The 273943-nt window shown below is 48.5% G+C and overlaps 6 protein-coding genes across 8 annotated transcripts; 3 read left to right on the forward strand and 3 right to left on the reverse strand.

Moving 5' to 3' along the window:
* Positions 1 to 312: 312 nt before the first annotated feature.
* Positions 313 to 139185, reverse strand: LOC133343728 (immunoglobulin superfamily DCC subclass member 4-like). 2 transcript variants are annotated; one of them, XM_061553495.1, is made up of 20 exons: positions 138408 to 139185; positions 72191 to 72529; positions 45864 to 46005; positions 40651 to 40784; positions 33052 to 33186; positions 30541 to 30696; positions 28103 to 28513; positions 23347 to 23511; positions 20430 to 20567; positions 18310 to 18477; positions 16986 to 17234; positions 15621 to 15740; positions 12156 to 12354; positions 11906 to 12033; positions 9418 to 9588; positions 8659 to 8796; positions 8279 to 8393; positions 7835 to 8129; positions 6546 to 6698; positions 313 to 6428 (listed from the first exon to the last, which is right to left on the reverse strand). In XM_061553495.1, the coding sequence occupies exons 1-20, from the start codon at positions 138508 to 138510 to the stop codon at positions 6138 to 6140; spliced, it is 3750 nt and encodes a 1249-aa protein (XP_061409479.1). In that variant the 5' UTR covers positions 138511 to 139185; the 3' UTR covers positions 313 to 6137. The 2 variants fall into 2 exon arrangements, with proteins under 2 accessions (XP_061409479.1, XP_061409478.1); XM_061553494.1 differs by having other exon boundaries at positions 8279 to 8396; positions 138408 to 139184.
* A 12539-nt stretch (positions 139186 to 151724) lies between these two features.
* GLMP (glycosylated lysosomal membrane protein) lies at positions 151725 to 157896 on the forward strand. Its single transcript, XM_061553499.1, has 6 exons — positions 151725 to 151881; positions 153490 to 153765; positions 155149 to 155346; positions 155952 to 156170; positions 156288 to 156553; positions 156795 to 157896. The coding sequence occupies exons 1-6, from the start codon at positions 151780 to 151782 to the stop codon at positions 156961 to 156963; spliced, it is 1230 nt and encodes a 409-aa protein (XP_061409483.1). The 5' UTR covers positions 151725 to 151779; the 3' UTR covers positions 156964 to 157896.
* Positions 157897 to 158938: 1042 nt separating this feature from the next.
* On the reverse strand, positions 158939 to 166106 carry FUT11 (fucosyltransferase 11). The gene is made up of 7 exons (XM_061553497.1): positions 165654 to 166106; positions 164706 to 164951; positions 164273 to 164448; positions 163443 to 163809; positions 162575 to 162928; positions 160673 to 160944; positions 158939 to 159431 (listed from the first exon to the last, which is right to left on the reverse strand). Exons 2-7 carry the CDS (start codon positions 164949 to 164951, stop codon positions 159290 to 159292), a joined length of 1557 nt encoding a protein of 518 aa, XP_061409481.1. The 5' UTR covers positions 165654 to 166106; the 3' UTR covers positions 158939 to 159289.
* A 6086-nt stretch (positions 166107 to 172192) lies between these two features.
* Positions 172193 to 227994, forward strand: LOC133343729 (furin-like). The gene is made up of 15 exons (XM_061553496.1): positions 172193 to 172800; positions 194293 to 194391; positions 200641 to 200736; positions 210144 to 210272; positions 210928 to 211004; positions 211188 to 211276; positions 214269 to 214441; positions 215091 to 215303; positions 217009 to 217109; positions 218339 to 218442; positions 219536 to 219653; positions 221551 to 221730; positions 223197 to 223318; positions 224024 to 224254; positions 225951 to 227994. The coding sequence occupies exons 1-15, from the start codon at positions 172621 to 172623 to the stop codon at positions 226652 to 226654; spliced, it is 2616 nt and encodes an 871-aa protein (XP_061409480.1). The 5' UTR covers positions 172193 to 172620; the 3' UTR covers positions 226655 to 227994.
* A 9507-nt stretch (positions 227995 to 237501) lies between these two features.
* On the forward strand, positions 237502 to 250783 carry ACER2 (alkaline ceramidase 2). 2 transcript variants are annotated; one of them, XM_061553502.1, is made up of 7 exons: positions 237502 to 237592; positions 239455 to 239565; positions 240667 to 240781; positions 241548 to 241689; positions 243252 to 243389; positions 244985 to 245122; positions 246405 to 250783. In XM_061553502.1, exons 2-7 carry the CDS (start codon positions 239461 to 239463, stop codon positions 246589 to 246591), a joined length of 825 nt encoding a protein of 274 aa, XP_061409486.1. In that variant the 5' UTR covers positions 237502 to 237592; positions 239455 to 239460; the 3' UTR covers positions 246592 to 250783. The 2 variants fall into 2 exon arrangements, with proteins under 2 accessions (XP_061409486.1, XP_061409487.1); XM_061553503.1 differs by lacking the exon at positions 237502 to 237592 and adding an exon at positions 237852 to 237875.
* A 457-nt stretch (positions 250784 to 251240) lies between these two features.
* ACAT1 (acetyl-CoA acetyltransferase 1) lies at positions 251241 to 267488 on the reverse strand. The gene is made up of 12 exons (XM_061553498.1): positions 267333 to 267488; positions 262882 to 262926; positions 262282 to 262399; positions 260348 to 260443; positions 258073 to 258173; positions 257232 to 257375; positions 255990 to 256140; positions 255223 to 255318; positions 254411 to 254524; positions 253834 to 253898; positions 253326 to 253483; positions 251241 to 252887 (listed from the first exon to the last, which is right to left on the reverse strand). The coding sequence occupies exons 1-12, from the start codon at positions 267387 to 267389 to the stop codon at positions 252767 to 252769; spliced, it is 1266 nt and encodes a 421-aa protein (XP_061409482.1). The 5' UTR covers positions 267390 to 267488; the 3' UTR covers positions 251241 to 252766.
* Between the last annotated feature and the right edge of the window lie 6455 nt (positions 267489 to 273943).

Genomic DNA, 273943 nt, shown 5'->3' on the forward strand with positions numbered 1-273943 from the left:
CCCACGTGACCGGCCTTCGTGCGGTGGCACGAGAAGAGACGCCACGTCCTCGAGATAAAAGAAAGCCGGGAGCCACGTGTCCCCACGCAGTGAAGCCTCCTCCTGCTCTTCCATCCACCCTCCACCCTCCCTCCAGCCTCCCTCTCTCATCCGCTTTGTTCTTAATTCATCCTCGTAGCAGAACTTAGCAAGTAACAGAATAGCAACAATTAAATATGAAATAAAATGAAGGTAAAGATGGCTTCGGTCTAAATAAAATAAAAAATCATTAATTGCCATGATGATAATAACAATACAACTGTTAGATATGAGGATAATGCAAAAAGGGAAATTTAATCAAACGATAGTAATAAAAGAGACGGTGGGAATTCTGCTTGAGATGAGCCAGGGGGACTTTGACGGGGTCCACGCCGGAGGCACGCACACTCCCCGTCGCCGTACACGCGCACGGGGCGGCGGGGGGACGGACACTCGGGATATTATGCTGCTGATGTTACGAAGAAAAAGGTTATAAACTTGTTACAATTCATTTACAAACCGCTGATGACATCACAGGGGTTTAAATGCCCGCGCGAGCAGCCGGATATTTCCCTCTTAAAACCCGCGACAGGTTCCTGGTGCGGCGCGAGAGGCGTTGTGCGACCGCGACACGAAGACAGCACAGGTCATCGCCGCCGCCGCCGCCGCTGCTGCAGAAACAGCAAATGGAAATTCAGCCAGGAGAGCCATCCGCCGCAAAACGATCGCCCTGGCACCGTTTTCTCGCCAACTACGCCCGAACGCACGCACGTGTGTCGAGTCGGACCAAGGATCATTATCATTATTATCATCATGATCGTTATCAGCTTCGTCTACCGTCAGATATGATCATTGGCAAGGATGCTCCGTTATAATTACCATTGTATCTGCATAATCGCTGCGGTTAATATCAGAGCTTGTCCCAGCTGCATTCGACGCAAACTCTGGCGAGTGCAAGCCGTGGACCACTGGGGGGTCGTGAGGCCCCACGTGATTTTTTTGGGCTGTATCTGCATGGCAGGATGACAACTCGTGACCTCGTGGTCCAATCGATTAATGTTGCCAACTCCTTAAAGTGGAAAGTTGCCGAAACGAACTTCTAAGAATCGCTAGATGTGCACCAGATAGACCTTCTAAAGTCGTCAAACATGTCGCCAGATAGTTGACCAAGTATTAAAACCGATTATCCTTAATACACACCTGGAATCACGTCAACAGGCAATTTACCAAGTATTCAACATAGTAAACTAATACCAGATCATATTCTTAGGTTTTTTCGGTAAAGTCACGTAGGTAAAAAAAAAAATTAAATTAAAAGACGGAATCTTGTGTTGCCTCTGAAATGTCGTGATTTTTATTTGATTTTTATTTTACTTTAATTTTTATTTTATTTTTTTTACCTACGTGACTTTACCGAAAAAACCTAAGAATATAAATCCTTGCAGTCACGAAAGCTTCAAATCTAGAATTAATACCAGATCCTTAATACAAGCATGGAATCGCTGTTGAAATCTGCGTTTTCGTCCCAGAAAGTCAACAGATTTGCCGCTTTGACGGAATTTTGTCGCTCCGGAAACTCCAAAGTTCGCTGGATCTGGCGACAAGATCGCCGAGTTTGGCAACACCGCGACTGACCGACCTGGCAGCTGCCGCGTTGGAAATAAAAAAACTGCGCACGCGTAACACAATTTCTCACTGCCGGCAGAAATATCCGAACACGCACAATGTTCAACCAGCCCTACAGCGTCCACTTGAAGACTTCTACATGAGCTTCAACATCTTCATACTACCATGCATTTAACATTCTCACAGTATCTTAATTACTTGTCGTTACGCGCTACTGTAAATATAAATATATTACAGATTGGACATCACTGAGTCACGTAACAGTGGTAACAGAGATGCATAACATGAAACACAAAAAACCGAACTGTTCATTTGTAAAAGGCTCTTTAAAAAAAACAGTATTTAAAAAATGTATATGACAACACAATTTGTTGAAAATCCCTGCTACCTTTTTATACAACGAGTAACACAAAGAAAAAAACTTCATTTGTTTTTTGCCCTGAATGAGTAGATCGTGTGTACAACTGGCAAACTTTTTTGTGTATAAATATCAGCTTTTTAGTGTCAAAAAAAGCCCTTGCATACCTTAACACATTTCATCATGGCAAAAATGAATTATACAATTACCTGAGGTAACAGCTGTTTGTCTGAGGCCGACGCATAACCCACCAGTGATTTCTCTGGACTCTCCTTAAAAATTTCAAGGGAAAAGTCGAATATCTGCAATTAGCCCACGAGACCCACCCTACACATCTGCAATAAGCCACAGCACAAGGCCGATCTGTCGAGGGAAAAACTGGAATTCAAGTCGCGGGGTTTTATAATTCCGTTAACTGATGTTTGAAAGCTAACGCGCCACGCTCCTTGTCGCGAATTCTATATCGGCCACGTCGGATTTGGGTATTGGCGTGTTTTTGTAACGCCGGTAAAAGTAAAATCACCATGGTGCACAATTGAAAAAAGAGTCACGAATTAACCAAGTGTAAGGCATCTAAAAAATTTTGTCAGCAATTTATGTGTTCATCAAAAAAAATATTCAAGTACATATGGCATCAATAATTCTTCAAGGGTAGCGATTAATAACTCAATTGGTGCCGCGGGGTCGATCCGCTGACAGTAGCTCTCAATTTAAGCGGCAAATCTGCAAGGGAAGGGCTCGCTCAGCCCCCACCTTCGGCTCTCTGAAGACCGACATCGTCGTCAGCCTGACATAGCGGATCACGAAGCTGCAGGACACAACCCCAGCAGCGCTCTTTGCAGCGGAGAGTCAAGAGGAACCACTGGGAGAAGGTCGAGGGCCCACTCGGGTCTCCTTTCCAAGTCCCAAATTGTCCTGGAAGTCCGTGCGAGTTTTTGCTCAAGCCCCCTTTAAGAGTTTAACGGGAGCATTATTCCGAATAAGCCATTCCCCAGCTAATGCAGTTAAAGCATTAAGTGCTCTACAGTTTATTTGGCCTATGTATAAAAAAAAGAACTAGGCTGCATTGGTATTTTTTTATTTTATATATTTTTTAGGCGCGTTGGCAAATTGCCGTTTGGTTGGAGGTCAGTCCGCTGTACAATCATCGGGCTGTGGTGACTACTGCAGTCGGCTGCCACCTGGGCACCGGGCGTGGTGGCGCCCCGTTCGACCAGGAGCTGTCGCCAACGATGTCCCCGCAGCTGCCTGAGCTTGGGCTCCTGCCCCCGGAGCGGGGAGAGCGGCGGTGAATGGGCACTCCAAAGGCATGACGTGACGGACGGGCATAAAAACGTGGCATGGACTTCCAAGAAACGCGAAGCGGCGCTTTGCGGGCGCGCGCTGGCTGGCACGGAAGCCGGAGCCATCGTCGCCGCAGCCACCGTGTAGTCTGTGACGGGAGTCCGTACGAGGTTCGGATGTAGAAATACAAAAAAAAACCATCACGAGATATATATATATAAAAAAACACATTCTGTCCAGAAATGTTCATCGTACAAAAAAAGGCTCCAAACTCTCCAGCAAACGCTGCACATGTGTTTGTTTTTTTTCGTTCGTAACCAGAGGAATATTATTTATCCCTCATCCCCTCCTGCACCCATCCCGCAGCTCTCATTTAAATACTATACAGTGCAGCTCCAATGAAAAATGACCGATAAAAACACTTCGTCAAGCAATCTAAAATAGTAAAAACTGCATTGTTGTACAAAACATGGCAGGAAAATGTCACAGTTACAAATGTTGCGTGTTGTAATTACCCAAACCTGCCGGCCGGGCGCTGCGTGTATGTTTTCGTTTCTAAACTTGGCGTTCGCTTTTACGCTGCACATTTTCTTCTTTTCAGACTGTTGCCTCAACTTCCCGCTCCACAAAAATAAGTGCTATGAAGTTTCCCCTCCCAACACCCCTCCCCTGTCTCCCCCAGGGGGTCCCAATATATTCCCTGGGAAACCCACCCACCCACCCCTGCCCCCCCCCCCGTAAACCCCACGTCGCCCCTCATTCTGTGTGGACCCTGAGACTCGGTCCAGTGGGTGAAGAAGCCCCCTCGTGCCTCTGGCACTCGAGAGGTCGCCAGCCCAGCAGCCTCGGGCCGGCCAAGGCGACCACCGAGTCCGTAGGTACGACCCTCGCTCGGTTTGCAAGTCCTGCCCACGGGTATGGTTGCCACCCGTCCAGGTTTTCCCAGGGACTCCTCTTTTCGAGGCAGCTGTCCCGGGAAACTTGCAAGTCTTTCAAGAAGCATGATCGACCACCAAAATCATGAAACATTTTTTACCGGTAGTCCATCCCCTCTTCCGGCATTATGAGACATGTTTCTTCCTGCCACGGTTACATCTTGGTGTCTGTATACCCCCGTGGGTGGCAACCGTATGCCGATGATGGAAATCTCGTGATTACGCCACAGCACCTTGTGGGAATTTACAGGACATGAGGGTTATTTAATTACAGCTGTCTGCAAAAAAAATGCAAATGAAAAAAAGTATCTGCACAACAATGTATCTGTTTTTTTTTTCATAGAAATGTACTGCTTTTTAAAATTCCTAAGCGGACACCGCTGTAGATTTTTCCGAATCTGTGCCACATGCATTATTAGCACCTCATGTGTGGCAGGGGGGAATATAAAAAAAAAATCTGGTTTAACAAGTTTTCGTTTCTCGTTCAGGCGAGTCAAGACGTTCCAATAAAGGGACTTAGTTCATTCTGCTTAAGAGGCCCATTGAGGGAAGGATTTAGTGATGGAGATCCGCTTCTATATCTCACCTTAAGAGTGTTTTTTGTACCGTTACACCAAAGCATTGGGCAGCCCCTTCTGAAACGATCATCAAGAACCATATAAATTGGCGGTTTGTAAAATAATTATCGACTGCTGCGTCAAAGCGAAGATCAGGTGTCGCTGAGCAGCCGACATTATTTGGAAAATTTACAGCTCATTAAAAACACGGGGCAAGACTGCGGATACTTGAACACAGGCACGTGTGCTGTGACATTTTACGGGGGAAAGCATGCGTGGAATAAACCAGGAATGAAAAGACCTGCAGAAGATGGTGTCACGAGGACCCGTCAAGGAGGCAAAACACCAATTTAGCACGTTTGGACCCAACTTTCAAAGCTGTCGTTCTTTTTTTTCCAGCAGCAACTAAACTCTGTCGAAACATTTCCATTTTGTTCTGCATCATTCCGTTCGTTTAAATTTTCGAAGGCACTTTGAGGCAAACGTTGAAATTAAGAGCGACAAAATACGAAAAAATGCAGTCACCAAAAAAGTGATTAGCCCGCCACCGAGCCGTGGCACCGGCAGTCAGGAAGCCGATCGTGGTTACCCAGAATGACGGGCGGTTTCCACCAACCGTTTTACAAACACGGAGCTGATTGGCGCATTTGGTTGACTCGAGGACACGAGAGGGACACGAGAGGGCTCGTTCGGTGAAACATCAGAATGTTGTTATTTTTAAGTCAACGAAAAGACAGAACTGTGTGTGGTAATGAGGTAGTCGTGTTGTCTTCTCAGTAATCTAGAAACGAAACATTAACAAAAAGCACCTATATTCTGCCGTTTCGTGACCTAAGATTGGAGCACCATTCCAGTCTTTCTTTTTTTATGCAGCGGAATACAAAATAATGAATAAAAAAACGTTAGAAATTACACCGTTTCATCCTCAGTTGATTTGTTTGTCATTAAACCGACAGCAACAAAACAAAAATGGAAACCGGGAGACCTTGCACTAGAATGCAGTGTGAGAGGCTTCAAACTGACGACACTTGAGTCCGTGTAGGTTTCAGTCGAGAAACCGCAGCATAGATTGCGTTTTCCTTTTCACAGTTCGGTACTCTTCATACAAAAGTTCCCAGACTGCTCGCACTCGCAGAGTGTACGTGTTACTCAAGAATCACAAACCTGAGATCCTTTTCATTCGTGTTTAAAAAATGCGGATGTTTGTTTAACTTTCTTTAACTTTTCTGCTTTTTCATTTTCTCTCGCTCTCCTTTTGGCGGAAACGTCCAAACATCCCTTTGCAAGATCCTGTTTCCAGGACGCTCTCGTTTGTGTTTTTTTTTGCAACAACGTCAGCGTTCACGGCCGCGGCGTGGGTCACGGCTGCCCGGCCGGCGAGGTAGAAGAGGCGCGATGGGGCGACTGACAAGGGGCAGCGGGGTCTTCCACGTCTTTGTTTACGTCGTCCGGCTCCTCGGCCCCGTCGCACGGCGCACCCCTGAGATGGGACTGCTGCTGCTGCTGTTGCGACGGCGCCGGCTCCTCGGGCGAGTCGGCGAGGCCCTTGTTCGACGACGCGGGCGACTTGGCGGCCGGCTCGGCGTCCGTCGCCGGGCCGCCCTCGTCCGCCGCCGCGAAGGAGCCCGAGTCCGACTGATTGGTCTGACCCTGCGGCGACAACGTACGCGCGTCAACAAAATCCACCGTCTTGCCCGAATGCAAAAACCGGCGGTCGAATGCAAAGCCTCGTTAGCCGGGCAGGGGACGGTTGCTCAGAGCACCCACCCCGTTGGAGAGGACCTCCCCGTCCGTAGAGGAGTCCAGGCTAAGGTCGGTGAGCGCCGTGCTGTTGGGACTCAAGAAGACGTCGCACGTCGCCGTTTCGTCTGCGAAGCTCGTGACGCAGGTGGCCGCATGGTTGGTGCTGCCGTTCCCCACCTGCGCGCCGCCAGGCCAGGGACACGGGGGAAGCCGTTCAGCATCGCGCCGCGGCGCACCGCTGGGTTGTCGCTCTGGGAGAGAACACCGGTCGCGACGAGGTGGTGGCTGCCTGACAACGCTGCTCTGCGCGCGTTACTGCCGGCCTTCGGGCAAATGGCGGGGCTGAAGGCAGCACAGTCTTCCGGGAAGCGGAAGGAATTACTTTTTGAACATATGTCGAACTTCTTTCGCACAGTACGTAGCCGATCGCTCTAATCGTAGGTAGTTTTTGAACACTTATGTTAAAACGACAAAAAAATGCTCTCATAACAAATAAAAATAAAACTGCACATTGGCCAATAGCGTCCATTCAAATAGGGATCGTGGAGCAGTTTTGTCCGTCCGAGTCTCATGATAAGAACCAAATAGTTGAAACACTAGAGCAAAATAATTACATCAGCTTGGCTACTAGGATATAAAATATTACACTCTTTATGCGAAGTGATGAAAAGAAGTCTGGAATTTTTTTTTTTCATTGCCAGTGATTTTTCCAAGATGAATAAAACACAAACTGGCACAGCATTGTGCAATGTGTGAAATGTTACACAACAGCGTAAACATTTCCTTTCAACCCATGACAGGGTTAGGGAAGGAGGGGTTGGAGGAACGAAACTCGAGTCAGCAATCATTCCTGTGTTGCACGAAGGAATGATTAAATGAACAGGGTCCTGTCTTCGACGTACGCGCTCGTTATTAGTCTCACAAAAACACGAGCTGATGCTGCATTATCTTGTTATTTGATTCATTACGTCGCGGTCCAGATTGATGGGCCAAAGCGATGACGGAACTCCCATCCTTCTTGATTTCACCAGGCAAGGCAAATTAAAAGCTGCCGTGCACTAACAGCTCATCTAATTACCCCTAGCGGAGCTCGGCAGACACAAGCCGGCGGTGGTGGCCAGCTGGCGAGACCACGGGTCAGCAGTTTCTCGGAGCGAGCACTTCCAATTTCCACGCCTCTCGTGTGATCCATCCATCAAACGCAACTTCTCACTTCGTCGCGTCGTGCCGGCCATCGTCGCGTCGCCGCTAAGCGAAGCTCGCCAGGGGAGAGCGAGCGAGCACGCGAGGCGGGCCGTCGCGCCCGTCCGTACCTTGTTGCGCGCGGACACGGCCGTGCCGTTGGGCACCAGCTGCTGGCGCTCGGGATCCCGGGCCGAGGGCGACGGCGAGTACGACGACACCGTCGTGGCGGCGGCGTCGGTGACGTCGCGGCCCGGGCGCGCCGTGCCGTCCGGCCCCGCCGCCTCCTGGCAGCACATGAGCGTCTCCAGCTCGTGCGAGTCCAGGGGGCGGCCGTTCCTCATCTGGGGCCCGTTTCCCGACGCCGAGGCCGTCGGGTCGCCCGGCGCGCCGGGGAGGCAGCAGTCGCCGGGACGGGAGGCGCGCCTGCTCGGCGGTTGCGGTGGGGGACAGGGAGGGAGCGGACAGGCGAGGGCGTCACGGGGGGGCGACGGACGGCGGCGGGCGGGGCGCGCCGAGCGTCGGAAGCGCGCCGGGTGGCGGGCGGTTGAGTGCGAACGAGGTGCGGCGAGTACCCGTGTTTGGATCGGCACAGGAGGACGGCGACGCACAGGGAGACGCAGGCGAAGGCGATGCACACGCCGACCAGCATGCCCGTCAGGGAGTGCACGTTAAGGAGCAACGGCAGGCCTGCTGGGGGTGGGGAGGGGTGGGCGCAAGGCGGGGATCAGAGGAAGGGGGGGGGGGGGGCACAGTAAGAACGTGAGTGCAGATATAGGGGTGGGGGTTCAGGAGAGTTGGATGAGTTCCAGAGTACGCTGCTGTTGCTGCTGCCGGGTTTGTCTGTGTCCGGCGACTCCGTCACGAATAACGAAGCTTATTGCAGTGTCCGCCGCGAAGGCGATTAACGGATTATCGCAACTATAACGGTAATAATAAGACACGATGCGCGTACTTGTCTGTGGCTCGACGAGGGTGTGAACGGACAGCGCGGTGGAGAAGGGGCCCGGGCCCACCGGCGTCTTGGCTCCCACGCTGAAGAAGTAGAGGGTCCCGCTCTCCAGACCCACGATGTCGGCGCTCAGCGCGTCGCCTGGCGCGAGGAGTTAGCGCGATCGATGCGGGGGAGTCAGAGAGACGACGAAACGTTCCGCTCACGAAGCAAAGCGTGCCGTGAAACAACTTTAGCCTTTGTTGTAATTGTCTATCGGAGGAGTGCAACGACGCATTGATTTATCGAGAGTCTTACTGTCAGGGTGCATGCATGGAATTGTGTGTGTGTGCGTGCATATGAATTGAGTATTAACAGTTTACGAGACAAAAAACCGCAACATATATGAGACGGCAATAACAATCTGAGAAATAATCTATCCTTGAATCGGACATCAACTCTGAACCGTGACACCTCGTTGCAATTATTGGGGGGTAAAAAAGAGATTGAATCTGTGTGTGCTTTGAGCGTTGTTACCCCCTAAAATACACGGTGGGTTTTCTCTGGGTTCTCTGCTTTCCTCGCACATCAAGCCAAACATTCGTGTACATAATTGGCCAAATATCCCATTGCAGCACGACAAAAAAAAGTAAAAGATTTGAGAGCAATTGTTTATTATAATTCCAATTCTGAGAGCTTTTACACAACTGAAACGACAGTGTCCAGCTCAGCCCGTGGTCGACCATTGTCATCGTGAGCGGTGGCAGTGGCGGCAGTTCTCACCGGCACGGCGGATGGCGGTCCACATCTCGCGCGGGAGCGATGCGTTGGAGCTGTAGATGAGGACGTACTCGGACACGGGCCCGTTGGGCTCCAGCGGGGGCTCCCAGGCCACGCGCACCGACCGCATGTCCACGGCGCTCAGTGTCACGTCCATGGGCGGCGTGCCGGGCCCTGCGTGGCACGGAACGGCAAAACGCGTGGCATCGCTCTCACGTTCCCTCCTCCTTCCGCTCACGCTCTCTCCAAGACGGACAACCAACACGTGCTTGCTTACTCTGAGTCGTTGCTGCGCTATGAACCCGGCAACCTGGGTTCGATTCCGGCCCACGGCCTGCACTGGTGACGATTATCTGAACCGGTTCTGAGCCTCCTCGAAGTTGACTCGGCCTCAAATGAGTACTTGGTGCGGTGTGTAAAACATCACCACTGGGGAGACAAAGGCGGCCTAGCGTGGTGTTGTCCACCCATCCCTTCGTGTGCGGTGTTGGCCTTCACAGGTGCTGCTCGATAATAGCACTTGCCCCAACAGTCTGTTTTGACTATGCGGGGGGATCTTTGTATGAATGTTATTGTTGTTCGGAGGAGGGTGTGTGACACACATTGGTGTTTTACTCAGGCTATTTGACCCAAAGATCTATCTTATCTTAAAAAACTAAAATAATAAAAGGTACAGAAGCAAACAAGTGCGAGCTACTGCGTGGGAGTTTGCGGTTGTGCCGTACAGCTCCCCGATCTATATTCGAGTTACGATGTCTGATGTTTCACTCCACGTGCAGGCAGCTTCTTCACGAATAAATGAAGCATGGTGCCTCTTGCTACCGATTGCCAGTGTGGGCGAGACGTCGCCAGGGGTTCTGCTGGTGACCGTGCCGATTGTAGATTCGCTGTAGGGTTTGTTTTTTTCGTAGATATTTTATATGACGGCATCGTCAGCCTCCTCTTGATTTTCTGCTGCTGGCTGCTATGTGCTGATGGGTGTGAGGTCACGTGACTATTCACATGATGACAGCGCAGCTGCTGGCAGTAGCGAATGAGGAATTGCCATTTGAACCAAATCTGCACCTTTTAATAAGAGACAACGGCACGATCCAACACCACAGCGTGAAATTCGGACAGGCAGTGTGAGAAAGAGAAAGCTCAGCACGCTTCTCCCCTTTAATTATGTCGTCCAATTACCTTTTGGACAGCTACAAAGATAACTGTTAATTAACGCTGAAATTTCCAAAATGCTTATAGAAATAATTCACAGCCCTTTTGTTATGCCACCGCTGCTGAAAGGCCTCCCCACACACAATGTCAGTCATTGGGTTGTTTGACCATACTTCACCACACTTGACAGTACAGTTTGGTAGAGGCTGAGAGGGGCACAGGGGTGCAGAACCAGTTCGGAATTGAGGTGCCATTCATGTGATCCGCTAGCCATATATGGCGCAGCTCGCTAACAACTATGCCAACGCTCTGTCCGTTGGTATAGTATGAGGTGGGAGTACCCACATATTACCCCTGCCTGACGGGGGTGACTTGCGGTGCACCCATTTATACTGCTGGGCGGACCGAGGCAGGAGGATTCAAGAAACCTGCACCGTAGTCTCAACTGCCGTGCCGGTAGATTAGACCGGCGTCCTCTGGGTGGCATGTCCAGTGGTGCGAACCATGACACCTTTTGCAAGAATGAATAATGAACCGTTACAAACAACTTTCATTTCAACTCGGAGGCAGCAAGTCCGTTTTCTTGGCAGGGCGTCTGCGGTGTTCGCCCACGTGGGATTGCAACGCCGACGGATCCTCTGGCCGTCGGTGAGCCCGCACCGTTGAGACGCGTGATAAGATCAGGGGGGACACTGAAACATTAGCGCAGCTACGCACACACGCCCATAAACTCGTGGCATTTCATGAAAGCCATTTCCCAGAGCTTGACACAAATTATTGCCTTCTCGCCGACGCGAAGGGGGTCCATGGACAGGGGTGTAATTGGCGAAAGGCTCAGCATAAAAAGGCGGCATTACCGCATCCCGTATGATAAAAAAAAACGCACTTAAAAAATGTGAATAATTTAAAGCTTTAACCTTTTACGAGGAAATGTCTTATGTTGCGTGGGCCCTGATTTTAATCAAGTCGAGTAACAACAAAACATAATGAATGTTTCAGATAAAAGAGGCTGAGGTGTGAATATTTCTGGATTCTATTGCTTGTCTTCTAAACATTTTCCTATTATGCGGTCGATATATTCCTCCTTTAATACTTTTGTCATGCACGCGTACAAGAGAGGGGGCTGGGGAGGGTGAGGAGAGAGCGAGGCTGAGAGGGAGTAGGGACTTTGGCATGAAGGAGAGAGGGAAGGCGTCACGCAGAGAGGGAGCAACAGAGAGGGGACAGCAACTGAGTAGGGAAGAAAAATGGGTGGATGGGAAAGAAAAAAGGGAACGAGGGAGACAAGGAATGGCGCAGGCGGGAGAGAGGGCCGAAAGGAGGGAGGGAGATGGCGTACGGTCGGGCGGCGTCGCCTCCTCCACGGTGTCCCCGAAGCGCCCGTTGGAGTTGCGGCCGTGCGACTGCACCGAGAACTGGTACCGCGTGAAGGGCTTGAGGCCTTGCACGAGCAGCCCTTCCTCCGCACTGCTCGCGGCGCACGCGGGAGAGAAAACGCGGCGCGTGAACGCACGCCAAGCAGCAACGACACGTGCACGCAATCCAGCGCGCGTGCAAATCCGCGCTGGCGCACGCGTGCGCCGACTCACCAGGGGATGTAGCTGAAGGCCGAGGCGTTGGTGGGGGCGGGCGAGGGGGCGTAGCGCACCGTGTAGCCCACGATCTCCACGTTGCTGAACGCCGGCTTGCGCCACCAGAGCCGCACGGCGCTCGAGCCGTTGCCCTGGGCGAGCAGGTGCGTGGGCGGCATCGGCGACGAGGGCAGCTCGGGCAGCTCGGGCAGCACGCCTTCCGGAGGGTGACGCACGAGGAAGAGGCGGCGGGGAGGAGGCAGGCGGTAAGGAGGCGGCGCAGGAGGTAAGGGAGGGTGACGTGCGGGAGGAGAGGGACGAGACTTGCATCGGGGCCACGATGCTCGGACGGGGAGCTTGCCCGAAGCAAAAATAGTCGAGCGGACAAGCTTTGCTTTTGGTTGACAATGTTTAAACCCCGAGGAATGTATGAATGTTGAACTTCTTTCTCGCCGTACGCGGCCAACCTCCGATTCGGAGGTGCGGGAAACTCCCGATTCGGAGGTGCGGGAAACTCCCGATTCGGAGGTGCGGGAAACTCCCGATTCGGAGGTGCGGGAAACTCCCGATTCGGAGGTGCGGGAAACTCCCGATTCGGAGGTGCGGGAAACTCCCGAATCGGAGGTGCAGGAAACTCCCGATTCGGAGGTGCGGGAAACTCCCGAATCGGAGGTGCGGGAAACTCCCGATTCGGAGGTGCAGGAAACTCCCGATTCGGAGGTGCGGGAAACTCCCGAATCGGAGGTGCGGGAAACTCCCGAATCGGAGATGCGGGAAACTCCCGATTCGGAGGTGCAGGAAACTCCCGATTCGGAGGTGCGGGAAACTCCCGAATCGGAGGTGCGGGAAACTCCCGATTCGGAGGTGCGGGAAACTCCCGAATCGGAGGTGCGGGAAACTCCCGATTCGGAGGTGCAGGAAACTCCCGATTCGGAGGTGCGGGAAACTCCCGAATCGGAGGTGCGGGAAACTCCCGATTCGGAGGTGCAGGAAACTCCCGAATCGGAGGTGCAGGAAACTCCCGAATCGGAGGTGCGGGAAACTCCCGAATCGGAGGTGCGGGAAACTCCCGAATCGGAGGTGCGGGAAACTCCCGATTCGGAGGTGCAGGAAACTCCCGATTCGGAGGTGCAGGAAACTCCCGAATCGGAGGTGCAGGAAACTCCCGATTCGGAGGTGCGGGAAACTCCCGAATCGGAGGTGCGGGAAACTCCCGAATCGGAGGTGCGGGAAACTCCCGATTCGGAGGTGCAGGAAACTCCCGATTCGGAGGTGCGGGAAACTCCCGAATCGGAGGTGCGGGAAACTCCCGATTCGGAGGTGCAGGAAACTCCCGAATCGGAGGTGCAGGAAACTCCCGAATCGGAGGTGCGGGAAACTCCCGATTCGGAGGTGCGGGAAACTCCCGAATCGGAGGTGCGGGAAACTCCCGATTCGGAGGTGCAGGAAACTCCCGAATCGGAGGTGCGGGAAACTCCCGAATCGGAGGTGCGGGAAACTCCCGATTCGGAGGTGCAGGAAACTCCCGAATCGGAGGTGCGGGAAACTCCCGAATCGGAGGTGCGGGAAACTCCCGATTCGGAGGTGCGGGAAACTCCCGATTCGGAGGTGCGGGAAACTCCCGATTCGGAGGTGCAGGAAACTCCCGATTCGGAGGTGCGGGAAACTCCCGATTCGGAGGTGCGGGAAACTCCCGAATCGGAGGTGCGGGAAACTCCCGAATCGGAGGTGCGGGAAACTCCCGATTCGGAGGTGCAGGAAACTCCCGAATCGGAGGTGCAGGAAACTCCCGAATCGGAGGTGCGGGAAACTCCCGATTCGGAGGTGCGGGAAACTCCCGATTCGGAGGTGCGGGAAACTCCCGATTCGGAGGTGCAGGAAACTCCCGATTCGGAGGTGCGGGAAACTCCCGATTCGGAGGTGCGGGAAACTCCCGAATCGGAGGTGCGGGAAACTCCCGAATCGGAGGTGCGGGAAACTCCCGATTCGGAGGTGCGGGAAACTCCCGAATCGGAGGTGCCAGAGCCCCAGCAGCATCCGTAGCAATGGCGGATACTAATTTACGCAATCATAACACCGCACTGCTCACAGAATAAAAGCCACATTAAATTACTAAATAACTCAAACAAGAACGCTTGTGCATGCTGTATTACGAGTGTCTGCGAAAAACCGACGTGCCCCATGACTGAAACACTTCACAAACACCTGACAAATGTGTCCGCAGATGTTTGCTCATCATGGGAACGGAGCGTTTGTGGCTTGCTGCATTGTAAATATCAACAGGTGGCTTATACCGTGCGTGTGCAGCGCATGAAGGACATTTGTTGTCCAGCAGTCATTGTATGGATTTTATGAATGACAATGGGCCCATTTCATTGAGACCTCAAACCACGATCATGATCGTAATCGATTTGGGAAATCATCATCATCATCGCCTCTCATTCCGTATGTCCGTGGGATTAGTTGAATGTGCCTTTTGTCACACCTGTAGCGCACATCAGTGGTCTGCACTTACGCAGTACCTTGGGTTCTCAAAAAAACGATTCAGGCACAAGGTTATTTGTGTGTGTAAAGGACGATCGTTTCTGCTTCCGAGGAGTGTGGTGCTCGCTCAGTAGCTGTTTAGTCAAGTCAAGGTCGCCTGCCACCAGCCACCGATGCTGCTCCTCCGATTGTACTCTTCCACTCACAATGGTAAGTAAAAAAAAAAGCAAATTAAGGCCACACTCAGATGTGATAGCTAAATGCATTCAAGCACCAATTGTTATTTGCTGATTCCCTAACCGAATGCGCAGGAGCAACGCGCACTTTTGCTGCGCCTGCAGGCATTAAGCTCGCGCCGCAGGAAATAAAGCAGTTAACACGTGTGTTGTTGAATAAAGGAAAGCCGGGAATTGGCATTGTTCTGTTGTGGACGGCGAGTGCGAACGCCACAGACACAGGAGATGACGAGGGTTCGGTGAGTAAAATCTCAAACACAAGATTCGCGCGATGTCACGCCACGCGTGAAGAGTGATTTGCCACTCGTCGGTCATCCAATATGTTTGCATTTCGCGGTGAATAACATCGTGACGACTGCTCGTACCGCTTATGCAAATGGAACTTGGGGACGTGCCGTTGCTGAGGCTTTAAGCCCAGAACCCTTTGGATATGTTTTACTCCCAGATATTGAGATCTATGTGGTCCATCAACGTCATATATATCTATCAGCTTTTAGGACTGAGATAGGCTTACGGAAGTGAAAATCAAAATATATTATGAACACCACAACTGGTGACCGGGCTAGGAGCATGAAACCCAGGATCTCAGTGCTGGTGGCTCAGTGTCTCAGACACTGCCATTATGAGCCCTCGGAAAGGGAGAGACACTCAGCACCTGGGAGCATAACCCCAGGATCACTCCGGAGCTGACTCAGCTTTCCCGGCACGCCCGTGTAATGAATCCCCGCGAGCCGCCCGTATCGCGCGATCACCGTCTCTCTACCGGGGTCGCTGGCAGGGGGGCGGCTGGGCGGGTCGGGCGTGCGGCCCCTCCATGTCACCACGTGGGCATTGTCGTGTTTGGCGTGTACCACGAGTCGCACCTCGTACAGCACGCCGGGCTCTGCGATGCACACGCACGCAGCACATGCGCAGCACACACAGCACACACACGCAGCACACGCACGCAGCACATGCGCAGCACACACACGCAGCACACACACAGAGCACACACGCAGTACACGCACGCAGCACACACGCAGCACACACACGGAGCACACGCACGCAGCACATGCGCAGCACACACACGCAGCACACACACGCAGCACACACACGCAGCACACGCACGCAGCACATGCGCAGCAAACACACGGAGCACACACACAGAGCACACACGCAGCACACGGACAGCATGTAGAGCACATAGGCAACAAATACAAAGATCCCCCGTGTAGCCTTAACAGACTGTAGGGGCAAGTGCTGTTAGCGAGCACCTATGAAGGCCGGCATGGCACACGAGGGGGTGAGTGCCTAACACCACGCCCGACCGCTTTTGTCTCCCCAGTGGCGATGCTTCCACATCGCACACCAAGTTCTCATTTGTGGCTGAGTCGACCTAGGGGAGGCCCAGGACCGGTTCAGATAATCGTCACTGGTGTTTGCCATGAGCGGGAATCGAACCCGGGTCGCCAGGTTTGTAGCGCAGAGCGCTAACCGCTACACCGCTACACCACCGCTGCCCACTACACACACACGCATGCACACACGCGCACACACACGCATGCACACACGCGCACACACACGCATGCACACACGCGCACACACACGCATGCCAGGCCACAACACACCTGCCAGGAAGGGAAGCGTGTCTGCCTTTAAGAACCCACGCGGGCAGCGATCGTGACGCAGACAAATCCATGTCGCTCGATAAAGAGCAAAGGCCGTGGCAATAATAATAGTAATGGGCTGTGATAATAATAGGCCGTGAAGCACTGTGGTAATTTTAAGGAAATCACTGCCTTTAGCCATCAGGGATAATGGTTGCCGCACCGTTTCCTTTTGTAAAACATTTATTTGCCCAAATATGGTCAAATCGTATCACTGTTCCACGCGAGTGGGCAACTGGGATGGCAACTTCCAAATACATTCCAGCGAGGGGTAACATGTCTACTCAAGACCTGCGCACCCCATTCACCAAACCTTTTGTTAATTTCGTTGTCGAGACGGAACTCCGTCATCCTGTGCCATCACCGCTCAACCAAGTTGCCAAAGTTGCTCAAACGCTATTTGAAAGAGATTTTGATGGTGGTCCTCCAGTCTCGACCGACCGAACCGACCAACGACCGTCCGTCCGCGATGATCCACTCACTCAGGCCCGAGATCGTGTAGTGAGTCGCTCTCCTGCGCAGCGAGATGGGGCCAATGAGCCAGTCCGTGCCATCAATCGGCGGCTCATCGCCTGGGTCCTCCAGCTCATCCGCCAGCTCCTGGGCTGCTGGCGCTTGTCGGCAGTACAGCTGGTACCCGCGGATTTGGAAGTGGTTGGCGGGCGAATGCCAGAAGATCTGCAGAGCCGTCCTGTTGGACTCCACGGTGAGCTGCAGGACGGGTGGTTGTGCTGCGAAATGGTAAACACATTGGACGAACACGTTCTCAAAACGCTCGTGTGCGCGCTGAGTGTATGTAATCTCACAAATGTGATTGTGCTGGGATCTCTCTCCCTTTCCCCCCCCCTCCACCCCGTGTTCGAATTAAAAAGCAAAGGTAAAGGTGCAGACCTGTAATTGCTCACAAAACTGTTGGCAGAAGGGCCTCCAATAGAGAGAGCTCTAGAGAGGGGGTTTTGACCTACTCTGTCATGCACATGCTGGAAGAGGTGGGAGGACCCACACTTTAACACACCACACGCAAACTACCCATCGACTAACTGTTAGGAACTAAAGGCATTAAAAACAATAGAGATAGCAAGCAAAGCCGTGACCATTGCTGGTCTCTCATAATTAAAGGTGAAGAAGTCATTACAGTCAACGCCGCTGAAGCCACCTCACCTTAGCTTGTTTACCAATGCCCGCCGAGGTCCGCTTAAATGATTCCATCATCTGGCTTCAGGTCGTGTACAAAATACTTTTGTTTTCGATGTAAAGAGACGGGTAAGCGAAAGATATGTATTGTCTGCGTATCATGTTACTTACTAATATTCTCCACAAACGTGCCAACCATTGTTTTGTGTACCGTGTGAAATATTTCGGCGTCGAACCACGACCCACATCTTAAAGAGAGGTGCCTTGCCTCTAGCATCAGGTAATTCACCAGCATCAATTCAAGCAAGCCCGTCAAAACCGGTCCAGCGTTTGATTGTATTTGCATCAATGCCGCTGCAGTTAAGCACTCCCAGAAGGCCGTGGGCCGATGGGTTGTGTAAAAGCAACGTGGAGGGACAGATTTACGAAGAAGAAATTGTCTGCCCAAGTAAGGATGGCCAATGTTGGTCCAACGGTTCCAAACACACGCCGACCCAACGCGGCACGCTTACTGCGCGCTGAACCTACGTGCTTCTCGTAGGTCTTATCGAGAAGTCCAAATCGTGCCTGCAAACGCTTGTCTCGCGGCAGCAGCGCGTTGACGGTGGGATTGCGCGCGCGTGTGCACGGCCGCGTCGTCGCCATGATGACCCGCGCCGGCGTCTCGCTCACCGGTGCGGTTGCTGTGCGGCGTGGTGCGGTGCAGCGTCCACGGCGATGGCTCGCCGGACCCCGAGCCGGTGGCGGCCGAGATGCGCACGCGGTAGGCGCGGCTCGGCTGCAGGCCGCTCAGCGTCACCTGGGTCTCCCCGCCCGGCACCTCCACCGCGTGCACCGTGTCTGTCGGCAAACACCCCACAGGGCACGTCACTTCGGATAGCACCGCCCAACCCCCCGTCCCCGAACCACCCCTGCCTCCTTGCACCCGTGCCGCCCTCGTTCAGTTCGAGGAAATGTAACGATTCGTAGATATGGAAAGTAAGTCCTCGATTAAGTGTCCCGTTGAGTGAAAAACGAGTTAAGCAAAAAACAATTTTCGCCATAAATGATTTAACGATAAATTTGGCTAGATACGATGTACTACGCAGACAGAGTGAGATGGCCGGACAAATAGCCGAGGTTACGCCGCAGCGTTACTGTGTTGTTCCTCGTACTGAATCGTACCGCTCAGCCGCGCGGCTCCGGAAAGCTGTTCACCGTTGGACGCTCAGAAACTGTAACAGTGTTATAACGGTGCGCGTTCCGCATTGTGCGGAAAGTGTTCCCCCATGGAAGAACCACGTAATAGCGAAAACGCGTTGTGTGATCACGCGTTAAGCGAGGACTTGCCGTACGAAGAAATGTTACAATCAAAAAGAGTCAACGATTAAAATCAATTAATGATTACGTCTCCTACTGTGTACCAAGAGTGGGTTAGGAAGCGTAATGATTCCTCGACCGATTAAACTATATTATTATGTTACTCGTGATACATGCATGTGCTGTGTGCATCGGATCGTGTGTGTAAGCAGGATGCATCGACAATTTCCGCAGATTGTATGCAAATGAAATGCGAGCGTTCGGGGTGATGGAGCGAACGGGTAACGACAAAAGATACGCATCGCAAACGAGGCGTAAAATCGAGATGAAAATTATTTACTGTTGAATCGTATTTCAACTCGGGCACTGACCATTCTGGTTTCCATTGTGACAGGGAAGATGCATATCATACGGCTCTTGTGTTGGGATAGATAGCAATTAAACGATAAATTAATGAAGTGTTAAACGTATGGCGACCCGGCTTGCGCTGTTTACCCGGTTTTTGCACCAACCCACTAAACATGCCAACATTGGGCCAACGATGTGGTTGGAAACCGTTAGACCAGCGTTGGCCCAGTGTTCCATGTTTACTGGGAAGAGCTAAGCTGGCACGCGGTTCAGCGTGAGAATCTACGCGTGCCATCATGCGCGCTGGCGAGTTGTGTACAGGCTGCGCACGCGTGCGTGGGTGCGTGCGTGGGTGGGTGGGTGAGTGCATGAGTATGCACGGATGCTGCACATACGTAGCAGCCGATCCGCGTGTAATAAAAAAAACAGTAGCGCAGGCTGCGCGTTCTCCGCGGCGGATTAGCTTCTACGACAGCCAAATCGAGTTACCAAACCGCAGAGTTGGCAGAAATCCAGGCACGCTCGTTAAGGCGGTGGTGAGGAGTTGGAGCGAGCGAGCGAGCGGCAGCCACCCCCACGCGGGGGCTACGAAACCGTGAGCCATCGGACGTTGAGCTGCGCACACATTGCTCTTCGAGCTGGGACGTCCGATCATTTAAGTGACTGATCCTCTTCCCCGTTATCGGTTTAATTACGCGACCTATCAGGAGAACTCGAAAGTCTTTGGGAGTCTCACCTTCGTTCCCACGTGCGCCAAGGTTGGTGACGTTACCGGCACGACGGGGCATGGCCTGTCTGGGGTGCCCTGCCTTTAAGAGGATGGATGTGGTGGCAGTCGCCACCAAAGTTGAAGGGGCCCGAACAATTGACCAACGAAATATTGTCGATCGCAACGTTCACACGGTAAACCGTCGTAACGGGCTAAACGTTTGGGCCCTACGTCGCACGCGCATGCGTGCGTGCTTGCGGGTGTGCATGCGTCAGTCGACCCGTGGCACCTGGGTCTGCCCCATGACCTCCTGCCAGCGCGTTCGACACTTCACGTGGCCTCAAGGTGCACATGGCCTGGCACAAGCGTCGTGGTGACATCACCGCCACTTAGTGGCGAATGGCGGTTGTTGTTGTACGAGCGTGCAGCGCCTCACCCTCACGCTGCGCCGAGTACTCGACCCGGTAGCCCAGCACGCGGCCGCGGCTCTCTGCCCTCTCCAGGGGGAGCCAGCTGACGCGGATGTCTGTGCCGCCGGCGCTCGACAGGGAGAGCTGCGGCGCCGCCGACGGAACTGTCACCCAGTCACAAAGCGAGAGAACAGAAACGACGATTAAGAAGAACCACGTGACACCACTGCATAGGGTTTGGTGGTTGTGCCAGTAGAGCTCCCTCCGATGTGTTTTTTAGAGTTGTGCCAAATTGTTGTTTGGAATGACGTCCGCCGTTCCGCTCCCAAGCACCGAACAACACGTGGCACACTGCGCCAAATGACATGCGGTGCGACCCAAAAACACTCAGGAGAAACTGCACCTACGTCTCACCTATGAAGCGATGAGCTCTCCGGCGAAAGTGTACACGTGCGGAGAGAAAGTACCCCGCCACTGCGTATCGGATACAAATGTAAAGGCCCTTCATATTGCTTTGGGGGAAAATGCATTTAGGATGCAGCGAATGAGTTTGAAGTCAGCAACCCCTTCCCTCCACCAACCCGCTCCCGATTCCCCGGGGGCTGCAGCCAATCAGGGGGTATTGAGACGATGTTCATTAACGAGGGTGGCGCCGAGGTGCTCTTGACCTGCGGTACGACAACAACGCCTACAACAAGTGAACTTTTTAAGATCGTGGTACAAAATGGAAACCCCGACGTTTCTTTTTCCATCGCCTTAAGGGGCAGGGAAATGTCGGACTTGCAGAGTAATCGATCGATGTGTTTAATCAATCACCTGTTTCAGCACCGCCCGGTCAAACGCTTTAGCGCCGCTGAGCGGCCGTGATTGATAACCGGGCTTGGTATTTAAGAGCGCTGATTAATTAATTGCCGCAGCTTTCAAAAGAATTGCTGAGCCCATGGTATTCACCGTTAAAAGCTAACGTAATGATATACAACGATAAATAATGACCCTGGTTTTTAATACGGGGGTTTTTTTTTGCCCCCCCCCCCACCACCACCACCGAGCAAAAAATATAAAATAAAAATATCGGTGGACATTTCCCGTGAAAAATTGCATTCTCCGAGAAAAGTATTTTATTGATTTGACAAATGGTCAACGATTAGCAAGGAAAGGGCAGCGAGTGCTGACGTGTGTGCGTGCAAGTGTGGCAGTCGGCGGACGGAGGAATATTTACAAGCGGCTTGTTTAGCAGTGCGTAGGGGTTAAGCTGAGAGAAATAAAGAGACGTCTGTCATTTAGTCGCCTTTGGTCGGCGCGGCCTTGTCTCGGGGAGTCAGGCGGAAAGCTAAAGAACGCTGTGATCGCTATCGCGGCAGGCGAGTGGCACATCGATCGCGACGCAGCGAGCAGCGCTCACTCGACGTTCAAGCGGTGGGGGGGGGGGGGGATTGAGAGAGGGGAAGCGATGCGTGGCCTCTCTCTACTGTGTAGGTTTTCACGGTCGCGACGCACAGCGCTCCGTTGTTGTTGTCACGATGTGCAAACGTAACGATGGTTTATGTGCAGTCAGTCGTGACCAGGTTTGGGCCGCATGCTCGAGAACGTGGTTCAATCAGTTTTAATATGAATTCGTTTATTTATGCGGAAATGCTTTTTGTTTATTGGAGGGTTTTTGGTCTGTTGCTCAATAGCGATTAGGTAGATATTCATATGCCTATTTAAAAACTGGTCATTAGAAAAAAATGTTTGAAATGTAATTCTCACCAGCCCGCATGGTGTTAAGTGCCATCTCCAACCCTTATGAACTCTCTGCCCTCTCTATTCCTGTGCTACGAAGAAGGGTCTTTGCCAGAACGTCAACTATTAGCAATGATTTCTTTATATTAATGCAGTGTTATTGATGATTTTTTTTTGCCTGCTCCATCACGGGTGGCTGAAACCCGGAATCGAACCCAAGCCCTCACCGGTGCCGGCTCAGCGCCACTGTCGCGGTGTTCCTCGCCTGACCTGGCTGGCTACCTCCCCCACTGGCGAGCGCTCACAAAGGGCACGACGAGAGAGCACGCGCGAGGTCGTGCGCGAGCCCAGAGAGCCGAGTCAGCGCGACGCAGACACAAAAACCTAAATAAATTTGCGGCAAAGCAAAGTGGTGCCCTGGGTTCTGGAAGAGAAGCTACAAAAACACAAGGACGTCATCTTCTTCTCGGCAGCCCCAAATAGCGCGGAGCGTGCGCGCATCGCCTCGTCGCGCGATAAGGGATTCGCTCCGGAGCGAGCGATGTCGCTGAATGCGTTCGCGGGAGAGGCGCGTCTGAGATAGCGTCGCTCACGCTGCCTCTAAAGTTACGGCAACACAGCCCTGTGTGCGTGCAATCGTGTGATCGCGTGTGGGTGCGTGTGTGCGTGGGGAGCGGTAGTGTAGTGGTTAGCACGCTTCGCTCACGGCCAACACCAGTGACAGTTATTTAAACCGGTCCTGGGCCTCCCCTAGGTCGACTCAGCCTCAAATGAGTACCTAATGTGGTGTGTAAACATCGTCACTGGGGATAGAAAGAGCGGCCGGGCCATGTCGGCCTTCATGGGTGTTGGCTAACAGCACTTACCCCAAGTCTGTTCAAGCTGTACGGGGATGTGTGTATGTGAATATGTGAACGTCTCATCGTGTGAATGCGAGCGTGTGAATGCGAGCGTGTGTATGTGTGTGTGAAATGTGTCTGCATCCATACTACATAGAGATACGTTGTACACATCCACACTACATCGAGGTACAATGTCGACGTCCATACCAAAAAAGAGAGAGATGCAATGTATACGCACGGAATACATTGTATACATACACACCACGTACCCTAGAGAGCAACACGGTACGTACATCTACACCACACGGGAGCTACGCCGGAGGGGTTCCACACCGCACCTCTCCGCACCGTCGCGTCTCGCGATCGGCCCCCGACTCACCGTCCTCGGGCGTGCTCACGGTGAGTAGCTGCGAGGTCTGGCTGGCGCCTCGCTGGCTGTAGGCCACCATGTAGATGGTGTAGTTGGTGTCGGGCTCCAAGTCCTTCAGCAGGAATTCGGCCGTGTCGTTGTTCACCGCGAACTGGTACTCCTCGTTGTTTATGCCTACGACGAGCGGGCGGGGGGGGGGGGGGGCGGCAATTGACCGCGTCCAAGCCATTGTCAGCATCATCGTTGTCATCCACGCCATCGTCATTCAATGTTGGCTGCCGTTATTACAGTTGCCAACCTCTGAAGGTGTCCCGCTAATACATGATGATCTGAATAAGCATACTCTACCTCGTGCGTGCTTTGCATCTCCCCAATGAGCAAGCATCAGGAGAGGCGATAAACGAAGGACATACAGAATCTTCGACCCGAATGAAAAGCACGGCGTAGGTTTTATTTCTTTCTTCGCGGTGCTGCTCCACAGCTCTGGAATTTGTGTGTTCAGGATCGACCGTGTGTTGTTCACTTTATTTATTGAGGAAGCTCGCAACAAGTGGGTTTAAATGTCAGACATGATGCCGAACAACACGCGGTATAACCGAAAACGACATCGGAGAGCTGACCAGAATGAATGTCATCATCCTGATGTTCTTCACTGTCATCATCATCGCTGCTGCTGTGGTGGCAGTGGTGACAATGTATTTTCATTACCCGCATGGTATGGATATTGTGCGATGGCTTTCAGTGAAAGAAGACAGCAACTTTTAATTACTGACCCTGACGTTTAATGATGTGATCTGTGAACTTGCACTGACTTATCCCATGGAACTCCAAATACAAACCCTCTCGGACGCTACAATCAGTGGACTCCCATCTCCTTGTGTCCCACCAACCCATCCCGACTGACAGACGCTTTGTCAAACGAGCTCCAACATTACCACACCATCTTCCCTTTCAACTTCAGTCGCGTCCTTCGTGGGTTTTTGAGTCACACCCCAAAACCACGGTTCTTCTGCAAGGAACTATTAAAATTGGCGCAATTATGAGAAGCGAGTGAGTGGTAAAGCAATCTTGATTTGAAGCTTTCGTGACTGCAGGAATCCATACTCCTTGGTTCTTTTGGTAACTTTACCAAAATAACCAAAGAGAGTGGTAAACCTCGATTTAAAGCTTTCGTGACTGCAGGAATTCATCTTCTTGGTTTTTTCGGTAAAGTCAAGTAGAAGGGAAATAATAAAATAATAAAATAACAAAAATAAAACATAATTTGTATTTTTATAATTTTATTATTTCCCTTCTACGTGACTTTACCGAAAGAACCAAGAAGAAGAGTGGTAAACCGTTGAATGCTGCCCGATTCACATTTGAGTGTGGCATGGGGGCATGCGATGTGTTGTCTGATTGTATGGCTTATGAGAAGTGGATGTGTGGTAAACGATGTGCTAAACGGAATGCGTGGTAGGCAATTGAATGCTGGCTGATGAACGTTTGAGTGCGGTATGATTATGATGATGTGACATATAGATTTATTGTCAGGCCCCTTGGAGTGTCGTTCATTGATGACAAATCCATTGTTTTTGAGTTGTACGCCTTGTGGCGTCATCTGGTCCAACACCAATGGAGACTAGGCTCTAAGAAAAGCTGTCTCGGGTGTGGACCAATCAACTTCAAGGACAGTGCATATCATTATCATTATCAGAGTTGTTTCTTTTTGTTTGCATTTTGACTGCTTGTGTTGTGGTTATTGCAAACATGATGCCTTGTATAAAGGTGTCAGTTTTGTACCAGTTTAAAGGGTAAAAACCTACTACTAAATCCATTGTTATTACTACTATTCAAATACCTTGGCTGCATTGGGTTTCTATTTAAACTCCCAAATGCTATTCGATAGACTCACTCACTGACGCGCCACGCAAAGAGCATACGCTTCCATCGGGCCGACACTTTTCCAATTAAAGGAGAGAAAGAAAACGTGTGATTACGCATTTCCTTTTTTTTCTCACCCTAAAACAAAGTGTGCATGTGTTTGTGGTTTTTTTTCTTCTTCTGTGGGAACAGAAGCAGCCACATTTCCTGGTCGGTGACAGGGAATGAACGCGGGGGGAGTGGGGAGCTGCACTGGTGCATTCAACACCCAATCGAATTCACATGCTAATCCACCATAAAGCACCATCTGTCCCTTCTTAGCAATCGTCGACGCAACACACACACCAATTTCAGTGTACATATTTCTCTTTCTTTCTCCGTAATGATGTCAGGGCTTTGCTCGCGCAGCGTGATGTTTGCTTTAAACCCTCGGCGTTAAAAACAAAATAAAAGCCTCTGGAATTTGGGTTTTTTTTTCCCTGCAGGGAGTGACGCTGCGAGCGCTAACGCAGATGCTGCTGCCGCTGCGTATGAATTACCGGGACTTTTTTTTCACGCCTTACGCTGCCAGGTCGGGTTTCTCCCGACGTTACTCTTCGTGGATTCGCTTGAGGTGTTGATCTCGCGCTCTCTCCCCTCACCATCGTCCCGATGGCTGCATTGTGACTACAAGAAATCGTGTTTCTGTAAAATCCTCCACACAGTGCTCCCACTCGGTTCGGAAAATGTACCAACGTGCTTCTTGGTCCTGTCCAGATGTTCATCGTGGATATATATATAACCGTTATTCAATCATTCTAGATTTGAAGCTTTCGTGACTGCAAGGAGTCATGCTCTTAGGTTTTTTCGGTAAAGTCACGTAGGTAAAAAATAATAAAATAAAATAATAATACATGAAAATAAATCTATTAAATCACGACGTTTCGGAGGCAACACAAGTCTCTCCGTCTTCAGTATCAAGTGAGGAGAAATCCTCACTTGATACAGTAAATCTAGCTGTGACGGTCCCACCTGAAGACGGAGACTTGTGTTGCCTCCGAAACGTCGTGATTTAAATTTTTTTTTTTTACCTACATGACTTTACCGAATAAACCTAAGAGGACGTTATTCAATACTTTAATTCGCATGTGTTCTGCATCAATTATTCCTACCGCTAAAGATTGTCTCTCCAGTGCATAGCATCTTCGCGGTTGTGCTATGCAGCTCCGATGTGTCTTCGGGTTGTACCGCGTGTTGTTTGGCATGATGTCCGACGTTTCACTCCACGTGGAGGCAGCTCTGTCAGGAACCGTCCAGGAACATCGGACAGCCAGGACATTTGTCTTCGATGCCTTCTACCTCCAGTACCGCTTACTGGAAACGCAGTGACCGCTCTTTCAGATGTCAGACTTACCACACTCCGATGAAGGAAGCCAGTAGACAAAACAACGTTTCGTGTTTGGCTTCCAAAATTGCATGAAATGGCAGCTCTAGAACACCTGGGTGCTGCTACCCGTGGGGAAATGAGCAAATACAGCAGCACCTGGGACCCTTTCTAGAAGCCAATCACTATTCACCAAATTAATAGAATAGACGTTTTTCTTAACCCCTCCCTCCCTCTGGCGTTGGCACCATTCCCTGGGCAGGAGTATTGGGGATGCCGCTGCCTGAACACATCGTTTTCAAGCAGAAAAGGCACCAGTTATCATATATCACAGTCCAGCGGAGGAAATAATTCCGTGTTATTTCCTCTCCCGTTGATGTCCATTGTTGCGTTTTGCGTCGCGCGTTCGTGTACTTGTCCGTTGTCGCACCAGGGGTGGAGATAATAACCTCCGAGATGCCCTTAATTTGTGCTTTCTCCGCAGGCCGCATTTGATCGATAAAACGAATGCGAGAGAACATCCTCCACGCAGTCTTCAGACTCGCGTAGACTCGTGCGGGCTTGTGCAACAATAAATTGCGTGTTTAAACGATTGTGGTTTTTAAAAACTCCCAGTTCTAATGCCCGCCCCCCGTGCTCTCCCCCCCCACCCCAGCGCACCCCCTGCCATGGTTTTAGATTTTTGGCGATTAACAATTTCTTACATTCATATGCAAATCAAGGCGATATACACTGAATACTTGGTGATGCTGCATTGACAGTGGTGCACAAGCACGGTTAACAAAAAAACAACACATTCGTCAATAGCACGAGCTTCAAAGAAAAATCATACAATTAATCTCTCTGGCATCTCTATGTGCAATGAAGAAGGGCCATTGCCCGAAACATCACCGATATTTTTCTCCCTTTTAAACGCAGCATTGTTGATGAATGCGTTGCATTGTTTTCAACATGCGCTTGCGTGGACCTGACAGTTGTAACCGCGGAAAGCTGCACTGCGGGGGGTGGCCGGGAAACGCTGATGCAACCCGCGATGGGTGTATCCCACGGGTTGAGCAGCCCGGACCTCGTTCAGCCGAGGGTTCCACGGAGCTCATGATTAATGTATTCCTGGGATGTGCAGCCCACGGAAGTTGTTGCAGAGGACTCGTGCGTATTCCAAGGGCCACACAGCCGCAAGCTCATGTAGCCCAGTGCATTAAAATGCAAACATAGCAGGACTGCAGACTACGTCGCTCCGTGCAGAGACACTATAGCCGAGGAGTTGGCTGTCATCTGAGCCGGGGAGTCGAACCATTGTGTGTGTGTGTTAGACGCTGCCCCATGTTCTATCCCCTCAGCTAGAGTGCCTCCACTCCCACACTACTAAACTCTGGACCGGATTCAACATAAAGGTGTCTCATCAGCAGAGTCAGGCTTGCTCGAATCAATGCTGGTGAACCTGCCAGATTACACAATACACAACTCGTACAGCAGATTACACAACGCGCGATCATTTTTTTTTGGCGAACACAAGCGGGGTCGATCGCCGTCACTCACCGACGGCCTTCTGGTAGTGGATGGAGAATCCGATGATCTCTCCGCTGTGCTGCTCGGGCCTCTCCCAGCCGATGACGAGCGCCACGCTGGACTGCACCGTCGCACGCAGGTTGCGCGGCGGGCCCGGCAGGCCCTCGCGGATCGTAACGGTGAGGCGAGCCGAGGCGCACGCCGAACCCACCCCGTTCTCGGCCACGCACTGGTAGGGCCCGGCGTCCTCGACGGCCAGCTGGTTGATGACGAGGTTGTGGTTGTTCTGGATGCGCACGCGCCCGTTGGAGAGGATGCGCCGCCCGTTCTTGAGCCAGCGGATGACGGGCGGCGGCTCGCCCTCCACCTTGCAGATGAAGCGTGCGGTGCCGGCGCGAGCCTTGCTCAGCGTCTCGGGGGGCTGCGTGATCGCGGGGGGCACTGGGGAGAGAGGGGTCGCCGTGGCGCGCGGACCGCAGAGACGTCAATCGGTCAATGTGGACGTTTGTGATACGCGCACAGTCATTTGGTTTAAGATGCATTTTTCTCCGTAAATATAAGATCAAGCACTCGCCAAACTGCTAATGCGGTGAGTACAATCCATCACACACTACCTCATTTATTTTTTTAAGATAAAGATAAACTGTATATAAACATTAATTCCAGAGTCATGTCAACCACCAGAGGGAGCTCACACAAACAGCACCACCGCCGTGAAGACAGGAGTTTGAGAACACAACACAAGACAGAGAAGAGACGACAAATCGGAACACAGTCAACCGTCTGTGAACTGCACTGCCAAATGTCCCCCCTTTCTCCACGTCTCCTCTGGACAAGCGCCATTTGAGTTTGGTGTGCCGAGGTAGCGCCTGGCAGTTCGTGTTGTGGCGGTTTTCGGTTATCGTACAAGGTTGTTGCTGCCCTGTCTACATCTGCGCAACAACAAAAAAAACAGCCTGGGAGGGGAACGTAATTCCAGCCACTGCGATTTTTATGGCAAAAGCAGCCTCTCTATTATCTCGTCTTACTCTCGAAACAAACAAATGGCAAGTACAGTTTGAAATGCCCTCCGTTAAATAGTGTGCCGGTGGGATAAAATAACGGAGACATTTACGTTGCATTGATTTAAAAGCATTTAATTGTTTATGAGTATTTAATAATAATATAAGAACATCAATAACGCTCTTTTTTTCTGACCTTACTGAGTCTCAGGACTTTTTTGCCAAGAGGGTCCTGCATTGGGATGTTTGGTCAGTTGAACTCAGAGTGCTGCGTACATAGCGCACTGCTCTGACCACTCCAACCACAGCTTCCCATATCATGTACTCCACTCACTCCCCAAAGACTCACACACACACATTTATAAAGACAAAGATGCCCTGTATAGTCTTCACGGACTGTTGGAGCAAGTGCTGTTAGCGAGCCCCGATTCAGGACGGCACATTGCAAAATGGGGTTGTGTGGCCAGCATCACACACTGCACCGGGTACTCCGGGTACTCATTTCATGCCGAGTTGACCCAGGGGATGCCCAGGACCAATTCAGTTAGTAAGTAAAACTCAGTTTTATGTAGCACCATTCACATAAGGCCTCACAGCACTCAACGACACAATCCTGTAAAACCACTCAACATTAAAACTAAAGAGTAAAACAAACCTAAACAGACGGATATGCAAGAGAAAATACATTAGTTTTCAGATGAGCCTTAAACACCTTCGACTGACAGAGCGTCCCTGATGGACTGGAGATAGACATTCAACAAACGAGGCGCCTGACTACTGAAAGCTCTATCACCCATTGAATGCAGATTTATCCTTGGTATACTTCAGGTGTTATAACCCCTGTTGTTAGCAGTATGCCAACCACTATACGGCGACTCACCAAACTCACACGCACTCACTTACGCACACACGCACATTCATATAAGACACATGCAACTGGACACGCTCTCTTTCCATATTGCTTTTGGCTGGCGGATGCGGCAGTGCAGTGGCACTGTGCACAATGGTGAAATGCGGTGGTGCGATGTTGTGGTGAGGGGTTTAGCCGTGGTGCGTGGTGTGTAGTGGCAGTGCGAAACAGCGGTGTGGTGTGAGTTGGAGTAAACCGTGCTCAGCAGCGGTTTGGTGCGGCACAGTGCGTAGCAACAGTGCAGCGTTGGTGTGGTGTGGTGCGCATCATCAGTGGCGTGGTCTACGTATGTGTGTCAGTCAACCCATGGCACCTGGGTCTGTCCCGTGACCTCTTGCCAGCGGGCGTTCGATACTTCACGTGGCCTTAAAGTGCACGTAGCCTCGCACAAAGACCGTGGTGACATCACCACCGCGAAGTGGCGTGTGTTCGTTGAACTTCTTTCGCACCGCACGTAGCCAACCGTGCTAATCGGAGGGCGCTCGCAAGGCTGTGGGCGGCTTGCCAGTGTGCTGCGCTGCGATCCGGGTGCTCGGCGGCAAAGCGCCCGACCCTACCCAGCACGGCGAGCTGCGCCGTGGCGGTGGTGAACTGCCGCGAGCCGAGCTTGTTGACGCGGCAGACGTACGCGCCGGCGTGGACCGCGCGCACGCGGACAAACAGCAGGTTGAAGCGGCCGAGCACCGCCGCGTCTGGGCTGATGGGCATCCCGTCTGTCAGGTGGTGGGGTGGGCGGGGGGGGAGGAGACGCGGGAGAGAGACGGGAACGCGTTCACTAGACGGGACTTTTCTGAGCGCCGAAGGCAGCTGCTGGTGTCAGAATTGGCACGTCTTGCGAAGCTACTCGGGAGTCACAAAAAGGACAAGATCAGGAACGATGATACTGTAGGAAAAAACAGTGTTGGTACAAATTAGTTTTTTTTCTGGAAGAAAGCATTGTAGGAGTTTTCTTAAAGAAAAAATCCTCGAGGAATATGAACATGACAGACTTTGAGCATGAGCGTTGGCCACGATGGTGAAGGGAAAGTGAGGACAGGGAAAGCCGAGGAAAAAGGTGGATAAAAGAAGGACATGTAAGGCCAAAATAATTGGTGAGCCATTGCTCACGTGGCATGGACCCAGCTGCCTCCAAAGGCTGGGAAGGGATGATGATGATGATGAAGTAGCGAAAGCCTGAAATCGCAACGCAAGAAAAAAAATATAATTCCACCCCGAACCAAACATCAACAACAGGCAATGGAGGTCAGATCACAAAAATGCCTGCGCAACGCGTGCGTGCGTGCGCGGGGGAATGATGATTGCTTATCGAAGGTTGGTAAACATGGAGAGCTGGTACGACGATGTCATTATCGCCCTTAAGGGATAAAAAAAACGACAACAAATGACTGCCTGTGCAGCAAACTGGATTTCTGCGGCTTGGCGGGGTGCATGCACGTCCTCTGGTACCGCATCCCATTGAGTGGACGCAGCTGGAAGCTGTTGCTGCAGAGATGGCAGCTTTTCGAGTGGCGGTGGCGTATTTATCTTTGTACAAAGCAACATTGCGCTGGGGCCACAGGCCGCCGAATGTGATTTTTTTCTTCCCCACGTTAAAATAGCTTCAAACGACCCGGACAACATGTCGAACAACACGTGGAACCAGCAGGACACACAACCGCGAAATCCCACGCTGTAGCAACCTCTTTGCTGTTATATTCATTTTTACTCGGGCCTTCCTTGTACAAGAGAGACTTCTGGTCTCAATGAGCTACTACCTGACATTAAATAAATTGCATTGTACTGTTTACATTTTTACTTATCATGCAGACGCAGGCCAGCAAATCCCAGCTCATTACACATTTTTTGGAAATGCAAAGAAGTTTACAGGGAATTGACGGGATATTTGGATAGATAAATACTTAACGGACTGGGAGAAAAAAAATACGCTAGTTATGGGTAAATTGATTCAATAATCCTTCAATACGCCCAGCAATTTGCCTAATAAATTGTCTCAGGATATTAAAAAAATGTGAAATATATGAAAATACAATTACGGGTTAACAGCAGGCAAAGTGGGACCAGGGAGAGTGTATACTTTTGTCAATCATCTCGAGAGTGTTTTCCCTCCTCTTAATTGCCGTCATTTTCGTAGAGTTTAGCCGCTATTTTCAACTGCACCGATTCACCAGCCGGGCGATGGCGGTTTTGTAATGCCCAACGATTAACTTGTTGGATTTACGAACATGAGCTTTTGTTAATTTGAGACGCCAATTTAAACCGGTATTTAAAAAAACTCTTTTTGTATGGTTTTCAATGTTATTCCAATTGTGCTATCGGCATCGAGTAATAAGACGAAGTGTCCAGATTTATTGAATAGCAGTGCATGAGCCTTATGTTAAGAGTATGGCCTGCAGAAAGAGATATCACTGAACCGCTTGACATCAATTCAAGCGAACCTCTTATCCACTAGACTGCACCTTCACACATTCCCTTCCACCACAGATATCACATGACAGTAAAAGTGAGCTTTGTCATTTGCAGAATCTCAGAACATTTTTGCCAAATGAAGGGAGAGATCACGTTAATGTGATCGTTTATTTCTGAAGTCATTGGTGAAAAAATCAGCTCACTACACCCATTATAATCACGAGACACTCCTAATTTGAACCCAGCTAATCCAGTTGCTTGTTCAGTGCCCTTTCTCTTTCAAATCACAGTTACTGATCACAGGCCCAAAAGCCCAAAAATCCAACAGCTTGTTGCTAACCGCTTGGTGTTTCATCCCTTTTTGGCTAAACAAAAACATGCCTTAGATAATCAGATTACAGTAACCCATTGCTTGTAACGGCCCACTCCTCAAAACTGGAGGGATGTTTTCCGAATATCCCCACCCCACTTGCTCTGAAAAATGGACCATTGCAGACAGTGACTCTTGCTTTGCTGTAGTTCATCATTAAGCCTCTTTACAGGTTAAAGGCACCCACGTGTGTGAGACTAGATGGCAGAGCAATGGTTAGGCTACGGGGTCTCAAAATGGACTAAAGTAATCGGCTAATCGTTCCGGCCGCACGCTGATTGACGGCACTGACCGAGGCGGCTCCAGGAGACGATGGGGTCGGGGGTGCCCGTCGCGAGGCACTCCAGCACGGCCGAGCGCCCGGCCACCACCGTCACGTTCTGCGGCCGGACCACAATCGCCGGGTCCTGGGACTCGTTCTTCTCTCCTGCGCACGCACGCACGCACGCACGCCGACGGCGGCGGTCAGCCGGGCGAAAGGTTTACCGGCAGCGACGGCTCGTCGATCGAAGTAAATATCGTGGGCTTCGTGGTACAAACGGCGAAGTGTAACCGTGAGCAAACGGAGCTGCGTGAACCGAGAAGGCGTACGGACCAGAGCAAGGGAGCGCACTGTTTCATACCGAATGTAAACCGTGTGACACTTCAAAGGGTTCATTGCGTCATCTATACGAGCACACTCATCGTCCGCAGCAGCAGCCATGATCTATCCACTGCGCGATGAAGGTAGTGACCTCTTTGCTGTTGTAGTCGTTGCCATCTCTCACATTCTCGCAATGCAAACATCCGTCTAGCTCCTGCACGTGAGCGGATTTCACCGCTCCATCTCCGCAGTGCAGGTGACCTCAGGAAAGCTCACTCTTGACTCTCACTCTGTTGTTAGTCTCAATCACTGGAGCATCATCCCTTCGAGCCATGTGTCCCTGCTCAAGCACTACTTACTTTTATTAGGCCTCAATACGATGCCTTTAGATTTTACAGCAATTACTGCGTTGGGTTTCGCAGTTTTGCTGTACAGGTCTCCGATATGCTTTTGCGTCGTACCGCGTGTTGTACGGAACGATGTCCGACGTCTCGCTTCCAGAAGGAGAAGCTTCCATCAGCGAAACGTCGGACATCATGGAAAACAAACAACGCGCGGTGCATGCCGAAAAACACATCGGAGAGCTGCGCACAATTTCGTAAAAAAAGAAACCAGCCACATACTCGCAAAATAATTAAGTAAATTTGGGGTGATACAAGAAATAAACCATTTAACTGTCCCATTGCTGATGCACGCGAGCAGCTCTGACTGATGGGAAGCCACACACGAGGCCTGACGAGCGCTGAAAGACAGCTGTTTGCACGGCCGATCTGTAGCAGCAGCAGTAGCAGCAGCTTTTCCCTGAAACCCCACTCTTAACAGCGGGTTGCTATTACGCAACGAGCATAGCCGAGTGCGTGACAGCCTACATTTACGGCGTGTGGATAAAGCTCGACGTATCTGCACGGGAGGCCTGCACCGAGGGTAGGGGGGGGGGTGGAGAGCGCTTTCGTGGCACCACCACACAAACGCCATGGCATTTGCGCGATGGCAGGCTTCGGTGGCCGTTAATAGGCCGTCTGCCTCGAATCAAACAGTTCAGGTAAAGTGGAGAAAACAAAAAAAAATGGCTCAGAGCCTGTTAAAAAGAGGCGGTCGGCAAAAACGTGAGCATCAAGCAAAGCAAGTCGTAAAAAACATAAACCACCACATCCAATTTGACATTCTCGCGCTGCGTACGGCCGTGCGTGGCGTACGCACCTCGCTGCGGCACGCATCCCTGAAATATTTCTCGTCTGCATCACGGCGCCTGGTCAACAAAAGAGTGGCTTAATTGCTGCGTCTGCCTGTCAGGAGAAATCCTGCATGGCACGGTGAAGTGCCAGTCACATCTGGTCAGCAGCCTGCTGATGGACAGGATATATACTGTGGCTTTTTAAATAAAACGTGGAGGGGGGGTGATTCAAATGGTTAATTCTGAAAAGGACCAAAAGCTCTATCTTGCCCACGAGCCCCTCCCGTCTGTCCCACAGCTGCCCACTTAAAGGCTGAACATAAGCATTTCTCAGAATGCACGGTTAATTTCGGGCACGTCAAGAGCCTTTAGGTACGCCTCAAATTAACTCCATTCAACAACGGAGGAGAGCGGCAGCAGTCGGCGCCCCGAGCAATCAACGACAAGAATCGTTATCAATTCACTCCCCCCCCCAGAAAGCAAGAGCTTAGCTCGATAACATTCATAATCCATTTTTTCGCCAAGTAAATAACATACAAAAAATAACACTGAGAGAGAGGCACGTCCACGACAGCACTCAATTTCTCCTTTAACTCGTTTTCCGCCGCACGTTCGTGCCGCCCATTGAAGCGAGCGAGCGAGCGGGCAGCCGGGCCTCGCTCGGCGGATTTGGCGTGACGCGGAGACGCCAAAAAACTTTGGGCAAAATTCAAGTGCGTCAAACAGTTTCGCGTCGAGATCTTTCCCAGCGACGATGGCCTCCTCCCGTGTTACGGTCTCCCCCCCCGCCACAGCGCACGTGAAACCCGTGGCAGGGCCGCGGGGCGTTCACGGGAATGGGTTAATTAACGAGGCCCCAACGCCCTATTTGGGAGGGATGTTATCCACGCGGCTCGCGAAGGTCTTTGTTCGACGCTCGCTCGTTTGCCCAATCTTCCTCCCGTTCCTCGGCGGGGGCCTCACGTTGGTGGCACAGGACGCGCATACAAAACGTGCCCACAGATTGTGTCTGCTGACACGGAGGCAGCGCGGTACCCGGTGACGACCGGGGCGGAGGCCGAAGCGGGGACCTTGACAGCCACTAAAACACAAAGCGTGGAGGACAAACGGTATCGTGTCTCAATTTCTTTGTCACCCCCTCCCAACCCCCCCCTCCTCCCCCCACGACCATCCCATATCCCCCTCTTTCTCCCATACCCCTTCCCTGTCCGAGATGGGATTTTTTTCTTCTCTCCCTCTAACAGTCAATGAGTAATGGCAGCCATCTCGAGAAGGTCACTCTGACTGGCGACCATTTTCGTGGGCAAAGCATCATGGGAGAGTGACGGCAGGAGGAGCAGCATCTTCACGAGGCCCTTGCAAGGCGGAGGTTTTACGCATCGCTCGGCGATGTGCTTTTGAGTTGCGCGCGGCACAAGCCGAACGCTCATCGGAGAGAGCCGCGTGTCTGTCAGGTGTCTGACGTCTGGTGCTGGTGGTGATTCGTGGCCGTCACTCTGAAATATACTGCCCAGGTCCCGATTTGTATTTGCAGGGTGAAATGTGTAAGTGGTGTGGCCCTCCTCTAGGTTGATTCAACACAAATTGAGCACCAAGTGTCGTAATCATGCCTCAACTGGAGTGAGGGACGGGGTGCCAGCTATTAATAATATTAGTGAAAAAATAAAGTAATTTACTTAATATGGATTCTAGTCCAATTTTCACAAGTGTTTTGCATGTCAGAGAAAATTGGAGTACCCAGAGAAAACTCACACATATGAAGGGAAAATATGAAAAGGTCCATAAAGATGCATTCAGCAAAGCATTTGCTGTACTGCCACCACATAGCCAGCTCTTATCCTGAAATGTGTATAAGTTACAAAAACAAATACCCTGTCCACAGTGAGTCTTTCCTAGGTTAACAACCGTATCCATCATTATTTTTGTTATGAGGCCCAAAATGTGGTTCGGCGAATCCTAAGTGAAATCTCAAACGGGGCACCTCCATAATGAGAACTACGGCTGATTAGGTCGGTCGGCGAGCGGGGCGGGGCAGGGCGACATTTAAAGTGGAGCATGCTGCAGCAATTATTTGAAAATTGTAATTGCCCATAATTACCACCGCCTTACAAAAAAAAACCCACACACACACACAAACGACGATGTGCAAAGCAGGTTGAGTAACGTGGAAGCGACGAGTTGCGGCGACGGCCAGCGGATTTTTTGCGGCGACTCGTGCGTGGACAGCGCAATAGGAAGACGTGGAAGTCGAGAACGTGCGCAAGATCGTCGGGTGGGCTTGGGCAAGGCGCGTCGGTCGAAACGACGATGGCCGTTGGTTGAGACCAGCGATGGCGAAAGGAGTGGAACGCGCCGGAGAGGACTTTAGTCATTAAACACTTTCATTTTATTTTATTTTACCAATTAAGGCTCACTGACGTACAGTGCTCTTTTTTTCAGGATGTGACCTGGCCACAAATGATAGGCCCAATGAAGTGGCTAATCATTTGGAAATGTATAGTAGCCAAATAGCTATAAACACACGTTTATAAATATGGGTGGGAAAAAACGGGAGGACCCGGAGAAAAATCAACTTGAGATACACGCAAACTCCAAATATACAGGCGTCAGGGTTGGGATCGAACCCATGACATCCTGTATACCAGGCGAGGTAGCTAACATCTCGCAACCGCGGCGCCCCTGTGGAGATTGAACGTTGAAATCGGCTGAGGTATAAGCACTAGATGGACTGTGGCGCTACAGGACCGTGAAATATGGAAGTGATTTGGGGAGACCTTCATCCAGCAGTGGAAAGTTCATGGCTGATGATGGACAGATTGCTAGAGGAAGTGCAAGCGGTCACCCCCACACATGCAAAGACAAAGACTCTCTGGAAAGCCCCCTAGACTGTAAGGGCCAATTGCTGTTGGTGAGCACATACAAAAGCCACAAGGAGATTGTGGCAAGCGGTATGCATGGGAGCCTTTTTCTCCCAGGTACTGATGTTTACACACCACACCAAGTGCATCTTAAAGGCTTGACTTAGAGGAGGCCCAGAACATGTTAGCCATGGTTGGGAACTGAACTCCAGATTCATAAGATAGTGCGCCAACTATTACATAACCACCCTATACACAAAATCGCATACATATGTACAACAACAACAGCCACCATTCACCACTAAGTAGCAGTGACATCACCACGGCGCTGTGCCAGATCAGGTGCACTTTGAGGCCACGTGAAATGCCGAAGGATCTCTGACAGGAGGTCGCAGGACAGAGCTCGGTGCCATGGGTTGACTGACTGGCAAATGCATCAGATGTGCCCCCTCCTGTGCCAACGTGCTGCATTTTTAGCGGCGCTCCGCTCATTGTTGTGAGCACTGCTCCTCTGTTGTTGTTGTTGGAGGGCGACTGCCTCCAACTGCCCAGTAGCGTCATTCACGAGCCTCCTCCATACATATATATACACACACACACACCACCTATATACACCCTCACACACACTCCTCTCTCACACACACTCCCACAACACAACCCTCTGTGTCAACCGCTAACAAGGCATGGAAACCCAGCCTGTAATGTCTTGCAAAAGCACATGCCGCATTCAATTTGTATCCTCTCCTAGTGCTGACGACTGCCCTTTTTAGCTCTGCTTAAGATTCTGACATAAAAACGTCAGTAATGTTAATGTCCACCCTGAAGGCTAGTTGTCAGAGCCATCTTGGCTTAATTGCCTTCTTGATCATATTTATTTTGGGCAAAAATTAGTCGGCTCAGTTATTATGTTTTTTTGCTTCGCGTTTATTCTTCCACCGCACCACCGATCAGCACGGTTCGATACGCATGGTGCTAAAGAAGTTAAACATATGTTGAAGAGTTCCCAGGACGCACTCGGAGACGCCAAAGGTTTATTAAGGGCTGTCACAATCTAACACAAGGGTACACAACTCCCAGGGGTTAGGGGTCCTACACTGAGTCCTGGTTCCTGCCTGGCTAGCTCCGGTCTCTCTCTCTCGTGTCGGATCGGGGACTCTGCCAACTCCACCGACCGGAGAGAGAAGCACCTCTATCGGCTACCACCGGCTTCCTTCCAGACTCACTACTCGACCCCTCTCTACCCCTGGTTTCCTCTTCACCCTTCTTACTCTACCCGTTCCCACAGTGACCCCGCTTTCGTCACGGAGTCTCCCTTAAGTACTCCATGAGACATGACGTCATCGAGCCGCCCAGCGTGCATGACGTCACGGCGCACTGGACGGCACACATGATGTCACGTCCCCATTCTACTCCTCTACACATACGTACATACTGACTTCAGGCGGGGGTTGCCAGCCTTCGGCTGAGGGCACCGGCTCCAGTGGGCTTTGCTCACAGGGGCGGAAGAGGTCACCTGTCATGTGTCACGCTGTCCTCGTCGTGTGGCCGGCTGACTTGACAGTCTTTATTTAAACAGGCGAGATGCCATACGGAGATGCAGATCTCCCTTCTCAAGGGGAGAGCTGGACAGGTAAAGTGATACAGAGTAGGATGTGTGCTTTTTGGAAGGTCGTATACATTTCGGAAAGCCACGGACGCCGACGTATTTGAGAAAGCGAAACACATTTTGGATCTGCTCTCGAGCTTTTCCAAACAACTTAGTGAAATCAATTTAACTTGAAAAAAGTGAATTTAAAACCCCGTGTATCGTCAACAAACAATCTACACTAAATAATCTGATTTTGTTTCGGCATCACTTCCACAGCAGCGTTGAGATAGACGATGGTCCTCATGCCCTGAGGCCTGCAGATGAATTTAGACTCCTACCTAGAGGCAGCAACCATCTCCCACGGCAGGGAATGATACCAACAAAACTACCACCCAGCAAGACCCCTCGCGGCTCAGGACAGGACCCTGGCAGCGGCGCTAGAAATCCCTTCTCCGCACGTCCCAGTGGATGTCTGTCGTCCGGAGCGCTCTGCTTCCCACCGTAGACCCCTCGCGCACCCAAGCCAAGCGACAACGCGTCACGGTCGATGACGTAAAACTTGAAAGGATATCCCGTTGGCTGCCATCGCTGGCACAAAGCGTTTGAAGTGGGCTCTTTGTCGGCGCGTTCAAAACATTTAAAAAATGGATTTTCTTTTGTTATTTGTAAATGACAAAAGCTAAATATTTATGTAGCACTGCAGAGTCCTTGGCCCTTTTTTAAACAGCCGTATGCACAATTGAAATGAGTTTAATTTGCATGAATTATAAAAAAAAAATACCAAGCTACAATTGAAACACGTGTTTAAATTCAAGGCTATTAATTGAAAAGCAGATTGAGTGCTTATGCAGCTCTTCGCTGAGTGACTGACTGTCCCGGATGTCACACACGGCGTTCACCTTGAGCAAAATTAAACACCTGGACATTAAAGACCGCCGCACTCTCTCTAAGTGGTAACGATTAAACTCCCCTGCGGAGAATCGATGAACTCTCCTGATTTGGTATCACGATTGCATTCGAGAATTGATTCTTATCTCGTCGCATATGTTCAGTCTCCTTTGCACTATAAGTAAGGCAATAGACAATGCATTCGTTTATCAAATACAAATCTGCAAACGGCCACTGTGCACCAAGTAACATCTGTAACAGGTGGTTATAGCCTGCTGCAGAGCTACATTTTGAACATCAGCGGACAATGCAGAAAAATCCCTCATTGTACTGTACTTCTACGCTCCCATAGTATATGTTCTCCACCTTCAACCAACTTGCACCGAGCAAGGTGGTGAAATAAGTGAAAATAATAAAATGAATGGGGCACTGAGGTGGCTAGATGTTCACTCCCTTGCCTGGTATACAGGAGATCGTGGTTTTCGATCTTGACCCTAGCGCCTGTATGTTTGGAGGTTACATGTTCTCCCCGTGGTCGCGCAAATTTAGAAACATGCATTTAGAATATACATTTCCCCATGATAAGCACACTTCGTTGAGCTATCAGTGGGCCTTACCTGGTAAAATAAAAATAGTTAATAGGTAAATTATCAAGTAACCGCCACGACGCGCGGCATAGCATTGGATCGACAAACGGGGGGCCGCAACAGCCGCGTGCGATCAAGCTGAGCGGACGTGCCGTGAGAGAGCACGAATACGTGAGAGCGGGTGAGCGCGTGTGATCGGAGGGGGCCGTGTACCTGAGTTGACTTCCAGGGCGGCGTCCTGGCTGTAGCGCTTCTTCGCCGAGTTGGAGGCTACGCAGCGGTAGGACCCCTCGTCCGCGAGCTCCACTTTCGCGATCTGCAGCACGCCGTTGGGCAGCGCCGTGAACCTGCGGGGGGCACAGGTGGACGCACGAGCGCTTGATATGTGAGCACCACCAGCAGCAGCAAACAGCGGTGGTAAACAGCAGGGTCCCTCGGTGATCAAGACAAGCGTGATTACGTAGGTGGTGGTTAGTCGCGTCTATCCCCTCAAGCGCACTGCGAGACATTTGCTCATCCAGCCTGCGCAGCTGCATTCGAGGAAATCAAAGGCATGACTCAGTACGATCCTGAGCAGGCAACTACAAGAAAAACAACATCATCATCATAATGAGCATCATTGCTAGCATCATCATCGCTGGAACAATTTAATCGCATCATATTCTCTTCTCTAGTGGCTTTAAATCTAAAAATACACGAATTGATGAAAAAAATCTCATTCTCAGCACGCGCAATTCCATGCGCGCGTATCGCGAGATCCATCAATCGATGAATCGATGCGATGTTAAACCTCTGGCGCGGAGCGACGGGATGCCGAGACCCGAGTGGGTCCTCCAGCTATCAATGTCAGCTGCACGTGGCGGAAAAGCCGCTACAGTTGGGCACAGGCCAAGGAGAACGGAGCCAAGTGAAGCCCGGCCGAGGGCAGCCCGACTTGGCACGACCGGCGCGCCTGGCGTCTGCTCAAGCCGCCCACCGCCGCTTTATCCTTTCTCTTCCCCCGCTATTAAAGGGCGCTGCTTATTTATTTATTTACTCTCACGCACGCGCGTGCAGGAGCGCGCGGGTTCGCCGAGGCCACGTTACATTTGCAATCTGGATTTTTCGACGCAGCCTCTGCGGCAGCTCCGGCCGCAGCACACAACAGTAGGACGGGGTCCCACCACCTGGTGTTGGAAAAGGCGAGGTGATTGTATTATTTTTTTTAAGCGAGCCGAAATTGTAACAACTTCACAGATGGTGGACAACGAGTTGCAGACAAGGGGGTAAAAGGAATGTGTTGAGTGAGAATTTACGTGGACACGGACAGAGTCGGTAGCAAGGCTGTCCAGGGGATGGATTTCCAGAACCCACGAGTGGCAGCAGAAAAGGAAAGACTTCCCATTGAGCACAGTTGGTTGACGATGTTGAGCGTTTTGCCACGCAATGGCAGATGAAGAAGTTGACGACGATGATGATGATCAGGGCTTAATTTCAGCCAGAGGTGTCTGGAAAATATTTGCCCGTGGGGTCCATGAGGATGACGCTCCATGAGCATTTAAGCCTCGATGATGATTGGGGATCTTGCCTGGTTGAACTGAAGGAAGCGAATGAGTAAATGAATGAGCGCTTGATAGGCGTCTCGCCGGCGCTGCGTGGGGAGGTGTGGGACGTTGTGGGTTTGAGAGTCGAAAACATCGGCAGATGGCTCCTGTTGTCCCACCTGGCTCTCAACAGGATGGACGCATCGTGTCTTAATTACCGCCCTACTAATGAGGAAATCAGGTGCTCTGCAATAATATGACCATGTGTGTATTGTATACTTTGTGAATAGAGCTGAATAAATGTGTTAAGTTAATGAGTTTATTGTTTGGAATATGTACAAATTATTGCAATGGCATTAATCACTGTGATCCCACAACTGTTGTTTTTACTCCCATGCTGTTGAGTTTGTCACCCTATGGAATGCAATAATAATGAAAGCCTCAGTTAGCCTCAACGCTATTTTTTCGCAGGGGTCATGGAATGGGAAGTTTGATCAATTTCATTCATGAGAGTTTGGCATGGAAATAGAAACACACGAGGGGATAGCGGTCAAAGCTTTTGAATCCTTCAGTATGCTATTGGACCACCTCGGAGCGCAATGGGTATTTCACATGGTATTTAATGCACAATACATGTGCCTTTCCCCCCAATAATATTCATATCGTGCTGTCCGCCATCGCGTTATGAGCCTGAAACATTTCCATTTTTGGAACTGCAGCTAAGTAGTGCATCACCCCGTGTCAGAGAACAGCAGTGGGAAGTTAACATGACAGGCCTCCTTATCCGCAGTAGAAGCGCACGCCATTCATTGCCTGCAAAGAGTGTTTGTTGCATGTGGAAACTGAAGATGAAATTTTTTTACAGCTAGAAAAAGCAAAATTCCGTGAAAAAACAAATATAATTTTCGGCCGGTCAACAATGATTGGGTGAGACCATCAACTCCCCATACTTGTTTTAACCACGGATGGCTGAAACTTCAATTTAAACCCAAGGTTTTCAGTAATGTTGGCTCAGTGTTCTAGCCCTTGAAAATGAAACAGTTACATACACTTGTGCACCCAATCACACTAAAAGGGAAGATCCCCCATATAGCCACTAAAGACTGTAGGGACGAGTGTTGTTAATGAGCTATTAGCTGTCATGGGACATGATATGGTGGTGCAGCTAGTACCACCATTGGCTGTCCAGTCTCCCCAGTACTGAAGATATTTTGCTCAACTGCAGGTACTTATTTATGGCTGAGTTAACCGACGGAAAATACCACCGATGTTATTCATGTTTTCGGAAATCGACACACAGGTTATCAGGATCATAGCACATTGCGATATCCGCTGCACTCCCGCTCCCCAACACACACAGACGCGGGCGAGCGCAGCAATACCTCAACATGCACAATCCTGGGGGCCCTCTTATGAGTGCAGATTAAATGTTACAGCACCACAGTGACCGGCGGCCAGCGCTCGCATTAAAATGTCAGGGGCAAACGTTTAAAAAAAAAGAGAGACAAGAGAGAGAAAAATCCCATCGGAAGCATGGTTCTGTTTGAAATATCTCGGCTGCGCAACTGCGCTTGATGGACGTGGCAACGCGCTAAAGAGATTGGGATTAAGTGGTCACAGCTGCACGTTACTTACGAGAGACACCCAGAGCGAATAATTACCCGCAGTGGCATAATTACACTGGTTATGCACACAAACTAATCACCGCTACCGTTGTTGCTTTGGCCAGAAGCGGGGGGAAGGCAGATGCGGGAGAGGCGATAATATTATTGGGGAGCTCACAGCGCTTAGTGTCCTCGTTTTCGCGTGGCCAGGAATAAGAGCAAGAAATGGATCTGCAACGTGGATTCGAGGGTCTCCCGCACGGTGGACACATTTCAACCAAGCGGCGTCACAAAATTAACCCTTTCCCGTTCCGATGACGTACGATGATGTACAAGTACTTCATCTGAAAGGAATCGGAAGAAAAACTAAAATAAAATAACTTTATCGGTAACGAGGCTCCCACAAGGCCATGCGGCAGGGCGTGTGGCACAGTGTGACGCCAGCTATCGTAGAATGTGGTCGTGTCGCTACGGTTCTCTGCGGTGAGTAACAATGTCTTTTTTTAAAAAACGGCGCGACGCCTTCCTAAATAAAATTAACAGAATGGGGAAAGGGTTAACGGCATCTCGGAGCTCGGGATGCCGTTAACGCGCGCGTCCGTAATGCCACAATGCTCGCTCGCTCTTGCGTGCCCCTCACGCGCGTGGGTCCAGCCAACGGCCAGGCACGGGCGCTGGGGCCGTTCGCGCCACATAACGTGCAACGTGGGGGGGCGGTGCCTGGTGTCGTAAATATTTCACGGAGCCGAACAGAAAAGTTAAGAAGTATTTTGAGGGCGTCGGCAGAAAAGCAATTGCGGCAGGAATTTGGCAAGATGACAGTTTAATGAACCTAAGGCTAGAAAGTAATGAGAATCGAAATTGTAGCTTTATCATTCCAAATCTGATCAGCCGGCTGCTGAAAATACTTTTCGATTTTTTAGCACAGAGATTTAGAAATCCTATACATTCCTAAAAGGGTTTACGTTGTGTTTATACTACAACTTTTAAAGAGACATAAAATCATTTAGGTTTTATGGGAAACCCGTGATTTAGGTATATGATACATTAATAAAAAAGAATTAAACCCACTGTAAATAACAGCAGTGAGAACAGTCATTGTAAAGCTCTAAAGCTCTTTGCAGGCTGTTGGCTGCTTTGATGATTTTTTTTGACAACTCGCAAGCCCACCAACGTGACTTCGCTGCATTATGGCAAGGCCGTCGCCCAACCCTTGATTTTCAAGGCAGCCTGGCAAGAGCTGGCAATTACCGTCCTCTCCACGCACCTCCGATTAGGGCTCTTTACTGGCTCGTAAAACGTAATGATAATTATCAAGGCACCCACTCGGAGGAGCATTCCGCGCGTGTAAACGCACTCCACAAAAACTACACCTGCGATGCTACCTGCGGTACCGCCTCTCTCCACGCCTCGCGATGGACAGGGGTGCTGGGTGGGGCTCCTGCTCTGGGGGGGCGGGGGGAGGTTCAGGAGCTAAAACCCACACGCGCGCCCGATGAAGGTTTGTGCCAGCGGGCACGGCAATAAAATGGCACGCCGCACGTTTAAAGAGCACATTTGCTTGCTTCATTAACTATCGCTTCAATCATAAATATTGGTGCGGAGTGATGTTGTGCGTGGGAGGCTCGGGTGTTTGTGTGTGGGATACCCACTATTTGAAGTTTCCCCCTGCAGGGAGGTCTTGAGTGGATTTGAGATTTAGCCGGGGCGATAATACGCTGCCGAGATTGAGAGAGCGGAACCCACGGCCCTCGCCGTTTAAAAAGAATCATCCGGCATTACACCGCGACTGTGCAGCATTTTCACCGTCACAATTGGGAATCACGATTCAACAAACACCCCCCCCCACCGCCCCAGGGGATTACTGCGCCACAACACTGAACGAGGGGCCAAGCGTGAGCATAAGCGGCAAGAGCGTACGGCACCTGGGAGCATACGGGGATTCAAATCCAACACTCTCGCTCACGGCCAACACCGGTGACGATTATCTGAACCCGTCCTGGGCCTCCCCTAGGTCGACTCAGCCTCAAAACGAGTACCTGCTGCGGTGTGTAAACATCGCCACTAGGTAGACAAAGGCGGCCGGACGTGGTGCTGGCCATCCACCCCCTCGTGTGCCGTGCAGGCCTTCATAGGTGCTATAGGTGCTACTCGCGCTTGCCACAACAGTCTGTTAAGACTATCGGGGTGGGGCGCTGGGGGTGGGGGGCATCTTTCTCTTTGTGGTTTGTTGGAGCACAGAGGGACGGAGCGGGGGACGGTGGTCGTGGTGGGGGGGGGGGGGGTGAAGAGTTCTCACCGCGAGTCGGGCGGCAGGGCCGTGTGGTCCCTCTCCCACGCGATGACGGGCGGCGGAGAGCCCTCGATGCGGCACTGCAGGCGCGCCACGCTCCCCTCGGGCACCTTCTGTGGCACCGGGTGCTGGGTGAACTTGCTCAGCACTGGAGTCGGCGACCCGGCGGCCCGCACGCAGCACGCACAAAGGGCATCAGAAAAAGCCACACGTACACCAAGCAACGGTCCTCTCTGAAAATATGTAACAGGGTGGACATTCCTCTCGTCCGATTGCAGCTCCGATTAACACGGTTGGCTACGTACAGTGTGAAAGAAGTTTGACAAACGTACATAAGGAACCGAATCCCGTTCATCGACGCAAATGACGCCCTTCATCCGCACGCCACAGCGCAGGTAAGAACACAGATCAAAGGCGGCATTGTCTGTAGGGATGCCGCCATGGTGTCGTGTTTGGCGGACTGGGCTCACGGTCCAGAGGCCGCCTGTTTACATCTCCCGTCGCACGGCAAGTAGACGACAAAGTATCTTCAAGCCTGCCGCCTCCGTCCCCCCAACAGTATGAATGGCACACAGCTGCTAGTCCGTTGGTAGGTCGCGTGTTGTGGGATAACGTGTGGGTATTTACGCCTCTTCCAGAATGTCTGGCCAGCCTGAAAACAGAGGCCAAGTACCATACGGAGGGAGGGCTTCTTTAGAGCTCATCATAGTGGATGTCCTTCCACAAGCAGTGGCGAAACAATACAATTGTAGGACCGCACAATTAGCTTTAACGTGTCCTTCATTTATAACAAGGTGAGAGTGAAAGAGACAAAGGTTTACTTTTAAAAGTAGATCTGGGTTTAAACACAATTTACCGATTGGAGTCTGAGGGCACAACTGCTGAACAAGCCTACAGGACAAATCAGCGGCCCAATCTGACCATGGATCAAACCTCGGCACGGGAAGAGGGATGGTCGGGGGTTCAATTGGGTCTCTAGGGGCTCAGCCCCTTCAACCCCCCCCCCCCCCCCCCACTATAAAATGAGATGTATGACAAACTAAAACAAACCCCTCAATTACATTCATGCCATTTAATGCCACCTACATTCATACTGTCTAACAACATTCATACCGTTTAACTATGAAACTATCAGCGTATTGAAAACCGAGGGAGATGAAATGCTCCCTCAAGATGTAACGCGGAATGCAATATGATTCCGCGTGTGAGGAGCGACGCTCGTGAAGAATGAAAGCGAGTAAACTTCGTGCTGACTTTTGGGAGGTGACATAATAATTTAGAGGCACATCTTGAGTCACGAGCGCTTGTCAGTGGAGTTAGTAACCGAGTTAACTGTGGTGGTAAAGTGTTAATGTACACCTTTTAAATTGCACGGCGATACCGCGCTGCACCATCGTGTGTGCGCCGTCCACTTCGGGCCGACGACCGAGATCCAAAGACACGCAGGACAAATAATTTATTCTAAAAAATGTATTTAGTAAAAAAAAAAATTTCTCCAAATGTATCCCAATTGTGCTATCAGCGTCAGGTGATGAGATGATTAAATCCAATCGGATCTCTGGCAGAGAGCAGTGCAAACCCTTCGCGTTCGAGAACGGCCCACAGAAGTGGTTATCACAGAGCCACCTCTGAGATTCCGTCTCGTGACCTCTCTTCCACACAGTAGAGGGCAGCACTATCTCACCCGCTCTCTATATGACAGCAATCGTTTGTCGCACGACAGACTGATGTTTTAATTCTCATAGCTGGAACTGAGCTATATTGATTGCAGGGCCAATTTTTTACGTGATGCTTTTTGTGCGTGTGCAGCTTTAGTAACCGGGTTGAAACTATCAACTCACTGCACTTGGGAGCCCGGCTTAATCACACGTGCTTGTCTGGATCTTACCAGCGGTCAGCTCTGAGCCACAGGGCAACCTCACGCGACAGATTGCGGCACGAGATGGCAGACACTTGACGTGGGTCAGCGCTGCTATGCTGATCGGTAATACGGTGCTGGCTGGTAATGCTTATGGGTTTTTGACCGAGATTCAGGGCAGTGTTCTCCCACTGCAGATGAAGCAAATGAACAGGAATGGGTATCACGCGGATCAGCCGCTGGGCCCCATTAAGGAAAATAATAAGAAAAATGTCCGTGAAAATAAAAAAGAAAATCCCCTTAAGGTGGGGAAAAAAATGCTCTCTTCTTGCACCCAATTACCCATGAGCGAGAGACGGGAGTGGGGCATGAAAGAGGCACTGCGTGGTCACTTTTGCTTGACAACGTTTACGCCGTTAAAAATGAAACGTGAAATAAAACTTTCGGGGGGGGGGGGGGGGGAAGTACAAAGGAGCGAGGAAAAGAAACTGGGGAGACCCGGCTGATGGTCCATCCTTAAATCACCGCTCAACGGGTTACGCTCTCCGCTCGCTCGATCAAAGCAGGCCCACGGTGCTGGCTCAATGCGAGCTCGCGAGGACGATCCCCACGTCACAGACGACACTCTTGCTCGGCCGAGCAGCCAGCGGTTGATCACCCCAGATGGACTCGTTTTGTTGTTGTTGTTGTTGAGGAACTGGCGGTTTTGGCCGAATCCAGACGCAGCCAAAAACGATTTTCAATAAGTAGATACGCCGCACACTTGGTGGCCATCAGCTCGTTTCGAATTCCATGCTTATCAAGGAAAACGATGCCTCGGTCATGCCAACGTTGCAGAAACATAACTCCGCTCAATCCAAATAAGCCCATTAATCCCTACACCTTGGAAAAACAAAGGCGTAGGAGAAAAAATACATTTCCTAAAACTTCTTTTTTTAAATCAGAGGTACGAAAATACCCATGGGGGGCTGAAGGCTTTTTAGAATACTTTGGCTCAACAGCGGGCAGTGAGGGAGGCTGAGGGAGGCTGAGCCAGTCGGAGGAGGTGAAGGAAGGGCAAGAGTTGGGTGGTGGTGGTGGTGGGGGGGAATGGTTTTAAAAATAAAGTCAATAAAATGTGATGACGGACGGGCCGCCCAAGTCTTTCCAACAAAAATAAAGTCCCTCTAAGCATTCCAGCCATTTCGAACACCGAGCGAGCCGTCAAACAATGAGGGCCTCTGAACATTCAGGCGCCGACCGCCCACGATTGCAGCCAGCAGCGTGTTTCCACTCCGCGTGGTGGGAACATGAAACGTGGCACACACACGGCTCAAGGCAGCTGCAGACAAGAGCCAATTAAGACTGAGAACTCATTATGCAAACCCGATCGTATCTCTCTCTCTTCGCTCCAGTGACACTGCGCAACAGCCCACGGTGAAAACCTCGACAGCAGCGCAACTTTCAACCTTCCTCGCTACACCCAGTACCAGGCCCCCCTCCTGCCGTCTGGAATAAGGCCATCGCCGTCATCGTTCCACTGCTGCTGCGTTCGCGGCAGCGGTGGCGGCGTTTGAATCCGCAACGACTTTCAAGAGACACCGAGAGGAGGTCCCGTCTCTGTCGCCCGGTTTTCCAGCGACGATGAGCTTGGCTCCGCGTCTCCGAGTCACGGTCGCCTATGTCAGTAAAATAATTGGCCGCGTTAACACATTCCTGCGGAGGGAGCTGGTAGGAACGTTGGGTTGCTCGGTCAATGGCCAGGGTCAACGGCGGCGTGGTGTATTCCGCAAATATGCCCGAATGTGAGGGCGGGCACAAGCCGGCGTGAGTAGGTTAAACGTTGAATTTTATAAGGGCACCACGGGGTGACCAGCCCCTCCCCCCACCCACCCCCACCCCACCCTCCCCACCTTACCCCTCCCTCCCCACCCAGCCCCTCCCTGCACGACGGACGGACACAATAATCCCCTGTGGGCTGGTGGAACCAGGAGGTTCCTACCAGTATAAATTGCATTAATATGATGATGAATTATAACGAACGCGTCGAGTGATGTTTTGATTTTGATCACGTGGTCATCGGAAGCGAATCTCACGTCTCACCCTTGCCAAGTATCAATCAAAGGAACCCTTTTCTTACTCATGTGACCAAGGCGAGAGGACATACAATGAGGAGAAGGAGCGACGAGATTAGCGCGTGTGTAGTAGGAGGGAGCCACACGGATTGTTGCATCGTAACGGCCACGAGAGATGACGACGGCCATGCTCTACGCACTGCGAGATCATGGCTGGTGATGATGACAGTGAATCAGGGGCAGTACTCCATCGATCCTTGGTCATCATCAGTATTCGATACAAACAAAAATGATTTACATCTCTTTGGCAATCCACTGCTTGAAGGAGGCCTCCCCCATACTGTCAGTCATGGCAGTTGTTTGACCATACTTCACCACTCTGGGTGGTGCTTTTGGTGAAAGGGGATTGGACGGCGGGGGGGGGGGGCATGAACAACGAATCAGATCCCACTGCCCGTGGCGGGATGAATCAAAACTCCGGCTGTCGGGTGCTGAGTGCGGTGCGCGAACAACTGCACCACGGCGACTTTTTAAAATTAATATTATCACACGCTTTTTTATTTAACTCACTCTGTCTCTTGTTGTTGTTGTCGTATCCTCAAATCTTGTAACTCAATTTTAACCCACTTCCCAATGTAGTATCGACTGTAAATTTGGTATACTTATGTCATACTGATGACAATACGATATTCTAACGTAAAAAATATTTTAAAACATGATTTTATATGTTATGTTTCGGCTTGGGTCTAATTGTCCACGGTAAACTGACGTTGGCTGTAAATCACCACGGCCCCTTATGTTATGGCAAGCTCCGGTGGCCACTTCCTGGAGTCGTGGAGTTATTCAATTACTCGTAACGGTACATTTCATTAAAGCGTGTTTAAAAAAAAGTATTTTTAAATATGACTTAATTTCTCCGCTGCCAAATGAAATAAAATGAGTCATGCACGACACCGCGCGCCCTGCCCCGACAGCGCACAAATCAACGCGACCACGACAGTGGTTTGCTAAACAGCAATACTGGAATTAAGGTCAACATTTGTGTATCGGGGCCATGGTCAATTAGGCTACTAAGCTGTGCGGGGCAGGAAACCTTCAGCCGATTGCACCCCCCACCTCCCCTACCATGGCCACTGCCTCTCCACCACGGCCAAACTCCGCTCTCCCCGTGCACTTTTCCTGGAAATGTAAAATCGACAGAGGTGGAGGATGGGGGGCGGGTGTAGGAGAGTGCTGCGACAGCGAGGGAGGGAGGGAGAGAGTGTTGTAGGGGAGTCCGAGCCATGGCTGCTAAACAATTGTCCTTGGAAACAGAAGCAGGCAGAGAAGCAATGCGCTTCGCCTGCATTAGCAAAGCGCACCTGGCGATTCTTAACTCGGCTTAACGCACTCTCGGTGTTTGTTGTGGCGTGTGCGCGGCTGTGGGTGTTTTTTCTCTCTAAATAATTTTATCGCCGCAAGTTAATGTTTTCGCAAATCGCCACTGGCCTTGGTCATCTCTTTGCTACTGTACGGCATGGTCCGTGGAGCAACGGTGGCAGCGAATGGCATGCAAGCGCACACACACACACGGGCAAACACAGAGCCAGATATCTCCGCGTTAACGCCATACAAAGACTGCTGGTGGGCAAGTGCTGTTAGGGGCCGTCCATAAATGACGTCACACGATTTTGGACGATTTTTGACCCCCCCCCCCCCCATCGTCACACGGCGTCACAAAAAGTCAGACCCCCCCTCAAATATGACGTCACAAAGCTCTGCCACCCCCCTCCCCCCCAAAAAAATAAAACATTCTTCAAATCGCTTTAAACTATTGTCATTGTAGTGCGTATTTAATGTGGCGCTGCACTCTGATGTTGTAGGATAAAACATTTATTAAAAAGTCTATTAAATTAAGTAGAACGTGTTGTCTATATTTATTTAAAGTTGTGCATTTTGATGTTCCGTCACATTTCTCAAACCCCCCCCCTCCTCGTCACACATCGTCACAAATGTCTGACCCCCCAACCCCTATTTGCGTGACGTCATTTATGGACGGCCCCTATCGCTTGGACTCAATGTACTCGCCACTTCAATGCCATTCTTTTTATGCGAGAACGTGAACGGTGACTGCAGTGCCATTAAGTGGGAGAAAAATGAACTCGCCCTAATCTGCAGGCTCATGTCCACCGTTGGATAAAGACATTCCTCCACCATATCGATGATGGGGCGTTGTTTGAACATACTTCACCACGCCGGTCAACGCACGCTGATGAAGACTGCGACCCAGAACCCGGTCACACATCACTCTCCACTCGTGTTAGCCAAATAAACTTGAAACCAGTTTCAAGTTTATTGTGTTTATTACTCAAGAGACGCGAACTCAAGAGACCAGGATGGAGTCGGATTTCGCAAGAGTGACCCAGCGTCACCAAAATGCCAAAAACAAAAGCAAAATAAGCACCAGCAATGAAGCAAGTCGAAAAACAAACATGCACAAAACAGACCCCCCTAGACAGAGGCTCTCTCTCGTCGGGACTCACCCATCATCCGTTCGTTATCGTTCAAATAAGCACAATACGGTACTACATTGTGGGGGAGTAAAACGTGATTTGTCCTTATTTTATTTTGGTGATTTCGAAAATGTTTTTTGGTTTGGCCATGTTTGTTTGTTGTAGTACGGCGTAAGACTGATGGCCTTAATCTAAGTTGTCTTGTGGTTGTTGTTGTTGTTTGACTTGCATCCCACTGGGATTTTTGCACACAACGTTGGTGTATGGTGCCTTTTCTGCAATATTTTGCTGTCTTTTCTTGGATTTTCTGTTTGCACATATTCACTTTAAGATGTTTTCTTGTTCATGTTTTTGTTTTTTGTTTGTTGCGGTTGCACCCGATTCAAGAGCCGAATGGCTCAAAGGGCTATACCTAATAAATGAACTTGAAATAAATAAATGAACTTGAACCGACGCACAATTTCAGCCCTCGACGCACCAAAGTCTCTGACCAGCAGCTGCCTGTCGGGCGCCCATCTCCACTCACTTGCTCACGGGAGATAAGGCGTTTTTATTACAATAACTAATCTGTGCCACAAGCGGCTGATGGCTATCGCTCCCCGGCTGTGGTGGTGGCTGCGGGCTTTGCCGCACCGAGGCCCCCACGTATCGAGCATGGAGGCTGCAGCTGCAGCAGCAGAAGCAGCAGCGCCTTTCAAACCCAACGCTGCAGCTGCCAGGCGTCAGAACGCAACGTGTTTTATTATTTCCCTTCTACGTGACTTTACTGAAAGAACCAAAAATAATAATGATGATACTCATTTCAATTCAATCCACTGCCAGACGAGGGCCTTCACATGCCGTGTTTGTTTACGGGGGGTGTTCTTTGACCATACTTCACCGCACTCGTCAGTGTGGGTTGGTGGGATGAGAGAGGAGGGGGGGGGAAGGTGGAGGGAGCAACTCGCTGGGTTTCGTGCTCATGGCGCAGTGCACCGAACGCTCTTCGAGAGGAGATGGGCGCAAACGTAGCGGCACGACGGAATTTTCTCTTTCGTCGCGTCTGCTTCGGGCACCTCCGCGTTTTTCTCCTCCGCATTTAGAAACATGCGTTTAAGAGTATTTGGTTGCTTTAAATGTCCACGTGACTAGCCACTTCGTTGAGCTATCATTTGTGGTCAGGTCGCTTCTGAAAAACATCTCCATAGCTCTGTGGGCCTCTTACCTGGTAAGATACAAAAATAAATGTAGTTTTATGCTTTCGCAACGCCCGTGACTCATTCTCCACGAATGTGTCTTATCATTGTCACGTTTCAGAAGCTAATCAGGCTTCAGCTTGATTAATAATATCGATGGGAGAATGTCGGGGCAAACACCGGGTGTTATAAGCTTAGGCTACGAGGTGACCTGGAGGTCGCAGTCTTCACAATGGATTCTCGAATCAAACTGTGTGGAGATTTGATTGTTACCAAGTCATACGAGTTGTGGGTTTTCTCCATGGTCTCTAGTTTCCTCCCACATTAAGCAAACTTCATGGAATTGGCCAAACTTTCCAATGCACGAGTTTTTTTTTTTTTGGGGGGGGGACTTCATTGTGAAGCTTTATTGTATAAAGGAAGGACATGATTGTTGTAATATTTGAGTACTTTAAAATAAACCACAAAAATTATGAAATATTATAATTGAATGTTATTGGCTATATGTAGCTCTCTGATGTGTTTCTGGGGGGTTGTACCACGTGCTGTTCTGCATGACGTCTGACGTTTCGCTCCATCAGGAGCTTATCAGAGTAGGTCACGTCCACCCAAGATGAAATAAAGTTGCCGGCTGCCGCTGGCACTTGACGTAGGCCGGCCGAAGCAGAGAAAAACCATCGCCGAGAAAAACCACACGGTGCAACCGTAAAACACATCGCAGAGATGTACAGGACAAATTGCGTAAACTTACACCGGGAGCTGTAAGCCACCGACTGCATTTCCACGTGATTTCACCTGGCACAGATGGAGGTCTCATGCGATGTATTAGCAGCTTCGCGCTAAATGGCGCGCAGGGTGAATTTTGTGCCATTATTCTCTGCCGGCAGAAGTCTGTGTGGAAATTGAGATGAGCGACGGTCGTAGTTGAAAGCGACGGGCTGCTAGCGTGCCTTAGGGAGGCCACTCTCGTGGTCACAAAACAAATGCAAAATAAATAGATATCCACAGTCCGTGCAGGGGACCCACACAGCACAGACGCTGCACACACTCTCACACAAAGGAAAAGATCTCTCCCCCCCACCCCTGTATAGCCTGAACAGACTGTTGAGGCAAATGCTGTTAGCGAGCACCTATGAGGGCCGGCATGGCACACGAGGGGGTGGGTGTCCAGCAACCACGCACGACCGCCTTTGTCTCCCTAGTGGTGATGTTTACACACCGCACCAGGTACTCGTTTGAGGCTGAGTCGACTTAGATGAGGCCCTGGACTTGTTCAGACAACCGTCACTGGTGTTGGTTGCCGTGAGCAGTAATCGAGCGCCGCATCGCGGATTTCGTAGCGCGCTCACCCGCTACGCTACCACTCCCAACTCTCTCTCTCACACACACACAAATATACTCGTACACACAAACATACTCGTACACACAAACATACTTGTACACACAAACATACTCGTACACACAAACATACTCGTACACACAAACATACTCGTACACACAAAGATCACCTGCAGAGCCGCATAGGCTGCTGTGCTGCTAGCGAGCACCAATTAAACTTTGCCACAGTGTATAAGCGGGTGGCGTGTCCAACAACGTTGTCGTCTAAATGCCTACGACCACATCTTGGAAGCTAAGCCGAGTTGAGTCTGGAAGATGCTCGCCTGGGCTACCCCCATGCATTCAAAATACAGCTGTTATAGGTCGCAGTGGGGCCAAGTGTGTGCGGCAAAGGGTAGTGCTGCAAGATCCATCGTATTATTCCATGCTCTAACATCCACTTGCTCCGTGACCTTACTAAACTCGCACGGGTCAGCACGGCAAAGTACGGTCATATCACCTCCGCAGACAAACCTGCATGGTGCGTGGAGGCGGCCCTCGTCAGGCCAGTTAGTGGGTTGGCAGAACAGGGCCACGCGTGTCTGAATTATTCCAAACGATCTCTGCACGCAAATGCCCTCTCGCATTGTACCACGGCGCCGAAACGCGTCCGAAGCGATGAACGTCGTGGTCGCGTCGTGGTTGCGTGTGGGAGGGCGAGTGAGAGGGTGTGAGGGCTTTCATTGCGTATTTTTTCTTTTAATCGGTTGGCGAACTTGGCAGTCGGCCCAGCAAGGAAATCCCGGAACCGGCTGACCGAGGCCCCCTCAACACGCCACACTCGCACGTGCGAGCGTGCAAACACTCACACGCGCAACGCATACTTATCGGACTTGTTTGCAAGTATCAAAATGATGGCACAAAGGGTAAAAGCCTAGTCTTCTTTTCTCAACACACACGTACGTGCACACCCACACGTGTACGCACATGCGTGGTACGTGCGTGCGCACACACTCACACATACATGCGTCTACGTATACACGTGCACACACACAGATGCTTCCACAAGGATACACTCACGTACGCTAAAGACACATATTCCTCGCATAGCCATGCAGACCGTTGCGGCAAGTGCTATTAGTGAGCATCTACGAAGGACGCAACAGCAGTGCGAGAGCGGGTGGTGTTATCAGTACCACGCATGGGCGAAATTGCCTCGCCAGTACTGATAACTTCGACAACCAGGTTAAGCAAGGGGAGGCCCAAGATAATTTCCACTTTCCTCTGATGTTAGCTTTGGCTAGGTATCAACTTCAGGCTCGCCGGGTTCGTAGCGCAGTGCGTGAATCACCGCGCCACTGAATTCACCATCACGTCGGCCACAGAGACACAACGCCAATTATTTACCCAGGACAGCCTCGCCGAGCCTCGATAATCTATTTTTTTAGATGGGTCCCATTTTGACCTTTTTGGCGCAGCACGCTTACTAACCACCACGCTTGCCGCTCCGTCCCACACTCCGACAAACAAAGACACACACACATATGCGCACACAGGCGCGAGCACGCGTGTTCACATGTGCGCGTGCCAACCCAACTTGAATCAACACAGTGTCAGGAAAAAAAAACATCCACCTCGCACGTCTGCGAAGCGCAGGACCAATTCACACATGCCTGCCCTTGGTAGGAAGCCAGTGTGTCTTGGAGCATTGCCAGCGTTTCCAGGACTCGGAACACTTGGGCGCATGTGCACACCCAGCAGCGTGTTTCACACATACACACACACACGGGCGCGCGTGTGCAGAAAGAGTTGCCATTGGACTCTGTGGATGTGGTATACAGAAGCTCATTAAGGCTGGGAGCTCATTATTCAAATCCAATAAATAAAGGGCGCCCCCCAACACCCCCCCCCCCGTTCAGGAATGTACGGAATGTTATCTTGCAAAAGTGAGCAGCAGATCAAAAAGTCGGTTAAATTGCAACGCATCCACGCGTGGATTCCAACGCTCGACTTTATAGCAACATTTGCTTTTATTGGCGAGCTTCATATTCCAGCGATTTTCTTGACCGAGTGCTGTTTATTCGATAAATAAAAAAGGGCTTGGAAAAATATCAGGATGAAGAGTGATTTACACGTATTTCCAAAGAATGAATCTGACTCGTGAACAGGATGCAACTGCATGTGCCTCCTACATTGTGTCAAATAAATGCATTTAGGACACAGTGAACAGGTTTAATCTTTCCAACTCGCGGCAGTTATAAGACACTCCATACTGCACGACCAACCCCTGCAATAGTGGCTGTTAGAGAAAAGCAAATCTGTTTTGAAAAAAAGATAATTTGCTAAAATTGTACAAATAACTTTGGACTCGATAAATGTATCCGTCTATTTTTTTTTACAGACACCAAAACTGTCGCTTTGATATTCTTGGTTCTTTCGGTCACGTAGATAGAAAATAAAATAAAATTTAAAATAAATTCAAATAAAAGCAACAAAAATCCACGACATTTCGATCACAACACAAGCGGTCTTTTCTCTCTGCCTGAAGACCGCTTGTGTTGCGATCGAAACGTCGTGGGTTTTTTTTTTTGCTTTTATTTTAATTACATTTTTTTCCTTCTATTTACGTGACTTTACCGAAAGAACCAAGAATATGAATTCCTGCAGTCACGAAAGTTTTAAGTCAAAATGTAGCTTTGATGACAAATTTTAGCTGGTTGCTGGACTCAAATGCAGCCTCAAATTTTCGAACCTCGTCTTGAAACCTCTGTGCTCCTCACCCTGTGGGTGAGTAGTAGGGCCAGTAGGTGAATGTAAATGTTGGTGAGCGGATGAGCGAGCGGGGTGAACGACGATCGAGCGGGCAATTGGTTGAGCGAGCTGGTGCTTGAGCGAGCAAATCATCGAGTGGGCTGGCAGGTGAATGGGAACTCGAGTGGGCTGGACTGCTTTACGAGGGGGTTGGAGAGAGGTCCTGTCAGAGCCCCAACCCTCCACATGCACGGGCGAACGAGTGAGCGAGCGAGCGGGCGGGCATGCGAGTGAACGAACGAGCTGGCGAGAGAGCGAGCGAGCGAGAGAGCGAGCGAGCGAGTGGGCAATCTGGCGAGTGATCGGCCACCATCACTGTCACCGAGAACAAGGCCCTGGCGTCCGGCAGAGCGGTGTTTATGCCCGGCGCGCCAGCTGAACCAAGGCCAGGCCCCGAGAGGGGCCCCAAGGGCCGGTGCTTTCCGCCGCCCCCCTTGAACAGTGGCCCCCACGCCCGGACGGCACGTTCTCATCGTTTTGACTTTCGCCAAGAGAGCGAGAGAGCGAGAACGCACTAACACAGCCCGCAACTGCCTCCCCTGGCGTATTCATTACATTTTCAGGCGGCGGTACTTGAGAATGCTTGTCGTGAAACACTGCCCAGTAGTGCTTCCTTTTTTGTGTGTGCGTGTGTGTTGGTCTGTGTGTGTTGGTGTGTGTGCGTGCGTGTGAGTTGGAAGGGGGGAAAAAACGAGACGGAGGAATTTGGCAACGGCAGGCAGGAGTAGCGCGAGTGCCGCCAACGCCGAGAGAGAGAGAGGCGAACGGAGACGCGCACCGCGTGTGCCGTCCCAATGCGCAGTTTAACAGCTGGCCAAAAGACAGCGCAGTGAAGTTGGCTCATTAAAATAAAATAAACACCTGCGGAAAAAGCCTCCAAAAGACTTTTCAGTGGGGTAAAAAAACACAAAGATCAGAATGGTGTGGAATTCACGAACGCAATGTGTGCCTGTAACAAACTGTTGGGGCAAGTGCTGCTAGCGAGCACCTATGAAGATCGGCACGGCACACGATGGGCTGGGTGGCCGACACCACGCCCGGCCGCCTTTGTCTCCCCAGTGGCGATGTTTACACACCGCCACAGATACTCATTTGAGGCTGAGTCGACCTAGGGGAGGCTCAGTACCAGTTCAGTGTTGACCGTGAGAGAGAATCGAACTCGGGTGGCCGGGTTTGTAGCGCAGTGCGTTAACCACGTACACACACACTAGGGCCTGACGCTGCTCCCCATTCATTAAGTCGGTTGCGTTGAAACCACTCCACCAAAGATGTACGCGGTCATTATTTAACCTTGTGACCAGCGCTTCTACGTTAAGAGGCGCACAGCCAGAGCCTCTTTGGCTCAGCATCACTCACACGTCACGGGCTAACGGGGAGACACGAGTGTGGCTGTCCCGTCTCCATCACCCTCTCGCGAGCAGGCGGGCATGGGGCACCTTAGCGCGCGCATCTTGCGCGGAACGAAACACGTAAAAGAGGGCCGTTTCTAATGGCACGATGCTCGAAAATTGTCACTTTCTCTAAGCCGTTTAGCCGCTTATGGATGTATGTACTGTGTACTGGAGTGGTGTGCGCGCGAGTCGAGCAGAGCTCGGCAGCAAGGGTGTTCACGTGGACGTTCACAATGTATCAAGCGCAATAACTGCAAAGTACTAAAATTATGTTTATTTGTTTATATAAAAAAAAACATACGGCTATCAGGTGTTGTAAAGCTAAACCAGCAGTGCCTTTCAGAGTAAAACACACTCGGTTGGGTAAGGATTGTGGTTTCGCTTGCTCCGTGTAAAAAAAAAACGCACTTTGTTTTTCAGTTGTTTTTAGCCTCTCCTTCCCTCCTTTTCTTCCCCAAAAAAGGTTCCATCCTCCCCTCTTGTGCTTCTCTTTGAAAAATAAGACGACCTCTTGACCTTTCTCCCACAAAGCATACGCCGGCCCTCCATTCCACAGGCACACACAACGCGCGCACACACATCGCCCGACTCGGGATACCCACACTCCGCTGCCCTCCCTGACCTAGCGCCTCCTGTTACCGAACCCTTGCCTCGCAATGCCTCATGCCAATTTAATACGATTGGGTGACAGGGTGGAGGTGGGCAGGCGGTGAATGGGGGACAGGGGGCGGAGGGGTACGGGGGGGGGGACAGGGGCAGTTTTTGGGGGAGACAGGGAAACAATGGACGTCCTATTGGGTGCTTGTTTCTAAACTTTGCTGAAACGTTGCCCCACAAACCCAATTGAACTCTTGGTGAATGAAATCTGTCAATGCTGCGTAGGCCCTGGCGGCTTGCGCTGTGCAGCGCTCCGATGGCGTTTTCAGTTTGGGACCGCGTGGCGTTGGTCACGACGCTTCTTCTCGCGTGCTGGGAGCTTCTTCAGGAACAAAAATAAATCAGCGCATGGTTCAGGAAGAGCTTCGCATTAACCGGCGGGACATCGTGCTGAACAACACACAGTGCAACCCGGAGAGAAACACACTGCAAAGTTTCGCGCAACTGCAAACCGACACGGAATTACCTAACGGCGGATTAGACGAGTTGGCGCAAGCAACGTGGTTGCTCGCGTCGATACGCTTAACGCGTAAAGGCAAGAACACGACAATGGAAGCCTGAGCCGGTAAACGAGACTCAGAAACCGATGCGCATTGCTCTCATTCTCGAAGCCTGTTCTGCAACATTGTAGAGAAGATCATGTCTTATATATATACATAATATACCTGAATCCATCGCTCCGCACATACAAAATCAGTCCATCTGCCTACTGCCTTCGCCACCATCGAATAATTGACCTTCAGGCAGTGTTTGATCAGCAGTGAGGTCTGCCATAAGTTTTGATCTGCTGGGCCTCATCAGCAGCCTCGGACCTGGAAAACACATGCTATTACTGCTGTATTGCCATGTGTCATTGGCGAGGGTCATCCTATTTAGCTATGGGGCCCTTCAGCACAAAACGGCAACAACTGTATTAAAAACATTCTAAGCGCTGTCACGGACAATAAACAGACAGAAAAGGTTCAATCCATCAGCTCCTTGGCCCATAATATGGAGTATATTGAGTGCTCCTGCCAATAACATCTGGCAACACAACAACATTTGTTTAACAGGCCCAAACCTGCTAATGAGCCCAGAAACTTTTAAAACTTATTTTGTTTGTGTGCTGCTTAAACAAACACTCCCGTAAAACATTTGTATGGAATGCCAGTAGACCGATGGGCTGAATTATTTTTATGTGTTTTATGAAAAAATAGGCTTTTGCCTGTTCATTTGCCTATTAAATGAATTTGCCAAACATCCAAATGCAGGACCCTCCTGAAAAAGTTTAGAGACTCAAGGGGGATGTCGTGTGCCGAAAAAAGCTGGTGCTGCAAAGACTCTGGTAAATGAATGCCAACCACCTCTAGGTTCTTTGTAGAAAAAAAAATAGTTCAACAACGAACTTAGTGACGACGTTCAATAACTGCGCACATTTTAATGCTTCACCCTTTCCCATTCCGATGACGGATGTGTACATCATAAAAACGATTTAGCGGTACCGAGGCTCACACAAGGCTATGCGGGAGGGCGTGTGGCACAGTTTGACGCCAGCTTTCATTGAGTGCGGTCATGTCGCTGCAGTTCTCTGCGTTGAGTAGAATGTCTTTAAAAACAATGGCGCTACACCTCTCTAAGTTAAATTCACTTTGAGCCGCTTGCGCATTCCGAAATTCGGAGGTGAACGGGACCCACCCTGTGACTTGCAGACATCTCGGAATGGGGAAGGGTTAAGCGGGGATTGGTCTGGCATGGTTAAGCAGCTGGGCGTTTCAAATCGCTTTAAAGGGCCACCTACATCCACCCACGGCTGTGGCATTTATGGGTTCAAGTAGCTCTGGAAGGAATTTCTTTGAATTTGGGCGAATATTGGGTCACTTTTGTGTATTTTTCTTTCTCTAAGAAGAGAGGCCTAAGAAAAATACTATCCAGATGGAAGAGATCTGCACCTGAGCTATGAATAACCAACCGTTAGAGGGAGAGAGAGACAGAGAGGTGGGGGGGGGGAAGTGGAAAAACACAACCTCGACTTTTGTCTGGAGAAGAGAGTCTGGAAAACATGCACGAGCGCATGGCGCAATGAAAAATACGACATTTTAAGAAAAGATTAAATGAATGTACTTGACCAATCTTTGTCTGGCATGTCCAGAGAACTGTCCAGAGAGAAAAAGTAACGCTTTCGCGTGGAACAAAAGTTAAATCGCTCAGCGGTCTCGAAGCAACCAACTTCTGCGCATTCTGTGCACGTGATCCTCTGCCCACTCCATGAGACTCAGCCAAGCGATCCCAACTACGATCCTCCAACCCTGCTGCCCGCAACTCCTGCGACGTGACCCCCCCCCCCACCCCACGTGTGTTCACTGCGGGATTCTGAGGCGAGCGCGTTGGCCCCTGGGCAGTCCCCTGGGAGGAGGGGTGAGCCCCTGGGGCGAGCGGGTGAGCTCCTGGGCAGGCTGACGGTAAGCGGCGCTACGCCGGAGAGAAGGACCGACCGACCGCGTGGCTCAACGCCGAGGGTCTCAGCCTTACCTCCTGGCCAACCCCCAGCGAGGCCGGGGCACAAAGCTGAGACGCGGGGGCGGGGGCGGAGGTCGGGCGGTCGGGTGGGAGGACGGGAACTACGCTGGGGACGGGAGATGGATGGAGAAGGGGAAGGAGACAGAGGATGGCACGGGGTGGGGGCGATGGTGAAGTTTGGGGGCCGAATGTGGGGCGTGGGTTCATAATGGGTCCCAGCTGTGAGAGAAGGGCAGCGCCGGGGCGGGGAGCCGGGAAACTCCTCTTTTCCAGGCGAACTGAGACGACCTGCCGGACCCTCGTCCCGTAAATCGCATTCAGATGTCTGCAGCCACTGGCCACCATCTACCCGCCATCGTTAACTGCCGCCATTAACCGCCGCCCGGCATCGACCACGGAATTCAAGACCGCGGGAGCAGCGGCAATGGCAGCAACAACAAGAGCCGCCGCACCAGCGACTTCCACGTCCAAGACAATCGGATCGCGAAAACCAGGACGGAGCGGTCGCAGCTCCGAGTGAGACTCCAGAGATGGAGGTGAATACTCCGATGTGCGCACACGTTCTCCCACTCCACAGCAAGGCGCTAAACTTACAGAGGTGGCGGCCGGGCCCTGTCCTGGCTCATGTGGACTCCGCGTCACTCTGAAATGCAGGAGGCTCCCGGCGATCTGCTCTCCATCTGCGAGCGGGCAGCTCCAATACGCATTATTTTGTCTTTCTTTCTCCTCTTTTTTCTTTTCATCATGAGCTCACATATGCAATCATTTGTGTATTCTTTCTCTAAAGAAGAATGTGCAATTTGTCCACTTCAAATATAGATTTCTCCCCCACCCCGTACCACTTAACAAAGGGCTAGCCCACTTAGTGGCACAATGTGAAGCTAACGCGCAAGCAAAAACGCCGTGTTGGTTGCAGGACATACGTAGCTTGGCGTGTAAAACGTTCACTGACCCCTTAAATGTTTTTCGTCCAAAATCGCACCGAGTGAAATCACTTTACGGGCTTCGAGGGCCTTCCTAAGTTCGCTCCGTGGTTTTTGTGTGTTTTTTTTTGAAAAACAAAAGCAAAGTAAAAAAAAGGTCTGGAGCCCCCCCCCTTCCACCCCCCCCCCTGACCCGCCAGCCCCTCTCCCGATGGGTACCCTCCTCTTCGCACGCCCACGCTCCCGAAACCCTTCCATCTCCTCACGGGTGTTCCCTGCCCCCCACTCCACCCCCCACCAAAAAAAGTTTTTTGTCCCAAGTTCCTCTCAATCACCCGGCTCCCTTTCTCCCGTGGCACCGCTTTTTTTGCGTCTTCATCAGGGAGCTTTCAGAATCGCTTTCAAATGCTAATTCCATGCCGTGGAGAAGCAGAGATTGACCACTCTTCTCACAAAGAACTCAAAAAGGGAAGGTGGGCGGAGGCGGAGGGAGGGGGGCTGCGGCGGGTGGAGAGCGACCCTGCCCTTTGCCAACCATCGCCACCGCCTCCACCGTCAACGCATTTCGCGCTGCAGAGTAAAAGCAGACAGCTCTGAAAAGCTGGATTACAAACCAAAGACAATTCCCGCACTCTCTCCAAACACGGCGCTTATTTATATTTTGCACGCAAATGTTTTTATCATTATTCTTTTTTTTTATATACAGATGGTCTGGAACCACACAGTTGTTTCAACGATCGGCAACAAAACACAGAACCCCCCTTCCCTTGGCTCGATTTCATGGGAGCGGTTTTTAATTTTAGCGCACGCGGAGCCAAATATACGATCCAAGCAGCGGCGTGCGCATTACGCGCTGCTGCGGCCTCGCCTTGGCTCGCGGAGCGTGGGGAGGAGGCAGTAGCCGCTTGATTTCTTACCGTGGCCACGCGGCTCGGGGGTTTTGGCTTCAGAGGCAAACGGTTGAGCGGAAACTTCAACGACACTGCTCGTAGCAGGACTGCAAGACCGTGCGACATGGCTACTCCCAGCTCGGAGAGCTTTTAAACTTAACTATTCTTTTTTAAAGTATAGAGTAAACTATTTTCTATTTCAGCAGGTAAGGCCCACTGAGCTTCATCGCTCTTTTTTCAGAAGCGACATGGCTATACAATGGTGCATCGATTATTACGCTCGCAATATAGCACTGTATCGCCTGTATAGGGATCAATTTATTTACGATTTGTATACGTCGTATGTACTGGGTTCTTGTGGTCCCTGCAGCAACTGGAGATTACATCCACTAAAATGGGGGAAATGTATACAATCCTAAATATAATTTTACACTAAATCCTGACAATTCAACTAATCATGGGGGAGGTGCAATAGAGTTGGGAGGGGGGGGAGCATAAATATGAGAAGCCTATTACCTACACAGCACCCTTAATATCAACATTTACCACCATTATTTCATCGTCGCTGGGTCAACAAACTGGAACTCCCTAGCGAGTTGCATTGTGGGTGCACTCTGGCCGCACGGACTGCAAAAGCAGCTCAAGAAGGCCCAGCACCACCACCGTCTCAGTGCAACAGCACAGTAAGCATGCGATGTTGGGCAAACGTTGGCACGTGGTCAGAACCATTGGCACAAAGTTGGCCCAACGATCCAAGCTGACTGGGTAGGGACGGAGAATAAATGCTGGTCCACCATCGATGCCCCACGTCCTAAAGAATAAACAACACCAATATATAGTCGTTCATACAAATTATATGAACTGTAGAGTTTTACTTACAGGTCTAAGAGCCTACCTCTCAAACCGATAACCGGCATGTTACAGCAACTCCGGTCTTGATGATCGGGGTGTAAAAGGAACTGGACACCAAGGTGACTCAGAGTGATGAAGAGACCCAGCGTAGGCAGGTGTCTCTACACAACCGCTACAGAACCACGCTTCCCCCCCCGCAACCGCACGCCAGATTGAAAACGCATTTCTTTAGAACTGCTTTTTGTGTTTAGTTTGTTTTCCTTCCCCCCGCACCTCCGATTAGCACGGTTGGCTACGTACGGTGCGAAAAAAGTTCAACATACACACATACATACCATCCAAATGGATAAAAAAAATATCTTATACCGAGCATCGTCTCCTTCCTTTCAGAACGCATTAATACTCCCAGCTCACCCACCTGACCAAACAAATGCTGCGACAACTCGGGCTGTTGAAGCAGTGACGTTGAATCGGAGGGGAGGCGGCGGTGGGTTTCCAGCCATATCTAACCAAGCACGCATCCAGTGTCCTGGTTGGAATCTGCTCAGTCTTAACGGTTTCGGGTACCGTGTGGGGCGAGGAGGGCCTGGAATCCACAGGGAAAGAAGGGGGGTGGGGGGGAGGGGGGTGTGCTCCCTTCACCTCGCTCAAAGGCGAAGAGGGCAAAAGGGCGGCCTTTCTGTTATTAAGATTTATTTTCCACCGTCAAAAGTCAACTTTAAAGAAAAGGCCACACCTTCTTCATTTCTTTCTTTCAAAAAGAATCCCTTTCACCCCGCAATGGGTTGGGGAGGTGGGAAAATTGCCATAATGAATATACTTTGCTCGCGTTATTCCGTGGGTTTGGCCATATTACATGATGTGTTATTCCGCTTGATGAATTGCCACTGCCGTGGACGCGACGGATTCAAATTGCCTTTTTACAACACGGCAGGACTTTCGTGGTGTCATCCCAGAATGCACAACAGGGGGCCTGAGTACGAGACACTTATATACACACAAGGTGACACAAAAGCCAGGACACAAAGGATTGTTTTTCATTTCTTTCTAACACTGGCATTAAAACATTTTAATTGTTTATTCTTCGAGGTAATATTTGATCTTCCATCATTATTCATGTCTATTTTTCTTCTTCCTGTGGGGTCACCTCTAATCCGCTGTTTACAAAACTCGTCCAAGCACCCCGAATGAATGAAGACAACAAAATGTAATTGATGAATGTTCAAATATTACACCTATAACCTTAACAAAACAAGTCCTAAATGTATTTCAAAAGAGAATTCATGCATGCCTTCATGTTAATAGAAGTCAGTTTGGATATTTGAAAAAATAAATGGTATAACCCCATTTGACGTGTTAAAATAAAACCCCTGGTGTGTCCTGACTTTTGCACTACCTTGTACATCTTGTCTGTTTACATATTAGTGCAATATTCACCTAATGTTTCTAGATCTGTATTGCTCTATGAACGGTGAATACTTCAACCGAGCCAATTTACGCGACAAAAAATGTATTTGATTGAATGTTCATTTGTTTTTTGTGTGCAGTTATTATCAATTTATCCTGTAATATGGTTGGGTTGTCTTTGCTCGGATTTTATAATTGTGTCATTGCTCTACTCTGAGGTTATTGCTTTTGTCAATGTGGTGGACCCAGGCCACTCTTGCAAATGAGACCAGTCCTGGTCTCTTGGGTTCTCACCCTGGTTAAACACATTAACCTTACTTCACTTGACTAGTGGTGGTGCCAACGCATTAGCAGCCCTAATCAGACACTATGTTTGGGTGCTGTCTCGCCCGACTACAATCATTATACGCTGGACGAGATTCTAGGATTGAAGCTTTCGTGACTGCAAGGATTCATACTCTTAGGTTTTTTCGGTAAAGTCACGTAGGTAAAAAATAATAATGAAATAAAATAATAATAAATCACGACGTTTCGGAGGCAACACAAGTCTCCGTCTTCAGGTGGGACCGTCACAGCTAAATTTGCCTACGTGACTTTACCGAAAAAACCTAAGAGCTGGACGAGATATTTAAGAATTCTATAACGTGTATGTGAAAACTTTAATGTAATCGTTAACTACAATTAACATTATTTTAAGTGCTTTTTAAAATCATAACATTGTTTCATTTAATTCGTCTAATGATATAAATGTGGTTGTTTGGTACACATTTATTATTATTATTTTCTCTTGAATATTGGACCCCTTAACTGCTTGGGACTGTAAACTTTCGCTAAGCTTGCTTATGCCCAGTGCCACCACTGCCCGGGTCAGCGCCGCTGGATGAAGACGGTTGCCCACCGCGGCCTCATATGGCTGCCACCAAATCGGAACCAAAATCACTGCCGTAATCAGGGGTCGCCAACCTGCGGCTTCGGAGCCGCATGCCGCTCTTTAAGGACTGCTTCGTGGCCGTTATCTATTAAGGACCACCACGTTGCATTGCGGCTCTTGAATAATTTTTATTTTTTACCAAATTCGAAAAATATTGGATTTTATTGTGATGTTGGTTGCTGACCCCTGGCAGTAATCACCAAACGTTCTGCCAAAAACATCCCGGTGTACCCATCCTTGGGGAAATGCTGAATGAGTGAATTATAAAGAGTTAAAGGTTGAGCTCTGCAATGTCTTGCTCACGCCACTGCTGTAGGAAGGGCCTCCGCTAAGCGAAGCTCTAGGCAGCCCCTCTAGAGAGTATTTTTTCCTCTTTTTCAACGCTGGCCAGACATGAGAAAAAGGTGGGAGTAATCACCCTTTACCCCACCACACGCGATCGACTGTGGTTGCCTCCATTTATACTGCTGCTTGGACAGTGACGGCGAGATTTAAGAAGCTTGCCCAGCGTTTCAACTGCCGTACGGGAAGATCAAATCGAACGGGTGACCTATTTCATTGCACAGTCAAGCGTGCTCACCATCCTTTACACCAGCGCAGTGTCCGGTGACTGAGTTACAATTATTTCAATACGAATTAACGTATGAGTTCAGCTTTATACAATATATATCGCAACTAGCTTTGCTATAAAATGCAAATTGTGAATATTTCTAATTCTTGCTCACGGTGGGGGGTGGGTGGGGGGGTCACATGCACAAATAGAAAACAAAATCGTGAGCAAAGACAGTTCAGAAGAAGTGGTGTGGCTCGTGTTTATGAATCGCGTGAAGTGTGTGTATTTAGGGAAATTTTTTTCCTTTTTTACATCTGGTTGCTTTCAACAGACCCGGTTTTTGTAAAATTCTTCTAATCACTCCTATTTGTAACCGCCCGGCCAATTACAAAAAAAAGTACAAACAGGGACAACGCACGGCCAGCGTGCCGGTTATTAGTCCGGCCTACACCCCTGTGCGACCCCCCCCCCCCCCCCACAATTGCCACCGTCCCACCATGAAAATGGAATGTTCCCGTGGCCTGCACCCTACGCCCTGTGACCCTGGCCAATGAGGCCTCACTAAACAAGCCATTTTGGCAGATGAAAGTCATTGAATCTGGCTGCTTGCCACGACCCAGGCTGACCTGTCGTTCCGGAATCTTTTTACTCCCTCTTTTTTTTTCGTGCCAAGGCCAAGGCATTCCCAGCCTCCAAGTGTCCCCCCCACCACCCACCCCAGTCCTCCCCCCCTCGCCACCACCCCCTCCAAGTGCCGACCACCCCCACCTCCCATCGCTCGCCACCGCACAACTCACAACTAAAACCCTGGCAATTAACGAAGCCTCCACTGCAACTTGTGAAGAAAGTAAACACGAAATATGTTTCCCTAACAGGACCCGGGAGCGAAGACAGAGCGCGATGCCACGGCGCTCTGCCAAAGAGTCCCACCACTTTTCAAACAGAACCCTCCATGAATTCCCATTAACTCCCCCTAAATCCAGCAGGCGCAGTGCGCCACCCTCCCACGAGCACCGCTTTGTGGCCGGTATTGTGATCCGGCTGTGCGGTTGAACGTCGCCCGCGCTTTGTTTTTTGCGTTTGGAACCCAACCCCGCGGGCTCATAAAACCTGCCTCTGAAACACAAGCGTGTCTCTTTCGCCTCCCCCGGTACAGCCCTCCCTCCCTCCCCCCCCCGTCTAGCCCCCTGCTCCCATCTCCTCCCCCGGCAGCTGTTAACAGTGAGGTTTGGTCAACTTAAGAGTCACCATTTTAGCTCCGAGCCAGAAGCTTTCAACTTAAAGCATGGAATCAGTCGCAGATCAATCACATCGGACCTGGCTGTCCCGCTGTATATTTACACAGACTGTGTAAATTCCCACCTCCCCATTGTGATCTCCGGTGGGCCCCAAATCGGCAGTGTTGCTGTGGCAGGAGCGCACGCACGTGCACACGCAGGGCCCGTGTGTGTGTGTGAGAGAGAGTTGAAGGGTGGGCTTCTCAACGGCCGCCGTGTTCTATTTTCTCCTGCACTGCGTTTGTTGAGGCAGGCGCTGCCATGCGGGATCGGATATTGGTCGCATGCTTGGCTAACAGTCATCTCATCCCGTCCGCCGATAGATATGCCGTTTGAGTTGTGATCCTAGGAGAGACATCTCTTGCCTCTCCCCCCCCTTGACCCTTCTGCTGCTGTGTCCCAGGAGACACCAATCCCAGGAAGAGCAAGACCTTTGTGATTCCTGACGCTTCGATTTGCTCGGCAAATAGCAGCGGCGGCAAGCGGCAGATAGGTCTCCCTCTTCAACGGCGGCTGAGCCATCGTACCTGTGCTGGGACTGTGTCTGCATTATCTTATTTTTTTTAAACTGCTGATGAGCACTGAATAATGCTTGAATAATAAGTATGTATATATATACACTGCATATAAATGTTGTAAAATTAATTATATATTAATATATTTTAAAACAACTTCGATAATGGCCATGATCAGGAAATCCTCACAAAGTCTCAAGGCTCTTTTCAGGAGGGTCCTGCATTGAAATGTTTGGTCTATGCCATTAATTATTTTTTTGTTTGTATGAGTCAGGAAACCAGAGTGGCCAGAATAAAACCGATATGCACAGATTGATGAAGAATCTAATGTTGTACAATCACATACGCTACCTCACAACCCAAACCTACAACAACCTGGTAGTTCATGTTGTCGTGGTGTAAGGTAGTGTCCCATCCAAGTACTAACCGAGCTCAATCCCGCTTAGCGTCCAAGATCAGGCAAGATTGGGCAGAGTCATAGTGATGCAGTTAAAGGCCAAACATTGCAATGCCAGGATCCCCCTGGCATAGTCATGCGACTCATCGACGCTTTACTAAGCAACAATAAAACATTGGCACTGCCTTTCGGAACTACGACTCTATTGATACTTTACTTACAAAACAAAATCACGTAAACATTTGTCCCCCGTACAAAACGAAAGGGTGTGGATGCATCTTGTTGGTTTCTCATCTGATTAAATACAGGACACGAGAGAAGACGCCGATGTTGTTATTGCATAGATCCTCACAACCTGGTCAGAGTAGGTGAAACCTCTAGTCGAGGTTTATACCCTAGTTATTGTGATATTTTTGCACGTAAGTTTGTATACATTACCGTTATGTTATGAATGTGGATTCAAAGCTTTCGTGACTGCAGGAATTACTCTTTGGTTCTTTCGGTAAAGTCACGTAGAAAGAAATTCAATCATTTATTTTAAATTAAATTATTTAATTTTTTTCGACGTGACTTTACTGAAAGAACTAACAGTTATGAATGTAGTCACATTTTTTTGTTGTTTACTCTCCACGAACAGAAATCCTTTGAGCGGTACTTGCCCTGAGCGAGCCGGCGTGGCCAATCTGACCGCTACAGGACTGGCGTGCACGCCTTCCCATTCCTCACGTGCCGAAGCTCAAATGCAAAACGATGACCATTTATTTCTCCAGCATTCCTCGCGTGTGCCCAGTAGGGACACGGCTGCGGCCAATTAACAATTTAATGATACCTTAAAATATATATATAAAAAATGTACTTCTAACGAGCGTGATTTCTTTTTTTAGTACAAGTCTCGCCAACTTAAATCCCCTTCGCAAATCTACATGAATCACGTTAATTGCGGTGAGGCATTGGACCGATGCCGAACACGCAGATAGAGGTGATATTATTTGAACTACGAGAATTACATTAAGGTAACCGACGAGTTACTACAAAGCATGCACGTCAAGGCTGTCAACCGCGAGACATCACGAGTAATTCATTTCGCGGCGTTCAGACGCAAGCCCTGAACATCTGCGTGCTTAAAAGGACGGGAGAGTGACAGGTAGTCTTTTTCCACCCTCGCCTGCCCTCCCGCCTTTCCCTTCGCAGCCCCATGCTGTCGCCCACCCTCTCCCGCCCCTCAGCCCGAGATTCTCAAAATTCATTAGGGGAGCCGCATGATTGAGCGTTTGAGCTCCGTGCCAGGGCGGCACGTGATGACCGCATGCCGGGAGTCATGCGGCCACCGCTAATCCACGTCGCGTCATCCAGGGCCTAGGCCAAGCCTCCTCGACTCCCACCGCGACCTGCAGCTTTCACTTACACTCATTCTCCTGCCCAATTAGATGCAACTTCCTTCCTTCCTTCTACAACCTATGGGCTGGGTCGACGCTTGTGGCTCAGGTCAGGGCAGCAGTCAATAACTCATCATCATTTGCGGTCACATGGTTTAATTTGAACCTTGAATGCTGTGTGTCCTTTACTACAATGCCATTAATAAATATATATGGACAGTATATTATTTTAAGATTTCAATTGGTCTCAAGCGATCGCCCATGATCGACATGGCATGGGGACTCCTTCATCCAGCAGTAGGTTAACAAAGCGTTGGAAATTATCGTGTTATTTTGATTTCGCTTACAGTCAGCACAAGGCATAACTGGAGATATTTTGCGAGCGCGCGACATGCTGCTGTTTGCACGGTACGTCGGCCGGCTGACAAATCCGACACGGCGTCACGCAGATTTAAAACAAAGCGAGTTCACTCAGAGACGCGTTTTCGCTGTGACCTCGAGGAAATAAAGTGATCTGTCACTTATCGTTTCCATGGCAGTGAACAAAAATAAAAATTTACGTTTATATTGCGTCATTCATGGTAATTGCACCTCACAACGCCTCATAATAAATACATGTATTATCACACTAATGGATAAAACCTATTTCTAACAATTATTAATAAAATTAAAACCCTCAGAAAATAAAAAATGAATAAACAAATCAAGAAATGTTATCAAAACAAAAGGTATAAACAACTAAAAAGTTATCACAACGGAGGTATAGAAGATTGTGTATGGTACATAGCAATAGCTCTTAGCTCCTCACACCAGCAAGGGCAATCAGTCCACTAGAATACATCCCAGAGCACAATTCCCAACTTCCCAGTAATGGCATCACGGGGGCCTCAGCCTCACATGCACCTCCTAACGACGAGTGCAAATTCGCGGCGCGGGACGCCGTGGTGTCGCGAGCGCTCACCGGCGTAACGCAGGCGGATCGGCCGGCTGACCAGCGTCCCGTATGGCGTGAGCATCTCGCACGCGTAGCTGCCGCCGTCCACGCCCTCGTTCCCGGGCGGCAGGGCCAGCGAGCCGTTGGGGAGGACAAGCGCGGCCTGGCTGTCGGCCGCCAGCGGGGCCCCGTTGTGAGTCCACGTCACGTTGCCGACGGCGGTGCGGCCGGAGCTGGGACGGGTGGCGCCGAGGCTCTCGCCCGTGAGGTGGCAGTCGAGCACGGCCGCCTGGCTCGGAGAAACCATGAGCTCCAGGGGACCCGGGCTGCAGCTCAGCTCCTCGCACCAGCATGCCGTGCACAACCCTGCGGAGCGCACACAGTACAGAGGGTGAGAAAGGGCATTTGTAGAAATACATCGTCGTCGTTGTCGTCCGGCACGGGCAATGAACTGAATTGCCGTTGATCGAGATGCGGTGTGAAGAATCTCCCGGCAACGTTGTGCACAACAGTTCACAACTTTTAATATAAACTACAAACTGTGAGTAATCACACTCGTGCTCAAATGCATTGCGAACATACTAATCGATATCACGCATCGTTACCGACCAACAATGTATGGATGATTCGAGTCACGGTCAAACATCTCCCTGCTCGAACGAGCAAAGTGGTTCCTCCCATTGACGGCACAGAGTCACTGCATCACGTGCTTTCAGATGCGCTTTTGCGGCCGTCTGGAACACTCTTCCTTTTTATATTCGGAAACCCCTGAGGCTATGCACTTTTAAATCTGAAACTCAATTTTGATAATTGTTTTAGTGTTTATTTTGTCCTTCCCCTGCACCTCCAATTAGCATGGTCGGCTCCGTACGGTGCGAAAGAAGTGAAACGTACATACAGTCGGTAGTGGAAATTTCACATTCCAATCGCAGGCGCCAATCTCTCCACATGATGACCACTGTAAGACCGTTTATACGGCAGTTTGGAAAACGCCACGGGCCAGTGAGCAGCATTGGATGAAAGTCGCTCAGATGTGTCTGGGCGATGTTACCTCCGTCACCTTTGCAATGCATGGCACGGAACGGGGAGAAGCGCCTGGCCGCTGTAATCCGGCACCTCCTCGGCAAGACGCGCCAGGGTTTACATGGGATTTGGGGAGCCAGAAAGTTAAGGGAGGTTGCTGGGTGGGAATGCGGCGAGGCTTTAGGGAGACATTCAGCGCCTGAGACCTAGTCACACCAGACTGCACAGTAGCCGCTTAGCGGTTAGTGGCCTTGACATCGCGAGCGGAGGCGGGGGAAGCCGTTGTCGCAATGCACGCCGAGCATAGCTTCAAGCTCCCAGAGTGCTGAAGCTATGGCTGTTGCACAGTGTAAGGCGATTAGATCTCCGAGCCAATCAAAATGCCTACTAAAACTATCGTAATTTTGTGCGGATTACTTGAAAATATATAAAAGTAAACTGGAGGCTTCTGAAAATGATAATATGAGAAAAGTGACATTTTGTCGTATTATTCGTGAAAAGTACAATGTTGGCTTATTTAAGGGTCAAGATGCCCCCTGAGCAAAAAGAGAGATTGCAGCTCAACGGTTGTCGACTATCTTTGAGAAAAACTAAATAATGAAACAATTCAGATTAACTGATTTTAAGGTGGATTTTAACAAAAATGAAATTTGTTATTTATAAATATTAACATTTTTTTACACGTCCCTGCATTTTCACTGACGGCACTTTTGGGCTTCAGTCTTTGCCATCGTTGCTCGACAGGGAAATTGCAACTTTGTGAGTTGTTCTCAAACAGCCCCGTGCCCTCTCCACGGGCGAGCCGCCCGCTCGGCTTTTGCCAGGAGGAAAGCTGCGACACGTTAAAGGTGCTCAGGACGCCGCCTCCAAGAAGGGTCGGTTGGTTACTCACGGCCCCTCTGTAGTGACAAGCCCAAGGTAGGACCCGCGGTGGGTCAGCCCCCACGGTACTGCTCAGATGGATAGAAAATCTGCTCAACTCACAGAGGAGCATGAGCCAACGCTAAAAAAATGTACGGCTAATGGATATTATTTCCTGAAAAAACAGGCAACACGGGCATCGTGTAACACGGTGTAGGGAGACCACCTAGGTGCTGGCTCTGGCGTGGGATATCTGTGGAAACATCTGCGGTGGTAAAACGGCGTCTGCACACGTGAGTCGAGAGATAGCTTCTTCCCTCGACTGTAGAGGAGGAATGCAACTAACACAGCCAACCGAGAAGTGTGGAGAAATGTATCCGGACGACACGCATCGAAAATACGACGCTCCGAGCACCCTCGTACGACCGGGGGCGTCTCGTGGTTTCAGTTTCACGCGTGCTGGTGTCATGGTCCGAATTTGATCGATTGTTCGGGAATGACTTAATCGGGAAAAACTACATCGTCTCCTAATGTCCACTTGCAGGCCGCTGCTGCGTCCACCTAGTAATGCAGAGGGACAGTTTTTACCCGGGGTCCCTCTTGGATAGACTGCGACAGGGCGTCTTGAGATGCACCGCATAGGAGGCGTGATGTAGATATTCAGTGATGATGACGATAGGGTACGGTGGCCACTACGCAACGACGTCCAATAAAGACAGACGTACTCGCAATACTCCTGACAGCATCGACATTGGTGCAACTAAACCGTGTCACCCTCATCATCATCAGGTGTGAAAACCACAGCAATAAAATTTGAAAAAAGTGGCGGTTTTTTCTAATTTTCTTGCTGTGGTTTTCACACCTGATGATGATTGCTTGTGTTACAATCGAAACGTCGGGAGAATGTAATTGTTTTATTTGTATTATTTCCCTTCGACGTGACTTTACCAAAAGAACCAAGACTGTGAATCCCTGCAGTCACGAAAGCTTTCAATCGAAATTCATGTCACCCTCATCATCATCAGAATCACAAAGTCGACGAGGACCTTGGCATCCAACCAGACAATCGTCTTCGGGCGACACTGTCGGCCACGTCGAGTCCCCAGCCGGTGTCTCAGCGAATTTGTCACCTCCATGTGTCCCTGGGTCGGCCCACAGAACGACGCCACGAAGGTGATGGACGGATGATCGCACGTGGCCTGGATGGCGAGCCGCGGGGCGTGGTTCAGTAAGGCGCCACCACCCTCTCAGGGCAAATCCACTGCCGGGGAATGCGACAGGGTGCCTTGGCGGAGAAGGGGCAGCGGAAGAGGCAGCGGTGGCTTTAATAAACCGATGCCTTGACCGAGTCACCCTCTCCCACACGTGCACACGGGTGCCACGAACCCCACAAACCTCCACGGGCCCCGCAAAGTCGTTGCTTTATGAGCGCGCGGGAGCTGCCTTACGGCGGAGCCCACGGCCAGAGGCACGGCAGACGTAAACTTGACCCCGGCGAAACTTAGCGGCGCGGAGGTTGTAACGAATACGAGAGAGGGAAGGGAAAAAGCGTGCGCACACAAACCCTGTCAAAATACACCGTGGGCAACGGCCGCTAATGTGGTCCCGCTCGCATTCGTTTATTTAACATTCAGATTTATTTATTTATTTTCGGCAGGCTTGAATGAGGACTCTGAATTTTTCCGTCAGGTTGTTGACGAACGCGAACAATAGCAAGGTATACAGCAGAGTGAATGCAACGAGTTACCGTTTTTAGATTTATTTACGTTTACCGAATTACCGTGACTCGTCGTTTTAACGTGAACTGTTTTACGTTCGTGTTGATGGCAAGTGTAAGGTGTTAGACGTTTTGCCAGTTTGTTTATGCGCTTGCATTACGATTTTGTTGTGGTCTAGGTCCCCCATGACGAAAGATATTTTTGATCTCGATAGGCTCTTATGAGGGTCAAAGTAAATGCCACGTTCATCGCAGGATCATTAGAAGTGACAATAGCTTGGAGAAGCCTTCGTCCAGCAGTAGATTGACCATGTCTGAGGCCGATGATGATGATGATGGTGATTATCACATTCACATTGTTGCACACCTACTATAGGACTGTGCAATTTACAACATCGGCTCGGGACTGCTCGAGCCAGTGGATACGGGCACATCGGCCCGCGCTCACGTGCCAAGTGGGAGACACTTTGACTTCGACTCGGATACGAATACTTTCTTCCCAATAATAACTCTCACGAAGTGGAGGAGCGAGTGGCAAAGAGTAACGTCGGGGGGGGTAGGGGTGGACAAAATGGCTGGGCGAGGTGCCGTGCGCGCACAAATTTCTCGTGCACATCCCCCCACAGGGCGAGGCGGCTGTCCGGCTCGCGCGCGTTTCGCGCTCTGGGGCAGCACGGGAGCCGGATGTCGGCGATGCATGATTTAGGAGCGCGTGAGCCCTCACCCCGTTTCCATTACCACGAGCACCAATAAGGCCCTGTCCTTTTTCTCCACACTTTTGACCCCCCCCCCACACACACCCCCACTCCCCCCCCACTGACATCGTTAATCTGCCAGGGGCTGCACGGATCCGGAGAGTGCGCGGTCCGTGGCCTGGGCGCTGAGAAGCGTCGCTGCTGCTCAGTGAGGGGCCGCGGGGAGGACTCGGGAGGCAAGATGGGGTGTCTGAGGGCAAGGGGCCATGGTGTTGGAAGAGTGGGATGAGGATGGGAGTTAGAGGAGGTGGAGGGGTACAAGAGGGAGGGAGCGGGAGGCTCCGGGAAGGGGGGACCAACAGGGGGAAAGGGGAGACGGACAAGGTGTGAGGGATGGGAGAGGCGATGGATCCGGCGGTTACCGCTACCGCTGCCGAGCAACATCAAACCCTTCCCCTGCTCTCCTTTGACACCTTTTAAAGGCATCCAAGCAGAACTGCACGGATCCCTGCAGAGCCCGGCTGCGCCGAAGCAAAGTAATGGCCGAGACAAGAAAGCGTTCCGTTGTGCTGCGGAGAATTCCATCGATGCCCCTTCCCCTCGCAATGCTTCGCAAAACAAACCCCGGCCACCAGCAGCAAGGGCTCTCTCTCTCTCTCTTCCACCCATATCGTTTGCCGACGGAAAAAAAATCAAAGGGGACAGAGGTCTCTTTTTTTTGTACCCCACCCCCACCAGCCACACCAGTCTTCTCGTACCATACTTCTCCTCCTACTAGTAACTCTCACTTGCATGGCAATGTATTTAACCTGGCCAGAGAGATGCTGCCGGGGCTCACGGCTCGTATTTATGATGGTCGCCGCGTGAAAATGTTTGACGAATTTAATCTTCTGAGCATTGTTTTGTTTGCGTCATTTTCCCCAGCAGAATAGAAAATAACTTTAGACCCCAAACTTTGCGCCATCTGCCAACTCCACCGCCCGAGTTGTTGTGTCACATACACGCATACATATGCATGCATCTACAATGGGCCTGGCTCTACCCATTCTGATTTCCTATCACCTTCTCCCCGTGTATTTATTCCAGGCTGGTATTTATTCGTCTTCTGTTGACATCCGCCAGCTGCCCAGGGAGAGCCCTGCCAAGCTCCAAAGCCGGCCGCACGCCTCCGCCAAACTCCGTCACCAGCGGCTGGAATCACCCCGAGCTTGGCACAGCGGAGAGATTTTCTGCACCCCCCACCCCATCACATTCCCCCTTTTCAACCTTCGTCCTTTTCCCCTTAAAGTTGAAGAAATAAACATCGCAGGAAGCCGCGCTCGGGGGAATGGTGGTAGAATCAAGAAAAATGGAGCGGTAATCTCTCTCGTGCCTCAGACAGACCGGGCGCCGCCGGAGTTTTTGTAGCCAGAGGTTTTCGTAACGGGGTCAGCGAGCCTAAACGGGCCTTCGTGCGAGGGGTCCCGAGGGAGCAGTGCCCTATCAGGGGCCCCCGGGGCTGTGTGACAGCAGCTCATAAGGGTCTGACAGGCCATTAATCACTCCCGCCACCCCTTCCTGGTTCCACCGTTATGCCATCAAATTCCAGCACGGTCCTCCCTCCGTCCGTCTTGCCCCGTCCCCACACCCGCCCCCCTCACATCCCCTCTCAACTCCACCGCCCCCTCTTTGCCTCGTTCTTCCTCCACATCCTTCCACCCCCCCGCCCCTCCCCTCCTCGTACAAATGTTCTTTGTGATTGAAATCCGCGGCACTGCCCAAGTCAAAATGTTAATGTACAACTGCTGCGGTGGCAGGCAGCCAGAGGCTCCCCTATCTGTTATGGTTACACACAACGATGTATTTATCATCGTTTGAGCTTCCTCGTTATTAAGAGGAATTTATTTTTGAGGGATACGGGAGGTCTGTCAGAATTTCCGAGTGCATAAATATGGTCCAATAAAAACAGAAACGGCGGACAATATACAGTGCCACGGGATTTCACACGGATAACAAAAGCATATTAAAGTGGCAATAAACGTCCCCTTTTGAACTTGTGGCACTTTTAAGGCCACGAAGTCCCCACAGGGGAGATCGCCCCCGGTTATGGCAGAGATTCGTCGCCTTCTTTCGGTTTGTTTGCACTCGGTAAAGTTCGCCTACGGCAGAGATTGATCTCTCTTATAACCGAGCGGATTCCACTGTTTTTTCTCCCACCCTTTGCATCGCGATGTTAGGCGGCCATCGGAAACAAACAGTGGCGAGCACCGGCGCATGAGATGTGTGGACTAACGCAGCCCCGGGGTGATGGCGCATTCTGACCTCGAGTGTCCAGCGCGGATAAAGCCACCACCACCACCACAGCACGTCCGGAACAAGAGCCACATGTGCTGCCGTTGCTGCTGCTGTTGTCATAGATTTGTATGCTGCTGTTGTCAAAGACGCCTCTAACCTTCCCAGAGATGGTGTTGTCAAGGAGTGGCATTTCGTAAGGGCGCAAACATTTTTCGTTACATCAACTGACCACCATTCACTCGCTCTGAGACTAATTAAAGCAGCTGCCATTCACTTCCACGCTGGTTCATTTGGCGCGTGACCAAGTCACCCTGAATGAACCTGACCTCGGCAGATCTCGGAAGCTAAGCAGGGTTGGGTCTGGATAGTGATTGGATTGTAGACTGGCATGGGAAACCAAGCGCTACAGGTTTGACCTGCAAGTTGGCCAGGAGATGGCAATAACAAAAATAAATTGTTGAATCTCGGCCGTGATTTGAGTGTCATCTCTTCATAAACCCGTGTTTTCTTCTCGGTTATCTGGTTTCCTCCCCCATGAAGCCAAAGACTTGGTAATGGAATTAGCAAACTATCCCAATGTAGGCGGAGGACCCAGCATAAAGAGAGTCTCAGCCACACTTTATCGGACAAACAAAGGAAAGCATGACCATTTTTGGGCTACATTTGCATTGAATACCATTGCAATAGCACGACATCCACGGCATTCCGTTGGATGCCAGGGTTAAGGATCGCGATCTTATTCGAGTGAAAAAAATACTCACGCACGCAAAATCACACGACGCCAGATCTCTGCGGATGTGAATGGACGGTCGCTTGCTCGCAACACTAATAATAATTGTAATACCCTCTCCTGGAACGTGAATCGGGAGTCGGTTGAGGCGCAACAAATGTTGGTGGTTTTGCGGGTTTCTGCCACATTTGGGCTCGGCGCCCAGCCGCACGCTGCAAGGCGGAGCGGGGGCACCCGCGGATGGCGAAGTGAGGCACTGCCCCCCCCACGTCCCCCACGTCCCCCACGTTACTAAATTAGCAGAGGATTCGCTGCCCTAATCGCTGTGATTACCCGATTAGAGCTGATCACCCCCTCGTTTATTGCGCACGCCACCACACGTGCTCGGATTCACCGTGACAATGTACTTGCGGGTTTAGAGTGAGCCCGAGGTGTGCCACTGATCCCGACAATGATAAGCTCGAGTGCTCGGAAAAAGGATGTTTTTTGTTCTTTACCATGTAAGGCCCACTGAGCTAAATAGCTCTTTTTTTGCTTGTTTTAGAAGCCACCTAGCCACAAATAATAGCTCAAGCCAAGTGGCTTATCGTGTGGCAATTGCATAGCAGCCAAATACCGGAAGGCGCAACATGCGTGTAAGGCCAAATACTCTAAACGCATGCTGATTCTAAATGTGGAGGGAAAACCCGAGAACGCAGAGAAAAATCCACGCAACCACGGGGAGATAGACGTCAAAAACTGCAAATATACAGGTGTCAGTGTCGGGATCGAGCCCACGACCTCCTGTATACCAGGTGAAGTACTTAAGATCTCGCCACCGTGGTGCAGCGGTGGCAGGGTGCCTGAAACCGTACCGCTGATATCCTCAACCAGGGTTTGAATCCAGGTTTCAGCTACCTGTGATTAAACATGCAGGTCCTCAATTGTTAGTGAGCTGATGGTCTCAGTCTGGTCACCAATTACTTTACAAAATAATAGTCCGAGTGATACTCTTAGGCCGGTTATCTATGGCTTCACCGAAAACACACCCAATTGAATTTGGTGTTTCAAGTAATTTAGGTAAATTCCAGCTCTGAAAATGTAATAAAAAATTATCACTTTAAGAGAGTTGTGTGTGATCCTCTTCCACATGCTATTCTCTAAAACGCAGGGTGATGCACTGATCTCTTATCAGTTCCCAATTCATCCTTCCCTCTCTCTGCACGACGCTGACATCGGAGTTGGATACAAACGCAGAGAATAACTTTTGTATGCAAATGTCGGCAGAATTTAGTGCAATGCAGTCCCCCTTCAACAGTGCTGCGCAAACACAGACAAACTCCCCGAATGCAAACACACGTGGCCCCACATTTACACAAGGAGCATCGGCGAGTGTATTCATACCCGGACACAAGCAGAAATGTTTACACTGGGACGCTTTGCTTACATTCTAGAAGCATTGCCAGCATTGACCACGTGCTGGATTTTGCTGAGGCCCCTGGTGGAAATTCCCCAATTCGATGACCGGGAGCAGTACCACCGTTTTCGCCGCGGAGCTGTTCGGCTCCGCCGATGTGTTCACGAATTGCACCTCGTGTCGTTTGGCACGGTGACCGACGTTTCGCTCCCACGTCCTGAGAGCTTCTTCCGAAATGTCATTGTCAAGTGGTGCGCGCTTCCTCGGGGAACTAAGCTCCGAGCATGCGGAGAGCGACGACAGACATCGTGCCGAACGACCCCGAAAACACCAACGGGGAAGAGCACGGGGGTCATTCTCTCCACGAGACAACACTACATATTATCCTTCCCACAAAGCGCACGGGAATTATTGACGTTTAACAAAACCCCTTGTCAAGCACATTCACTCTGACATTAGATATTTCACCCAAAATATCAAATTCTGTAATAAACATGCATCGGCAACAACAACAACCCTGTTCTTGCTGGGGGTTAGTGTGAGGATACGGCGTACAAATCGTCATGTTACTATGGTTCTTATTCATGGCGCTCCACGGATACACCTGCCAAGTTGGCTTGACTCCACCGTGGAGGTGCCCCCCCCACCCGCCAGCCCCCACCCCCCCCACCGCCCCCACCCCCACCGCCCCGCACTGGCCGTCGGCCAGGCTAACTGTGACGTGCGCAGGTGCAACTCTAATTGCAGCCATTTTCAAGAGGGCCTCCAATTAGCGTTCTTTGTTCGTTAATGATTTTATATCTTATATATATATGAAAAAAAATATGCAAGTGCACGTAGCAATGTTCATTCAGGATGTGGGGGGGGGGGAGTCCAGATTGTCAGCGTGGAAGGGAGAGATTTGAAAGTAAATTGTTGAGGTTTTGATTGTACAATTGGAGTTCCGTATTAACTCAGCGTAATGACGCACGGATTTATATGCATTCTTAGGCTCGCGGTGTATGCATCGAATAGCGTAAGAGTCAATGTCTTTCGATTTGGCTCCGGTTGTACGTTTTGGCCTCACGTCACTCATGCAGCCACGAGTGGCTGCCATGTTCACCACAATGTTACCAAAACAAATATTTGATTCTTGAAACGAATCATGACCACAAATTAAGATATTCGTCAAATCGGCAAGTACGGGGGTCTGGACCATTACACCCCAGTGTGAAGGCTATGTGGACTGGTGGCACAGTGATTAGCGCACTGTGCTATGAACCCCCGAGTTTAAATCCAGCCGCGGCCACCATCAGTGACACGTGGCATTTCAACCGGTATTGGGTCCCACAACACCTGCACCAGTCCCCACGATGACCAACGTTGTGAAATGTGGTCAAAGCAACCCCCATAATCGAGATGGCGTGGGACAGCCTTCATCCAGGAGTGGCTCGATCAAAGACCTGGAGACTGTTATTTTACCACGTCTATAGAGCGTGCATGCAATTGTCACTTACGGAATGACAGCTGATTTGTTTTGTTTTGGCACTTTGTAGCCACAAGTAAAAAAAAAAAACTCACCACTCAATTTCAGCTGTTTGCTTATGACTTTTTTGTATATCTTAACGGCTCCAAATACACAAACAAAAAACGAAAATAAACCACCCCAAGGAATAACAAAATGCCATTATGCTTAAGCTACTTGCAGACCCTGAGTAAGTGAGCGCGTTACTGTGTGCTTTATTCAAACCCACAGGGGTGACAGCTGCACAGATTACATTTGTGAGCAGGTCAACACCAACCTCGTACTCAAAACACTCCACCAGCTTCACACTTTTGCACATTTCTCAATCCATTCCGGTATATCCACACATTTACAATATTTCACAGAAACTACTTGGTACATTTTCTGCAACACAATCCGAAATACGTACACGCATAATCACATTTTTTCGATATATAGATAAAGACAAAGATCCCCCGTATAGCCTTTAACAGATTCTTTTTGGGGGGGGAGTGTTGTTCACGAGCACCTATGAAGGCCGGCACGGCACACGAGGGCTGAGTGGCCAGGACCATACCCCGCAGCCTTTGTCTCCCCAATTCTGATGTTTACACACCGCACCAGGTACTCGTTAGAGGACCGGTTCAGATATCCGCCACTCTCATTGGAATCTAACTCGGTTTTCAGGTTCATAGCGCAGTACGCTTTCCACTGCATTCTCGCTCCCAGTATATATACGTAACTTGCAAATGTATTTTAAGACATTTAAAAAAATCCCTACGCTAATTATAATATGCAAATGAGTAAAATCTCACAAAATCTGATTAGGGCACAACGAGATGACCCCCGCATCCGCGTGCGTTAAAGAATTCTGCGGCGTAATTTCAAATTAGGTTTAAACATTGTGCTGACATGAGAACGAGTCGTGAGTGCGCATTCCCTAATTAGCACGTCTCCCCTTCACAGAGATTAACAATGCACAAGTTCCCCCCTCGCTTTACGCGTCCGTAGATGGGTTCCAAGAAAAGTGTGCACAAAAGCGAAAGCGCACAAGGCAGCTGCCTGCTGAGTAGCGCACACGGGACACACGCAAAGCACACGGTACACACAAGACGCACGCAAAGCACACGGTACACACAAGACACACGCAAAGCACACGGTACACACAAGACACACGCAAGGCACACGGTACACACAAGACACACGCAAAGCACACACAGGACACACGCAAAGCACACGGTGCACACAAGCAAGACACATGCAAAGCACACACAGGACACACACAAGGTACACACAGGACACATGCAAAGCACACGGTACACACAGGACACACGCAAGGTACACACACGGGACACACGCAAGACACACACAGGAGACACGCAAAACACACGGTACACACAACGACATTGTCCCATGTCCGACCGCCTAGCCGCATGTAAAGTGAGTTCAAGCCATTCGCTGCGTAGCAAATTTTGGGTGGAAATAGGTGAGCCGCATACACGCGAAATCGCACAAGCCGAACGCACACAGAGCGAGGGAAACCTGGATATCAAAGACGCACGTTCTGTGTCATGTAGATTCAATTTCATCATCCACTGCTGGATACGCCATCGCCGTCACTCAAGAGTTTTACGATGCAACACCAATCCATCGAGCTCCGGCTCACATCGCTCCATCTCCAGGGTGGATGTCCTCTCGGGCATTTCCACCTTTGGCTGCCGCCACATCATCATTAGTCTCCGACCAATAGGGCAGCGTCCCGTCAAGCAACATGTCCTGCCAACGTCCAATTAATATGATGTCTCTAGCTTGCGTACGTTGTTTAATCCACACATGTCACTTGCTCTCTCTATGGGGGCGCCACGCTACCTCGCCTGGTCGTGGGTTCAATCCCGACACGGACGCCTGCTGTATATTTGGAGTTTGCGTGTCTCTCTCCACATGGTCGCGTGGGGTTTTCTCCAGGTCCTCCGGTTTTCCCCTCCACATTTAGAAACATGCGTTTAGAGTATTTGGTTGCTATACATTTCCATTTGATAAGCCACTTCGTTGAGCTATCATTTGTGGCCAGGCCGCTTCTTAAAAAGAGATGTATAGCTTAGTGGGACTTATCTGGTAAAATAATAAATAGTTCATAGTTTAGCCATTATGAGGGTGCAACTCTCCAATGATATTTGCACACCTTTTTGGTTAACCAACAACTCTATACAGAATGTACACAATGTATCGCACTGAAATTAGTCAAATAATTAGGCGAGCATTCGTCGACTTAACTCCACAAATAAATGCTCACAATTCACGCGTCGTATCGTGCGCGTGTAAATAGATCAATTCAAGATCGTATCGGTTGTGTGTAATGGGATCGCGTGACCCCTGCAGACACCTGGAGGTGCATCCAAGTGCCAGTGGTCACGCGGGGAATCGATCCTCGCTCGGCTCGAACCGCGATGGCGAATCGCGACGAGGCATCCCCATCTCAAGGGTGGGCGAATCGTTACACGCCTAATTAAAGACACGTATCCGATAACTGCACCTAATTGGCTAACGCCTTGTAATTTGCCTAAAATGTAAAAGCCACTCTTGAGAAGAAGCATATGGCGCTTCATCCGCGCTGCCATGCGAACCGCGCGGATGTTTTTTTTCGGCCCGGAGAGCCATTCCCAATACTTGCGCGAAACAGCCAAAGTCGTGTTCGCAGTCCGTCTCTTTCGCTTTGCCCACAACCCTCACGCACCGTTAAAAGACTCACAACTTCTGTGCTTGCGCAGAGTCTGTCTACCCGTGTGTCTAGTCCCCTCGAGCGATACTCTGATTATAATTGAAGGTTGTGTCTGTTAGCAGCAGCGGTTAGAGATATAGCTGCCGATTTAGAAACTGGTCATCAGAATATATTTTTCATGTAATTCTCAGCAGGGCCCCGTGATGTTAAATGCAGTGTCCAAACAGTATTAACTCTGCTTCTCTACCCCTTTATATTTGCTATGAAGAAGGCATATCTGTTAAGGCCACGGTGTTTTCGCCTCGTGAGTTGGGTTTGCTTCAGACTGTGGGAACAAGCGACTCGCCGATGGACACACTTTATAAGGTACTGTACTCATTAACGGCTAAACTGACCTAGGGGAGGTCCAGAGCATGTTTATATTCCGATTGGCAAATTGTTATCCACGGTTGGGTACTCAACTCGGGTAATTAAAATCGTAGCACGGTGCTCTGATTGTACTCCATAGCTCCCCATAAAACAAATACGAAATAGCCGGCCCGTGGTGGCTACGCACGTGGCCTCTAATCCAGCACTGTCGTGATTAGGGCTGGTGGATCGCACAAATGTAGCGATATTCCCCATGAGCGTCGAAGAGATTCCATACCCTGCAGTGCAACAAACGTGGACTCCACCTATTCCATCTGTATGGGATACAGTGTTGCCCCCTCACACATGTGGGTTTGCTCCGGTTGACTCCTGTATGTGAATTCCTGATTTGGCCGATACCATCTTCATATATAGAGGACCGCAGAGCTTGGTGCCGGCCCACCGTGTGGCTACCTTTCCCGCTGGTCTGTGAGTCCTCACGCCTCTGGGTCGCTCTCTCTCTCCGATAATACGTTGCACATTTCAAGTGTAAATCATTGTTAAAGATCTCCCATATAGTATTTAATAAACCGTTAGGACAAGTGCTGTCAAGAGAGCAAATATGAAGGCCAGCACAACACACGAGGGTGTACGTGACCAGCACTACGCCTGGCCATCTCTGTCTCTCCAATGTTGATGGTTACACATCGCACCAGGTACTAATTTAAGGCTGAGTTAATCTGAGGGAGGCCCAGGACAGGTTCAGATAATCGCCACTGAATTTAAATCAGGTTGCCAGGTTGATATTGCAATGTGCTAACCACTATGCCAACTATAGACAAACACAAAGATCCCCCGTATAGCCTTCAACGATTGTTGGGGCAAGTGCTGTTAGCGAGCGTCTATGAAGGCTGGAAGCGGCACATGAGGGGGTAAGTGGCCAGCACCACGGCCGGCCGCCTTTGTCTCCCCAGTGGTGACATTTATACTCTGCATCAGGTACTCATTTCAGGCTTAGTCGACTTAGGGGAGGCCAAGGAACGGTTAAAATACTCGTCCCTGATGGTGACCGTGACCAGGACTCGAACTCAGGTCTTCGAGTTCATAGCGCGGTGCGCTAATCGCTGCACTCCCGACAAAGCCACACACAAACATACAAACCCAAAAGACAAATAAATGCACTCACATAGACAAGACATGCTCACACAGACACAAAGACACATACAGACGCACACATACACACAGGGCGGGCGGGTGGGCAAAGCCCAGCACGCGCGAAATCTGCACGCCACGTGCTAACAACTGGCAGCAGCCCGCCGTCCGGAGGCAAGAAATATTAAATTGCCGGATGAAAATAAACAAGATGGGCTGGTGGCGGGGCAGGTTAGCTGCGGGTCCAGCGGTGTGAGTCCCGGGCTGGTTGTGTGCCGGCCGCCGTGCGACAGATGGGGAGAGAGGGGGACCTTCGTCCCAGCCCATCTCTCGCTCCATTGCTCAGCACTCAAGCAGTTTGGATGCGCGCCAGCCCACGGGGGTGTGAGCCACACTCCCGTGCTTGTAGGTGGTGTATAAAGCCACCGCTGCTGCCGCTCGCCGCTCTTAAACGGTGGCAAAATAAAACCATTGGGATTTTTTTATATATATACAGTATACGCAAACCCATCAGCTGCTTAATACGAATTCAGCAAAACGCAAAAAAAAGTATGAGTGGTTTGGAAGGCGCCCAACGTCAGTGACGGGATATTTATGTATTCCACGCGAGACTTGGGTATGTTATTCGAGAGGGCATAGCCTTTAGCGGGTGCAATTAACACTCTTCGTATCCCTACCCCTACCTACACGGCAGCATATGGCACTGCTCTGCCTGTGACCGCGAACAGTCTCGTTTGGAGAGAAAAAAAACAGACATGCCGCCCATAGGCGGTGCCTCCTCTTCCATGCAGATCCACGGGCTTCTAAGAAAGCAGTAGTGTCAACAAAACAATCACATCTTGACCCCCCCCCCCCCCCCAAAGCCAATCTCTCACAAACAATTACACAGACACACACCGATACATCAATCAAGCAGTATCGCCATTCGTTAAATTCGGGCAGCATGATGCATAATCATCATGGTCATCATCCGACATGATCTATTGACTGTTGAGGGTCACTGTCCATGTTTCTGCTCTGCATTTCACGGGAGGTCATCTTTCGCCTTCTTTAAGTCATCTTTCTAATTTGCAGGCCTCATGCCGACACCGCCTGCATCCTACAGCAGGTAACAGCTCACCGATTCAGAAACAGTCCCCTGCCATGTTGCCTAAGCGGTTAACCCACGGCAAACACACACGCGTGTTGTTCTAATTAACTGGGTTCTAACTTTGAACCTCTTCTTGGTTCTTTCGGCAAAGTCACCTAGAATAGAAATTAAAAAATAATAAAAATAAAACATAATAAAATAATTCTCTGTCTGACTGTCTACTCGACAGACCTGCTCTCCACCTAAGGACGGCTGCTTGCGTTGTGGCCGAAACGTCGTGAGAATTATTTTATTATGTTTTATTTATAGAATTTTTTATTATTTTATTATTTCCATTCTACGTGACTTTACCGAAAGAACCAAGAAGATGAATCCCTGCAGTCACGAAAGCTTTAAATCGAAATTTGAACCTCTTGTTGAGTAAACCACCCTGCGTTGTTGTCGTTGTTGTTGCCCTCCGTCGTTTTTCACCGCTGTTCACATCATCACACGAAGGCTTTCGCGACCAGTGCCGCGATTCACAATCGGTTTCTTTTGGGTGAAATCCGACGACGTCTCGACACTTACTTGAGGACGCGGATTGGGAAGTGCTTCCACTTCCGAAATCTGGCCTCGTGCCGACAGCATCTGGATGATGCTGGAGTGCAATCTCGAGCGAAACGTCGTGCAGAGTTTTAAACATTCTGCGCGCTTTTCAATGTAGCCGCTCTTCTGATAACCCCCCCCCCCCCCAACTACACCAATTGCCACATTCGCCCACGTTACACTAATTTGATTGGCTCTGTCGGGTGGTGGAGGGCTTTATTTAGTGACATTGTACCGACACGGTCTAACCAAAAATAAGGCTATACAGTATATGTATACTGTACTTGCTGATTTTTTTGTATATCTCTCAATTGCTTCATCCTCCATTACAATTCGCGTACTGACCTTTCGACAAACGTTTGTTTTTCAGTAACCTTAGTTGTATGTATGTTGAACTTCTTTCGCACCGTACGTAGCCAACAGTGCTACTCGAAGGTGCTGTTCTCTACCTTTCAAAGTTTTTTTTCTGGGTATTCTCTCTTCGATTACAACACCTGTTCTGTCTGTTCGGATATTGTTTTCTGACCATTGCTTTCCAGTGAATGGTTATTTAAAACCTTTTCACCAACATCGGTGGTAATACAAAATGAAAGTATGCAGGGCAAAAGCTGAAATGTGCTCAAAGACGCACAGATACGCACATGCCTGGAATGATGCTGAGAGATACGAGGAGGAACACGTGGATTCATGAACACGCGCAAGTTCAAGAAATCTATGGACTGTAAAAAAATAGAAATGTGGATGGGCAAGACGCAGCACTATACGAGATGATGGCCGAGGAAGCTGCTGCATCGTCATCATCCCCCATGATCAGTCCACTGCTGGATGAAAGGTTTCCCCAAGCAGTAGCCATCTCTCCTGCGATTTAATAGCGCACGGTCTAGCACTCTCACTCGAGCAGATTTCATCGCTCCATCTCTGCAGTGGATGTACCCTCGGCCACTTCCCGTTTGGCACCTCCGATTCGTACGGTTGGCTACGTACGGTGTGAAAGATGTTCAACAGACACGCATACACCCCTTGGCTGCCACTCCATCTTTATTCGTGACCATACGTAACGGGATGGATCATTTCAGCCCACGCTTGCAGCAGTGAGAAAGCACAGCTGCTCAAATGGGATGACGGGGGGGGCAATAGAAATGGGGGAGCAGGGGGGCTGGTTGGTGCCTAATGAAACGCGTGCGCACAGCTGGGAGAGCAGGCTAACTGTGCCGAGCGTTGCGGTGCTTCTAGCAATTAATTGTTTCTGCCAAACGCAGATCACACGCGCGTAATTCACACGGAGCGCGGTCAACAGCACGCGACTTTGAATAAAATTGCTTTACGTTTAAAGTAAATTCTAAATCGATTTACCCATGGGTTGTGTGCGCACACGTGAAGCGGTGGTGGGTTTGGTGAGTTGGAGTGTAAGCAGTGGCCGTGTGAGCGCATCGAGAACGAGACGACGCCACAAGAACAGTCAAGATGACTTCACGCGGTGTCGTCCCAAAGTCCCGTGTGAAGGAATATTTTTTTCTTTAAAATACAGTCTCAGATCCTTAAGCAGTTAGATGTGACTGCATCTCACGGCAATGTATGATAATAGAGGGGTGGGGGGACATATGATTCATGGTGATAAGAGGGTGACACTGCACTGAAACGTACATAAGCGTGGTTCTGGAAATAGACTCAAGTGTCTCAATTTCAGATTCTCAAAATGTTCGGATGACTCCTCTTACCCGCGACGGTAAAACGTCACTCGCCAGGCTTTGCATCCACTTCTTAATTCGAGTGTCCTTTATTTGAAGACAAAGGTTCAGAGGATGGTTTTAAATGTAGAAGTCCTTTAAAACGAAAAATTGCAATAGAATAAAAATACATTTAGAGGAGAGCGGTGTTTCGTGTTCTGCGGTATGAACTCGGTGAACTGTATTTCCCGCCACAGTTGACGGCAGTGGTGAGTGATATTCGAACCGGTCTTGACTTTCCCACTTCGCCAGCTGGCACTGACAAACGTGGTGAAGTATGGACAAACAACCCACCACAACATGAGCCAGTACTGTATTTACAACGGGCTATAAATTAACTAATTAGTGAAATGCACCTAGCAAGTTCCTGAGTTTTCAGTTGAAATAAGCCATACGTGACGGATTGCATCCAATCGCTCTGATAGTTTTAATTAAGACGCTATGACAAAAATCAACAAGTAAATCACAATACACGCGATACCAGCAGTGCCCGTTAATGAGGACAAATTCTGCTTTCGAAAACAGTCAATTACTCAAGTTTGAGGCTGTGCTTTTTAGCGCTCCGATGTGTTTTCGGGTTACACCGCGTCTGTCCGCCACGATGTTGGACATTTCGATTTACGTGCTGCGAGGTTTCTTCCGTCTCCATTTCCGTCCCTGAATCAGCTCCCAACGTGTGGAGCGAAACATCTGACATCCGGAGCAAAAGCACGGCACAAGCCGACAGCGTATCTCTAAACTCAAGTTATGTAAATAAATAAGTAATATTTTAAAACACGCTTTAATAAAATGTACCGTACGAGTAATGGAAGAACTCCACGACTCCAAGTAGTGGCCCCGAAGCTTGCCATAGCGTAAGGGGCCGTGGTGATTTACAGCCAACGTCAGTTGAGCGTGGACAATTAGACCCAAGCCGAAACATAACATATAAAACATAATGTTTAAAAATGTTTTTAATTTGTTATGATAGAACATAGTATTGTCATCAGTATGACATGAGTATACCAAGTTTGCAGTCGATACCACATTGGGAAGTGGGTAAAAATTGAGTTACAAGGTTTGAGGATACAACAGACAGAGTGAGTTAATAGAAAGCATGTAATAATAAAAACAAGGCAATTTGATTCACACTAACTGAACAATTTCTCCTGCATCTGGTGACATTCGCTCGCTCGCTCACTTTCCCAGTGCCAGTTTACCACCGCGTCCCATCGCATGTCGTTAGGGCGCAACGGCCCACGTCAAACAAGGGGTCAAATGTCACCTTTCCCCAACGGTCACCCGACCGGCCCGATCGATTGTCGGACCTCGGCGAAGACTAATCGGCTCCTCGGACCACGTCGCCTCGGCCTGGACCCACGCCGGAGAGAGATAGAAGAGGCCATCAATTACGGCGCTGCCACTTGGCACAATTCACGCGCGCGTGCTTCCCTCCCACGCGGCTCGTTACGGCGGGTGGACAGTGCAACCTCTGGCCGGCCGCGTGAAGGGCATATCGAGCTTCATGGCGGCTAAGCCGGGCGTGGTGCTGGCGGGGCGGGGATCGCTGCCCATAGGCAAGGCGGTGCTGAGCAAAGCCCCCCCTCCACCCCCAAACCCCCCCCCCCCCTACGGCCCCCCACCCAGCCGCTCAATTTCTACCTTCGCCTTTTCTTTGTGGGCCACCACCGCTGCGGTGGCAGCAGTGGCGGTCGTCACCGGATTAAAAAACAGAAAACAGAAAACACACCGGGGGATCCCACCCAAATCCGTGGGACGTGACATCTTCTCATGTCGCGAAACAAAACGCCAATTGAAGGGGGGGGAGGAGCGAGAGAAAAAAGGAAGGACGTGGAAATGTGTGTTCTGAAGCATTAGGGGGGTGCCACCGAGTAAAATAGCTGCGTTAACAAGGCCCAAAGAAAAAAAAAAAGAGAATAATCGATTTGTAAGTCCCCGCAATGGAAATCCCTCGCGCGATCGCCAGGGTCTCATTGACTGATCCACTCGAGAAGTGCAATTTCTTTTCAGTCTTCATGGTCCCGCGCCGCTCAAGCATGATATTTCTTTGTCAGTCTCAACAACAATGCCTTAACACCCCTGCAATTTTGGAACAAAAAAAAAGCTTGCTATAATGGCCCGTTTTAATAAAGCGCCTGCTTGTGTCACATTTTGAACATATTCAAATGAAAAGCAGTTTTAAGTGGCATTTCCCACACCCGTCCCTTTCACAATCTGGCCTCTGAATATTTTGCAGGATGACCTTAACCGAGGCTGGATGAGTTTAGAGCTCCCCACTCAGGTCGGTATAAGTTCAAATCTAATCTCTGGTTGGGGGGAGTCGACTCAGCCCATAATGTATGGAGGAAGGACAACAAACTAAACACAAAAAGCAGTCTTAAAGAAATGAGTTTCAATCTAGATTTAAAAGTGCATAGCTCCAATGGCGCCCTAATATTGGAGCATTCTAGATGTTTAGCCAAAAGCTGCTGCGAGGATGACCAGAGTTCACGTGATGGTTTATCGTCCTTGACGAGACCAGCAAGGTATTGTGTGGTTCATTTGTGGAAAGCAATTTGTGTGTAATGAGTGCGACGTTATAATCTTTTCACGGGTCCATAAAATACGTAGGATCTTGTAGGAGGTTAACGTCGTCATTTGTGCTATGCACATATTGGTCCCGTGTCTTTGGAAGACGACATTTCCACCACCGCTGACTCAAGGCGATCAGCTGGCAAACGAGCACCGGCGACACGACGTTCAGTTGAGCAGGGAGACACGACGCGCTGACCTGAATCACACCGCATCGGACAGGAATTTGAGAACACTTTGCAATATTTAACTGCGAATATGGACGGAATAGGAGATGTGGGGCGCGCGGTGGTGGCGGCGGCGGGGGAGGCTTTGCGCACACGCAGCACAATCGCGAGGGACGGCTCCATAAATTAACGGGTGGCGGGAGAGCCGCAAGCCCGCGCGCTGAGCCACCGTTCGCGTCCGCCCGCCAACCTTCACGTCCGGGCGCCGAGTTATCGCTCCCAGACACCTTCGCCGCCTTCTTTTTAATTCGTGATACAACGCGAGACCCCTATAGCGTGACCCCGTGTGACCCCGAGAAAAGAGACATCGCGTCCTATATCCGCAGGCGGTGGGTTCTCAAAAGCATCAAAGCCTGTTCTACACCTTCGCTTGACAACCTCACACCTTTCGTCGAACTGACACAAAAAAATATTTTTTTCGTGCGCTCTGTCTCTCTCCCATTCTGCACCCCCCTCCCCAGCCCACCTGCCCCCCAGCCCACCTGCTCTCCTTTCAGTTAACTAACATCCTTTCTGTAGCTGAAGAGGCAATTAAAAAAACTGAAAAATGTGCAGTCTGGAAATAAATTATCACCATCATCATCAACCATGACCAATCCCACTGTTGGATGAAGGCTTCTCCAATCCACAGCCATCTCTCACTGAACAACAAGCCGCTATCCTCGCTTCATCCTTGCGGTTGATATACTCTCGGGGAATTTTTTTTGGAGAAAATAGCATCCATCTCTGATTCGCCGATCATTCTAACGACCAGTGGGAGTGAATGTCTATGGTGAGCAAATGACAATAATAATGTTAAAAAAGCATCTTTCACGGTAACAAAAAACACATAAAAAGAACCCGAGCATGCTGTGCATGTCAAGATGACATCACGATCCCTGTGTGCGCGGCATGCACACAGCCTTGCGACGGCCACCAGCTCAAAGAGGAGGAGCGCAGGCAGTCGAAATGTGAATTTAGGCAGCAGAAGGAAAACGAGGCGACGGCTCAACGATGGCTTCATCTCCCCACCTCGCTCGTCAGACAAGTGGCGTAACAAGTAAACTCGGCCCCCGCTACGAGAGAGAACGCAGCTGTGAAGGGTGTGACAAGAGAGAGAGGCCCCCGTTAACCAGACGTGCGCGACAAAAATGGATTTGCTCGGGAGTGCGAGCAAGCCATTAGGAAACACATCAGGGCAGACACAATAAAAAAAAAACTCTCCTCGCAGGACGTCGTACAGTTTAATATTGAATGAATCTGTCAACAACCGGGAAACACAGACACCAATTCACCGTCCATTAGGTATGGTAATCAATATCAAGAAGTCCGCCGTGGAAAGGATGTGCCTCGTGAAGTTTTTTCTTTCTCTTTGTCCGGTCGCATATTTTTTCTTCACGACTCGCCACAATCTCTTCTCCGACGCGTTTACGGTTACTTACACTATGAGACCTCCTTTACCAGTGGCAAAATATAGTAATAGGTTTTTACCCTTTCAACTGGTACAAAAACTGACACCTTTATACAAGGGATCATGTTTGCAATAACCACAACACAAGCAGTCAAAATGCAAACAAAAAGAAACAACTCTGACAATGATCTTAATTTTGGAGCTTTGATAATGATAATGCTATGCACTGTCCTTAAAGTTGATTGGTCCACACCCGAGACAGCTTTTCTTAGAGCCTAGTCTCCATTGGTGTTGGACCAGATGACGCCAAAAGAGTTGCTTCTTTTTGTTTGCATTTTGACTGCTTGTGTTGTGGTTATTGCAACCATGGTCCCTTGTATAAAGGTGTCAGTTTTTGTACCAGTTGAAAGGGTAAAAACCTATTACTGCGTTTACGGTTGTTACTACATGTTCGACGTCCCACGTTTCGCTCCGCGCGCTGCGAGGGTTTTTCCTTTTCTCTTTAGGAACCGCAGAACAACGCGAGCGGCAGCAACACCCCCGAAAAAAAAAACTTACCCACTCGTTTGACAATTATTGATGTTTCCGCGGACCTGCAGTATTTGGGCAATAAAAGTGTTCCCCGTTTTTCAACTCTTCGCGCCGAAAGTATATTTCCGTATTATGTTACATATCTCAATTTTCACATTCTGCCAATTAGCTCCGAAGCGGCGTGCAGGTGTGAGCGAGTTAAGCCCCAATCAATTACTCGAGTGAGCGCCGTCGAACAATCTGCTCGGCTCAAGAGCGGTTGACCGCGCCCTCTGCTTCCACACAAACCTCCCCCCCACCTCCCGCTTCGTTTCCTATGAGAACACTCCTTACAATTCCCTGGGGGCCGAGGATCTGGGGATAGGGGGGGGGTCGTGGTGGGAGGAGGGAGGGAGGGATGGGGAAGAAGAGCAAGGGGTGAAGGGTGGAGGATGTTTGTGGAACTGGAGATTACCAAAACTTTGCTCCCAGTCCATGTTTTGAATGCACAATCGCATGTATTGTCCGACACTCAGAATGTTAGCGCTTTCAAAACGGAAACCCTATTCGGATGAACTGCATCCTATCGACGATTAAGTTTGTGTTTAAAAAAGCAGCACGATGCATTGATAATTGGTGAATTATTTTTGTTGTTTTGTAATGTTGTTACATCCTGATCCAGGGTGAATTACATTTGTCATTATATCATTCATAATGAATTGCAACCGCAATGTACCATACATCGCGGTTGTCATCTAACGTTTCTGCTTGGGTTTGTAATTATAATTACGACTACCGGTTTACACCAGATTGTGCCGTGACCCACCCAGTTATACCCCTTTAATCGATCAATCATTAAATCCAAGATTTGTAACGAACGCCGTATTCAGCAAACAAAATCTGGGATGGAAGCGTGGATGGCACAGAGATATTTAAACGAAACAGAACGAGAAAATACATTTTTCGTCTGGTCTTAAAATCACCGACTGTCACGGCCCAGCGGACTTCAGTTGACAGAGACTGTTCCAGACCACGGGGCTGCAGATGGGGCAGCTCCGTTCTGCTATCCTAAGCCGAGTGGATCTCACACACAGCAGCAGCAGGAGGTCCATAGCAAATAAGCGTAGGTTTCGTGATGGTATGTATGGGTGGATGTCATTGCTCAGGCAGGTTGGTAGACTGGTTGCCATTGCTATAAACGCGACTACGAAAATAAGACGTTTTAGCCTCATTTAATTCTCCCTCTCTCGCTCACCCAGTTTCAAGTCGCCGAATCAACAAATTATTTGAACGCAAAGAGGCTCGGATGTTGGCTCTGACATTGAGCAAGGCACCGGCTCCTGTGTGGGATCACTGGGGGCGCGAGCACCACAAGGCAAGAGGACAGCACGCGCACTGGCAACAGCCCTCGACAACAAACCCCGCGCACACGGGCAGAGACTGAACCTGGATGACCGGCTCGATTCGCTCACGCAGGCGCGCGCGCACGTGCACGTTTTACACCGCGGCCAAGCTGTTCCAACTCAGCAGTGATGCCCTCCTTCAGCACAGGCACGCTTTGTGCCGACGCTCCTCGACAAGGCCCCCCGCTCTCGCGCGTTTCTCTTTCTTTCCCCCGAGTGAGGAGGATCTCTTTTGACTCGCTCCGGTCACCCACACGAATCGCCGGCAGCGGGAGCTGATCGCCGGAAAAGACGGAGGAGACCTTCTACCCCGTCTTCCGCGCTGCGCCCTGGCGTTGGCTCGGGGAGGTTGTGCGCCAGACGCTGCGAGACGAGAGGTCTAGGATCAAAGACGCGGTTGTTAAATTGACGATGTCAAAGGAGGGCGACGCACGGCCGGTTGGGTGGAGGTCTCAGAGCCACAGGCGGTGAGGGAGGAGGAGGTGGGGGGCTTTCTGAGACATGCCAGGGGCGGATGCCGTGGAAGTCGAGGGACGCGCGCGTGTGTGTGCGCGCAGATCGCACAGCATCCGTGCTCGACTACACTAAACACCAATTGTGGGTAAAGGGCGGATATCAATGACTCCTTTCACCTTAACCCAATTGGCCACGCCTGCCGTCGAGAACGTGCAAAGCCTTCCGATAGAGCACTCTGCTCAGAAGGCTGCCCTCTGCTCACCGTCCCTGCCCTCCTTGGCAAATAAAAAAATATTGTCAGAACGTTCCTTGGGTTTTTTTTTACGCGGAAAAAAAATGCGCCGCCGAGGCAAAGGCGCCGCAGGTGAGGCTGTGTCACTTTGCGTGAAGGCCACGAGGCACTCTTTAAGAGCTGCGGCGCTTGAGGCTTTGGCAATTTTCTCTCCTCTCCCACTTGTGTCGGTGATAAATCAAATGTTCAGTACGCGGTGCCGCGGAAGACAAAATAACAACAAGATCCCATTGTGTCGTTACTGCCGCGGGTTCAGAGTCAAGGACTGCCCACGACAATATAGGCAAATGCTGCAAATGTGTTCGACCCACATTTATATTGAGTAGTGCGTGTGAATAACGAGCCGTTCACACACACACACACACAAAATCTGGCTTATGTAAAAGTACATAAAGTGTGATGGAATGCGCTTACAGTTGCCCAGCTGTGCCGCATACAAATGGACATTGACTTACAGCAAAACTGCACGTGCAATACGCCGGCCTATAAGATGAGTTTGATCATTGAAACCCGCTTCCGTGTGACACGAGTGCATACAAACAACAAAAAACCCCCCGTGTAGCCTTAACAGACTGTTGGGGCAAGTGCTGCTAGCGAGCACCTATGAAGGCCTGCACGGCACACGAGGGGGTGGGTGGCCAGCACCACGCCCGGCCGCCTTTGCCTCCTTAGTGGCGATGTTTACACACCGCACTAGGTACACATTTTGAGGCTGAGTCGACCTAGGGGAGACAGGTTCAGATATAATCATCACTGGTGTTGGCCGTGAGCGGGAATCAAACTCGGGCCTCTGGGGTTCATAGCGCAGCGCGCTAACCGCTACACTCCCACTTAGCGCGTACAAACAACGATCACAACCTTACAAGCATCGCGCAGCGGTCAAGTGAGATGTCTAGGGTTTTTTTTCGGGAATTTTAACGCAGGCAATGACGATACCGTATAATGCTGTGCTTTCACTATCAGCTGTGATCTATGAAACGCTGGATGATGGATGAGATGGAACATCCACTTTGAGGTTGTACGACGTAACGCAATGCACATCAGAAGCAGCGTCAGACACGCAAGACACGATGTTGCCTAAGCAGTGATTTTACTGGTAGGAACCACCTGGTTCCACCAGCCCACAGGGGATTATTGTGTCCGTCCGCCCGTCGTGCATCCAAAAATGGGAGGGGTCGGGCTGGGTGGAGAGGGGATGGTGGGGAGGGGCTGGGTGGGAAGGGTGGGGAGGGGCTGGGTGGGGAGGCTGGGGCTGGGTGGGGGGTGGGAGGGGTGGGGCTGGGTGGGGAGGGGCTGGTCACCTTGTGGTGCCCTTATAAAACTCAACGTTTAACCTACTCACGCCGGCTTGTGCCCGTCCTCATAGTCGGGCATATTTGCGGAATACACCACGCCGCCGTTGACCCTGGCCATTGACCGAGCAACCCAACGTTCCTACCAGCTCCCCCCGCAGGAATGTGTTAACGCGGGCAATTATTTATCCACCGCGCTGGACATGGTGAGAGTGACAACGCAACAGCGATGCTCCTGCAATGAATGCATTTTGCTGCACTCCCCTCAATATCACCCACCACGTATGCCTCAGCGCGGCCTGTGGCGACGTTGAACACGCCATGGTGATCGCCTTTTCGACGGGACGAGAATGTGGTGCTAAGGGCATCGATATGAACAGAGATAAATATTGAAAACCATACGCGCTTCATCGCCCATCGTTCAAATAATGTTAACACTCTGCCTTCTCCCAAACGAGAATGAAAGCGCCCCACAATCGAGAGCGTGGCGCACGCGATTATTAACAGGCGAACCCCTCCCCCCCTCCCCCCCCCCCCCCCGTGATCAGAATGTAATGAGTGGCCAGCCAACTCTACAGGCTGGTCGGGATGTCTTGTGACCCCCAATTAATTGACCCCTGAACATATCGCTCCCCCCCCCCCCCATCGCATATTCATGTCTGTTTTAAATAAACAGTTTCACAGAATTTAATTGGGGGGGGGGTCACAAGACATCTGGACCATCCTATAACTCACGGGGCAGAGGAGGGGGGGGGGCAACTTTAATAATTTCACAACACTGTCCCAACCCCCCTCCCAAATACGCTGCAGAGTGCAAGGTGCCAGCAGCGTCCAGCATCCAGCACTCGCCCCGACAGGGAACTCTGGCCGGCCCGACACCGCTCCGCACTCATGCCCCGCACAGAGAGCAGCAGCAGCAACAACAGCAGCAGTGGCAGCAGCAGCAACGGCAGCAGCAACGGCAGCAGCAGTGGCAGCAGCAGCAACAGCGGCAGCAGCAGCAGCAACAGCGGCAGCAGCGGCAGCAGCAGCAGCGGCCCTCTGTGGCTGCATCTCTGCGGCGAGCCACGGCTCTTAGCAAGAGCAATGGCAGGGGGGAAATTAACAGCCCGCAATAAAAACACACACACACACACAGAACACCACACACACACACACCACACACCCCCCCAATAAAGATTTACTTCCAGAAGCGTGCGCCGCGTGGGTGTGTGTGTGGAGGTGTGTGTGGGGGGCGTGTGTGTGTGGAGGTGTGTGTGGGGGGCGTGTGTGTGTGGGGTGTGTGTGTGGGGGGCGTGTGTGTGTGGGGTGTGTGTGTGGGGTGTGTGTGTGGGGGGCGTGTGTGTGTGGGGTGTGTGTGGAGGTGTGTGTGGGGGGCGTGTGTGTGTGGGGTGTGTGTGTGGGGGGCGTGTGTGTGTGGGGTGTGTGTGTGGGGTGTGTGTGTGGGGTGTGTGTGTGGGGGGCGTGTGTGTGTGGGGTGTGTGTGGAGGTGTGTGTGGGGGGCGTGTGTGTGTGGGGTGTGTGTGTGGGGTGTGTGTGTGGGGTGTGTGTGTGGGTGTGTGTGTGTGGGGTGTGTGTGGGGGTGTGTGTGGAGGGTGTGTGTGGAGGGTGTGTGTGGGGTGTATGTGTGGAGGGTGTGTGAGGGAGTGTGTGTGGGTGTGTGTGTGGGGGTTCGTGTGGGGTGTGTGGAGGGGGGTTGTGGGGGTGTGTGTGGGGGTGTGTGTGGAGGGTGTGTGTGGGGTGTGAGTGTGGGGTGCGTGTGGAGGGTGTGTGTGGGGTGTGAGTGTGGGGTGTGTGTTTTTGGTGGTGTGTGTGGGGGTGCGTGTGGAGGGTGTGTGTGGTGGTGTTTGTGTGGGGGTGTGTGTGTGGGTGTGTGTGTGTGGGGTGTGTGTAGGTGGTGTGGGGGGGGGGTGACGGTAAAACTCAAGCAAGGCCCCCTCCACCCCGCGTATTAATTTAGACAGACAGCGACTGGACTAAACGTTCCCTTCCCCTTGCGAGAAGAAACACCGCGCCAACAAAACGATCCCAAAACGTTCGCTTCTGTCGCGAACACCCACACACACAGGCAGACAGCAGCAACACACACGCACACAGCAGCAGCAGCAGCGACAACAACAACAACGCCGAGCGTCAACACGCAGAGCGAACGGCGAACGGGCTCGCCGTTCGACCCCGAAGTGCTCGCAAATCACTCATCATCACCACCACTTGATGCTCTTGGGTCGGGGAAAAGCGTGGGGTGATTCCTCGGGTCCATCCGCAAGGGGCCATCCATTTAGTACGTACGCATGGAGGGGGAAGGAGTGGGGGGGGGGTGAGGCCTCGATAATAATTTGTCGACGTTGGCCTTCAAATGAGCCACAGTTCGGTTCCTTCAGCTGTCAGACAAGGTCAGTTCATGTATTAGCTATATCCCTGTGAGCCATGCGGCTCTTGACTCGGGTGCAACCGGAACAAACAAAAACATGAACAAGAAACATCTTAAAGTGACTTCGCGCAAACAGAAAAATCCAGGAAAAAAACTGCCTCCCAGAAAAAGCACCGCATATCGACGCTGTGTGCAAAAATCCCAGTGGGATGGAAGTCAAACAATAACAACCATAAGATAATTCAGATTAAAGTTACTGCCAGGAGAAGTGGCACTGTGGGAGAGGTGTCACTTTGTGTGCCACCGTGCCCCTGACTGCAGCTGTCACGCAGCTCAGCAAAATTAGTGGCCAAGGTAAGCGACTTGATTCTTTAACGCAGTCTGTCTGCTGAAACACGTGAATATTATTATTCATCCTTGATCGTTTCTGCGTGGATTAAATATCGGCCGTTCTATAGGATTCGGTGGGGGCGGGGGGGGGGGTCAAGCGTACGTACGCAGGTGAGAGGTGGTGGTGTAAAAAGTTCGCGTGCGTACAGGGAGGGGGGGAGAGGGTCAAGTTTTTTGCGCACCTACTCAATGGATGGCTCCCAAGGCCACGAATTGACGCTGGAACTTTATTATTATTACGATCGTGAAAGCAGCTCTCGGCCGGTGGAGTTGGGGGCGGTGTGTACGAACGGGGTGGGTGGGTGTGGTTGTGTGTGTGTGGTTGTGTGTGTGGTTGTGTGTGTGTGGTTGTGTGTGTGTGTGGTTGTCAGTCGACCCGTGGCACTTGGGTCTGCCCCGTGACCTCCTGCCAGCGGGCGTTCGACACTTCACGTGGCCTCAAGGTGCACGTGGCCTAATTCTAGATTTGAAGCTTTCGTGACTGCAAGGATTCATACTCTTAGTTCTTTCGGTAAAGTCACGTAGGTAAAAAATGAAATTAATTTTAATTTCATTTCTTACCTACGTAAAAATTGAAATTTATTTTAATTTCATTTCTTACCGACTGTGACTTTACCGAAAGAACTAAGAGTATGCACGTGGCCTGGCACAAGCGTCGTTGTGACGTCACCGCCACTTAGTGGCGAATGGCGGTTGTTGTTGCGTGGGTGTGGTGCTGCGTTGGTTGGGCTGTGTGGTGACAGTGCCACTCAGCTGCCAGGCAGCATTCGCGCCCCCCCACCACCCTTTTAAGCATTGCCGCATTGCTATGCAAATATCGTGGCAGGGGGGCACGGTTGCCCCCCCCACCACCACTCCCTCGCCTCCCCTCTCCATCATTTGCGAGCCGTGCAAGGCGTGGTGCGGGCGAGGGGAGGTTACAACGCTGGACTGAACCTTGCACCGGTGCGTGCGCCTGGTGATCAATGTGGGTGGGTGGGTGGTGGTGATGGTGGTGGATGGAGGCGCGGTGGGTCAAGGCGATGGACCCGAGCGGCGCTCCACCTCTTGACCCATCGCTCTGGCTGAGTGGAGCGGGGGTTGGGTGGGTGGGTGGTATACAGTGTTGTGGGTAAGAGGAGGAGGATGGTGGAGGAGGAGGAGGGTGAGCGCCTCTCTCCAGGCAAGAGCGCACGCGTGTGTGTGTATATATACACGTGGTACAGTGCCCATTGTGCGCGCGCTAATGTTGTTATGCATGCGGGTCGCGCACACTCACAATTGGCAAGGGCAGAGAGGGCCCACGGGGGGGAGGGGGGGGACAGCACAATGAGTTGCGTCATCTTTTTTCCACACACCCACCTACCCACCCCCCCCAACTCCGATTTTCCGGGGAGCGAACGAGAGCGGGCGAGCGAGACCCCCGTTCAGTCTTGTTGATATACCAGCACCTGCGGGGGGATGGCGAACGCAACAGTTCGAGATGGGGTCATTCCCCCCCACACACACACACCGCGTGGAAGCTTTGCTGCTGCTGCTGCTTGCTTGCTGCTACTCTCTCTCTCTCGAGTCAGAGATGGGGTATAGGGTGATGAGATCCCAAATGTCACCACCGCTCGTTCATCCTTCAACTCCACGACGGAGGGTTGCTTTTGCTGGGGGTCTGTGCCAGTGCTGGCTGGCGTCACGAGCTTAATTTAATAATCGCACGAGGCCTTATCTAAGCGCGTTGAAGTGGCTGTCCCATGCCTAAGTGTTTTATGCTTGCACCGTTGGCTCAGGACCAACAATGGAGATGACCAGAGCCTAATGCGCGTTGCGTTGTGGCAGATGCTTTAAATAAAAAAACGAACGCTAAAATATGGATAAAGTATCCTTTATTTATTCGGTAAAGTCACGTAGGTATATATTTTGTACCTACGTGACTTTATGGATTCCTGCAGTCACGAAAGTTTCAAATCAAAATGATCCTTTATTTATAAAGAGGTGAGAACTCTCTGAGAGGAAACATTATCCCTGTTAAAGGAAGATTTCGGCCAAATATATAATCATGTTCAGTTTCATATCGATTAACGTATCGTGTTTCTGTGAAGTTATGTGTGCTTGTTTCTCCATTGGCAACACAACATCACCAAATAATGTGTTTAGTTTCATAGAGTATAGTGGCGTTTATGCAAAAGGAATCTCACAATCGTCGTTGAACCAAAGACAAAACTGGAATGACAATATTCCTGCGGTGGGTGGACAATACCAACTTATTTCCAAGCTCTGCGGTCCTCTCTATATTAAGATGTTTCCAACCAATTGGTGTTCATATTTATGAAGACAAACATAGCAAATATAAATTCGCGCAATTACTAACAAGGCAGCAAATGTTAATAAATGCGAAGTTCACTTAGGAATACAATAATACAATCACGCAAAACAAAGCCTGGTTAACCCATCATGCGAACCACCACAGTGTAGCCTTAGCACTGATGCAGATACCTTAATGAACACACTGACGATGCTTATCAATAGAACATAACACTGCGAGTGATCTCCATCACGACCCATGTGCCAAGTTAGGCCCTGCGACAGTTTGGTCCACTGAAGCTCCATACAAAAACACACATGCACATTCATTCCTGCGAACATTCTAACAATGACAATAGCCACATCCACAACAGTTCAGCCATAACAGACTTCAAGAAAGACGCAGAGAGCTCGGCTGCTTTTCCACTGCCTTCAGTATGGAACCTCGGCCAAGGCAGCCAGCCACGTGTGATTTACGAGGATACGAGGATGGCGGGAGGCGGCGGGGGTGTGCATGGACTCCGCTTAAACTGCAAATGTAATCAATGAAATCAAACTTGTCTCTCGGTGCAGCCCTGAGCCACGCGGCCCCGTGCCCCCATCACTCCCCGGATTTACGCTCGCTCGGACTGCAAATGAAAAAGATAAAGGGAATAAAGTAAACCGACACTTTGACATCTTGGGCCACCGAAAATTATTGCTGGAAATGAAACCTCGGCCGTGGACGAGTGGCAGCGAGTCGGGAGGAGCCCGCGTGTGCGTGACGGCGCCATCGGACAAGCCTACACGACCATGACATCTGTGAGTCAGAGTCCGGGTTAGGGTTAGAAAAGAAAAAAAAAGTCCAGTCCAGAGCCAGGAAGACTGACCAAAGTCCGGCTCTCCATGCTTTACCGATGGTCAGGCATTGGCGATACATTTTAAGCACACGAGTCAGTGCGGGCCTGCTGAGAGGAGCGCATTTGTCTTGCCTCTTGCTGCGAGTGAGTGTGTGACTGATGTGGGCGCCCCTATTCGGTCTGACTCTTTCAGGTGCTAAAAGCCCTCATGCTTCTTCATCACGTCAAGGCAGCGCCACATTATTGAACAAGGCTGTAACGTGGACTTGAAAGCATAATTATGACAATGTAATGTATTTATCGAGGAAAATCCGCGTGACATGTGTGGTCTTCGAGTGAGGACAGCCTGATGCATGCAGTTCATGGCCCAGATTTGTCACACGTGAAAAACGAATGACTTAACTAGTCCACCGAAAATCCATACAATATATTTAAGAGATGCATAGGTACTGTTCAGGCCTATATTTGCAACCAGGTAAGAACCTACTGAGCCTATGGTCATTTAATAATAATAAAAAAGGCAACAAAAACTGAAAAGTGTGCAAAGAAGCATGGACAGGTAGATGCACACTCGGAATTCAATTGAGAGACAATTTAGAGAAGCCACGAGAAGGAATGGTGGCAGATGGTCAAGAATATGAATGGAATGGCAGTCAAGCAATAGAACACGTCTGAGTGGACTTTCACCAGGGAGATGGAGCAATGAATTGACCTTGTGTTCAGGTGCTAGGTGGATCATTATAATCGCAGGCTCACGAGAGACGGCTGAGAATTGGAGGCTTTCCTCTCGCAGTGGGTTGACCATGGCTGCTGATGATGAAGAGCCTACTGAGATGAAATGTCTATTTTGTCAAGGCAGACCTAGAAATTAAATAACAAAAAAACAATAGCATAACAGAGGAGAGTAAAACACTAAGACAGATTAAAAGGCAACTGCCTCACTTGCAAGAAGTTGCAATGCTGACCAACGAATATCTCTCGTTGACCAAACTGCTGCAAGTCAATAAGTGGCAGGGAGATGACAAGTGCCGCTGGAATGCGGTCAAGGTCAGGCATGGCTGCTTTGCCTTCATGAGTTGGTGGAGGGGGTGGTGAGGGGAATGGTGGGGGGAGCGGTGAGGAAGGAGGGGCGAAGCAATCTTATCACCTCCAGCGGCCAACACGCGTCTTGCGGGCGACCAAACAGGGGCCTCCAGAGCACGGGTTTGTAAAAGTCACCTGCTCGAAAGTGAGACTCGACATTGAAACCGCGTTGCCTTTTTATTTTGGGGGGGGGGGGGGGTGAATAGTTAACACTGAGGACCGTCTCACGTTGCATCATCGTGCCTCTCGTGCGTGCGTTTGGGGATCCACTTCACGGCCTCCAAAGTACTCGATGTGCCTACTCTTAGGTTTTTTCGGTAAAGTCACGTAGGTAAAAAATTTAATTAAAATTAATAAAAGTAAAGTAAAAAATCACGACGTTTTGGAGGCAACACAAGCTTCCGTCTTCAGGTGGAAACGTCGTGATTTTTTATTTTACTTTTATCAATTTATTTTAATTTTTTACCTACGTGACTTTACCGAAAAAACCTAAGAGTATGAATCCTTGCAGTCAGGAAAGCTTCAAATCTAGAACTCGATGTGCCCATTGCGGCTCGGGCGGCCAGGGAGGTGGCGGGGGGGGAGTGACAACACGGCGTGAGCGTTCCAATCGGCACCTCTTGTGTCCGTCGCCTGATGAAGCTAGTTGTAATTACTTGCGAAACGTCGAACTCAGATGTTGTGGCTTGGCTCTCCAACGCACCGGTGTAGTGCTGTACTAGTGACGAATGGGCACGTTCTGTTTACGTGACAACCCTTACTAGTTGGCTGTGTCGGGTGGTGGCGGGTTTTAACGACACAACATTTATATATTTACGCGCTCTAACCCAAAAACCTCTATTATGCACGTCTTGTTTCGCCGTTGCGAACGGCTGAGGTCTCAATGCACGGGCAGAGCCAAGCAGCCGGGCAGCAGCAGAAGCAGCATCGCTACTTGCCCCCCACCATAAAACAGTGGGGCATCTATTCCTAATGAGCTTAATCGTCACCGAGGCGACTGTAAAAAAAAAAACCTGCGGGCTGGATATGAACGTACGCACGAGGCTGGCGAGACACGCAACAGAGGACACACGGAGATGCAACCGTGAGATGCAACAGAGAGATGCAACAGAGGGAGAGAGAGGTGGTTGCAACACGGCCATGCTAAGAGAGAGAGATGCAAGAGAGATACAGAGAGTGAGAGAGGCGAGCGAGAGTGAGAGAGAGAGCAATACCAGGGCAGCTAAACGGCTACGTGTGTGCCTGCCATGCCACATTGGAAGCACCGACGTGGTCCACACTGTACCGTGCCGCGAACGATTCCTGGAAGGAGGTAGGAAAAGTAATTAAGGCAATGTGACAATTGCAAAGAGCATTTGTTGAAACCAAAGGGGGAAGCCCAATTTGGTGTCGTTCGGATGCCTCCGACGCCCTCCGAACCTCGCCGACGTGTCCGAACCGCAACCAGTGCTGCCCACCGCAAGGCCCCATCTCACGCTGGCCCCTCCTAAATACCAGCCTGCCACTCCACATCAGCCCCCTAAGCCTTTCCACCTCGCTGCGCGCGTGGGCCTTTACACCAGAGCTCGTTGTATTTACGTTCTGAAAGAAAAAAACTTGACACATTGGGGTCAGCGTGCGCGCACCGAAATCAAACATCTGCGATTTCTGCGTGAATCCTGACGGGCTGGCGGGATGAAGGAGATGCAAGGAGGGAGGGGAGGAGGAGGGGAGGGGAATTTATTTTGTTATTTTGCGTGCGTGCGTGTCTGTGTTTCCCCCTCCTCCTCCTCGTCCGTGTTTGCATCATTTTCTAGGAATTTAAGTAGCAGCAGCAGAAGAAAAAAAACCACGGCGTACAGCGGTTACGACCGAGCCCGACGTGAGATGCCCGCATGCGTATTAAATGCCTGGCAGCCACGCCTAATGATATGTTCCACCACTTATTTTTGGGCCAGTGCTACACACGAAGGGATGGTACAGAAAAACACACACACCCAGGTGTATCTATCTCCTTATTTGTGACTCTACCTGTCTGTGTGGTTGTCTGAACACCCCCCCCCGCCCCTCCAAACCCCATTAGGTATAGATTTAAGACATGAAACCAAGGAGATGGAGCGATAAAATAAGCTTGTGTACAGGTGCCTTGGTGGATTATTACATCGTGGGATCCTGAGAGATGGTGACGGCTTGGGAGGGAGGCTTCATCTAGCAGTGGATCGATCATGGCTAAAGATGTGTATACAGTACATACACAACACAGTATACACATACTTACTGAGAGGAAGGCATTGACTGGCTCGTGTCCTTGTGAGATAATAAAAGCCCGAAATCAACTCGGTGTGCGCGTGAGTGTCTCTGTAAATGTTTCCATCGCCCCTAGAATGCAGGCGGTTGTCTATTAAAGGTGTGTGTTTTTTTTTAACTCACCTGGAACATTTATTTATTTATTCGGTTGCTGGGTAAGACTATAAAGGTGAAAAACAATCCAAGACAATGCTTTGCACCTCTGATTAAACATGGGGGGATATTTCCACCACGTAGAATCACATCGCGAAGCATCTCTCCCTTCAAGCAATCCTGCCTTAGACATTACCTCAATCAATCAACATTTATTTTACTGTGCCAATATTGTCCTCATTAAAGTAGGCATGAGTGCATATTACAGCATAACGGGAGCGGTCTCGTAATAAAATCGGATGTCTTCACAGACCGCACCGATTCGTTGAAGAGTAGTACAAAAGACATAAAGCTCTGAAGATTCGTCGATCGATTGAAAACATTATAATCAATTAATTTGCTCACTTTAAAAATATGCCGAACGACCTGACGTTTCGGCTCGCGAAGTCAGGTAACCCCATAGACGCCTCGTCCTGCGTGATGCAGCTGATGATGCCGATGGCGTCACCAAGCTGCGTCCATCACCTCCCGTCCAGCGGCACACTTGGGAGCAGAGGTGTGACTATTTTTGTATTATGCGATTACTCATGTAATGGAATCAATCATCGGGTAGAAGAATCAAGTTCTTAAATAGTCAGCCCATCTCTACAAAGAAGTCTCACTTAGCCCGATTGATCACAGGGGCTATGCACTGGTAAACGTTCACACACCGCACCTGGTACTCATTTTAAGGCAGAGTAAACCTAAGAAAAAACTCGGGACAGGTTCAGAGCGCATTTTCCACTTTTGATGCTGCACTTGGCCAGGAACGGAACTCACGTAAAACGTGTTTGCAATCGCCAATTGACGACTGTCACCACTCCGTATGTAGATGACACTCCCGCACAACAACTGTCATTCGCCACTAAGTGGTGGTGATGCCACCGTGGGTGCTTGTGCCAAGTTAGCTGAACTGTGACGCCACCTAAAGCGTACAAAGCTCGCCGGAAAAAAGATTGTTGGAATCGACGCAGGTCATACGGGTCGACTGAGACGAATGGCAAATGGTGCTCCCCCACTCTTGCCCGTTGCTGTTGTTGTCGGCGGCTGCATCCAATTGCCCGGCACAGGTAGTTGCGAATATGTGCGTGCGTCGACCACGTGCACACAAGGGCACAATTTAAAGGGCGACGTGTCTCGACTAAGGGCGACACTGCCGCCCGGTTGCGTCGCTCGCTCCGATTTGCGTTGCAGGTGTAAAGAATATCGCGGGGAGCCGTGAGATTTCATGTTGGCTCCGAGTCTATGTGGCACACGTGGAGGGGGGGGGCGTGTTTTTTAGTTGCACCACCAACTTGGGTCAAATGTGTTTATAACTGCTGCGCGTTTGCTCGAGCGCGAGTCACGGTGTGTGGCGGGCGACACGCTCGCCTCCGTTTTGCCACCGCGCAAACGTCAGCTTGACCAACCTTCTTTGACGCGTCCAGGAGTTCGACATACGTAGCGGATATTAAAGCGTTTGCCCTCCCTCCGGGTTGAGAGTCCGAACAAAACACAAGGCGAGTGAAAAGCAAAGCTTGCCCCAAGGGGTCAGATTCGGCTCAAACGCATAAATAAACTTTTAAAGAAATTATTCTGTTGAAGGCGGCAATTTAGACATCTGTCACTACTGGCTACGAATCTGAATGACTGCTTTTTTTTCTTCCAAAGAAAATAAATTTCCCCAAACTGAACACAACAATAACCAGTAAATCATAAATCTTGCAACAGCCGAAAGAGAGACCCCTCCATCCCCCGACGTTTGGCAATTTCAATGCAAATTTTTGTTCTTTTTGCTCCCTTTTTTCCCCCCCACCCACCCTCACTCTCTCTGCCTGCCGCAGAGAACAGAATGTCGCTTTGTTTACGTCGTGGGCCAATGGCAAGGTGCCTGCAGGGGCATTCCACCGCTCGAGGCCCTCGGCAACGCGGCCTGGCCCAAGGGGGGGCTTTGGCCACCCGCCCCCTGCGCCCGATTCAGACCTCCACCCTGGACACAAAAGGCACAGCGGCCGCCATTGTGTTGCAGCGCTGCAGGCTAATTCCTCCACTAACCTCCCATCCCTCCACTCCCCAACCACCTCCACCACCACCACAGCCCCGCCCCTTCGTTCCACCTCCATCCCTCACACCCATCACCACCCCAACCTCCCCACACTTCTCTATCTATGTGATGCTTCATTTCCATTGACAGTCAACAACCGGGCTGGGGTTCTGTGTGTGCATGGGTTGCCACCTGTCCAGGTTTCCCCGGGATTGTCCCTTCTTCGAGGTAGCTATCCTGGGAATGCTGTAAGCACCATGGTTTCTTTTGCTACTTACAGAATGATAAGCCTCTCGTGACAATACATGTACACGTGCTTGTGTGCTCTTCTGGTATTGTGAGGCGTTATTCTCATGATGTGCCCTCACTGGTGACAACCCTATTGCTGGCACTGGGCTGGACTCTCTATAAACTCGTGTTCACCATGGTGGACAGGTCCGGCTGAACACATCCCATTGAGTCACAAATCACAGCCTCCAGGCACCCGTCTTGATCCACGCCGCACACTTAGCTTTAACCCTACCAGTCGTGCTCGTGTTAAGGGTGCGTGGCCATGAACTACAGACATACAAACGAGCTTCAAATAGTCGAACAGAATCCACGGACATGTTAACCTCAGTTTGTTTTGCATGCATTATGCACGTGGGCATTCGTTTTTTTCACATACGTGTATTGCTATATCTGTCATATCTACTCTTACCACTCTTCCCACGTCCCATCCTCTGGAAGCAGTGGGCTCGAAAGATTCCACCTCTTTGGGGAAAACTGCCACACAATTTACGGGGGAGTTTTGCCCTCGCCCTCTTCACCTAAATCCTGCGGTGCGGTGGTCACCTGGAGAGCGGCCAGACGACAGAGAAATGCGCGCGGTGGTGGAAGGCAGCGGACATCTCTGTCCCACCCCACACGTGTTCTTGGCTGCTGCAGCACTGGGTTCTTGTTGAGCCCTCCGAAATTTTATTTGGGCACCAAATATTATTCCGTAAGACTTGACAACGGTAAAAGTGCAACCCCCGTAATTCCTTTGCCACACCGAGGGCCTCCACTAAAGTGAGCTCAAATGATTTCCTCGAGGTGTTTGGCCTACTCTTCTTGTGCTGGCAAGTCACATTGGAAGAGGTGGGAGTACACATGCTTTCACCCAACCCCAGACCTGCCAATCAAATAACAGTGGTGCATTAGGCCTCGGCAAGGTAAGGTAATTTATCCATTTTACCAGGGTAAAAGGGTAAAGGTGTCGACATGCCAAGGGGTAAGGTAAAGTGTGGGGTAAAGGTAGCGCGAAGTATTACCCGGTAAATACCTTGTTTACCGCTCGCTAGAAGCTCCGTGGCGCAGTCCGTGGCCTCCATTTAAAATTGTAATCATCGAGAGTATTCTCTATGAATAAAGCGCTCTACCTAGCATTTGCCTCTTCTAAACTGTGTTCATGTGTAGTAGTACCCCAGTAATTAACCTGTAATTGGGTCATTTGTATGGGGTAAGGGTAAAAGGTAGGGTAAAGGTAGGCTCGTTGTTTTTACCTTTTACCTTACCTTGCCGAGGCCTAGTGGTGGCACCCATTTTATACTCTTGGCTTGACAGTTGAGGTGGGTGGGATTTCAGAATCTTGCACCATTGTTTCAATAGCCACGCCATGAGATCAAATCGAACCGGCAACTTCTGGTTTTGGCAGTGCGCTTACCATTACCCCATAGTAGCATCCTGTAATAAAGATTGAGAATGTGCCAATTGATGGTATTGCATTCTCTTCGTTGTATCTTGCCCCCCACAACAAAGATCCCCCGTATAGCCTTAACAGACTGTTGGGGCAAGTGCTCTTAGCAGGCCACCGTTGTTTCCCTATTGGTGACATTTACACACTGGGTCAGGTACTTATTTGAGACTGAGTCGACCAAGGGGAGGCCCAGAACCAGTCCATATAATATAATCGCCACTGGTGTTGGCGATGGGCTGGAATCGAACTCGGGTCGCTGCATTCGTAGCGCAATGCACTGCGGACAACCTGCAGCCCGCTGCAAACCAAACTGCTCTGGCCGCAATTAAAGCCCAGCGCAATCAGGCATTGAGTATCCGCGCTCTGCCACAGCGAGACCCCTTTCAGCGCTTCTGCCCGGAGCTATTTCGTGTGTCAGTAGTAATGACATACGTGCCGGTCGACGCTTTCCAAGCCTATTAAATGCGTCAGCAATGAGGCTCTGGCACTCGGAAACTTAACATGAGCAACCGCATGCCGGTTATAAATAACCGGCGGACTAAACGCTTCGTACGGCTCTTCCTTTGGGATGAGGACAACGCATTCCCCGGAGCTCCTATGCAGTCTTAAACCTCCCGAAATGGATTCTAGGTGTGGGCAGGGGATTTGCGCTCTTGGGGGTTTTGTTGTAAGCCAGGGGTAGGGTGGTGGGTGGGGGGTGGGGGGGCCAGAGGGGTCAGCCGGGCAGGAATCGGGGAGCGGAGATTGCGGGGAGGAGCGAGAGCCGAGGAAGGTTTTTGGCCGGGTTGGCTGAGCGGTAGCAACGAGCTGCTGGTGGGGGGGGTCAACAAAACCATCGTTCATCAATCCGCTCGCGCTATCTGCCATTGAGTGCGAGCGGGAAAAAGTCCCGCGATGCCACGACACACAGTGGGGACAAACTGGCTCACGCGTTGCATGAACTTCTTTTGGAACGTACGTCGCCAACTGTGCAAATCGGAGATGCGGTTCTAAATAAATCAGTTTCTAATCTAGATGATTTAAAAGTGCATAGCTCCGGTGGCTTCCTAATATCGTAAGGAAGAGCGTTCCCGACGAGAAGGGATGAGGGTCCTTCGCTCCCCATGGGGTCGTGTCGTGGTTGGCGAGTCGTGCCGTAGTTTAGTGAGTCGTGGCGTGGCTAGGGAGGCATGCTCTTCACCGTACCATTCGCATCACAAGCCAGACACAAAGCATGTGCACAAAGCATGCACACGGGAATCGCCACAGCTCAGAGAGAAGGAGGGGGGGGGGGGGGAAGAGGAAATACGGATAACAAGGTACGGCACGTGCAAAAAAAAAGAGAATTACATTTCCAGTTGGTATCCATAGAGATGGGCTTGAGACCCGAGCTTCTCCAAGTTTGTTCGGTGTAATCCAAAGCAGCCGCAGATGACTGTTGGGATATTTCAGAACGACAAAGAAACCCCTCAAATAAATTCATGGCCATGCTCTGCCACTCTTACCAAGATAGGACAAAGCCTCATTTCAAATCCATCAACAATAGCAGAAAAACACGGCCGATATGATGCTAGTGTACATAACACATTAGGCTATATTTGCGCTATGACAATCATCCGTTGAGTGTTCTGATAATAGCGTATGGGGATGCAATCAAGATAACTGTTATCCCAAGCACGTGGCTCTTATCAGCACACAATCTGCCAAATTGGAACAAATTCCATTTTGTCAAATCACAAGTATTACTCGCACGGGGAATACAGTGATGGATGGATGAATTAATGGATGTACACAGACAGTGGTTGAGATACAATAATATTGACCAAGTTCCATCACTTGTATAAACATATCTCCACAAATAGACTCCCTGCAGACCAGCAAATAAAACAGCAGGTGGAAAAAAAAACTGCAAGAAAAATCCATGAACTAAAATCTCATTTGGAAGGAAAAAAACATATACCCAACACTGTGACAACTTCTCAACAATTCATAAAATCTCATGCTGGGGGATGTGAGGTAGACGCTGAGGGTTGTTGGGGGGAGGGGATGGCGCCAAGGGTCATGTGGCGGTGATGGTGGTGTTGGCCACCCACCCCATCGTGTGCCGTGCCGGCCTTCATAGGTGCTACTCTAACAGCACTTGCCCCAACAGCGTGTTCAGGCTGGTGGTGGCGGCGGTGGTAGCGGTGGTGGTGTGCGTGTGTGTCGTCTGCTCTAAGTATTGTGCACGTGCTACTCAACCGGCGGATGCGGTCACATTTTAGAGTCTGGTCGACAGCCAAATAAAACCACCAATGTGACGCGCCACACTTCATATGATAATCTATTGACCGACCAATCAACCTAACCATATGTCTGCTACACAGCGCTCTTGTGACACAGGATCAGGTCACGCAGAGCCATACCGCGTATCAGCATGGTACACATTAATGGAGAGCCAGCATTAATATGCCCGCAAAAAAAATAATCGAATATTCAATGCGGCCCATATATATGGTGCTCAGATAATTTATGTCTAGTTTCAAATGAAAGATTAAGGGACTGCACGGGCAGTTCTGTACATGCACAAATAATATCCATTTATCTATATCGCTCGTGCTTCCATATAACAGGAAAATAAAAGGCTCAATAATTCGGGCAATGGCCCTTTTATTGAGAGTAAAAGGATCAACCGTAAGGTGTGACCTTTACGCGACTACTTCGGCTCGTAGGAAGGGCCATTTCGCAAAACATTGGCCTATTGTACATTTTATATTACATGGAGTAGTTTTTCTTTCTATTACAACAAGGCTTGCACTAATGACCGAGGTGGGGAGTTCGTTGAACGCGCATGCCGAAGCTGGCTCACATTGGCCAACACTCTGGTGGCACGCGGTGTGTGTGAGAGATCGAGGGGTCAGATAACTTAACGCCCAGATTGTGTGTGTATGTACGTGTGTGTGTGTATGTACGTGTGTATGTGTATGTACGTGTGTGTATGTACGTGTGTGTGTATGTATGTACGTGTGTGTGAGCGGTGGTGTAACGGTTGCCGCGCTCCGCTACGAACCCGGCGACCCGAGTTCGATTCCCACTCACGGCCAACTACCAGTGACGATTTATCTGAACCGGTTCTGGGCCTCCCCTAGATCCACTCAGCCTCAAACGAGTACCCGTTGCGGTGTGTAAACATCGCACGCTAGGGAGACAAAGGCGGCCAGGCGTGTTGCTGGCCACGCTAAGAGCACTTGCACCTATAGTCTGTTAAGGCTACACGGGGGATCTTTGTATCTGTGTGTTTCGGACGATCACAGATGCAGAGTTCAGAGGCCAAGCCCGAGTGCTTGAGCCGCAAGTGCATACACCCTCTGGCACGCAGCAGGCATCGAGTGGCTCATAGCCTCGTTTTACAAGTTTCCACCTGTGTGTTTATTTTATGCTGTTTAATTCTCATCAGGCATTTCTGGAAGTCGCACGCCCCCCGTGGAGCCCCCTGGAGCCCCCCGCGATCGGCTTGGGCAAAAACAAAAAACCTCGCGCGGGGCCAACTTTGGAGCAAACATGGACCAGCCAGCAGCAGCCCTCTTCGTCACTTGGAATTGGAAAAGGCTGTTAACCTTCGTGAACTGCACATTGCTCAAATGTATGCCTATTTATTTATTTTGCCCCACTCTCACCGCCTTTCAGTTCCTGATTGAGTGAATGTGTCGTTAAGTGCTTAGTTTGGCCTTCCCACAAAGTGGATTTTTTTTATTTTGTTAACCCAGTTGTCCGCCTTTAGTGCGCTTGCACAAATGGCAAAATGCTTTGCCCATTAACATTCCTGGAGCATGGCGAGACTGCCTCCGAGGCTCCACCACACCTGGCACCGATGACTGTGGTCTCTGGGCCACGGGCAGGACTTTGTGACGAGGAAAGCCACCTCTGAGGTGCAAAAACAACCCGGACATGTCGTGGGAAGAAGAATATCTCACAATACCAAAAGGGAAAGTTACATAACACATTCCTGCGGAGGGAGCTGGTCGGAACGTTGGGTTGCTCGGTCAATGGCCAGGGTCAACAGCGGCGTGGTGTACTCCGCAAATATGCCTGACTGTGAGGGCGGGCACAAGCCAGCGTGAGTAGGTTAAACGTTGAGTTTTATAAAGGGCACCACGTGGTGACCTGCCCCTCCCCACCCAGCCCCACCCCTCCCTCCCACCCCCCACCCAGCCCCTCCCCACCCTCCCCACCCAGCTGGTGTAACCAGGAGGTTCCTACCAGTATAAATGCACGGGTCTTGAGTGGTGCATTACAAGAATCGGCACTTCTAATGCTCCGGCAAGACATGCATTTGCCAGGGCAGCTACCTGAGAAAAGAGTGCAATCCTGTGAAAACTAGTCCAGGTGGCAACCTGAGCTCGGACACCACACTGCGGAGAACACAGCCCTGCCAAAAGTTGCTGCTGAATAGTCAACAGCGCGGTTTAATCGCTGCCGCGTGCTGGTGAAGGCCGGGAGAGAAATCAAAACAGGTTTCTTCCCCCCCCACCCCCCTAAAGTTGGGTGTTGTGCTTTCGTGGGTCAGTTTCGGTACCGGGTGCGTGGTGGAGTTATATGGTTGGAGGTGGGTGTGTCGGTGTTGGTGATGGTGGTGGTGAGCAGTGGGGGAAGATGGGGGAGAGGACGGTGAGGCAGCTGCTGCATCTTGCGCGAACCGTGGGGCCTTGCCTGTGAATTCCAAAGGGCGCCGAGATAGCCCCTGCCACCATTTCACACGGCCTCGTCCAATCACTCAGCCTCGTTTAGCCGTGGCTGGTCACAAGGCTGGGGCTGTTGGGACCTAATTAGCAAATGGCATCCTCGCAAGGAGGTTTCGCAGTTCGTGGGCCTCGCCCGCGGGTTGTCACGTCCCACGCTCCAAGAAAACCCGACACGTATCGCGGGAGGAGGAATATCTCACAATACTCCAAGGGAGGACTGCATGCGAATGCATCGTCTTGATCAGTGCATATGATGAAGCAACTGATACAAAAAAAATAAACTGCTAAAATTCCCGGATGGACTCACAGATTTCCCGAATATAACTACCTCGAATATAGGACTGGGTTGGCAACTCTCGCCTCGCCCCTGAGCCCAAGTCGCGACAGTCAACACTCAACTTTTAGGGGGGCGGCTGAGCGAAGGGGGGGTCGGCCTGCGGAAGAGCGAGCGCCATTCATAAAGCTCAACGGCAAACACATCGCATTCACCGCGGCACAAAACCTCCCCTTGTGACATTTGTAGCCTCGGTGAAACAGGAAAGACATCCTGTGCCCACACATTTCTTTGGTTAAAGTTGACTTCTTTTAGCATGCACGGGCGAGGTGGAGATTGTGGTGGGACAGGGTGAGGGATCGTGCAAAAGGGGTTAAGAGGACATGCGTTACGGGCGCGCATGACTTCCTGAATCGGTTTTTAATACGAACGTATCTCATCGCACAAAGGAAAGCTTCTTATTTCCACAGAGCTTTGCTTCCTGCAGTGAACCTAATCAAGAGGCGTACGACATCCACTCCGAGACAGCACCGAAATCCAAAGCCATTGCCGCAACACGAAACAAATGACGAGTTCCAACGTAACAATGTGAAAGTCCACCCAGTGGTGTAGCTAGCGAGTGTGCAAGGTTGTGCAAATGTTGCGCTACAAAGAGGGGGGAAATTGTGCAGTGAGTGTGGCCGATTTCATTCCTCGCTCCAGGGCCCATGCCAACCAAACGAATCCGCCGCGTCCAACTGCAGGTAAATTTGGGGCATTCAAGGTCTTTCAAAATTGAATTTCCATGCGTTCATTGCGATCAGTTTTGTGTGTGTGTGTGGTGTCAGACCATACACCAGTGGTGAATATCTGAAGCCTCCCGTAGGTAGACTCCACCTCAACTGAGTACCCGGTGCAGGGTGTGATCATATCGTCCTCTTTGTCCAATAACTGTCTTGCAAAAATCTGTAAGTCTCCCCGGGACAATAAACGTCCTGGTGTTTGTCAGTTGTGTCGTAATAACAACAATAATACACTGCTCACAAAGAGTGCATGTCAGGGCAGTTCTCCCCTCTTCCGTTATTGTGAGACATTCTTCTTCCTGATATGTCCTTTCTGTTGTTCGCACCTTAAGAGGCGGCAAATAGTAGCATATCCAAGGCTGGATTTGGTGATTCAGTTAAGTAATTCAACAAAGGCTAAAGATACTGTTGAGGAAACCTGCAACAAGTTGCACGAAAAGGTTTTCATTTTGTATGTGTGCGTGTGTCTGTGTGTATGTGCGTGTGTGTCCGTTCGTGCGTTTTTGCTGAAGAGCTAATCTGAATCGCTTACACCGAGAAAAGAAAAATGGGGTGTAGGGGGGGGGGAAACACTTTTCATTCATTCTTTGAACAAAACACGTTAAGGGCCACTTAATCCCAAATAAATAGCGGCAAAGCACCTGTGGAGTAACAGGAACCAGCATGCTCTCACCGCGCCAGTTGCAGCAAGAGTCACTCGCGCGCACCGCGTAAGAAGCCGCATTAAAAAAAAATACCTCTAAATATCCACACAAAAAATCACGCAAGGGAAATTAATGGAGAGCGGTGGTGGAAGAAACAATTTGACCATGAAAAAAAATGGGCGGTGGAGTGGAGTAAAAAAAAAGGTTCACTGCCGTTTTATTTAAGGGAAAGGAGGTGGAGGTGGGGGGAATGTTTTTTCTGTAGCACGCCAAAAGGACAAGGATTTCAAAGAGTCTTGCGGCTGACTGCCAGGCCTCCACGCGGTCGGTAAGAGTCCTGCTGAGTGTCTGGCCCCCACACTGACACAGCCGCCACCCGGCACTCCACTAGCCCCACTTTCCGGCACACGTCCCACCGACCGCCGACCAGTGGAGCCAACCGGCCAGCTGACGACCCAGCAAATTTGAACACAACTTTAAAGGACCAGGGTTAGTAGCCACTGAATGAGCGTCTGAATGACACCGAGAGGATTTGCCGGTTTCTCTGCGGTTGTCCGGCAGTCCCAGCTACCCCTGGCGATGAGGACGAAGGGCGTCATGAAAGTGATGTGCCGAGACACGCCAATGTACATATATATTTTGTCCCTGCGCCCTTCTCACGGTGCCGAGAGTGCCGCGGGGCAAGCTGGCGACGGCAAGCCACGAAGCAAAGCGCCAGAAGTAAGTCCGCGCTTGACAATTTGCAGGCTGACATCTCCGTTCCCAGCGAGCGCTCCGGTCGCGTCGCTCCCATTCGTTCACCTCTGCGCACAGCAGAATTTCATCGCGCTCAATGCTCGACAAATACTGATAGGGCCAATTACCACGCTCGTTACAAATGTGGACAATGTTAATGGCTCTGAAAAGTTTTGCCGTTTCACGTGATAATTTTGTTCCGTTAATCTCTGCCGAACCGTTGAAATTCCTCCAGGCAGCAATGTAAAATGGGTGAACAGTGAAATCGTTTGCATCACAGTTCGCGTGCGTGCGCGCGTGCGTGTGTGTGCATGTGTGGGAATTTTGCCCAAGGATACCTTCCCTCCATCAGGGTAAAAAAAGAAAAGAATCAAGTATTTATTGAAAAATCGACAGATAACGGAGCACAAAACCTGTTTCTCATATTCGACCGCGGTCGACCGCTGCTGCCAAATAGGATCAAGTCCTCGCCATTCACTCTGCCACCTTGCTCACACATCAATAACAGGGATCCCACGTATAGCCTCAACAGACTTTTTGAGGCAAGTGCTGTTAGTGATCACCTATGAAGGCCGGCACGGCACACAAGGGGGTGGGTGGGTGGCCAGCACCACGCCACACACATTCGACCCCACACCCCCATACCCCACGCTGGGTGCCAGTTTTATATCACGCGCACACACACGTGCGTGCACACGTGCGCATCCAACACTCCAACGCACAATGCACAGAAGCAAGTACGAGGGCGTATGAATGTACTTGCACGAGCCCACGTGTATAACCATAAATGCAAAACCTAAACAATAAAAGGCGTGAGTAAGACCGACACACACATACATGCGCACACACGGCGCAATACAGATTTCAGCACTTATTAAATGCTGTCGACGTAAATCAATGACCCTCTTACAATGAAGGCTGGGCGGCCTTTCCCAGCGGCTCATGGGAAATGTTCACAAATGTCAGGCGCGAGCAGCCCACTTTCCCGAGTTGCTTCCCAACATCGTCAACAGGGCCACTAATAATCCACGCCAACAACAACTTCCTTTAACAGCCGCTGGGAAGACTTTTTTTGTCGTTTCATAAAAGGGCCCGACGCATTCAATGAATGACCCATTAGCTGACATCTCATCGTCGGTGCCAGATGTCGTCTGCTATTGTTATTGCGGCTACTAAAAACACCAAAGTATGGGTTTTCTTTTTGCTGTTGACCGAGTGGGGTTAGAGCGCTTCCGTGGATTTCTACTCGAACTGGCCATTCACCCAAACTCCATCCTCGCTCATCTCTCAACAGCCACCTCGAACAGGCAGCAGCCGCTCGCCCTGGACATGTGCCCCTCCTCCACAGCAACTGCCCGGGACCGCAACCCCCCCTCCTGCTCCTCCTCCCACGGCCAACCATTCTCACTGCCCCCTCTCGTTATCCTGCAGTGCGCGGCAACCCATGGACGTCCCGGCAACACACGTGACGCACCCTACAACGCAAATTCTATACACGTACACACGTGGTGCTTGCGAAACGTGGACCCTCCCGAATGGAACAAAATGTGTCCGGTTGGAAACGTTCAGGCTGGCCTACCTACCGATCCATCCTGGGTTTAACCAGGCTGGGTTGTGTGAGGAGCTGATTTGAAAGATCTGGACACAGTCCCATCAGGGAGCTCCTCCGGCAGGGAAGGCTGCGTTGGCTGGGGCATGTAGCCACCCAGAATTCGAATCTTTGTTAATCCTGGAGGAATCCGATGAGCTATGAAGCTCTTTTTTACAGATGTCCAGTAGGGGCGGATCATAAAGTTACTACAACAACAACAATACAAAATCGATGGGAGTGCAAAGTATAGGGAAGGCAAAGCAAGGTAATAAAACCAGTTAAATACAAACAAATCCACTTTCTAAGTATAAATTGCGCAATTAAATAAATTCCTGCCGATGTTTCAACAATCAATGCAAGCTTGGGCTAGGCAGCACAACGACAACAACAGTCCCAGACCACAGCAAGACAACACACAGTCCCTCATTAAAATTGCACATCAAAATGTAACTATGGATACACGGGTAAGGATCAAAGTTACAAATGACATTGGCAAATGTGGTTGTATCCAGCGCTAATCTTCTGCTTCCGGATATTTGTTGAGGGAGCAAAACCAGGCTGTTCCACGAGGCTGGTGCTGCAACGGCAAAGGCTTTGTCAACCTATTCCAATTCTCGCTCCTGAGATAGTTAAACGGCAATTCGACGGACGTCTTGAGTTTATTGGGTTTGACAGTGGGGTTAATGAATTAGCTATGTATAGCTCAGATTTGTCAATAAGGATATTATGGATGAACAGGGCCCAGTCTTCATTTCATTTTGCACCCACCCCCTCGTGTGCCGTGCCGGCCTTCATAGGTGTTCGCTAACAGCACTTTCCCCAACTGCCTGTTAAGGGCTATATGGGGGATCTTTATCTCTACAGCATGTATGATAGAGAGCGGTGGTGCAACGGTTAGCGTGCTGCGCTAAGAACCCGCCGACCCGAGTTCGATTCCCGCTCACGGTCAACACCAGTGACGATTATCTGAATCCGTCGTGGACCTCTCCTAAGTCGACTCAGCCTCACATTAGTACCTGGTGCGGTGTGTACAAATCAACAATGGGGAGACAAAGGCGACCGGTCGATAACCATGCCACCCCTCCACCCTCGCGTGCAGCACCAGCCTTTATAGATGTTTGCTCTACAACAGCATTTGATCTAGATTTGAAGTTTTCGTGACTGCAGGGATCCATACTCTTTGGTTCTTTCAGTAAAGTCACGTAGGTATAAAATAAAATAAATTAAATCACGACGTTTCGATTGCCACACAAGCAATCATCATCAGGTGGGAAAACCACAGCATTTATTCCAACGGTCTGTTATGATTGCACATCTCTGAAAAAGAGCTTGACAGCTTATCGGATTCCTCCAATATGACTCAAGATTGTGATTCTAATTCTGAAGACTATACGGGAGATGGTGGTTTATGCCTCTACACACGATATCAAAGTAGCCTTCGGCATTTGCTCTTTCTTAAAAAAGGGTCACCGCTTTTATGACCCCCCCCCCCGCTCCATTAACCCCCCGGGGTTCTTGTATATAAAAAAAAATAAAGAAAATACGTGGCAACCCAAAGCAAAAAAAAGCACACACACGCGGCAAGTAAAACAAGCGCTCAGCAAATGGACGTAAATAATACATTCGCATCCGCACGTCTGTCCCGCGTCTGCGCTCTCCCATGCGGAGTGCAACCCAGGGGGGGTTCACTTTGCGGGGGCGGTTTTGTTTCGTTTTACACGCAGCTATGCCACCCCTCCTCTCTCTCAACAGCGTGCGTCAAGCACTCGCTCGGCGTTCTCTCTCTTTCTCTCGCGCTCGCCCAGCCTTCTCCACGTGCCCTCCGTCCCTCTGTCCCCTCCCCTCTCTCCAGGCGCACCTTGCGACCTCTCGCTCTTGGGCTCCAGCCAAAACAATGCGATGGATCACCCCGACCAACAGCGCTCGCTCGCCCGTCCGCACGCACGCACGCACTCGTCAGCCACCACTAGCCGTAAAAGTGGCCGCCGGGACACAGCGGCGAGGGTCAACAACAACTCTAGCGGGCGAATGAACCTCGCTCTGCTCCATCCACCGTATCGTCTCTGTTATTACGTCTCTCTTATTACGTGCGTACGTACGTCGAACTTCGTTCGCACCGTGCGTAGCAGCAAACCGTGATAATCGGAGGTGCGGGGAAGGACAACACGCTAAACACAAAAAATGTGTTCTAAGGAAACGAGCTCGATCTAGATTTAAAAGTTCATAACTCGAGTGGCTTCCGACTATCGGAAGGAAGAGAGTTCCAGACGGCCGCGGAAGCGCATCTGAAAGCACACGATGCGGCGACCGTTTTTGTTCGATGATCAGCCACAAGCTGCAGCTGCTGTTGCGAGGATGACCGGAGTTCGCGTGATGGTCTATGCTCTTTTACAACGAGTTCATCAGACAAGCCCGAATAAGTGATAGCGAGTTGGTTCGCACAAACCATGAATATTCGACTCTGAGGACCTTTGGCACATCACCCCAGAAAGCGCACGCTGTCATTGTATCGTGGTATCTGAGCGGGGGTTCAGTCCGCTTGAGTACTCGGACGTGTGACTTTCCGGGGCTTGCCGGGTGTTGTAGGCACACCTGTCAACCCCTTATCAGTGCCTACCTTATTACAGACCAATTCAGACCTTATTGGTCACCCCGTGCCCTTATAAATCTCAACGTTCATCCTACAAAGTGCCATCACAAGGGAGAAACACAAAGAAATAGACGTCTTATTTTTGCCCGCATTGAAACGGCTGTACGCCGTATGGACCTGAAAACTCAATTTCCCTATACAAGAATACGAGGGTAAACCGTACGGGTTGGCAGCTATGTGAAGACATGGGGCTGCGAGGTGGTGGTAGTGGTCGTAGTGCTGGGTGTTGTAGGTGTGGGGAGCTGCGAGGTGGTGGTAGTGGTCGTAGTGCTGGGTGTTGTAGGTGTGGGGAGCTGCGAGGTGGTGTTGGTGTTGCTGGATGTTGTCCTTCGAAATGCTCGGCAGGGTATTTTCCAGGTTCTCCACTTTCCTCTAAAATGAAGCCAAACGCTCACGAATGGTTTACGCACTGCGCTATGAACTCGGACACCCGAGTTCAATTCCTAGCCACGGCTAACATCGGTGGCAAGTGATGTCAGAGCAGGTTCTGGGGGGAGGGGGGGGGCCCTCTCTCTCTCTTCACCAACCGACGCTGACCAGCTTGGTGAAGTATGGTTAAACAATCTCCACGACCGATGCAGCATGGGGGGAGGGGTGGGGGGAGGGGATTCATCCAACAGTAGACTGACAAAGAGGCCTATAAATCATAGTCACAGTCCAAATGCAACGGTATCTCAGTACACGGTGTGAGCGGCGTACCATGGGGCAAAGCGGCCAATGTATATGCAGTGTCCGGACGTGTACATTCATCACTATATTGAGATGAGACCGTCATTTATATGCAGATAACAAGGGTGGAAGTCTTGAGCCTTCACTCGAACGGGGGTAGGGAGTCGGCAGCCTGGACGGCTGGTGGGAGGCAGTGGTAGAACAAGGAGCGACTTCCCGCTGAGCTCATTCGACAGAGAGGGCCTGGCTTGGGTTGCTCGAGTAGGGAGCACGTTCAGCAAGATGAGGGGGGGGGGGGGTAGAGCGACGGGGTTAGGACGCACAGGGGAAGGTGTGGTCTCAAGCGAAAAGTCAAGAGGACATGGAATCTACACTCTCACTCACCGGCACGTATTATTTCATTCCCCCACACCCCCCTTCGTTTTAATATATTTTCCAGGCAGGGATCCCTTCCACTAGAATAGGGGCATTGTACAAGCGTCTGTAACACAGGAGCTTTCCTAGAAGTACGTGTCCATTCACCCCTTCACGAGTTCACGTCTTGGCTCACACCCACACCCGATGTCACCCAACTATGTAGGCGATACTACGATACATCGTACGATATAAGACTCACGATAATCGTACCTTACGTTTTGCAATATATGGTCATGTTGTGATTTATGGTAGTCAATTTGACTGCATGTGTATTCGTATTGCATTGACACATTTTTTTATTTACGAAATTAACAAAACAATAAATCTGCACGTGCATGATTTAAACGCCTTACCAAATATCCGGAGGAATTGAGAGCATGGCCTTTCTATGACGCCATCGCTTTGGCAGTTCATTCAAATCTTTTTCGTGGAGTGGGTGACGCAGCGTGTGTATACACACACACACGCACGTGTGCTGAACTTCTTTTGCGCCGTACGTACGCGCATTCGAAGCACTCGAGTGTGTAAACCGGCACGCACGCAACCCGTCCTGCAACCCGATCGCCACTCGCTCGGCTCCCGTGGTCGCCTCTTGACCAGCGCAAACGGCCAGCTCTAATGGGATTAGCTGGTGCCCTCCCCCGCAGAGAGGCGTGTAGGATGGCGCTTGGGAAGGAGGAGGTGGTGGATGACGAGGGGAGGAGGAGGGGGGGGGTGAAGAGGAGAAGGGATCGAGGGCAGGCAGAGGCAGGAAACGAAACTGTGATAGTAATAGGTTTTTACCCTTTCAACTGGTACAAAAAACTGACACCTTTATACAAGGCATCATGTTTGCAATCACCACAACACAAGCAGTCAAAATGCAAACAAAAAGAAAACAACTCTGATAATGATAATGATATGCACTGTCCTTGAAGTTGATTGGTCCACACCCGAGACAGTTTTTCTTAGAGCCTAGTCTCCATTGGTGTTGGACCAGATGACGCCAAAATGGCTTGTCATTATCAGAGTTGTTTTCTTTTTGTTTGCATTTTGACTGCTTGTGTTGTGGTTATTGGTAAAGGAGACGTCTCATAGTGTAAATCGAAAGTGTGATGTTTGCTGGGAAGAGCTTTGGGGGTGCGATGAACGCTGCTGGTGGCGTTGTCGCACGCGCGCCTTCAGGCTGAGCGTCACAGCGCTCTTTTTTAATTGCCACATCGGAGTCGGGGAAGTCGGGGGGGGGGGGAGAGAACGAGCGGTGCTTCGGCTGCATTTGCGAGCTGCGTTCAGGTCGCCGTGGACGCGGCGCAGGGCAATCCACGGCGTTGGGATCACAAAGTGCCGATGAAGTGAGCACCACACTGCTCCCCTTCACCTGCGCTGAGCCTCAGTGTCAGTCCGATTAACGGCGTCACCGCTCCGTGCGCTGTCAGAATGTTGCGAGCATCGGGCACCAAATAGTGGCTTCTTCCGAAGGCCCCTCCCCTCCCCCGGGCCCCCCATTACGAATGGGTTAACCGGTGAATAGCATCTGTCATTTGTTCAACAAGACCGACTCTTGTTGACGGGACGCAAAGCCGTCGACACGGTTGCAGAGTTTTGCTTTGGTTAAACACGAGTCTAGAAATCCAACAGGCTGACGGACTAAGGCATACACAACATGCCTTGCGTTATGTTTCCGTGTCAATACGGAACGGATGTCGATTTACTTGTTTTATAAACCCGAGTGCTTCTCAAGAGCGCACAATGAATGTGTGGCATTCACCGAGATTCAGCGTTCGTGTGAGTAACGTCGCATGAGTCTGTCATGTCGCATGCGTCTGTCAAGACTCCAACCCAGCTTAAATATACGCTGCCAAGCGTGGTGGTGTTCATTCAGACGCTGTCTTTCCGACAGACCTGTTCTTCACCTGATGACGGCTGCTTGCGTTGTGGCCGAAACGTCGTGAGAATTGTATTTTATTATGTTTTCTTATTATAATTTTATTATTTCCCTTCTACGTGACTTTACCGAAAGAACCAAGAAGATGAATTCGGCGAGCACTTGTGATGGAGGCGTCATTCCACGCGAACTTTACCACACCAGCTGCGAGGAAGTAAGAATACGAACCGTCATCTCACTCTATCGAAAGCAGCCCGATTGAGGAGGGCTTCTTCCGATGAGCACGGTCGGCTACGCACGGTGCTAAAGAAATTCAACGTGCATGCAATGTGAAGGAAGCCGTCACGAATTTAAGTGATTTAGCTGACAAATCTCGCTATAGGCACCGACGGTTCGTGAAACAACTAAATTCCTCTTCGTCGACGGTCCCAGAGTGAACGCTTCGTGAGAGCGTGAATTCACAAACGCGCGTGTTTACCTGCATCGGAATCCGCCACGCGGGTGTTTACGAAAGCACTGCGGCGAAATCAGGCACTTTGTTTCCCGAGCCACGTTCGTTGCTTGAATGCTCGCCCTGTGGCAGGCATGCGGCAGCGTGGCACGATGCCACTCTCTGTTTTGTGCGCGTGTGTGTGTTTTTGTGGAGTTATGTGCCGGAAAAGCATCGCTTAAAGCAGAGGTGGACAGAAGGACATAACACTGCGGCGAATATAAAATAAATATAAACACATCCACGCGCGCGCACGCACTCGCACACTGCATGGTGCAAAACAAAAAGACAAAGTTCCCCCGTGTAGCCTCAATATGCTGTTGGGGAAAGTGCTGTCAGCGAGTAGCTATTAAGGCCGGTACGGCACACGAGGGGATTGGTGGCCAGCACCACAAGCAACCGCCTTTGTCTCCCGAGTGAATATGTTTTTACACACCGCACCAGGTACTAATTTAAGGCTGAGTCGACCTAGAGAAGGTCCAGGGCCGGTTCAGGTAATCGTCACTGGTGTTGGCCGTGAATGGGAATCGAACTCAGGTCACCGGGTTCGTAGCCCAGCGTGCTAACCGTTACACCACCGTTCCCCACTGCGTGGTGCGCACACACACACACAGAGACACGCACAGAGAAACGCACACACAGAGACACACACACAGAGACACACACACAGAGACACACACACAGAGACACGCACACACAGACACACACACAGACAGGGACACACACACAGAGACACACACACAGAGACACGCACACACACACAGAGACACACACACAGAGACACGCACACACACACAGAGACACACACAGAGACACACACAGAGACACGCACACACACAGAGACACACACACACAGACACGCACACACAGACACACACACAGACAGGGACACACACACAGAGACACACACACAGAGACACGCACACACAGACACACACACACAGACAGGGACACACACACAGAGACACACACACAGAGACACACACAGAGACACGCACACACACACAGAGACACACAGACAACAGGGACACACACAGAGACACACAGAGAGAGACACACACACAGACACGCACACACACAGAGACACACATACACAGAGACACACACACAGAGACACACACGAACAGAGACACACACAAACAGAGACACACACACAGAGACACGCGCACACAAACACCAGCCCAGACTAGGCTGACTCTTTTACGAGCCTGTTTTATAGTTCATTCCCAGACCATTGAGGAATACACAATCCTCAAAAGTAATAGTAATAACCACAGCACTTGGGTAGGAAACAAACAAAGAACGCACACAAACACGCTTAAACAGACACAAAGACAAATAATCCCCCCCCCCCCCGTGTAGCCTTAACAGACTGTTGGGGCAAGTGCTGTTAGGGAGCACCTATGATGGCCGGAATGGGACACGAGGAGCTGGGTGGCCAGCACCACGCCCGGCCGCCTTTGTCTCCCTAGTGGCGATGTTTACACATCGCACCAGGTACTCATTTAAGGCTGAGTCGACCTAGGGGAGGCCCATGACCGGTTCAGATCGTCGTCGCTGGTTGTTGGTGGCCGTGAGCTGTTGCGGCCGGCGCGGCACCCGCTGGTTCAGCAACAACTTGCCTCGCTCGGCACTTGCCCGTGCCGTGACTGCTGTCCAACTCAAGGTTAACAGCGTGGAGGGATGTGGTCAGCTGGAAATTCGTGGGAACAATGACCTGGGGAGGCTTGTCCGCCGCAAGGCTTTGGGTAAGCGGCGGCCGTGGGCGGTGGAGTGGATGGGGGGGCCGCGTGCGACGGATTTCACGAACCCTCGGACGTGGCGTGCCGACCTGAGAGAGGGAGGGCGCCCTGCCCCTCGGGCGAGTGACACGCAAGGTCAGGAATCCTCCCCCTGCCCTCCCTCTGAGCTCACAACACCCACCCCCTTCCGCCAAGTGATCCCCCCCCCCCCCCCACCACCACCATCTCCCACTCCCCCCCTACCATCTCCCACTCCCCCACCATCTCCCACCCCCCCACTGCCATCTCCCACTCCCCCCCCCCATCACCTCCCTCCCCACCATCTCCCACTACCATCTCCCACTCCCCCCCCCCACCACCATCTCCCCCCCCCCCCCACCATCTCCCCCCCCCACCATCTCCCCCCCCCCCACCATCTCCCACTCCCTCCCACCATCTCCCACTCCCCCCACCATCTCCCACTCCCCCCACCATCTCCCACCCCCCCCCCCCACCATCTCCCACTCCCCCCCACCATCTCCCACTCCCCCCACTACCATCTCCCACTCCCCCCACCATCTCCCACCCCACCACCACCATCTCCCACTCCCCACCACCATCTCCCACTCCCCCCCACATCTCCCACTCCCCCCACCATCTCCCCCCCCCCCCCCCACCATCTCCCACTCCCCGCCGCCTACCACAGTGACAGAGAAGACCAGCACCTTCTCTGCCGGGCAGCAAGAAAAAAAACCACAACAGCAAAATCAATTGCCGCATTAAACCGCGGTAGCGCATTACTACTGCAAGCATCATTAACACAAGGTCTGCGCGCAATGCATTAAAGAGCGGCTTTTGCTAATTAGTTATCTTAAAGTGGCCTCTCCGTGTGATCCTCGCCATAAACAACCTGCACTCTGGCTGGCCGGTGAGCGCCTGTTGGGTAAGATGATCGGTAGGAAAGGAGGCTTCGTCGGTGGCGTTAACACACCCAGCAAGATGATGAAGCTTTATTAAGAGGAGACGTTCAAATCGGGTTTTTTTTTATTTCTTTCTGGGGTCAACCTGCGTGCAAACGAGACGTGATCGACACGATGTTCACGCGCGAGCATTGTCCCCCAGGGTCCTGTCACTCCACGGCATCTGGTTCAATGCCTGACCCGGGGCTGCCTTGAATCGTTAAGGATGACCCTGCCTTATTAATTATTATCAGTACATTACAGCATTACCATTGTTGTAATTGTTGCGTCGCTTAACACATTTGAATGGACGGGTTGGAGTGTGAGCTACAAACACGGCAAATTGTGCGACTCATCCGAGATAACATTCACTGAGCAGATGGAGCAATTGAATGTATTTTAATATTATACTTGCAAACCGGCACGTACTTTGGTCGTGACTGCCTGTCCCGTCTCTCCCTCCCTCCAGAAATGAACGCCAGCCAGCCAGCAAAACTTTTTTTGTTCTAAACGTTATACGATTAAGTGGTAGAAACGTGCTTATACTGTATTATTAAGTATTGTGTTGTATTTTTTTTTCCTGGATGCTCATCCTTGTGCAACTGTGTGCATTGCAGTATTTATAAAGTAATCGTCATCGATATCAACTGTCGGCAACCCACTGCTGCTGCCACATTTACTCCAAACCTTGCCATGTAATAATCCACCTAGCACCTTGCACGCGAGTTGATTAATACATTATTATAAATTATTGTATTTCACACTAAGTCCATTCACCAGACCAATGGATTTGAACGGCGTTTGTTTACCAAACGAAGTAAAAACGAAGAGCCGGTTTCAACCTCTCTGAGTCTCATCAGCAGTGTTGTAACCCGTTGAATGAATAATACAAGACTGTCGTAAGACCAATACTGTTTTTAAAATAACAATACTACAAGGCTGCGCGTAAGTTGGCTCAGGAGTGGAACAGTGAGAGAGAGAGATGTGTGGGGGTCCGCAGGACAGATTGGATGAAGGTCATCGTGTTTCTTTACCATTACTGTGAAATTGTAGAGGCGGAGACGATGCGAGCCCTCGGCTCTGCAGAGCAAACAGTTAAAATGGTCACGGTGCTTCGCGCACGCCTTCCTACGCAATTTACTGCGCCTTAAAAATCCACAGCTTGTGATTGCTGCACAGAGACCCGCCTGGTTTTGTGTGTGTGTGTTATGTGCACGATGTGTGTACATTGGGTACAAGAATACACAGGGAGATACAAAGACAAAGATCCTCCGTGTAGCCATAACAGACTGTATAGGCAAGCGCTGTTCAGCCAGCACCCTATGAAGACTGGCACGGCAACATCGCCCGGTCTCCCCAGTGCTGATGTTTCAACACACCGCACCAGGTACTCATTTAAGGTTGAATCGACCCAGGGAATGCCGAGGGACCGCTTGGATATTCGCCGCTAACGTTATTGGTCGTGAGCAGGAAACGAACTCGGGTTGACCAGTTCGTCGTGCGGTGCGCCAACCACCAATTGATTCACCGCTCCCCACAGAAACCGGCACACGTGTACAGCCACACACAGACACACGGGACAAAGACACACACACACACAGACACACAAGACAAAGGCACACACAGAGACATACACGCAAGAGACACACAAGCAGACAAATTATTGCAACAAAGAAATCACGTGCTCTTAACCCCTTCCGCGGGAGACAGTAGCGCGCGTCCTGGCCCATGTCATTAAGCTCATCGGCCTTAGCAATGTGGGATAACATATCGGCTCATGGCATTAATTAAACATCAATATTACAATTTTGTGGGTGAAGAAGTGACCTCAGGGCTACTCGCGGCATTAAATCGGTCAACCTAAGTTCGATATCAGGGCACGGCCAACATCAGTTGCAAGTGACATTTGAACTGGACCTGAACCCCCATGCCCTCCTCCATCCCTTCACCAACCCGCACCAGGTAACCGGCGTGGTGATGTGTACTCACACAAACTCCCATGCCCAACAATACAGCTGTGAATTGGCATAAGGATGTACTTTCAATTATTACAATTACAGCTGCAAATGTAGCAAATGGTAGTTGCACACACACACACTCTCGCTCGAAAATAAGATTCTAGTTTAAAATGGTGAAATGTTGGTGAAGTATCATTAGGAAGAGGGGTGCGTGTGGGCATGATGAGTTTTCACACCTCGCTAATGAACGTGGCTGCTGATGAAACCCCGGCGAATGCGCGGCGTTAAAAAAGCGTGATATGCGGAGAGTTACAACGTGATCATGCGGGGGAATAGAGGGGGTCAGGGCTGGGGCAGGGGGCTTTTTACAATTACACACCCAATCGGAGAAGGTAATTCATCACAGCGTTACTACCCGCTATGACAAGTGTGGGTAGCAGCGACACACTCATTAACTAATAACAACAATTCAGCACAAAAATAAGAGAAGCGTGGGGAAGTCAATGCGTGGAATGAGAGGGAGAAATGCGAGCACACGGGTTAGCAAGCAAGATAAATTATTTTTGTTTTTTTTTGCCCATGGCTCGCTGCCCCCAGGGGAAGGGGAATAGAGTCGAGTATGCGATGCAGAGTAAAAAGAGAAAGGAACGGGGGGGGGGGGGGAGGAAGAGATAGGAGAGAGAATTGGGAAATAAGAGGAAAAGGAAATGAAAAAAAACCGGAGCAAAGGGGGTCAGGAGAGATGATGATCGGGAAGCGACATAAATCTGTCGGCGCTGCTGATGCACGGAGCAGCGTCTGTTTCCATAGGTGGTGGGGAGAGGGGAGGGATTCAGAGTGGGAGTGGCCGCGCATAAGTTGACGTGATATACGAGAGGCTTGAGCTGATTCGGATATCGATGGCCAGGTTACACACATATTTCAAACTGTCAAGAAGTGGCCGTGGGCAGGACGCGTCACTGGAAGGGATAATGTCCGAGGGTCAAGAATGGTGATGGAGTGGCAGACAACTTTAAACATTATACACTATAAGCTCTTTTTTATTTAACAGGTAAGGCCCACTGAGCTCTATTGCAGAAGCGACCTGGCCACGAATGACAGCTTAACAAAGAGGCTTACCACGTGGAAACTTATCGCAGCCACTGAGACCTGCTTACGACCAAACCAAATCACCCGGAATATGCCCGATCCTGCCAGACCTCGCAAGCTAAGCATGCCTCGAATGGTTCTTGGATTCGTGACCACCAATGCTAAAAAAAACAGGTGTCGTAGGCGTTGTGGCCAGTTGAGGCCAGTGCAGCAAAATCCATTGTTGTTCTGTAGGCTAATTCCCCGACCTTCACCAACCCGTTACTGACCAGCGTGGCGAAAGCGTGGCCGTTATAAACGAGCAGTGAATGGAAAAAAACGGCCTGTATGAGTACAGGACACGTACCAATGCGCTCGAGACCTGTCCCACTCAACCTCGCGTGTTTGTTTGTTCTCTGCGGGTTCGCGTGCGTTCGCGTGCGTGCGTTATGAGAAGCGTGGGGAAGGCGGTCAGCGGCAAGCACATGTGCCGAGCTTGCGGTGTCTCAGAAACACGTGTCACCTATTACGCTCTCGCCGGAGACGTCACATCAAAGCAGGCGTCCGCAGGATGCGAGGTTTTCTCGAGAGGGCAACATTGGGGGGGTGGATGTGGTGTTAACAGTGGCCTGAAATCGCCAGAAGGGAAGGATCACTTTGGCCCGGGTAGGGTAATGGGCCACGGTCAGAATCTGAATATTGATTTATCCTGGAGAAACCCGATGAACTATAAAGCTATCTTCTTGGTTCTTTCGGTAAAGTCACGTAGAAGGGAAATAATAAAATAATAAAAATAAACATAATAAAATAATATAATACAATAATATAATAATTCTCCCTTCTACGTGACTTTACCGAAAGAACCAAGAAGACGAATCCCTGCAGTCACGAAAGCTTTAAATCTATAAAGCTCTTTTTCACAGACGCGAGGCAAGCAGGTAAAAAGAACAAGTCGTGGTTAAGTAGCCACAATACGGAGAGACGTTGGCGTGTAGTTCGGTTAGCCATGGAACACGGCGTGTGGGTCACGGCGACCACTGACACAATTGATTACGGTCGCCCCTGGGACTAAAAGAGTATTGGTTCATCGTGACCCGGTACAGGGTGGCAATCGTTGGCTGCTGCAGGCACCGTTCCAGCAGCGCGTGTCGCAATGTTCAAACGGCGCGCGAGGAAGTTTCGTGCAGCATTTGCGCCGATCCCTCCGCCGATTCTCAGCGCGCAAAAACACGCGTCATGTGTGTGTGTGTGTGTCTTTGTGCAACATGCGGCAACATCACTTTGTTGTACTGTACACCTACGTTCTGTTCCCCCCACCCAACCCACGCCAACGCTTCCCCGCCTTCGCTAACAAACAAAAAACAACTCACTGACCATCACCCCACGTGGTGCAGCAAGGTCAAAAAACCATCCCCAACGACCCAAACGGCGTCGGGGGAGAGGAACGGGGTTGGGAGGGCTTCCATCCATCAAGCAGTGGATTGTCGACAAGAGCTGTGCATATACACGCGGCGCAATTCATATTACGGTATTAAACACGGGGTCCGGCAAAAAAAGGCGTGTGACTCATTCTAATAAAGGGTACACGGCCATGCACAACCTACAAAACATGCCACGCGTAGCCGCAATGTGTGTGTGATGTGTGTGTGGTTTGAGTGTGTGATTTGAGTGTGTGTGTGGTTCGAGTGTGTATGTGATTTGAGTGTGTGTGTGATTTGAGTCTGTGTGTGTGTGATTTGAGTGTGTGTGTGATTTTAGTGTGTGTGTGTGATTTGAGTGTGTGTTATTTGAGTGTGTGTGGTTTGAGTGTATGTGTGTGGTTTGAGTGTCTGTGTGTGTGGTTTGAGTGTGTGTGTGGTTTGAGTGTGTATGTGATTTGAGTGTGTGTGTGATTTGAGTCTGTGTGTGTGTGATTTGAGTGTGTGTGTGATTTTAGTGTGTGTGATTTGAGTGTGTGTGATTTGAGTGTGTGTGGTTTGAGTGCGTGTGTGTGGTTTGAGTGTGTGTGTGATTTGAGTGTGTGTGTGATTTGAGTGTGTGTGTGGTTTGAGGGTGTGTGTGATTTGAGTGTGTGTGTGATTTGAGTGTGTGTGTGTGGTTTGAGTGTGTGTGTGTGATTTGAGTGTGTGTGTGTGGTTTGAGTGTGTGTGTGTGATTTGAGTGTGTGTGTGGTTTGAGTGTGTGTGTGATTTGAGTGTGTGTGTGATTTGAGTGTGTGTGTGTGGTTTGAGTGTGTGTGTGTGATTTGAGTGTGTGTGTGGTTTGAGGGTGTGTGTGCTTTGAGTGTGTGTGTGTGATTTGAGTGTGTGTGTGATTTGAGTGTGTGTGTGTGATGTGTGGTTTGAGTATGTGTGTGTGGTTTGAGTGTGTGTGTATGATTTGAGTATTGTGTGGTTTGAGTGTGTGTGTGATTTGAGTGTGTGTGTGTGATGTGTGGTTTGAGTATGTGTGTGTGGTTTGAGTGTGTGTGTATGATTTGAGTATTGTGTGGTTTGAGTGTGTGTGTGATTTGAGTGTGTGTGTGTGATTTGAGTATTGTGTGGCTTGAGTGTGTGTGTGTGATTTGAGTGTGTGTGTGGTTTGAGTGTGTGTGATTTGAGTGTGTGTGATTTGAGTGTGTGTGATTTGAGTGTGTGTGATTTCCGCGCACGGCAAACATCAGTCACCAATGTCAGTACCGGTCCCAGGCCTTTCCCTCTAGGTCGACTCAAACGTACACGGCTTAAGAGCCGCATGGCTCACAAGGCTATACCAAATCAATGAAACTTGAAACTTGATACCTGGTGCTGCGTGTACAACATCAGCACTGCGGAGACACAAAACCGGCCACACCACCCACTCGTCCTCCTTTGCTGACATCAATAGGTGCTCGCTAACATCCCTTGCCACAACCAACCTGCGGAGTGGGCTACACGAGGGGTCTCTTGGCCTTTGAGTGAGTTAGATTCGCGGCCACGGCTAACATCAGTGGCGCGAGTGACACCCTATTAGCACGGTCGGCTACGTACGGTGCGAAAGAAGTTCAACGCACATTCATGGACCGGCCCTGGGGCTACACACAATGCCACCTGGCGCTGTGTATAAACAACATCGGCGGCCGGATGCGATGCTGACGACACGCCGGCCTTAATAGGTGCTCGCGAACAGCACTTACCCGAGCAGTGTACATCGATTAGACGGAGGGGGGGGGATCATTGCACATGTATGTGCGTGTCAGAGAAAGTGTGACTTGTGAACAGGGTACCATCGGGGAGTGAGTGCGACGTCCTGATGGCATTGGCTACGCTGACACAAATGCAAGTGGCACTTAACACGCGTGCAAATACACACACACACGTGTAACGAGACGCACACACGCATCACTCTCACACACACGTGTAACGAGACGCACACACGCATCACTCACACACACGTGTAACGAGACGCACACACGCATCGCACACACACACACACGTGTAACGAGACGCACACACGCATCACTCACACACACACGTCTAACGAGACGCACACACGCATCACTCACACACACACGTGGAACGGGACGCACACACGCATCACTCACACACACACGTGGAACGGGACGCACACACGCATCACACACACACACGTGGAACGGGACGCACACACGCATCACTCACACACACACGTGTAACGAGACGCACACACGCATCACACACACACACGTTGAACGGGACGCACACACGCATCACTCACACACACACGTGGAACGAGACGCACACACACATCACACACACACGTGGAACGGGACGCACACACAGCATCACTCACACACACACGTGGAACGAGACGCACACACACATCACACACACACACGTGGAACGGGACGCACACACGCATCACTCACACACACACGTGGAACGAGACGCACACACGCATCACTCACACACACACGTGTAACGAGACGCACACACATGGAACGGGACGCACACATGCATCACACACACACACGTGGAACGGGACGCACACATGCATCACTCACACACACGTGGAACGGGACGCACACACGCATCACTCACACACACGTGGAACGAGACGCACACACGCATCACTCACACACACGTGGAACGAGACGCACACACGCATCACTCACACACACGTGGAACGAGACGCACACACGCATCACACACATACACGTGTAACGTGACGCACACACGCATCACTCACACACACGTGGAACGGGACGCACACACGCATCACTCACACCCACACGTGGAACGGGACGCACACACGCATCACTCACACACACACGTGGAACGAGACGCACACACGCATCACTCACACACACACGTGTAACGAGACGCACACACGCATCACACACACACACGTGTAACGAGACGCACACACGCATCACTCACACACACACACGTGTAACGAGACGCACACACTCATCACTCACACACACACGTGTAACGAGACGCACACACGCATCACTCACACACGTGGAACGGGACGCACACACGCATCACTCACACACACACGTGTAACGAGACGCACACACTCATCACTCACACACACACGTGTAACGAGACGCACACATGCATCACTCACACACACACGTGGAACGAGACGCACACATGCATCACACACACACGTGGAACGAGACGCACACACGCATCACTCACACACACACGTGGAACGAGACGCACACACGCATCACTCACACACACACGTGTAACGAGACGCACACACGCATCACTCACACACACACGTGGAACGAGACGCACATACGCATCACTCACACACACGTGTAAATGTACGTACACATGCAGCACACACACGCACACATACAGCACACACACTTACGTGTAACGAGACCCACACATGCAGAGCATACACATATAACCAGACGCACACATGCAGCACACACACACACACGTTTAACGAAACGCAAACATCCAACACACACACGTGTAACAAGACGCAAACATCTAGCACACACACACGTGTAACAAAACGCACACACACGTGTAACAACACGCACACACACACATACGTGTAACGAAACACACACGTGTAACGAGACACACACACACACGTGTAACGAGACACACACGTGTAACGACACACACACACACACGTGTAACGAGACACACACACACGTGTAACGAGACACACACACACACGTGTAACGAGACACACACACACGTGTAACGAGACACACACATACACACACACATACACAGAAACACACAGAAACACACACACAAACACACACATACATACACACATACATAAACACATACACACACATATACACACACACAGACAAACACACACATACACACAAACACACACATAAACACATACATACACATACAAACACACACATAAACACATACATACACATACAAACACACACATACATACACAAACACACATATACAAACACACAAACACACACATACATACACACAAACACATACATACAAACACACACCCATACACACACATAAACACACACACACATAAACACACAAACATACACACACACAAACACACACAAACAAAAACACACACACGCGTAGACAAACACACACACAAATAAACATAAACGCGTAGACACACAAACACACGAGTCACCCCACGTGAGTCACCCACGCTCACCACCCACACTCACCACCCACACTCACCACCCACACCCCACACTCACCACCCACACCCCACACTCACCACTCACACCCCACACTCACCACCCACATCCACACCCCACACTCACCACTCACACCCCACACTCACCACCCACACCCACACCCCACACTCACCACACACACTAACACCCCACACTCACCACCCACACCCACACCCCACACTCACCACTCACACTCACCACCCACACTCCACACTGACCACCCACACTCACCACTCACACTCACACCCCACACTCACCACACACACTCACACCCCACACTCACCACCCACGCCCACACCCCACATTCACCACACACACTCACACCCCACAATCACCACACACACTCACACCCCACACTCACCACCCACACCCACACTCACCACTCACACTCACCACCCACACTCCACACTCACCACCCACACTCACCACCCACACTCACCACTGACACTCACCCCACACTCACCACCCACACTCACCGCCACACTCACCACCCACACTCACCACACTCACCACCCAACACTGACCACCCACACCCCACACCCCACACCCCACACTCACCACCCACACTCACCACTCACAATCACCACCCACACTCACCACTCACAATCACCACCCACACTCACCACCCACACTCACCACCCACACCCCATACTCACCACACACACTCACACCCCACACTCACCACACACACTCACACCCCACAATCACCACCCACACTCACCACCCACACTCACCACTCACACTCACCCCACCCTCACCACCCACACTCACCACCCACACTCACCACTCACACTCACCACTCACACTCACCACCCACACTCACCACTCACACTCACACCCCACACTCACCACCCACACTCACCACCCACACTCACCACTCACACTCACCACCCACACTCACCACCCACACTCACACCCCACCCTCACTACCCCACCCTCACCACCCACACTCACCACCCAACACTCACCCCACACACACACCCCACACTCACCACCCCCCCACGCGTGTCACTCACCCGTCACCGCCAGCAGCGCCAGCGGCAGCCACTTCGAAGGCTTCGGTCGCAAGTCGACGACGGCGACAAATCCCGAGCCGCCGGCCCGAGCCGAGCCCGCCATGTGACAAGTTGCCAAGTCGCGCGGATATTCACGATGACGACGGGGACGACGACGTCGATGGTTGTCGATGTCGTTGACGTCCCACGCTGCTGATGATGATTGCTGCTGCTGCTTGCTGCTGCTGCTGGTGATGATTGCGTGACGCCGCCGATGCCAATTCCTTCTTCGGACGAAATCGCGGCAACCTCTGTGACACTTTCGTGCGCGGTGGGATGCGCTCGTTGGAACGAGGGGACGGGATGCCAACCCAAAACGCACGCGCGCAGAATAACGCGAACACACGAAAAAAGCACCCTCGGCACAGACGACTCACTCAGGCAGCCGCGTTCTGTCGGCCGTTAGTTACTAGTTACACAATGCGACCCACACGCGCACGCACACGCGCGCACAAAAAGTGTACTGTCTCAACGTTAGGGGTATCCCATCAAGCGCTAATCCCACGTTGTAATCTCGCCATCTTTAGCCTATCGGGCGCGGTGGTGGGTGCCGTAACGATGTGCGCAGAGACGGGCATTGGCTACGGGTCTCGCCATGAGCCACGACATGATGATAGTGGTTGGTGTTGGTGGTGGTGGCGATGATGATGATGGTGGTGGTGTCTTCTTGCGCTCTGCTCTCTCTCTCTCTGCGCGCCGCGTCCCTCCGTCCGGCGCAGCGCGCACACCCCAAGGCAGAGGAAAGTATGCGGCGTCACGTGGTGTTGCCCCCTGCCTGCCGCCCAGCCAACACGCGCACGCGCGCACATGCACTCACACGCACGTGCGTGCGCGCGCGCGCCACATACAAACACACACCCACCCATAAGATACCCCACCCCGCCAGCCAGCCTCCCATCCACCCAGCCTTCCACCCAGCCAACCAGCCAGATAGCCAGCTATACACCCAGCTGTCAACACACCCAGCAGACCAACCAGCCTTCAACCCGGCCAGCCAGATAGCCAGCTACCCATCCACCCAGCCAGCCAGATAGCCAGCTACCCATCCACCCAGCCGGCCAGATAGCCAGCTACCCATCCACCCAGCCAGCCACATAGCCAGCTACCCATCCACCCAGCCAGCCAGATAGCCAGCTACCCATCCACCCAGCCAGCCAGATAGCCAGCTACCCATCCACCCAGCCAGCCAGATAGCCAGCTACCCATCCACCCGGCCAGCCAGATAGCCAGCTACCCATCCACCCAGCCAGCCAGATAGCCAGCTACCCATCCACCCAGCCAGCCAGATAGCCAGCTACCCATCCACCCAGCCAGCCAGATAGCCAGCTACCCATCCACCCAGCCAGCCAGATAGCCAGCTACCCATCCACCCGGCCAGCCAGATAGCCAGCTACCCATCCACCCAGCCAGCCAGATAGCCAGCTACCCATCCACCCAGCCAAGCCAGATAGCCAGCTACCCATCCACCCAGCCAGCCAGATAGCCAGCTACCCATCCACCCAACCAGCCAGATAGCCAGCTACCCATCCACCCAGCCAGCCAGATAGCCAGCTACCCATCCACCCAGCCAGTCAGATAGCCAGCTACCCATCCACCCAGCCAGCCAGATAGCCAGCTACCCATCCACCCGGCCAGCCAGATAGCCAGCTACCCATCCACCCGGCCAGCCAGATAGCCAGCTACCCATCCACCCAGCCAGTCAGATAGCCAGCTACCCATCCACCCAGCCAGTCAGATAGCCAGCTACCCATCCACCCAGCCAGCCAGATAGCCAGCTACCCATCCACCCGGCCAGCCAGATAGCCAGCTACCCATCCACCCGGCCAGCCAGATAGCCAGCTACCCATCCACCCAGCCAGCCAGATAGCCAGCTACCCATCCACCCAGCCAGTCAGATAGCCAGCTACCCATCCACCCAGCCAGTCAGATAGCCAGCTACCCATCCAGCCAGCCAGATAGCCAGCTACCCATCCACCCAGCCAGCCAGCCAGATAGCCAGCTACCCATCCACCCAGCCAGCCAGCCAGATAGCCAGCTACCCATCCACCCAACCAGCCAGATAGCCAGCTACCCATCCACCCAGCCAGCCAGATAGCCAGCTACCCATCCACCCAGCCAGTCAGATAGCCAGCTACCCATCCACCCAGCCAGCCAGATAGCCAGCTACCCATCCACCCGGCCAGCCAGATAGCCAGCTACCCATCCACCCGGCCAGCCAGATAGCCAGCTACCCATCCACCCAGCCAGCCAGATAGCCAGCTACCCATCCACCCAGCCAGTCAGATAGCCAGCTACCCATCCACCCAGCCAGTCAGATAGCCAGCTACCCATCCAGCCAGCCAGATAGCCAGCTACCCATCCACCCAGCCAGCCACGGTGGCTCCCCCCTCCGCCCCCCCTTGAGGTCAACACACACAGCCAGTCAGCTAGTCACTCAGCCCACACACCCAGTCAGCTAGTCACTCAGCCCACACCGCCTGCCGACTGACCGCACAGCCGGCCAGCCAGCCAGCTAGTTAACCACCAAGCCACCCATGAACACAGCCACACAAGCTGACAGGCAGCCACGACCGGACATACACCCCGCCCATGCAGTTCATGTGTCTCTCCTTCCCACGAAGGCTATCATCCGTTGCTCGAGACATTCTTGTCCACGCTTACCCGAATGTTGTAAACCCTGACCACATGCATATTCTTCCATATTTCGAGTGCATACTGCAGGGGGATGCGGGCGTGTGTAAAACCACACAGCTCTGCACATTCGTTATGAACTCTGCCGAGGAAAAGAAAAATACACAGCGGTGTTTCTGACATGTGTTGGCAACGACGTATATTCACTTTGCGTGTCTGTGTTCTTGCAGAGTAGGTAATAAATTAACGACAATATTCAGTAGTGTAGAGTGTAACTGCGTGTGTGTCTGTCCATGTGCACATGGTACGCGAGTGCTTTACACACATTACAAAGGTGCGGCCCATATGCAGCAGCAGTGACAACGACAAACAGAATGAGACACGTTCTGTTAGCGAGCGCCTATCAAGCCTGATTTGGGTTCGGCGCACGGGGGGTGGTGCTATTCGCCGGCATCTCTTCAACAGCGATGTTTACACACCTCTCCAGAAACTCATTGAGGGCTGAGTCCACCCCAGTGGAGTGCCAGCACCGGTAACAATACGCACACGGCGGTGACGCGTGCGTGTTCATTGCGTAATGCGCACAAGTGGGTTATTCTCACAACACACGCATCTTCTGAACGTCTGCCAACGGCATGCCCTATAACAAAGCATTGCGAGTCTCTCTATATTTGTACCCCAACCCCATACCACGCTAATGATTATTATTTTTTTGCTCTCATAATTTGCTCGTGCGTGTCTGGTTCTCTGTCTGTACCGGTGGTACAGCCGCTCTATGAATCCGGCGATCCGAGTTTGAACTCCCGCTCACGGCCAACATCGGTGACAGATTTATGAATCGGTCATGGGCCTCCCCTAGGTGAACTCAGCCTTACATCCGTACCTGATGCAGGTGTGAAAGCGCACCGGGGGAGCCAACGGCTTGATAAACCACCCCCTTGTATACCGTGCCGGCTTTATTAGGTGCTCGCTCCCGGAACTTGTCCAAATAGTTTGTGTAGGCTAACCGGGGCAACTTTGTCTTTGTAAATGGGGAGCGGTGGCGCAATGGATTTGCGTGCTGCGCTGCGAACCCTCCGGTGACGTGAAGTTCGATTCGCGGCACGGATGAGTTGTGGCGAGTTGTATCTTAACCTGTTTTGCAGGACTTTCGCTCGGTAAACACGGCACAGTACTTAATGAGTACGGTACTTAAATGTCAGATTTGGGCCGACAAAGGCTAACTGGCATGGTGCGATCGATCCTGGCCTCACCAGCCGCGCAAACGCCGTGCTGACCCGAAACAGGGGCTCGCGAACAACACGTTGATCCAACACTCTCTAAGGGTATACGGAGCGAGCGGGGTGGGGGGGGGGGAGATCCCTGTAGTGCGAGCGCGCACGTGGTCACGCGTTAATGGGAGGGAATGCAGCCAACGACAAGAGCCAAAGAAAAGAGTTGGGACAAATCCGCCAAGTAAATAAACACACGGACGCAATGCGTGCCAAACAGCTCTGCAGCATGAGTCCATCGTGGCTCAGGCACCCCCAGAGGCAGCGGCGCCGAGATCGAGGGCGATGGACTTGCACAGATGCCCCCGCGAGCCGAGGATTCCTCCACGTGTGGTGCGTGGTGGGAGGGGAGCGGTGGTGCAACGGTTAGCGTCTGGCTTGCACTACGAAAGCTGGCCATCCGAGTTGGATTCCCGCTCACGGCCAACACCAGTAACGATTATCTGAATCGGTCCTGGGCCTCTCCGAGGTCGACTCAGCCTGAAATGGGTACCTGGTGCAATGTGTAAATATCGCCACTGGGGAGACACAGGCGGTCCGGGCGTGGTGCTGACCACCCACCCTCTCGTGTGCCGATCCGGCCTTCATAGGTGCTCGCTAACAGCACTTGCCCCGACAGTCTGTTAAGGCTGTACGGGTGATCTTTGTTGTCTTTTTTGGTGAGAGGGGGTGGAAAGGGTTTCTGGGTGGGGTGGGGGTCCCGTTTCACTCCTTGTACCAGTGACCATTCCTACCCAATGCTGTAGCGTTAACTTGTTTAAAGGGGGGCATACAAATTCAGTGGGGGGGGGGGGGGCACAACACAGTAAATGTTAAAGAAACCTTAAACAAGTTTAAACGCTTAAGAACTCCAGCTCTCACTTGACTCTAAGGGAGGCCACGGATTGAGAAAACAACCAACAGAAGGCAATCTGCCTTCACGTCTCTTTGCTCTGCCCTGAAAACAAGTACATGACTCGAAACGTCAGCGCGACGTGGACGCATATACAGTACCAGTTCTGAGCCTCATTCGACAAGACGCGTATGACACCACACTGTGAAAAAAAAAATCAACAAAAATCATCATCTGCTTTGGAAGTCCCTGCGACACCCTCAAGAAGAGCAGTGGCCTGAAACGTTAACTGAACACGCGCGTGTGTTCTATGTATATATATATAAAACATGTTTTTTTAAAAATATACTTATACGGGGAGCGGTAGTGTGGCGGTTAGTGCGCTGCGCTACGAATCTGGCGACCCGGGTTCGATTCCCACTCATGGCAAAACAACCAGTGGCGATTATATGAACCGGTTCTGGGCCTCCCTAGGCCGACTCGGCCTCAAATGAGTACCTGGTGTGATGTGTAAAGATCGCCAGTAGGGAGACAAAGGCGGCCGGGCATGGTGTTTTCCACGCACCCCCTGCTGCGCTGGTCTTCGTAAGTGTTTGCTAACAGAACTTGCCCCAACAGTCTGTTAAGCTATATGGATGACCTTTGGTTTTTTGCTATATATATGTGTGTATATATATTTAGATATCAGCCACTCATCGCTAATTAATTTATGAGAACCGTAAAGGAAATCTCATCCCACGCTTGTGCCGCCGCTGCACCGGGACTATCGCGGCTGAAATAGCGGTGGCTGCGTTGATGTCGCCGGCGCCCGGATAATAATAATAATTGAACTTGAACTTGGGGGTTTCGCGCAGTGTTTCGCATTTCGCTAAAGTTCAATGGCGCATACATAAGTGACGGCATTAACATTCGCGGTCGGGGGACCAGGGGAGTCGGCGGCAATTACTCACACCGTGAACTGGCTTGCGTGCTTTTGTGATCTGTCGGTGAAGGGGCACGAGGCAGTGACGGTGACGATGGCGAGCGGATCCGTCGAACCGCGCCTGTGACCACCGCGGTTAGCGATGGTGCAGGGGTCGTCATCCTGCGGCTCTTCATCAAGGACTCGCTTAGCGACGCTAGTTATTCAGGACCGCCGTCTTGTATCCACGTGCGTTGCAGCTCTTGAAGTATTAAGTTTGAAAACGATTTAAAAAAACAATGACACTTCTTGTTGTTACTTTGATTACCGAACGCTGCGCTCGTGATTATTGCACCGCGCTACGAAGCCGGGCCGCACGAGTTCGATTCCAGCTCACGGCCAAAAAACGGTGACGAATATCTGAACCCGTCCTGGCCCTTACCGATGTCAACCTAAATTCATACGTGGTGCGGTGTGTAAAAACATCGCCACTGGAGAGACAAAGGCGGCCAGGCGTGGTGCTGGCCACCAACTCTCTCGTGTACCTGTGTGCTCGCTCACAGAACTTACCCCAACAGTCTGTTTAAGGCTATACGGGGGATCTTTCTCTTTGTACCTGGATTTGGGTGAAACGGTAGCGTAGTGGTGATCACTTGTCCACCGGTTTTTGGCACTGATTTAAAAACCCTACATTACATTGGGAAGAGACTCCCTCTCATCCTTGCTTGAGAAGTTCCCCCCACCCCCCTTGTTTTCGACGGATCCCATGACTCTTGTTGATTCATTGAGTCAACATCTTTGACGACCCCGCAATATATCCACTTTGAGGTTATCTAAAATCCAGATCCTTCGAAAACAAGTCGTAAAAACCCATCGCATATTCTGCCAAACAACAAACCTATATCTAGTACAAAATAATACATAAGCAGTTCATCCTTGATAATTGTACCTATTTTTTTTTGCATTCCGTCACACGGCCTATGTACTGAAGTTTATACGTGGGATCGTTTTCTTTGTGAGCTTGCATCTGTCATGTGTGGCGTGTTTCTTTCGTCCGTCGGTCTATGGGACTTCCGGGTCAATGTTTCACAATTGTGCTTGTTGTTGAAGCAGGTGAACTGTGCAATGAGGGTAAATAAATTAGGCACCTGTGCCAATCCACTGTGGGATGAAGGTCTTGGGGGTTGTTTGTGTCTTCACGCTGCATCAACATCGGTCAGTGCTGGTTGGTGAAATAGGTGGAGGGAAGAGTCCAGAACAGCTTCAAATATCACTCGCCAGTCATATCAGCCGTGGTTGAGGATTCAACTTCGCGCTCCAGGTTCATATAGAGCAGTCCATGCCACCGCTCTCTGCCCTCAATATTCTTATGTTGCGAGATGTTCGGATATTTCAACCGCACAATTATCCTCAACAGCGCACAGTGCGTACAAAAATAAAGTTAGAACGTCGTCTGTGGTTGAGATGAGCTGCCTAACTGCTGCACTTGAAAGGCGACCCCCAACGGCCTGGGTTTTCGCGGTTGTGCCGTACAGCTCTCAGATGCGTTGTCGGGGATGTTACCGCCTGTTATTCGGCATGATGTCTGACGTTTCGCTCCAAGTGCCTTGCATTGTATCCCAAGAATGACCCTGCTCTGTCGCCCGTGGCCAGGTTTATAACACGTGCTGCAACCGCCTATGGCTGAGAAATATATAGATAAATAGCTCTACATTCATGGAAAATGTTGCGGGGGGGAGTGTTTGTTAAGAGGGGGCCTGGGTTAAGGACTGAGAATGATGGTGGTGGTTGTTAGGGGCGTGTGCGGTGGAGGAGTCCGGATTCACGGGATAGACAGGAATTGTGTTGGACAAGAGGATGTGGGTATGAGTGTGCTTGTGTTGGGAGATGTTTGTAAAGAGCTCGGGATGTGTGTGTGTGGAGAAAGGCGCGCGTGTGTGTCTATGGAGGAGGGTGTGCAAGGGGCACGTTTGTGTGTGTAGGGAGGTGTGTGTGTGTGTAGGGAGGTGTGTGTGTCGGGTGGTGTGTGTGTGCAAGGGGCACGCGTGTGAGTGTGTAGGGAGGTGTGTGTAGGGGATGTGTGTGTAGGGAGGTGTGTGTGTGTGTAGGAAGGTGTGTGTGTTTGTGGAGAACGGTAGTGTAGCGGTTAGCGCGATTGTGCTACGAAACCAGAGTCCCCGAGTTCGATTTCCGCTCACGGCCAACACCAGTGATGATTATCTGAACCGGTCCTGGACCTCTCCTAGGTCGACTCAGCCTCAAATTAGTACCTGGTGCGGTGTGTAAAAACATCGCCACTGGAGAGACAAAGGCGGCCAGGCGTGGTGCTGGCCACCCACCCCTCGTGTGCCGTTTCAGCCTTCATAGGTGCTCGCTAACAGCACTTGCCCCAACAGTCTGTTAAGGCTACACGGGTGGTCTTTGTTTTTTTGTGTGCCTGTGTGTGGAGGTGGGGGGCGCGTGGTTCTGAAATCCATTTCGAAATCTCTTGGCACGATTACCATCCAAGCGCTCATCCCATCACAGTCCTAATTCCCTTGCCTCTCATCACGCGTCTCTTCAAATGCAGGCGAATCTCCCAGCAATTGTAAAATGTGTTTTTTTTCCCTCACTAAATAAGCAATCTAAAATCTAAATGACATAAACAAAAAACGTACACACGGACTTATATGCACAGAGACACAAGCTTAGAAAATATTTGCTGTACTGTCTGCCAATTGGATTTTCCTACATCGATTGTCATCAATAGGAGAACAGACTGACTTAATCATCATTATCATGACCACTGCTGGATGATGGCCTTCCCACCCAGTCGCTACCTCTCAGGGTCCAGTGCTGTTGAACTCACTAATTTGTATTTTATTTAGAATTTTTAAAGGTGTAGTTTAAAGACATGGACACATCTTATTGGGCTCCTATCTCGTCCTGAAGGTCATTAGGGTTATTAAATGAGCATTAGCGCGTAGGCTCAGTGCACAATTTAATTAATTGCCGACTGTAAACATATAACGCGCGTGATGATGTCATACCGATGATGTATCTCTTCCCGCACATCCATCATACGAGACTGGAACCAAACTTAAAACCTCTTCTAGCTCAATTATAATTCGATGAGGCGACCTCAGTTCGATTATCGGCCACGGGTAACATCAGTGGCGAGTGATATTGGAATCTGCCTTGCCTTGCCTTGCTAATCCCTTCACCGACCAGCAGCGTGGTGAAGTATGGTCAAACAACCCCCATAACCGACACGGCGTGGCGAAGCCTATATCTAGCAGTAGATTGACAAGGGACTGGACATTATTATTACAGTGGTATTAGTAGTGTCAACAATATTATTCAACGTGTCATTCAAAAGTTAAATCAGCTCGTGTGCAGGTGCTAGGTGATTACAATGTAGAATCGGGAGAGATGGCGACGGCTTGGGGAAGTCTTCATCTAGCAGTGGTGGCGAGATGTTAACTACCTCGCCTGGTATACAGGAGGTCGTGGGCTCGATCTCGACCATGACGCGTGCTGTATGTTTTGAATTTGCATGTTCTCGTGGTCGCATGGATTTTTCTCCGGGTCCTCCGGGTTTTCCCTCCACATTTAGAAACATGCATTTCGAGTTTTTGGCTGCGATAACTTTCCACACGATAACCAACTTCAATGGGCCATCATTTGTGGCCAGGTCGCTTCTGAAAAAGAGCTATACAGATCAGTGGGCCTTACCTGGTAAAATAAAACAATTATTTTAAATAGTTTAGTGATCATGAATGATGATGATGACTCAAAAGTGTGCCTATAGTGGATGCAGGCTTTCAGTAGCATATAGTTAGCACTACCCCCAACCCTAATACAGTAGTATCAATCAATTCCATCGACCCAGTTGACGGATCAAGTTAGGCTTAGATGTTAATACAAGTAGGACAAAGTAACGGAGAAATGTAGCAGGCACACTTAGCTCACTGAATTAATCGGATTCGATTTGACATTCGTCTAGATTAGAGTAGGTTTTATTTAAAAGCAACTTTTCGCGCGCAGGAGCGAAATAGTGTGTGACATCACAAGACCCGAAGAAATTGCGTGGGTGGGAAACCTGTATCCAGCAGTGGATAGAGAACGGATGACACCAGGACGACGGTGATGAGTTCATTGAAAAATATTTATTTTTATAGGACGATTGAAAGTGCAAGCGAATGTAATGAATCATAGACGCTGTTACATTGAGAAACATTCCAAATATCCCCTTGCTTTGTTCAGTGCACGTGTTAACTAACTGTGCAGTATTCGGACGGTTGTACGGGTGATTGCAAAGGTGGCACAGTCGGGTTTTTTACAATAGGGTTTAATTGTCTTTTTATATTAAACCCGATCATCTGAGATTGTGAGAAATCCGGTTTAATTGGTTCTAATTGCAGAACCGCACTTCTCAACGATGGGCTTCATCCATTCCAAGCTAAGGAACTCACTGGCGCCCACGATTGTGGAGGAGAAGCTCGTGTTCATCAAGACCAACCTGCCCGCCGCATTCTACGACTACCCCGTGCCCGACGGCCCCCCCGAGTACGATAGCAGCACCGACGAGGAAGCAGCCTAAGCCTTGAATCAGAGTTTCGTATTCATTAAACCAGGGTTTAATTCCCCGAAATCGGGTTTAATTGTATTAAAGAAAAACCCCGATGCCTGCCGCTGGAAAAATCGGGTTTTTTCCACCCATGGGCGATTGAACTCATCAAGTTGCTCAGCCGCTGTCAACAAACCACCAGCCGCTTGTCTGGGGTCCAAAAAAAAATACCATAAACGGGGCAATAGCGCCACCTCACGAACTTACATCCACGCTGAGTGATTGCTTTTGGCGCACAATTTTCATTTACCCACCGCCAATCTCTTAAGAATTAAGCTAGGTGCCGGGTTTAATTTCTCATGGAATATTTCTCAAGCCCACGGCAGAGTAGCTGCAAGCGAAAGATTCGACTGTGGTTATTTCAGCCGCGATTATCAACCACGCGTGACACTTATACCAGGACCGTCAAAGCTGTGAAGTTCTCTCTGCATGGGGCCATGTCCGTGTTTGTCACTCGACAGCAAGCGAAGCAGCCGCTTTGACGAGGCAACTTGTGTACAAGTACACGCTGTCACAATTGACCGGCGGCACACGGTTTTCATTAAGTGCCAGACTCTTCACGTCTTTCTCTTCCAGAAGTATCCTCCTGCCTGCTTGGGACGTTTTGGTCAAATCCTTGTTGATGTTTTTTTTTTAAGAAAAACTGCAGTGGCTGGGAATTATTTTGAATTTCGATTTAAAGCTTTCGTGACTGCAGGGATTCATCTTATTGGTTCTTTCGGTAAAGTCACGTAGAATGGAAATAATAAAATAATAAAAATAAAACATAATAAAATAATTCTCACGACGTTTCGGTCACAACGCAAGCAGCCGTCCTCAGGTGGAGAGCAGGTCTGTCGAGTAGACAGTAAGATACGGGCATGGTTCACAGACTCTGTCTACTCGACAGACCTGCTCTCCACCCGAGGACGGCTGCTTGCGTTGTGGCCGAAACGTCGTGAGAATTATTTATTATGTTTTATTTTTATTATTTTATTATTTCAATTCTACGTGACTTTACCGAAAGAACCAAGAAAATGATTTAGAAGTTGGTGAGGGTTGGCAAGTTGACATAATGGGGGGCCCAGTCAGCACAGGGTGATTCAGTTATAGATATCACACGACAATAACGGGGAGAAATTACAGAGATGGAGCCCATCGCTTTTGCAATGTTCAATTTGCACGGTTGGCTACACGTACGGACGGTGCGAAATAAGTTCCACATACATGAATGAAAAGGGGTCATTGTCTGTGGGGTATCTATAAACGGATCACCCTCCGATCCCATTTAAGGTACTGTTAGCACGCACCTAGTAAGATACGGGCATGGTTCACAAGCCGAGAGGGGGTGGGGGGGTCAGTACCACGCCCGGCCGGCTTTGTCTCTCCGTGATAACATTCATTTAGACTGTCATGGTGCTATGTGGTGCAAAGAGAGAGCACAGCGCAGCAAAATCTGTTTCTGTATTACACTATGCACCCCGCCTCCACGCACCTGTACTGCCCGGCGTGGTTCATGAAGCAAGGTCGAATAATTTGCAGGGTGTGTGGAGGCCTCAATCCAGCAGTGGTTAGTGCGTTCTATAAAAAGGTCCAGGGTAAAACATAACAATGGACATGACGATACTATTATTGAATATTGTCCAGGGGGTCCCCAACTCCCCGGATGGGGGGAACTATTTTCCAGAGCTCAGCCCCAGACAGCTCCGGTTGAAATGCATCCCTCGGTGTTTGTTGTCCTTCCCCCCGCACCTCCGATTAGCACGGTTGGGTACGTATGGTGCCAAAGAAGTTCAACATAAATAGACTCACACAGAGAGCCATAGACTCCCACAGAGACCCAAAGACTCCCACAGAGACCCATAGACTCACACAGAGACCCATAGACTCACACAGAGACCCATAGACTCCCACGGAGACCCATAGACTCCCAAAGAGACCCATAGACTCACACAGAGACCCATAGCCTCACACAGAAACCCATAGACTAACACAGAGACCCATAGACTCTAGGCCTCGGCAAGGTAAGGTAAATTACCCTCTTTACCGGGCAAAATGGTAAAGGTATCGACATGCCAAGGGGTAAGGTAAAGGGTAGGGTAAAGGTAGCTCGGAAGAATTACCCAGTAGGGTAAATGTAGCGCGAAATATTACCCGGTAAATACAGTACCTTGTTTACCGCTAAAAGCTCCGTGGCGCAGTCCGTGGCCTCCATTTGTTAAGTAATATTTCTTAAAACTTTTTTAAAAACACGCTTTTATTAATGTACTAGTAATAGTAATGGCAGAACTCCACGACTCCAGGAAGTGGCCCCGAAGCTTACCACAACGTAAGGGACCGTGGCCAATTACAGCCAACGTCAGTTGAGCGTGGACAATTAGATCCAATCCGAAACATAACATAAAAATGTATATTTAAAAATGTTTTTTGATAGAATATAGTGTTGTCATCAGTATGACATAAGTATACCAAGTTTGCAGTCGATACCACATTGGGAAGTGGGTTAAAATTGAGTTACTAGATTTGAGGATACGACGATTACAACAACGACAACAATGACGACAACAGACAGAGTGAGTTCAAAGAAAGCGTGTAAAATTGGAATCATGGAGAGTATTTTATATGAATAAAGTGCTCTATCTAGCATTTACCGTTATAAACCTTGTTCATGTCGTAGTACCCCAGTAATTACCCTGTAATCGGGTAGTTTGTATGGGGTAAGGGTAAAAGGTAGGCTCGTTGCTTTTTACCGTGTACCTTACCTGCTAAAGGGTAAAAGGTAGGGTAGAGTGATTGTATTGTGGTAAGGTAAAAGGTAGGGTAAAGTTATTCTCGTTGTTGTTACCTTTTAACTTTTACCTTACCTTGCCGAGGCCTAATAGACTCACACAGAGACACACAGTTAATTGTTCTGCACCCGCACCGCTGATTAGCACGATGCAGCATTCATTCGCCCCAGGCACGCCCCGACCACGTGGCTGCTGGGAGAAACAAAGACGCTCGTGCGTCACGTGATAAGGGGGTGGGTGGTGGGGGGAGATCAGCTGGCGGGTCACGTGCTCCCGGTTTGCGGAAGCTGTTGATCGCCGCAGTCGAAACTCGGTCTCGCCATGGAGTCGTTGTTTCGCTGCGTCTTCTGCTTCGCCTTCTGCTTCGCCCTCCTCCTTTTACGGCTTCCCAGCGTGCGGGCGGAGAAGCCATTCGAGAGACGCGTGAGTTTGGGAAATGGGCTTTAAAGGCGCCTAAAATTTACGTCGGCCGGCTCGCAACCGGGTCCGTCGTCCCTTCCCTACCGGGGGAAGTGCGCCGCGGGCGGCTGGGATTCCAGGAAAATGGTCGGTCTGAGATTTGGCCTACCTTGTTATGTAAGGTGTTTTCATACGTTTTTTAGTAATTGTTTGATTTAATTTTATACCCAAGTTGCTATATCAGCGTTGTGTGTTCATGAGACGAAATTTTAAATTGTGTTTGTAGTGAGGCGGTGTACCTTTTGCGGTACTGTTGAGTGTCTGGCTTGTACGCTGGGGTCCATATTTGTGTTCGCCATGTAAGAAATGTCCCTCGCTTGGGAATCAAGCCGATGGAATTGGCCGATTAAGTAACAACCCAAGCGTAATGTGCTGTTTTGTTGCGTTAAGCTCATGGTGACCGGGCTGAGACCATCAACTGTCTGCAACATTTGAGAACAAAGTTTGATCACGGGGAGGTTGCAACCCTGATTCTCATTGCGTTGAAAGGCCAAGATGACGTCCCTGACACAACTTGATCACCTCGTTCGTTTACCTATTAATTCATAATACAGGGGTTTTTTTCGGTTAGATCGCGTAAATATAACACGTGTCGTTAAACCAGCCACCACCCGATACAGCCAACTAGTAAGGGTTGTCACGTAAACGGGTCGGGTGGTGGCGGATTTAACGACACATTTCTATATTTACGCGATCGAACCCAAAACAATCTCTATTGTGGATATTGGTCGCGAAAGCCTACGTGTTAAACTTGCCAATTCAAGTTTTATTTGTGAGGCTCCTATGGGCATCGTCAATGCTGTGATTCGCTTACCTTGGCTATACTTTGCTTTCCTATCGAGTTTTTATATTGTTTGTTGGAAGTTTCTGACCCGCCCCAACTAGACATCTGTAAAAAAAAAGCTTCATAGCTCATCGGATTCCTCCAGTATAAATTAAGATTCTGATCTGGCAACTAACTGTCCTATGTATCGAGCATTCATGGTATGATGTCAGCAGTCGCCAAACATCCTGAGCCGATAAGTCACAAACTAGATTTGAAGCTTTCGTGACATGCAAGTATTCATATTCTTAGGTTTTTTGGGGTAAAATTTAGATTTTTTACCTACGTGACTTTACCGAAAAAAAAACCTAAGAATATGAATAAGTCACAAACTACAATCTGCATGTGGCCCAGAGCCACACGACGTTACACGTGCTCTGAGTGTCACGTGGGGTGGTCGTGTGATGTGGGGTGGTCACGCAACTGGTTATTTAGAAGTTGTTAGGAGTTCAAGTACTGTACTCATGTTCGGCTCCACTGCCAGGGATACTCCTCCCACTCCTGCAGATATTTTTTCCCTGTTTCAATTATATTCACGTTTGCTACTTTTTTTCAAGCCGCACTGCATCTGCCTGGGATCCTTGTTTGGCGATGCCTGTACTATGCCGAAGTGTGTACTCTGTTGACCATTAATCTGTTAATCATCAAAGAAATGCTGCGTTCCTACACGCTAAGGTTCAGTTGGCTCATGCGTATTCCATGTTTGATGGTTTCAACTTAACTTGTACTCTCCTTTGTGAACACCACAGGTCACTGTGCAGGTGAATCCAGGGCTGAACAGCTCTATGGTGCCACCGGGCCTTGTCGTCAACCTGGTGCACTACCAGGCAGTGGGGCCACACGATACCCTTCACTATGTGTGGAGCACCATTGGCGCGCCCACTGTGCTGCTGGTGCACTGCACGGGAAACCAGAGCCAGCTGAAGGTGGACTGGGAGCAGCTCATCCTCAAGAACGGCTCGCGTTCCTTGCGTATCATTCCCGAGGACAAGGTCACTTTCTCGCAGGCTGTGGTTTTCTCAGAGGTAACGACCCAGTGGCAGGGCTCCTTGTCCCTTGGAACAGCCCCACACATACCCTGAAAAGTGTCTTGAGATATGATTGCATCTAGAAGCTATATATATTTAAGTTGTTAGTGCCTTGTTGGAACACTCGAGGTTAAAGCGGTGGCACCAGTGTATTCTCATCATATAAAATGTTAGCAGGCTGTCCCCTTTCTATCCGGTTTTCACGTGACACTCTGAAAGGCAAATGACTTGGTTCGCAAACAATTCGGATATTTTTTGTATGTTGTGTGGTGCTTAAAGCAAATTTTAATTTTAGGCTGGCCCTGCCTCATGAGTAAAGTACTTTGAACTCTAGGGTGTAGTTTTTGGGAGTCCAAGTTGTAAAATGTGTGATTGTATAAGCATAAGGCTTGCCAATGTCTTTGCCAGACTTAAGATTTATAGCCCACCTAGAACATGAAAGTTTACATCGGGCACTCATTTGCTCGTGATCCTCTATTAGACTTGTGCATGTTTGTGTGCTTTGTTTTTTTAAATCCTTTATATTAAGTTCGCGTGCTTGCTTGCTTGCTTAGGACCGTGCAAATCTTTTGGTCGTTTTTTAACCCACTTCCCGTGATCCAATCGAGCTGACATTTTCCACACAGACTCGTTGTGCCAGACAATTATTGTTTGTGAAAAAAAATTCCCAAAATTTTACACTTTTTAGGCAAAAAAATTTATTTTACATATATTCAAATAGAACGCATTCAAGGCTTTGGCTGAACATCACAGTGCAAGAGCCCAGAGCGTAACCCCTCCACAGGCCGTGGTGGAGTAGCGCAGTTGGTAGCGCCCTCGCTTCCCATGCCAAAGGTCGCGGGATCGATCCCCGCGTCCTCCACAGGCGAATATATTTTTAAATCCTTTATATTAAGTTCGCTTGCTTGCTTAGGACCATGCAAATCTTTCGCTCGTTTTTAACCCACTTCCCGTGATCCAATCGACCTGACATTTTCCACACAGACTCGTTGTGTGTGACAATGAATTTTCGTGAAAATTTTTTTTCCAAAATTTTACACTGTTTAGGGAAAACTAATTAAATATTTAATTACCAATTGCTTAATACTGGCAGACAATCATCTGACCCATAGATTGCAACCATCTCAAGCCAGAGGACGAGAGAACTCTAGCCGCCACGCATATAAAGGATTTAGAGTGAAAAACTTTGTTTTTACGGGTTTACTTTTTACTTGCTAGCTGGTTAGTATCATGTATCTCATTTGTATTTGATATTTTCATTTCACCATGGAACTGTTGAAACAAAATATAATACCACGTATTCTTGCGGTGCTAAACCTGAAAGGTTTTACTTAATTACAGCTCAATATCATAGTGGACTGGCCTTCTCTGTTTGTGCAGCTGATGGAGTTCTACGATGTCAATGACACGGCAGACATGGAGAAGTCTCAGCAGCTCTCCCCTGCCTACCGCCTGGAGGACTTTGTGTGGGAAGACGTCAATAGCACATTCAACCCAACCACCCTGGGAGTGGAGTTTAGGGGCCGCAATGCCACGGACCCCAAGGGGGACTTCAACAATGGCTCCATCTCCATTTCTGTAAGGCAGCAGCATGGGTCGCATTAAGCTGGGCTCACTGTGATACTGTCTGCACGATGTAATCGTCATTTTATGCTATGACAATTATGACGATTATCACGATATCCCCTTCCCATAATTGTATGAACGTTTTATTTGTTTTTTGCTTTGGTATACTTGCAGTATGAATACAAATTATTACCTAAGTTTTTCAACTGCAGCTCACTCAACATAAGACTGCTGTTAGTCTTAAGAATTAATGCCATTTTACAACTTATAATATTTATGATGCACGTGCTGTCAGTTATACAGGAAATAATTAAAGTTAAAATAAATATGTCATTGATGACGTCATACATTTGCAATGATTTAAATTACTCCAGAAAATATATTTTACAAAGCACTAATATAAAGGATAATAGTTTTTTACAACTGACTTCGTTTTATTTAGTAAATATTTAAGAAAAAAAATGAATGGTAATATATATTTTTTATCATGGATCTCTATATCATCTCATGATCTCACGGCAACCCTAGTTACACTAAACTCTTGATTGGAAGCTTGTCATCGGGTTTATATTTGTATTGACAGCAGCTGAACAGGTGTCTGTTTGTGTCATTTAAAGGTGATGGTGTACAAAAGCACGGGCCGTGAGAAGAGTCTACCCAAACTGGAATACAGCGCCAACTCCACGCAGTTCCAGTTTCGTGTGGACAAAGTGATACCAAGGAGTAATCGGTCGCGCTTTGGCCTTGGGCTGCTGGTTACACAGCGCAGCAACGGCACGACGCGGCTTGAATCGGTCCACACCATAGATGACGAGCATACGCCCTCCATATTCGAGGTAAACGCCGCAAAGTAGCGAACGCTTACAAGTCCGCTGTATTTTCTCAGTTGGACAGTAACACCGTGGTGCACACGGCATCTGGTAACGTGCTTTCATCGCGTGTATTTTCCACAGATGGTGCAGTTGATAGTGTCGCAGCAGAATGCGTCTAAGGCGGAGGGCTTTGTGCAGTGGAAGCCCGTGGCGTACACCAGCGACCCGCCGAACCGCGGGGCATCCTCGCCGTGTCACCACTACCCGATGCCCCCGGTCACTCGCTCCGTGCCAGAGTCCAGCATCGCGTTCGCCTACTACGGACCCGATGGCTTCACTGCGGCACTCAACGTGTCCTTTGGCATCGGCGAGGATGGCTTCTACAATGCCACCCAGTTTTTCAGCTGGTGAGAGCTTCGTGAGCCCAGTCTGCGATGTGTTCTCCAGTGGAAAATTGTTTTTGAAAGCCATAATGTGAAACAGCTGTGTATGCACCTAGAATTATCAATGCACATCCATGCAGCCAAACCCAGTTTGTGCACATGACAGCAAGCAGCATCTCTTGTGCTGTTAGTGTGTGTATTGTATGCAATGCTGTCTGTCGAGGGGAGTTTTTTTTCATTGTACACGCATGCTTTGTGATTCCAGGACGGGCCTGGTTGGGTATGGGACACCAGCCAAGGATTCCTTCTCCGTGCTGGTGATCATCATCATGGCTGTGGGGTTGGGCATCTCGGGAGTGTTGCTCCTCATCACTGCTGTCGTGGCGTGTGTCAAGTGGAGGCACAAGGCTCAAGGCTACGATCCAATCGACTAAACATGGCTACTCGTCCCTGTGCCAACCAATGCAACCGCTAATTTTTTTTTCTACTGTGTAACTTTGCTGTGCTGGGGCCATGCCCAACCAATCTGCCACTGCAAAACAAGAGCCGGGCTGCTGATAGCACATGCAATCAACGTGGGGCATCGGCGTCATGGTTTGGCACGGCAAATAGCCAGTGGAAAACCACCCATACGGTGAACACCCGTGCTGGCATGCCTCAAATGTGCCGGTTGAAAAGGGGTGGTGTGTCCTTGCCATTTCTCATTCAGTGGGCATATCCTGGTTTTCTTTTGCCGGTGATTGTCCCAAAATAAAGAAATATTTTTGCCATTTTGTTGCACTGAGATTTTTTTTGAAACCCACTGCAAGGTCAATGGAATTAGTCTTAAGTGTATTTGTTGTAGAACATTTAAGTGTAACAATGGATGAAAGTACATTTTCGGAGGGCAAAAGTTGTCCAGATGATATCACATGCTTATTTACTGTGACATCAAACGTAATTTCTGTTTAACCTTAATGACGTTTCTCAGGGATAATTGCTTTGGCATTAGAGCATTGTGCTTAAAAAAATCAATACCACTTTTAAACATGTTAAAACCGCATGTAAAAATTTTATTTGAAGCAAAAATGTGTGCATACAGAATGTGTATTAGCTGCAGATATCAGGCAGTCGTCGATTTAACGAAGTTCTGGTGCAGTGAGATTACATTGAGTTATGATTTTCTTTTGTACCTCGTTATTCGGTCAAACTGCTCTGCTTAGGTACAAACTGCAGAGTTGTGTGTATGACGTTTTTTCTCAGAGGCAAGACGAGTTGCACAGACCACATTCCATGAACCTGCACAATAAAATGTTACCAATTGCTTTTTTTCTTCTTGGTTCTTTCGGTAAAGTCACGTAGAAGGGAAGTAATAAAATAAAAAACATGATAAAATAATTCTCACGACGATTTCGGCCACAATGATTCCCAACATTGAATTCTCATGTTTACACTGTTGCAATTTAAACGATTCGTTTGTGGTGCAAATGCTGTTTTATGTGGACATTTATATAATTGAAACATTGCAAACTGGAAAGGATGTCAATGTAAATGTATTTGTCTGCATAGCAAGTTACTCGCTAAAATTACCAATTTCTATGACGACACGTTCATATTTTATTCAGTGTAAAATATAGTTGCTAATATGCAATTGTGATTTTATAAAAATGTATTGAAGTAAAAGGGATATTGTCTACATTTAAACCCTTAACACCCAAGCAGCCACTTATAATATACACCATTAACTGGTACTTGTTCTCGCACCATCAAAACCATATCGGACATAACTCAATCTTATTACACAAATCAGTGACGCATATAACACACCCCTTCGCCCTGACTTTACGGCACAATCAGCTCAACTTGGCAGTGCAGCCAGGCAAACTTCAACCGAGATGATTCATAAATCCAGTATGCAGCATGTCCCAAAGACAACCCAAGCTGCACAAGAAAATCGACACGTGGTGACTGCCTTGTAAACCTCAACATTCAACTCGTCCGTTGTTTTGGCCCGAACTCGTTTACCTGGTTGTGGTGGCGCACCCACTACTTTGGGCAGTGCGACAGTGGGAACCATGTCTCTCCATAACATGGGGGGGGGGGGGGGGTCACAATAACTTTTGTACAGATACAATATAAACACATTCCTGCGGAGGGAGCTAGTAGGAACGTTGGGTTGCTCGGTCAATGGCCAGGGTCAACAGCGGCGTGGTGTATTCTGCAAATATGGCCGACTGAGGGCGGGCACAAGCTGGCATGAGTAGGTTAAACGTTGAGTTTTATAAGGGCACCACGGGGTGACCAGCCCCTCCCCACCCAGCCCCTCCCCACCAGCCCCTCCCTCCCCTCCCTAGCCCCTCCCCAGTCCCTCCCCACCCTCTCCTCCCCACCCCCTCCCCTACCCAGCCCCACCCAGCCCCTCCCTGCACGACGGACGGACACAATAATCCCCTGTGGGTTGGTGTAACCAGGAGGTTCCTACCAGTAATATCTTTAGTGTAAAGTTGTGTTACTATTAGGGAATTGCCCTACAGAAAACAGGGCACATTTTATCAAAGGGATGACAACCAAAAAAATAGCAATATAAAAAATGCATTCTGCTGCCCGTGATGTCACTGAGCAACGCCATCTCGCGACATCACCCACCGTGTGATCTCGTCGTGGCTAGTAAGGTAACATTATTGCTAGATAAATACTATTTCTCAGAACGTATGCAAGTTAGACAGCGTTACAGGATCCATGCATGACTTGTTTAAGTTCAACTGGTGTAGCCTGGGGCTGTTAGCTAGTACTGCCATCCAGCCGGCCAGGCATGTAGTCCCAGAGACGCGAGGAGTCTGTCTCGTTGTGGAGGATCATGGCCTCCAGAGCGTGTGCCTGATCCAGACTTTGCCAGTAGTCCGCCAGCCACTGCTCTCTCCATCTGTGTGGTGGGAAATGCAAGTTCAAGGTTCACACAATAATGACGATAGGCTTCCAATCACACGAATGCTAATACACAACCAGATACACGATTCCACAGCCCTTTGTTTATCCACTTAAAGGACAAAGGCCGTGCTAGTCATGGAGGCTGACCATACTTCACCCTGGTGGTCAGTACGGCTTTGTTTAGGTGGGGAACATCGCTGTGGGAGCATAGAAGTACAATACAATTGTGGATTTTGCTGAACTGTCCTCTGCTGCCCACGTAGCCCCAATGAGACATGCAAAGGAAATTTCCGCAATTTTCAAACAAGAAATGAAGCACCAGGTGTGGCACGGAAATAACCTTCAAATTAAAATCCAGGGACTGATTAATGGAATATGCCACGGCGCATTGTAAATACACCACACTCCATTGTAGTGTGAATAAAAACTTCCAGTGCCGTGAGTCGAGGTCAAGGAGGTCATGGAGGTCGCTATGTGGCTAAAAGACAGAGCAATTGCGGCTGGAGAACCTGCATCTGAATCCAGCCCACCAATAACTATGCCCAAAAATATATTTAGTTCAGTTGTATTCATTTCTCAATTCAATAAACAATTATTACCGATGACAACTTCATAACGCGTAATCGATTTTGGTTTCAGCCATTGATACTTGGCGTAACCCAAACGGTCTATTACGAATCATTGGTTCCTTAACCTCTTGAACCTTTGGGCTTATTCTCAGCAACTATGTAAACAATTTGTGTCCGTTTCCAGCTATGAGAAATAAACATGTTGGTGTGACTGACATGAGCAATCATAATGAACCCTCTCACACAGGGATTTGGACTGCTAGCTGTGAGAGTTACGAATATATTTTTCTCATTAATGATATTACGCAGAAAGCACAGCTGGAATTTAATGACTAAAATAAGCAGTGAATAAATTATTAAGAAGCCATCACAGTTAATTCTATTAACATCACAACACCTTGCCATCACGTCCGTAGACTTGAAAACCCAATTATAGGTTTCTGCATGATCTGCAAAATGCAGGATTCTCCAGTGGTGCTTACTCAGTGATCTGACATGAGCCACATTCCACTTAAATTACCTCCATGTCAAGTCACTATATTGGACTGAAAAAGCACCAGCGTGGTGGAAAAAGCCACTTGACATTCACGAATCACAACACCAGCGCATTTGTGATGGTCGCGAGACAGAATAAGAAAAAACGCAATGAAACACAGGTAAAACTCACAAGTCGTCTTCGGGGATATCGTCAAGGCTGCCATATCCCGGTCTCGGTTCAGGGCAGCCCAGGTGGTCGTTCTTGGCGGAGCGAGGCCGAGGGGCGGCATGCGCTTGCGGGGCGGCGCGGTGGGCCCGCACGGCGCGCCCGTGCTCATTGACGGCGTTGCACACGTAGCACTCGAAGCCGTTGAGGTAGTTGGGCTTGGAGAGGTCGTTGACGCCCCACTCGCGCGCCTCCATCGTCGACGCGAGAAAACCGTTGGTGATCCCATCGGGCTTCTGTTGAAACAAGGGGACTCCTTGTCGGTCTCCGTGTAGCCCCGGCCATGCCGTTGTTGCATCAGGTGCAGAGTGAGTGCCAATTAGGGACGGCTGCCAGTGAGCCACATTGGATGGCATCAAAGCACCGCAGGAGCAACAGGTACTCGTTTTACCCTAGAATGACTTAAGTGAAGATTAAACCCGAGCTGAGACACCAAACGCCACTGATGTGCAGCGTGGTCACGAACAAACGCCAGTGCATTAGCAAAGGAGCACAAGCATGGTAAAACACATTCCTGCGGAGGGAGCTGGTAGGAACGTTGGGTTGCTCGGTCAATGGCCAGGGTCAACGGCAGCGTGGTGTATTCCGCAAATATGCCCGACTGTGAGGGCGGGCACAAGCCGGCGTGAGTAGGTTAAACGTTAAGTTTTATCAGGGCACCATGGGGTGACCTGCCCCTCCCCACCCAGCCCCACCCTCCCCACCCAGCCCCTCCCCACCCTCCCCACCATCCCCACCCAGCCCCTCCCCTCCCCACCCAGCCCCTCCCTCCTCACCAAGCCCCTCCCTGCACGACGGACACAATAATTCCCTGTGGGCTGGTGTAACCAGGAGGTTCCTACCAATATAACTATCCACTGTATCACTTATACAACGAGCACACACGCATGAAGGGATGATTGCATGTACCACCAAGGAGACATCAGAACGCATGCTGGACACTGGCAAGAAATGACAATCGAATGCCTTTCTATAACAGGTCCCTGCGGGGTGGGCTGATAGGAACGAACAAATGAATGGCTATAATAAAATGAAATGGCGAGGGTACGATACGAAGGGAGAGTTTGAGGCCTAGTTCTAGGCTTTAGGCCTAGCTGTAGGCTTTAGGCCGCTGTGAGTTAATTTTTAATTTCAATGTTTTAATTAAAAACTATCTCAGGGAATTATAAGGGAATGTTACACTTGTTTAGCCAGGAAAGCCTCACTGAGTCTAAAGGTTTTTGTAGGGTCCTGCCAAGTGTTTGCAGTAGGGGGCGATGTTGCTACACCTAATCGGACATCGGACGAACGGACGATATAATCTATTGTAGGCTGGTTGACTTCGTTCCTACCAGTATTAAATTCCTTCATTCACACCTCCACCATGCCATCATAGAAAAAGTGTTGGTTAGATCGCATAAATATAAGTGTCGTGAAACCTGCCACTACCCGACAGCCAATTGGTGAGGTTTGTCACGTAAACAAAACGTGTCCATTAGTTACTCCAACACACTGGTGTGTTGGAGAGTAAACCCACAACAACATTTCGCAGGTTAAATCAAAAATTGAAAGTTTGCATTCTTCATTGGCTCAATTCACGTGTTCTTATCATTTGAATCGTACTTTGAGATTCAATTTAATTGGATACCCTATGAATCTTAATTGTCCATCTGCGATGACCTAAATACTTGAGGGGAAAAAAAAATCATAGGACCACGTTTTATACGCATTTCAAAAGACTCTCCAGTCAGCTGGTGCAGAGTTTAGAAAATATGACTCACAATCGGAAACTTGTGAGTTCAAATTGCATGGCACGAACAGATAAGTTACAACAGAACTTGGAATAATATAAAGTTACAACAGAAAACACCCTTCCTCCCTCCCCACCTTGAACTTCAGATACTCGAGGTACTCCGTGTCGTTTGCGTCCAGCCTCAGCAGGAACTGGGCGAGGTCGTGCGGGGTCGCGAAGTCGTCCACCAGCACGGCGGAGGGCGACGCGGGCAGCCAGTCGCCGGCGTCTCCCGCGCCCCAGTACACGGGGACACTGCCCAGGTGCAGCGGCCGCCACAGCTTCTCCGTCATGTAGTCGCCGCACAGCGCGTTCTCAAACGCCAGGTGGAACTTGTATCCGGCGAGCAGTGCCAGGCATTCCTTGTCCTCTGTGATGGCCGTCTGCGTGTCGGAAAGTCGCTCGCTCGGCAGCTCGCGGTTGTTCAGGCACTTTCCGTACGAGTCGATCTGGCGGTGGACGGAGGAGGGTGGCAGTGGCCGCAAACGTCGGTAATGAGCACGAGGTATTATACAAGACCAAAGACAAAACTCCTGGTTATCCTTGCACTGCTTGTTGGTGCAAGCGTCGCTAGCGCCTATCATGGCTGGTGCTCGACAGCCCTGGGTATGCATGTCATGATATTTTCCCCAAGCAATTTGATGAATTTTCACAAATCAAGGTGACGATGCATTTCTTTTTTTAAACCTTGTGGAGCGTTTCTACTGCTTGCACGTCACCTGCACTGATTACGTGCAACGTAGCAATGCACAGCCCTTTGTCAACTCACTGCTGGAAGACCTCCCAAAGCCATCACCATCCATTACAGACTTGCATTGCAACACCAATTATAGCAGTAGTCATCCAAGCGCACTGCTATCTTAAAACCACGGCAAACTAGTAATAATTAAAAAAAGACAAATGTGACCCGCAACGCAGCCGGTGTGGTTGTCGGCGGTTACCGTATTTTGCCGGGGGCCGCACCTGGATGTGTTTCATGAGCTCGCCGACGTAGCGGTCGCGGTCCGACGCCACTTCGCAGTGCGACTGTAGATAGAGCACGGCGGCGCGGCCCTCCTCGCGCCGCAGCCTGTTCTTCTCTGCTAGCGGTACGGCGGGCCGGCGCAGGTAGGCCAGGCTGGGCAGCCACTGCGTGGACAGCGGGTAGTCGGAGTTGCGGCGGAACGTGGCCGTATAGTTAAAGAGGCGCATCGCGGGCAGGTGCGACAGGAGGTAGTTGTTCATCGGCGACTCCTCGTGAAAGAGCGCCCACGTCTGGTGGGGTAGGCGCGGCAGCGGCGCCTCGTAGGCGCGGAAGTCCGTACCATAGAAGAGGATGGCCTTGGTGCGCCTGCACACAAGTGAATGCGTGAGATGGAGGTGCAAGTGTCGGTGACGCAGCACGATGGATATGGGCCCAGATGCAAAGAATGAGAGATAGTCCGGCATATTGGCTCTTCTGGCTTGTGGGCCTGAGAGGAGTTGCACAATTAATCAAGTTCACCACCACTGTCCCCGCACCAGCCCACCTCCCCTGCCTGACGCCCCATCACACCTCTAACAAAGCAAATAACGTCACAATTAAGGATCGTGGTTCAATGACAAATTAGCTATAATTCATGTTATTTTTTCAGATAAAACAAAAGGCAAATCGGTTCAAAATATTCATGGGCTCACAAGACAGGCAGAAGTATCACCGACATTACTACATGCCATTGGATCATGCGAGTTGAATAGCTTTGTTGGTTAAAATGGACAGACGAGATTTGTTTTGAGTTCGCCTTAAGCACGCAATGTGTGTAGAAGAGCCTTACTTGTACAGCTGCACCTTCTTGTTCTTGGTGACCATGCAGGAGCCGAGCGGGCAGTCGATGCGCTCGCTGTCCCCGGGAAAGTGCGGGAAGATGGCATCGTGCCACCAGAGCAGCAATGGTATCTCCGTGTTCTTACGTCTATCGGTGTTCCCCGGGCCATGGTACGTGCCGACCACCTGGTGCAAAGGCAGCGCAAACGCTGTTGGTCGTGCCCGCACAACAATTCAGATGTATTTGGCTGAGTTATTAGAAGATTGAAGTTGTGCAGCGTTCACAATTGAGATTTGACCAATTTAAAAACAGGAAGTTGAAAAACTCAAACGTGTAATAGGAAGAGATACCTGCCAATGGTTTCAAATATAAGGAAGTGCGTGTTCACTACTGTTTTAGGGGGCTTTTGGAGGTTTAGAAAGAGGCTGTGTCGTAGCCGTACCTGCACGGAGCCGTCGAGATGAAGTGAGGAGAGCGCAGAGTTGGGCTCGAATGCGTGCGCGTCCTGCGAGTCGTAGTGGTGGTGAGGATGTTGTGGGTTGTGGTGAGGATCTTGTGGGTTCTTGTGATGGTCCTGTGGGTCGTGATGATCCTGTGCACAGCTTGAATGTTGTCCCACTAGTAGGGGCAGGAAAGCCAGCGACAACACCAACGCGTGCTTGGATGACATGGGAGCCCAATCTCCCATCTGCAAGGAATCAAAGAACACGTGGGTTACACATCCACGTCTCCTGCACGATTTCTGCGCGTGTAATAATTATCTACTACGTGCCGTCTGCTTCACAGTGGAGGTTAAAGATCACCTGACGTCATTCCCAAGAGTGGGCCATTGTTTGCCGGCGACATGGTCCAAATTTGCCAAATTCGAAAATTAACGGCAAATTATTGAATTGGGACTATACATAACAATCGCCCCCGACTGGAAGACTAATGCCTCCAGGTCACTTACAAATGCGACTACTCTGGTCTCTTGAGTTTTAACCTGGTTAAATAAAATAAACTTCAATGCTTCGCGGACTGCAAGCATGCGCTGCAAATTACATTTCGTAATTGTAATAAATACAATTCACTGCGTTGCACGTGTCGCATTAACAGGCTGTTAAGTAAAATATATAACTACATAATACTATGCAATATACGAAATCCCACGTTTGTACAGAAGACTGAGTGTATACATTAGATCCTGTATAATACAAGCTATTTCTACAGAGCTTGTGGTCGATGCATACAGAACGCTATTGGCACACATCAGACTGTGCAGATACATCGTGTTGTATTTAAACAGCAGGCAATGCAACGTCAATCACTAAGTGTACAGCGGGCTGCGTATAGTATACAGCATGGTAGGTACAGCCGGCGGTATGCACAGCGAGGGCACGTATACTCATACCGTCTGTTGTGCCTGAACCCCAGTCGCCTGAGGGCCGGGTCGAGAAGTCGATCAATTGACTGCCAGGGTTGGAGATGGGGTAAGAGTCAGTGGTCTTATGGCTAGCTAAGGACCAGGGTTAGGGTAGGTTTATGGCCAAGGCTAGCGTGCAGAGGTTAGTGTTAGGACTATGAGAGTAAGTTTAAGGCTAAGGTTGTGTTACTGTTAGCGTATAGGATAGCTTGCAGGCGAGCGTTAAGTATGAGCCGTTCGTGCTGGGGGTTCGTGTTAAGCACAGAGTTAAGGGTGAGTTGTTGGGGATGACAAAGCCAAGACCCTCGCTTCAATGATTAAGACGGAGGGAGGAGGAGGAGGAAACGAGCAGCCCCGGGGTGCCACTGACGCCTCCCGGCGCCACGTGGAGCCGCAGCCGCAGCAGCAACAACAACAAACACGTGGCGCTCTGCCTGCGATAACTTCCGCTGACGTCACGGCAGCCCTTCCGGTTCCGCTCGGAGGCCGCCGTTCAGGCGATTCCGTTTGTTGGCGGGATATAATCGATTCGCGAGTAACGATTACAAACGATTCGATTCGTGACTGCATCGATTCCTAAGGGGGACACGTGCGTTCAGTGATCGCGTGCAAACGGAATGCTTCCAGCACGCGATCGGAAGGAAGGGTCGTTGCATGAAACGTCGCACGTTATATAATTTGTTTAACACGTAGTAAGGCTTTCGTGACCAATATCATTCATAATACAGGTTTTTTTTGTGTTGGGTTAGATCGCGTAAATATATAAATGTGTCGTTAAACCCGCCACCACCCGACACGGCCAAATTAGTAAGGTCACGTAAACAGAACGTGCCAATTCGTCACCAGTACAGCAACACCGTCTGTGTGTTGGAGAGCCAAGCCACAACATATACAATCGGAGTACGACGTTTCGCCAGTAATTATAACGAGCTTCATCAGGCGACAGCCAGATTGTAATTACTGGCGAAACGTCGTACTCCGATTGTAAATGTGGCTTGGCTCTCCAACACGCAGACGGTGTGTTGTGCTGTGTGTGACGAATTGGCATGCTCTGTTTTTGTGACAGATCTTACTGATTGGTTGTGTCGGGTGGTGGCGGGTTTAACGACACATTTACGTGATCTAACCCAGAAAAACCTGAATTATGGACGTTATATATTTTTCTTCTTGGTTCTTCCGGTAAAGTCACGTAGAATGGAAATAATAAAATAAAAATAAAACAATAAAGTAATATATAATTTATTTTCATTATTTTATTATTTCCATTCTACGTGACTTTACCGAAAGAACCAAGAAGATGAATCCCTGCAGTCACGAAACCTTTAAATCGAAAGTTATATATTTGTTTCCTTTTAAAATCCAGAGCTTGTCGGTGCTGAGCTCCGGAACATACACTGGATGTCCCCCTGCCCGCAAAATACTCAATGAGAGAATTAAGCCCTCGAAATGTTACGTTCATCCCAACGGCAAATATATCTCCAATAAGTTCTGTTTTTTTTAAACAAAACAAATGGAGAAGTGTAATTTCCAAGAGTGGTCTCATTTTCAGAAAACAGGGTTTAATGAATAGAAAAACGGAAAAACGAATTTTGTGCTAGTAAATACAAGTGCAGTTGTTCGTAGCAATGTATTAACAAATTACAATTATGTAAACAACTATTTAAACTTCCCCAATTCGCCAATTATAATTCCACCCAGCGCCTGGACATGGAACTGATTTTAATCGCTCCGTCCCCGCCTGTCGATGAACCTCTGACATTTGTGCAAAAATAACTTATAGCTCATCGGATTCCTCCAGTATAAATACATATTCTGATCCTGGACACATTCCATTGCTTGGTTGCCACTCCCTTACTATTCTTGCCCATCAAAATAATCTGCCCGAGCCGACTTGCGCTATGGGGAATTTATTATTGAACCTCGATTAATGTTCCTACAATTCTAGATTTGAAGCTTTCGTGACTGCAAGGATTCATATTCTTAGGTTTTTTCGGTAAAAAAAAACCTAAGAATATGTTCCTACAATGTTTTATCTTTGTCATTTGGCACACTTGCTTTTGCGCCGATTTCCATTTGCTTCATTGCTGTGCTGCACTTTATATTTGTGGTTTGTCGCTTTGGGTGACCCAAGTCACTCTTGCAAATGAGACTCATCATGGGCTTTGGAGTTCTCACCACCTGGTTAAACTAAATACACTTGTACTCGATCCATTCTAGCGACATGTCCTGCACAAGCCCACACACGTTTATGCATAGCGCTACACTTGCTTGAAAGTTTTTGTTTTTAAATAACTCATGAACAAAATAAATGAAAAAAAAATCTGAATTATGTAATTAGGAAAGAAAATACCCTTTGGGTCTGTCGGTAAAGTCAGATAGAAAATTTTTAATTTATTATTTTATAATAATAATTTATTATTTTATTATTTTTCTATCTACGTGACTTTACCGACAGACCCAAATGGTATGAATCCCTGCAGTCACGAAAGCTTTAAGTCAGGAAAGAAAATATTTATTCTTTAGTCTACTTATGCATCCATTCCTTACGATTTTGCTATTTTAACTGAATTCGAAATGATCGATCATTCATTTTCATCCCTGTTGTCAATCCACTACTGGCATGCAGGTCATCGAGGGGAGCAATTGCTCCTAGAGTCTGTTAAGGCTATACGGGGGATCTCTGACTTTGTTTCACCATATTTCACCATACTTCACACTCGTGCGATGTGATAAACGCTGGAACTAAATTGAACCGAACGTTAATCCAAAATCTTCAAGGGTCAACGAAGACTTGGGCAGCAAGAGGGCGCTGTCGTGAAAAAAATCTGACTTCAAAAAAATACACGATCCGTTTATAGATACCCCACTAGAAATAACGAGAATAATGCAGAAGACGACATTGGATATCAAAGCCTCCACATGTCTCCCAATAATATCAACGCACCTAATACTATTCTAACTCTAGATTTGAAGCTTTCGTGACTGCAAGGATTCATACTCTTAGTTTTTCGGTAAAGTCACGTAGGTAAAAAATGAAATAAAAATTAATGAAAATAAAACAATAAAAATCACGACGTTTCGGAGGCAACACAAGTCTCCGTCATCAGGTGGGACCGTCACAGCCAGATTTGCTGGATCAAGTGAGGAAGGGATTCAAGATGTAAGTCCCACCTGATGACGGAGACTTGTGTTGCCTCCGAAACGTCGTGATTTGTATTGTTTTATTTGTATTAATTTTAATTTCATTTTTTACCTACGTGACTTTACCGAAAGAACTAAGAGTACTATTCTAACTCTTTCCTCTTCATATACTTAGATCCATCGCTTTCCCAATACTAGATGTCTTATCGCCACCGCTGCCTGGCTTGTTCACGTGACCTGTAATCCAGCACCGTGCAGGCAGCGAGGGTTGGTGAATCGCACCGAAGCTGCGAATTCCCCTTCACGTCGGCGTCGAGATTCCCATACCTTGGCTCACCAGGAGACGGCGGTAGAGCGAATGTGGTGGACTCCATCTGTTCCACCTGTACAGGAAAGAGTGTTGCCCCCTTACCACGCATGGGCTCTCACCGAGCGCTGCGGTTTCCTCCGACGTGTGAACACTCGTTCATTTTGCCGATAACACCTTGATATGTAGAGGACTGCAGAGCAGGTGGGAGAGAGCGTAGCACCGGTTCATGGTCTGTGGTTGCTCGCGCCTTTGAGTCGTTCTCTCTTCGAGTGAGTGAATACCGCGCGTTACAAGTTGTCATTATTATATTCAATCCCCTATTGAGAAGTACGAGGGTCATGATACATCCGTGGGGTATCTACCAATGGATCGCCGTCTGTATAATCTGCAGAACCCTATACAAATGGGTTGTGCACTTTCACATTTGGGGTTGGCCTTACAATGCATACAATCTCAACTCTGACACCTGGATATTTGGAGTTTGCATGTTCTTCCCGTGGCCACGTGGATTTCTTTCTCCAGGTCCTTCGGTTTTTCCCTCCACATTTAGAAACATGCATTTAGATTGTATTCTTTGGGTCTTTCGGTAAAGTCACGTAGATAGGTTGAAAGAAAATAACAAAAATAACAAAAAATAACAAAAAACAACGACGTTTCGATCACAACACAAGTGATCTTCATCAGGACAATCCAGAATCAAAATATTTATTTATACTGAAGGAATCCGTGGAGCTATAAAGCTATTTTTCACAGATGTTCCAGTCGGGATGGGTCAGAACGGTACAACAACAAAATCCGATCCTCCCCAAAGCTCAATCAAACCATGATTTTTGATACGAACACTATCGTATCACAGGTCCTATTAATATCCCCAACTCTTATTCATTACACTAACCCTATTCATATATCTCACCCTATCACTGACCCTCCTCGTAATACTATCCACACCAAAGTCCATGGTCTACCCTGGGTTTCATTCTCAGTTCTCACTTTAAAACCCAGCAAGTAAATTTCCCTTGAAAAATATACAATTCTCAATAGATTATCATCATTATCAATCTAATGTTGGATGAAGGCCTCTCTCGATCCTTGCGAGGTTAATAATCCACCTGGCACCTGCACAGGCGCTGATTTCAACGTTCCAATCCTAGTTTGCCAACTCCGTTATTGTCTGGCACAAGATGATAAACTCCCTTGTACTTGTACGCCGACATTTGAGGTCAAACAGTAGCTAAACTAATAGTAACTTGCACCGGGCTGTGAAGCTGGCCGCCTTAGTTCAATTTCCGACCACATCTAACATCAGTGGCGAGTGATAATCTGAACCGGTCCAGGGCACCAAACCCCAAACTTCACCATTTACTCGTGATGACCAGCGCGGTGAGGTATGGTCAAACGGCGTCTTGCGATCGACGCAGCGTGACGGAGGAGGCTTCACCCAGCCGTGGGTTGACAAAGGAACGCGGATTATGAAACTTGCTGCTGCTGCTACAGCGCAACAATTCTCTAACAATGCACGTCGTGGTGCGGTGGTTTTGCGAGCTGAGCCTGCTTGCTTCGCGTCTACAATGTGGGGATTTGCTCGGTGGCTTTTGGGGGGGAGGGGGTCTCGTGACGCGAACGCGGGACTCACGTCCACAATCTGCCACAAAGAGTGGTCACTTCGCAATGCTGTCGAGACAAACACCTCTCCGACAGCCCACACGTAGACCGGACGGCACACGTGGGGTTTGGGGGGGGGTGATGTGTCCTCCTGCAAGCCACCCACCCAAGCGTTTCGCATTTCGCACACCGTAACAGCCACTCATTTAATGTTGAGTCGACCTAGTGGGCGGGGGGGGGGTGCAATTTAGTGCGGATTCAAATATCACTCGCCATCGATGTTGCTCGTATGTATGTTGAACCTCTCTCGCACCGTACGTAGCCAACAACAAACTCTACACAAAAAACCCATGACCGGGAATCAAACACAGATTGCTGTGCTCATAGCACGCGTGAGCTCACCACGACGATACCGCTGCCCAGTGCTGCACGTATTCTTGCACAGGGGAATTGAGTTTTCAGGTTCATAGGGGGTACAGCCGTTTCAATACGGGTAAAAAAATGTTTGTCTACTTGTTTGTGTTTCTCCCTTGTGATGGGACTTTGGGGTCGTCCATAAATGACGTCACGCGATTTTGGACGATTTTGGACCCCCAGCCCCGCTTCGTCACACGGCGTCACAAAAAGTCAGACCCCCCCCTCAAATATGACGTCACAAAGCTCTGCCCCCCCCCCCCAAAAAAGATAAAACATGCTTCAAATCGCTTTAAACTATTGTCATTGTATTTAATGTGGCGCTGCACTCTGATGTTGTAGGAGAAAACATTCTTTAAAAAGTCTATATAATTAAATAGAACGTGTTGTCTATAGTTATTTAAAGTTGAACATTTTCATGTGACGTCACATGTCTCACCCCCCCCCCCCCCCCCCATCATCACACATCGTCACAAATGCCTGACCCCCCCTCCCCCAGGTGCGTGACGTCATTTATGGACGGCCCCTTTGTAGGATGGACGTTGAGATGTATAAGGGGCACGGGGTGAGCAATAAGGTCTGAATTGGTCTGTAATAAGGTAGGGCAACTGATAAGGGGTTGACAGGTATGCAACCTAGACAAAGACCACCCGCGCACAGCCGTAACAGACGTATACAGTCATACACGGAGACCTGGGTCCCAAACCAACCCCCACACCTTCGTCCACGGCTCTACGCAAATAGGCAAGAGCAGTCTCCAATTCCGTCTCAAATTCCATCTGCGTGTCCACTCCGAGGCTGGCCGCTGTGTGTTTCCCTGGATGAATGGCATGTCCTTTTGGTGGTGGGAAGGAGAGGGGAAAAAAACCCCAACACATGACTGTACGAGGGAATGCACTCATGTGAAAGTTCGTATCGCGCAAGATACGAACGGAGATAGATAGAGACAGACGGACAGAGACAGAGGCAAATATTTGTACGGTATAACTTCCTCTCGGACTCATCCGTCCCTCCCCTCCCCTCCATCCGACCCTCCCTGCATTCATCCCCTCCCCTACACGCGCCTCCCACCGCCTCCACACCTCGCAACATTCACCCACTCGCTCCGCTCGCTGAGCTAGAGACCAAACTTTGCTCGCTTGGCAAGGAGCGCCCGGCTAGTTGTTCTGTGTGTCTTGTTGTAAACCCGTGGCTCCGACGCTGTCCGCAACAGCTACGAAGATGTCCCCGTCGTCGCCGCCGCCGCCGCAGGTCACTCGGAAGCAGAAGTTTGCAGCGTGTTAGACGGGGCGGTGAGAAGTTACAGGTGGGGGGGAGGCGAGAACAAGAGACAACACAAGAGAAGACGCATCCACGGCAACCAAAGCCTTCGTTGTTTTGTTGTTGTACACCTGAGATCAGCGAGAGCAGTTGCGGCAATCCGACTAACGACGGCAACAAGCGCGCTGGGGTGGCGTAACCTGGGCTTGGTATCGAACCGGAATTCCGATGGTTCTCAGGGATATGTCGTTGATGCTGCTGCTGCTGTTGCTGCTGTTCTGCGCCACGGGACGGGATGCTGCAGCGGGCCCAGCTGAGTTCACCAACACCTGGGCTGCACAGGTGCGCGGTGGCCCCAAGGCAGCCGTGGAGTTGGCTGAGCGACACGGACTCACTTACTTGGGCCAGGTGAGAGACACAAAGGTGGCCGTGAACGTGTCAGCGTTGCGCTCCGGGATGTTTAAAAAACAAATCTGAAAATGCGCACAACTCGGTGGTCGCGATGGGGTTAATGGAACGCTTGCAATACAAATGCTTCTGGATGGTAACTGTATTGATCTGGGAGATCCCACACATAAGTCAGGTGGGACTTAGTTTCTTTGTATTTGCCGATAGTACAGTTCTGCTGATGTTCTTGTTTCTTGATAATTGTTTTTTTACCCTTCTATCTGGCAACAAAACTGACACCTTTTTTTACAAGGAGTCGTGTTTGCATAGACCACAATACCTGCAGTCATAATGCAAACAAAAAACATAACTCTGATAATGTGCACTGTCCTTGAAGTTGATTGGTCCACACCCGAGACAGCTTTCCCTAGAGCCTAGTCTCACATGGTGTTGGACCAGATGACGCCAAAAGGCGCACTAAAAAAAACAATTATCATATTTTTTACTGGCAAATGAGGTTCCAATGGTGTAAATTATTTTTTCTTGTTCCTAGGAATACCTAAGTGGACGGAACTCGATTTGTTTTGGTTGAAAGGCAAATGTCTCGTGCGACTTTATAGCTAGAAGGGTATGTGTATTACTATATTTGTAAGGACCTGTATAATTGTGCTTTCGATTTTACAAACGGTTCATTGTGGAAATAACGTGGGCGGATATGCCGTGCACCTCATATACCGTAACGGGGTTTTTTGAGGGGGGTGATCCATAATAATGGAAGAATACGTGAAAGTCGCACGCACGAAAGTGCCAAAACGTGAAACAACGCGGAGAGCGATGCTTGCCTTCGTTGTAAAACTAATGATCTGGTGACACTGATTTGGTAGTGGTGCGCGTTGCTGCGTAAAAGGTTTAGTTTCCCGAAATGTCGCATGTTATATAACTTCCCTTCAAGGCAGAGTGTTTCTGACGAATGTATTGAGTTTTTCTGTGACTCACGAAGCCGCGTCTCCCCGCCGCCTCAAGAATGACACTTTGCCGGGCAGTCCAACTTTATAACATTCTCTATACACGGCAGCTTATTGTGGAATCTGAACTGTTGTTGTGTTCTCGGTGTTAAAATGTGTACGTTTCTTTAAATTTGTTTTTGTATGTATCTTTGAAAGAATACAAGCAATACAAATAACTTGACATGCTGCAACTGGGTTAAATTGGTCTTCATGGAAATACATGTGGTTTTATTAGGGAAATGGCTACACCTTTGAATTAGCCCGGTATTTTGAAAACCCTGTATTTTAGAATTGTGAAGGATATACATTTGCATTTTGTTAGGTGTAATTATATGGTTATTTTTGCATCCACTGGATGTTGCAAACTATTCTTGGTCGAATGAGCACAACTTCATTTTAATAATAGAGGCTGAATCAGAGGTGACGTGGTCAGTGCATTGCGCCATGAACCCAGCGATGCGAATTTGATTCCCAACCACGGCTAACACCAGTCGTTAGCAATATAGAAGTCCTGGGTTTATCCAACTTCACCAACCCGCACTGAGCATGAGCAGTGCGGTGAATTATGTCCAAACAAACCCCATGGCGTAGGGAGACTTTCATCCAGATCTAGCAGTGGATCGAGAAAGGATTGTACATTTATTCAAACATATGAATGCATATTAAGAAACCCAATAACTGGTGTAAAATGTATCTTTTGCTGGTGGTGAATTGTTATTGTTGTTAGACGATCTTTATTTTAACCTTGGTGGAAGCACATTGAGACAAAGCGATGTCTTGTTAAAAGATAGATGATCTGGGTTACAAAGTACCGGATCATAAATAGAGTAAATGATAAAGTCAATTACAGGAATACCAACAGAATACCAACAATTACAGAATTTAATATCTGGTACAAAAGATGTATTACCGAAGGTATCAACAGAAGGTGTGTACAGGATTAACTGCACGTGTGGAAAATGTAATGTTGGGCAAACAGGACGAATGATCAGCACGAGACTAAAATAGCATCAGAGAAATATTAAATACTCCCAAATATAACTGTCAGCAGTAGCAGAACACGCGTGCCAATAAGACACTCAATTGATTTCGATAATAGTAAAGTTCTCTCCCTAGCTACTACTGGCCAAGACTAATTAGATGATCTATCGAAATGGATGTTTTGTTTTACCGTTCGGATAGCTACTGACTTAGTGCTGCGTGGAAGCGAATCATCAAATAATACATTATTTATATGCATGCCTATGAAGGGCACCATATTTCAATAGGGATTACCGTTGGTACGGCTATTTTAATAAACACAATAGACAGGAAGGGCGAGATCAAAGGGCTCGCATAATGCACATGCATAATGTACGTTGACTCAGTAATCCCCCTCCCCACTTTGTGCAAGAGCGCAGAAGCGTGGTTACACCACATCTACGCCTCTATATAAGGAACGAAACAGTTAGACTTCTCCACGAATCTTGTTGTCGCCTGATGAAGTTAGTTGTAATTACTGGCGAAACGTCGTAATTGAATTATAAATGTTGTAGCTTGGCTCTCAAACACACCGATGTGCTGTACTAGTGACGATTTGGCATGTTCTGTTTACGTGACAACCCTTACTAGTCGGCTGTGTCGGGTGGTGGCAGGTTTTAACGACACATTGATGCAATCTAACCCAAAAAAACCTCTTATGGATGATATTGGTCGCGAAAGCCTACGTGTTAAACAGTTTAACCCTCTCATGTGTCAATTCCGAAAATGAAAACCACAAAACAATGGTTTAATGTGGTTTGATAATTGAAGTAACCCTCCAAATGTTTCCAAATGTCTCGTACAACTTCAAAGCAATCACAAATATTATCATAGCAGTCCACAACACTGGACTTGATGCATGTGAAGGTTTACGTAAATTGTTAAATGTAAATGCGATATAAAATAAAACTTAGATATTTAAAAATGCAGTACTATATAACTCCACACACTCGCATTCATATGGTCCAATGATCGAGTCCAATAGTCCATTTAAAACTGATCGTGAAGGATGACTTGTGTATGTTGTAAATCAGTTATGTAAATTGTTCCACGTGTATGTGACATCAGGGTTAAAACTAATAATGCCAGATGTAGTCATAGTTTATGTTCAGGATTTAACAATAATTTTGAGGCATTCTATAAGTGTTGGGCTGCTAAACCAGATAAGAGTCATGGTAATTTATTGCAGAGGCTTTTTCGCAGTTGTGCAGTACAGCTTCCCAATGTATTTTCGGGTTCTACTGAGTGTAGTTAATTGTGTTCTTTCCCCGCACCTCCGATTAGCACGGTTGGCTACATACGGTTCACCGTACATACATCGTGATACTCAACATTCCGCCTGGCGTGTTGGGAGCTTCTTCAGGAACTCGGAGAGCTATTCACTGTAATTTGTAAAGGTCTCGGAGTTGAGGTTAAACCAATTTGTCCTTGTAGAGAAATCTTATGTAAATGTGTATGTTGTTTCTGTGTGTATAGAGGTTTTAATGGCATTTCTAGTTGTGAAGCCGTGGAACGTAACTAATCCAGAGCTCTGGACGCCGCAAGGGTTGGTGAATCGCATCCGGATTGTGTAAAGCTACCAACCCTTCTGGACAACTAGGTGGCCAGGGTATGGCAGTACAACCAGCTGCTCAATGAGCCCATCTGCACTGAACTTTAAGTGTTCTTACCTCATTAATGGATGATTTTTTTTCGGGTGTACAGTTTTTTTCCACCAAAATGTTATAAACCCCCACCCATCCCTTCAAAAAGGAATTCGACAAAAATGTGAATGTAGGACCTTCCAGATAAAAAGAGTCTTTATACTCAGTGAAGCTTTCACATGTAATTTACTCTGTAATAAAATGTATTTAATGAGGTCAGAGAGCTTAAAAAAGATAACTAGGTGGACAATTACAGTTATGAATGAACGTTACAATACACAACCCCAGCATATGGCTGTATAATAAGAATAATCTGCATTTATAGAGGGCCTTTCATACCACAGGGTTGGAGGCACTTGACACAAGTTAGGATCAAGAAAAACATTTACAAAGACAAAAGTAGTAAAACACTCATAAAGTAATAATTAAAAAAACAAGCAAAGAGAAGGAAAAAAAAAGTCAAAGAGTAAAATAATCATGAGATGCCAACATGAAATCAGAAGGCTTACATTACAAAAATAGGCCTTTAGCCTTGATGTAAAAGTAGCCTCTGTGGGCAAAACGTTTGACGCCATCGGGCAGAGTTTCACGGTTGTGAAGCTTGAGCACAAGTCACCTCTCTGTGTTGTACAAGGAAATTACGTAAAAGTTATTCGTATTTTATAAGTTTTATATAAGTACAAAAAAGTAGGGGGTTTTTTCCTGCCATGAGTAACATGTACATTAAAATCGTCAAGTGAAATTTTTTTTTAATAAATGTTTTTGTCGAGGTTATGCCTGTTACGGGTATTTTTAAATTCACCGAGGGGGGAAAAAAATCCGTTTCTTCATCTTCTCATTGATCTAAAGCAGAAACAGAACGGTGGCTGAGAGTTGTTGGACTATGCACTGTAAGTTAAATATATTATTACAAAAATTCCAACTTTTATTTGTGATAGAACTTACAGATAAATCGGTGATGATTCATGTTTTACAGTTATTGGGGGGGAAAAAAACCCATTATTACTGCGGTATATACCACATGGCCATTTTAAAGGTGTTGATGACATACCCGTGAATGCATTTAGCAAATCAACTCGTGCGTCGTTGGTGTTCTTGTATCAGTGAATTGATCATGGTTGCTGCGTTTGCATAGCCGTGTATGTGTGTGGCGAGATATGAACTCCCTTCAAAGGGCTCGCATAATACATAATGTACGTTCCCTCAGTAACCCCCCCCCTCCTCCCACGTGGCTCAAGAGCACAGAAGTGTGGTTACCTCTATACAAGGAACGAAAACAGGTGGACTTCTCCACAAATCTGGCTGTCGCCTGATGAAGCTAGTTGTAATTACTGGCGAAACGTCGTCCTCAGATTGTAAATGTTGTGGCTTGGCTCTCCAACACACCAGTTAGTGCTGTACTAGTGACGAATTGGCATGTTCTGTTTACATGCCAATTCGTGACAACCCTTACTAGTTGGCTGTGTCGGGTGGTGGCGGATTTGTATGCTGTACATTTCCACATGATAAGCCACTTTGTGGAGCTATCATTTGTGGCCAGGTCGCTTCTGAAAAAGAGCTACATAGCTCAGTGAGTCTTACCTGGTAAAACGTCTGGAATTCGTGCAAACCCGTGCTTTTTCCATTAGACTAAATCATAATCTTTCCATCTCATTTGTCGTGAGGTGCCACAGTTATTTATTTGTAAGTGCGTGCAACACTCGCACTGAGGTGAAGAGACCTTCCGCAATGAGGGCTGATGGAAACAGAATTTCATCACGATTTACTTTATACACATGCACTTACACTCCTCTACTATTTAATACACGAGTATGATTATGATGAGTAATGCAAAACGTTAATATTACAGATTGCATTGTGTATAATATATATTTCTGAATACTGAAATATGATTCTTATGTGATTGCAACATTTTTGTACAAAAATATAATGCAATATTCTGATTACATTTACATGCAGTTTCACTCACGATATCACCTACCGTATCAGTACTGTGGAGTTCCTGTGAGTGTCTGTGTGGGGAGCGGTGGTGCAGCGGTTAGCGTGCTGCGTTACGAACCTGGCGACCAGGATTCGATTCCTCCTCATGGTCACCAGGAGTGGCAATTATCTCAACCGGTCCTGGACGTCCCCTAGGTTGACTCAGCCTCAAATGAGTACCTGGTGTGGTGTGTAAACATTTCCATGAGGGAGATAAAAGCAGCCGAGCATGGTGCTGGCCACCTACCCCCTCATGTGCCATGCCGACCTTCAAAGGTACTCGCTTAACAGAACTTGCTTCTACAGTCTGTTAAGGCTATATGGGGGATCTTTGTCTTTGTGGCAGCAAGCTGGACAGACTTTACTCTATAGCAGGCCCCTGTCTCGTTCTTCAGTGTGAACACTGCACAGAGAAATCAACACTTGGTTGGGTGGTATTAGGTCCCAAGGCATCTGTACCCACTACCACTATTAGAACCACAGTAGCAGCCACAACCACAACCACGTACCGCTGGATGAGGACCTTCCCCAAGCTCTGCAGGTCTGTGGGGGTAATTTTACCATACTTCACCACGCCGGTCAGTCTAGCTGGTGACGTTTGGGAATATAGAGGAGGAGCATTATGAAGTACAAACATGAATTGTGTTGCATTGCACTCCTCTGCTGCCCACATCATGGCCTGCCGATCGTCTATAACCTGTGTTTTATTCATGGTGGTTGCCCATCCAAGCACTATCCAGGCTCAAAACCTGCTTAGCTTCTGAGATGTGACGAGATCTGGCACATTTCGGGAAGTTTGGTCACAGAGGCCGCAATCACGCACGGGTATTTCGTGAACACGTACGTGCATTCAAACAAATGGATGATAATGTTCTCGGAAATTGACCGCGATCATATGATATGGTTTGGTTATATGTAGCCGTTTTAAAGGGACTATGTCCTGAATAGAAAATACGCATTTATTTATGACACCGTGTATTGTTCGGCATGACGTCCGACGTTCTTGTTCCCGAAGAAGCTCCTGCTGGGATGCGAGGCGAAATTCCGGACATCGCACCTGAAAAATAGGCAGGAGCAAGCCGAAAACACACATCCGAGAGCCATGCAGGACAACCGAAAAAATCACTTGGCAGTCATATAGACTGGTGACACTGTTGATTGTCGGATCACCATTACAGGAGTCGATCCGTCATGCTGCCCATGGCTCCGTGTGAGTCGTGTAACAGGATCTTCTCCTGGGATCACCTCCGTTGGGAGATGTGTGCTGGTTGCGTATTCAGTTGCAGACGCCTGCAATGTGCATACGCAGAGGCGTCGTGTTCGCTGGACAGTGGCCCATCAAAGAGCCGACGAGATAATGAACATTTACAATAATCCTTTCACATTGGCTATGAAAGGGATACAAACTAAAACACCTTTGAATGAATACCGTTGTTTCCTTTTTCCACGATGGAAAATACATATCATACTGGTCTTTTCAACACTAAATGTCTGTTTCCATTTGATCACCTGTGTATGTATTTTAAGAAAGAGATACTATTTTCTGTGTCATTCTGTACATTGTCCGTTTGTATTCTGAGCCATATTGGGATTTCACTGAATAGTGAATCTGAACATTCCGTTTCAGAACACCAAGTGTGGTTTATGGCCAGCCCATGATAGGCTCTATTCGATGTAACCATTGGCCAGTGGCATGAACGTCGTCATTTCTGAACTCGTCGATAAAATGCCATGCAATATGCCTGTGTAACAAAAACAAATCATGACCCGAATGCACGCATTGATAGCAATAATCTTCGTTCTTTATTTGTATTGGGGTGTCACGATGCAATGATTCATTGATTGGATAAAGCATCACGAGACCATAATGAAAGATGGCTTGGCGAGGCCTGCATCCAGGAATAGACAGATCATGACTTTTGATGATAATAACACGGCTCGTCGTGCACGCATTTAAGATTATATATTTTTTTCATGGATGTATTTCTAGTGTACAATGGGTTCAATTGACCGTTACTGCCAGAAGTGGCCGTTACATTCACCTCGGTAAAAAAAATAAGAAGAGAGAATCGATTCTTTAATAAAATCATAACTCTGAATTTTGACAATTGAATGTAACCCCCTTCATCCCGCCCCCTCACCACTCTCGAGAAAACGAGTAGCTTTTGGAACGTGTGGTGGCAGGAAAGCTTTGGATGAGGGCATTGGAAACAGAGCGCAGCAAGGCGGCAACTGGTTTTCCCTGTGCAGGTTTTGCGGAGGTGTGAAGGTGGGGGAAGGGGCTGTTTTGGAAAATGTGTGCAATGCTTTGAAATCGCAGTGGATTTATTTTCTTTGGTCCCTTCCTGGGTGTTTGCCATTGACCAATTCCCAATGTTGCAGCGTTTGTTTTTTGTTTGGGGCTGATGATTGTCTCACTCCACGTGTGCATCTCTTGAAACGCAACCTGAGATAAATGTCTTATGAATACCAAAGGCAGGTTAATGCCAGATCAATTGGCTGCTTAAACCAATGCTAACATTTTCTGTAAATGCATGACAGAATAATAAATATATAACATGGCCACAATCTTGGTGGCCGATAACTAGGCTATGTGCGGTGATGTAATGTGATATGCAAGCCGTGCCAGGAAGACCGATAAAATGTTCACAAAAGGAAAATAAATAACAGCACTATACGTCTCCTTCATGAATCCATTTCTCCACATGCAAATAAAAATCTCTAAGTATTTCTTCCACAACCCATCAGCTTTTACGGCCTTCTGCATCATTTCAACAGCTTTGATTCAATGCAAGAAAACTCTCGATTGGCCTTGACATGCAGTGTCTCATCAGCAGAGTCGAGCGTTCTTGCTGGTTAACTGCTGATCTTACCGACAAGAACAATCTCACTTGTCACCATCGCTCATTTATTTCTCTATATATCACCTTTAGTGGTACAGCTCTTAGCTCGCTGGATGCCGCCCTAAAGCGTGCAGTAGCTGAATCAGAAAATCAAATCATTGCCTTGGCGAAAAAAAAATACATTTTCCACTTCATGCCCTCAGGCCTGCTTCCCTACATGTTACGCTTGCAACAGCCTCAGTGAGCCACTGCCTCACCCACTGATATGAGTTGGGGTTTTATGTTAGTAGATTTGAAAAAGCCATACATCAGTTAACGCTACACCACATGCACTCTATCAGTAAAACATATGCACGTACTAGTTTTCCTGAAGGTGGGTGATGGTTGGATTTCAGATGTAATAGCTATACATGCGTATTATTGGTTTTCACGTGCTGCTTTTTCATATACAGGAAAGCACGAAATCCAAGAGGGCCCTTTGTCAATAGCTGTGACGATTGCCTATTGTTGCAAAACAAACTGGCATGCATGCAGGAATAGAGGACGCCAAAGCTTCGATTTAAAGCTTTCGTGACTGCAGTGAAATAATGAAATAATAAAAATAAAACAATACAATTCTCTTTCGATTTAAAGCTTTCGTGACTGCAGGGATTCATCTTCTTGGTTCTTTCGGTAAAGTCACGTAGAAGGGAAGTAATAAAATAATAAAAATAAAACATAATAAAATAATTCTCACGACGTTTCGGCCACAACGCAAGCAGCCATCCTCAGGTGAAAAACATGTCTGTCGATAAGACATTTTTTAGACTCTGTCTTATCGACAGACATGTTCTTCACCTGAGGACGGCTGCTTGCGTTGTGGCCGAAACGTCGTGAGAATTATTTTATTATGTTTAATTTTTATTATTTTATTACTTCCCTTCTACGTGACTTTACCGAAAGAACCAAGAAGATGAATACAATTCTCATTATTGTTTTACGTGACTTTACCGAAAGAACCAAGAATATGACGCCAAAGCTGTCAACGGACACAATTTTTGTGTATGTTTACCAGTTGTCATTATTACAATATGTAATTTGCAAATACAGGGGTACATATCACCAACTTAAGATACATTTTGATACGCGTATAACATACACAACTTTGCGATGGGAAAATATTGCCACGTTCGTGAACAGTAGGGGTCCACCAGCAGCATTTCACTTTGGCAGACCCTGTACAATTACGTCTACAACATTGCAAAATGTTCCACGTTATTTTTTTCGACACTGAAAATGTTTTGTACAACCATGTTATGTAAAGATTATTTGGAGTCACTTGAACAGAGTTCATGATCAACCACACAATGATTTACCATCACCCCCTCCCCCTCCCAGTGATTCAATGAATTGTGGCAATCCAATTCAAAATTACATTCTCTCTTTGTTCACATCACAGTGAATATAGCTGTAGTGCCTGCAGGGCCCACGTGAGCTCATTACTGACATTACATACAACTTATACGAATTGAAAAACGTCGACTGTTACGCGATGTGACGCACGCATCAGTGAGCAATAACAACCGATAACGATCGATGCTTCCTTACGATGCCTCCACTTAATCGATGTTTTTTTTTCTTTTTGCGTCATCATTGCAAGCGCGCCGGAGGGGAATTTCTGGATTGAGGACAACGACAAGATTGTGGTTTACAGTTTTCCAGAATTGTTGCGCTTATAATACCCACACAGCCTCGTTTAACGTGTGGCACCAGCGTGGTAGTTACATCGAACTGGGTCTGAAGTCTTCCTCATTCGTGCGCGAGGTAGGCTCGCCTCTCGCACCCCCCTCACTCTGCGTGTTGCACAAGAGCTCCTGCGTGCGTATCAGAAGTTGGACTTGCTCAACCACGGCACACATGTCCCCCACCCACACGGCGTCGCTCGGACCTTTTTTTTTCGAAAAAAAATAAGAGAACCAAAGTGTTTCTGCCCCCGCATGACAGCGGGGGGGGGGGGGGGTTGTTGGGATGTGGCAATCGATGGCTGTTCCTATATGCGACGAGCAAGTTTGCTTTGTGAGTGTAGAGGCCCTGAGTTTTGAGGCCTCGTGAAAAAAGACTGAAAAAACAAATGTTTCGTAGGAGTTGGGACGACGTTTAATACAGAATTTTATTTTGCTTTGAGGCTAAAAGTCTGCATAGTTCGTACGTTTATTGTATGTGACATTCATTGCACAATTTAACTAATTTGATTGCCTTAGTGCCAGTTGACCAAGGGGCAAACACAAACCAACACTGGGCGGTCAGTGTAGAGGCTACTTAATAATTGATGACATATGCAATATAAAGTACTGTACTGTATATAAAATATATTTGTATATTTTTGAGGAATGGTTTAAACAAGTCAGGTTAATTGTAGAAAAAATCATTGTCATGGGTGTATGGAATTCAATGGGAAGAGGCAGCCCAGCCACTCAAGTGAAAAGTTGGCGTGGCTTTTAGCTTGCAATGTGCATTCACCATTTGGCGTTTATACCACCTCATCACATTTCGTCAGCTTGGACGCCACCATGGCTTGGGTTCTGCGCGTCTACACCTCCTTATTGACTTGCCTCGAGGCGGATTCCGATCACAGCAGTCGGTGCTGCCCTCATTTATTGCAGGCCACCGGTGAAAGTAGACCACTTGGAAAGCGCGGTCAGGTGCTACTTTACGAAGCCTTTTTTGGCCCAAATAAGTCATGCATGCCCACGATCTTCTTGGTTCTTTCGGTAAAGTCACGTAGAATGGAAATAATAAAATAAAAAAGCATAATAAATGTTGTGGCTTCAACACACCGGTGGGCTAAAGCAGTGAACTATTTGTCTTTTGTCAACGTGACACTTTTTTACTGATTGGCCGTGTCGGGTGGTGGAGGGTTACGACACATTTATAAATAACGCGATCTAAACCCAAAAACGTTGATTATGAATTTTATTATTATTGTATTATATAATGTTTTATTCTTATTATTTTATTATTTCCATTCTACGTGACTTTACCGAAAGAACCAAGAAGATGAATCCCTGCAGTCACGAAAGCTTTAAATCGAAATCATGCCCACGATGTGTGGCAGTATCTGTCACGCCACGGGGCTCAATGCCAGTCCTCATACTGGTTATGACTACGGTTGCATCTCACGTTGCCACCTTTGGGGTACAAAAGAAAACCAGGACATGCCACTATGGGAAGATGAATATATCACAAAACCAGAAGAGGTGAGGGCCACATTGTAAAGACATCGTCTTGAGTGGTGTATAATTCCCCAACTGACGACTGTTAAAAGACTTTCAAAGGTCAGCTACGATCCTGGGAAAAATACAGAGCAGGTGGCAAACCCAGTTGGATCATCATGAGAAAAATAACGGTAATTGACAACACTACCAAGCGACACTGAATTTGCGTTATTGTATACATCCTAAGCTTTCTGTTGTTGGTACCTGTAAAATTGGCCTATGCGGTGCTATGATTTCTAATTCGTGTGCTGTGTGGGGAGCAGGTGCAGGAGGGTAACCGGCAGAGGTGGGACAAAGTCATTGTTATGCAAGTCCAAGTCGAGTTGCAAGTCTTTGTACATTTTGCCGAGTCGAGTCTGAAGTCATCAAATTCATGACTCGAGTCTGACTCGAGTCCAAGTCACATGACTCGAGTCCACACCTCAGAGGTGGGACAAAGTCATTGTTATGCAAGTCCAAGTCGAGTTGCAAGTCTTTGTACATTTTGCCGAGTCGAGTCTGAAGTCATCAAATTCATGACTCGAGTCTGACTCGAGTCCAAGTCACATGACTCGAGTCCACACCTCTGGTAACCGGCATCATACCTGGTTGCCTTCCCTTAAACCAATGCTAGCAGAGATGACGATCTGTTTTTTCAAGGTTCAAACTACAGCTTACCCTTGAATTGTAAAAAAACACGTAAGAAAGACAAACAAACATGTAAAAATCCCCCAGCCTTTGAGTGTTATGCAAAATAACCCATCAGCATTTCCCGAAGCAGTGCATTGTGGTCCTTGTGTCAGCGTCAAAATAAGTTTGAGTCAATGTGACTGACAGACAGGCAGTAGTGATACAACTGTGGACCGTCTTCTTGGTTCTTTCGGTAAAGTCACTTAGAAGGGAAATAATAAAAGAATAAAAATAAAACAATGAAATAACATTTTCTTTTATTTTTCTTTAATTTTTATTTTATTATGTTTTATTTTGTTTGTTTTATTATTTCCCTTCTACATGACTTTACTGAAAGAACCAAGAAGATGAATCCCTGCAGTCACGAAAGCTTTAAATCGAAACTGTGGACCAGTTTCAACATTAGGAACTTCTGATGGATTTTTTGTCATCATGCGCAAACGTTTTTGCGTGGGTTATTTGAAACGCATGGATTTTCCTGACCTGCACTTTTATTCTCTCTTGATGGGGATTTCTCGTCATGTACATGTTTTTAACTTTCATTGTAATTGTACCGATAACAAGACGGACGCTTGTGTTGCGACCGAAACGTCGTGATATATTCTTTTTTCTACCTACGTGACTTTACCGAAAGAACCAAATAGCAAAGATATGTGTGTATATCAATACTCGTGCATTTGTTTGTTTATTTTTTACGTATATAAAAAAAAACAATGATCCCACCCCAAAAGCCCTGTCGACTCATGGCAAGTCTCAGTCGTGTTTATCGTGAGCACTTGTGAGGCTTAAATGGTGACTAATAGTGCGGTAGTGTTGCTCTCGCCATGCCGTCTCTGTATGTCAAGTGCTGGCGTTTCCTCACCCCATACCAGATATTAATTTATGGTTGGGTTGACCTATGGAAGGCCCAGGACAGGCTCGGACACCACTTGACGTATTTAACACAGGGCGTCCGGGTTCACAGTGCAGTGTGTTACCCACTGAAAACATAAAGACCTCCCGTATGGACTTAACAGAATGTTGAAGCAAGTCCTGTTAGCGAGGACGTATGAAGGCTGACACGGCACACGGAGGGGGTGGGTGGCCAGCACCACACCCGGCTGCCTTTCTCTCCGTAGTGGCGATGTTTACACACTGCACCAGGTACTCATTTGAGGCTGAGTCAACCTAGAGGAGGCCCTGTACCAGGTTCAGATAATCGTCACTGGTGTTGGCCGTGAGCAGATATCGAACTCAGCCCACCGGGTACATAGTGCAGCGCGCTCACCGCTACACGATCGCTCCCCACGCTACCCACTGCTCACACAAACATGCATACAACAACGATATACTGCTTGGTTCTTTCGGTAAAGTCACGTAGAATGGAAATAATAAAATAATAAAAATAAAACATAATAAAATTATTCTCACGACGTTTCGGCCACAACGCAAGCAGCCATCCTCAGGTGGAGAACAGGTCTGTCGAGAAGACAGAGCCTGAATGTTCATTCAGACCCTGTCTTCTCGACAGACCTGTTCAGACGCTGTTTTCTCGACAGACCTGTTCTCCACCTGAGGACGGCTGCTTGCGTTGTGGCCGAAACGTCGTGAGCATTATTTCATTATGTTTTATTTTTATTTTATTATTTCCATTCAACGTGACTTTACCGAAAGAACCAAGAAGATGAATCCCTGTAGTCACTAAAGCTTTAAATCCAAAAACAACGATATACTTCCACCATAAAGCCTTTCGCAGAGTTGTTGAGGGCAATTGTTGTTCGCAAGCTCCTATGGAGGCCAGCAAGGCACAATACACGGAGAACACACACTCCCACACGCTTCTTTTACGCAGCTCTCAGACCCTTGAGTCATGTGTTGACACACGCATCATTCTCGTTGTTAAAATAACCTTTCGGTTCTCTGCTGTGTTAGTTGTATTTATTAAGCAGCCTTTTATAACAGCGACTGCTCGTTGTATTTGTTTTATATGTTAGATATCCTTTCATGACAATGACAATTCAATTTTTTTCTGAGGCTAAGCCGCGTGGCCGGATGCAGCTGCATGCGTTGTTTGCGCTGCGGTATCATATTCTGTGTTAAGTTTGTTTTAACGAGATGACCTGAGGTTTCCCTGACGGCAGACTTCAGTGCTTGCCGAACCCCCCAATTAAGGAGGACAGGCTTGACTACTATCGGCAACATAGAGCAGCTTCTGCGTTTCGGGCTCACTGGCAGAGCGCCACTGTGTTTTGGGGGTGTTTTTAAACAATCGGATGACAGCAGACAGACATGATGACCCGCTAATTCAAACCTGATGCGAGGAAGCACTAGCCACGGGGTAGCTTCGTAGAGTCGTGCTTTCATTTCCCGCTGCATTGGGGAGGTGCTTTTGGGAACATGTTTGGCTCTAGAGCAGTGGTGCTGTGGTTAGCGCACTGCACTATGAACCTGGCAAAGCTGTGTATTCATTCCCAGCCACGGCTATCTTTGGTGATGAGTGATATCTGAACCAGTCCTAGGCGCCCCTTTCGCCTATGCGCGTTGACCAGTGTGGTGAAGTATGGCCAAACACCCACCATGGCTTGGGGAGGCCTTCATATAGGAGTGGATTGACAATGAGCTTTAATCTTCTTGGTTCTTTCGGTAAAGTCACGTAGAATGGAAATAATAAAATAATAAAAATAAAACATAATAATATAATATAAAAAATTATTAAATATTATAATATAATAAAATAATATAAAATAATATTATATAAGAAAATAATGCGACATAATAAAATAATAGAATAAAATAGAATAATTAAATATAATATTTGTATTATTTTATTATTTCCATTCTACGTGACTTTACCGAAAGAACCAAGAAGATGAATCCCTGCAGTCACGAAAGCTTCAAATCGAAATGAGCTCTAAATTATGATAGTTATGGCAGACTTTTCCCAGTTGTGTGGCCAGCGTTATGGATGACCGTGAGTACTGTAGTGTGTTCCATGTTTGTGGATATAAAAACAGGTTGTGCACACACACTAATCAGATATTTGTTCCTTGGCTTCAGGTTATACAGTTTTAATAAGACTAATGATAATAGCAACAAAATGTTGGTCGCTCCTGAAACTTGATGTATTTTTAGAGCAGGAAAAATTGAACCTTTTACACTCAGGGCAGATCTTGGTATTTATAAAACATCTCATTCAGAGGTGACCTGATGATGAACATGTTTTATTTTTAAGAAAGCACAACGAATTACAATCCAAAACACAAACTCGCAATACTAAAGCTGTTCGCTTAAACAAACGCGGATTTTTTTTTATTTGGTCAAGTAAGCTGATGAGATTAAAAAATACGTATATATACCCATTTATATATTGATAGAGTTCACAGAACACAGTTTTGCTTATACTTTAAATGTGACAATCCCATATCCACATTTCAGAGCCAGGGGAGCACAGATGGCCACCAACTTGGCAGCCCACGCGTTTGGTCCACAGGTTATTTTGGATTAATCCGGAGCTTGCAGCAAAGCTTTTATTTGACAAACCCCCGTGTGCTTAGTGTGCAGCCTCTGCTTTAATTAAGGCCCTTTTATTTGAGCTATGGTCTGAGATTACGATGCCATTGTTTTGTGTTTCAATAAAATTACGTCGAAATTATAATCAGAACTCTGATTCTTGGTGCTTTCGGTAAAGTCACGTAGATATAAAATAAAATACAAAAGAATAACATTTAAAAAATTAAAAGAAAAATATTGAAAATAATTAAAGCAAAAAACCCGCGACGTTTCGATCGCAACACAAGCGGCCCTCTTCTCCGCCTGCTGAAGACCGCTTGTGTTGCTTTTATTATTTTAAATTTATGATTAAAAAAATATATTTACGTGACTTTACCGAAAGAACCAAGAATATGAATTCTTGCAGTCACGAAAGTTTCAAGTCAAAATTAGAACTCTGTTTTTTGTCTCAAAGTGTTATGTAAATAACACGTATGTTTCAGTTCATCAGCCTATTTATTGCCTTTGAAAACCAATGTTATCCAGTAGCATTTGGATAAATAAGCAAACTCTGAACCGGTTTTTACCTTATGGGTCTCATCAGCAGATTTTAGGCTCGTTCAAGTAGAGCTCTATGATTTTACTAAGTTCATGTTGACCAATCTGGCCCTTCCTGGAATCAACCGGTAACGCTCGTAATGCTGCCCAGCAGTTATTGGGACAAAAGACCAATTCAAACACTTCATGAAAAATGAGAAAAGTGTGTGTGTGCGGACTAAAAAACAAATACTGTGAAAGTAATAACACATGGCAAATACGTGGTGTGTCAAATCGGCTTCGTGTGTGTATTATTTTACTCAGTGTTTGGGACAGATTGTCCACTCTCTGATGTGCTTTCGGGTTGCGCTTTCGGGTTTTACCACGTTTTGTTTGGCATGATGTCCAACGTTTCATTTCACATGCTGGCAGCTTCTTAAGTAGTAAAATATGAGATCAAGTTTTGGCCAGATGAAGAGACCCCTCTTGGCTGACAACTTGACTGACGAGGACAGGCCAAAGAAATACACTTTGCAACCTCCGAGGCTCCAAGCAAGCTTTACTCTTGCCTGTAGGAGGCCGCATTTTGGACATTTAAATGGCGCGTTGTGGCAACGCAATCAAACGAGTCCGGAGTTCATCACGAGGCGTGAAAATCCCCCACCGCGTCTTGAGTAAGCGTATTGTTCTGGTCGGCTTATCCCTAAAATCATCCTGCAGTTGCAAATGATTCTCTTGAACACATATTACTGCCGCATCAGATGTCAAAATGACCAGTCCTAACCCACGCCAGCTCTCTCCATGTATGTTTTTATGTTTAGCCAACCATGCTAATCGGAGGCGCTGGTGAAGGACAACAAACTCAACACAAAAAGCAGTTCTTCTTCTTGTATCCATTGACATGTATGTTAGACGACATTGCAGTTGAAGTGGGTGGAGCGGTGATGCCAGAGGTGAGTGCACCGCGCTATGAAACTGGCGGCCTGAGTTTTATTCCCAGCCACGGAAAACGTGAGCGGTAATGATCTGAACCGGTCCCGAGAGCCGCGCTTCACCAGCCCGCAACTGGACCAACGGGGTGAAGTATGATCAGACAGCCCAATGACCCATGTGGCGTGGGAAGGCCTTCATCGAGCGGTGGGCTTGCAAACCGATACCCCGTTCTCTTCAGCAGATTGTTAATCTCATGTGTATAATAATTTGGTCGTATGATGGGAGGTGTTGAGTAGAAAACTGTTAGTCTGTTTTGGGGGTGGGGGGGGTGGGTTCCTATCCATTCCTCTTGAGCAGCAGCGTTTCACCTCGTGTGTGCGCGTGTTTTTCTCAAGTGTGTACAGTAGCCAATGCTTTGTAGAGCTACAACCGTCTGGGGTCTCAGTGGCCCCTTTGTTTTATGAGGAAGCAAAAAGAAAGCCACAAGCAGGATGAACACTGGTGCACAGAAAGTGGTCCCAACCTACGCAATATACCGCAAAGCAAATTTGGTGGCAAAATTTGCAGCCGCCGCGGGAAAGGGTGCTTGTACATCTATAGCTTTATTTTATTTATTATTATTTTTAGTCACTTAATTTTATATTATAATTTTTCTTATATCTACGTGACTTTATCAAAAGAACCAAAGAATACGAAGAATATAGCTTTCGGTTTCTTAAATCTGCTAATGCAACTGTCGGGCTGCATTAATTTTCATCTTCGAGTTCCGCACAGACCACCGATGTCTTAACATCCACTTGTTTATTTTGAACTTCTTTCGCGCGCCGTACGTAGCCAATGGTGCTAATCGGAGGCACGGGATCGTAATCTAGGGGAAAATGGAAGCAAACTGGTGTCATTTGAAATTCAACACATTCGTAGATAACACTGCCCTTGAAAGGGGAAAAATGGTTTGATAGTGATTTATTGATATCTGTAAATAAATGTCATCCTGCTGCCTGGTCCAGTCATGGGCTCCTAGAAATAACACCGCCAGTTATAGTCAATATTACATTGCATGGTGAGCAATGTATTGTTCGCAGGTAGCTGCGGCTTGCAAAGGTACTGTAGAGGCAAGCAAATTCCTCTCTAAACGACATTAGGATTGGCAGCGACGAGATGTGAAATGTGCTGAATCGAGTGATGGTGCTGCCAAGAGGGAGAGAAAAGAAAACCCAGCTGGCCGATTGAACCAAGGTTTCAATTATTTAGAAGAAGCAGAAGAAAAAAGCAGGTAATTTGAGCCTGGCACACTTTTTCGAATAGATTGCGAGGTCTCATGCGAGGTCTCGTAATCTTACATCACATTTTCCATCCGCCCTATGGCTTTTGATACATGTGGTCAAGCAGGGGCAGGCAAGAGGAAACGGTCAAAGCCTGCTTATCACCAGTCAAAAACCAGGCTCAGAAAGAAAGAAAAAAACCCCACTTCGTATGTTTGGGCACAAATGTCCCCTGGGACTCTTCCAAACATGTTGTAACTGCGCCATGACCCCCGGCGCGAGCGCGCGCGAACTACTGAACCCTCTGTCCATGCCACTGCCTGGCGGAGAGGGGGGGGGGCGCGCGCGCGTGTACACAACCTAAGCACGCGCACGCGCGCTGGTCCGTGCAAATGCTCGATCTCTCTCCTCCCCCCATTGTTTAGAATGAAACAACGACGACGACGAAGGCAAAGATACCAAACCCCCTCCTCCCACATCCCCGTATATCCTTAGGTTTTTTTTTCCCTGTTTCACTGTTTCTTGGAATTTCTCTCACTTGATACAGCTATCGTGCTGTGACGGTTCCACCTGAAGACGGAAGCTTGTGCTGCCTCCGAAACGTCGTGATTTTTATTTTATTTTCATTTTACTTTTATTAATTTTTACCTACGTGACTTTACCGAAAAAAAAACCTAAGAATATAAATCCTTGCAGTCACGAAAGCTTCAAATCTAGAATTAATATCCCCGTATATCCTTAAACAGAGACTGGGGCTAATGCTTTGAAGGGTCACCACCGAATTCACGGCATCCCACGAGGACGTGTGGGTGTGTCCGGCACGACGCTTGGCTGTTTTTGTCTCCCCGCTGTTGATGTTTTTTCTTGTACACGGGGCGCGCCAGGTATTCATTTAAAGGCTGCGCCGACTTAAGGGTGGTGGGGGGGGGTGCTCAGGACTGGTTTTTGGATATTTGCCACTGGCTGTTCTTCCTGAGCTGGAATCGAATTCGGGTCGCCAAATTCATAGCTCGGGATGCGCTTAACCACTACACGACCGCCCCTCCCCACGCACTCACCCACGTGTTTGGAGGACTCGTGGACTGCAACCCAGCCCCCCCAGGGTACAGTGTGTCGTACGGGCAGGCAGTCACCCGCCGACCTGCCCTGACAAGTGCTGGTATTGTAGCATTGTTTTTAAGAGTTCACTGTACTGTATCGTCGTTTATGATGGCACACTCCGCGCCAGTTACGTGTGACTCATTGTAACACAGGGGAAGATATAAATAAGTGGTGTCCGGTAAAGGTGAAACCCCCGCAACGGCTGGGGTTCACCGCACTGCTGGCAGAAGGGCCCCTTTCTCTGGAGGGAGTTCTGGAAAAGGTGGCGCCCTCTCTAGGGTGTTAGAGCTCGTCTCAAAGTGTTCTTCACGTGGACATCGGCGTGGGTGTCACCTAAAACAAAGTGGGAATGAAAGTTGCCACTGTAAAAAGGCATTGCACACGTACTGGTCAGGTGACGCCGTCGTATGATAGACGGCAACATCACCGCTGGACTCGAAATCCAGGGGGTCACCAGCTCGATGTGTCCGAGCTGGTGACCCCTCTGCCCCTACCCACCCAGCGGCGTGAATGGGTGCACCACAGTCCCTACGAGCAGATTGTGCGTGGTGGGGTAAAGCGTGCGAGCAGCGTGGTGGAGGATGCACAAATGCCCCTCTCAAGGGGAGGCCCTTGGGACAGCAGTGGCAGCACCTCGACCGTTGACGCCATTTGTCGTCTGTCCAGGCTCCATAATGCTTGTAAAATGTTGTTATACAGGTCAACAGAAATGTGTCCTGTGGGTAAACGGGTACCTGTTATACGAATATGGAATTTCCGACCACAGGCTCAGCAACGTCTTGATTTCGTTTTGATCCCGGTTCAATGCATGCATCTAGAGTTAAATAATTAATATTAAAATTTGATGTGTCATGCATTGTCCGAAATATTACCATTTTATTTTTATTTTGCGGCATTGTTTACAAATATATTTTTTGTTTTTGCGAATTGTGTTTGTGACACCACTGCCAACGCAGCAACAGCATCACCACCAAATAATTGAGCAAAATAAAATAAAACATGTGTCGACGAACCAGTGCTCTGCACTGTCAGGACCCCCCCCCCCTCCCGCTCCTTGCTTATCTACGGGCCCGTTGACCGTGGCTGCAGCCGCGGCGCTGATGTCGGTGTTGTACACCTAGCGACACGAAGTCGGGCCCTGATGAAAGCGCGCACCGTCCTCGCGGGACGCTCGCAAGGCGCGGCACAGTGCTCCCCTTTGTCCTCGCCTTATAATCATAACATTGTCTCATCATTCCAGTGTCACAGGTGCATCATGTCACGGCCGACGTGCCAGATAGTGACATCTCCTCTCGAGCAGAGACAGCCCCTCTCTGGCCGAGCCGTGTGACTCGGTCGTTTGGGGGGCATCTTCTTCGTGTCATCGGTGACTCCACCGTCGCGCGATGCGTGACACTGCGTGACACACTCCCGCGAACAATTCGCTTCGGTCAGCCCACCTCGGTTGAATGTGCTGAGAGCGTTTGGTTTTTGTTTGAACCCACAAGATGAATCACCGGTCTGAGACTGCGCAGCATTGCAATCATTTCCACCCTCGCCTTTTGTAGCTCTCCGACGTGTTGCCGGGTCCCCCCCCCCCCCCCCCCGTGCTGTTCAGCACGGTGTCTTGACGATTTGACCCACGTGCTGAAGAAGCTCCCCAGCGCGTGGAGCAAAACGTCGGACACCGTGCCGAGCAACAACCGCGGTACAGCAGACAAGCCATCGGAGAGCCGCACAGCACAACTGCGGAAAAAAACCAAACGCAGTTGCATGACGCTGTGTTTTGTCTTTGTTTCTCCACCCCCTCGTGACAGATTTTCGAAGACTACCATCACTTTCGACACCACGCCGTGCAGAAACGCTCGCTGAGCCGGCACGAGAGTCTGCACACGAGGCTGCGGCAAGACACAGAGGTAGCAAGCGGGTGGTGGCGTGTGACGGAGGAAATTTGTGGCCTTCACAAGCCCACGCATTTGTACCCAGACGGGAACCCAACGTTAATGAAATGGCTAACTTCGTGAACACTTATTAACAGCGCCCCCCCCCCCACCTCACTGTTGCAGACTCTTACCACAAACACGACTGTGCAGAATCGAGAAAAGAAAATGTGAAATATTAACACGTCCAGTGGACGGCTTTCCCCCAAAGCGCGCACAAATAAATGCAATTAAAGTAATAGACTCGCCGCTACTTGCGTAAATATACCACACGTGCGCGCACTTGGCCAGCACAGCCACGCTCATGATGAATATAAACAAACATGAAAAGTTCGAGCAATAGATCCATTTTCTGCCAACTGTTTAGAGAAAGATCAGCTCGAACTTTTCTCTCCTCCAGAAGCAGAGGTAGCGTACACAAACAACGAATAATTTGCCAGGGTCTCATTTCGTACGAGAGGCGAGCTAAAGGCACACCGCCTGAGATTCGAATGTCCCGGTTCTGGTCTTTCCAGCGAGAGTCATTGGTAAAAGCCCGTGCTTGTTCGCGTTTAAGTGCCACCTGAGTTGACTGCCTTTGGGCCAGATTTCCTCTGTGATGCATTGGGCCCACCCACTCGAAATCCTGCCCAACTGGTTTTCCACCACCACCACCACCACCAACCCCCCACCATAAAGGCAGAAAACATTTTCAAAGGTCGATTAAACAATTTGTTTTCCACTGTACAGGAAACTTTGCGCCATGGCACAGGCAACACGTTGTTATAAGTGATCATGTTTATGATATGTGGTGTTTGTGTGCGTTTTCATCCTTGAAGTACACACCGGCTCAGGATGTATGTATATCTATGCACGTGCAATAGTATGTTTCTGTACGGTCCTTTGAGTCAATGCGCTGCTGGGTAGTGGTCTCCCCGCGCCATGCTGGTGGTGGAGATTATTCTACCGTGGTTAACCACGCTGGTCCGTGTGGGTTGGTGAAAGTGTGGATCATAGACGCGGGGTCATTGTACGGTACAACAATGGATTTTTCTGCAAGTGCTAACAATGTAGGCCCCCCGCCCCCCGCCGCAGCCTATAGCACCTGTTTAATGAACGGTAGTTGCCAATCGGAGTGGGAGCCAGGCTCGACCCCCTTCAGCTTCTGAGTTCTGACGATTCGGCCATCGCAAATTGTCAATGGACTCCGAGTATATACACCGTGTAAGGCAGCCTCTATCGCAATCTTATATATAAAGTACTGTGCAGTATGTGTCAAATAGCGTTGGTCCAGGAAAGCACCTGCAGTATATTTTAGTTTCTTTCCTGTGAAAATAAAAACCATCTTCACTGGTTACACTTGTATTGCTTAAAAAAATATATATACGTTTCATATTTAGTGAAGGAAGAGCCTTTGGAGGTGGATGAGACGGGTGAAAGTTTCAAGTTGATTTAGTTTAACCAGGTGATAAGTCAGACCAGTACACGGGGCATTGGTCTGCTAGTTGGGAGTGATGATTGTGGTCGACAATCCCAATTGAGTGATGGGACAGGCTCGTGAGGTTATGTTGATGTTTGTGGGAATTGCTTTTACTCGTGTCTTTGCTATTTATTTTAAAACTCCATTCTTGGCAGTAGCAAATGACCTACATCGGTGACTACATTCTCCAGAGCAGTGGTGGACAACCCATGGGCCGCATGCAGCCTATGGAGGCCTTGCTGGTGGCCTGGTCTAAGTGTATTTACGGTGATGCGTGGGTGTCACGATTCGTGCCCAAGCATGCGGTGTCAAGCTTGTGGCCAGCTGAGATGGAGGAGGGACGCTCATGTGGCCCAGTAACTCGTCTGGGTTGTCTATCACTGCTCTGGAGTCTGCCTGATGCAGACCGATGTTCTGCTGAAACTAGAGCCAATCATAAACAGTCTCCTTCAAAAATCTGTCTCCCCACTTAGAAAATAAAAACGGTCCAGCAAAATCTGGACCGGTTTCGATGCAGTGTCTGATTATCAGAGTCCGGCTTTCTGGAGTCAATGCTGACGAACTGCCAGATGTTATAGGCAAGGAACCATCCTTTAAGATCGGGATCCTAGTTCGACGATATCAGAATCGGCGTTCCAGTAAGTGGGATGCTGCCGTGGTATAATGGTTATCGCTCTCGACTTGCAATCCAGAGGTTGCCAGTTCACCTGGCACGGGAGTTGAAGCAATTGTGCACGTTTCTTAAATCCCCAGGCATCTGTCCATCCAGCAGTGTAAATGGTAGACCACAAGTTCGTCGATCGGCAACGCAGGTCGTGTGTGACGGGGTAAAGTCTATTTACTCCCACCTCCTCCAAGATGCCTGACCAGTGTGAAAGGGTCGGGCAAAATAGGCCTCTACAGAGGTGCCCTCGTGAGCTCCCTCTAGTGAAGGCCTTCTCACCAGCAGTGGCACGAGTAAGACATTGCAGGGCTGCACCTTTACCTTTTCACCAGCAGTGCACCTGAGCGAGAAACCGCAGCGCAGACTGATAAGCCGCAGCCGGCCACGTTGAGGCTGGCGCCGTGGCACACGGCAACACTGATCGGGAGTGCGATCTGTTTGGCGGTGGTCGAAAGATCCAGTTGTGGCTGGTTGTGACAAACGGTGCACGCGTGCGAGGATCGCTGTTGTGCCGTTGTTATGAGTTCGACACACGACTGAACAGTTCACAGCGGTCGCCTGTTCTCATTTCATTCGACTTGAATTTGTATCGTTGCCCTCAAACGCTTTTTTAAGGGACGCTGCACTCCAATGTGACCACCAACAACAACAACAACGACAAAACCACAACACACACACATCCCCTTGGCACCATGGGAAAATATCTTCTGATATCTTTTGCGCTCTTGCATTTTGGTGAAAGAAAACGAGTCGGTGACAGCGTGGAGGCGTTTGGTGGAATGAGCACGGCGTGAACTTTGCCTGCCCTTGCCACCACCCCCCTGGTCTCACAAAGCCACTTTTGGAACCGTTCCAGATGGAGCTTTCACGGAGCTTTCACGTTTGCCCCGGCCTCCCAGGAGCTACATTCACAGCCACTTGTCAAGCCGACACGCACAGTGTACGCCTTTCATGGTTGACGGGGCAAAAATCATTCTCAATAGGTAACTGTAACGAGCAAATGGCGTTTACACACTTAATCATTAACGATAGCTGTGAGTTTATAAAGCACTGGAGCGTATGTCCCGTTTTTGAGGGGGTTGTTAACTTATTTATTGGTCCGTGGCCCGAACTGCACGCAGCGCAGGTCCTGTGGAGGAAGTTACTTCTCATCCCCCCCCACCCACCCCACCCAAGTGTGGAATTTGCATTTTAGCTGCCAAAGTTTTCCAACAGAATCAGAATTCTGTAACACGCGAGCGGCGATTACACCACTCAGTCGCTGTCACGTCACAGCACACATGGCAGGCTGCTCTTGTGAGCACAGTCCCCAGGTATTTTTGTTTACGACTCTGAGATCATGCATCGGACTGGATTAGCGGCTGCATCCGAGGAGAGGCCGCTGATCGGCCTCTGTGTCAGGGGCCGAGCATTACCACTGAGACAAGTGCGGTCTCCGCAAATGTTTTTATTTTTGTTAAACACAGTTATTTGTTCCACTCGATTTACCCAGAAAAGCCTCACTGAGTCTCATGGCTCTTTTTCAGGAGGATCCTGTCGATTTTTTTCTTAGTAGTCGGCGATGATCGCTATGTCGATTCCAAATGAGTAATTTGTGGGTGATTTTCAAACTTGGCAAATTTTGGACCATGACGCTGGCACACGATGGCCTCCTCTTGTGAATGACGTCACGGGATCTTCAGCGTCCTCTGTGAAGCAGACGGAGCGTAGTTTTTCAATCGATTCACCCCATAGCATTGATCGGGGCGGCTGCTGGATTTCGAACCACGAACCTCTGCAGCAAGCGGCTTAAGACGCTGCCGTGAGGCTGTGGTGTCGCTGCCCTTAGTTGCTAAAGCACGATGCCCAAACCTTCAAACAGCCGCCAACAAACAGCACAATCAAGGTCGTAATAGATGGAAGAGTTCACGCGTTTCTCGACTTGAGCAGTCTCGTAAGACTTTTGACTCTTAAACAACTTTTATTGCCGCCAGCAGCAACATCACTGGAGGCGATTCCGATATGAAATTCACAGTCACCAGCAAACAAATAAAACAAACGCTATAAATCCACGCACTGTGGCGCTAAATGCACCGTGCACAACACGAAAGAAAAGTCACGTGGTGGCGGTGGTGGTGGTCATCGCGCACGCCACGGTGACGAGCGAGCGCTTCAGAAGGTGAACACGAGGGTGCTGTCCACGCTGGTACAGAGGGCTTTTCCGGCTCCCCAGCGTTCGAAGAAGACGTGCACGTCACCGACACGTGTGTGTGGTACGCGTGAGCGCGGGAACGTCGACGATGGGAGGGAATCCCGGAGTCGAGCAGTGAAGAAGCAAAAGTGTGCGCAAGACGTGACGTCACAATAAAGTGAAGGATCTAGCCCCGCCCCCCGCCCCCACCACCACCACCCTCCCCTTTCCCACCCAGTGATGCCCCTGGGGCTTGTCGGCGTTGTTGTTGTTGGTACTGGGCTCCAGTTCACTTGGCCCCAGGACATCCCGCCGCGTTTCCTTCTCTCCTCTCTCTCTCATCTTTCCCTCTCCTCTGTGTCATGTTTCCCTCTCGTGACCCCCCCCCCTCTTACCCCCCCCCCCCCCCGCTTTTGCCCCCCAATGTACAGGGTGATCAATCAAGAAGTCTTGTGACCCCCATTTAATTATCTATAACTTCATCGTTGTTTTAAGTCGGGTTTATTTAAAGCAGATTTTAGAAATATTATAGGGGTCAATTAATTGGGGGGGGGGGGGGGGTCACAATACCTCTGGACCACCCTGTACAGCAGTTCTATTAATTTCTCTAAAGTGTCTTGAAGTACAGTTGTGTTGAGACTCAATTTTTTTTATTGTTGTTCATAGAGATTTTATGAATACTTTTAATTTGTATAGCATCTGAATTAAGAAGAAACTGGATATAAGCAGATCTTGTTTATAATGAGCACAGTTCTGATAGTACACACTTACACTACACTGGAGTGGGGAAGGCGGATGGCAACTCCCTGATACGAACACAATATTCCTGATATAAGCACAGCTGGCCTTACTCCCAAAAGGTGTGCTTATATCAGGCTTCTGCTGTATTATTGCACGCATATCAAGATGCTGTGCACGGCAACCATACGAGAGGGAACATTGCTTACGGAGAGAGGCAACAGCGTTAAAGCTAAATCAAGACGAGGGATTGGCAGGTTGAGCAAGGGCGTGGCACGACCTTCAGGCCTTTTCAACCACTGTTACCCTCCTACCCAGACGGTCGATAGTGCATAATTATCAAAACAAACTCTATAAACTAAAAACTACTTTTTATTTTACCAGGTAAGGCCCGCTGAGCTATGTAGCTCTTTGTCAGAAGCGACCTGGCCACAAATGATAGCTCAACAAAGTGGCTTGTCACGTCGAAATTTATAGCACCCAAGTAACTCTAAACGAATTTTTCTAAATGTGGAAGGAAAAACCGGAGGCCTTGGAGAAAAATCCACGCGACCACAGGGAGAACATGCAAACTCCAAATATAAAGGCATCATCAGGGCTCGGATTGACCCCATGACTTCCTGTATACCAGGCGAGGTAGTTAACATCTCACCACCACGGTGCCCAGACTCAACAGATCCACCAAGAACACTGGCCTCAAAAGAAACACATGTGCTATGAACAAGGGACAATTGCCAAAAACGCCACCTATTATGTACTTTTTCCTTATAAGGCACCAGTGTTATTGACGAATTTGTTGAGTTTTTATTTGTGTTTGTGCAGTGCTGCTGCCGACGCATCAGCAGTATCACCACCACCGGATAATTTGTTTAATGTTGATACGTGGTTACCGAGGTTTCATCGTATCTGGTTTATACGACGAGAAGTGGAATGAGAGCTGTGATGATTCGGATGTGGGTAGAAGGGCACGAAAAGATTTTGACATTTGAAGAAGAATGTTATTATCGGCCGTAATTATTTAACTGCAAAGGAGAGAAGGAAGGTCTGGAGACGGCATCGGCAGTGCTGCCAACCATGGGGACAGCTTCGCGAACAGCACTGGCAGCAAGCAGAGGAGAAGGAGCGACCTCCCGCAGCCTTCTGGACGTTGACTTTGTATTTTTGCTCACCGATTTCTTCTTTTCCTGCGAGCAGGTGAGCTGGGTGGAGCAGCAGGTGGTGAAGGTGCGGCGGAGGAAGGAGGTTGTGACGGAGCCCACGGACCCTGAATATGCAGAGCAGTGGTACCTGGTGAGAGGCTCGCCACCCCCCCCACACCCCCCCACACCCCCCCACACCCCCCCCCCCTCATGCATTTCAGCTCACCCCCCACTTGCCCCACTCGCCCCACTCGCCCCACTCGCCCCACTCACCCCACTCGCCCCACCAGCACCATCAGTGCATGCCTCCATCCGGCAATAGGCATTGACCATATTGCTGCAGAGCTTTTCGCGATTGTGCTGTGTCGCTCTCGGATGCGTGCTTGGGTTGTGTGGCGCTTTGTTTGTCATGGGAGCTTGTTCAGAAACTAAGCGAAATGTCCAACAGTCCTGAACTCGGTTCCTGAAAAAGCTCCGAGGATGTGGAGCGAATCGTCGGGCATGCCGAAGGAACGTCGCGCTGTAACCAAGAAAAACAAAACCATGTTAGACAACTGGGCATTGGCTCTGCTCCATCCTCCCATCCCTGACGCATCACGCAAGGTGCTCAGTTATCAGAGTCACAGGTGCGCTGTGCTTGCGCAGGAAGTCGCCGAGTGTGGATTAGTGTTTCAAGGAGGAACAAAAGGAAACGGCTGTCGCTAACAGCTGTCCTGGCCATCACGGGTTGGCATTAACTTGCCTTTTCAACCGCACAATAGAAGTGCTCCTCCACTCGCGGTCAGGTGTTGGCAATGGATTAATATTCATGACAATGAGCCTGCGTCTGCATGCACGCAAGTTTATACTGCATTGGCTTCGTATGTGTTTCAGTTGTGTTTTGTGTGTGTGTGTGCACGTGCGTACAAAAGACAAAGATCCCCCGTATAGCCTTAACAAACTGTAGGGGCAAGTGCTGTTAGCGAGCACCTATAAAGGCCGGCACGGCACACGAGGGGGTGGGTGGCCAACACCACGCCCGGCCAACACCACGCCCGGCCAACACCACGCCCGGCCGCCTTTGTCTCCCTAGCAGCGATGTTTAATCATTGCACCAGGTACTCATTTGAGACTGAGTCGACCTAGGGGAGGCCCAGGACCGGTTCAGATAAGCGTCACTGATGTTGGCCGTGAGCAGGAATCGAACCCGGGTTCGCCAGGTTTGTAGCACAGCACACTAACCGCCACACTACCGCTCTCCACATATGCACCTGCGTACACACACACACAAGACAATTGTCATTCAACTGCTGCATTAGATCCTCCCCACACCGTGCGGGTCGTGGGAGTAAGTTGACCATGCTTCACCATGCTGGTCAGTGTGGTTTGGTGAAGACAAGGCGCATAAGACATTGGAGCAAAGTACGAATGCCCTCTCCTGACAACGAACCCCCGCGGAAGCCTATAGCACCTGTTTTGTGCACGGTGGTCACCCATCCAAGCACAATCTGGGCTCAACTCTGCTAAACTTCTGACAAGATCGCGTGCATTCCTGGTGATTAGGTCATAGACCTATTTTATTTTTTACATGATAACGTTTTAAAACGTGAATAATTGTGCAATTGGAAACAACTCTGGCAGCCTGTGGCCAATGGTGACGACTGAGCAACCCTGTGGCCCGTGCTGACTCGGGAGCATGAGATATATAGTTGGAAATACGGTAGAAATATTTTTTTATTAATCGTTTCAGCACTGATACACTTGGGATTTTTTTAATTGACTTGGCATGTGCGTGAGATTGAAGTACTGATTAGTGCGGAGCAGTGACCCATTGGTTAAACCGTGCGCTACAATCCCAGCAACTTGTGTTTGAATCCTGGCCACGAATAAGAACATCAGCGGCGAGCGGCATCCCAGCATGAATAAAGGCCACCTGTGTGTGGACGTTAACGCTGGCGGCGAGATGTACGTACACGTATGTTGAACTTCTTTCGTACCGTGCGTAGCCAACTTGTCTAATCGGAGGTGTGGGGGGTGGGAAGGACAACAACAGAGATGAAGGTTTCGATTTAAAGCTTTCGTGACTGCAGGGATTCATCTTCTTGGTTTTTTCGGTAATGTCACGTAGAATGGAAATAATAAAATAATAAAATAAAACATAATTGAATAAATTCTCACGACGTTTCGGCCACAACGCAAGCAGTCTCGACAGACCTGTTCTCCACCTGAGGACGGCTGCTTGCGTTGTGGCCGAAACGTCATGAGAATTTATTTATTATGTTTTATTTGTATTATTTTATTATTTCCATTCTACGTGACTTTATCGAAAGAACCAAGAAGAGAGATGAAGGTGGCTGGCCGTGGTCTCGGCCACAATGCCCCCCCCACTTCCCAAAAAAGCTGTTCTTGCTGATTTCCCTTGTACCTGCGACCGGTCAGGCGGAACGAACGTTTACAGTTTGTTTTGCGAGTACGTACATGATCGTGTGGTGGTCGCACGTGCGCCCGTGTGCGGTTGAGATAAGGGAAGGTGCACGCGTTGCTGTGGCTTCTCGGTTTGTGCCACACGTTTTGTCTGCACGCGTGGGCACAGCCTACGTGGCCAATTGGGTTTTTTTGTTTGCTGGAAGAGGAGGGAGTATTTCATACCCGCCTTTCGTCTGGTTCTATTTTTTGTCGGCTGGGCCATTTCACCGCAACCCCCCCCCCCCCCCCCATGAATATGCAGGCCTCTGCGTAGCCCCTCGCTTCTTCGTGCTGAACGTAAAGAACTGTGCACGTTTTCTGTTATAACGCCCTCCACCGCCACCAACGACGACAAAAGTAGCTTGATATCAAACAGGAGTGGGTTGATCATTTTTTTTTACCCTTTTATCTGGCAACAAAACTGACACCTTTTTTACAAGGAGTCATGTTTGCATAGACCACAATACCTGCAGTCATAATGCAAACAAAAAACATAACTCTGATAATGTATGCATTGTCCTTGAAGTTGATTGGTCCACACCCGAGACAGCTTTCACATGGTGTTGGACCAGATGTTGTGTGCCTTTTGGCGTCATCTGGTCCAACCCATGTGAGACTAGGCTCTAAGGAAAGCTGTCTCGGGTGTGGACCAATCAACTTCAAGGACAGTGCACATTATCAGAGTTATGTTTTTTGTTTGCATTATGACTGCAGGTATTGTGGTCTATGCAAACATGACTCCTTGTAAAAAAGGCGTCAGTTTTGTTGCCAGATAAAAGGGTAAAAAAAACAATTATATTGTTTACTGGCAAATGAGGTACCAAAGGAGTGGGTTGTTTTTATTTTACTGTCATTTGTCACTTGAAATATTGCACCTTATGTCATAAAAATATTTGACAGGCCTTTGGCATACTCTCTGGTTCTTTCGGTAAAGTCACGTGGATAGAAAAAATTGTAAAAGAAAAACACGACGTTTCGGTCGCAACACAAGCGTCCGTCTTCAGGTGTGAAAAATGAAATGATCTGCTGTTGTGTATAAAGCCACAACATCAGATCATTTTTCTCACCTGAAGACGGACGCTTGTGTTGCGACCGAAACGTCGTGTTTTTCTTTTCTTATTTTTTCTACCCACGTGACTTTACCGAAAGAACCAGAGAGTATAGATTCCTGCAGTCATGAAAGCTTCAAATCAAGACAGGCCTTTGGCAATTAATTGCTGCATGAAGGCCTCCACACGTTTGTCAGTCATGGTGCGGGTTGATGAAGTGTGGCCCAAGACTGGTAGCAGATATCACCGGTCACTTTATTTAGCCTTGGTCAGTAATAGAACTCGGGTCACCGAGGTTCAGAGTGCGTGCACTAAGCACCGTATCAACGCCGCCCCCCCCCCCCCCCCCCGTCAACTGCTTTATGTAACACTGAACACCTGATATGGTAACAAAGAAGAACACGCTGTTTTTAAATGATAACTTTTTTGAAGGCAACTTAAATGTTTTGGTGGTAGCAAGACTTTGAATTTATGATGGTGGGAGGGGGAGGGCAGATTGCAGGCATTAAATGTCATTATTTTTGGGGGGGGGGGTGGCTTCTTTGTTACTTGCGTACCCCCTCCTAGCTTATTAGGGCGCCCAAGGGAATGGCGTTGCCCCAGCCGGATATCAGAAATATGGCTGTGTGCGCCCTGTGGCGTGCATGGAAAATCATGCCAGATTTTTGAGTGTGCATTGAACAGCTCAGCTTTGGAGTCTAGCGTGAGTTCAGGGGAAGTTGTCACGTGGTCACGTGCACCTCTGTTCCACTGTACAAACAATCCGCGCGGGGGGCGGTGGGCAGCGCAGAAGGCGCCAAGTTCGTTTTCCACTGCACAAGCAGAAGCGTGCCGTTGATGTCACGTCACTGGGCCCTGCCTGGCTGAGCCAGATTCATATTTTCTCAGTTCGGCCAATATTAGGAAGCCGCTGGAGCTATGCACTTTTATATCGAGACTAGCTGTACTACCCGGCTTCGCCCGGGACTTGTATCCACCACGGCCGGCCGCCTTTGTCTCCCCAGTGGCGATGTTAATACGCCACACCAGTTACTCGTTTGAGGCTGAGTCGACCTATGGGAGGTTGAAATAATCTTGATCGGTGGTGGCCATGAGCGGGAATCTAACTCGGTTCGCCGGGTTGGTAGCGCAGCGTAGCGTTAACCACTACACCCACCGCTCCTCACACACACAGACGCACAGACACACACACAGACACACACACAGACACACGCAGAAACACACAGACAGACACAGACAGACACACAGACAGCACGCTAACCACTACACTACCGCTCCCCACACACCACACACGCACACACACAGACACACACACAGAACACACACACAGACACACAGACAGACACACACACACAGACACACAGACAGCACGCTAACCACTACACTACCGCTCTCCACACACCACACACGCACACACACAGACACACACACAGACACACACACAGACACACACACACACACAGACACACACACACAGACACACACAGGCAGCACGCTAAGCACTGCACTACCGTTCCTCCTACACACCACACACGCACACACACAGACACACACACACAGACACACACATAGACACACACATAGACACAGGCAGCACGCTAAGCACTACACTACCGTTCCCCCTACACAACACACGCGCGCGCGTCCATAGGTACACATACACGCGCTTGCTGCAGACACACACATACACACACATGCATACACACAGACATACACATACATACAAACACACACATACATACACACAAACACACACATACATACACACAAACACATACACAATACACACACACATACATACAGACACACACATACATACACACAAACACATACAAACACATACATACACACATACATACAGACACACAGACATACACATAAACACATACACACATAGTCATGACCCGGCTTTGCCCGGGACTTGTATCCACCACGCCCGGCCGCCTTTGTCTCCCCAGTGGCGATCTTAATACGCCACACCAGTTACTCGTTTTGAGGCTGAGTCCCTCCCTCGCCACTCTGCCTCCCTCGCCACTCTGTAGAGGACGTGAAATTTGTATGAATTTACCTCAGAGTGGCGTGTTGGGTGTCGAGGCCTAGCACCGTGCAGAGCCTCCCGCCTTGCCTGATTTTCCCACCCGGCGAACGCTGGGTACGGGTGCCGGTCCCCCCCCCCCCCCCCCGCGCTATTAAAAATGGCGTCCACCCCGCGGAGAAAAGTTGCTACTCGTTGCCAGGGGCAACCGCCGTGCAATGAAAGCGGCGAAGGCGTGGCTAGCCGTTGCCAGGGGCAACCGCCGTCCAATGAAAGTGCAGTCCACACACAGACACACAGACATGAACGATTTTATATATATAGATTGAATATTCATTTCTTTAGAACTGATTTTTTGTGGTTAGTTTGTTGTCCTTCTCCCGCACCTCCGATTAGCACGGTTGGCTACGCACGGTGCGAAAGAAGTTATATGGTACATACGTACAGCGTACAATGGTTTGGTTCTGGCTCATCAAGACAAATAGCCAGTCAAATACTACCACCTGTACTGAGGGCCCCCCCCCCCCCCGCTGGCACAATTCTGGTGTGCCAGTGGAACAAAAAAGTTTTTTAAAAATTTCTGAAAAAAATAATAATGATAAATAATATTAATATGATTAGCACAGGGTTTCTGGTTGATAACTTCACTCCATCTATGGGCTGCCCTTTCAACACCTGGCAGAATTCTAATGTCATGGTAATATATGTGTAGTAGTTCATAATTATACAAATAATGCCAGGTTTGGAATTGTATATTTAGCAGGTGTACCTCATACAATTTGTTATCCGTGAAATAATATGTCACTTGGGAGTTTGTTTTGTGTGTATGTTTCAATGGCCATGCCTAGCATGTGTGTTTGTTTCAATGGCCATGCCTTAGCATGTGTGTGTGTTTCAATGGCCATGCCTAGCATGTGTGTGTGTTTCAATGGCCATGCCTAGCATGTGTGTATGTTTCAATGGCCATGCCTAGCATGTGTGTATGTTTCAATGGCCATGCCTAGCATGTGTGTTTGTTTCAATGGCCATGCCTAGCATGTGTGTATGTTTCAATGGCCATGCCTAGCATGTGTGTGTGTTTCAATGGCCATGCCTAGCATGTGTGTGTGTTTCAATGGCCATGCCTAGCATGTGTGTGTGTGTTTTAACGGCCATGCCTAGCATGTGTGTATGTTTCAATGGCCATGCCTAGCATGTGTGTTTGTTTCAATGGCCATGCCTAGCATGTGTGTGTGTTTCAATGGCCATGCCTAGCATGTGTGTGTGTTTTAACGGCCATGCATGGCATGTGTGTTGCCAGAAGAGATGGCGCCATGTTATCTTGCATCATGCTAATTAGAAGCCCGGTTTTGGTTTCGCGAGCAGAGCCACCTGCATGGTGCTGCGTCATCTATTACACATTCGCACGTTTGTACTCAGAGGTGCTTTGCATTCATGAGATTAAATTCATTCCGATGAGCACACACGACCTGCAGGAGACGGTTCTCTCATTGTTGAATTTGTCAACACTGCCTCATTGGTAACATTCAAAAAATGTGATCATTATCTGGAAAATAACACAACCGTGTCTAAACAAAATACGTAGGGGTTTCGTAGATTTTATTTATTTCGTGAAAAAGTCCGCATAATTCTTCATGATACATTCTTACAGTTATGATGATATGTGGTTACTTGACAGCGATTTAAAGACAGTCTTAGTTTCACAAAAGTATTTCCTTTAAGGCTAGCATGCCATAAAACAATAAATCTGAAAATGATTTATAGATTTGAAGTCAAGTTTATGTAAGCAGAAATGAAATGTCAGTCTTGTTAAGCGACACGTCATTTCATGATCACTTAACGTACATTATAATCATTGTCAATGCAGTCAATTCCAGTGTGGTGGGTTTTAACTTAACTATGATGTTTTCTGGTGCAACATAAAGAGTCAATAAGGATGGATGGCAACAGTGTCTGCTTTAACACCACACACAGACACACATTGCTAAATCTCTGGGAGAGTAATGGCCATTAGAAGGCAGGGTGAAATAACTCGGCTTATTCAAATTAAAATGTATTCTCGTTCGTTAAGTGACCTAGTTGGGGTATGGAGGGGGAGGAGGCCCAGGACCCGTTCAGATTTTACTCGTCGAACCTCAAGGGTCACTCACACAATCCAATCGCTCACGACGCCTCACGGCTCATTTTCCCGCTTACAAATGTGGGCATCCGTGGTCGCAGAGACGTCCAAAACCACGAGTGATTCGCTTGCGCAGCAACCCAACATGCACCACCCATCGCTCATTGTGAGCGGGGATGCACCTTTAGTCGCGGCTGTGGGGAATCGAACTGGGTCCGCCAGGGCCGTAGCGTGTCTCGCCAACCACCAAGCCACCGCTCCCGCCCCCGTAGACCAGAGGTCGCAACCGGGTACCCGATACCCGTACCCTACCCGATACCCGGCTACCCGTACCCGGCCAGGTACGGGTACGGGTACCCGTTTGCGACCCTGGTGCGGCCGGGTACGGGTAGGCCGTGAGTCACTGGTGAGTAACCGTTTGTCACTCATTTCCCAACGTCTTGTCTCTTCTCACAATTCAAGTTCCTAGAATCAACCCACCGGCGCCTGCAACATGGCTTCATCCCAGAGGTCGCAAATGGGTACTCGTACCCGTACCGTACCCGATGCCCAGCCGGGTACGGGTAGCCGGGTATCAGGTACGGTACGGGTACCCGTTTGCGACCCTGGTGCGGCCGGGTACGGGTAAGGAATCAAAACCCGTTTGCGACCTCTGCCGTAGACCTATGAGATTAAATGACCGTGCCTCATTGCGCACCTTCTCTGTGGAGACATCAACGTTCAGCACGTTGCACCAGTTTTAATGCGACACTTTAATGCGACGCTCAGATTCACGAGAATGTGGCTTAGCAGGCACGGCGAAAGTCTACAAGTCACACGATGTGCCCTACCGTAAGCCGCTGGCTAAACATTCCGTCACGCCTGCACGCTCCACGTGGACAGCTCTTGGCAAGGGTCCACGCGTTCTAATCTCTTTGACTCGTAGTTCTTTATCGCTGCTAAGATTAAATAAGTGAATCAATATTTTTCAAGCGGGCTGCTGTCCAACTTTGCGCCAACGCTGAGCTGCTTTCGTGCAGCTCCAGCAAAGATGCGGGAGAGCTCTGAAATGTCGAGGGGGGGGGGGGGTGGGGGCGTTTATTATAAATTTGACGTATTTCGGTTCACCAGCGGTGTGCTACTACAGAGCGACGACGTTTTGAAGGGCCGGTGGCTACCGTTGGTCGTCTCGTATTTTAAGTCCCAGAGATGACATCGCGCGCCAGAATACCACAGCGGTCGCTGCCTCGTGCGGATTAAAAAGGAGAAATAAATTCCGAACACGATCGTCTCTACACCTCGTAGAGCTCACACCAAGGCTTCATGTTCCAGGCTGAAAGTTTTTTGGCTTTGTTAAATGAGAGCTAAGACTTTAAACTCGCTTTCAAGAGCGCGCGTAGTTTTTTTTTGGTGATGTTACCGTGGCTGTATCGCCATGCATCTCAATCCAGTGTCACCGCTGCGTGGCGTCACACAGCAGTGACAATGGGGCTCATGAAAGTCAATTTAAAGTGGGGGGTTTTTTCCCCGCACTAATGAAGCTTGAATTCAACAAACCTTGATTTATAGAGCGTCTAAGCCTCTAAATGGTAACTGCACCTCAAGATGCTGCAGAAAACAGTGGCATTGCTGCAAAATGGCGCAAGCAGAGGCATCTAGATGCACATGTTCAACGGATACTCAAACTCTAGAATTTTCTCTGGCCAAGGCCTTTCTGCCAGAAGTGGCATTGACATGCACTTGTACAATTGTAGGCTTGCACCTGTCTTACCTTTTTAGTGAAGCTCATTAGGGACATCCCAGGAGACGCAAAGCCGGGGTAGATATCTACACGAACACAAGATACGTTTTTTCTTTGGATTGTTTGGTATAAACGACGGTTTAAATCGGCGTTGCATCCTCCACGCTGTCGCTACTGTGGTGTCCGGCAGGAAAACCAGGAGCACCACGACCTGAACGTGGTGTCGGCCTGGTCGCTCGGCTACACAGGCCGTGGCTCCATCGTCTCCATCCTGGATGACGGCATCGAGAAAGACCACCCAGACCTCGCGGCCAACTATGTGAGTGCCACCACGATCCTAGGCTCACATCCCCCCCCCCACCCCTACCTCCAGTTTCCCCGTTGTGAGAGGATCCGTTGTGAGCAGTAGAGATCATCGCAGTCTTTGTGCTGCGTGAGTTGTCGCGGTTGTGATGTACGGCGCTCCGATGTGTGTATAAGTCGTACCACGTGTCGTTCGGCATGATGTCCGACGTTGGGTGCCACAGTGGCAAGATGTTAACTACCTCGCCTGGTATACAGGAGGTCGTAAGTTCGATCCCATGTTCTCCCTGTGGTTGCGTGGATTTTTGTTTTCCGGGTCCTCTGATTTTTCCCTACACATTTAGAAACATGCGATTATTTGGCTGCTATAAATTGCCACGTGATAAGTCACTTTATTGAGCTATTGTTTGTGGCCAAGTCGCTGCTGAATGAGAGCTTTATCGCTCAGTGGGCCTTACCTGGTGAAATAAATATAGTTAAAAGTTCTTCAGAAGCTGCAGGCACCTGGTGCCAAACGTCGAACATCATACCGAACGACACACATCACAACCCAACTGCAAATGCCGACATGGCGGTTTAAGTAATGCTTCTCGAATAAAGACATAAGCGCTTTAAGCTTGTGTCTGCATCGCTGATGATAACACAATGTTGTGTTTACAATCCCACCACAGGATCCAAACGCCAGCTTTGACATCAACGACAATGATCCCGATCCTCAGCCTCGCTACACTCCGTACAACGACAACCGGTGAATTCGGACTGCCGCGGTGTCGTGCACGCTCGCCCAACTGTTTTTACACCAAAGCATTTGTTGTTGTTTTTTCACGAACATTCCGCTCGCCAGTGTCGTGCCGCGGAGTGCCGGTGGCTGATTCTTCGTCGTCCCGTGCCCGATGTATATTTTATCTTCCACGATCGTGTTTCCTCGAAGGCACGGGACGCGGTGTGCCGGCGAGGTGGCAGCAGCCGCTAACAATAACGTCTGCGGAGTGGGAATCGCCTACAATGCCAAAATTGGAGGTAAAACATCACGTACATTTATAGCCCTTTTTATCAATCCACTGCTGCATGAGAGGGGGCCTCTTGGCATCGCGCTGGCTGTGGAGGTTTGTTGACCGTCATGTACTTAACCACGCTAATTGGTGCGGTTTGGTGTAGGCGGCGGCGGCGCCCTATAAGTACAGTACAACGGTGGATTTTTGCCGCGTTATTCTCTGCCACCCACACCATTGCCCCGCAGTAGCCTGTAGCACCCCGGTGCGCGCACGGTGGTCGCCCTTCCAAGCACGAAACAGGTGCAAACCTGCTGCGACTCCTAGATCTGAGAGATGGGGCCGCATTTTATCGTCGATGTGGTCGAAGACAAAACCACACACCTGTATGTTAATAATAATAATAACACTCTTAATTTATTCAGGGAAAATCTCGCTTTTTTCTGCGTGTACGCTTTCAGTCTGTGTGTGTAGGAGATACCGTATGTTGTATTTTGTAGTTCATCTTCTTGGTTCTTTCGGTAAAGTCACGTAGAAGGGAAATAATAAAATAATAAAAATAAAACATAACAAAATAATAGTTTATTATTTTATTATGGTATTTTTATTATTTTATTATGTTTATTTTATTTTATTTTTTCCCTTCTACGTGACTTTACCGAAAGAACCAAGAAGATGAATCCCTGCAGTCACGAAAGCTTTAAATCGAAATATTTTGTAGTTGTTTCTTAAACCATCATCTATTTCCTGCAAAAACTGTCTTATAAATCTGGGCGGTTGCATACAGAACGGTAAGTGGTCTCTTCCCCGTAATGTATACTTCTTTGCCTGAATCACTGCCATGGGCTAATGGCTCGCTCGCATAACCCTCACTACAGAGGTCACCAGTTCAATCTCCCGGCAAAGCAGTTGAAACAACGGTGTAAGTTTCTTAAACCCCCTCCCCCTCATCCTCCCACCTCCTTCCCCCAACCTCTATCTGTCCAGCGGTATAAATGGGTGCACCACAGTCGACAAGGCATTTTCGCGTGTCGTGGGGTCAATTGTGGGTACTCCAATTTTTCTTGCAATACGTCTGGCCAGCGTGGGAAAGTAGGCCAAATACCTTGTTAGAGGCACTTTCTTAGAGTTCCCGCGAGTGGAGGCCCTTGCTCCGACAGTGGCATGAGCCGGCATATTGCAGGGCTGCACCTTTTACAATTTTAACCTGAGAAACGAACGGGACCGTTCCGCTGAAGGTGCGTTGTGCAACTGGCCAGAGCCGTCTTTTGTTTGCTCGCTGCCTGCACCCGGCGACATGGCAGTGCGTTTTCAGCAGTGCAGCATGCACAGTGTAAAAAAGTTTTAAAGTTGCGGGACTTAGATTTATTGAAGTGATCCTGTAAAGTCTAACATTGGCACAGCTATATATATATATATGGTTACGTGCTCAAGTGTTCTCATGTGTGCCTGTGCGTGCATATGCATGTTCACGTGAGTCCGTATGTACCCCACACGTGCCCGTGTCTGTACGTGCGTGTGCCGCTGTGCAGAGTTATCAGGCTTTGGGATTGCCAGTATGGGACATGTGCCGACTAGTGCTACTCGGGACACCGATGGGTTCATGTTTATTCTATACACGGCGTCTTGGTCAATCAATCCACCTGTGAGTGTCGGCCTCTCCACACTGTTCTGATCGGGAAAGTAGTTTGAGCAGTGCAGTACCTTGACATTGTAGCCTCCGAGCCTATGACACCTTTTGTGCATGGTGGCGACCCAAAATTTGTGGTGGCAGTGAAATGAGGGGCATGGGGGGAGGTCAGATATTATCTTTTGGTAGCGTGAGAGTGAGGTTTTTGCATGTGGTGGTTGGCAAAGTACATGTAATATCCGTCCGGATAATGTGAGAGAGCGTGCAAAGGAACCCAGTCATGTGGCCCAATGACCCTGCCGTGCATGTGTGTGTGTGTGCTTAGCAAACTGCACTACTAATTCTAGATTTGAAGCTTTCGTGACTGCAAGGATTCATATTCTTAGGTTTTTTCGGTAAAGTCACATAGATAAAAAATTAAAATTTATAAAAGTAAAATAAAAATAAAATAAAAATCACGACGTTTCGGAGTCAACACAAGCTTCCGGCTTCAGGTGGAACCGTCTTACTTGATACAGCTATCGTGCTGTGACGGTTCCACCTGAAGACGGAAGCTTGTGTTGCCTCCAAAACGTCGTGATTTTTATTTTATTTAAATTTTACTTTTATTAATTTACATTTTTTATCTACGTGACTGCACTACTAACCCGTTGAATTTCGGGCGTCGGCTAACATCAGGAACGAGTGATATCTGAACCAGCGCTGGGCCTCAACCAGGATCAACTCGGCGTTGAATGAGTTTCCAGTGTGTAAGCATCCGCAGAGAGGGCTGAGCATGGGGCTAGCCACATCAACCTGTATGTATGTTGAACTTCTTCCACACCGTACGTAGCCAACCATGTGGGGGAAGGACAACAAACTGAGCACAAAAAGCAATTGTAAGGAAATTAGTTTTCAATCTAAATTTAAAAGTGCATCGGTCTAGTGGCATCCTAGTATCGGAAGGAAGAGCGCTGCAGATGGGCGCGGAAGAGTTTGCCCCAACAGTCTATGTAGGCTAAATGGGGACCTTTAAGCTCTTTTCCAATATGCAACCGAGCCACACAGAGGCCGTGCCGAGCCAGCCTGGCACGGCTCAGGTTTTTCCACTGCAGAAGCAAAACCTTGCATCCCGACGTTACTCGCAACGATCAAGCAAGGCTCGTGTAGATGACACATTAACGCCGTATATAAGTTATCTAAGTTGTCACATGTAATGCATGCGTCAGCCTTGCTCGATTCCCTGCTCATCCCTGAGCTAGACTCGGATGTCTCGTGAGGCCACTGTATCACAGTTTGGATATCGGTTTGGCTCTGTTAACGGCCAGTGGAAAAAAACACCTGGCGCGGCTCGGATATGCCGGTGTAAAAGGCAGGCTACGTGCCTCTTTGTGTGCCCACGTGCGCACAGGCGTGCGCATGCTGGACGGAGACGTGACGGACGCGGTGGAGGCCAGCTCGCTGAGCCTGCGGCCCCAGCACATCCACATCTACAGCGCCAGCTGGGGCCCCGAGGATGATGGCAAGACAGTGGACGGGCCCGCCAGCCTCGCCCGTGCAGCCTTCCAGAAGGGAGTCGCCGAGGTAAGGCGGGGGGGGGGGGGGGGGGAAACGATTGGTCGTTCGATGGCGCGTGGCCGAGCAGTAGCGCGGTCCGCTCCCAGCAGCCGTCCTTAACACAGCGTGAGCCAACAACCACCTCGCCTCCGAGTTGCCGGATTAGCAGCAAACGGCGCCACTTGCATCAACGGGAGCCAAGCGTGCCTGCCGTGTCGCTTGGGCAGCATCCTCGTGATGCCGGGCGACGCAGCTTCTCTCTTGGCAGAATTGGCGATCGCCGTGCCACAATGCGATGGCACGGTTCCACGGCTAGCGTGAGGGTGGTTTTCATTTAATTTATCGGTGATACACAAAATGGCAAAGGAAAAATGCATCCTCTCTCTTTCTCTCCCTGTCCGCCTCGCCCCATGGTGGTGGCGTGCAGCCACAGAGGCAGCTGGGGCACATAAACATTGTGCACAAAACAGCCCCTTTGTGAGAACGATTCAATTTACGTGCCTCAATTTGGACGGCGGCCTATGCGCTTCTTCTCATGTACGTCGGCGGTGCTCACCGTCGCTCGGTCGTGATTGTGTTCCTCTTCTCCCCCACTCGTTCCCTGTTTCCTCTCGCCACCACCCCCCTTCCCTGCGGTGCCATCCACCCCCATCCCTCACGGTACCCGTGGGCACAGGGCCGAGGCGGGCTCGGCTCCATCTTCGTGTGGGCCTCTGGGAACGGGGGGCGCGATGAGGACAGCTGCAATTGCGACGGCTACACCAACAGCGTGTACACGCTGTCGATCAGCAGCGCCACGCAGTCGGGCAACGTGCCCTGGTACAGCGAGGCCTGCTCGTCCACGCTCGCCACCACCTACAGCAGCGGCAGCCTCGGCCAGAAGCAGATCGTACGTTGCCCGCTCGCTCGTATGTCCGTCCGTCAACAGCTAGCCGGCCTGCTAGTTAGCCCAATAGCCCAATCGGCTAGCCCACCAGCCTTGCCAGCCTGTCCACCAGCTAGCTTGCAAACCTGCTTGGCCAAGTCAACTCACTTTTATTGTTGGAGGAATTCTTTTGCCAAAAACATCTACTAGATATCTGTTTAAAAAAGCTGTATAGCTCATCGGATTCCTCCAGTATAAATTAATATTCTGATTCTGATCTGGCAACCCAACAACAGCATTTGTCTAACGAGCCCAACTCTGCTTTAAGATTCAGAATGTCTAAACCTGTCCAGGGTTTCCTCGCTTAAACAAATTCCGCTGCATAATTAATCGGATTGGACAATCGATTGGCCGATAGTCCAAAGTACATGTATAAATGTGCTCTGTATATTTGTATGTGAAGACACAACAGAACCGAGGTCTGCTCATATTTATATATGCAGCACAGATCGCAGCTTTAGAGATTTCTCCAAGCTATGCAGTTGCCGCTGTGCAGCTGCTGGGTGTATCCGATGTTTTGTTGGTGCCCGGTTGCCAAGCTGCCAAGATTTTTTGTATTTGTTTTGGTTGGTTTATTATGCAGCTAATATACTTTGTTGTGGAGCGGGGGGAGGTGGAGACAGGGAACAAATCCATGGCATGTGATGCGACTCGCTTGTCTTCATCAGATTACAGCCCCGTAGTAAGTGAACTCCCGCAAAATTAACTGGTTCTGTTTTTGTTGTGGAGTCGATTGCGTCCGCTGAAGAGAAAACCTCCGCTCGCAGCTTCACGCCCTCTCCTCATTCCGATGTCGGCGGAACCCAGGGTCTGTCTGGCCTCCTGTTTGGTTCGATGTTGCAAATTCCCCCCCCACTCGTGAATGCTACTTTAAATTCCTCCAATATTTTTTTACAAAGGGTGTGTCTCCAAAGATGAATAATAAAATGTTTGAAAGAAAAAAAATGCAAAGTTCGGTATTTCACTTTGTTAACCGATGTATTTAAGCTTGTGAATTTACATCTGTTAAAAATTGCTGATGACGGTTTGTATTGTTTCCCTGGTCAGGCCTGCAGAGAGCCAAAACCTGACTTAAACACGTATTATTGCATTCTTGTGTGATACTGCGTTGGCAGTGGTGGGTGCACAAGCGCCAATAACTAAAACTCAATACATCTGTTGACAAGGCTGCCATAAAATGATATATGATATATAATGTGACGTTTGAGCAGTATCCCTTCTTGATAGCTATGTTTTTGAATGTGTATTAAACTGAATATCACATGTAGTGAATTTCATTCTGGCACCACTGTGTACTATTGATTGCTGTGTTTTCAATTGAACCTGACCTCTGGCCCACATACGAATACAATTCGGCTCTAGGTGCATATTTTCGAAAAACACCCCTCGCCCGGTCGCTCCGAATGATAGTAGCAGATCGATGCACCGAGCCTGCATCCTGGAGATCCTGGGTTCGAATCCGTTCAGCCACAACCTGGTGAAACTGGGTTTCTCAAGTGTCGGGAGTCGACGTTTTCTGATGAAAAGCGATCAACTGACCACCCATCACCACCACCCACGTGTGCCATGCCATCCTTCGTAGGTGTTCGCTAGCCAGCGTCTGCCCCCAGCGGTGTGGCAAAGTCTCCACGGTGGTTGATCTTTCTCTCTCTCTCTCTCTCTGTGACAGGTGACCACGGACCTCCGCATGCGCTGCACATCGAGCCACACAGGCACGTCGGCCTCGGCACCCCTCGCCGCCGGCATCATCGCTCTTGTCCTGGAGGCCAAGTACGCACAGCCCGCGCCCTCCGCCACCGCACGCTCGGCAGATTTGTGGCGCGCGCGCGCGGTCCAGATGTGGTGTGGCTGCAGTAGTGGCGTGTGGTTAGGGGTGTGGGGTGGTTGTGGTGTTGGTACGGTGGGATGGTGGGGCGTGGGCGGGGGGGGGGGGCGGGGGGGGAGGGTGTTCTGGCGTGAGGCTACGGTGCAGCCGGTGGGAGTTGTTTTTTTTTTTTGACGAGGCTGTCGAGGGATGAAAATAATGTTAAACAAAAACACAACGGGCAACAAATGTTTTGAAGCCTGGGCGGATTGCGGAAAGGTTTGCGAGGAGGGACGGCGTGGAGGGGGAGGGGTTGCTGGGGAATTGTTAAATTTAGTGTGGGAACTTGCTGCCCTGAGCTGGCCTGGCATAAGATCGAACATTGCGGTGGGTTTTTTTTTTTAACTCTGTCGTTTCTCAGGTTTCCTCACATGAGTAATGTAACTGAAGTGTTTTATGGAGTTGACCCTTCATGTGCACAACGCTTAATACGCCGCTGGTATGAGGACGACCAAGGGGATGTGGCCGTGGTGTGATGGATAGCACACTTGACTTGCAATCCCGAGTTTGGATGGAACTCCTCACGACGGCGCAGCAGTTGAAACAATGGGGCAGGTTTTTTTTAACTCTCCCCGCGCCCCCCGACTTTGTCCACCTAGCAGCACGAATGATAAATGGGTACACCACAGTCTTGTGTGGTGGGGTACAGTGTGGGTACTTCCAGTCTGAGCGAGTAGACCAAATACAATCTTAATTTTAGAACTTTCGTGACTGCAGGAATTATTATTTGGTTCTTTCGGTTAAGTCACGTCTAAAGATAAAATAATAAATTAAATTAAATAATAGCATACGACGTTTCGATTGCAACACAAGCAATCATCATAATTAGACTAAATAGACTCCAGAGTGGTTGTTGAGAACTTCTAGTGGCGAGTGGAGGGCCCCCCCCCCCTCCCTCTGGTTGAGAGAGGGGGGGGGGCTTTCTGCCAACAGTGGCGTAAGCAAGCTGTTTGTGGGCAACGTCTTTACATTTAGCATTTCTGATGATCACCGTGACTTGGCCTGCAACAGTTTTCACGGCAGACACTGCTGTTTGAACGTCACCCGATGGGGGTTTGAGCCAGTGTCTTGCGGTTGGGCTGATTCTCCATGTGCCCTGCGCTGCCCTGCCCTGCGCTGCCCGTGTGCTGCGCAGCCCCAAGCTGACGTGGAGAGATATGCAGCACCTGGTCGTGAGGACCTCCAACCCAGCGTTCCTCTCCGCGAGGGACTGGGTCACCAATGGCGTTGGCCGCAAAGGTGACCGAGCGGGTGGCGTACGTCTCAGGTCCAGCTTCGTTAATCCCATCGGAGTGGTGACTCTCGGCGTTTGTATTTAATGGCGGGTCTTTTTTAAATCCTTTATATTAAGTTCACTCGCTTGCTTGCTTGCTTGCGCGCTTACGACCGTGCAAATCTTTCGGTCGTTTTTTAACCCACTTCCCGTGATCCAATCGAGCTGACATTTTGCACACAGACTCGTTGTGCGTGACAATTTATTTTCGTGACAATTTATTTTTGTGAAATTTTTTTTCCATAACTTTACACTTTTTAGGAAATTTTTTTTTATATTTAATTACCAATTGCTTAATGATGGCAGGCAATCATCTGACCCATAGGTGGCAGCCATCTCAAGCCAGAGGACGAGAGGACTCTAGCCGCCACGCATATAAAGGATTTATAGTGAAAAACTTAGTTTTTACGGGTTATACTTATTCGGGTGCGATGTCGGGCATTTCGCCTCGCATCCCAGCACGAGCTTCTTCGAGAACTTCACGTCCCGAAGAACGTCGGACGTCATGCCGAACAATACACGGTGTCATAAATAAATGCGTATTTTCTATTCAGGACATAGTCCCTTTAAAACGGCTACATATAACCAAACCATATCATATGATCGCGGTCATTTTCCGAGAACATTATCATCCCTTTGTTTGAATGCACGTACGTGTTCACGAAATACCCGTGCGTGATTGCGGCCTCTGTGACCAAACTTCCCAAAATGTGCCAGATCTCGTCACATCTCAGAAGCTAAGCAGGTTTTGAGCCTGCATTCACATTGTGCTATTGGCGTTACTTGACGAAGAAAATTTCCATTCAGACCTCTCGTGGCCAAACTGAAACGTTTCTAGTTGGGAATATGTGGATTTAAGTGTCTGTTTAGAATTAATCTTTCAGAACGATTGTTAAGATTTTGTTCTATGTAGGTAGTTTGTTGTCTTTCCCCCGCACCTCCGATTAGCACCGTTGGCGACGTACGGTGCAAAAGAAGTTCAACATACATACCGTCATGTATAACGGTAGATCATGAGCCGTCTCTGGTGTGTTTTGTTGTTCCTGACGCCCAATGCAGTGAGCCACTCGTACGGATATGGGCTGCTCGATGCAGGGACCATGGTTTCGTTGGCCACAAATTGGACGACGGTGGGACCTCAGAGGATCTGTTCCATCGACCTCAGCAGCGATCACAAGTACGGATCGCTCTGTAATGTCCTGCTCATCCCGCCACACTCACAGATTTTATTTGCCTTTGCTGTTCCTGCTGCATTCGAATGTATGTTCAACAATAACCTTTAAACTCGCCACTAAACAAACATGGGTTATCTTAAACCAACACGATTTTTTTTTAGTTTTTTCTACAGCAATGTCGCCATCCTTCCGAAAAGAGTCAACTTTTCCCCACCCAGCAGTGATCATTGGGTGATGTTCATCTGATGTGACAGCTGAACCAGTGGTTGAAATTCCAAATTATTAATACTGGGATGAGTCTTGTGAGAAAACAACCAATACAGACATTCCATTAAGTGGTTCAAGTGTACCAAGAAGTTGATCAAGTCAATATTAACCAGGAATTGGTTCCATAACATCACAATTCACAACCTTCGGAGCTGCTATATATCTATCTCAACCTTTACATGTTTAGAGGAGTACTGCGGGGACCCAACGAGGGGCGACCGCGGGAAGGGGCCCAAGCAGAAAGGAGAGTGCCAGAAGGGCGAGAGAGAGAGGAGGGTAAGTAGAAGAGAGAGTGAGACGTCTACTAGTGGGAGGGGGGGGGGGGGCAGGTAGAAGGGGGGTTAGTAGACAGAGTGAGACGTCTACTAGTGAGGGAGTCGGGTAGAAGGAGGAGAGCCAGGTAAAAGGGAGGAGCCCGGGCTAAGGGGATAAAAGGGGAACCTGGACGGAAGGGGAGGGGTCAGAGACAAAGGAGATTCAGAGAGAGAGATGAGCCAGGTAGCAGGTAGAAAGGCTCCTGGGCCGGAGAGACACAGGAGGCTACGGGTGGAAGAGTACGAGGTAGCCTGGACGAAGGTCGAGGGAGTCGGGAGAGAGTGCGGATGTTGGCGTGAATATTCAAGCAGCCCTGAATATTCAACCCTGGTCTCCGGCTGAGTCTACAATCCCACAGGGCATCACGAAGCACGACTCTGCACATACATATGAGTAATTGTGGTTTTATTTACACGAAACATGTAGTTGCATCGTGTGCAAAGGCCAATTACTGGGAAGTTCCACACTATCGCACATACGTTTCAGACACTTTAAAGATATGGGTAGTTATTAGAATAGTCACGAGTTGACGTTTCACTTTTGGCATATTGTGTCAACCAATTAGGACTGGATGTCAGAATGGATTTGTCCACCTTCCTAGATAAAAGGGGGAAGTACTCAAATACCACGGTGTCGAACGTGCTCAGAAATACTAACTTTTGTTTCCACACTGGGATGGATGCTGCCTTATTTTCGTGTGTGTCAGGCCATCAACGTATTCCACGTAATGCATAACGAACTATATTTTCTAAAACCGTAATTACCCTAAAAATTACCACCCTCGTATGTAGCATTACGTTGATTTTGTATTCCTCACCGTGAGGTTCTCATCTGTGGAACTACCCAACTGCTGTCGCCCACAGTTGCGACATATATTCTGTGTGGGATTCATGGCCCTGACCCATGAGATCAAGGCTCAGGTCGAGGCTGAAAGCCACAAGGCGGAGGCCAAGGCCAGGTGCCTTTTAGGCGGAGGCCAGTGTCAAGCTAGTCAAGGCCGGATCCTCGACACTGGGGCCAGCGTCATTGCTCGCACCCCTAAGCCAAGTCCTCACACCAAGGCCACATCCCCAAAGCCAAGGCCAAGAAGTGTGAAATATCCTCAAGCCTGCCTTGAAGCCGAGAGCTGGTCTCGAAGATCGATCTCAAGGACCCGAGAATGCAATGGATTCCATCTTGAGCTCGGTCAGCTGCAGAGATCATGTGCGTGGTGGGCTTGGCGTGCGAGGCGTGCGGTGCTAAGTGGAAGAGTCACCTCATTCCACGCATCTGCTGAAAACGCACCCCCCCCCCCCCCCATGCTGTCTTTGTTCCCAGGAGCATCTCGGACCGGCTGGTGGTGAAGCAGGTGGTGGACGCATGCAGGGGCACGAAGGACCACGTCACCTCGCTGGAGCACGTGCAGGCCAAGATCTCCCTGACGTTCAACCGGAGGGGAGACCTCACCATCTACCTCACCAGCCCCGCAGGCACTCGCTCCACCCTGCTCGCCCCCCGGTAAGGCTGTGTTGCAGTCGTTAGTCTGATTCACGGTGGACTTTAAAGATCCTGTGACATTGATGCGTGCTGAGGTCATGATCTGAAATTGTCAAATTTGATAAATTACTCGGAAATTACTTAATTGGGAAAAGCCGCAAAGCATTCTTGCCTCCTACTGGTAGACTAATGCTCGCTTGCAGGCGGTTGCTGCATGCCCCTTGTGCCACGTAGGGATGGTGGTCACTGGGGTCGCCTTGGCTAGACTGCAGCAGGCTATTGGACGGTTAAAATGACAGTTGATGTAAGGCGCTTCGAGTCATTGATACATTTCCTTATTTTTGTTGTTATCATCCTAGTTATAAAGACTGTTATATTTACTTTTGACAAGATTCATGGGAGATGGCAGCAGTATGGGGAGGTCTCTATCGAGCAGTGGAGAGTTCATGACAATGACGATGATGAGAGTGTCAGGCATGTGCTGGATAGTTTTACGACGCTCCGATTTATTTTTGGCTCGTGCCACATGTTGCTCGGCTTGATGCTGCCCAAACCCTTCGCTGCTGGTGCTGGGAGTTCCAGTTCCTCCGCTATATTGAATCGGGGACAAATGCATCTGCCTCGCTTTTCCACAGTGAGTAGAGACCTATATTACAAGAGTGGGGGGCCCTATATCCAGCAGCGGATGAAGAATAAATTAATCGTCAATTTCACACCGAATAATTACGCTTGGTTTGGCTGCCGTGCGAATAAAGTTATTCCCGTCGCCTTGGGCGTCTTGATGCATGGCAGCTGCATTCCAGAAGTATTCCCTCACATTCCTCATGCGATTATCGCTCCTTGGAGCATCCCTCGCCCAGGGGCGAGCTATTTGACCAACTTTTTCAGATTCCCCTGTCACAATAATGAGGATGAACTGCTCAAATCAACGTCGTGCTTATTTTCTATGCACACATGCGTATGTGTGTATGTGTGTAATGGTTCTAATGAGAAAAGAATGTGCGTTAGAGACTGCGGCTGAAATATTAATCGTAACATTGATAGGTTTTTGAGAATGGGAAATCTCAATGTATTAATGTGTCTTCACGAAGGACTCGCTGTACAATATTGCGGGCTCGCTCACTGTTAAGCCGATGTTGGTGTGAGTTTGTACGTGTTAGCTGCAATGCTGAGCGATAGGAACAGCAAACAAAATCTGTTCAGTATCTCCACTTTATACTGTACATGGGTACATGCATAAACCTGTGAGTTGACCGTACAGGAGACTGTTCATAAGTGAAGCTATTTTTATGAAAGAGACATACTGAAGGGACAAACAAAAAACACATTTGACTAATTTGGGGACCAAACCACATTCTCGTGGAATTTTTTGTATGTTACGGAGCATCAAAGCGTCTTCAGTGCGTAGGCGAGAGAGCTTTGGGGATAAGTTGCCGGGGTCGGTGGTGGGTGGGGGGTGACGCCGTGCTTGCTGGGCGCGTGGCCAGGCCCCACGACTTCTCCTCCGAGGGCTTTGATGGCTGGGCCTTCATGACCACCCACTCGTGGGACGAGGACCCCGCCGGGGAGTGGACCCTGGAGATCGACAAGGGCTCGTCCCACAACTACGGTGCGTCTCCCACAATCGGCGCTTCATTTTAGCTCGAGCTGCCTGGGGGAGGCACTGGGGAAGGGAGGGGGTGGGGGTAGTGTCTGGGGGGCACTGGGAAATATGCTGTGAAAAATGAAGCTCTGGTGACATGAGTTTTTTCTCATCTTATTTTAAAATGCTATTGCTATTGTTCTATCGGCGTAGTGCCCAGCTAAGATGAACCTTTATCTGGAACGCTTACAGAGCAAGTACATAACTCCCGTGTTGTTGAGAGAAGCCCACAAGAGCGGATTTCACAGTGGTTGGAGACACAGCCCTGAAATCGCTTGCTCGTGCTACTGTTGGTGGAAGTCTCTACTAGAGGGAGCTCTTGAGAGCCTATATGTATGGTATTTGGCCTACTCTGTTCTCGATGATGTTTAGGAGGAGGTGGGAGTATGCACTTTAACCCACAACACGCGGCCTGCCCATGACTAACTGTGGTGCACCGATTTATACCGCTATGTGGACAGGACGGATTTAAAAAACGTTCGAATTGTTTCAACTGCCGTGCCAGGAGATCGAATCGAACTGGTGAAAATCTTTTCAAGTTACCGTGCCTTGTCACGGAAAGAAACATTTATTTTTTGCTGTAACATTGAAACTCAAAATGTAGTAAATTCTCGGAGCTGCGATTCGTGTTTGTGAAAAGTTCTTCTGCTGCCGCCCTATTTTGCACATCAGGGACACTCATAAACTTCACCCTGGTGCTGTACGGAACGGCAAGCGGCGGTGACGACATAGCAGCGACTACCCCGGCACGGACGCCTGGGCCTGCAGCCCAGCCTACGAGCGAGACCACAGCCCGACCCACGGGGGCATCGCCGTCAACGACCACCCCCTCGTCCTCGGCCACCCCTTCGCCTACACCGAGAGCCGCCTGCCGGCAATGGGATGACAAAGAGAATTGCGTCGGCAAGTATCACAATGACCCTGCACCGTGACCTTGTTTAAACGGTGGGGGGGGGGAGGAAGTGGGCGCGTAAAAAATAAATATAAAAAAAGATTACATCGCAAGTAAGTTTGTTGTTCGTGCCATTCTTATTATAGTGCAAGGCTATCGCGAAGGCGCTTGTTTCAGACCTAGTCTGTAGTAGTTTTGCGGTAAGGGGGCGGTGTCGATTGGTGTAATTCCCATCGAGCGTGGCACAGTCAACGTTGAACAAACTTTGAACAAATCTCGGCGAGCCTACGCAAGTGAATGCCGATTCGCTGAACTGAAGCAAGTTCAAGTTCAAGTTCATTTATTAAGTATAGCCCTGTGAGCCATTCGGCTCTTGAATCGGGTACAACCGCAACAAACAAAAAACAAAAACATGAACAAGCAGATGTGCACATGCATTCGTGGTAATGGGTGTTCACCCAATTGGTGAACTTTGTAGAAAAGCCCGTGAACTAACAACAAGGTTTGTCTTGACTATAATAATTAAGGGGGACTGAGCCTTCAGCAGCGAGTGGAGGACAAGCCCCGGGCGTTAGGGGGGGGGGTTTGCCCGTGAGGAATCCACGCCTCTCGTTATTTCACCGGTGTGCGTAAGATGGGCGTCGAGAGAGTTAGTTGAATGTGGTCGTAAAAGGTGTCGGGGTGAGGCAACGGTGTCCAAATGTGCACCTGCGGCGCAGTTGGTGGGGGCCTCCGAAGCGACTGGTGACAGCAGCCCAATGCGCGTGACCAACATCAGTCAGCGCTGCATTCCTTGACACGTTTCACAAAACCAGTTTCTTGGCAACGTAAGCAAATAAAAGGGATGATACATTTCACACGTGGGTGTGATTTTTTTAAAAATACTAATGTTTTATTTGTTTTGGCACACGTTGGTATTTTTGTGGTTTATGTAAGTCAACGTTAAAACGTTTCTACAGCTATTAATTTTATTAGATGAGGCCCGCCCACGGTAAATAGTTGGCTGAAGCAGCGCAGGCTGAGCGTTGCAGCATTTTTTCGGTTTGTTATTTTTCCCTAAAACAATCACCCGAGTGTGACGATCACCAAAGCGAAAAAGTCTAAAGAGATTTGCTGATCAAGTGAGCGTTGAGGCGCTGCTCATCTGCTGTTCACAGCCTTGAGAGCCAGTGGTGGAAATTTTACCTTCCTTTGGCAGCGGTGAGTTTAGCCATGGGGGGACACCGCTGTTGACCTCGCTCGAAGCGGTGCTCAACCCCCATGCAGGATTTGAACTCGAAATCTTCCACTGAGCCACCTTGGCTGTGTTTTGGTAGCGGTGCACAAGCACAATTGACAAGTAAAAAAGAAGTCGTCGATAAAAAAGAAAAAGAAAAAAATATATAGAACAGGTTACGTTTCGTGCATTTGCTCTTCTTTCTCGCTCATGCATAAGGACCATTGCCTGATACTTCACCTATCGTATTGTTTCTTTTAAGGCCACGGTGTTATCAATGATTGACAGAAGGCAAATGTGATGTGAGAAGTAGAGGGCACAGTGCAGCAAAATCCATTGTCCTACTGTCCTATAGCCCAACGTCACGAGGAGGCCTTCATCCAGCAGTGGATTTGCAAGAGGCCAGTACAGGTACGCCATCCTCCCGTGTCGATGCGCGCTGCAGACGCTACGACGCCGGCAGTGACCGTTGTGCCCGTGTGTGTTGGCAGCGTGCGACCCTGCGCTACTGCTGCACCAGGGCGCCTGCGTCTGGGAGTGCCCCGCCGGGTTTTTCGCAAGCGCCGCCTGCCTCCCGTGCCACGCCTCGTGTGCCCAGTGCGGCGGCCACTCCGACAGCGACTGCCTGAGCTGCCCGCCCGGCTCCGAGCTCGTCTCCGGAGAGCAGCGCTGCGCTACCCTGCCGGACGCCGCCACCGAAAAGCGGACCCCGAGCGCCGCGACTCTTTCACCGATGACGGCGCCGAACGGCACTCCCGCTCTCACCGCCGCGCCGCCGCCGCCGCCGGGTCCCAACAACAACAACTCGAGGATCGTGCCCGCTGCGAGCGTCGCGGGTGGCACCACGCGAGGCGGAGGGAGCGATGTCATCGGCGTGGCCGAAGAGAAGAAGCTCAAGGGGGTGGGCACGGGCGACGGCACGAAGGCGTTCTCGGCGCTGCTCACAGGGCTCGTGGTGTGCGGGGTCATGGCCGTGCTCTTCTGCGTGGTCTTCGGCGGGCTCCAACTCGCCGCCGCCCTGCGTGGCAAGCGGCCCGCGTACGACGCCGTGAGCCCCCGCGCCGAGGAGGACGAGGAGGAGACGTCCTACTCGCCGCGTCAGGACGAGGCGGAGAGCGAGGACGAAGGTCCCACGGGGGAGACGAAGAAGTTCATCTCTGCCGAAGCCGGCGTCGGGAGAATACACCCGAAGTAGCGGAATGAGCGGTGAACCTGGAATGAGCCTGGAAGCCACTGTTTGGTGATGTTGGGGCAGCTGCAGGGACCACGTCTTCACATGCCACTGTCTGATAGAAATGTACACTGTTGTCAGAGTTAGAGGGTTTTTTGTAAAGTGTGCAACAACTGAAAGGGACCTTTTTATGCATTTATCTGAATGTATGAATTCTAGTGTCACGTCTTGGTTGACACCGTGTTTTATTCCTGGCCTTTATGTTGTTGTACGGTTTAATATTACAATGGCAATGCGAGTTGCAAACGTATGCTCTCTCATACACGTATATATATGTGAGGGATGGTGTGAAGGTTTTGAGAATTGGAAATTATTATACCGTTAATTTTAATTTTGAGTTTTAATCTACAGATAAAGTCTGCACCCCTAAATCATTCACAGCAATGAGGGAAGCATCTCTCTGTTGATGGGCACGAGCCAGTGTGAGACACATTACTGTGGCGGTTACAAGTCTACACGTAGCGTTAAGTAATACGACTCATGTCGTAAAATGTACTGACGTCAGGGATTTCACTATTTAAGACATGAGCCTCTGTATCCAACAAAATATTCTCAAAACAGTGTTTAATATGCTTTTTACTGTAAATTGTGATTCAAGTGCAGAAACAAAAAGTATGTCACCCCAAGTAATGTTTCAGCACTTAAAAAAGACCAAAAATAAAACCCATAGTACTTATTGTATTGTCAGGAATTGAATGTATACTTCTTGTAGGTACTACGAAACACAAATCAGAAATTATAATTTTGCAGGGATTTTAATTTTTATTAAAATGCAGCTCTTCTCGTAGCATGAGCGTGTTGTTTGGCCATTTTACCTCTTTTATTTTTCCACTGCAATAGCGGGCTGCGACGTGAGTCAGGAGGTACTGAGTTTGTTTTTCCACTGCAGAACCCAAGCCATGCTGCCCACATCACACACTATGAACGTACGTCGTGTCAGTCCATGTACCGATTGATGCAATGTGCGCAACGTGTGATGAAAATCATTAACCCTGGCCCTGCTTGGCCCCAAGCAAGATTCAGATTGCTTCATGGTTTGTTTCTGGCTCGGCGACAAGTCGGTGGAAAAAGGGTATTTCGTCGCACTTGTCTGGTGGAGTCTAGCTTCAGATGAAACGGTGAGCGATTTAAATCTGCCACTGCCAACGTGGTGCAACATGGTTCTTTGTTGTACAGTACTGTAATAATTTTAAGACAACACTGAAATGTATACTTAAGTGCAAATTGATTGCCGAAGTCGTTTTTCATTTTAAAAGTCCAATTACTGTGTAATAGTGCAGAAATGTGATGTTATGTAGTTTTTTTTTAAATATTTTTTTTCATTGGTTCGAGCCACTGTCAGCGTGCAAAGTCAAGTAAGGGATGGGTTCGCAGTCTATGCAGGACAACGTTATTGATGCAACTTTCTGCTTTGCTGTTAGTGGGCATTCTGTTTAAGAATGTAGGTTTTTTTGTACAAGCGGTTTGCTCATCGATGATCATTACGTAGTTGCGTTTATGTAAATGAGCAACACAGAAACACAAAATCCTGCTGCCATGTTTGCGTGCGCAAGCATTGCCAGTGCATTCCTGATCAACAATACATAACAATGTGCCCTTTTCAAATTATGAGCACACTGAAATTTCATGAGCTTGCTTGTGTACTTTAAAATAAGGTTTTTATTGCAGTATTTATTTAATTCATTGGGTCACTATTGCTTTCATTAAAATTCTGATATTCAAACATCGTGTCTCTTTTCATTCAGCATGCTCACGCACCAATACTTTGATTGACTTCATTCGGAACGCCTACAGCAACATCGCCCCCCTTACTGGCAGATGTAATCCTCATTCGCAGGCTTTGAACTGCACACACCTTTTGCCGCACTGGGACGACTGCCACTTGAGGGTCCCCTAGGTTAGACTGCAGCAAGGCATTGGAATGTCGCTGGGTGCTTTGAGTTGCCGAGACGTGAATGCCCCCTATAAATGTAAATCCTTTCTAAAAGGTGGGATTTTGACCTGGATCAGACAGGTCACAATTTAGTCTGAATGTTTGATCCACATGCCACACTACCTCATTTCTATGGCTGACCTAGATGCAGAGCATCAACGACAATTTCATATTCAGGCGGTCAAGCCAGACAACTTAAGTCAGGAGTAGCGCAGTATCGCTGTGATGTCTCCTCCATATTTATAGATCGGGCATTGCATCGTGATGTTTTATGGTCTGTTTTGGATGACCACAGTTGCACCACTGGAGTTTTTTTATTTTCCATTTGTGTATCAGGTATCCGCATCTGCCATGGTTTGTGCGGATGCGGTTTAGCGTGGACCCGTGAGCTTAGCGGAAGATCAAAACCAGGGATCTTCTGTGTTGGGCCTTTCACAAGGTCACACTGCTGATGGGAGGTTTTAACCAGTCCAGAGTTAGCTTATTTGAAACAAAAACATTGGGAAATTTGCAAGTTCAGTATGCATGCAGACAATTACATCACGGCAGCTCTGGGTACCTCCAAGTCGTGGTGGCAGATGTCTGCGTGTCCAAGTCCATCGTTGGATTAAGCGTTCGCTCGTCGTGCTGTCGTCTGCGGTCCAGTGTTCTCCTCTGTGTGGTGGCACGCAAAACTGTCCCTTTTCGAGACAGATGTTTCAGAGTTCCCCAATTGTGGGCCGCCACACATGTGCTTTATTTCGCAATACGTTGGGCATAGATTGTTAAATCTCAGTTCTTCCTCCGCCTCATTGGCCAGTTTCCCATAGGATCCCTCCAGGTCCTCTTTCACATTTGCTTTAGGGCAGTGTTCTTCACTACATTTCAGAGGGGACCACTTTCGCCGATAAGACATCAGTGTGAGGGCTGCCACACATTTGAAACCATTGGGTTTGACAGCATGATGGGGCGTTTTGACATGTATGTATTTTCAGGGGCCGCACTAAAGGCCACCAGGGACCGCCATTGGTCCGTGGGTCTTGCAATGAAGACCACCGCTTTATGGACTCCCTTCAACCTCCTCCCGTCTACCTTGTCCTCTCCGAGGCGGGCAGCATGCTTCTGGTCCCAGCGTGGTCATTTTCTCCACGGAGTGCCAGGGCTGTTTTCGTGGCTTTCGTGTCCGTAGCTCCACAGAGAATGACATCGCAGACAGAGAAACCATTGCAGTTTCCAGGTCATCCTAAAAAGGGGTCCTGGTGACTAGAAGCTGTTTTTGATCGTGATGCTTTGATTGCGAGCGATGCAGTCGTCGGAAGAGAACAATTTGACGTCAAGCTCCTTAGTGGGTTTAGTTCTAAGGTGGCGGTAGGCATGTAGTTTGATAGTGCCCACCATTATTCGATCGCCAGTGGTTCAGCGCCTCTGCGCACCCGGAATGATGTTAACAGCCAGGGCGTCCATAGTGAGCATGTGATTGATTTCCTTCTTTGGAATGCCCATCGCATGTATCGTGAAGTTCTTTCACACGATACGTAGCCAACTGTGTGAATCGGAGGTGCGGGGAAGGACAACAAACTCAACACAAAAGCGGATATAAAGATTTAAAAAAAAATCAAGATTGAAAAGTGCACAGCTTCAGTGGCTTCCTAATATCGCAAGAGCGTTCCAGACGGCCGTCGGAGCGCGCCTGAAAGCGCCGCGCGATGCGGTGGCCGTCTCTGTTTGGATGGCTTGCAGCCAAACGCCGCCGCTGCGAGGATGACCGCAGTTCGCGTGATGGTTTACGCTCCATGACGAGGTCAGCAAGCTGTTGTTGTTCATTTGTGGCACGCGCTCTGTGTGTACCGAGTGCGACCTGACGATGTGTCTGTTCGGCAATCGGAAGCCAACGCAGCTTGGCGAGCACTGGACGGACACGGTCGGATCTTGCAGGACCCGTCACGACACGTGCCAGAGAGTTTTGTAACACGCTGCATATGCAGGTGAAGCGATGATGTACGTAATTCCTCTTTCAGAAAGAGCCTACGATGGACAGGTGGGAGCAGTGAGCAAATCATCCACAATGAGACGTGCGGAGTTGTCGTTCGGGCATCCAGAGCCGACATTTCAGATGACCGCTTCGTAACCTGTCCGGTCGGGTGCGCTGCCTGCTGCATTGTTGAAGTCACCGCTGTATAAAATCCACATTGTCCGAGGTGCATATTCAAGATGCGGTCTCCGCCCGCTGTGCGTGGTGGAACATTCTATGGGCGTGAATCCGTGATTGTGTCCGCGTCCAAGTGCCCAGTATGTGGCAGGAGCCGACCAGGTGTCAATCAGAATAGAATGCACACACACAGCCGTTGTGGTCAACCTACTGCTGGATGATAGCCTCCCCACGCCGTGCAGGTTATTTTTTACCGTCAATCGCCCTGGTCGGAGCGGGTTTGGTCAGGGCGTGGAACATAGATGTGAGAGCATAGTACAGTACAACGGTGGATCTTTCTGGACTGTGTTCTTGTTCATCACTCACGCTAGAACAGACATATATGCCGTGTGATTTGGAAATCAGATCAAATAAATATATTGAAAAACATAGCCCAATTCCCTTCTCTTTACTACATTTCTTAAGCCGTTAAACGAGAACACAGCGACCGAAGGACACTATTTTGCAACATGTCACGCGTCTATTAGCACGTGGCAAGACACACACACACGTACTGTAAAAAATGCACCGTATTCTCCAGATTATAAGACGCTCCGGAAAGATTCGCCAGAATATTGTGACCCCATGTCAATAAAGTGATACAAATTTGGTCTCTCTCACGCACGCACACAACTATCAGCTTGAAAAAACCCATCCCGAGGGGGCCCCGTGTGGCTCAGAGCCGCTGAGCCTGAGACCGCAGAGATTCCTGTGTTCGACTCCAAGTGTCAACCGCCCATTCAGCGTAACGAGTTGATGGGTCGTAGCACGGTCACTAATGATTGCACACACAAAAAAAAACCCCAGCACACTTAAATTGGTTGAGCTATTTCTTAATTTGACTCAATTGCAGCTCCGAAAAAGAAAATACTGCATCGAATTGACCGTCGTGAAACAAATCTATCGCACGTGGGCAGATGGTGCCCTCTAGTGGATCAGATAAAATATGCAGACGAAATGTTCTCATTTATCAGTCTTGCGACAAATACATTTTTTTACGCAACCCATCAGACGTACAAGCCTTCTGGGCAAGGCCGTAATTATAATATATTTGGGGGGGGGGGGTACACACCCCCCCCAAAATAGATTTCTGTTTATATGATTGTGGCTATGGTTGTACTTTATAAATCCCTAATCTCTGCCATTACATACAATGAAACAAGAAAAGGAAAAAAAGAAAAAACAGAGCAATGTAATACAATACACTATTACACATTATTGTAAAAAATAAATAAAAGTCCATCCTATGTGTTAGTGAATTTTTACAAATATTTTAGGCAGGAAATGGCAGGAAATTAGTTTTCAAATTTAGATATTTTTCTGTGGGGGGGGGGCAGACCCCCTGTAAGATTTGGTCCCCCACAATGTTGACTCCATGGCTACGGCCTTGCTTCTGGGAGTGTACACTTTCGGCTGAGTTGATTCAAGACGAGCAAACTCTAGACCAGTTTCGACCCTCTCATCAGCAGTCAGTCAGGATTACTTGAAACATTGCTGGCTAACTGCCGATATTACGGGCAAGTACTCTCAACGAAATGCGTCCACAATTTCGGCTGTCGCCTGACGAGGCTGGTTGTAATTACCGGCGAAACGTCGTACTCGAATTTTAAATCTTGTGGGTATACTCTAACACACCGTTGTGCTGAACTAGTAACTAATTTGCACGTTTTGTTTACGCGACAAACCTTACTGATTGGCTTGTCGAGTGGTGGCGGGTTTAACGACATTTATATTTACGCGATCTAACTCATAAAAACCTCCTATGGATATGGGTCCTCTTCTTGGTTCTTTCGGTAAAGTCACGTAGAAAGGAAGTAATAAAATAATACAAATAAAACATAATAAAATAATATTTTAATGTTTTATAAAATAAAATAATATTTTATTATGTTTTATAAAATAATATTTATTATGTTTTATATTTATTATTTTATTACTTCCCTTCTACGTGACTTTACCGAAAGAACCAAGAAGATGAATCCCTGCAGTCACGAAAGCTTTAAATCGAAAGATATGGGTCCTGTTTATTTGAACTCGTATGTAGTGCGTGTGGGAAAGTGCGTGGAGCAGAAGTGACTTGAAGGGCTCAGAGGGGGCTCTGTGATATCCACTTCCACAGGCCGTTTCGTCCAGTCTAAAGACTGTCGGTGGTTTGACCAAGGACAAAGCGCAACAGAGTTGAAACCAGTTGCATTGAAGTTGGAAGGCGATGGAGTCACATAAAAAAAACAGAAATGCCATGATGGGTATATAAATTAATTAGCCGTACTTAATCATTAGTTTCATTACCTCAGTTTGTGAAAAATGCATGGAACATGTCATGTGTTTCACTCTTGTTTAAGCTGTTTTCCATAAGAGTTTTTTTTGGGTTAGTTCGCGTAAATATATAAATGTGTCGTTAAACCCGCCACCACCTGACACAGCCAACTAGTAAGGGGTTGTTACGTAAGCAGAACGTGGCCAATTCGTCACTATTACAGCACACCGGTTGTGTTGGAGAGCCAAGCCACAACACCAGTAATTACAACTAGCTTCATCAGGCGACAGCCATATTTGTGGAGAAGTCCACCTGTTTCGTTCCTTATATAGGACGTAAATGTAGTGACCACGCTTCTGCGCTCTTGCGTAAAGTGTGTGTGGGGGGGGGGTATTAATGAGTCAACGTACATCATACATGCACATTATGCGAGCCCTTTGATCTTGTCATTCCTGTTTATTGTGTATATTAAAATAGCCTACTATTGAAGTATGGTGCCTGTTATAGGCATGCATTTAAGCAATGTATTATTTGATGATTCGCTTCCACGCAGCACTAAGGCGGCAGGTATCCGAACATTTACATTAATTTTTATTTCTTTCAATTTCGATAGATTCTCTAATTAGTCTTGGCCAGTAGTAGCTAGTTTTGCACAGAACTTCAACATTATCAAAATCAATTGAGTGTCCTTGTTAGCACGCGTGTTCTGCTACTGCTGACAGTTGTATTTGGGAGTATTTAATATTTCTCTGATGTTATTTTAGTCTTGTGCTGATCATTCGTCCTGTTTGCCCAACATAACATTTGACACAAGTGCAGTTAATCCGGTACACACCTTCTGTTGATAGCTTCGGTAATACATCTTTTGTACCAGATATTAAATTCCGTATTTTATGTACGGTGCCAAATCTGACTCTGATGTTTTGTTTTTCAAAACATCTGGCTAGTTTATCAGTTACTCCCGCAATGTACGGTATTTTGATCGTTTTAATTACTTGGGCAGTTTCAATGCTCGTGTTATTTGATTTGGTTTTGGCATTCAATGCCCTGTTGATGTGTGCAAGAGTGCAGAAGTGTGGTCACCACATCTATGGCTCTATTTAAGGAACGAAACAGACTTCTCCACAAATCTGGCTGTCGCCTGATGAAGCTAGTTGTAATTACTGCCGAAACGTCGTACTCAGACTGTAAATATTGTGGCTTGGCTCTCACACACCGGTGTGCTGTCCTAGTGACGAATTGGCCACGTTCTGTTTACGTGACAACCCTTACTAGTTGGCTGTGTCGGGTAGTGGCGGGTTTTAACGACACATTTATATATTTATGCGATCTAACCCAAAAACTTATATTATGGATGGTATTGGTCGCGAAAGCCTACGTGTTAAATTGAGTTGTTTTGATTGCATTATACGCTGTACGTACAAAGAACTTTGTGATTTACTTTCAGGAAAAAAATAATAAATAACAAAGTAAAAAATGGGGAAGTGTGTAATCTGTGATAAACAATTGTGAAATGAACAGCACACTGCAACTTTAAGTTTGTAAGGCCAGTGAAGCCAGATGATACAATATACAACACCCGGTCACCAACAACAACACCCGGTCAACAACAACAACAACACTCGCCATTCGCCACGAAGTGGCGGTGACATCACATACTGTTGGGGCAAGTGCTTTTGGCAAGTAGCAACCTATGAAGGCCGGCACGGCACACGAGGGGGTGGGTGGCCAGCACCACGCCCGGCCGCATTTGTCTCCCCAGTGGCAATGTTTTTAGACATCCCACTTTTGGTACTCAATTGCGGCCGAGTCGACCTGGGGGAGGCCCAGGACCGGTTCACCAGGCACGTACACGCACACACACACAATGTCGCTGCTTCAATCTCAGTGCCCCCCACTCCCATCTACCCCCTCGCTCACGCATCCTTCCCTCGCAATCTTTTTTTACACGCTTTCTATTAACTCACTGTCTGTTGTTGTTGTTGTCGTATCCTCAAATCTTGTAACTCGATTTTAACCCACTTCCCAATGTGGTATCGACTGCAAACTTGCTATACTTATGTCATACTGATGACAATACCATATTCTATCATAAAAATTTAACAAAATAAATGTAAACTATCTTTTTACACGCTTTCTATGAACTCACTCTGTTGTTGTCGTATCCTCAAATCTTGTAACTCGATTTTAACCCACTTCCCAATGTGGTATCGACTGCAAACTTGGTATACTTATGTCATACTGATGACAATACTATATTCTAACATAAAAAAAATCTATATTTGTAAACATTATTTTTATATGTTATGTTTCGGCTTGGGTCTAATTGTCCACGGCCAACTGACGTTGGCTGTAAATCACCACGGCCCCTTACGTTATGACAAGCTTCGGGGCCACTTCCTGGAGTCGTGGAGTTATGCCGTTACTAGCACATTTCATAAAAGCGTGTTTCTAAAAAAGTTTTTTTTTAATATTACTTATTGTTGGTTTGTTTTGACCAAAAGAGTTCCGCATCACACGCAGAGCGACTTTTAGACAAACAGCAGATGACAAACACATTCTGACTAAATAAATACAATGTGAAGGGATAACCTCCGTCTATTTAGTCCCCCCCCTCCCCTTGAGTTGATATTTAACAATACAGTTTGCATACCTGTCAACCCCTTATCAGTGCCCTACCTTATTAGACCAATTCACACCTGATTGGTCACCTCGTGCCCGTATAAATCTCAAAGTTCATCCTACAAAATCCCATCACAAGGGAGAAACACAAACAAATAAGACGAAACATTTTTTTTGCCCGTATTTAAACGGCTGGAAGCCGTATGGGCCTGAAAACTCAATTTCCCTATACAAGATTAGGGGTAAATCGTATGGGTGGACAGGTGTCATTTATACATCACTTCACGTTACTCCCTGGGACACATGCCACGTTACCCGCAGGGGGTCCGTGTACCCCCAGCTGAGAGCCACTGCGGTAGGGGGATTAAGGCGATGAGACGGAGGGAGAGGGACACGCGCCTCCTACACGTGGCATGTTGCCGACTCGTGGCCAGCTTCTCGGAGGAAGAAACAGAAACAAGAGGACGAGGAGGATTTCGATTTTAGATGGACGGCGTCAATGTTGAGGCTCTAAATCAGCCTGGGGATGCGGTGTGGTGACGACAGATCCCCCTGCAGTGTGCAGAAGGGAGGCATTGATGAGTCAAGTGCGGAGAAAACAGGCGAATTAACATTTCCTCCTGTTCATTTTATTCCGGTGTTCTTCACTGCAAAGCCCGCGGGTCACCGGAGGTCACTGGTGACCTTTCGTGCGGCCCCTGACGTGATCCCCCCCCCCCCCGTCAATGCACAAGATGCGTCGTGCTGCTGTCAAACCCACATGGTTTCAAACACGTGGCGATCCTCACCAATTAACGTTTATTGGGCGAAAGTGCCCACCCGGCAAATTAGTGACCAACACCGTTTTATACGATCCACTCTCCACGCCCATATCATCGCCAACCCCACCCCACCCCACCGTGGTGGCGTTAATTAGATAATTGTGAGATTAAGAGATGAGATCATTGGTGATTGGTGTGGGATGGGCAGGTGCGGGCAGAGAAAGGCGACGTGGATCATGTAGCGCTGTGAGTCGATCTCTGCAGGTGAGTGCGGTGATGATGGAATGCAGAATCGTATCGAGCGATATTGGCTCGTGTAATTTGATGATGGTGTATGAAGATAATAGTTCATGTAACAATACGAGATAATGCGATGGAGAGCGTATTTTAATGGGTAATGTAACAACGTAATCAAGGGTGATTGATAACGTGTTATGATCATGGTTAATGTAATAGAAAATATGACGAAGAACGTATTTTAATGGATAATGTAACAATATTATCAATGATTGTTGATCATTTATAATGGTTAATGTAAAATAATAAAATATAATGTATAATGTAAGTCAGTCCACTGTGATGGAAAGTTGAATGTATAGACCATCATTTTAACAGGTCGGCTTTCGCGACCAATATTAGTCACCATAAAGTTTTATTGTGGCTTAGGTCGCGTAGATATCAATGTGTCGTTCACCCATCACCACCCGATACAGACCAATGGGTAAGGCTTGTCACGTGAACAAAACGTGGCAATGTGTTACTACTACACGTCGGTCCAGATGTCTTGTGACCCACATTAATTTCCCTAAATGTTATGTTTATTAAAACAGCAATGAATATGCAAAGTAAAAAAAACACATGTTTGGGGTCAATTCATTGGGGGGGGGGGGGGGGGGGGTCACAAGAGATCTGGACCACCCTGCACTGCAGCACACCCGGGTGGTAAAGCGCCCAATTGAGTACGACGTTTCGCTGACTGCATCATCACGAGCCACGATCGATCCACAGCTGCCGTACGCCTGCGTCTATCGGTATTTAGCGGCGGTAATAATAAAATTAAAGTGCCGGGGGGGGTCGGCGTCACGTCACGGAGACGTCACCCGGGACTCTGTCTCGGCAGAGCCGCTCTGTGGTGGAGGGCGAGAGACGCGCACGGCGTTGGGTGAGTGATGCTGCTGATGATGATGCTCCTGCTCCAAGTCCTTCCCCCGTGTCTCCTCTTCCTCCTCCCTTCCCTCCCTTCCTTCTCGCCTCTCTCGACTCTTCTCTCTCTCTCTCCGTATCCGACGCTCTCGGCCTCGAAACGTCTTCCACGCCGCGAGTCACAGAGTCAAGCGCTCTGTGTGTGTGTGGGGGGGGGTATAAGACAAAGGCCGCTCTACACCGCCGTGTCTTCGCCTTCGTAGCTGCTCGACGACGGCACTTGCTCCCAACAGTCTGCGGAGGTTATCCGGGGAATCTTTGCCTTTATATATGGGGGGGGGGGGGGGAGCGGTGGCGCAGTGGTTAGCGCGCTCGAGATTTCGATTCGACGGCGTTCTCGTGGCATCCGAGCCGGTCCGCTGTGAACGCCTCCTGTGGGTTTGAGTGTGCACGGTACACATTCACATCCGATGTGTTGTCCAACGTGGTCAGATCACCACCACCACCGGCATGGATGCGATTCACCCCACGTCGTCTTGTACAGGGGACTAGAGCCAATCATTCATTGCTGCTGCTGTTGTTGTTGTCTATTTGTGTTGTGGTTCTCCCTTGTGACGGGACTTTGTAAGATGAACGTTGAGATTTATAAGTGATCTGCAAGGTCTGAATTGGTCTGTAAATGAGGTTGGGCACTGATAAGGGGTTGATAGGTTTGTTAAGAGGTGCTCGCTAACGGCACCGTAGTTTATAGCGTATCTGATGTGTGTGAGTGTATCTTTTGTGTAGCAGTTGTGTGTGTGTGGTTGTGCATTCTCTGTTGTGTGTGTGTGTGTGCTGTGAGTGAGTGGGTCGTGTGTTCAGTGTACTGTATTGTGTGTGTGTTGAGTGTGGTACTGTATGTTTCGTGTCGTCTGTTGTGTCCTCTGTTGTTGTTGTCTCAGTGTTGTTTGAATTGTATGTCCATCGCCTGTCGTCCTCTCTGTTGTGTACAGCGATGGGTGGGCGAAATCAGATCGACTGTGGTCGGATATCCCAACCCGGATAAAACAAAATGTGAACGGTTGAGCCAAACGTCAAACATTGCCAAACTTAAACGAGTTATGTAAGGAAGCTATTGAGTATCAAAACAACAGTTTGAGTGGGAAGGACTTGTGACCAATTTGGTCATATGTTGTTTTCAGTATTGTTTGATTTCCTGTTGACAAGCTATAACAATGTGTTTGTAATGCCTAAACAGTTGTCTGTACCTTGTGAACATGTGGGGTCTCAGCTCTTCATGATGGCCCATGGTGGCTTTAAAGAAATATGTTGATCAACACGCATGAGCTAATGTGTAATCTGTAAGATCTGCGGGAACATCGCCGAGGTTGTGAAAGTTCAGCGGAGATTGCGTCGCCCAAGTTTAAAAGCCAGCCCAAGCCCGAGTGTTTGTGAAATATTAAGCTTGTTCCATTTGTTGGCCATCCAAGTCGGGTTTTAGTCTTAGAATAATCTTTAGTGATTAAGCCATTTAAGTTAATCTTGTAATATTTGGTCTCTTAGGCTACTAACACCCTGATTAATAAACACATTGCACTGTAAGTGGAAATTCTGGTCCAACTCCTTCTGTATGATTTACTGAACTCCGATGACCAAGCTGGTAGCCGTGTTTTATTTTATGTACAAGTTTTCTTCTCGCTTACCATCGTCAGTCTCTGCTTTCATCGTTCACAACTTTGACAGTCATGAATAAGTAATCAGATGTTTGCAAGCCACCCGCCTCTAACCATCGTCTCCAACTCGTCTTTCTTTTCTTGTCCTTCACCGTGCAGTTCCCATCACTCACGTTAAGAGCTCTGCCCCAGGGCATTAAAGCCATTGGTGCCCTTCCTCTCATTGCAGGGCATTATGGGTGGCGAGGTCTGGCCACAACTAGCTGCTGGAACATCGGAAGTGGATTGGTGTGAGCACAATTACGCAATCGTTCCCACCATCGCGGAATTCTACAATACGGTACCCGCCCGTCCACACCTACAGCTCTATCATGCTCGAGGTCACCGTGATGCAACCACACCTCATCGCCAAAGCTTTGTCGCCTTCTCTGCCAGATCCCACAGCCTAGTCTCACATGGTGTTGGACTAGATGACGCGACCTTCCAAGATCTAAGGCCAAATGGTGGGAAACTGTTCGGTCAGATCTTGGGAGGTCAGGGCTATAAGTGATGCAAGCAGTAAATGGGGATAGTTATGTTATGGTCTTCAAATGAACTTGTTTAGAGTTAACCTTTAGAATTAGGACTGGCGGATGATGATAAGTTTGATTAAGTGAAATGCTAACTGAGAAAATACTTGCGGTGCTAGCAGCGAATCAAAATGACGAGCATTTTTGTGTTTTCAACTAGCTCCCATATCTTAAAGAGAAGGTCATTGCCTATAACATTTAGAAGTTCACCAGCATTGGTTCAAGAAATGTTGACTGAGCTGGTGAGACACATTATTTTGAAACCAGTGCAGAGTTTGCTTGTATTGAACCAATGCTGCTAACATCATGCACTCCCAGAGGGCCTTGTAGTTGATGGCAGGTGTAAAAATACTTGAAGCTTATTTATGTGGATGCACAGATATTTGAACGATATATTGTCTGCTTGTTTATTTTGAGTGTTTGCAGTTTGGCTGGTGTGTACATATCGCTTTACTGTGTGTACTTAAGCTGCACGCAATCACATGTGTGTATTTTAAAGCAGCCTGAGTTGGTATTGATATTCATTGTTTGCCGAAGATGTACAGTTCTATATTGTTTATGTATGTGTTCACTGTCGATGACCAAATCAGCCAGAATGCACCCAATCTGGTTATATCTCAGAAGCTAAGTCGGTTTGAGACTGGGGTTGTTAAAGTCGTTTTTTGTGTGTTTCCTTTAACCAAATGTAAAAGAGAATGGTTTCCTGCACACATTGTATATTTCTCTTTTTAAACGTCCGTGGTGTAATGGTGAGCACGCTGGTTAGCACACAGAGGTCACGGTTGCGATTCGAGCTCTTGGTATGGCAGTTGAATTAATGGGGCAATTTTCTTGAATTCGTGTCCTTAATCTGCATGTATTTGTGTTCACAGTTAAGCAATGCGCTGTTCTTCGTGCTCCCGCCTTTGTGCTTCCACTTATCGCGGCCGTACGCACGACACTTCAATCGTGGCATCAACCTCATCTGGGCCCTTCTGCTGGTTGTTGGTAGGGCCCTGCTCTGGATGATTCACATCTCATTTGAGAGAAACCTCGCTGTCATTCGTGCTGCGCCTTCAAAGCCACGTGGGGAACATTGTGTTGGCTTGTTGAGTCGAGACACACCCATTGCAAATTAAGTACTTTGGCGATGCTAATGTTTCTATTTTTGGGATTCCAGATGAGCTAATTTTAATCAAATTTTGTTCTATCAGAAAGTCAGCTGATGAGCTCATTTTGTCATCATGGAAGCATTGTACGATGACATTGTTAAGAGCAAGAACGTAGGTTTATAACATCAAGTTATTTCGCTATGTGAAACTAAACTGTTTTAATTTGATTAGGTATGGCCAACTGAGCTATATAGCTCTTTTTCAGAAGTGACCTGGCCACAAATGATAGCTCAATGAAGTGGCTTATGTGGAAATGTATAGCAACCAGATAATCTAAATGCATGTTTCTAAATGTGTAGGGAAAAACCGGAGGACCTGGAGAAAAATCCACGCGACCACGGGGAGAACATGCAAACACCAAATATACAGACGTCAGCGTAGCGATTGAACCCCTCCGTGGTGCCCAGGCAACATGCTCTTATGCTATTATTATGCCTGGACATAAATTAAGAGAATGGTTTCTGTGAGGCTCAATAACTCTCATTTATACATCTGTATTTGAACTTGGACCAGGGAAGCGAGACATTGGAAACATAGGGGGCGAGTGGGCACGGTTGTGCACTGTGCGTACTGAAAAGGCTGCCACTTGGCATGTGCTGTAGGTGCCGGCTCCGCTTACTTCCACGCCACGCTCAGCTTCCTGGGGCAGATGCTGGACGAGCTGGCCATCCTTTGGGTCATAATGTCTGCGCTAGCCATGTGGTTCCCGCGCCGCCTACTGCCTCAAGCCTTCCGCAAAAACCGGTACGGAGCCGTGCATGACACCTCGGGGATGTGGCGTTTGAGAGGTGCCCAACTAACTGGCTTCAGGGATAAGATATCGCTGAGCCAGCCAGCACCGCTGAGATTCTGGGTTTGAATCTTGAGTTTAAGTCGACCATGATTAAACCGGGTTGATGCTCTTGGCCTGGTCACCAATGATTGCTCAAAAACCTCATCGTATTAAAGTAAAATTTTTATTTCCCTTTGCTAAATTCCAGTTCTAAGCATATGTATGTGTGTATATTTAACTTCTTCCATGCAATAAGTAGCCCATCGTGCAAATCAGAGGTGTGGGGAAGGAAATCAAACATAGAGGCTGGGGACCATTGCCCCACCTGCCACCCATCCCTGAGACCCCAAAAAAGATATATTATTAACATAACAGAAAATATATTGAATATTTATTTACTCGCATTTTTGCCCATCCAAGGACGGTTGTATATTGCAGTAAATCTGAAATATTCAATAGAAAAATTGTTTAGCTCATGATTATGTGGAGTGACGTCACCCGCTAATGGTTATTGGGGAGGGGTGCGGCATGTGTAGTGACGTCATCATCTCATGTTTATTGTGGGGGGAGTGCGGCATGTGGAGTGACGTCACCCACTCATGTTTATTGTGTAGGGGTGCGACATGTGTAGTGACATCACTCCCTCGTGTTTATTGTGGAGGGGTGCGGTATGTGGAGTGATGTCACCTGCTCATGATTATTAATGAGGGGAGGGGTGCGGCATGTGTAGTGACGTCACCTGCTCATGATTATTAATGAGGGGAGGGGTGCGGCATGAGGAGTGCTCGACCTTCTTGTGCGTCAGTGTAAATTTCCACGTGGGCATGAATATTAATGAAGGGGGGGGGCCTCTTTTGCAGTGACGTCACGCACGGATGTAGCATTGTGCTGCGTACATTTATTTTTCCCGTCACTTTCTGTAAAGAAACGTCAATTGAAGTCACTTTGCATAATAAATAATTTAATTCAGCTCGGCCTTCCTCTGTGTTAGTGTAAAAATCCACCCACTCATGAATATTAATGAGGGGGGGGTGGGCCTCATGTGATGTGACGTCACGCGCGGGACGGACAGACATTTCTGCGCGAATATATATTTACTTATTTTTCTGGATCCACCTCTGCTTCTAAGAATCAAAAACTACATGTTTGATTGTCGAATGTGATCACTGTTTCATTGCTTTCATGGCTTTATGTTGGTGATTTCGAAAAGTGTATTGGTTTAGCCATGTTTGTTTGTTGTAGTACAGAGTTAGACTGATGGCCTTAATCTAAGTTGTCTTGTGGTTGTTGTTGGTTGTTTGACTTGCATCCCACTGGGATTTTTGCACACAGCGTTGGTGTACGGTGATTTTTTTCTGCAATATTTTGCTGTCTTTTCTTGGATTTTCTGTTTGCACTTAGTCACATTCACTTTAAGATGTTTTTTGTTCATGTTTTTGTTTTTTGTTTGTTGCGGTTGCACCCGATTTAAGAGCCGAATGGCTCACAGGGCTATACCTAATAAATGAAATGAACTTGATGTGTGCGCACGCAGGGGTAGGTTCAAGGTGGTCATGTGCGCGCTGACCCTGGTGGTGACGGCGCTGGCGTTCGTGAATCCGGCTCTCAACAGCGTGACGCTCATGGCCTTCGGGATCCCGTGCACCGTGCTGCTCATCACCGAGCTCAAGCGGTGAGCTTCGGGCACACGTTCGGTGTTCGCACTTCACGTTGTTCGGTTGCTCGCAGCGGAATTCCTCGCTGCAGCACTGGGTTTTTTTTGTGTTTTCAACCCCCTAAACATTGCATTTCTATCATTTGGCTGCTATAAATGTCCACATGATGAGCCGCTTCGTTGAGCTATCATTTGTGGCCAGGTTGCTTCTGAAATAGAACTAATAGCTCCGTAGGCTTTACCTGGTAAATAACAAAAAACTGTTTAGTTTTCTTATTGATCTTTTATTGATTTGCTTACCTTTTCTAAACTTGGCACTCCTATCGATGTTTTGCATTGTTGTAACTTACTGACCCGCCTCGACTGGACATATGTGAAAAAGAGCTTCATCGCTCTTCGCATTTCTACAAGATCAATAAATTATTCTTATTCCCCCAATCGACGTGCAGCCTACCAGGTTGGGCTGCGTGTTGAACAACCCCTGAAGATGCCTCTAGTCGTGGTAATATTCGTGCGCGGTGGTGAATGCTCAGCATGGGGCCGACTAACCCAGTAGGACCACATGGATGCAGTGAATCGCAAATCCAGTTTTGTGACCCTGCCTGACAGTCTGCTAGTTTGTTATTAATAATTTTATTCTTGGTTCTTTCGGTAAAGTCACGTAGAAGGGAAATAAAAAAGAATAAAACATTACATAATAAAATTCTCACGACGTTTTGGCCACAACGCAAGCAGCTGTCCTCAGGTGAAGAACAGAGCTGTCGGAAAGACAGCGTCCTAATGAACACTGCTAAGCTTGGCAGCGTATATTAAGCTGGGTGGGAGGAGCAGAGCGCATTGTCAAGGCGCTCTCCTCCTCTGTTCTTCACCTGAGGACGGCTGCTTGCGTTGTGGCCGAAACGTGAGAATTTTATTATGTAAATTTGTATTATTTTATTATTTCCCTTCTACATGACTTTGCCGAAAGAACCAAGAATATGAATCCCTGCAGTCACGAAAGCTTTAAATCAAAATTAATAATCTTGTCTAGGCGTATGAAGGTGAGGCCACTGCATGCCGCACACGCCTTGGTTGATTAATCACAGGGCTGGAGTTGAGAAACACTTCATGATGCCATCTAACCCAAAAATAACCTTTAATATGAATAATATTGGTCGCGAAAGCCTGCATATTCAACTTTAGAAATACTATGAGGCTTTGTCTTAGCACCTCCTGTGAATCATGACTTGTGCAATAGACCTATATACTGATTAACTCATTAATATATGTTTTTCCACACAATACATGTGTTTAATTCGTGCTGTAAGATTTGATTGCTTGCAATTAGAATGATATGTGAACTCTAAGATAATGTAACCTCTATGATAATGGAATGGACCAAACTATACAAGACGAAAAAATGTTAATAACAATGCAAGCGAGACGTTAACAATGAGATGAATAAAGTAGTCCACAATTGCATTCCATTGTGACCCCAAATCATGGCCAGTAATATCTCTCGAGGTGAGAAAGTTTAAGTTCAATACACAGCAGTTAGGCATGCGGGCATCATCGCACGCCACTGTCTTCGGTCTCCATCTCGCACGCCTAAACGACGCCGTTTGGCCCGACAGCTGTGAGAACAACCGCGTGTACAAGCTGGGCCTGGTGGCCGGGGCCTGGTGGACGCTCGCTTTCCTCTGCTGGATCAGCGATCGCCTCTTCTGCGACCTCTGGGAGGCAGTCAACTTCCCCTACCTGCACTGCTTCTGGTGAGGGCGGTGGAGGCTCTCGCCGAGTGAGCGACCTGCCTGCTAGACGCACGCTTTCCGTGTACGTTGCGGACAGATCGGCTGGGCGGACAAGCCTTTGTGTTGTTTCTCCGCACATTTCCTGCTCGACTTGTTGCATTTCATTCCCCAGTGACATTTATACAGTCCAGCTCTGAAGTTTTTTTTTACAGTGTTTTTTTCCTAGTTGTCCTTTAGATGCCGACAAACTTAATTCTGCTATTTTTTTTCAGGGGACCTGGGCCTATACGCAGATGTGGGTGTAGAGCTGCGGTGCAGTGTTTTACTCATTGCGATACTCGTCAGGTGTCTTGGGTTCCATTCCCAGCCATTGATGCCATTGGTGGCAAGTGGTATCTTGAACCTGTTATGACGGGGCCACCCCGAGGTTGACTCAGCCTTAAGTGACTCTGGTGTAATGTTTCAACTTCAGCACTGGAAAGACAAAGATGGTCAGGTGTGATGCTTGCTGTGAACCTGTTGTGGACATTCCCCACGGTTGACTGGGTCTTAAATGTGTGAAAAACTCTCTACCAGACAGACAGCCAGGAATGGTTCTGGTCACACCACTGCTGTGTGCTGTTACGGCCTTAACATTTACCTGCCAACAGAACTTCCCCAAACACTTTGTACAGCTATACAAGGAATCTCTGCTTTTGCGGTGAACTGTTCAGTAGTGGTTAACACACTGCATTATTATCTCCGTGACATGGGTTAAATTTATCACCCAGAGTTTCTTTGATGATGTCGGATCTTGGAAATTAAGCAGGGCTGAGCCTGGAGATTACTTTAATGTGCAACTACTATGCATACCAGGTTGTCAAACAACCCGGCATGGCTATGTGGTGGGCAACAGTGCAGCGTGGTCCATTGTTTTACTGTACTTCCACGCTCCCGTGGCTATGCTCCCTGCCATTACCAATCCTTACTGAGCAGCGGAGTCAAGAAACCCCCACGACCTGCACGACGTTTGGGAGGCCCTCGTCTGTATCGACAAGGGACTGTGCATATTACCAACAGAGATTTGAAATGTAAACCCGGGTTGACTCGTCATAAAACGATGACCTGGTGTGGGGAGACATGGGTATCCGTTGCGTGCCGGTGCACGATGCTGTCCCCCGCCACCCCCCTCTCCCCCCCCCTCTCCCCCTCTCCCCATTCCAGCACCGTGTGCCGACCTAAATCGGTGCCCACCGACAGCAAAGCCGGATAATTGTGAGTCTGATCATGGATGGGTGGGGGGTGTCTATGCGTTGCGGTGCAGGCACGTGCTCATCTGCCTGGCGGCGTACCTGGGCTGCGTGTGCTTTGCGTACCTGCACGTCCTGTCGGAGGCGCCGGAGCGAGGGCCGGCGGTCCGCTTCTGGCCCAGCGAGCGCTGGGCCTTCATCGGAGTTCCCTACGTGGCGCTGCTGTGTGTGCCAGAGCAGCGCCGACACAAGACGCTATGATGGCACGCGGTTTCGTTTTTTTTCTTTTCTTTTCTAGATTTGAAGCTTTCGTGACTGCAAGGATTAATAGTCTTAGTTTTTTTCGGTAAAGTCACGTAGGTAAAACATAAAAATTAATTAAAGTAAAATAAAAATAAAATAAAAATCACGACGTTTCGGAGGCAACACAAGCCCCCGTCTTCAGGTGGAACCGTCACAGCACAATAGCTGTATCAAGTGAGAGAAATTCCAAGAACACAGTATTTGTATATATACTGGTTGAGGGTGGGAGGAGCCAAGGTAGGCCCTGAATATTATTTTTGTGAGGTTCGGTGCGGCTAAAGTACGCTGTTAGGAATGGGCCTTTGTTGTGTTTTTATAGGCACAGCATTTAATGTATGTACGTCTGTATGTATGTACGTCTGTTGCTTTCCCACCATACATAGCCAACTTTGCTAATCAGATGTGTGGGGGAAGAACAACCAACTAAACACAAAAAGCAGTTCTAAAGAAATGAGTTTTCAATCTAGATTTAAACAGCAGAAGTATACTACGTATGTACGTATGCACACACACAACGGCAGCTGTCGTTCAAATCCCGTACTTACGATTAGCATGGTTGGCTACGTACGGTGCAAAAGAAGTTCAACATGCATACACACATATCGCCGTGGTGCTTGTGCCAGGCTAGGTGCACTTTGAAGCCACGTAGAATGGGGAAGGCTTGCTGATAGGTCATGGGGCAGACAGGTGTTAAGGGTTAACATATTTGGGATGACTGCCACGTGTACATATGTATCCAAAATGTTATTTTATTTATGCGGGAAAGCCTCAAAATATCTACAGACTTTTCATGAGAGTCCTGCATTGGGACGTTTGGCCCGAAACGTCGTGATTTATTTTATTTTATACCTACGTGACTTTACCGAAAGAACCATAGAGTATGGATTCCTGCAGTCACGAAAACTTAAAATCTAGATTGAGGGGTAACTAATTTTTTTGTCCTTCCCCCGCACCTCCGATAAGCACGGTTGGCTCCGTACGGTGCGAAAGAAGTTCAACATGCGTACATACAACGCTCAAAAGGTTTGCGTTCGCAAACTCGGAAACTTGTGTGGATATCGGCCAAAACATTGACTTACATATTATTATTTTTACCGGCTAAATGACAAGTGATTTACATGTTCTTGCATTTGCCATGCACAACACTGTACTTGCTATGCCCTTGCCGTTGTGATGCTGTAAGGTTGTGGCTGCTTATTGGCGAGCTTTCGACACTCGCTTGAGATGAAAGGGCCAATGCAGCTGTCCTGATTTGGTAAAAAAAAACACGCCGTGCTGCAACGTTATTTGCCCATCCTTCCGCCCATGGCACTTGCAGTCGGTGCAGGGCTCCTACCTCTCGTGTCCCCGTATAGCCCTGCCATTGGCTGAAGAAGAATTATGAAGTAAGGTCATGCAAGGTCACTGGGAGAGAAGGACATAAGAAGGAAGAGAAACCGGAGAACAAGGTGTTTACCTACCACTCGAGCACTGTTTATCTGTGGACATGTTCTGTCTTTTATTCCACGGGCAGACAACGATGATATAGAATAGCACTTGGATGATTATACTTCAACTATATCGTTTTTAACGACAATACTGTAATAGAAAATCATGTTTTCACCTTGTAATAATACGAAAGGTTAGCGTTTTGTGATAATTATAAATTAATGCACCAGGTAGCGTAGTGGTTCATTGTGTTGCCTCAATTTGAAGGTTTACGAGTTCAAATCCGAGTCGGGATTGATTGAGCATTTCATTCCTCTGCTGCCGATAAAATGAGCACCACTTTGTGGGAATAATAACAGGAGTTTGATTTCGAATTAAAGCATTCGTGACTGCAGGGATTCATCTTCTTGGTTATTTCGGTAAAGTCACGGAGAAGAGAAATGATAAAGTCACGAAAGCTTTAAATCGAAATTTAACCGCCTCTACGGGGAGGGATTTCACATAACTTTGAGATCCTTCAACAAACTCCGGGATAAGAAGGCTCAGCTAATCGAGTCTCTCACCTTTCTGAAGAGATGCTGCGACTCTAAAGTAATACCCGGTGTTGATAAGTAAACTACTTTGTCAAGGCGCTCTCCTCCCCCCCGATCCAGCTTAAATATTCGCTGCCAAGCTTGGCGGTGTTCATTGGGACGCTGTCTTTCCGACAGCTGTTTCTTCACCTGAGGACGGCTGCTTGTGTTGTGGCCGAAACGTCGTGAGAATTTTTATTTCATGTTTTATTATTTCCGTTCTACGTGACTTTACTGAAAGAATCAAGAAGACAGTAGTTTGCTTGTGGAAAGACATCCTCCCATCATAGGAATGTGCAAATTAGTGCCACTGTATGACTGTTTCGTGAGAGGCCGCTGCCGTTTAGTTTACTTTTAAATAAGAGTACTGCGGAGTCAGAGCAATGAGCGCTGTATAGCTAATATGTTACGTGTCATGCTCAAGTGTCGGCACGTGAAGCCAAGGTGTGTGCTTCGTATCGTGAGGTCGATATGTAACCTGGAGTGAGAAGGAGACCCTGCCAGAAACAGACCCGAAAATGTTTAGCCCTTGTAAAGCTTAACACTTTTGACCAGGCTGTATTGGGGAAGTCGGTAAATCAAGCAGCAGGCGACTGATGCAATTCCACTTGTATTGTTGCATTAACGGTGTTATCGATTCGGCTCGCAGGGACCGGTCAAGGAGTTTTGCGGTCAGGTGCACATGTCTCCACCCTTGGGGGTAGAGTTATAGAAGGATGTCGTTGTGAAACTCGAGGTCATTGTTACTGATTTAGTTTGTTAAAGAGTACCTGTGTGTCTGAGTTTAAACAACGCTTCTAAACCCTTCTGTACAGTTATTGCAACTTTTACTCGAATGCACGCGGTCGCTTTAATGTGTTTTTTTTCCCACCTCTACAACAATATTGCACTTGTGCCGTCGGCATCACGCTGGTAGTGCATCACCCTGTGTTAGCGATGACGTTACAGAGCGGATTATTAAGTCACAGAGCGGATTATTAAGTCAATTCAATCTCTTAACCACATTCAAGGAAGGAACCTTTTCATAAGCCCTGCAAGCGTCTGTTGCATGCCAATTGGTAACACATACATTACGTTTTAGAGGTGAAATATGCCAACTTGAGTGAAAACAAACGTGCGATATTTTTTGGTATGTGTGCAGTTGACAGAGGCTGAGAACTCGCGACACGTGAGAACTCGGTTGAATCAGAGGTAACTGTGAACCTGGACTAGAACTCAGGAATCAGAGGTGCTGGCTCCACCCGTGCTGTGATTAGAACCACCCAGCACCGCATCCGGTATGAAGTAATTAACACGACGATGTGACGTTTGGCCAACGATTTAGTATTAATCAACTGGTTGCGATGTTTGCCGCACCGTGGTAGACTTGTGTTGGACAGAACCCGATCACTGTGTGGCACTTAAACAAATGGGGTTTTACGAGTCGTGGCAATGAGTACTGCGTTGGCAACAATGTTCCAAAAAAATGTCGGATGTCAAAATGTAACAACATTTTTTTTATGATTCTCGGATGCAGGCAGCCGAATTATTTTTGTACATTACTGCAATGAAATTTTGAAACTCAAATTGGGGCGTGTGTTGTTGGCAAGTGAAGTGTTCATTTTTATGCGTTGGATACGTTTCATACGGTGGTAGTAATGTTTATAAAGTCGCCATGTTATGACTTTTACAAAGTCATTAAAAAACCAGGTTATTCTGGACGTTGTGGTCATTGTAGATCTGACAGATTTCCATAGACACTGCCCCATTAAAGATTACGTCATTTGGTCATCTGTTTTATATTTTTATATAAGGGGAAAAAAACAATATTGTACCGGACTAGACGCTGCATGTTAGTGTACACCGAAATGATAGACATGAGTGAACATTTCTGGATACAGGTGTAGTTACGTAACTTCGCACTGCCTATTTTAAATAGTTTGTTTTATCTTGCGCACTACATGTACATTCGGTGGGTTTACATTAAAGGTAAAACATTTTTAGAAATGTAGAGGTTTAATTTTGTTGTGGTCATTGTATGTTGTGGTGGTTGCAATATTTTGCAATGCAATTGTAACTGCATGACAATGTGTCTGGATACAATATTATGTTTTTAAAAAAGGTCATTTTCATTTATGAAGCACGTTTCATAATAAACCATTAGAACCGTTTTATGAAGTTATGTTGAACTTCTTTCGCTCCATATGTAGCCAACCGTGCTAATTGGAGGTGCGGGGCAAGGACAAGTGCTGTAATTCCCTTCCGGATGAGGGCCTCCTCCCCACGCTGTGGGTCACGGGGGTTCTTTGACCATACTTCACCACGCTGGCCAGTGTGGGTTGGTATGACGACAAACCTAAAAATCGATACTTGATGCATATGAACAAAAACGTAAATTTAATAGTTGTGGAGGTTAAGACGTAGTAACCTCTACATAGTTTAGTTGACATTGAAAGCTAAATATTTAATTGGTGACAATCTCCTCTCTGACAGTTGGTAGTTATGAATATTAAAGAAATAATAATTTTTTTTACTAATGAATTATTAAACATAATATGCAATGACACTAAACACATGACAATCAAGGGTGACACTGTCCACACCCACAGAAGGCACAACAGTAAACCGTTAGAACTCAATTGTTTTTATTTCTGTACAACCATTTAGCTTAATTTGCACAACATTTGAGTCTATTCCACACTGTGTCGTCCCTAGCCCACGTTTAATGCTTCCAAACACTTTCTCTCATCTCTATTTGCATTGCTTGAAACAAGGGAAAGTGGGAAGGCAGGGACACCCACAATAACACTTAGACTAAGAAATGTAACACGAAGAAATGTTTGCCAAAAAAAATGACTGTGCCTGTCCCACTTGACAATAAATTGCCAAGGATCTCTTCAACGCAGGTCTCGAGGATAAGTAACAATAGTTGGGTCTAGTTCCTTCTGAGGCTGAATTCTGTAGATGTACCCAAGCAGACCTCCATCACGCCAATCCCCTGGCGCATAACGGCCACACCACATTGGTCAGCTTGTTGAGAAGCTCATCAATACCGCAGGTATGCATTCAACAAGAGGTTTAACAACGAAGCTACACTTGACTGATTGGCCGTGTCGGGTGGTGGAGGGTTGTGACATTTATAAATAACTCGATCTAACCCAAAAACGTTTATTATGAATAATATTGGTTATAAAAGCCTACGTGTTAAACTACACATGACCTTGGGACTGAGACTGGGCTATACAAGACTTGAACATCGCAATGAATTAGATTGTTAAAGCGTGTCCATGTCCAAGTCGGCTTATATTATTACAGAAGCTGATCTAGAATTATCCTCGACCTCAGAGGGCTACAGGACAATGAAACTGGGTTGGTCATCCTTATGAAAAGTGCTATATGCTTGGGAAACTCCTGACATGTTAAGAAATGTAAAGGCGACATATGCATGTGTGCTGTGATAAATTAGGAGTGCGAGCCGGGAAACTTGTATAGAGCATAGCAATCCCTTGCCAACTGCGGAATTCATGTACACACGGTTTATTATCTGTATAATCTCATCATAATAATGGACTTCTACCCTCAACATTAAAGTTATATGAAGTTAATTTAATGTTTATTTATATTTTATTATGTTGATGTGTAATGCACTGTATTTTATTCATGTTTAGTTCACAAACAGGCAAGTTAGTTAAGCTATGACGAGTCTGACCATGGCCGTGGTTCCCCTAACCCCCTATTTGCCATAGGCCTTGTATTTTACCAACCGCAGATTTGTCTACCACGGCCTTTTCCAGGAAAATTAACCTCCGCGGTTGGCGAGGGATTGCCTTATGGGCTTCCGACTCTTCCTTAGTAATGTTATTTGGAGTGCATGTACCGATTCCGTTAAAGAGGGCAAGCTTCACCAAATGAATAATGTGTAAGACTCTCCAAAAACACAGCATCTTCGCGACACAATTACTAGGACGAGTGTGCAAAAATCGTATAATTTAGACAAACGTTGACTCAAATTTGTTTTACCGTTGGCTGAAATGACACACCTTCGAGGTTGATCTCTATCCTACAACAGTAATGTACGTGCTCACTTGGACGCCCGTCATCAACCACGTGACCATCATCTGTGGGGAAGGTGCCGCTGTAGGGGCCCAGGTAGCTCACAGCTTCTCAATGAGCAGGGCCGATGCACCGCCGCCGCCATTGCAGATCGTAGCCATGCCGTACTCCCCTGCCTTCAGAGCATGCACCATGTGGCCAACGATCCGAGCCCCTGACATCCTGTAACGGTGTTTAAAAGACATGATGCCGATAACATTATGGGGGTAACGTTGGGGGAAAAAACTGCAAAAAAGAAAAATTGCTTGGCAGTGGCAGGGTGACTTGGATGTCATTGCACTGAGCTGACACCACTGAGATTGTGGGTTCGAATCCTGGTTAAAGCCACCTGTGATTATATTTGGTTGTCAAGTACAATGAGTTGATGGTTTCAGATCAGTCACCATGAGCCCCTAAAACTTTAATATATATTAGACCCACATGAGCCTCTTTAAGTAAACTTCTTTAAGTACTACACTCAGTATTTTTCATCATTAAGTTCATTTTTGCAAAGCAATCCAACCTGCTCTCTCACCTGGCTTATTATTTAATCGACATGCCTAGATGGCAGTCCATCGCATCCAAGACACGTGCTATGCAGCGGCTCCAACAGTGGCTTACCCAATGGGGTGACCCAAAGCGACAGCACCTCCGTTGATGTTGACACGCGCTGGGTCAATTTCCAGAATCTTGATGTTTGCCAGGACAACCACACTGAAGGCCTCGTTTATCTCCCACATGGCGATGTCTTCTTTCTTGATACCGCTGTGTTCCAGCGCCTGTGGGAGGGAAAACGTCACACGTGAAATGCCAGCGCAGCCCAAACCACACGCTACATACTTCATTTGCATAGTTTTTAATCAGGCATCTGGGATGTGCCTGATTTTGACACATCTCAGAAGCTAAGCAGGTTTGAGCCTGGGTAGTGCTCCCATGAGAAATCCCATACCTAAGAGGTTGATTTAACCTTTGGGGTTATGTATTGAACAGCACTTTTATGCTTTCCGCATTCAACAACCCGTACTGACCAACATGATGAAATATGATCTCCATGGCATCATGTGATGCACAGTCCATGTTGTATATTGTAGTCGCAAATATATAACTACCATGGCTTGAGAGTTCTCACCTTGGGCACAGCATAGGCAGGAGCAATTGGGAAGTCAATGGGATCCACCGCAGCATCTCCAAAGCCTAAACAGAATTTACCGTAATTATCTGTAAATGTTTTCAAAAGTTCAAGGAAATACAACATGAAAGAAAACAAAAGACTACGTCAGGGAGAGTATGGTCAAATAACCTCCACAACCCACATGATGTCAGGACACCGCCCTCATTTGGCAGTGGACCGCCAAAAGGCCTGTGCGTCAGAGGTCGCAACCGGGTACCCGATACCCGTACCCTACCCGATACCCGGCTACCCGTACCCGTTTGCGACCCTGGTGCGGCCGGGTACGGGTAGGCCGTGAGTCACCGGTGAGTAACCGTTTGTCACTCATTTCAGGTAGGGTACGGGTAGCGTACGGGTACTGGTACCCGGCCGGGTACGGGTACCCATTTGCGACCCTAGTGCGGCCAGGTACGGGTACGGGTAAGGAATCAAAACCCGTTTGCGACCTCTGCTGTGCGTGTACCGCTTCAAGTAAGGAGCGCGTAAGGGGATGGATGCAGTGTAAACAAGTCGTCGTGCAGTGGGCAGGCGGTACCGGCCACACGTGCGAGGGGTGTGACGCCCAGCCGTTTGGCCGCCTGCGCCGTCATGAGAACCAGAGCGGCTGCCCCGTCGTTGAGGGTGCTCGCGTTGGCCGCGGTCACTGTGCCTGCAGAGAGCGAAGACCCACGGCGATTCATCAACCGCGCGGACACGTGGATGCGCAGGGAATCAATGCCCCGGACGTTAGGGATTTTTATGGCAAGGCTGTTGAGGGGGTAAGGTTCTAACAGTTGGGCCTGACGCCCAAGTTTCAGTCCTTGCAGCAACAATCTGGAGAGAAACAACAAGTTGGTCAATCTCGTAATCTTTTGGCCTGATCTCTCCTGTTGTCTGGAGCCAATATCTCGATGGTGAATTTCTAAATGAGACCTCTGTTGACTGTTAAGATCGGCCGATACATTTAACAGACTGCTCTCATGAACTTCACGGCTTGATAATCTCAATGTCAATGATTGGCAATTTCCTGTCATCCATACTGTGTTCAACAACCATGCTGGAGAATGCAAAAACATTTTTTCCTTCTGTATGCAATATATACATTGTTTTTTAGACATCTTAGTTCCTTGTTTTGAATCCAACCGAGCCATCAGCTGATGCACAGGATAGCATTTCTCATGCATGTTACTGTATTTATAGTCGATGTCAGCACTTCTGCTCTCTACCCAACAGCTGCATTTCAGTTCTGTGGGGTACTACATTGCAATAAATGTGCTCATGTTTAGGGGAAACGTCACATTTCCCATTACACTGTTACAGCAAATCTTTCAAAGAGTCAGGCTTGAAACAATGCGTTTAAACATTTACCATTTTCCTTCTGGAACACAGTCTTCAACTTGGGAACTTTGCTGAAATCCACCCGCCGGAACTCTTCATCCTCCGATACCACCACGTCCGGTTTGCCTGTGGCAGGGGTAAACAAAGTTAAACAATTAAACTTTGTTCCTATCGAATCCAAAGCAACTCAATAGCTAAAAGACATCCAATGTTCATTACAGGTTTATGCCAAACAACGACCACGATCACACACAAAAGCACAACCGTTTGACTCTCGGTAACAAATGCTAGCCTCGGCAGGCATCCTGGGACTTGTGAAGAAGAGTACGTCAGTTTAACAATGAGGAGCTGAGATGGGCGGGCGGCTCAAAGATAGGAGTGCTGAGCTGGCACTACCGAGATCCTCAAGGGTAACTGGCTTGATGGTCTCGGCCTGGCCATCAATGGCTGCACGTAAAATAAATCACGTTCAATTTGCAGCCAACTGGCAACATTCCAGCGGCGAGAAGTAAAATCATGAGTTTTACTGTCACGTGACAAAGAATACTCTCTTTCGCAGGGCGGTTGGGTAAATATTGCCCCCTACTGTGTGGACTGGGGGTCACCTCAAATGGTCCTCAGAAGAGGTTCTGGAGTTTGTCCTCCAATACAAACAATCCATTCCTAACTCTCGCAGAGCAGTGTTCTGTGAGAATTACGGCTGGATTGTTTGTCTCATGACTTAACAAAGACAGCACAGTTGAGATAAAATTTGGATAAATAAAACAAAAAGATGAAAAATATGCCAAGACCCAGACCTTTCTTGGTGATGGTGACAGGCACCACCTCCTTGACCAGCTTGCCAGACTCCCAAGCCTTTTGGCTGCGCTGGTACGAGGAGATGGCGTACTGGTCCTGAGCCTCACGTGACAGCCCGAACTTGCGTGCGGTGTTCTCTGCACAGTTGCCCTGCAGTTTGAGATGGTGGTGAACACATGGAGAATGAAGCTTTCGTGACTGCAAGGATTCATATTCTTAGGTTTTTTCGGTAAAGTCACGTAGGTAAAACATTAACAAAGGCTCACCCTCTTATGAATAAAAAAGTGTGCTTTACTTGGCCCTTCCCCCCCCCTCTCCAACCATTATATAAACGGAGTGGTTGCTCCTGCAATCTCTCATTTACTTGATACAGCTGTAGTGGCTGTGACGGTTCCACCTGAAGACGGAAGCTTGTGTTGCCTCCGAAACGTCGTGATTTTTTATTTTATTTTACTTTTATTAATTTTAATGTTTTACCTACGTGACTTTACCGAAAAAACCTAAGAACATGGAGAATGGGCACAGGGACCATAATACACATGTCCCAAAACCTGTCACGTGGTCCAAGTTGGCCAGTGTCAACCATCAAGATTTATTTATCGCTTCTCAAAGGACATGTGAGAAACCGAGCGCGGTTTTCCAGGTTGGGCTGCGTGTCAGGCATTTCTTCTCTCAAAGTAGCACGTGGCGAAAGCTTGAAAGCAGAAATGCTCGACATGCAGCCCTTGAATCACACGCGGCTGCGAAAACATACGCGTTAAAAACGGCATGTGAAAATCATAATCTAGCAACTGCGGAGGCGAGGGGTGGTAGATCACAGGAAATGTTGACTTCACCTGTTCCATCTGTATGGGATAGCGGGTTTCCCTCTCACATGCAACATGTATTCTCCAGGTCCTCCGGTTTCCTCACACATTTAAACACTCGTTAATTGGCTGATAATAACTTAATATATAGAGGATCACCGAGCTTGGGGGGGAATTTTGTGCCAGGTCACCGCGTCGCTGCCTTTCCCGCTTGTCTGTGGTTCCTCGCGATCTGAGTCGCTCTCTCTCTTCGAGATCGAGTGAAAACCGCGCGTGTTACAAGTTTATATTGTAAGCATTATTCTTGCCAACTCTGGGTGATTTGGTCAGAGGCTGACAAAGCACAATAGTTATTAAGCGAGAAAGTCAAGCTGTGTTTCAGGAATGTGTATGAAAGCCAAGTTGCGAATGCAATTGGTTTAAGCTGGTGCCCACCATGTGGATCTTGTTGTAGACGTCCGTTAGTCCATCGTGGACAATTAAATCTTCCAGGGAGACGCGGCCGTACGGCGGATCTTCACGCCGCATGATGAAGGGGACGTTGGACATGCTCTCCATACCGCCCGCAACCATCACTTCCTGCACGCATGCGAACAGACAAAGCTCCCCTCTGTAGCCATACGGACTGTTGGAGGAAGCTCTGTGTGCTCTGATCACCTATTTAGAGGCTGGAGTGGCGCATCAAGGGGCGATATGGCCAGAAACATGCATGGCCAAATGTGTCACCCCATGTTTACACACTGCACATAGCACTCATTTAAGGCTCAGTCAACATAGGAGAGATCCAGGACAAGTCCTGATGCCACTTGTCCCCGACGTTGGCTGTGACCAGGAATCAAACTTCGGTGTGCATGTACAAAGACAAAGATCCCACGTATAGTCTTAACAGACTGTTGGGGCAAGTGCTGTTAGTGAACACCTATGAAGGCCAGCACTGCACATAAGGGGGTGGGTGGGCAACACCACGCCCGGCTGCCTTCGTCTCCCTAGTGACGATGTTTACACACTGCACTAGGTACTCATTTGAGGCTGAGTCGACTTCCAGGAGGCCCAGGACCGGTTCAGATAATCATCACTTGTGTTGGCCGTGAACGGGAATTGAACCTAGGTTGCCGGGTTCGTAGCGCAGTGTGCTAGCTGCTACCCAACCGCTCCCCACGTGTGCATCTACACAGATCCACACGCACAATGTGATCAACAAAGCGCACCACAGCACTTGCGTACAACGCACAAATTGTGAATACTGAAAACACCATCGTAATCCCCTCCCTCTGACCTGGTGGCCACACATGAGGCTCTGTGACGCCATCATGATCGCCTTCATCCCTGAAGCGCACACTTTGTTGATGGTTGTGGCAGGAGTTGAGATTGGCAAACCTGAAAATGTGCAAACGGTTTGCATTACTTAATTTATCTTTATAAATCCAGCATAGGGTCATTAAAGCTCACGTGGTTTGTTTACAAGTAGCTCACTAAATTAACATTCTAATCAAACATCACCGCTACAAAACTTATTTTAAGAATGTATAAACAATCATTAAGTGGATGAAAACATCTTAATATATATAGGACTGCAGAAATTGGGCAATTGTTGGCACCAGCTCATCACCTGGCTGCCTTACAACTTGTCTGTTGTTCCTCAGCAACTGTGAGATACAATTGTATAAACTGGTATAAAACTATAAATTGTCATAATTAAGAAAAGCTACCAGCAGTGGATAACGTCATCAAATTTCTCATTGGCTGACAATTTTTTTTATTTATAAAAAAATAACAGGTGGCCCAGATGACTCAGGATTATGAGCCACTACTGATGAGATGCTGCGTTATAATTCAGGTTTTATTTACCTGTGATTAAATCAGATTCCCAAGTGTAGAGTGAGTTGATGAGCTCAGCCCGGTCATAAATGACAGGGGGAAAAAATTATTTAATTTGGTTTTCACTGAATCTGACAGCCAACTCTGCGAAATAAAATTGTTGGTTGTTGCATGTGCAGAACTTTAGTTTTGTAGCTACAGTTGAATGTCGCTTGGTCACAGGAAAGAGGGAAGTGGATGTTGCCACCTTTGAATTTAAGAAAAAATATGGACACCGGTCACATATGAATAGGTTGTTACTTTACATAGCAACATCGCCCCCTACTGGCAGACTGATGCTCATTTGCAGACTAGTGCTGCACGCACCTTGTGCCACCACGAGGTGGTTGCCAGTGGACAATCACCTTGGATAGACTGCCGTAACGCAACAGGGCAGTTGAGATGAGATGGTGAGGAATTTAAAAGCCCTATAATTGCAAATCCTGAAAGTCATATACAGGCAGTCCCTGGGTTACGGAAGGGTTAGGCTCCCAAGAACGATCCCTAACCCAAATTTTCCTTATATCGGAAACCAGAGGTGTGGACTCGAGTCATGTGACTTGGACTCGAGTCAGACTCGAGTCATGAATTTGATGACTTCAGACTCGACTTGGACTTGCATAACAATGACTTTGTCCCACCTCTGAGGTGTGGACTCGAGTCATGTGACTTGGACTCGAGTCAGACTCGAGTCATGAATTTGATGACTTCAGACTCGACTTGGACTTGCATAACAATGACTTTGTCCCACCTCTGTCGGAAACTGAACAATTCTCCCCCAAAATCAAGATAAAACCCCATAGCCGGAAACAGTTGTGCCTCCCCTACCCGATTACTAGGTTCGTTTTTTCTCAGTACTGTATCGCGTATGTCAACCGTTTTCAATCGCTACCTTTATCGTATTGCTGTACATACGCTCTGCACTTCCTATGATTCTTTCATTTAATCGAATATCTACCCTAACACTACCCATAATTAAACTAATGGAACATAGACTGTATCCAATTGTTTATGAATACCACGAAACATTTTATTATTAATTGTTAACAGAAAGCAGTCACTTCCGAATGTTCTTTTACAGTGCATTAGGCTAGGCCTGGACTTCTCCGATTGTTGTTGGTTGAGACCGTACGCAATAATAGTGTAATGGTGTTAAATAAAGCACATACAGTAAATCACTCATGAAATACACCTAAAGTTAAGAAAACGAGCAATATAAACATGGGAAAAATAGAGTTCTAAGCATAGAAAACAATTATGTAACACTACAAAAGGAAAATAAATACATAAGGCTACAAAAAAATCAATTTACCATATTCCTAGTGAAGCTCGGGCTTGGTGAAGGTGGCGTTTTGGTGGAGTAAGGCGTGAGGTGGGGCTTACGCCTCGCTCCACGGTATGCATCCTCAACCTCACCGCGCTGCACCGTTTGCGCTTACGTAACTAAGGCAACAATGTCTGCATATTGAATTTGTCTTAACACGATTTATTGGAGCATTTCCGTAAGGTCGGATTTCCATAAGTTGGGTCTTCCGCAACCTGGGGGGACTTACTGCATGCTGACAAATATGTGTTTGGGAGAATGCCGAAGCCGCAGCCAAAACAGTGCTGAGGAGACCCATCTGATAAAGCAGAGGAGTTGTGGAAGCTTATTATGTGTGGGTGGCAACCCTGCAAGGCAGCGATTGGCTCACCTGCTGCGATGAGCGCCTGCCTGGCTGGCGCCTGCCCCTCTCCGCCCTGCAGCACGTTCCCCATGTACACCTCCTGCACATCCTCCGGGCGAATGCCTGCATGTGGGGCAGTCACACAAAGGTAAACGATATTGCATCGGAAATATAAATGTTTGATCAAATCTATGAACACGTTTATCAACCATCTCAGCTATGGTTCATCAAAAGACAAAGATTCCCCATAAAGCCTTCAACAGACTGTTGGAGCAAGTGCTGTTAGCGAGCACCTTCTGAAGGTCGGCACGGCACACGATGGGGTGAGTGTCCAGCACCACGCCTGACCACGTTTGTCTCCCCAGTGGCAATGTTTACACATTACACCAGGTACTCATTTAAGGCTGACTCGACCTAGGGGAGGCCCAGGACTGGTTCAAATAATCGTCACTGGTGTTGGCCGTGAGCGGGAATCGAACTCGGGTGGCCGGGTTCGAAGCACAGGGCGCTAACCGCCATACCACCGCTTCCCACACACACACACCCACATTGAATCAACCGCCATACTACAGGATACAAACATTTGCCTTCATCTCTATGATGTGTTCTCGGGTTGTACTGGGTGTTGTTTGGCATGATGTCTGACATCACAATGTGCTGGGAGCTTCTTCAGTTCCTCAATTCTTGAAGAATCTCCCAGCATGTGGAGCGAATCAACACATTGTATGACCAGAAAATTTCATAAAGCTATGCAGCCGAAGCCACAGTAGTTTACTTTTTTTCCTTTCATCCTTCCCCACTCTACTATAGTTTGTACCCCGAGCCTGCCTTGCAAATGAGATTTTTTTTTTACATTTCATTTGGCTCTCACTTGATCAGAAACTAAATATAGGAACGGGCAAGGAGTGCTGTAAAATAAACAAATGCATCGCAGCATGGCACAACATTTTTGCGAGCAACAAAAAACATAAATTTCAAGTGAATCAAGAAAAAAAAACTACTTTATTTCACCAGCTGAGTTGCTCATGAAGATTATTTTACAATAGACACCCTTGTGTTGACAAAAATATATTTTGGTGGAAAAAGTATATTTTTCTTGTAATTTAACCATGGAAAATTATTACATATCGAAGGAACTTGGATTGACAACCAAAATAAGGCTCTTGCAAATGCATTACAGCATCTCTAACAGCTGCTCGATGTAGAATTTGTGAAGGCTTGTCAATATGGAAACTTATAAGTATATTTGCATTTATGAAGGTTGTTTTTGCTAGATTTAACGTACATGTTTTTCCTATAGTTTATGTGCTCAATTAAATGTCATTCATTACACGTTCACCAGTCTCTTATCAGTGAGCAGATCTGCACATGTATATTATGAAAATGAATCGCCCTCTAAGCACATTTTATACTTTGACTCCTGTTTAGTCTGGTTTTTGTTTTTGCAGTACAAAAGGGAAATAAACGCACCTAAAATAACATGCTGACATGATACTTTACCTTCTCACACTCACCACAAAGACAAAGATCCCCCATATAGCTTTAACAGACTGTTGGGGCAAGTGCTGTTACCGATCAACACCTATGAAGGCTGGCACGGCACACGAGGGGGTGGCTGGTCAGCACCACGCCTGGCCGCCTTTGTCTCCCCAGTGGCAATATTTTTGCGCACCACAGGTACTCATTTGAGGCTAAGTCGACCTAGTGGAGGCCCAGGACCGGTTCAGATAATCGTCACTGATGTTGACCGTGAGCAGGAATCAAACTCATATCACCGGGTTTGTAGCGTAGCGTGCTAAGCAGTACACTTACCGCTCCCCATCACACACACAACCCACACAGCCACCAGTTCCCCATAATCATCATAATGTTCCTGGAACACTATCGGCCATCAGCCAAAGACTACCCTGCACACACCTCCCAGGCACAGAGCTCCACACACACACAAACACAAAACGTACCAGATTTCTGCACGGCAGCTTGGATCGCGATGGAGCCCAGTTTGGGGGCAGTGATCGAGGACAGGGAACTCCGGAATGAGCCGACCGGTGTACGTACGGCACTGACGATGACCACCTCCTGCGCAAATATAAAATATGGACATATATATACAAATGGACGCCAGTTACTGGGCAGCCACTCAATATATCACTAGAGTGGCTGGAACTCATAACATTGGGGGCACCAAACATGTATGCACGATACATGACTACAGTAGTCTCAAGGCCTCCCCATACCACACTGGTTATGGGGGTCGTTCGACCATACTTTACCATGCTGGTCAGTGTTGGGTGTGTAAAGGTGGAGTGCCCAAATTGAACTCAGGGGGCGAGGGTTCACAGCGCAGCGTGCCAATCACTATGCAATTAATTCACTCCGAATACATGTGCGGTGGCTGGAAATGCTCATGTTCATGACAATGAGTTGGGGTGCAACAGCCTCATATTTTGCAGGTGAAATGTCTTGACAGACTTACAGCAAGGCATCACCAGAATGAAATTCCCCCACCGTTATGTGTACGTATTGCCCCTGTTTGTAACCCAGAAGAAATGGCCACTCACGTTCAGCGCAGACCCAGACGTGTAGCTTCTTTGCAGCCATTGATTCTGCGCCAAAAATATCCAGAACATTTTCGTTATGGCACATTGATATATTCACACACTGCAGGATGGGGGAGTTCAACATCACGTCACAACACCACCGCGAGATCTCCCCTCCCCCCCCCTGGTTTGCCTGTTGGAAAGAAACTGTTCCCCCAGTGAAGGTGCCTTTGAACAGCGTTGAGAGATTTCCTTGTCACGCACTGTGTGTTTACCCACCAACGGAATTTAAACGGTGATTGCGTTAACGCTAAACATTCGTACAGAGCTTGCATTTTAGGTGACATTCTTTGTCCTCTGGCCTACATTTTTTGGGGAGTATTTGGTTGCATAAAGCAATAAAAAATGGGCACGTTTTTTTTAACGAGTTCATAAAGCAGTTTTCATGTTTCTTGTCCATCAAACATTAATTCCAAATATGCAATAGAATGCAAGTCAAAAACTTCACGTTAAAAGCTAAATAATGTAAGATGTTTGTATCCGGTAAAGGTAACATAAAGGTGCAGCCCTCCAATTGCCTGCTCAGCCCACTGATGTCAGAAAGGCCTCCACTAAAAGGAAGATCTAGAGAAGCTTCTCGAGAGGGTATTTGGCCTATTCTTCCACGCTGCCAGTGTGTATAGAACGAAGCGAGAGTATAACCACACTTTAACCCACCACTCACGACCTTTCGATCAACTAAGGTGGATGAACATTTAGGTCATTTTCAAACAATTCATACGAGTTCAATTGTGATTCATTAACATACTACTGTATGGTTGTATGGTTATATGGTCGGTGTTACTAAACCTAGTTAATATTCTCACAAGAAAGCAGTGTGAGGTGGCTTTACAGCATGCATATTCATGAGTTTAGCGGTCGTCTTCCAGCCATAAGTGACACGAAACTTCTCACGTACAGGGATAGGCATGGGACTGTCTGACACTGCAGCCATCTCGCTAGACCACAGCACTGGCCAATACTCCGACCTCAAATGCCCCCGTATTTCCATTACCCTGCAAGGAAGCACGCGTGGAACTTCATACACTCAGCGTGACTGCTCTGCATTGGGAATCATAGGGACAAACTTTAGAGGGTGATCCAGTTTTAGATACTCTACTGATTTCTAATCACCCTCTTGACAGTCTTCTCAACGGGTGATTGCCTATTGTGTAATTTTTATGGCTCCGTATCTTACAGAGGATAACATTTAAATATGTAATAAGTGTGTTGAGATTGGTGACAGACATGTAGAGGCTTAGAAATACAATGTCTCCATATTCTTTAAGTGGGGAATCTATAAATAGTTCACCATTGTAGTTTGTAGTTATGATGAAAATTTTAAGCACACTGATCTTGATGTTGGGCCCCTGAAAAGTATGACTTGAAAGTTGAAAAGTTTCACTTACAGGGCAGGGGACAGCCTAACATTCTCAAGTGCTTCACTCAAGTCTTGTGCAAAACACTTGGCAACATATGATCCCTCTCATCAGTGAACCAAGTAATTTACCTCCCAAGGAGTGTGCTGTAGGCCAAGCCTGATATCATGTTTACTAGTATTACACATGATAATGAAATTGTCACAATTTACAAAGTCCTGCAGCTCTTTATCAGTTCTATCGCTAAATGTGCAGTTCCCGTTAAAGTACTTACATATTCTTGGTTCTTTCGGTAAAGTCACGTAGAAGCTTTAAATCAATACTAACATACAATGAAAGCAAACACGTCTTGATTCCCCTATATTAATACAGCGTGTTTATGATATCCAGTAGTGGCCCCAGGGTTCCAGTGACCTGGTTGTGAGGGCAGCAAGGCGTGGAGTTATCTCCTTGTTAAGTGTGAAGGTCACTGGGCTGTTATGACCAGCGCTGGTACCTCGAGTGTGCAAACAGGTGTACAATGTGCACAACGAATAATAAATTGGTCTACGGTCACCATCATCAGCCATGATCAATCCACTGCTTGATGAAGGCCTCCTCAAGCTGTGACCGATCTCTCATGGTCGAGCGATGCATCGTCAACTCCATTTAGTTTTTGAACGTGAGCTGATGTCATAGCTTCATCTCAGCAGTGGACGTGTCCTCTAAGATGCGTTTCCTCAATCTTGATTTGAAGCTCTCGTGACTGCAGGAATCCATACTCGGGTTCTTTCGGTAAAGTCACGTTGGTATAAAATGAAATAAATCACGACGTTTCGATCGCAACACAAGCAATCGTCATCAGGAGAAAAAAAAAAGCAGTACATTTTTCTCTCGATGACGATTGCTTTTTTTGCGATCGAAACGTCGTGATTTATTATATTTTATACCTACGTGACTTTACCGAAATAACCAAAGAGTATGCGTTTCCTCATTTGGCTGCCATTCCTTCCTTCGTTTTCACTACCGGTCACGATTTCTCCTCCCAACGTGTGCTGTCCAAACCCACTAACATTTTGTAACAGTTCCATTCAAATAATAAAAAAAAAAATGCGATGCAAGATGCCAAAGCAATTAATTGCCATACAAATGCAAGTACCGTTACCATTATACCAATTACTTGGTGATGCTGCATTAGTAGTGGGGGACAAGCACAATGATAAGATAGTGATATCTACTAATTTGTATGTGTTCCCTGATCCATGTGTTTCTCTTTATGTCTGCGTTATTCAAAGTCGACAAAACTGCGGTTGCCCAGCCGGCTACAGCCATACTGACAGGACTAAGTAAGAAGACCAAAATGTTCAACAAGCATTGGGCGAGATTCAATTATGGGGGGGTTTGTTCATCAACTAGCGGTGAACATTCCACGCTCTTATTATATAGCAGGGACCGGTTGAGTGAAACCTGCAGCCCACCGAGGTGATTCTCACTTCACCGACCTGTGAAGATGATGCCGATGGTGGACGTGGGTGTTACTCTTTGGTTCTTTCGGTAAAGTCCCGTAGGTATAAAATAAAATAAATCAAATCACGACGTTTCGACCGCAACACAAGCAATCATCATCAAATTTCGATTTAAAACTTTCGTGACTGCAGGGATTCATCTTCTTGGTTCTTTCTGTAAAGTCACGTAGATGGGAAATACTAAAATAATACAAATAAAACATAATAACAGGGCTGTTCTTCACCTGAGGACGGCTGCTTGCGTTGTGGCCGCAACGTCGTGAGAATTGTATTTTATTATGTTAAATTTTTATTATTTTATTATTTCCCTTCTACGTGACTTTACCAAAATAACAAAGAAGATCAATCATCATCAGTTGGGAAAACCACAGCACGAACATTTTTGCTGAAGTGGGAGAGAGATCCCGGGGTAAGATCGACGTGGGTGTTGTTGGGGACGACTCGACTTCGACTAGGATGTGAAATCCCACAAATTGCAGGTATTGATGCCCAAAATCAACCACGGCGCTTTCATTTGCAACCCACGCGCTCCACCCCGACACGACACCGCTGCTGGCAGCAGTGGATGCCGTACGATTCGCCGTCAGCTCGGCAGACACGGGGCTTTTGGCTGAACTCGTGTCTCACCCCGACACCATCGGGCTCAACGTTAATCACTTGCAAACCAAGGCGACCCCGCCGACCCACGAGCCGCGCCAAAGCCGCACGGCTCATCAGCTGCCGTGCACACGCAGGATAACCAACCGCGCTCGTAATTCGTTTACAAAAAAATGTCAACAAGATCAGTCCGGATAAAAGCCTCGGCAAGACGTTTCGTAGCGAGTGCTGTTAGCGAGCTATACCTATTAAGGCCGGCAACCACTCCCGGCCGCCTTCGTCTCCCCAGTGGCGACGTTCAACAAAGACGAACACTATGAGATCTCCTTTACCAGTGGCAAAATATAGTAATAGGTTTTTACCCTTTAACTGGTACAAAATCTGACACCTTTATACAATTATTGCAAACATGATGCCTTGTATAAAGGTGTCAGATTTTGTACCAGTTAAAGGGTAAAAACCTATTACTAAAGACAAACAAAGACAAGGAAATTCGCCAAGGGCAGCGAACGTGAGAGCAAGTTCGGAACGCCAGAAATGAATCAGTGGCGAATCAGCCTGGGATGGAGCAGACAGCAAAAAAAACACGGCTATTGGGAGAAGCATGGAAAGAGACAGCGGTGAAGCGGGCAGTGTGGATGCAGCAACGTGCAAAGCGTTAAGGAAGCTGGCAGCAATATTAGAATTGGCCACCATGCAACGGAATCCCAAGTCATCAAGTCAGCCACACTGGTGTCAGGCATTGAGAAGGAGGACCACTCCAACACCATGGCAATACAAAGGACCCCCCCCTCCCGTATATCCTCAACAGGCTGTAGGGGCAAGTGCTGTTAGCGAGCACCTATGAAGGCCGGCACAGTGGCACACGAGTGGGTGGGTGGCCAGCACCACCAATACACAACACAGGGAGAGGGGGGGTGGGGGGTGTGCATGGTAATTCTCTGTCTCTCACCACCAGCAAGGCGGCCCGGGGCGCCCTGAGCGAGGGAGAGGCGGCACGGCACAGCATGGCTCCTTCTCGTGGTCACCTCCTCGCTCGGTGGCTGCCCGCGTCTCACTTAACAGCTGATGAGTCAGCTGAAGCCGAACCAGGCGGGTGGTGGTGGGGCGGGGGGGGTGTGTCTGTGACGTCACGCCGAGGCGGCCAATAGGTGGCAGCCACGCCCCCTCACCCTTGTCACCGTTCGGGGGCGTGACGTCATGGGGCCGTTGATTGGCCAATAGGATGAAGCGGAGACCGCGGCCCCCTTTCGCCGTTGTCGTGTGGGGAGTGACGTCACGCGCGTGTTAACTGGTGCGTGGTGGTTGTCGCTGTGCGGGGATGACGTCATTGATGTTTGTTGCGATGACATCACTCGACTGTCCCGCATTGAGCGAGGAGTTGTGACGGTGTGATGTCATTAGGTGGCTTCGCCAATCGGTTGAAGTGTGGGAGAAGCGAGGTGTGATGTCATTAGCAACGTAAGTGAGAAATACGTAAACGAAAAAATATAGTAAATAATTTAAACATGCTTCGCTTAAATACACCCCCCCCCAATATTCAAATATGCTCAAAATGTCCCCCCCAATATATTGCTATAAAATAGATTTCTGTTTATATCATTGTGGTCATGGTTGTACTTTATTAATCCCGAATCTCTGCCATTACATACAATGAAACAAGAAAAGGTAAAACAAACAGAAAAGTAATACAATACACTACTCGACAATATTGTAAAAAATATATAAAAAGTCCATCCTATGTGTTAGTGAATTTTGTTATATTTTAGGCAGGAAATGCCAGGAAATGAGTTTTTAAATTTAGATTTTTTTTCTGGGGGGGGGGGACACCCAGACCCCCTGGAAGATTTGGTCCCCCCCAATGTTGACTCCATGGTTACGGTCTTGGATAATACCAATTTAGCGTTAGCCAAGTTAACGGGCCCTATAGTGTTGAAGTGGAGATCCCATAAAACGTATGTGGTTGCCTGTGGCAGACTTTGTAGCATAAGGCATTGGTGACTACGATATTGTGTTAACGAGTCTTAATAAGGACGAAACTTATTCGTCTATCTCAATGCCTGCCAGTCAGTCAAACGATATGTATTTTGATTATGTACTAAGACAAAATCTATCGCAATGCACTTCAAGAAATACTGACGGATTTTTTTCGCATCAAGAGCAAGCAACGGTGCACTGCAAGAGGTCACAGGGAGAGATGTTAACTACCTCGCCCGGTATACAAGGAGGTCGTGGGTTCGATCCCGACCCTGACCCGTGTACATTTGGAGTTTGCGTGTCTCACTCCCCGTGGTTTCCGTGGATTTGTATCTGGGTCCTCTGGTTATTCCCTCCACATTAAAAAACACGCGTTTAGAGTATTTGGCTGCTGTAAATTTCCACATAAGTCACTTCCTATTCTTGGTTCTTTCGGTAAAGTTACGTGACTTTACCGAAAGAACCAATAATATGAATCTCTGCAGTCACGAAAGCTTTAAATCGAAATGTAAGTCACTTCGTAGAGCTGTCATTTGTGATGGTCAGGTCGCTTCTGGAAAAAAAGCTGTACTGGAAAGTTCAGGGTGAGCCTTACCTGGTAAAATACAAAAATACAGAGGTCATCAACTGGTGGCAGCAGGACGCACCGCTAGATGGCGGTTTGAGTCTTAACTGTGAGACACCAAATCGTGTGTCAACAGCGGTCCACAGTTTGCTTGTCGTGATTCAATACTGCTGCAATGAATGTTCCCACCGAAGGTCATAGGTATGATGGGTTGTGTACGAAATACGTGTTATTTGGAGAGACGGATACGTGATGGAGACATTGAATGGTTATTGTGTTATGTACAAAGCAGTGGTTGTCACGTTTAGCAGTTTGCGACTGAATATATATACATATATTTTAAAACATACACAAGAGAGTGATTTTGCGAACACTAATTGGAAATCCAGTAACATTTGTTTAACAAGCCTAACTCTACTTATGAGAGCCATAATGTCAAAACCGATTGAGCTCTTGCTTGCAAAAAAACAATGGCTGCTTGATAATATTCGTCTGAAGAACCGACAGGCTGATAGACAAAAACATATAATTACTTTGAAGAAGTTCTACTTGTGTTATTTTTCAATGTGTTTGTTTGCTGTTAAATATTAACTGATATTAACGACCACCCAACTTCACCTACCCAGGATATTTACGGCTCTCTGTAAACTGAAATATTTTATATTGTGTAAAAGAAGGCCAAATTGATGAGATTTTCTCTCTCAATGGCAACATAAACACGTTGTAAAAAATATGTTTTAACTTTCCCATGCATTATTTCCACTGTGGTGGACTCCTAGGATATATATGACTGCCATAAAATGCAAATATATTTGTTTACACACTTGGAGGGTTCTTTTGACCCCTAGGATCACATCAATCAAAAATTTCTTTGGTTTTGTTTCAAATCATGCTCGAGAGAGTGAACCTGTTTTATTTTTACAATTAAAATTTATGTTATAAAAAATTGCCACCACAGTTCCTTCCTTCAATGCATTTACCTAATCTCTACATTGGTGTTAAGTCAATAATAAAACAAGACACGCTGCAGAAGGGAAATAATAAAATAATAAAAATAAAATATAATAAAATACAATTCTCACGACGTTTCGGCCACAACGCAAGCAGCCGTCCTCAGGTGAAGAACGGCCCTGTTATTATGTTTTATTTTTATTATTTTATTATTTCCCTTTTACGTGACTTTACCGAAAGAACCAAGAAGATGAAAACCTGCAGTAACGAAAGCTTTAAATCGAAATTTAAGACACGCTGCATTAGACTCATGTATTTAAACTACACCGGGAATTAAAACATTCCAGTTTATCCCATCTTTTGAATGAAAACCTCCCGTCTCTTAAATTACATGTATAGGTTAGTGCTCTACATTGTATTCAATCAGCAAAACAGTTATGATATAATTTATAGTCATGGCTAAGTTTACAGCTTTGGCAAAGGGTATGGGTGACATTTCCCATGGCAAGTATGCACGTATAATGTTTTGCTGGTATATGACAGGGCCGCTGAGAAAAGGGAAGATTAGCAGGGGTAGTTTTTCTGGCTTGCTGTCTTGACATTTAGCTGAAACTCATTAGTAGACCAGTTTTGGAGAGGGTACAGTTTAATGAAACATGTAATCATAATTGCTTTTAATAGGACACTACCTATTACGAATTTCCTATTTGAAAGCGGCAGTATGAAAACATGAAATTTCACTATTTACTATGTATCTAAAAACGCAATACATTTAATATATAATAGGAGATGTTTCATGCAAATGGCCTTTCTTCATAGCACGAATTTGCCCAAAAGATTGCATATAATATTTTTTATGGCAGCGTTATTGAGGAATGTGTTCAGTTTTTTACGTGTGCTTGTGCACCACTGCCATCACAGCGTTGCCAAATAATTGGTTAAATAACAAATAACCTCCAAGATTTTGCGCAAGTGATGATTTTGGTTGCTGTAAAAGAGTTTTGGTTGATCAGAATACTGTTTCTCCAGGGGAATGAGCATTCGTCCACACTCACTAAGAGTTGTTTCCCCTATTTATTTGTATCCTAAGGTTAAAGGTCATGGATTAGCCACGACATTGGTTGGACAAAGTTAGGACCAAACAGATGGTATGAAAACGCAAAGCTATACTGAGCAACTTGTTCACAAATAAGTATGGAAAGTGGTTTTAAAATAAAGGTATTGTTTTACAAAGGAATGGTTGTAACGTCATGTACAAAGATGGACCGTTTTTTTATGGAAAATAAGTGGGTACAGATATGTGTAAGGGGAAACAATTATTCAAAAAAATTGGTTCCTCGTAAGAACGAATATTTAGGGAGGAACATTTATTTTATGACACCGGGCAAAAGATAAAAGTGGGCTATATTTATTTTTAAAAACCTCCCATTGGTAACAATAGACGATTATTAAGCATGTGTCACTGAGCAGATGACACTGCATACAAGCCCCAGTGGTCGACGAGACAAGATCACATTCCTGAGCTAGGGAATGTGCGCTGATAGGGGATTTAAAAATGAAGCTCCTCACGGACTTGAGTGAATTTGTGAATTCATTCCGATACTCGTGCCAGCTCCGTATTGGCACACACTATACTGTATTTATAGGAACATGAGCAAGTGTAGAGTTGCAGGGGGTTGTGTTCGAATGAAGGGGATTAAGTCTGTGCTCGTGCCCATTTTTGTTTAATCTTAAAAGAAGGACGAAGAACACTACTCTGCATACGTTCTCGCAGCTTTGCCGTCGTGTTTTCTGGTTGTTCCGCATGATGTCTGACGTTTCAATCCACGCAGCCTGCTCCGAGCTCCTCGTGCTGAGAAATTTTCCAGGAACTTTAGGGACTTATGAAGCTCTCAGACATTCATGCCATACGACATGCAGAAAACCAATAAACGCATCAGACATCTACAGATGCTGCTGCCCGCCTCCGATTAGCACGGTTGGCTATGTACGGGGCGAAAGAAGTTCAACATACATACATACATATGACCTGCATTCAAATATTTCTTTACAAAATATGGCACTGCCTTAAATTTATGTTTTCACAAATTTCTGTGCAGATACAGTTACAGTATATAATACAGTCCTCGAAAGCTAAACTATATTTTGTTATTCATATTCTTGGTTCCTTCGGTAAAGTCACGTAGAAGGGAAATAATAAAATAATATAAATATAAGACAATAAAAATTCTCACGACGTTTCGACTGCAACACAAGCAATCATCATCAGGTGTGAAATCCACTTTCTGTGCTTGTGTTGCAGTCGAAACGTCGTGAGAATTGTTATTGTTTTATATTTATATTATTTTATTATTTCCCTTCTACGTGACTTTACCGAAAGAACCAAGAATGTGAATTCCTGCAGTCACGAAAGCTTTAAATCAAAATCTATATTTTGTTGTTATTTATGGAGGTGTAGTGACATGGAATGGGTCACTACGTAGCATAGCGCGGGTTGCTGGCAGAGAAGGGGTCTGCAGTTGCCGCAGCCCTGTCTGTCAGCAGGTCACGTGATAAGTCAGAGAGAGGGATGTAGGGGAGAAGTCACAGAGGGGGCACGTGAGGGAAGCCCGGGAACCTACTAGTAGGTTCTAGAAGAGGGGCGTGGCCCAGGGCGGAGCGAGGCCGCGCTGGGAGGATAAAAGGGGACTCCGAACGAAGGCTCGGGGCTGTTGCTTGGAGTGGGATCCCCTCGTCGTGCTGCTGGAGTTTCGTCGCCATCTCCGTCTTCACCTTCTCGGCGTCGTCAGTCAGGCAGTCTGCCAGCTGTCCTGACTGAGAGTTGTCGTTGCCTCTTGTGAGCTGTGAAGGCTGAGAATAAGTAGAGTGCCTGCTACTCTTCGTGCCTCTGAGTGCGTCACTACAGAGAGAGAATGTTGTTGCACATCAGACTAAAAACACTTTGACAATAAACGCTTTGCTCGTATTTAATCTCACCCTAGCGCTAACCCTAATGTTGAAGCCAACGCATATCAGAATAATCTCTAAAATCATAAAACACCAAACCTAAGTTCACTTCTTCTTGGTTCTTACGGTAAAATCACGTAGAAGGGAAATAATAAAATAATAAAAATAAAACATAATAAAATACAATTCTCACGACGTTTCGGCCACAACGCTTGCGTTGTTATTTCCCTCCTACGTGACTTTACCGAAAGAACCAAGAAGATGAATCCCTGCAGTCACGAAAGCTTTAAATCGAAATTTAAGTTCACTTGTGCGTTTTATTGTATACCTTTCGATGCAATTCGTTACAATACAAATTTTGTAAGCGGGAGTAATTGAAACTAGATTTGAAGCTTTCGTGACTGCAGGAATTACTCTTTGGTTCTTTCGGTAAAGTCACGTAGAAATAAAATAAATTAAATAATAGAATACGACGTTTCGATTGCAACACAATCAATCGTCATCAGGTAGAAAACAAACCTAGTAAACTTAGAAATACAATACAATCCAAGACAGAGAGTCGGCTAACACAACAGTCAGCACCTTACCTGGTTGATTACGTTCTTCCAAAAATGGATAAATTTGAGAGAGAGAGACAAAACACAGACACGGAGACACAGACAGACACACAAGCAGAGAGTTGGATTGCATTGTATTTCTAAGTTCAGCGAGGTTTGTTTTCTATCTGACGCCAGTGATATTTCCCAGCCAGTGACCTGAAAATTCAATTACTAGAGAATTAAATTGCATTCCTATATGTACCTGGTAGACAAACATGTCACGGATAGTTGTACCCCCAAATCACCAACTCTGTCAGTCGTTTATTGCCCGGCTCAGTTTTATGTCCACAGAATTGGCCGACATGTTCAGATAGAGTGATGGCTTTTAAAACCCTTCAGTACCTTGTAAATATAAGCACTTAAGCGGGTGAACAGGCTAAATAAAAATGTCAACGAAACTAAAGTTGGAAACTTATCGATATGCAGTATATGTGTATGTTCAACTTCTTTCGCACCGTACGTAGCCAACCGTGTTAATCGCAAGTGCTGGGTTATATTTACGCGATTTAACCCCAAAAAACCTCG

The sequence above is a fragment of the Lethenteron reissneri genome, chromosome 18 (assembly GCF_015708825.2).
Source record: "Lethenteron reissneri isolate LAM-NWPU_2019-01 chromosome 18, ASM1570882v1, whole genome shotgun sequence".
Taxonomy (NCBI): Eukaryota; Metazoa; Chordata; class Hyperoartia; order Petromyzontiformes; family Petromyzontidae; genus Lethenteron; species Lethenteron reissneri.

What these genes read in the sequence shown, in the direction of transcription:
- ACAT1 (XM_061553498.1), bottom strand. Translation starts at nt 267,389, where the DNA reads ATGCTGTGCCGTGCCGCCTCTCCCTCGCTCAGGGCGCCCCGGGCCGCC. An exon ending in GCCTCATGTGTGGCCACCAG is followed by an intron (nt 257,376 to 258,072) that starts GTCAGAGGGAGG and finishes GCATGCGTGCAG; the next exon opens with GAAGTGATGGTTGCGGGCGG. An exon ending in CTGCCTATGCTGTGCCCAAG is followed by an intron (nt 253,484 to 253,833) that starts GTGAGAACTCTC and finishes TCCCTCCCACAG; the next exon opens with GCGCTGGAACACAGCGGTAT.
- ACER2 (XM_061553502.1), top strand. Translation starts at nt 239,461, where the DNA reads ATGGGTGGCGAGGTCTGGCCACAACTAGCTGCTGGAACATCGGAAGTG. An exon ending in TCGCGGAATTCTACAATACG is followed by an intron (nt 239,566 to 240,666) that starts GTACCCGCCCGT and finishes TTGTGTTCACAG; the next exon opens with TTAAGCAATGCGCTGTTCTT. An exon ending in CAAGCCTTCCGCAAAAACCG is followed by an intron (nt 241,690 to 243,251) that starts GTACGGAGCCGT and finishes GTGCGCACGCAG; the next exon opens with GGGTAGGTTCAAGGTGGTCA.
- GLMP (XM_061553499.1), top strand. Translation starts at nt 151,780, where the DNA reads ATGGAGTCGTTGTTTCGCTGCGTCTTCTGCTTCGCCTTCTGCTTCGCC. An exon ending in AGGCTGTGGTTTTCTCAGAG is followed by an intron (nt 153,766 to 155,148) that starts GTAACGACCCAG and finishes CTGTTTGTGCAG; the next exon opens with CTGATGGAGTTCTACGATGT. An exon ending in ATGGCTCCATCTCCATTTCT is followed by an intron (nt 155,347 to 155,951) that starts GTAAGGCAGCAG and finishes TGTCATTTAAAG; the next exon opens with GTGATGGTGTACAAAAGCAC.
- LOC133343729 (XM_061553496.1), top strand. Translation starts at nt 172,621, where the DNA reads ATGGTTCTCAGGGATATGTCGTTGATGCTGCTGCTGCTGTTGCTGCTG. An exon ending in CTACAATGCCAAAATTGGAG is followed by an intron (nt 211,277 to 214,268) that starts GTAAAACATCAC and finishes ACGTGCGCACAG; the next exon opens with GCGTGCGCATGCTGGACGGA. An exon ending in CAATGGCGTTGGCCGCAAAG is followed by an intron (nt 218,443 to 219,535) that starts GTGACCGAGCGG and finishes CGCCCAATGCAG; the next exon opens with TGAGCCACTCGTACGGATAT.
- FUT11 (XM_061553497.1), bottom strand. Translation starts at nt 164,951, where the DNA reads ATGGGAGATTGGGCTCCCATGTCATCCAAGCACGCGTTGGTGTTGTCG. An exon ending in AAGAAGGTGCAGCTGTACAA is followed by an intron (nt 163,810 to 164,272) that starts GTAAGGCTCTTC and finishes ACTTGTGTGCAG; the next exon opens with GCGCACCAAGGCCATCCTCT. An exon ending in AGCTCATGAAACACATCCAG is followed by an intron (nt 162,929 to 163,442) that starts GTGCGGCCCCCG and finishes GTCCACCGCCAG; the next exon opens with ATCGACTCGTACGGAAAGTG.
- LOC133343728 (XM_061553494.1), bottom strand. Translation starts at nt 138,510, where the DNA reads ATGGCGGGCTCGGCTCGGGCCGGCGGCTCGGGATTTGTCGCCGTCGTC. An exon ending in GCCGCACAGCAACCGCACCG is followed by an intron (nt 17,235 to 18,309) that starts GTGAGCGAGACG and finishes ACCATTTCGCAG; the next exon opens with CACAACCACCCGTCCTGCAG. An exon ending in GCCTTCAGCTACATCCCCTG is followed by an intron (nt 12,034 to 12,155) that starts GTGAGTCGGCGC and finishes CGCCGCGAGCAG; the next exon opens with TGCGGAGGAAGGGCTGCTCG.